This window comes from Sus scrofa, chromosome 3, assembly GCF_000003025.6.
Source record: "Sus scrofa isolate TJ Tabasco breed Duroc chromosome 3, Sscrofa11.1, whole genome shotgun sequence".
Taxonomy (NCBI): domain Eukaryota; kingdom Metazoa; phylum Chordata; class Mammalia; order Artiodactyla; family Suidae; genus Sus; species Sus scrofa.
The window spans coordinates 122,697,757-122,986,114 of NC_010445.4; the positions used below are offsets into that span (position 1 = coordinate 122,697,757).

General features: G+C 39.9%; 1 protein-coding gene and 2 long non-coding RNA genes across 3 annotated transcripts; 1 reads left to right on the forward strand and 2 right to left on the reverse strand.

Annotated features, from left to right (window-relative positions):
- On the reverse strand, nt 18,273-23,201 carry FAM84A (family with sequence similarity 84 member A). Its single transcript, XM_003125420.6, has 2 exons — nt 22,624-23,201; nt 18,273-21,644 (listed from the first exon to the last, which is right to left on the reverse strand). Exons 1-2 carry the CDS (start codon nt 22,939-22,941, stop codon nt 20,730-20,732), a joined length of 1,233 nt encoding a protein of 410 aa, XP_003125468.1. The 5' UTR covers nt 22,942-23,201; the 3' UTR covers nt 18,273-20,729.
- LOC106509005 lies at nt 60,222-159,263 on the forward strand. The gene is made up of 5 exons (XR_002342840.1): nt 60,222-61,957; nt 91,101-91,200; nt 144,308-144,474; nt 152,018-152,072; nt 155,078-159,263. It is a non-coding gene; the product is annotated as an uncharacterized LOC106509005 (long non-coding RNA).
- LOC110260054 lies at nt 82,214-186,329 on the reverse strand. Its single transcript, XR_002342841.1, has 3 exons — nt 186,221-186,329; nt 124,339-124,406; nt 82,214-86,391 (listed from the first exon to the last, which is right to left on the reverse strand). It is a non-coding gene; the product is annotated as an uncharacterized LOC110260054 (long non-coding RNA).

Below are 288,358 nucleotides of genomic sequence, written 5' to 3' on the forward strand. Positions count from 1 at the left end.
TTTCTGTTCACATCTCATTTGTCATAACTTGGTTACCTGAACCAAGGTGCAGGGCAGGCTTTGATACATCATGTTTATTCTTAGAAGCCAAGTAGCAGCCAAATGTGACAGTTGCTTCTATAGTAAGAGAGAATGGTTATGAGCATATAACTAACAGTTTTTAATCACAGGAAGAAAGGGTGGATTTTTTTCTGGAGTCAAGAACCATTGGTGGAATATTTGAAGTTCTTGTCATCATTGACTTCCCTTATGGTCCAGTGTGTGATGTAGCCATGCTTTTTTTTTAATTTTCTAATTAATTAATTAATTAATTTTTTTAGGGCCACCGCACCCATGGCATATGGAAATTCCTAGGCTAGGGGCCAAATTGGAGATACAGCTGCCAGCCACAGCCACAGGAACACAGGATCCAAGCCATGTCTGTGACCTACACTGCAGCTCATGGCAATGCTGGGTTGCCAACCTACTGAGTGAGGCCAGGGATTGAACCTGCATCCTCCTGGATACTAGTCAGGTTCATTTCCAGTGCTCCACAATGGGAACTCCTAGCTGTGGTTTTTAAGATAACTAACTAGTCATTTAGATGGAATCACTAGAAACTGTTACTCGGTGTTGGAACCTCAGAAATATTTGGGCATAGATTTATGCAAAACAGACTCTTAAATGTTTAATATTCAAGCCAGAGAAAGAATGTGATTCAGAATGAGAAAAATAACTATTGATTTACACAGGCAGTTTATGTCAAAATCAACAGAAGCTATTAGTGTAGCCAAAAGATAGCTGGGAAGTTGCTGGTTGACTGTAACAAACAAGTAAATGAACTAACTCTTTTCCTAGCATTCAATATAAGTTGATCAAAATAAGAAATTTGGAGTTCTCATTGTGGCTCAATGGGTTAAGAACCCAACATAGTCTCTGTGAGGATGCAGGTTTGATCCCTGGCTTGTAGTTGGTGTAAAACATAAAGTTGACATAAAAAGAGCTTCCTGAAGACAATCAAGAGTTTCTACTAAAAACCTATTGCAAACATGATATTTAATGTTGACATTTTAGAAGCTCTTTTAACATCAGGAACGATGCGAAAGTACTTAACATTGTCGGTATTCAGCCTTATGCTGGGTGTTCCATTCAGTCCAGTAAAACAAATGCAATGAAATAAAAGGCATAAACAAGAGTATTTAGGAAACTTCTGAAAAGGAGGTAATGGGAGAGGATCAGTCCTACTGACCATGAAAACCACAAAACACAGCCATAATAATTTATATGTCATAGATGTGAGGCATTAAAAGACAGAGAGACCAGAGATAAATAATACAAAACCAAGAAATAGATCCACATATGGAGTTCCCGTCACGGCTCAGCAGAAACGAATCTGAGGATGCAGGGTTGATCCCTGGCCTTGCTCAGTAGGTTAAGGATCAGGCATTGCCGTGAGCTGTGGTATAGGTCGCAGACGTGGCTCTGATCTGGTGTTGCTTTGGTGTAGCCAGAGGCTACAGCTCCCATTAAACCCCTAGCCTGGGAACCTCTATATGCCGCTGGGTGTGGCCCCCAAAACGCAAAAAAGACAAAAAAAGAAATAGATCCACATATGTATGTAAAAACATAGCATATGATAGAGGGGATTCAAATCAATAGGGAAAGATGCGAGGCCTCTTCAACTGCACAGACATTATGATCATAAACTTGGATTCATACTTCACACTTGACACCAGAAGAAACTGCAAATAAATAAAATATTCTAACCTAAAAAATGAAAATATAAACCTACTGAAGGAAGCACAAGAGAATTCCTAAAAAGAGGGATCTAAGTGAGTTACGCAGTAAAAGATTGATACATTCTACTCCAAAACAGCATGGCAAAATCATCACAATGCAGGCAAAAGTAGTTACAACTCAATCATAGACAAAGGTTTAATTAGTCCTTTGTTCATAGGCAAAGGACAAATTTTCCCAAGATGTAAATAGCTTCCATAAATTTCTAGGGGGAAAAAATTAGACAATTTTGCTGTTTAAAATATTATAACTGACAAAGTTTACAAGTAGAAAGGTTCAAGATTGTTGGATATAAGATGGATACATAAAATTAATAGCAGTTATCAAAACAGTAGAATTTATCACCAATTTGAAATAGATATATTCACACTGAATAAAACAAACTAAAAGATCTATGACTCAACCTAACAAAGAATACCACAAGATTTTCAGAGAGAAAAATCTAAAATTCTGTTAAAAAATAAATACCTCATTAATAGTTATAATAAGGAAATAAATGAAAAAACTAGAATCTTTTTAGACACATGGACAAAGACATAAATAGCAAATCAGATTAGAAAAACACAAATAACTAACAAGCATATGAAGAGATGCTCAAATTTATTGATATTTAGGGAAATGCAAATGAAACCATGAAATATCACTTTGCCAGTGTCAGAGTGGGAAAATTAGAAAGTTGGACAACACCAAGTATTGGTAAAAACTGTGGTTACAAAGACACATGCGTTCTGCTGTGCAGAGTACAGATTTGAGTAATCATTCTGGAAAATAATCAAGTAGTGTTTAGTTCAGTTAGACATACACTTGTTCTGGGACCCAGCATCCTCTCTCTGGGTATACATCTCACAGAGATCCATGAAGAATGTGAACAGGGACATTCTCCCCAGCACTGCTGTAGCATAGAAGTAGAGGCAGGCTAGGAGGTCTACTAGTTAAGGAATAGAGAAGCATTACATGATGGACGCATAAAACAGAATATCATGCAGCACTCAGAAGTCGTAGGCTATGGAGTTCCCGTCGTGGCGCAGTGGTTAACGAATCCGACTAGGAACCATGAGATTGCGGGTTCGGTCCCTGCCCTTGCTCAGTGGGTTAACGATCCGGCGTTGCCGTGAGCTGTGGTGTAGGTTGCAGACGCGGCTCGGATCCCACGTTGCTGTGGCTCTGGCGTAGGCTGGTGGCTACAGCTCCGATTCAACCCCTAGCCTGGGAACCTCCATATGCCGCGGGAGCGGCCCAAGAAATAGCAACAACAAAAAGACAAAAAGACGAAAAAAAAAAAAAAAAAAAAAAAGAAGTCGTAGGCTAGATCTGCACAGGACAATAAGGATAGATCTTAAAAGCAGTGTTGGATGAAAATAGTAATGATATGAGATCCATCGCAAAATATTATTTGTGTGTGTGTAACATATGTGCACACAAAATAAAAATGCCTGCTCACATGACCGTACACAAATAAAGGAATACGTCTCAAGCATCTTGCTCTCCTATGGTTAGGGGAGAGCTAAAGGGCACGCAAACTGGAAATAAAAGGAAAACAATCAATAAAGAATCAATCAACAAACATTTCATGGATCAAAGATGATCATGTGCCATGAGCATAGGCATATGGTAAACCCATTCTCCACAGCTGAGCATCCTTAATTATTAGCTCCTTTTGTGAAATTGTGTGTGTGTGTGTTTGTGTGTGTGTCCTGAAACCTTCGGTATCCCAGTGGTTCCATATCAAGAAATATATTCTAAGGAAAGAACTCAAAATATAGGGAAAAATGTCTACCCAAAGATATTGCATGATTTTTGATATTAAATAATATAAACAATGCAAAACTCAACAATAAAGATAACAAATAAATTATGGCATATCCATTTAATATAATACTTTACAACCACTAAATCAATGTTTATATGGAGTTTTTATTGACATTGGTGATGCTTATAGTATATTAATAAGTATAATATATAATTTACAAATTTACTTATATGAATACAGCTAAAATGGAGATGTGCATTGAAATATTATTGGAGGAAACCACATATAGGTGAATAGTGATTTTATATGGTGAAAGGACTATGGAAAATTTTTTTCTTCCTTCCTGCATTATTCAAATGTACTTAATGAATAGTTATTACCTTCAAAAATGTAAGACAAATTAGACCAAGAAAAGCCAGCATTGCTCCTAGTTTAAATGTAAATTTCCTAAGAAATATGACCAATTATGAGCTGTTAGTACTTTTCCTGAGCAGAAGGAGACATAACAAATTGTGAGGCCACCAGAGCCCCTGGGGCTACGGGGTGGCCAGTGGATGCTGGTTTCTTTAAGATGAATAACAGAAGGTAAAACTAGATGCTTTCACTAAGTCACTGAGCTAAAAAAGAGATGGGACACTATAGTAAAAACTAGAAAAACACCACTGTAGATGGCAGAGAAATGGTTTAGCCAACTCTTAAACCCACACTGGGGATATGCAAAAGGAGAGGATTTGGGAGGGCATGCTGGTGGACTGTAAGTCAGACACCCCCCACCCCCCAACTCCAACAAGAGATGGGGTGGAGCCGTCTTGCTTTACCTTAAGCCTAGCAAGACAGGCTTCAGGGAGCACTCAGAGAGCTCCATGTATATGGCAGTTAGGATTCCCTTCCAGGACATCTGGAAGGTAGGAGATTGTTCACTGCCACGGTTTGTACAGAAAAAGGACCCTTGCACCAGATGTGGTCCACATGCAAGAGGAAGCTGGGCTGAGGAGTATCTGAGATTCACACACACACACACACACACACACCCCGCCCCCGAGTAGGGCTTCCTAGCAGAGGGATTTCTTCTTCCCTGCACTGGTAGTGAGGAAGGAGTGTGTGGCTGCTGGAATAGAGTGAATTCACCAATGACAGGATTCAGCTGCCCTGTGAGTTGCTAGTGGGTGGGTCTTTAAAGGACCCTTAAAATCACCCATGAAAGACTCAGATCTCAATAGCTGCCAGGCACAGGAAGCGTGAAGCCATTTTATTCAGGTGCCAGTCAAATCAGACATTTCCTGATCCCCTTACCAGCCTCCCTCCACCATCCTTTCCATCCGCCCCCGCAACACACACACACATGCAAACACTCCTAAGGAGTTTGGATCCAGAGTTATCAGGGGAAGAAAAAGTGAAGACAGAACAAGCTGTCTACAGTGGTTTCCAGGTGGGGGAAAGACAAGAACTGTTTTTTTTTTTTTTTAATAAATTGGGAAATTGGCTCTTTCAAGGCTCTGGGTTTTCAAGTAAGCACTGAGAGTTTGTTTTGAAGCTTAGAGAGACTATAGGACTTTCTATTTACCTAAAAGAGAAGAGAAGAGTTCAAGGTATGCCTGACTTTATCCAGTGATGGGGAAGGAACTACCCTTCATGAACACACACAAGATTTCAAAAAAAAAAAAGATATTTTCAATTGTGTAACTGGATGCCAGTTCCAAGTGCATTTCACTGACAATATGGCATTTGGCAGATGGTTTCTTGGGTGTGAATACTGGAAGCAGCTAGATAGAGGCTACTTGGAAGACTGGGCAAAATCCAGTTGCACTGCTTCTCAAAGTGGAGTCCTGGACTTTGTCAGGTCATTGAGACCCTTTCAGGGGGTGTACAAGGTCAAGTCTATTTTTATAATTCTAAGGTTCTCGTTTTTCTACTCCTTTCATAATATTTTACAGTTTTTAAAATGTTAATATGATATGTGATAGAACAGATTTATATAAAAGCAGACAAGAGGACCAGTTGTCTGCTGTTTAGCCAGTATAAAAGAAATTTGCAAAAATGTAAAACAGTACCATTCTTCTCACTTTTCTTTTTGGAAAATATAGTTATTTTTATGAAAATTATCATGTATGCAAAATGTAATCAGTTTTATTAGTATTTTAAGTAAATCAATGTATTTTGAAATGTCAGTGTTAATTTAATTCTATCATAGCACATATTGAGAAGTATAAACAAAACCTCTTCAGGCTCCTCAGTAATTGACAAGGGCCCTAAGACCAAGAAGGTGAGAAGGGCAGAGCCTCTAAAAAAGAGATTGAGTCTCTGAGGAGCAGATGTAGAGATGGAGGAACACAATATATATACAAGTTTTCTCTTACAAGTCTGAGTAAAGAAACAAATGAAAGCATACCGTTTATAACAAAGAGTCATTTGTATCAGAACTCCCTCCAAGATGCACCTGAGGCAAACCACGAAATAGGATTTTCAGTTTGAAGGGTAAAGAAGTTAACTGCGAGAATGGTGCCCATTAGCAGCAGGGAACACAGGTAAGAGCTAACTGGTTTCTCCAGGAAGGATGGACAACAATTCCTGGAGAATTCTCGACCACAGAAACATACCCACAGGTGCTCCTTAAAGGGTTCCAAGGCAGCTTAGACCTAATTATTCAGTAGCAATTTGGAAGGAGGTATTTGTCCTTCCTTTAATAGCATAATTCCTATTTCCATTTTACAAACACCCATGTTCATCTTCCTCAGAGAACTTCTATTTGGATGAAATTTCAACAGCCCTCTGATTTTTATCAAAAAGGTTTTTGGGAGTACTCACCATGGTGCAGTTGGTTAAGAATCCGACTGCAGTGGCTCAGGTAGCCGTGGCGGTATGTTTGATCCCTGGCTGGGAACTTCTATATGCCACAGGTGCAGCCATAAAAGGAAAAAACAGTTTTTAACCACTCCTGCATGCTTGAAATTCTGCTAATGAGGAGGGGATAAAAACAAATGAGCAAGACAAGATCCAGTCTTTCCAAAGCCTTCCCATCTAAGTGGAGACAAATAAAACCCATTCAGGAATTAGAAAACCTGTAATCCCAAAGGTTAAAAAAGAATTCACTGAGTAACTTGGATTCATCTGATTCAACCAACTGCCTTTTATGTATAAAGAAAGCATTGTGGACAGACAATGTCACAGCTGTTTTAAATTTTAACTTCATCCTAACCCTGTGAGTTAGAGTTCACAATCTCCTTTTCAAAGGTGAAGGGACAGAGGCCCCAGGGCTATGATTTGTCCAAGATCACACAGCCAGGAAGCAAGCAGTCAGATTTATAGCCATGAAGTTTTCAATATCCAGTGTCCTTTTCGTTATGCCATCCTTCTGCTAGATGATTTATTTACTGACTTTTTCCTATTCTGGGTTGTTGTGATCTCTAGTGAGTAAATGGTTCACGAGGAATAACTAATTCCATTCAGAGATGGAAATGTCATGGATTGAATCCTGAGATGTTCTTTCATGAGACTGGCCATGTAACTGCTGGTTCACTGCAGCATGTTCTCACTAGATAAGTTAAACAGGCTGCTTTACACATATAGCTATGTCCTTCAGCTAGATCTCTGCAGGGCCTGACTCATGCCGTTACCCTGCTATTAGGGCTGGCCAGCCCCTAAACCGGCATTAATTTGTATAACTATCACAAGCCCTTACCAGAAAAATTTCCTTGCAATCATGTACACATTTTTTTTTAATCCAGAATTTAAGACTTCTTATAAGGAATTAGAAACATAGTATGCATTGATTTGTTGTTATTGTTCTGCCTGTTTTTGAGAGACATTTCCCCAAAACGCTATAAGCAGTACACTATTTATTGACCAATAAATAAACAGTCCTTTGAGGACTGTCTTGGACCCCGTGATAGATACAGACTCCTTGAATATCATCCAAAGAGGAGAGCTCTGTTTCTGAAGTTCAGGATGAAAAGCAAAAGAATCACAACATTGAAGCTTGATTCCATTTTGACTTTTTCTTTTTCTTTTTTTTTTTTTTTTTTTTTTTTGCCATGCTCACAGCATGTGGAAGTTCTCAGGCCAGGGACAGAACCCTAGCCACAGCAGCCACCTGAGCCGCAGCAGTGACAATGCTGAGTCCTTAACTGCTAGGCCACCAGGGAACTCCCCATCTTGACTTTTAGACATGCCTCCCATTCCAGGAGACGGAACATCGAGTCTAGGTGATTAGGGTATGTGTTATACAGCTGGTCCAAAACTTGAATGGGTTTGTGTTTTTGTTTTTTAGTTCATTTAATTTTTATATTATTCTATTTATTTTAAATTTTATTGGAGTATAATTTGCTTACAATGTTGTGTTAGTTCTAGGTGTACAGTGAAGTGAATCAGTTAATGCATATACATAGATCCATTCTTTCTCAGATTCTCTTCCCGCATAAGTTACTACAGAAAATATTGCGTAGATTTCCTGTGCTATATGGTAGGTGTTTGCTATCTATTTTAAACACAGTAGTATATATATGTTATTACTAATCTCCTAATTCATCCCTCCCTACCACTTTTCCCCTTTGGTAACCATAAGTTTGATTTTGAAATCTGCGAGTCTTTTTCTATTTGGTAAATAAGTTTTTTTGTATAATTTTTATTAGATTCTACATGTAAGTGATATCATCTGATATTTGTCTTTCTCTGCCTTACTTCACTTAGTAGATAATCTCTACGTCCATCTATGTCGCTGCAAATGGCTTTTTATGGGCTGAGTAGTACTCCCTTGTATTTACATGCCAGGTTGCATTTATCTGTTCCTCTGCTGATGGACATTTAGATTTCTTCCATGTCTTAGCTATTGTAAATGGTGCTGCTGTGAACCCTGAGATGTATGTATCTTTTTGAATTATGGTTTTCTCTGGATAGATGCCCAGGAGTAGGATTGTTGGATCACATGGTAGTTCTATATTTAATATCGTGAGGTACCACCATACTGTTTTCCATAGTGGTTGCACCAATTTACATTCCCACCAACAGTGTGGCAGGGTTCCCTTTTCTCTACTCCCTCTCTGGCATTTATTGTTTGCAGACTTTCTGATGAAGGCCATTCTGGCTGGTGTGAGGTGACACCTTATTGCAGTTTTGATTTGCATTTCTCTAATAATTAGCGATGTTGAGCATCTTTTCATGTGCCTGTTGGCAATTTGTCTGTCTTATTTGAATAAATGTCTATTAAAATCTTCTATTATTTGATATATTTTTTTTTTGGTATTGAGCTGCATGAGATGTCTGTATATTTTGGAGATTAATCCCTTGGGTTTGTGTTTTTTCATACCCTAATATGTATTTCTCTTAGATACATTATTGTAAAAAAGAAGAGTTTATTTTTTGTAGGAATTTTTAATTGAAGTATATTTGATTTACAATGCTATCTTTGTTTCTAGTGAACCAAAAGTGATTTAATTTGTATTTCATATACATTCTTTTTCATATTATTTTCCATTAAGGTTTATTATAAGATATTTAATATAGTTCCCTGTGCTATAATATATAGCAGTATCTTGTTTAAGGATTTATCTTTGTTTAGCAACTGCTACTAGAGGTTTAGTGTAATATTCCCATGTGATAGTTTCAAATATTAAGTGGGTTTCCCCTATGAGAAAATAGTGGAAGGAGACATTTGATTATTCCAGGAAAATATTGTGAGAGACAAAAACGTAATGGCTTTGACGTAATGTCAAAAACGTAACATCAAAAATGCAACGGGTTTGATTTAGGTGTTCTGATTGAACACCTAAATTAAAGTGCTGGTTCTACTAAAAGCAAGACGTGTGATATTGAGCTGAGTGTTTGTCCCTGATAAGCCTCAGATTCCCCCATTTATACGCAGGGGACAGCAAGACCTGACTGACACATGTTGTGAGAATGACAGTGGACTTTGTGATCTATACTTCTCTGAGCAAATGCCAATAGCTACTGTTCTGATGATGTCAACCTAGGTGATTTCATCATTATAGACATTTAATATTTAGAACATTATTGTAGGTAATGAAAGAGTTTGCAAAAGAAACAATCACTTTGGCTTTACAAAGTTGGAGACTTAGGATATTATCTTAGTGTTTGTTACTTAAAATTACTCTGATGGATGGATTCTTGCTCTAAGCAGCCCATATTAAATTCCGAATGTAATCCTATTGAAAAAATAGAACTACAGCATCAGCAATACTCCTTGAGGGGTCTTATCAATTTGACAGATTTGACAGGCAGACAAATTTAATTTATTAAAATATTCTGTATGGCATTTTTAAAAGACAAGGGGTTTCTACACTGTAAATGGACTGTTTTCACAGCCTTATTAAAATAAATGCATAAAGTCAGCTGTTTATCTTTGGAATTCATTAGCATGAAATTCAACACTTAACTACAATCCAGTCACTGATATTTGTATACCTTGGCATTTTGGATATTTCCCAATCTTTCTGTATAATGTAAGATGTCTCCTTTTTAAAGCAAATGGGAATTTCACATAAGAAGGAACACTTTTCCTGTATTATACATTCAATTTCATAGAGATATTTACTGAAATTATTAGAAGTATTTAGAAAGCCAGTGCTATTCACCAAAGGCCATTGGAAACACCTGAGCAAACTTAGCATTTCTTTAGACAAGAGGCTTAGATGGGCTTTTCTTCAAAGAAATTTTATTATTTGTATTGAAGGAATATTGCCAAAGTTAGTAAACTTGCTTTTTCCACCCAAAGGTTGTCTTTAAATTATACGCACAATGCTATAAGTTGAAATATTTATACAGTTGGTGAGCCAGTAGTATTTCATAGAGTTGTCAGTTTCCTCTTAGCAATAGTTTCATCTCAATTATTGATTCCATCTTGGCAAAATGGCCTTAAACTTGAGACATTTTGCACACTCCATCTGGCCATCTGACCAGTGTCCTCATGGCTTCTGATATTTTGGCTGGGTTTTCTCCATAGTTCACCTGGCCACTCAGGACTGACCTGTGGCCCTGTCCTTTGTCTGTGGCCTTGATCTCTCTCTTGAGTGGGAGGACTTTCACTCAGATGGACTAAGATCATCACTGCTTTGGGCCCAGCCCAGCTCCAAGAAGCCCCTTATTTGCACAGCTATGCATTAGAGAATTTGTTCTAACCCTGTGAACTAGGTCTTAGGCAACCAGTGCATCTATCAATCAAAGGTCTTGCCTACAAAAATGCGCTGGGAGGTGAATTAATTAATAAATTAAATGCTAATCACCTGCCAATCACAGTAGTTCCCCAGCAAATGGGCTTTGCTTCATTACATTCAAATCTCTCTTCTACAGAATTTGTCGGACTAAACTCACTCTAAAAGCAGAATTTTACACAGAAATGACAGACGATAGTCTATTGCATTTAAATAACATAAAAAACTTCTTTGTTTTCTCAACAGTTAATAAAAATTCAACAAAAATGTGTTATTATCTTAAAAACATTCAGGAAGTTCCCTTGTGGCACAGCAGGTTAAGACCCTAGCATTGTCACTGCAACAGCTCAGGTTGCTACTGTGGTGTGAGTTCAGTCCTTAGCCTAGGAACTTTCACATGCTGCAGGCACCTCCAGAAAAACAAAACAAAACAAAATATCATTCAGATCTTCTTTCCTAGTCAATGACTTTCATTCCCTGGAGTTGATGTCTGCTTCCAAACGCTCCTTCCTTTGAGCTTTTACAATATTTTTAAAAAATTATACCTTGTTGGAGTTCCCCTTGTGGCTCAGTGGTAATGAACCCCAATAGCATCCCTGAGGACTTGGGTTTGATCCCTGGCCTCACTCAGTGAGTTAAGGATCCAGTGTTGCCATGAGTTGTCAAGTTGGCCACAGACGCAGGTCAGATCTGGCATTCTGTGGCCATGCTGCAGACCAGCAGTTGCAGCTCAAGTTCGACCCCTAGCTTGGGAACTTCCATATGCCAAGATTGTGGCCCTAAAAAGCAAAAAAAAAAAAAGAAAAAAAATTATACCTTGTTAGTGACCTATATTCTGGATGTAGAAGATTATGGCTAATAGTGTAACTTTCTCCTTTACCCGATTGAGTTCTTAAAGTCTAGACCATGCTTTGTATCCACATGACCTAAAACAAGGCTTTCTTTTAATAAGGACCCAACAAATGTTTAGGGAGTTGATCTCCCATTAGAAATTAATTTAAAAATAGCACTTGCTGTTCTTGCAGAAGGATAGTTGCTTTTGAATTAACTGAATTGGATTAAGTCAGCAATGGTTGAACATCTAATATGGCCAGGTGTTAGCTACTAAAGATCAAAACACCAAGATCCCTGCCTCAAGATTAAAACCTATTTCAGAAAGTAATCTGGTTCCTAATAACTTAAATAAATTATGTCTGACATAGTCTAGGGGCTGAAGATCAGAATATTAGGTGAGTGAAGTGAATGTTAAATGTTTTGGTAAAAAACTACAGGAGCTCAGTGAGAAAGGATTAATTTGGCCTATTGCCGTCGAAGGAGGGGGTTTGGGGAGAAGGAGAGGCTTCCCAGAGCAGCTGATAAATGAACTGAGTCCTTAAGGATGAGAAAGATTTTGATATAAGGCCTAGGAGAGGAGAAGGATCTTCCAGACAAATGAAGCAGCCTGAGCAGAGGCGTACAATGGCATGGCTTTTGGAGACAGGTAAGCGGTTAAGCAGAAATGACTCACAGTGAGAATGTATGGTGATGGGCCAGGGGCTGAAGCTTCAGAGGCTGGGGTGTAGGGGGCAGAGTGGAACAAAGCTTGAAGGATGCCGGGAGTCTGGGTTTCGTCTGGTAAGTTATGGAAAGCCCTTAGAGGCTTGAAGGAAGTACCACAGGCAGAACAGATCTGGGCTGTCAAGCACTTATTTTGTTGGTCTGTGGAGGATGGAGCACTCCCTCTGCTTCCGCTTCCTTGTGCAGACCCTGGCTCATAAAATCATACACGAATAAAACAGATGTATACGAGGAGCTCTGATTTGGGAAATCAGAATGGCAAGGCTGCATGACGAAAATTCTTTGTCTGCTGTCTCCTCTGGAAGTTGCTCTCTGGGCAACAGCAATGCTTTACCATAACCTGTATTTACATGGGCTTCAAATCCCAAATTAGTAATATTTCATTCTCAAGACGTACTCCATTCTTGAGTTTTAACGCTTCTTTTCTCCACTGGATGTTATGGTTTAAAATTCTCAAATTAAAATGGCTTTTCTGAAATACAGATAACCATAACCATGACCGAAACCCTATAAACTATATTAAATGTCCAGAGGTGCTAGAGAATAATTCCCTGGAAAAGCACGGGCTGCTCTTCCTAAGAGTTCCAGAGAAAATATCAAATATCAAACCATATATATTTTATAAGACATTAATCTAGTTACCTTTTTAGCACTCAATAGTATTTCCAATCATTTCAAAATTATTCTAGCTGTTCAACTAGCCTGGAGATCCAGATGTCACCGTTCAAAGGAGCTTGGTTTTCCTTGTTCCCCCTGCTGGATTGTCAGGCAAGGGGATCCTTTTCTTCTACCTATGCTATTGGTATATTTTTACAGATTTTACTTCCCAAAAGGGGGAACGGACTGGGGTTTTCAGCAGGTGTTTTCTGTTCTGATTGAACATGGCCACCCAGGACCCATTTGCTAAAGTGGTCCCCATACGGGAAATGTCTCATCTTCACATCTTGCCAGTCGCCTCTCAGCTGCCTTCTAAATCTGCAGCTCTCCAAGCTCTCTCACCTAAGCGTAAATCAAGTCACCAAGAGGAGAAAAATCTGTATTTCCATTGTAATGAAACGCATTGAGTTCATTCACGAAGAAATGTTTACACAGGTATAACCAGGGTAGAGGAAACTTTTCAACATAAAAGGCTAATCTGCCATCCTTTGTAGGGTATTATAAGAAATGAAGATCCCTCATAATTCTAGCTTATTTTCTAAACAGAAACTAATCTTCTGTGGCCTGGTTCTCAAGGAGAATCACATATAAGTTGATGGATTCCTCCTGTGGTTTGGCTGAGAGTGAGTGGAGAGAGGCTGCCTCATGTGCTTATGGAGGAACCAACACTTCTCCCTTCCCCACATCTTCCATCCATCCAATAGACTCTAACTGAGCACCTAGCATAAGAACTTGACTTTGCAGTTGCAAGAATGGGTAAGTCCCAGGGGCTTCTCTAACAGAGCTCCGTGTAGGGAGAGACAGTATTTATGGCAGAGGTGAGTCTGAGGCAAGTGGAAGCAAATTCAGTGGGAACACACAAGAGAAAATTACTAAAAATGCTAGGGGTAGTTTGGAGATTGGCCATGAGGGATGGATAAGAGTTTACCATTAAGGAAACAAGAATGGCAATCACGTGGAGGTACCAATATAGAAAGACATGAAAGAATGAAGAAAAACTTCATGTTCTGCAAAATGTGGGGGGTCAAGAGAAATGCAACTGGTCAGACCCAGGAGTTCAACCATGGAGCACCCTGACTGCCCCCTAGAACTTTAGCCTTTATCCTGTGAGCAATGGGTCCAATTTACAAAGATTGCCAGGGCTGCAGGTGTTTAGATAGAGGAGCCAGGGGGAGAGAGAGACAGGTGAGGAAGCTATGATAGCCAGGTGTGAGATGAGGACCCAGATTGCGATAAGTAGTGGGTGGGATTAAAAACAGTGGCATAGAGTGTTTCTGACGGTATCTGGGGAAGTAGTCATCAATCCCTCAGACAATGGATGGCACATCCTATATAGAATCAAAAGAGTATAAGAACAAAAAACGTGAAACACTCCCCACCCCAGCCCAACTCCACCCCCACCTACATACAACCGACTTTCTCAATGACTAGGAGCTTGTGAATTCTTTTTTCTGAGGATTTTTCTGGGCTATATGCTTATTCCTGGACCTGAATCTGGCTTTGGCCTTAAAAGACGCATGAGCAATCTGATAAGACTTCAATGATGTGGGTAGAGGATAGGTCCTTAGCTCTAAAAATACAGAGCCTCTGTCTTCCTAGAGGTGGTGAGGTCTTCCCTGAGTAGGGTTGCCAGATACTAAACTGGGCATGCAGTTTTGTTTGAATTTCAGATCATTTTTTTAGTATAAGTATGTCCCAAATTGTTCCTGGGATATACTTATACTAAAATTATTATTATTATTTTTAAATCTGCAATTCAAAAGTAATCAAGTGGCATGTACTTTTATTTGCAAAATGGAGCAGACCTACACTTGGCTTTAGCCTCTCTCTGGCTCAGATCCTAGGCAAACTTTTCCACCTAGAAGCAGAAGGCAGGATGAAATAACGTGTATGCTATTATATGTTTGGAGATATTTTATGAAATTATTGGTGGTATTATCCCTTTGGATCTGCTCATTCCCCAGGAGAATCTGAAATCTGAAAACAATGGGCTTGGCACTCAGCAAAGTGCTGGCATGTTGAGAGACAATTGGAGGGGAAAATGATTGAATTTAGAATAATATTTGTTACAGCAAATATCAGTATACTTATAATAGGGAAGCGCTCATGTTTCTCCTTGTGGCATGACTAAAACTTTAATGTCTCTATCACAAATTGATGGCAAGAATTTCCTTAGGAAGCATACAAGCAGTGGCCTTATATGATTTTTTCTATATTTTGGACCACTGAATGTAGCTCAAAATAACTTCTGAAGCATTTATTTTGTGCTTAAAATTTAGACAGTAGGCTCTATCTTCACCTAATATTTTACATACCTCTCCCCTTTGAATTGAATTAAGCTTATTTAGGATTCATGTTCACATTTTTAAAAAAATAATTGGATTATAAAAGCCAATGGGTAGAGCAATTATTTAGCTATTGTAATGTTTATTTAGAAAAATATCCATGACCAAACTCCATCAAATTTAATTTTCCCAGGGAATTAAGCTCACAATCTAGTAGGTTTTCCCCTGCACTTCTGAAGAAAATTTTTAGCAAGACCTTCCATAATAAGCTTCCTTCTGAAGAAATAATCTTGTGGTTTCATGGGCAGGGGGAGGGGGGGACCTGTCTTGTGGTAAATAAGAGATGAGGTTGTGAGAAGTTATTGTCAGAATTACTAGTTTCCTTTCCCCTCTCTGACCAAATGGTAAGAGAACATTTTCTCTTTGGATCTTCAATAGCTGTATTTTTTTTTTTCTTTTTCTAGAAGCTAACAGAATATCCAGAATACCCTTTAAATGAAATCAGCTTTACAGCTTCAAAAGTTATATTTCTGTGAGCCTGCTGAGGTGGGAAAACCCTTCAATTTCAGTGATAGAAATTTAGGTTCCCCTACAGACAAGCGAGGTGGTGGGACTTCTGGTTTTCCTAGTGATCAAGTATCACTGAGAACAACTTCAAGTGGAGAAATGCTTCGGTCTTATATTTATTGAGCACCCACTCTGTGTCAAGCCCACAGCCTGGGAAAGTATTAGCATGGCTGCTGCCAATGAATGCAATAATCACAAGACTCAAAGGCGGGAAAGACTATTTTTTCTTTTCCCTATCATATTCAAATACTTAAATATCTTACATTGCAAGTTCAAATGAGGGAAACAACAACCTATGAGTTATGAAATCAAAGAGATTTTATAAATTATTAAACGGCTGGAAAATAAGATCTTAGGTTCCTGTCTTCAGTTCCAATGGAGAACAGGCGTCTCCTGCGGAAAAGCTTATTAGCTTATTTTATCATTTCATAACCTCCCCCTTCATCTTATATCTTATTTCCCAGTGAGTTTCTAATCTATACAGCTTTGCTTTGAATCTTGTGTTGGTTTTAGTTAAACAGGCACATAGTCTTCTTAAAGTGAGACTAAAGCTAACTGCAACACCCACATTTTCTTCTTTTCGTTTATGTTTCATTTTAGGCATAGCTGCCTTGCTGCCCTGGTTACTTGATAGCTATTTTGAACCCTAGAACTTTTCCTCCTGTTTTTGTAGATAAATAACTCTCCATTTTGTTTTCAAATACTCTGCACATGTGTGTATATTATACATATAATTGAATGAATCACAATTACTACCTATAGGTAGAAATGTATTTATGTATATATGTGTGTACACATATGCACATGCACATATATAAGGTAAATGTGTATATATACACGTGTATAAGGATAATACATATTCTGTTAATATATGTGTATATATGTTTATATGGACATATGTGTATATGTGTGTATGTACATATATGTATGTATTCTTCTAATAGCCAGCAATTGTCGACAAAAAAATTAAATTGGGTCGTAGACAACCATTTTCTGAATACAGTTCTTAATGTCTCTAGAAATCTGAAAGCCTACATTTTCACCTGCAGACCCTTTATGCATATGGCAAATCATCTCTGAGAGGCAAACCTAACTAGATTCTCTTCATTTGTTTTAAAAAAGAGAAAGCAGAATGACTTAAAAATTGGCCACTAGATATGAGCAAATTAGGTAGTTCTGTTTGTGCACTTAGTATTAATTTCACTAAAATTCGACCCTCTTCCATTCATTAGAGGCCAAAGACACCACACTCTTAGGCACAGCAAATAAGGGAATGTTTGAAGACTGTTAGGATACACTGATTATTCAGGTAATTCTTTTGTAAACATCAATAGCATGCACAGTAGTGTTTACCACAGAAACATGACACAAGAAGGAAGATAAACATCAAAATTTTGAAAATGTAGGAAGATCAGGTAACGCCATTGAACTTCCAGCTGCTTCTGTGTTTGAAGTTCTAATCTGGCACAAGTGTTTTCTAACTTTAAGTGACTTTTAATTTTTTAAGTGACTGTTTTATTTAATAAAATACAGTCATGACAGGCATTTAAATTTTTAAATATTTAGAACTGTAGATATCTATATGGCTCATTAATATAATTTAAAAAATAATTGCATACATGTAAGCTCTACAGGATTAAAAAAAAGGGGGGGATATACTTTGGGAATAAAAGTGTTTTAGGAATTTTTTTTAAGTACGCCTAGCTTCCCTTCTTCCTTCTCCAGCCCCTGGCCCTTTTTAAATTACAAAATGTGTAGCAAAGCACTCCTTGAGTAAAAATATTCTTCTTTTTTTTTTTTTAAAGTAGTTCACTTTACAGAATCACCCTCTGGCAGTGGAGAAGGAATGGGGTCTGAGGATAGTTTTCTACCAGGTTACTAACAGGACCAATCACCAACTTAGCCACACTCAACATCATGAAAGTTACCAGGAAGCCCTGTTCTCTGAGGATAACTAAAACCGAAACTTAATTCTTGACCTCTATTAAAATGTAAGGAGGCTTTTGGCTTAATTTCAATGACTGATAAAAAATCCAGAGATATTATATTCACTCATAATAAAAATCATGCCTGCTGATGCCACTTTCCAAGAGAACTTCCACCTTCTTGGTTTCATTCCCAGTGTAATAACATCCTAAAAATATAATGTTTTCCAGCATAAAACTTTTAGAGAGTATCTTGATTAACTCCCTCCTCAAAATGCACTATGATTACAATTATTCTGCCTCTGGTGTTAATACTGACCAATAGATAATAATTTTTTTCGAAGGAATATGAGAACCTGTACAGACTTTTCAAGTTCCCTTTGTGACTGATGTTTTACTGTTGTGAATTTGTGGAATGATCATCATCAACCCAATCCTTAATAGACTAATATAGTAATGAGTGCTCCTTTGGTGCCAAACTCATTTTTATTGCTAAACTAGTCTTGGCAAGAATAAAGCTGATAAGCCATTCCTCTGTTAGAGTGACCATCTTAGCAAGATTATGCTCCATCAAAGGAAATAAATCTTAGTATTAAGGGGAAGAGGCCGATTTATTTATTTTGCTAAAGTTCCTACTCTCTGAGTGACAGGTGGAACACAAAATGTCACAAGGAGTCCTGTTGGAACAAGTTCTTAGGATGGTATTTAATACAGCAGAGAGCCAAGATACAGTCGTAGGACACAGTAAAGAATGTGGACTGTGCAGATACAACAAAGAATTTCGGATTCAGATCTGCCATCTGTTATTTGAAAGAGGAATAAGTTAGGGAAATAAATGATTTTCAGTTCTCTATACATGCAAAGGTAAGTTCGTTAATACAAAAGTTTTGCTGTTGTATGTGCTGAAAGAAAAGCATACACGTTTAAACATTTTTAAAAAATAAATCACTCAATAGGCTTAAGAAAAATACTCTAGTTCATATTTCATTGATCTGATCTCTTGATACAAGATCAGGGAATGAATCCAGGATGAAAAACAAAACAAAACAAAACAAAAAAACCCAAAAAACTAAATAAACAAAAAAAAAAACCAAACCCAGAAATGAATCATTTTACCATGAGAAAAGGCATTTCCATTTCCAGTCTCAGCTAACCTCGACTAGGTTTTATTGCATTATTTTTGAAATGCCAAGAAACTGGCTTTGGCCATAATATTTGCTATCCAAAAAAATCACAGCTGTCAATATGCAATTGCTTGCAACAATTAGCTCAACACCATTATTTGACAAATTCCCTTGAAAAAGACATAGATGCTGTAGGTGTCTGACACACACTGAATCAAGTAACAGTCAGGCTGGGGCTCCAGCACAGGGGCTGAAGTGGGCAAGTCCTTGCCCAAGGAAGGGGTTTCAAACAGCCTTAATTATTTGAAAAAAACTTCATCCTGATCCTATTAAGTTCTTTCTAATTTTCAGGAATAAATTGTGGGACTGGCCAAGGAGGAGGGGGAAAAGCCAACAACTCTACAGTCTTTTTTTTTTTTTTTTTTTTTTTTTTTTTTTACGAAAATCAGGGGGACAGGAAGAAAAATAGAAATGCAAATACGGATGGTTATGGTATACAACCTGGAGAAAAGAAACATCATGGAACCCACTAGCAATTTCCAACAAAGCAGTAAACCCCTTAACTGACAGAAATTCAGCACAATACACACATTGGTTAACAATTCCACCATTACCAGGGCTGCCTTTAAAGCCAAAACAATTAACTACAATATTCAAAAACAGAATTCTCATGAGATTTGAGAAAAATAGAGTGAAAAGGCAATGTTAGCTAAGCTCTTAGCTAAATCCACTCTTAATGGCCCCCAGTATTTAAACTATCATGGATTAAAGCCATGAAAATAAAAATTTCAATTTGAAATTTTATTAGCATGTTGCTAAAATGGTCAATAAAAAACATCAACACGATAGGCTTTGTTGACATCGTTGGAAAACTGCTCTCTCGTTTTTAAAACTTTATTTCCACCTTCCCCACCTTCTGAGATTTCTGTTAGGAAAAGCCAAACTAAACATACTGGCTATGGTGTTGTAATAATGCTGGTTTCTGGAATGTTGCCATGTCCTCCCCCTCCTTCTCTCTCTCCTTCAATCCCTGTAAAAGCAGGGTTATTTCTGAAACGCAGCTCAAGGAGGGCACAATTTGTGGTTAAGAATGAGCGCCCTCTTCACAAATTCAAGTTCGCGGACACCAAGTGAACTTCTCGCTGGGGGCGGGGCCGGCTCGCCTCACCGAATTAGCTGCGCCATTTTCCCCTGGGGACCGGGAAGGCATCCCTTCTGCCAGCAAGGGAGACTCACAGACAAATGCGGGTGGGGGGTGGCGTTTCGCTTCCCTCGGTGGAAAGAGCAGGAAGCAGACACTGGCTAGCTGAGCCCGGAGCTGCGGATGCGAAGTCAGGAGACCAAAGGCTGGAGAGCTGGAAAAGTCCCAGGCCGCCTCGGGGATAACCCGGAGTCCCCAAGTGCTCTCTTGTGGAATTATTCACAAGTGCATGAGGGACAGGCTGGATTTCTTGGAAATCCTGCAATCTGGGGACCCAACCATACTGGAGCTGAACTGTGCCCGGAAAAGATCAATTCTCACCTCCCACCGGTTTGTGTGTGCGCGTTTGGGGCTGTGAGGGTCCCTTTCTAGTAAGTCGGGTGATCATCACTGACCAGTAACTTGTGGGGGAGGCTTAGTCCCTGCTCCCCTCGGCCCCTTCTCTTCTCCCCACTTAAAACTCAAGGGGAAGGCGCACGCTGGGGTTCCCTACACCATCACCACCACTGGGGATCTCAGCCGGGCCCACACAGCTCTTTCAGTCCCGGGACCAGTTCCTGAGACTTCCTGCCCCTTGCCGGAGGGGTGCAAGGCTGCAGCCTGGGCACTGGCCACTGGCGGCGGCCACTCGAGGGGTCAGGTATGATGAGTCGCCGGCCTGGAAGCCCGGGCGTGGGGGAGGGAGCAGGGCGCGGGGAGACTGGAGGAGGGGCTGTTCCCCCCGCTACTCCTTGTCGTCCACGAGGTCGGCGAGCTCCTGGAGCACACGCAGGCGCCCACTGGCGTCGATGCGGCGCTTCTCGCGGATGAGGTCTTCCAGGCTGTGAAACCTGGCCGTGTGCACCTTGTTCTCACCCAGGTGCACCTTGAGATAGTACTGCTGCTGCGGGGGCTGCGTGCCGGCGGGCACCTCCCCTCCCGCCTTGAACTCCCGCTTGCCAAAGCGGCACCAGGCGGCGAAGCTCTCCGAGTTCGTCCAGCAGATCTCCTCGCTCTTGAGGCCCAGGTGACCGCAGGCGTTCTGCACCACTAGCTCGGCCACCAGCGGGCGGTAGCGGTACCAGCTATTCACCACCCGGCCCACGTTGGCCGCGCCCGCCTCGTACAGGCTGTCCTGGCGGATCTCGCCTTGATGCAGGTGGATGATCTGCCCGCCGCCCACGTAGACGGCCCAGTGTGGGGCGGGCGCGGGCGGCTCCGGCGCGGGTTGCAGCCACAGCAGCTCCAGCAGGTCGCCGGGCTCGCAGAGTGCGGGCAGCGCCGTGACCGCGTAGACGCTCAGGTCGGCGCCCTGAGGGCCGCCGCTCACTTTGGAAAAGATGCATTCCTGGCCCCGAAAGGCGGAGAACTGAGTTTCGTTGAGGACCAGCTGGTGCAGCAGGTGGTGGTGGTGGCGGCTGGGGCTCTCTGGGCACGGAGCGCAGCCCGGGGGGCCCTTCACGCCAAACTTGTCGGGCTGGCCGCGTTCGTCCAGGTCCTCTTCCTCATCCGAGAAGAAGTAGGCGACCCCGACCCGCAGCTCGTCCTTCTCGATCCCCGACGGATCCCCTGTGGGCAATTCGCTGTAGTTGAGGTGGGTGATGCGGTCCAGTTGGTTGCCCATCAATGACGCGGCGAGGTGAGGGCCAGGAGAGGGGATCTGCGGAAGCACAGAGAAGAGGGAGAGGCACGGTCAGAGTCGGGCTGCCCCTCCCCACGACAAGCAGTGCCCACTGGGACCTGGCCGCCGGCGCGTCTGTACTGGAGTCAGCCGCACCAGCCGAGTTCCCTGTGCCTACCCGGGTCCAGGACCCGAACAGAAGCCACCAGTCAGCTGGGCGAAAGCGGGTACAGCCTCGGACCTTACACGGGAACCCGGTCCAACTCCCACAAGAGAAAAGGCTGTAGGGCTGGCGGCGTGTGGGGTCCCAGTGGGGAGGACATGGCGGGTTGTAGCAGCGTGGGAGTCGGGACACTCAGGAAAGGACGGAGGGGTAGATTGGAAGAAAGGGGCGCCGAGGCCCCAGAGCTTGGAGCAAGCTGCGCTCACATTTTATAATTCCGCCCACACTCTCCAGCCCACCTCTCACTTCTACACTAGATTACACTCCTCGACAGCGCCTCGCACAATGACAATCGGACACATTCGCAGGCACTCACTTGACACCAGCAAAATTTTGCACACTTGGGGTCCAGACACTGACAAGCTAGTATACTGGTGTGACAATGTCACATCCACACATAATGATAAATCTTCGAGACGAGCCACTCAGATCCCCACATCCGTAACAGAATTCTAATTACAGGCTTGCACGCTCGCTAGTGCACGTACACCCACGCACCCGGGCACACCTGCCCACGCAGGCAGGTGCACTCTGCCCCTTAGTTCTCTTGCCTTCTCCCAGCAGAAGCAATCTGACTGCGCCAGGGCGAGGCTGCTCTGTCTAAAATAACCTAACAAAGAGGCAAGGGAAGGATGGGGAAAGCCGGCGCGGTGTGTGTGTGTGTGTGTGCGGGTGTTGGTTGTGTAGGCAGATCCACTTTCAGCTAAAAGACCCCCACCCTCCTACCGGGCACAGAGGCCAACAATCGGACGAAGAAAACACGTTGCCAAGGCAAATAAAGCCGCCTCTTCGTACCCGTGATTTCCCTGCTCCCGAAACCCCAAACTCCTTTAAAGTCTCCTGGTCCCCATGGGTGCTGCGGCGGTAGTCCGGAGGAGGTAGTGCTGGCGAGCGGGTCCTGGGCGACGCGTGGGGCTGCGGCTCCGCTCTGTCCCGCGCGGATCGGTGCGGTGCAGTCTCCGGAGCGGTGTTGGTGCGCCTGCTGGTTGGCGCTGGCAGGACTGCGGGCTCCACCTGAGCAGTCCCGACTCGGTTCTGGTTTCCTTCAGCCCCGCGGACGACTCTAAGTAGCCTGAGCCGCTGGTTCCAGGGCCCGCCCCGGGATGCGCTCATTGGTTGGGGCTGGTGCCCAGCCCTCGTCAATCTCTTCCAGAGGGGGAGGGGAGCAGCTCGCGCTTCGCCCCGCCCCGTCCCGTCCTGCCCCCGCGCACTCGAGCGAGCGCCGCCCCCGGGAGCGGAGGCGTGAGCGGCGGCCGGGAGCGCGCGAGGGGCGGGGAGCTTCCGTACAGCTGCGCTGCGCTGCTGCTCTGACCGATTGTAACTGAGAGCACAGTCCGCAGGTTTTCTGTGTTCCGGGAGAAAAGACTCTAGCAATGAAGCTGAGTTTGGGGGTGGAGAGGGAGTTCCAGTGCACCCCAAACACTGCGCGGCCCGGGGCGGGGAATGACATTGTCAGAGGCGGGCACTCGCGGCCCTGCTGGAGCCCGCTGAGACTGGGTTCCTTATGGCCCCTGGGCTGGTCGTCAGCGAACAGACTTTTTCCTGCCAGGCACCGACCGACGCCTTTGAAATTGCGCCTCTCATCTTGATCTTTGGCTCATCTCCTTTGACCCGCGTGAAACTGTTGACCCAGCACGGGCGCCTGGTTTAAAAGAAGCGCGGTGTCAGATGCGAATGAAAAGTCAGAGACTTGGCCACCCTCTCCTTGATTGGGCCTGATTTTGACCTCCAATTGTCTGCCTGTGAGAAAGGTGCAGCACATATACCGAAAGTGGGACGACATAATAGTTTCCCAACCCCCAGAACTGTCCTTGCTAAGGGCTTTTTGTTTGGTCTTGTGGGGGAAAGGTGTCCCGCGGTAATTAATGACTACATTTCTGAATGGTCAGTTAATGGATGTGCTCTGCGTATTGGATGCTGCAAGGTAGCTTTCATACATGTGGGATTCTAGATCAACCGTTTAAAGAGCTTATAACGTTAAGCCTTGAGCTTTTACACGTCTTCTACTTTCAAGGTTTCAGCAGCTTCTTGGTGGAGCCTGTTCTCTTTCCCCAGAAAGACTTGAGTGCTTACTTCTTTGTGCCACCTTGGCAGCTGGACGTATTCTTAGAGTTCTCACTCTGCTTTATTACAAACCTCTGTTGACTTTCTTCCTCTTTACAAAGCGGATGCCTGGAGGATTTCCTTGTGCCCTATACAACTTTGTATTTTGAGGGTTTTTTTTTTTTTTTTTTTTTTTTAACACTATCGGGTGTAGAATGGGCTCCATCAGTGATGATGAAAATGAAAACAGTCAAGTACCAACCTCTTACAAGTTGCTAGGCATAATGCTTAGAGGTTTGAGTAGATGCCTTAATCTTCATACCTCGGAAGGAGATTTACTTATATCTCTGTTGCAACGAATGAGAAATTGAGGCCGGCGCTAGCCATCGATCCAGGGTCTATGGGATTTCTTTAACTTAGCTCTACTGTTTGTTGAATGAATAAAATCTTGTTTCACAAGGTGAAAAAACTGGTGTTCCAAAGAAGTCAGCTGACTGGTCCCAGCTTACACGAGGACTGATTCATATTATAAAATCCATTTTTTGGTAGGTGATTCTGCTTCAGTATTTTCAAACTGCAGTCTCCAGTTCATGTTTGCTTTCTAAAGGTCTCTGTATAACCCACAGCCTCCAAAATCCAGTGATTTATCACATTAGATGCTTAATAAGTATTAATGTAAAAATGGTTTTAAAACTACCATCTTTTATGCACTGGAGGTGCATAAATATTTTGTTGTTGTTGTTGATGATTTTTTAAGGCCGCACCTGAGGCATATGGAAGTTCCCAGCTAGGGGTCAAATCTGAGCTTCAGCTGCTGGTCCATGGGACAGCCATGGTAACATAGGGCCCAAGCCTCCTCTGCGACTTACACCACAGTTTACGGCAATGCTGGATTGTTAACCTACTGAGCAAGGCCAGGGATGGAACCCGCATCCTCATGGATGCTGGTCGGGTTTGTTACCACTGAGCCATGATGAGAACTCCTGGGTGTGGATAAATCTTTTCAAAAGTTTGGCCACTGCCGATGTGCAAATTATGAAAATACAAGTTGCCATCCTTGAAACCGGCCACAGGTTGCTATGAACTTTTTTATACTTGCTATAAATAATGAGCAATTCATTTTGGCCCAGAAGTTAAGAGAATTGAACAAGTGGCTTCAGAGATCAAAAATGAGTTATGGCCTCAGGAATCGCTGGGAGGGTATATGAAGAGTTTATTACTGGTGTCTGAGGAGAACTCATTGAAAGAGGCTCTGGGTTTAATCCTCTGTCCATCCAAAGGCCAAATCCTGTGCACATTTGCAACAGAGTTGTGTGGGATGCTATTTTCTGTCCTACCTGTCCTATTCTGTACTGCTCCAGATGACAGAGTAAGCAGACTGCTCTTCTTTGCTTAGTTTCCCAACATTCAAAAGGGAAATTAACGTAAAAATATTGTCAGGGCTTTAAGATACAGTGCCAAAAGTTTGAAATGTCAGTGTGCAATATTTTGACTCTCCTTTCCATCCCCCCACTCTGCCAGGACAAGAGCCTTTCTGTTTCCGTGATCATAGGGAGAATCAATCCCCTGAGAGCCCCTTCACCATCACCCCCCAAAATACAAGTCAGGGAACACATTCTGAGACATGAGAAAGAACTCAACGTAAACTAAGGAAAATACATCTATTCTTTTTAGCCTTTTGGTGATGACAAAGATATTAAAGTCAGAAATAGGTTGATCAGATGTCCGAATTAGAAAACCCAACTTTTATTTTCATCACAAGATATTGTTTGTGAATTGTTGTGTCTCTTATTTCTTACCCATCCTGCCATTTTTCACACGGAGGAAATACAGTGTCAGCACAAGCAGAAAACAGTCTTCAGAAGAGAGTCTGGAAGTCAACTACTGTAGTTTGACTTCTATTTCAAGATTTTTGGATCTCGGTAACTTTGAGTAAGTGACTTAACATTTCTGGGTGTCAGTTTCTTCATCTATAAACTGTGGATAAAATGGTATCTGTCTCACTGAGTTGTTGAGTTCACAGAGGCAAATAGGCTTACACACAGTAAGCTTTCAATTGGTTCTAGCTATTAGTATTATTGTTGTTGTTGGATGAGGGGAGAGGGGCCCGTGTCCTACTTGTTGTGGCAACTGTCCTGTCTGACTCTCCTCTGCCCCAGGCAAAAGCTAACCCTCGATGGGGTGTTCAAGGACTGTCCCTGGCTGGGGTGTGGCACTGCTTCTCTCTTAAAAGTGGTGAGACCACTGTCTATCCTGAGACTAATTCAAAGTCTACAACTCTAAAGATTTCTGGAGGAGAGACCTGGGACTGATTATGTTGTGTCCCACAGTATTTTAAGTTGTTTTTAAATGAACATTTCATGGTGTGAGGAGTGTGTATGGACAATAGTAAGCAGAGGAGTGATTGGGAATCAATTATATGTATGTTTTTCTACTGGTGCCATCTGGTGTATTAGCCTCCTTCTTTTCCTCTTGGTTTCTTCCTAGAACTATAGGAAATATTTTCTCCCAAATTTTGCTGACGAGGTCTTGGCTCAAACTGTCATCCTTTAAAATTGGCCCTCCAGGTAGAATTTAGAAGTAATGTTTATTCTCTTCATCTGCTTTACATCATTGTTTGCTGAAAATATACTTTTTTTCTGCTTTTAACTGCATACCTACATTCCTTTTTTCATTTTCTTTCTTTCTCCCTCCTGTTTCCTTCTTCCCTCCCTCCTTCTCTCTCTTTCTCTTTCTTTCTTTTTTTCTTTTTTCCTCCCTCCCTTCCTTTCTTCCTTCTTTTCTCATCTTAAAAACCTACAGAAATTTCCAAAAAAACACTTTCCTTTCTTTTAGTTGGGGGAGGGGAGGGTGGGGTTATGTGACTCAGAAAGATTGTAATTCTCAGGAAACAAAAATACCTGCTCCTCTTTGCCTGTGTAAATATAAGAGAGTTGTCATTTTTTTATTGTGATTGCAACAAAATTAGAGGTAGGAGTAAATAATCACATTCTCTTGAAATTATATATTCTTTTATTTGTATTCCCTCTAGGTTTGAAGATGGGCAGGAATCATGTCTACTTTGCTTATCTTCTGCTCTAAGCACAATGCCTGGTCTATAGTACACACTTAATACGTATTTGTTAAAGCCATGCCAAACAAAGGAATGAAGGAATCTAGATTACTTTCAGCTCTAATCTTTTTAATTTGTATTTCATTGTTTTATCATAGGAAGCTATGATTTAGTTCAACAATTTTAAACAAAATATATTTCAAACGTATACAAGTATTGTTCAGGACAGCGGCCTGGTCTATTGTATGCCCTGCTTCAGCATTTAGCCTTTAAGGAGCCGCCCCTTCCCTGTGCAAATGCCTTAGGCAGTCAGCATTCTCACTTGCTGTCTTCTAAAGAACACCGTGTACCCATCCAGGGCGGAGGCAGTGCTGTGTCTTCATCAGCCCTGTTTCCTTTCCTCTTGGCACGCAGCTAAATTACAGGTTCCTGCCTGATGTGTGCTTAGGTAGGTACCATGTGATGTAGTCCGGCCAGTGGGCTGTGGGTAGAAATTTAGAAAGCCAGTGATGGGCTTGGCCCCAGAAACAGAACCCTTGAATTTGACTTTCTATGCACTTTCTTCTCCATTTGGCCATATGTAGAGAGAGACTCAAAAAAATGGGGCTGCCACTAGATGGAGAGAGGTCCAGGCTCCTTGGTGACTGTCTGCATTCGATTGCGATGTGAGGGAGAAATAAATCCTAATGGGTTAAGTAACCGGGGTGGGGACAGGGGGAATTGTGGTTATCTATAACAGCAGTCAGCCTATCCTGATAGATAGTGTCTCTTTTATTTTAGACAGATGTCAGAACATCAGATATCACCCTCCCTTTCTCTCTCTCGGCGTCTGTCTCCCTGTTAAGGGGTATTTTCCACTAACGGGATTCCTGCAGAGTCATAGCATGTTCACATTACCCAGACTTTGAAGAAACCAGCAATGGCTGCCTATGTCCCCTCTAGGTACTACTGCATGTCTCCCTGCTATTTTTCTTTCTCTAAATTCCCATTAGCCTCCTTGTGACTAACTTATCCATCTTTCTAAATAGCTTACCTGCCTTCTCCTCTTTGTAGACCACAAAAACGACAGCTAAGACTAAAGAGATTCTTACAGCCCTGTTTCCCCTTAATCTCTTTGCATGCTCGGACACTCTGACTTTCCAGTTCTTCTTAAATGACCTCTTCCAAGTTTGGCTTCCACACTTTTCTGAGTTCCTTCCTGTAACTGGATATTGTTATTAATGTATCTTTAGGAGTTCCCACTGTGGTGCAGTGAGTTAAGAATTCAGCCTGGCCAAAGCTGAGGCTTGGATTCAACCTCTGGCCTGGGAATCTCCATACACTGTGGGTGTGGGGCTTGAGGTGGGGTGGAATCTTTAGAGGCGTCTTTTCATTTTGCCATTAAAGACTCATGCATGTTCTCTGGCTAAAAAACTTAAGCCCTTGTGAATTTAGTTTTTGCTGGATTTGAATTATACCGAGGTGTCTCAGCTCAATATTAATCTTTCCCCTGTGATTCCTCCAGATTTTTGGGGCGTGCATGACTTTTGCATTGATACAAATCACTGGCCACACAATAGTGATGGTGGAGCTCTGGGGAGGCCTGGGTCACTGTTAGACACGTGCTGCTGGCTCTTCCTTCTGTCCAGAATGACTTTCCCTGCCTTCCTCATCTAGCTTCAACTCCACGTTTAAAATCCCTTCAAGCATCAGCCCTTCCTACATGTCCCCTCACCATCCTAATTGAGACTATCCTTTATGCTCTCACAGTACCATGTACATGTTGGTCATAGACATGAAATGTGTGGAAACACTTGTGAAAGTAAATTGGTATCCTTGGTTGATTTTCTTCTCTTTCTTCCTCAAAAGACTAAGAATCATGTGAGAACAAGCCCCGAATCTAATTCACCTCTGTAGTCCCTTTGCTGAGCCTGGAATTTAATGCATAGTAGATACATCATAGATACACCTGGCTTGACTTAGTGCCTGTAGGAACAGTGGTCACTTGTTTTATTTATGGAGCTGGCAGAGTTTGTTTTGTTTCAGTTTTTACCAACCTGAGCATACTGACACCTGGCACATGTTGTAAATTAGATAATGTGCAAGAAGGTTTGTTCTGTGATACAGAGCATTGGGTTTCCAAATGGTCCTCTGGCATCAACAAGGACCCTGATACAAATGCAGATTCCAGGCTCTCTGTTCCAGATGTAGTGAAACTTAGGAGTTTTTTTAGAGCTGCACCTGCAACATATGGAAGTACCTGTGCCAGGGGTCAAATCGGAGCTGCAGCTGCAACCTACCCTACAGCTGTGGCTAAACCAGATAGGGATCTGTATTTTTAACAGTCTCCCCAAGCATTCTAGATGCGGCAGAGAAAATACTGGTCAAGCTCTACTTAAATGTAAGAAATTTTTATTCTCTTGGGACAGCCCTGGAAGAGGAGGCAGCTAATAAACACCTGAAATTAGATTCCCTGGACATGTCTAACAGAAGTGCACCTCATTCTACACTACTCATACTAAGCTGGTAAATGTGTATGTTTGCATTCAAAGATGTGTGAAGTCAAGCGGTTTTTTAAAAAAGTTTTAGTTGTGAGGCAGAGCTGAAGATTCCTCTCTCTTTTCTAGCGTTTGAATGCCTGTGATCCAGTCTACTGTGCTAACAGGCTTTGTTTAGAGCAGAAACTTGAGTGAACAGGAAACCTGCTGCTCCCAGGTGGTACGAACATCCTGGGTTTGCTGTTTGTATTGTTTCTGAATTCCCCTGCCCCCATTACTATGCCTTTCCTGGCCCCATTCCTCTCAAAGACTCCCCCCTGGACTCTGAATGCCATCTCCTCATATCTTCTTGAGGACCTCTCAGCATTTTCAATCTCCCTTCTCTTCACCTTTGTTTCTAATCCTACCTGTTCTACTAGCTCCTTCCCAGTTGCATATAAACACATTGAAGTCTCACATATTAACCACATCCCCTGTTTAGACATCTCCAATGAGATATAATCCTGTATTAAAAGAATTGTCAGTACACCTCTGACCCACTCACAGGCTGTCTTCTGTACCCATCACTTTCCTGAGCAGCTGTCTGTCACCAGGAAAAACAGTGATCTGTTGGTATTGAACCTGATGGATACCTTTGAGTTCTTAACTTATGTGGCTTCTCCGAAGCAGGTGACACACCTGACAACTTCCTCCTTCTTGAGAGAAGTTCTTCTTTCACCTTCCACACTATTCACCCTCCTGGTTTCCCCTCAGCTCCTGCGGCTGCTCCTCTTACTAAGTACTAAGTTCGATGGGCTCATTTCTTTCACCTTGTCTTTTCAGTATTGATTTTCTTCAGAATTCCATCCCCAGATTCTCTTCCCAAAACATTCTCATCATGTGATCCTGTCTGATGCTTTGACTTTCATCATTGTTCCATGTCATGACTCCCTAATGGAAATCTTCAGGCTCCATCTCTTTTCTAAACAGCAGATCCATATATCTGACAGCCTAAAAGACTTGACTCTCTGGCTGTCCCACAGACACCAAAAGGGCAGGGTGATCTAAGCTGAGCTCAGTTTTCACCAGGAAACACTTGCTGTGCCTTTGAGTCTTTCCTTCTGTGGAGGAAAGACTCCATTGCCTTCCCAGGTTTTCCAGCCAATAGCTAGGCATCATCAATCACTTTCCATCATCCACGCTGCCTCCTGCTATTTCCTAAACATGAGTATCTTTCCCATCTTTTCTCTTTAGTCTGTTTCTACGGCTGCCATCTTAGCCTCAATCACCAGCAGCTCCTATCTACACCACTGCCACAGCCTACAGATTGTTCCCCTGACCCAAGGTTGCTCCCACAGTCATCTCCCACGCTGTAACCAGAGTGATTTCCACAATGCACATTTGGGGGATGCTTCCCTCCCTGCCTCTCCCTACCCTCCTCGTCAACAGTAGGAAAACATCCCACGTCCATATGGCAGCCACACACCCCCACCCTTGCTGGCTGCTCCTCCTGATCTTTCGCTTCTCACCCTCTTGCATCTCACATCAGCCCTCCTAATTAAGCTTATTTGTTTTTACCTTTTCCTCTGCTTCATTGCTCTTTCTTGTGTTACTGCGTCTGCTTCCTCTGTTAAGATTCTTTCCTTCAGTTGTCTCCTGGCAAGAAAGTATTTTCTTTAGGTCTCAGTGTAGGTTTCACTTCCTCCTCATAGTCCTCTCAGATTTGCCACATCTGCCTTAGATTCCTTTCCTGGTGCACCTTGGTTTTTTCCCAGTCTTATTGATACTACCTAATTATTTCTCTGTGTCCACTAAAAAAACTGAGATCTTTAGGAGGAGGATGGTATCTGTGATGTTCCCACCAGTATCCCCAACACAGAGCTCTTTCCCTGGTGCAAGGTGAAGGTTTAATGCATAGGTGTTGAATAGAATGGAATTGATAATGTAGCTCTTGGGAATCAGAGGAATTTTCTCTCTCTTTTCCTTTTTGTAGTTGCACCTGCAACATATGGAAGTTCCTGGGCTAGGGGTTGGAATCAGAGCTGCAGCTTCCAGCCTACACCACAGCCACAGCAACATGGGATCTGAGCTGCATTTGCAGCCTACATGGCTGCTTGCTGCAACACCAGATATTTAACCCACTGAGCAAAGCCAGAGAATGAACCCACATCCTCACGGACACAATGTTGGGTTCTTAATCTGCTGAGCCACAATGAGGACTCCTTTCTCTCTCTCTCTTTTTCTCTTTTTCCTTCCTCTACCCACCCCTTCCCCTTCTACTTAAATTCCTCTACAACCTGTACCACCAGACAGGGAATCTATAGTAAACTTATAATAAATACATTGCTAATTGATAGAGACCCTTTAAAATTTAATAAAAAGGGAAAAGTGCTTATTTTAGAACAGTCAAAAGTGAAATAGCTGCTTAGATTTACATCTCACTTTGTTCTTTATGGCGTTCCCTTCAGGCGTCCTGATGCATTAGTTTAACTACCACAGCTGACTCATTTTGTTTTCCTTGCCCAGTAATTAGAATGATCCTAATGAGGTATCTATTTATTTTCCCATTGTCAAAAGTTTGTGTCTACAACAGACATAGCACGAAGTTCATAAAGTATGGTTTCTATTTAAAAACATATATTTAACATGCCACTACTATGAACACACACTTAGCCTATTTCTAAACTGCTCCAAGGGCAGGGAGCTTCATGTGTGCATGTTCTTCTCCCATCCCATCATCCCTCTGGCTTTAATGATGCCCTAATTGCTCTCCGTGTCTTTGCCTTTGATCCTAATACCTGAGCTTGACCTCTTATCATTAGGCAGTTTTCATGGATTGGTTTTCTTTTATAGTGACTGGATTCAGACCTTGGCCCCGTGATTATTAACTGTATGGCCTTGAGTGAGATGCTTAATCCCTCTGTGGATAATAATAGTATTTTTCCTTAAGGGGTCTTGGTGAGTATTAAGTGAGATAATATATTAAGAGCACCTAGCACAGCATCTGGCCCAGAATAAAGTCTTAATACCGATTAGATGTGATTAAAGAATTCTGCCCTACAGGGTCCATAGCATTTTCCTTCACCTTATCCCTCCTTTATAATATTCTGTATCATGCTATTACTATGATGGTGATTATCCTGGAGCACATAATGTTAAGCCTGAATATTAGATCCAGAACATACCCCTGATACTGTCCATAATGTTAACTTCACATTGGACTGAAAAAGCATTTTCTGAGTGTATGCTCTGAAGCAGGCATAGGGCTTAGGCCCCAGAATTCAAAGGTGAAGAGAGCTTATTCCTGGCTCTCAGTGGAGCTCCCGGTTTGTGTGCTGGGATGTGACCCAGGCAAACAAATGGAAGCAATAAAATGTTTTAAAAGTGTGTAAAAGCATGGAGGAGGGAATTATTAACTAAGGGAGGGGTTGGGAGGACTTAGTCTTACAGAAAGCCTTTGCAGAATGAATATGATTTCTTATGAGCAGGAAAAAGTGGAGGCCTTTCTGTTAAAATGAGCAGACTATGTTCAAATTTAGGAGTCGTGAAAAATGTGATATTTTCAGAAAGCCTCAAAGTGGTTTGGTCTGGAAGGCGCCCTTATGTTATACTGTGTTAGAGATGTGGTTTTTGTTTGTTTGTTTGTTTTTTGTTTTTTTGGAAGGTCATTCTGGTGCATAGTGTCAGAGTTATCCTGAATAGGAAAGGAACCAGAGATGGGGAGAGGATGGATGAGAGTTAGCTCGGGCTGTTATAACAAATACTGAAGGCTGGCTTCAACAATGGAAATGTATATGTCACAGTTCTAGAGGTGACAAGTCCAAGGTCAAGAATGATTAGCAACGTCAGGTTCTGGTGAGAATCTCTTCCTGGCTGGCAGACATCTGCCTGCTTGCTGTGTCATCACATGTTGGGGAGAGAGTGAGAGTGAGTGAAAGGGGAAGGAGAGAAAGTGGGGAGGAGAGAGCTTTCCTGTCTCTTTGGTATTCATGTCCTAACACCACCATGAAAGCATCACCATCCCAAGGCTGCATCTCCAAACACTGTCACACTGGGGGTTAGGGTTTCCCCATACAAATTTTGGGGTGACACAGATGTTCAGTCTGTGGCACCAAGTAAGCCATCCTAAGAGCTTGGGATAAGGCAGAGGTCATGGGGATACAGTGTGGATTTGTGATATCCATGTGCAGTGGAATCAGTAGGGATCATTTTGTTGGGATAATGAGATGAGGTGGGTGACTTTGACTCCCTGGTTGGACATCTGGGTCTTACCTGGGGTTACCTGGGCAGTCTGGCTTCGCAAACCACAATGCTGCTCTATTTCTTTTCCTGTTGCTGTAGCTCATGTTGCTCCAAAATACAGTCCCCCTCCAGCTGCTTCATTACCCATTAACAGTTGTTCAGAAGAGCTTGCTTTCTTACTGTTCTCCAAGCACACACCATCACTTCCTGCCTTTGGAGCTTGGACGGCAGAGTTCCTTCCACTGGGCATGTGCTCTGTATCCCTCCTTAATCGTCCTCGAAGGTGACTCCAATCTTACCTCTCTGGGAAAACTTTCCCCAAGCACCTCTCAGAATGATGCTGCTGTCTGTTCCATCTGCTTTCCCCATACATTTCATTGGTTTTCTGTGGCAGATACAATGCTATGTTCTCATCGCCGTCTCTCTCCCTGGATATGCAGGGATATCATTTACACCAAGCTTCCTGGTACTTAGACTTCCACCCCGTGTGTCCAAAGTCTCCCTGATGTGAGCAGATGTGCCACGTCCCCTTTGCCCAAGGCAGCTCAGAGTGCTGGGAACTCTCCGGGTTTTGCCTTTTCTCTCTAAGCATTTTGAAGGAGGAAGTCTAAAATGGTGACTTGAAAATGAAAGCAACCAGGGATGCTTTAAAGAGAGAGAGAAATGACTTTAAATTAGACTTTGTATAAGTGACCAAAAATAACACAAACACTTCCTGGTGAATTTTTTTTTTTTTCTTTTTTAGGGCCACACATGGAAGTTCTCAGGCTAGGGGTCAAATCAGAGCTGCAGATACCAGCCTACACCACAGCCGCAGTAATGCAAGATCTAGTTGCATCTGTTACCTACACCACAGCTCAAGGCAAAACTGGATTCTTAACCCATTGAGAGAGGCCAAGGATCGAACCTGCATCCTCATGGTTACTAGTTGGGTTCATTATTACTGAGTCACAACAGGAACACCCTGGATTAATTCATTAATGCAGTGAATCATGATCTATCCTGACTAATGTTACCACTAATATTTGGTGTCATCTTGTGACATAGGAACAAAACCAGGGGTCCACCCCCCCCTTTTGTCTTTTTAGGGCCGCACCCACAGCATATGGAGGTTCCCAGGCTAGGGGCCAAATTGGAGCTGTAGCTGCCGCCTACACCACAGCCACAGCAACACCAGATCCAAGCACCATCTGTGACCTATACCACAGCTCATGGCAATGCTGGATCATTAACCCATTGAGCGAGGCCAGGGATTGAACCTGCGTCCTCATGGATACTAATTGGGTTTGTTAACTGCTGAACCATGACGGGAACTCCCAGGGATCCCTTTTTTTATCTCACACTTTACTTTTCTCGTTTTTTTTTTTTTTTTTTTTTGGTAAGTATCTTTTGAATGGAATTAGACATTTGTAACGATGAACAAAGACTTCCTCAAGTGGTGGATAGGGTGATAACCATGTGTTATGAGCCACATTCTGCTCATGCTTCCCCCGCTTTAAAACAAAAACAAAAACAAAACACTTTCAATGAATGCCTTATCTTGTGTACCTGAATCAGGTAGGCAAATGAACAGTGTTAATCGGTCAGAAGATGCCACCAAATGATCCTTTGCAGTTACGAAGGGTGGTCAAAGGAGTGAAACTTGTCTACTTCTGACTGTTAAAGTCCTTTGGTAGTAGGGAGCATGCAACTGTATTGTTATTGCTATTATTTTTTGAGGGACACAGGAATGCTGACCTCAGCCGAAGGGTCGTTAAGTGTTGCTATGGTACCGATGAGATTGAGCCCAACTTCTCCCACTTGTGAATAACACAATCTTTTATTGCATTTTTCCTTAATATCTTTATTTTGGTGAAATGCCACCAATTTGAAATGTGTATATATTGCCTCCTGCCCTTGAGGACCTTCATCAAAATGAGATGTTTTAACTAAAATGAAACACTAACAATTTCCTCCAGCCCTGCTGTTGATTTTGTCATGCAAACCATGTGTCTCCGTGAGACTGATTTTTCGAGTTTATTATCTTAAAAGTGATTTTAGAAATATTACAAATAATAATACATGACTGAAAAGCAAAGGAGAAATTCCATCTGGATGACAGTAGCTATTTATAAAATCCTCAACTTGTCTTCTCCCAGAGTGAAATCCTAGCAGAATCTCTCAAGTAATTCTCAGGACTCATTTCAGTAGAAAATTTGAACCATAGCACTTTCTGTTTTGTTTATGTTTTCTTGCTTTTAGATACAAGTTCAAATTGAATCCTCTCTTCTGATTATGGAAAGTCTATGTTTATAAGGCTTTACAATTTTTTTTTCCTTTTCTTTCTCTTTCCTGCTGCAGTTTCTTTCTGGAATGCAGGGAGGACCAGCAAGAAGAGGTAGTTTTCCTTCCTTTTGTCAACTCTTTTGTAGGAATAAGAGGGATCTGCATCTGGAGTGGGAATCAGGACATATGGGTCCTTCCTTAGCCATGAGATCTCTGGGTAGCTTTAAACTAACACATGCCTTCTTTAAAAAAAATTTTTTTTTTGTTATAGTTGATTTACAATGTTCTGTTACTTTCTGCTGTACAGCAAAGTGACACGGTCATACATGGGTCAGAATGGCCATCATTAACAAGCCAACAAACAATAGATGCTGAGAGGGGGTGGAAAAAAGGGTGGGTGCCCTCCTTCACTGTTGGTGGGAATGTAAATTGGTACAACCACTATGGAAAACAATATAGAGGTACCTCAAAAACTAAATATAGAATGACCACATGACCCAGCAATCCCACTCCTCAGCATATATCTGGACAAAACATTCATTGAAAAGAAACATGCACCCCTATATTCAATGTCTTCTTATGGTAATTGTTTATCATGTCAACCAGGGGTACACATGAAAATCAATCAGAGAATGTCTGTAAAACCCACATGCCTGAGCTCCATTCCAGATACAATGTATCGGAATATCTAGGATGGGGTGGGTAGTGAAACATCAGTAGCTTTTCAGGAGACTGAGGAGGCCTCAACCCATAAACTGACATCTTTTGGATACAGGTGTTAGGTGGAGGTTTGGTGATGAGGGGGAGAGGGAAGGATTTGGAGTCAGAATACAAAGACTTGCTATGGAGACTTAGAAGTAGCCTGAGAGCATGAATGGCTCCAGAAAAGGACAGCACAGGGCATGGAAGGGCTGGGAGGGCAACCCTAAACTCCTTTACCATCTTGACCAGGCTCTGTATTTGATTTTTTTTCGAGTGTGCATATATGTGTGTCTATTTTTAGTGATGATGATTATCTTTAAATTGCAGTGTTTGGGGCCTCTGGCAGTTCCCAGTGGCTTTATGGGTGGGGTAAAACCTCTGCCCAGACTTTGCTCAGTTATATGAACTGGATTAAATGGATCCTTAACAGAAAAATGATAAGGGCATGGTGAAAGCAGAACAGGCCCTTTGTCGGGAAGTTAACTCCATTCAATCTAGTCTATATCAATAGATATCTTTAGGTGCCATGCTAGGCAATGGCTATTAAGTACTGGTGTGGATGGAATGAACAGAAGGGAGAGAGAAATGATTAAGACACAGTTAATGTCTTTCTGGACTGGTAAGTGAGCAAAGCTAGATCTACAAACTATAAGATAATGACAGTGAAAGGCCCAGAGGAAGTGAGACTAAGCAATGGGATTCAGAGAAGGGGTCATTAGTGGTGGCTAGTCATGCAGGGAGGTTTCCAGAAAGGAAACTGTGTGATAGATCAGAACTCTTTCGTGCCGATTTTGGAAGGATCACAGAAGATTCTGTTTCTTTTGGTTTTGTTCTGTCCCGAAGCAGTGGACAGCCCTTCCTCCTAATGGACTAACCGAAGCATGAGACATTACTTTCTTGCCGTCTCTAACATGCTTGTATATACTCTTTTAGAGTCATCTTTGGTTTGTGTTTGTGTCATTTTGTCTTGGAATTGTCTGCTTGTTGAAGGCAGGGCCAGGGTCTGCTGTTTCTTCTATACTCTTCCTCTCCTCCTTGAGCTGGACATACAGTAAGCACAAAGCCAACGCTGGGTAACTAAACCAAAGCATGACTAATGGAGACGAAGAGATCAGGGTATGTTAGTCACATCTTTCTAGCAACCATCCAGACCAGATCTGGATGATGGTGGCTCCCCTTTTAGAAGGAGAAAAACCGAGGCCCCTAAGGATACAGTGGCTTGCGAAGACTGCAACTCCAAGAATAAATACTGATGATTTATAATGTTCAGTTAGCCTCTCCCACGTGAAGGTGTTTTTATTATTCACAACAGTGTGAAGTGGGAGACACAGGGATTTTAGCAGAGGACCTCAATGTCGTAGCGGGGAGATGTGATGCACAAGGTTACTGAAGAAGATGGTGGCTCAGGAAGACAGTGCTACAGCGAACAAGACACACTCATAAGTATGGATGGGTGCTGATAAAATGCTTTGTATGAATGGCTCAAGAACACATAAGGATGGGGGCAGTCCTCCAATGGAAGATGGGGGATTTGAACAGGTTGAGATGTGGAAAGAACATGGAACTGGAGCTCAGGAGATTTTGATTTGCCCTGGCTTTCCCGTAATTTATTATGTCAACTGGGGAAGGTTACTTCCTTTGTCTTCACCTCAGTTTCTTTTCCCACCAAATGAGACAGTAGGCAGGTGATGTGTAGTTAGTTACTTGTAGCTCAAACATGCTGACTCAGAGAGAGATACCATATTAGAAAAAAAGGACAGGACGAATTATTTTAGAACAACAGTGTATCCTACTGAATTTTTGGTGATTCTAAAAACTCTTTATAGGTAAAATCCTGTTTAAATCAAATTATCTGCCTGAGATCCTACAATGCTGGGGGCATATGAAGATAACTGAGGGATGATTGAGACACAGACTTAATAAAAATAATACAGTTTGTAGTATTTTTAATGTCACATGACCATAGTGAAGGGTGGAGCACCTGTCCTCATCTGCCAGGCTCTTCTCTTCTGTCACCCAGGGTGGTGATAGACTTGGAGGTGGTCACCCTGGCTCCTCTAGTTTTATGATCTTGGATCAATGGTCAGTTTCTTTCTTTAAAATGAGGAATAATATGACCAGCTTTGCCCCTTCCTAGGGATTCTTATGAGGATCACGTGAGATAACTTATGTGAGAATATTTTATAAACTGTAGAGTGCTTTACACAACTCCTACAAGTGTGAAGGGTTATTACTGACCACATGTGTTCATGATCTCTAGTCATTCATGTGACTGCGGGAACAGTGACCTACTATCCTGGCCTGGATCACTCGACTCTCAAGTTGGGTTGAGAAAAGAAAAATTATTTCTTTTAGTTTTATCTAAATCCCTGTGTGGCTGGCTCGCTTCCCAGAACCTCTGTGAAATGGAGGATGAACCCACTTGATTGGCCAGAGGAATGGAAAGTAAACATCATTGGGACCTCACCTCTGCTGGGTGCTTGACACAATTAAAGACACTTTACTCACCAGCTCTTATTGCCAGCCCCTGTTCCTTAACACGGTGTGCGACCTTGAACAAGTCACTTCCCACTCAGAGCCTGAGTTTCGTGCGCTTTCAAATTTGAAGGGGTTAGACAGGATTCTTGCTGGATTCCATCCAACCTCTTGATTGAGCAAGGTTTTTAAATGAGGGGTTTATTTACGTAGAAGACAGAGTCAGAGGCCCTGCAGTGTAATTGTGCTCCGAGATAGTCCTTCACCATGCTGCCAGGGGAGGGGACATGGGGTGGCCTGGCAGTGACTTTTTCCTGTTTCCTCACCAACCCTCCTCCCACCCCCAGCCAGCTGAGCCAGATAGGTTTAAGTGGATAAAGCGTGTGGTCGCATGGAAGCAGGCTTCCTGCTGGGATTTTGGAGATGTGATACCAGCTCCAAAATCTTAAATGTGAGCTCTTTAGCAGCTGTCAATCGAAGAGCTCTAGGCAAAGCATGGAGTCAAGTTCAAGACTGCTGCAGCACGAGGAGGAAGCTCACTGAAGCTCTGGGCCCACACCTGCCCCCAGAAAGCAGCTCTGCCTCTCCAACCCGTGTGGGCAGGGCCTCAGCACTAACTCTGTACTCCCACGTCCCCTCCCTAAGAGGATGGTCATTGCACACCTACCAGTTAGGGAACTTTGATGATTAGATCAAAGAAGTAAAACTGAAAGAAAAGCAAGACCGCTATTATCCTAATGATATAGCACAGTGGTTTCTCCTGGGGGTGGGGCTTGATTCCCTCTGGTTCTGGTTTGATATTTTTTTTTTTATTCTAGTGTTTCTGTGGCAGATCACATTTACTGTTTTATTTTAATTTTTGCTTTTTAGGGCCACACCCACAGCACATGGAGGTCCCCAGCTAGGGGTCTAATCAGAGCTACAGCCGCTAGCCTACACCACAACACCAGATCCAAGCCGTGTCTGCGACCTACACCACAGCTCATGGCAGTGCCGGATCCTTAACCCACTGAGTGAGGCCAGGGATCGAACCTGCAACCTCACGTTCCTAGTTGGATTTGTTTCCACTGTGCCACGACGGGAACTCCAACAGTCACTGTTTGATACCTTTCTGCATCCGGGTTTATACACAATTTTCAAGTGTTAAAAAAATATTAGATGGTGTCTGCAAAGTGCCTAAAGCACTGGTAAAACATAAGCATTCAGTAAATGTTTTTAGTGGGGCATTGTCCCCGACTGGTTTAAACAAGCCAGGGATGCCACCCCTCATTTCACAGTCAGGCCCTCAGGTAGAGAGGTGCTTTCATACACAGCTTTGTTGTCAGACATGCAGGTCCAAACTCTGCCTCTGATCCTTAGGTCAGTATGGAAAATTTGTTTCTCAGCCTCATCCGTATTCTCTCTCTCTCAGATGTTATTAGTTATTAAAGTCTTTGCTCTATGGCCAATACCACTGGGTATGAAACCAAAGATGAAATGACAAGAGCTCCCTTCCTTTCGAGGGATTAGATGTCTGCTGGGGGGAACAGACAGGTAGATAAATCAGTACCTTAATGTGTTTCTCATCTGTAGGCCTGAATATGTATTTTACAGGCAGGTTGCACATTCTGGGAAATAGTAGCTGTTGTTATGAAGGAGCACTGTCAGTGGGTTCAAGTTAGCAAGTCTGTAGGGTTGTCGGTTTCTAAACCAGCTTCTGAAGGACAGGTGTGCTGTTAATTGACAGAGTAGGCAGGGTGTTTCAAATCCAGTTTTTGCATTTCAAGTAGAATGATTATTTTTTCCCCTCTAGATGTGCAAAGGGAGGGGCTCGTGGCTTAGACTCAGCTGCCAGGGCAATATTACAACGTGGGGGAAAAAAAGTGCGGTCTGCTCATGTATGCTAGGTCTGTTTCCTTTAAAACACATATAAATATATAACATCATTACTTTATAAAGGACCTCCTGGGATTTCAGAATAAACCAACTCCTTGTTTTTACAATAAAAAAATAAATAAAATAAAACTGCTTCAGCCTCCCCAAATCATTGAAATTAGTGTTAGCACTTAGTTGTAGATTTCTGTCTTTTATGGGGTAGCATTTTAACATCGTTTCTTCCTTAAATATGTTATTTAATTGCTATGCACACTGTTAACTTTTTCTATGTCAGCATTTCACCTTTTAATCTCCCCAGTAAAGAGCAGCACTAGCTTTAAAACACAATGATACTGTTGGGGATGATTTCTTTAAAATTCCTAAGTGAGTCAACATGCTAAATGAATCATGGGTCTCATTTAAAAACTTTAGTGTTTATGTTAATCCCTCATTCCAGGAAATTCAGTTAATGTGTCTGGATACATAGCCAGCCCTCTTCTCACCAGGAGCTCAGTGGACAACCAGATCTGGCACTAAAGCATTCCCATCCAGGCAGACACAGTGGTTTCCCTTGCTCTTTGCAAAATGCAAAGCACACAAATGATTGTCTTCCAGATCTTCCCACTCTCCTTTATACCCAGATACTTCTTCCTGGCCCCTTCCTGCCACTCTGCACATCCTCACAGCTCTCCTGCTAGAGCGTTGCCCAGGTCCCATTCCTCCAATTGCTAAAGCCCATCTTCCAATTTTCTCTAGCAAGACCCTTGCTCTCTCCAAACTTCTCTTCCTCAATCACCTCTTTTGTCCACTGGGACAAAATCTTCTATCTCCATGAATCTTCCACTCTGGAAGATCAAAATTGTATTGATACAGCCACAACCCTCAGTGGGGCAATAGACCAGGGGAGGGGAAAACTTTGAGAATCTACTGAAAATAGGGACTCTCTTCATAGGAAAAATTAAATATACATCACTTTTGAAAGTCCTTGTCATCTCTGAATTATGGTGCTCAGATTAAGAAACCTTGTAAGAACTATCAAAATAGAAAAATGTACGTGGTGGAGTTGAGGCACTGCCCAACTCAATTCCTATCCATTCAGGGTTTAGTCTCTGAGTTACATGATAGAAGAAAACATACTAGAATATGATAGATATTAAATAAGATAGAATTAAAGCCAAGGAGATAAGGCAGATTATCATATATGCCACATCAGAGAAAGGTGTTATTACCTTTAACCAATAAGTAGTTGACCTAAAGACAAGTAGACTTACTCTTCTTTATGGGCATTAAGAGCATCGCTATCACCTGCTACCCCTTCCCTTCTGAACACATAACAACTTAGTTGCCTTAGTCTCCTTGCTCTTGGATGGGACTGTGATTAGTCTTGCAAGTGACACCTGTCACCTCAGGCTGAGACAGCGACAAGCCTACCTGCAGTTCTCGGGTCTGCACTTCTCTTTCCCCGTCAAGCAGAAGGCTTCATGTTGAGATAATGGAGCCACTCAATGGAAGCAGGCTAATTCTGAGCAGCTGCAAGGAAGCCACTCAGACCTGCACTGGGTACTGGCGTAAAGGCGACTGCAACCTTTATGTTCCATCATGGAGGTATTTGGAACTGTTTGTTCCTGCAGCATGTTCAGCTAATGCATCTGCCAAGGGGACTGGTACTAAAAAAAAGAGGGGCATGTTGATTTCCATGGATCTCTGGTTTCTGGAAGCAATGTTTTTGAGTAGTTGGTTCTTCCTTGTGTATTCTTGCTGTTCTCCTCTATCTGGAGCAGAATGCAGATGTCAGCCACATCCATGTGTCAAAATAAAAATAGCTGTGCTTTGTCCTCTCTAGTCTGAAATGTTGGTGACTCCAATTTTGAAAGAATAGTTGGTTATAAGGTGCCTTGCAGCCATTCCTAGAAATGTGTGCTCTAGTTGGTTCTTTCCCCAGGAAATCGCAGACTAGCTTGTGGGAAAGAAGGTCAATGCTGACACTAATGTGATTAATTAAGGACTTAGTATAAATGACCGATAGTATTTACTGGCACCTTGGAGGAATTAACGCTGGTTAGACACACTGGTAGAGGAGGTGGATTAATGAATGATTCAGTGGCTGGGAGAGGGGTTGGAACACTTTCCAGTGGAGCAATAATAAACATCTCGACCTCTGCATTAAATGTGAGGGATCTCACTTTAATCCTTTAATGCTTTCACCCTCTATAATTAGGTAATTAGTTTAGGAAACAATGTAACAAAGACAGGAGGAGAAAGAAAACCAACAAATGCATATGAATAAGTAAGAGCCTTTTATTTTGTAGCAAATCAGTACTTTCTATTTCTTTTCTTGGTGAAGTGTAGCAATCTTCTCAGGGGGTCTCACTGCCTTTCCACAAAGGTGGGGGCAAGTTTCGCACCCCTAAATAGAAACACTGCAGACCTTCCAGAAGTGGGAACCTCACAGAGCTCCTTTAAGTGCCTTTTTGCTCATTGTTAAGCAGGCTGTCAAAGGAGAGCTAAAGCTGGCCCCTGGAAGGCCATCTGCCAGGTGGACACCAGATCTTAAAAGGGCCCTGGCCAGCTCTCATTGACAAAGGAATGTCTCCATATACTCTCCTTCAGATGCCTGCCTCTTCTCTCCTTCTTCCTCTCTTCAATGACTGGCTTCTTTATTCCTTTCTCTTTCTGTGCTCTTGTCTGGCCCTCACAGCAGGGCTAATTGCTACGGGAGTTAAGACCTTGCCTTTAAGGCGTTCCCTGGTGGCCTAGCAGTTGAGGATCTGGCCTTGTCGTGGCAGTGGGTCAGATTTCTGCTCTGGCTCGGGTTTGATCCCTGGCTTGAGAACTTCCTCATGCCACAGGTGTGGCCAAAACCAACCAACAAATAAAAATTGATTTAAAAAAGGTAGAACCTTGCCTTTGAGAAGTTTGCAGTCTACTTGGAGTTTGAGCAATAAGGCAGACACTTATGAGAAATGAACTAATAATGAGCCAGTATCAGCTTTTTGCCTAATCAGTGAGATATGTGATAAGGTCTACACAGGCTTTCAGAGCAGGCTCTACACGCATCTTTTCTCCTTTCTGTTTCTTCTAACCTCCCCAACATGCACCTTGATTTTCTTCTCCAGATCCATGGCCTGTGCCTGTCACGGTGCAGCTTTGATCTTTGGTGATAATCAGGCTACAGATAGTTTTTAAAATATGTTATTTTATCTGTGTGTAAGTAAATAAGGACAGCAGGTATTAACCTGGAAAGATAAGTTTCAAATGGTTAATGTGATGAGAAGATGACTGATTATTGTTTGTGATGGACATCTTTGGGAGAAGGAATGGAAAAGCTAAGGGAACCCAGAAAACAAAGAGATTAGAAGGGTTGGAAAAGCAAGGGCCACAGTGAGAGGTTTGGGGCTTACCCTTTAAGAGGTTATGTCTTCAGACAGAGAATAGCTTCAGTTTTAGGTCCTTAGACTCTCTTGTTATGCATCCCCCAAGCAACTATGAAAAGCTCTGCTGGTGTCTTTTCTTCCTTTCCTTCCTCCCTCCCTCCCTACTTTCTTTTTTTCTTTTACAGGGAAGAGAATTTTAGTAGTTCACATTTATTGTTGCTTAGCATGTGCTAGCCTGCCTCCCTCCCTCCATTCTCTCTCCTTTTCTTCTTTCCCGTCTCCCTTCTCCCTTCCTTCCTTCCTTCTCTCTTTTGAACATTTAATATGAGATTTACCCATGTAACAAATTTTAGGTGCACAACACAATGCTGTTGACTATAGGCATGATGATGTAGAGCGAATCTCCAGACTATGTCTGTGGATGGAAGAATGGATAAAGAAAACGTGGTCTACACGTACAGTACAATGTTATTTCGCCCTAAAAAAGAAGGAAAGTTGCCATTCGCAATAACATGAATGGCCCTGGAGGACATTATGCTAAATCAAATAAGCTGGTTACAGCAGAACAAATCTGCTTGATTCAACTTATATGAGGAATCCGAAACTGTCAAACTCACAGAAGCAGAGAGCAGAATTGTGGTTACCAGCGGTGAGGGAGAGGGAAATGGGAAGCAGCTGTTCAAGGGGCATATGGGTCCAGCTCTGCTGGTTTCCTTGTATCCCAGCAGCAGCCCCTTGACAGGGGCCCGGACCCAGGCCTGGATTCTCAGCCCCTGGTTCTTCCCAGATAGGCAGGTACCCCTGGAAAAAGTGGTTGGATACTTCAGTGACCAGTCACCTCCTCCAGGGCTTTCAAGTCTCATTCATGGTTTAATATGACTTCTCCCAGAGGCTTCTAGTCCCTTGACCCTGGGAGCTGGTGGCAAATCCCACTCTGCTGTTTAGAAGGTTTGACTTAACCCTTTATTTCCTGCCCCAGGTGCCCGTGGGATTTAGTACATCTTTTTTACGGAGAATACAGGCTCTTTGAGACCATGTAATGCCCAATTTTGTCATTGCAGTTTTTTGCACTGACCTCATCTCTGCTGGTTTCTGTCCCACAGTAGAGGCCCTCTGCCTGCACCCAGCCCGGGTTCGCAGCCTTCAACCTTCACCCGTGATCACCTCCCCAAAATGCAGTAAGTCCCCAGGCTCCTCTACAAGGGTCTGCATCTTATTCCTCTTGACTTCTCTGATTCTTCTTCTTCTTCTTTTTTTTTTTTTTTTTTTTGCTTTTTAGGGCACACTCACAGTGTATGGAATTTCCCAGGCTAGGAGTTGAATCGGAGCTATAGCTGCTGGCCTATGCTGCAGCCACAGCAACTTGGGATCCAAGCCATGTCTTCAATCTACATCACAGCTCATGGCAACGCCAGATCCATAACTCACTGAGTGAGGCCAGGGATCGAACCCGAATCCTCATCGATACTAGTCAGGTTCCTTACTGCCGAGCCACAAAGGGAATCCCTAATTCTTTGAAATATGTATTTGTTTTAATTTATCTTTCTTTTCTGATTGTTTTTGGTGGAATTAGTGTCATGTCTTGAAGATCTCTTTTTTTTTCTCAGAAGCAGTAGTCCTCAGAATGTGTTTTTGAAGCACTAGAGATGAGCTCTAACATTATTAAACATGTTAGTCCGTGTTGGGTAGGACTAGCCAACCAATCAATCAACCACAAAAGAAATAACTTTGAGTAGAAGTGTCAAGATCTCACAAGCAGCTACCATGCAGCCAACTGGAAGTTTGTAAGTCAACGATTGACATATCACATTTTTTAAAAAAATAGCATTGAACAATTTACTGGACCTAATGGCAGAGCTCTTATTAACCTCTACGTTGGAAAGAGAGAAAAATTTCTTTCCTGCTCCATTTTTAAGAAAAAAAAAAAAAAAAAAGATTAGACACCAAATACCACCTGTTTCACTTGTGGTTTTAAAACATACCAAAGGGAAAAAAAAATGAAGTTACCAAGTAAAACAATGTTTCTCCTTTCTCTGATTTCTATAATACCCATTGCTTAACTATAATACTGCTCAGCTTTGTTCAGGATGGCTAGCATCATTTTGTAAGGAAGGAAAATTTAACCTTCCCAGTGTGAATCTCAATGTGCCTGTCTCCAAAATGAAGAGACTGGATTATACGATACCTCAAATGTTTTTTTCTTTGACTCCCTTTTGTGAGAGAGTTTTTTTTTTTTTTTTTTTTTTTTTTTGAGATTCACCACTTTTTTCCCTTAATACATTAATTTGCACAACCAAAATTAATCTCTAAAAATTCCAAATCAAGGAGTTTAATGCTTCTTCCTGGTCCCAGATTTATCCATTACCTAGAACTTCTCCAATCTAGTAAAACTATAGTAGTGCAGTCCTAATAAGAAAATCTTCATTATTATCTTTTATTCTGCTATGTAAGGCAGGATCCCCTTCAGAGACTTTCTGGGGCTATTCTAACTAGGACTCAATGCTGAACAAAGCTTCATTTATTCAAAACTAAGCCAAAGTTGACTTAGGCTTCAAGGTTAAGTTGATACAATGATTAACTGGTTAGATAAAGTAAACACTGAATAATACATATTTTAATGCTTAACCGTAATTTATTTTGAACAGCATATTGTGCTTTATCTTTTTGTGGAAATTTTTGAAGTGTTTTTGAACATCAGAAATAAAAATTTGATCTCCATTATCTGTGATCAACAGACCCACAGGTGTTCATATATCAAAGAGGTTGTTGGGAGTTTCTTGTCGGTGGTCACGATGCACTTCAGTGCAGCCTAAATAATCAGTACGGCTGCTCCATGATGTATATAATCCTGTGCTGCCTTTCTCAAGAAACCCAAGACAATATGCAGTGGGTTAAGATTTATGAGTCTTGGATTCTAGCCGAGATTTACCACCAACCAGCTCAAAGACTGTCCAGAAGCATGTCTCCTCTGGGCTTGATTGCATCTTATCTGTAAAAATTGTGTGGGATTTGGGTGTATGATGTTGCACTTCATTGATTCTCAAGAGGAAGCAGAGAGATGGCAACTTGACTTTCCTAAGAGTTTTGGGAAATTACAAAGGAGTTTCCAGCTGCCACAATGACGAGCGGATGTTGGAGGCATTTGCAGTTGTTAAATGTACCACATACCAAAGTATCATTTCAACTCAAATGCTCAGGGGTCCTTTTTCTTCAGAGAAACATCAGCAAGTGAGCTGTAATGTTGTTTTTCTTTCATTATTATTTTTAAAAGATTCCTATGGGGGCTTATCCTGTCTTTCCCTAGCATGTTCGCGTGATTCCCCTATTCCCATTCTAGAGAGACCTCCCTGGAATGCACATCAAGGATGCCCATCTCTAAATTTCCCATCTTTCCTTCTTCAGATTTATCTGAGATTATAAATCAGGATTTCCAAGGTCTTCTTCTCTAATTATGTGGTAATCAAACATGTAAGATCACTTTATTTTCTGGTCATTTTCATTGTCAGAATCTGATGAACTGACTTGGGATTCCTTCCCCTGCCTCAAAGGAAGGCTTCATGGGAAGCATTTTTCTCCTGAATTGGAGTGCTCCTAACTAAGCTGAAATGCCCTTTATTTTCACCATCCTTTTCAGTGATTCTTTGTTCCTGAAGCTTCCTGTTGACAGCCTGCCTAAGTGGCTTGGAATGAGCTTTGAGGAAGGTGGATGGGGGACTGAAGGACTGAGGTGCAAGTTCTTAAATCAGGCATTCTTGCTCTGTTTCCTCTTCCTCAACCCCTCATCATTTCTTGTTCCACTGAGGTTGAAATGCCCTTCTCAGTAACTTCCATCCAGTGTGTGCCAGTTTGAAGAAGTAAGGCACAAAACAAGGGAAATGAATCTTGTTGAATCTCTCAATATCCAGCATCATGAGAGAAGTTTTTCTTCTTTTCTTGGGTCTCCTCCCCCCTTCAGTCCCCCCCAAGCTCCCCACATTTCCCTCCTTCCTCCCTTCCCCCAGCCCCTCCCCCTCTCCCTGGTACCTTCTCCACGCCTCATTTCCTTCCACCACACCCAGCCTTTCCCCTGGGATTTTTAATACTTAGAGTCTCCTCTGGGAACACTGTCTTACTGGTTCTTTCAAACACTGTTTATGCTTTATATCTTGCCAGGATCTATCCTTTATCAAACATCCCATCTTCAGACTTTAGGGCTGGAAGGTAAATATTAAAGTGATCCGAAACCACGACCTCATCTGATAGATCAGACCAAGACTATCTATAGAAATATAAGTGAGTCACAACTGTAACCTTAAATTTCCTAGTAACCACACTTAAAAAAAAAGTAAAAGGAAATAAGTAAAATTAAGACTATATTTTGATCAGCCCAGTATATCTAGAATAGTATCATTTCAATGTCAATTCAACATAAAATGTATTAATGAGATATTCATATTCTTATTCTCATTTTAAATATCTGAAATTCAGTATGAATTTTATACTTATAACATATTTCAGTGAGACTAGGTGCATTTCAGGGGCTCCTTAGCCACCTGTAGCCAGGGGCTACTGGCTACTGCCAAGATGGCATAGGATTAGGACAACAGAGTTAAGCAGGGGCAAATGACGTGCTAAGGTCATCAACAAGTTGACAACAGAGCAAGACTTTTGCTTCCTGCTCTGGTACTTTTCTTGAAGCAATGTCTGTTTCTGAAGTGATGATCCTTAGGATGGGCCTTGAAACTTCAAAAATGGATCGCATGAACCTAGAGTGATTTATGGTAAAAATCTATAGCGGTTTTAGCATAATGCTAAAAAGAAGGTTATACCTTCTTGTAACTTCCATTTTATGAAGTGATTCTTCTAAGACAAAGATTGTGACTAGAAAATTTCATTTCCAGTGATGTTGATGGACAAAAGAAGTTACTTTAAATTGCAATGGGAATATCTGTCTATTTCCAGATCTATGTGGATTGCCCATCTATTAATATCTATGTCAGCACTTAGGTGCTAGGAAATTACTGTTTACTTCCATCTATCAAATTGTACCTTTTAACAACATTTCTTTCGTGGGGGAGAGATTACCGTAGCTTCTCTAGCTATGCTTAATTACCTGGCCTCACCTTAATTACCAAGCCTGAGGGCTTGGCTCTGGCTTTGAAGCTCATTATGTTAGGCCTGCTTCAGGACTAACCATGCATGTGGGATCATGGATAAAGCCTTGGGGGTCTAGAAGCTGCATACTAATCCTGAAGTAGGAAACTTGACTCAGGCCAAAGTACGCATTCCCAGATGTAACTTGCATTATATTCAAAGTGATTTGGAATCACAATGAACCAGTGCCTCTGGTACTTGGCTGGAAACCCTTACTCTTGGTCACCACATGTATTTGAGAATATCACTGTATTTCTCTAGCATCAGTGCCTTTGTAAATGGTGAGGAATGATATCTACTCTCCTTACTCTACAGGACTTCCTTTAAGGTGTGTTTTAAGGAACACTAGACCCAGGGGTGCACTGTGAAAAAGGTATTCCATGGTCAACTGAGTTTGGGAAATTCTGAATACTCTTAGAGATTCAAAATATATAATGGTATTTTAAAGACCTGATAGTATTGCAGACAAAAGCTTCTCTTTCTTTCTTTCTTTTATTTTTCTTTTTACTGCTGTACTTGTGGAACATGGAAGTTCCCAGGGTTGAATCAGAGCTTCAGCTGCTACCTACACCACAGCCACAGCAACACCAGATCTGAGCCACAACTGTGACCTATGCTAGAGCTTGCAGCAACACCAGATCCTTAACCCACGGAGTGAGGCCAGGGATTGAACCCCATCCTCAATATGTCAGGGTCTTAACCCACTGAGCCACAATGGGAACTCCCAAACACTTTTTATTTAACTTAATATTTCCTAAATATTTTTGACCCAGGAATTATTTCTTTGTTTTCTCCTCCACTACTTATTCCATGGAACATCCTTAGAGAAGTGTTGCCATAGAGCATTTTAAAGGCAAAGTGGACAGAGATATGAAAGCTATTTAACTGTCTAAAAAATGTTTTTCAAGCATAAGTTGTTGAAACACACTTTTAAGAATGTCTTGCTGTCCCAATATGAACCTACAGAGTCTTCAAAACTGCACTTACTCCTGGAAACAAAATTTAATATCACTGCCCTATTTGCTCACCTGGTTTTGATGTCAATTAAACAACAAATGTGATACAATAAGAAAATTTTGACCATACAGAAAGGTCCGATTTCAAGATCCTAAAACCATCACACCCTTGAGTTGTTCACTCCATCCCTCTCTCACTCTCCTTCCTCTCCCACGTCTTCCACTTTCTCCATCTTCTCCTTCTTCCCCTACTTCCCTTTTCCTTCACTCTCTCTGAGAACCTGACCTGGTCTTTCAGTCCAGGTCAACCAAGTATTATGAGTCTTTACTAATGGAAATGAGCACTATGATAATTCCTTTTTTTTTTTCTTCAGTTACCATAGTTTATTGACTACATTCCTTATACTGTATATTACATCCCCGTGACTTATTTATTTAATTTAATTTAATTAATTAATGTTTTTTATTGTTATTTCCACAAATATTTTTCCCCACTGTACAGCCTGGTGACCCAGTTATACATACATGTATACATTCTTTTTTCTCCCATTATCATGCTCCATCATAACTAGACATGGTTCTCAGTGTTACACAGCAGGATCTCATTGCTAATCCATTCCAAAGCAATAGTTTGCATCCGTTAACCTGAGCTCCCAAACCATTCCACTCTCTTCCCCCCACCCCAGGCAACCACAAGTCTATTCTTCAAGTCCGTGATTTTCTTATCTGTGGAAAGGTTCATTTGTGCCATACATTACATTCCAGATATAAGTGATATCATATGGTATTTGTCTTTCTCTGACTTACTTCACTTAGTAGGACAGTCTCTAGCTTCATCCATGTTGCTGCAAATGGCATTATTTTGCTCTTTGTTATGGCTGAATAGTATTCCATTGTGTATATATACCACATTTTCCTAATCCAATCGTCTGTTGATGGACATTGGGGTTGTTTCCATGTCTTGGCTATTGTGAATAGAGCTACAATGAACATGAGGGCACATGTGTCTTTTTAAAGGAAAGTTTTGTCTGGATATATGCCCAAGAGTGAGATTGCTAGGTCATAGGGTAGTTCTATGGATAGTTCTCTAAGGTACCTCCATGCTGTTCTTCACAGTGGTTTACCAGCATACATTCCCACCAACAGTGCAGGAGGGTTCCCTTTTCTCCACATCCCCTCCTGCACTTGTTATTTGTGGACTTATTAATAATGGTCACTCTGACTGGTGTAAGGTGGTATTTCATGGTAGTTTTGATTTGCATTTCTCTAATAATTAGGGATTTTGAGCATTTTTTCATGTGCTTATTGGCCATCTGTACATCTTCCTTGGAGAAATGTCTATTTAGGTCTTTTGCCCATTTTTCATTGAGTTTTTGGTTTTTTTGCTGTTTAGTTGTATAAGTTGTTTTCTCAGGTCAGTCTCCCAAAGCAACAAAAATGAAAGCAAAAGTAAACCGATGGGACCTAATCAAACTTACAAGATTTTGCACAGCAAAGGAAACTAAAAAGAAAACAAAAAAGACAACTTACAGAATAGGAGAAAATAGTTTTAAACAATGCAGCTGACAAGGGTTTAATCTCTAAAATATATGCACTATGCTTATTCTGAGATCAGAAAGAGATATGACCTAGACTCTGTCCTCAAAAATCTTACCTTTGATAGAGTACATGATTCTAGCTGAGTGTGGCACATGTAATAATGAGATGCTCTGGAAGGTACAGGAAGCAGCCTAGACAAGGTGGGGTGGACTTTGCTTGAAAAGGTGAAAGAACTTTGTTCACTGAATGCTTCAGAGAGTGTGGGATGTCTGAGCGTGTGTCAGCAGTTCCTGGCCAGTCAAGGGTAGGAAGGTGGTTCCAGTAGAGTGGGCAAATGCGAAAAGCCTCTGAGGCATGAAAGAGCAAGGTGTCCTTCCGACATGCACATCATCCATGTCAGGTGTGGAAACACGGAGAGAGGAAAGCTCAGGCTACGTCACGAGGGGTCTTGCCTCTCTACTGCCCTTTGGACAGTGGTCTTCTAACAGTTTTAAGCCCTGACATTCCTTGACACTTTATCTCAAAGCCCAGAATTTACTTGGTGGTTTGCCCAGATGAAACAACACGCGGGAACTCCATGCTGGGTTCCACCTGCAAGTCGCTACAGTAGAACATGGTTGTATTTGTGTTTTCTAGTAGAAACTTATTAAGGTTTTGTTAGTGGATGAACGTTTCCCCAAACTGGGGAGAAGGAAAAGGGTGAAGGGAAACATTCTCTTTCCTGGAGGCTATTTTAGATAAAAGGCCAAAATCTTTCTATTCACTAACATGCGGAAGCCACTTTCAAGAAAAGGATGGATGCTCTGACGTACATTAGCTCACTCTGCTATTAAGGGTGCTGGAACATATTTTAAAAACAGTTTAGAACTAAAATCATACCCATTTATGTCTTCCATTCCTTTGAGGGCTTTTAGTGACAGGCAAGTCTGAACGGCATTTATTCACGTGGGAGCAGAATTATCTTTGATTACTAAGTGCTTTCTGCTTCCATGAAAGCTATAATAAACCACTGCTAGGTCCTTTGGGGGTAGGTAGGTGTGGGCTTGTGAAATCAAGGATGCACAAGGTTTGGGTGAAAGGAAATTTTTTACAAATACTGTAAAAATTTAAAGCCTTTGAGAGAGGAATCTTTGGGTTAGTTTTATTAACATCCTTCAAGAGACAGCTCCATTCTTACACGGGGGTCTTCCATAAACCCCCCAGCTAACGTGAAGTATTTTTAAATCTTTCACTCTGCCCATGGCAATGCCATAAACACAGAAGAATGTTCTCACCTGGCTTTATCAGCCTTTAATCCATATCTTAGCTCTTTTCTCCTGTATGAACAGAAATGCAAAATTGAGGCTTTGAAATGTTTTGCCTGTTTTTTTTTTTTTTTAATTCCATTCTGTGTTTCTTAGAGTAATACATCTTCACTATGATTAGTTTTAAAAAACACATACAGGCAAAAAAAAAAAAAAGAAATTAAAACCTACTGGTAATAATTAACTCTAGAAATAAGTATCAACATTTTATACTGTATCTTTATATCCCTCCAGATTTTTTTTCCCTTACTCATACATATTACAGTGTTTATTGAAGAAAGGAGATTGTGTCACGCAAATTGTTTTGTTACCAATTTTTCATTTTAAATGCATCAGAAACAAAAATAATTTTAAAGTCAATAAATACAGTTTGTTCTACAACATAGCTTTTGTGTAAATGCGTGCAATTTCTTGTAAAGGTAGATCCCCATTTATTTAAACAAACTTATTTTTAGACATTTTATTTGCAGTCCTGCCCTCTTATAACAGTGCTAGGAAACATCCCACTAGCTAAACTTTGCTTTATTTATCCTTGTCTCCTTAGAGTCATCTATTCAAGTGGAATTTCTGGGTCAAAGGCTCTGGATACTGTCAATGCTGTCGGTGTGCTTTATAAAACCATTCTGGAGAATGAAGGCTATTCTTGTTTATGCTCCCGCAGGTGAAGGTATGAGGGCACTTATTTCCAATCAACATCACCAGTTCTAGTAAATGTTGTTTTGGTCAGTTTAATATCATTTTAAATTCCTCGGACTCCATGCCTCCACCACTTAGTGGGTCCAACGCAACAGCACGTGCCCTCAAAGGGGGTGGCGAGGAGTGAAGGAGATGCACCAAGCAGAGAAGAGCTGTGTGGGAGGAACTCAGCCATGTGCTTGCTTTGAGGACTCACCTCATAGAAACAGTCCATTGATGGACTTGATATTTGAACTGTAGAAGCTGTAGGATAAGGAGGAGCTTACTTCCAAACCAAGGTGAGTCTCTGCATCCTGCAGGCAGTCCCTTTATTTAGGAGAGAGACAGAGATGCCTTGAGGACGCTTTAAGTCTATTGGAAGCTGTGCAAGTCAGGCAGGCTTGGGAAGTGGTACAGATCTTAAAAGGGTAGACTTTTTTGTTTGCTTGTTTTTTATCTTTCATTTTATTTTTTTCTCTTTATGGCCACATCTGCAGCATATGGAAGTTCCCAGGCTAGGGGCGAATCAGAGCTGCAGCCGTGGGCATACCCCGAAGCTTGTGGCAATTCTGGAGCCTTAACCCATGGAGTGAGGCCAGAGATTGAACCCACTTCCTTATGGACACTATGTCTGGTTTTTAACCCACTGAACCATAGTGGTAACTCTTTGTTTTCTATTTTTTTTAAATTGACGTATTGTTGATTTACAATGTTGTGTTACTTTCCGTTATACATCAAAAATGATTCATAGGTATATATACCTTCTTTTTAAATTTTATTTTATTTTTTTATATTCTTTGATGGTGGACAATTTCAAAGTAAACCTGATCATTGGCCAAAGCTTGGAAATACTCAAAAAGCATGAAGAGAAATATAATCCCCTCTAGGGCTTATTTTCATCAAACTGCATTTTGGCATGGTGCTGTTGCTGGGTACAGAGCATTGCTTTTTTTTTCTGGATTAAAAAGCAGTAGAGCGTGATGGCAAAGCATGTCAGGCAGGGGGACTCTGAATTCTGGCCCCACCATTTGCCAGTGAATGGAGTTCTCTAAACTGTTTCGAGGTCTGTATGGAGTGCTGATGATACATTGCAGGGCTGCAGTGAGGCATCAATAAAATAGCTTGTAGGCATCGGCATGGAGCCTGGGAACCAGTAACCCTCCCTCCACCACAGCTGTTCTGCTTACTTTGTCACTCTGTCCCCAGAGGCTACCTGGATCCCCACTGAGGGCAACTAGATGGGTCACAGAGGGTGATAGAATGTTGCCTGGCCATTCAGTACCTTCCCCGGTGCACTGCTGAGCAGAGAACACAGAAGTACCTTCCTTCCTGTCTTCTTAAATGGAATCATGTTGCTTTATTTTCCTGCAAATGCTTCATTTTGTCCTCAAATGAAGTAGAAGTCACATCAGCTACTGTGTCTCACGCTCTGTATTGGAGGCCAGAAAGCTTAGGGGTGAACTCGTGGTCCGTATCCATCTGCTGTGTAGGGCTTCACAGAATTCATTCCTCATACCAGCCAGCCCGCGGGCTGTATCTTCTTGTCTTATATTTACTCCTCACCTGCTTACATTTTCTCAAATTTAATTTTATCTTGTATGTGTGTGTAAACAACTTTAAATTGCTTTCAGAACAAGGCAGGGTAGAACAAAAGAAGTAAAAATAAAACATGAAACTCATCCACGGTACACCCACTCTGGAGTAAATCTTATTTATATACTGTAGTAATTTTCTTCCTCTCACCCCCCACCTTCCTTCTCACTCTCTCTGTCTTTATCCATCCATTTGTCCATCCATTCACCTAGCTTATCTCCAGGAACGTGATGTATGATTTTCCCATAGCGTTATTCCATAAACAATTTCCTTTGTCATAAGGGTTCATCGTGGAGTGCGTGCTGTGGTGCAGTGGGTTAAAGATCCAATTCAGTGGCTCGGGTCACTGTGGAGGTTGGGGTTTGATCCCCAGCCCAGCACAGTGAGTTAAGGAGCCGGCATTGCTGCAACTGTGGCACAGGTCATAGCTGCAGCTTGGATTTGATCCCTGGCGTGGGAACTCCATATGCCACAGTGCAGGAGAAAAAGAACAAAATAAAAATAAAGGTTCATTGAAAAGTGATTTGTAATGCCATCTAGCCATCTATCATATAGATAATCACTTATTAATTCTTCTGTCATTAAAGTTTAGGGTCTTTTTTTTGCTTTGCTGTATACTCTATAGCAGTGGTCACCATCATTCCTCATACAATTTCATATAATGCTTTATTTGGTTTATTACCAAACACTTTCATATACATTATTGGTGATCACCCCCTCCTATTCTAAGAAATAAAATTGCAGAGCTGGGGGGGGCAGGAGAGTGGTACTCCCTGCATCATCAGAGGAGCAAGTCTATAAAACATGGAATGAACACATCGTCTCCCTTTGGCTCGGCAGGAAGGCAGAGAGCTTCTCTAGGGAAGATGCCAAGGAATGCAGATGAGGTTTAGGGACAACCCCTGCTACATGGTCCTTCCCCTTCCTCAAACTTCCAGACCTCTCTGATAACAACATCTCAGACTGGGGCAGCAGGGAGGAGGAGAGGGGACAATCCTCCCTGGGGCATTGCTCCTGCGGAGCCTGGAGTTCAGAGCCTGCATCAAATCTTCCTCAAAGATAGGATCCCTCCTACTTGGTTTTCAGCCAAAGTACTAGAATCTGACATCCCCAGATGGTTCCAGGGTTTTGAATTGGATATTTTCCCCCACTCAGTTGGGAAAAACCTGCAGGGCATTTTTAAACAGAGGATCTTTGAGCTTTCAGCTTTTATCTTTCAATAAAGATTAAGAGCAACAGTTTAAAATCCTCTGCCTAAGAGATTCCTGCCTGTAGCTCTCATGCCTTGTGATCAAATCTTGAGGCCTTTTTTCGTGCCTTTGTGCCTATGGGAGAAGGTTCTATCTGTATCTACCGACTACACTTGTCCCTTAACATCTGAGGGGGATTGGTTTCGGAACCCTCGAGGCTACCAAAATCTGTGGATGCTCAAGTCCCTTATAAGGGAGGTCATAGCTGAGGCTGGCAGTCGCTGGTGGTGTCAACGTCACTTCTTGCAGAAACAGAAATAACGTCAAGGCCGAGTATGTCCTGATGCTGCCTTTAAAACAGGACAAATCTCCCATAAAAACAATTAATCCATTCATCCATTAATTAATTTGTTCTGAAACAGGGGTGCCCCCTACGTGGTGATGGAGGCACATGCTATGATAGTCTATCTCTAGAAGGCAAATGCTCAGGCTCTCCCTCCCCATTCACCTCTCCCGCTGATAATGAGTAAAAGCCTTGGCAATGGGTCAGTCTTCTCCTATCGGTATGCTCCTCCCTGTACTGGATATTGGAGGTAAGGGTGGGAGGCAAGGGGAGTTTGTATCCTGTTGGCAAAGGAGGTGCTGGTGGCTGAGAAGGAACTGACCTTGGTGAGTTGCATCCTTGCACAGTAACCAGTCCAGGCCCCCCTCCCTGAGCAGCAGAAGACCCAGGAATCATCATTTTCTGCTGTACTAAGCCTTCAGTTTGGGGCTTGCCCGGTCCCCAGTGCTGTGCTGAGGGGAGAGGTGACAGCCAAATTGGCAAGGGTATTTGATTGCAAAGGCCCTCAGCAAAGATTTGGGCTGAGGCAGGCCGGGGGCAATGCTGTCACTTATGGGCCTGGGGTGTTAGGGATGCTGGATGACCAGGAGTGGGTGGTGATCAGGTCTCTGCAGCAGATGCCTTGGTCCATCGCAAGAGGTGGCCGGGGGTGGGGGGGGGGGTGGTGGTTGTGATGGCTGACACAGGTCAGAGATGGGGTCCCTGCTGGTGCTTTTCAAAGGTCAGAAAACAAACATTTTTAGCTCTACCAGGTTAATGTTTTTTCAAGCATAGTTACCTCCCAATTGTTGGAGCTAAGACATGTTCAGGCATTTGTTACTTTAGGAATCCAGATCTGCCCATCCTTTTATTTCCTGGGGATGAGCTTTTCTCTTTAAAACACAAAGGATCTCATCAGATATTCTTTCTCAAGAGGGTGATTCTACTCATCACCCTTCTGAGTAGGCCACCCCGGGGACTCCACAGTGATTCTCGGCCCTGCCAATATTGTGACACGATTTGTCATGTTCTCGTGAAAAAGAAGAAAAAGAAACACTATCCCCAGAGACCGTCTGCCACCGGCCACCTGTCTGTTCCTTCATGCAGCAAACCCCAAGGGCCAGAAGCTTGTCAATAAACCATGGACATTCCAGACCTGGGTCCAATGACGAACTTGACTTTTTTACATTTCTCATGTACCCCAGGATCTTCCTAGCTTCTGGCAGCTGGACTTCATCTCCTGTTATTGGCTGGAGTGCACTCCTCATGGTTGACGGCATCAAGTTTCTCTAGCTTGATGCTGGGCACCCCAAAGCCCGCCTTGTCCTTCAGTCCTTGGCCCTTTGCCCTCCTGGTCTCTCTGGAAGTTCTCTGCACTAGCTGCCCTAGGCCTTTGAACTTCACTCTAAGGCTAGCCAGGCTTCCTTCAGCCTCCTGGATGGTGCCTTTTATTACAAATTGTTCAGAACCAGCTAAACCTAACACATTTGCTGACTTAGTTTCTTTCTGACGTGTGCCTTTGTAATTTATGTTTTTCCTTTTTTTTAGGGCTGAACCTTCGGCATATGGAAATTCCCAGGTAAAGGGTCAAATCAGAGCTGCAGTTGCTGGCCTACACCACAGCCACAGCAACACCAGATCCGAGCCACATCTTCGACCTACACCACAGCTCACGGTAATGCCAGATCCTTAGCCCACTGAGCGAGGCCAGGAATTGAACCCGAAACCTCATGGTTCCTAGTCAGATTAGTTTCCACTGTGTCAAGATGGGAACTCCCCCTTCTTTCTTTTCATTCTTAGCCACATGCCACCCCCCCTCCCGCACCCCCACTGCCCAATGTCAAGAATGCTCTTGATCCCAGTTTGCTCAATAAACCTGAACAATAAAATAGAAATAGAGGAGTTTCCATCGTGGCTCAGCTGAAACAAATCCGACTAGGAACCATGAGGTTGCAGGTTTGATCCCTGGCCTCGCTCAGTGGGTTAAGGATCCGGCACTGTCATGAGCTATGATGTAGGTCGCAGATGCATCTTGGATCCCCCGTTCCTTCAGCTGTGGTGTAAGCTGGCAGCTGCAGCTCTGATTAGACCCCTCAACTGGGAACTGCAGGTATGGCCCTAAAAAGCCACACACACAAAAAAGTAGAAGAAATAATTTCTCTTAACATAAATTAATCCTCTCAATGACTACTTTGAAAGACTGAAAGAGCACTAATCTACCCTGAGAGCTTCTTCTTTGAGACCCATCTTTGTGACCAGCTAGTCTGGAGACCTGCACAGTCGTTAGCCTCTGGGACCCTTTCTCCCCCTTTGTAAAGGGAGGACACAACACGAGTACCCTAAAGAGATGGCGCATCGTTAAGGATCTAACATGAGCAGATAACCAGACCTTTGATTATGTATCAGTTTTGTTTTTACTGTAGGGATAAACCTTGATATTTAGAGAGTAAGAGAACTATGTTACTCTCTGTACAGCCATTTGAAGTTAATTAGGCAGTGAATCTTAATTACCTACATTAGTTTAGCCTGGGAAAGCGAAAGGAAGCTGTTTCCACACATTGTCTCCCAATCTGCTATTAACAGCAGAGAGAATCAGATATTCAGACACTTGACCAGCAATCATTGACTCTGGGGTGGTTTAATTCATGGCTATATCTTCATCTCAGGCCAACAGTTTCCAGCTCTGGGAGAAGCCTCAATGTTCGCTCTCTCTCTTTTATTTGTTTTTGCTTTTCACATTTTTCTCTTTTTTTTTTGGTCCATGCCTGCAGCATGTGGAAATTCCTGGGCCAAGGATCAAGTCTGTGCCACAGCAGAAACAATGATGGATCCTTAACCTCTAGGCTACCCTCAACAATGTCTCTTGAAATGGAATTAGAGAAGCATAAGGACTCAATAATATAGAAGCCCCCACTCTCGCACAACATGTGAAATGGCAACTCCTAAAAACCTTCTGCAGTTTTTTAAGTTGCTCTGATTCCATTATACTCCTCTCGCAACCCTTAAAATCTTGCATCTGCTGGTACCTCAGCCTGAAATTATTGTCCAGAGTGGTGAACTATCTGAAAGTAGGGTCATGTTCATTAGAATAGGATGCTTTACACTATCTAGATTTAAATGTAGCATTTCATATACTCTTCCTCCACTACGTAGAGCCCAAGAATTTTAGGGTCCACCTCATTCACCTCCTTCTCAGGTCCATTTTGCTGACAGGAAAACTGAGTCTCCTTTGGACCATATGTTTTGTTCACAATCATGCAGCAGCTACTAGCAAACCTAGAACTAGAATCCTGGATTTTGACTCCCAGTCCATCACCAAAAAGTATGTGCTTGCTTTGGTGAGGTAGAATTTAAAATGCTAGGAATGGAAGGGGAAGAATTTCAAAAGATTAACCAGAGGAAAGAAAGATTTTCCCGAGTGGGCTTTAAGCCCTTTGATGCAGGCAGAACCCTGGAAATGGATCTTAGTTAAGTTTCCTTGTGCAGCTGTGCAGAATTCCACTTCTACTTTGTACCTGGGAACATGGTGCATTATTCATGCAAACAGAATCTATTTGTTCTGAGACTTTGTAGAGAAGGGGGAAAAAAGTGCATGGCAAAATTAAGAGAAGTGATCGCAGCTGCGTTTTTGCAGTGCTACCCTAAATAGCCACGTAAACTTAGATGTGGAAACCCTTCTTGAGAAAGAAGCCTGGATGAAGACATGAATGAAAGTAGTTCTATTGATGCATCTGGAATCTTCAGAACAGTGCTGTGCTGCCTCTTGTGTCCCTGCTTTTCAAGTTGGAAGGCTTTTAAGTACTAGAAACCTCAGTCAAAATGATATGGCATCTAATTGTCCTTGTTGTGTGTCTTAAATGTGCAAAATAAGTAATGTTTTCATGCTGTAAGATTTTAGAATGGCTCAATGAGGGAAGCTAGAGGGATTTATATAATGGAAATATCTGAATGTGGAAATGATGGCTGTTAACCAATCAGTAATTAATAGGCACTTGCTGAACAGCTAGGCACTTGCCAGGCATCATACACTATTAAATATGTGGAGCAGAATTTCTCCACAGGTTTTCTGTAGGCACCTGCAGCTGATTCATCTGAAGCCCTTGACAAGTGCAGATGTATAGCCCACTTCCAGGGCTATAGCCAATTCTCTGAGGATATATCTGAATATTTGCACTGATAACCTGCTTCCTGGGGGGTTTCAGATATAGGGGACTACTCCAGAGGGTGGATGCTCTTCTGCTTCTTTATTCAAAGCTGCTTACTCTGTTTGATGCATAGAACTAAATACGAGCTTAAATTGGGTTGAAAGATGGTTGGAGGCAAGTTTGTGACGGGCCTTGTTTTCCAGGCCAGATCATTGAGGCTTTACTCCATTGGAATAGGAGGTTAATCACAATCTTTGAGCAAGGTTGAATGCTAAACTTGATCTCTGGACAAATTACCCTGGCAGCAGTAGGGGAGATAGATAGCAGTGCGATGACCTATTTCAGTAATCCGGAATCGGTTCTTAATGACTATTTCTCATGATTTTATGTTGCTGCAAAATCATCTGGTGGGAAGGAAAATATATGAGTTTTTCTCCACCCTCACCCCCCAACCAGGCTTCTCCTTCTTCCTTCGTGTATAGAAGGACTTGGAGTGGGCTTCTTTTCCCCTCTGCGTGTTTATCCCTCTCCAAGTGTGGAGAATTTAGCTATTCTGATTGGTGTAACTATGCCCCTGATTAGTCCAGTGGTTCTCAAATTTGGGTGAGTGTTAGAACCACCAGAAGGGCCTGTGACTCCAGAGACTGCTAAGCTCCACCCCCAAGGTTTCTGATTGGGTGGTTCTGGGCCCAAGGAGCTTGCTTTTCTAACAAGTGCCCAGGTGATGCAGATGCTGCTCCACCAGGTACCAGGCTGGAGAACCATTGCTTTAGGCCCAAATTCTCTTTCCTTGGAAGCCTTGGGATACAGTAAGTCTTTTTTTTTTTTCTTCTTCTTTGAGTTTTATATAAAATAACCTCATCATGCAGCAGGAAAGGTGAGGGTTGGGATAGGGGCTGACACCCCTTTGGTCTGTGTCTGGGGAGAGTGGGCTCCATTCAGGACTCGATGGGTCTGTGGGCTGTGGAGACAGAGGCTCAGCTTCAAGGCCAGAAGCTGGGCTTGGAGATAAGGGCCCCCACAAGCTTTGGCCTGTGCTTTAGGGCAGGGGAGCATTGCATCTGAGGGGGTTCATTCTTCATTCCTGGAGCCCAAGAAGGATCCACTGGGAAGACCAGACTACCTGGGGGAGAAGCAACTCTTGTGGGGCTTGGGCTGGTACAAGGGGCAGGGCACCCAGACCATCCTGTTGGGTCCAGCCATGACCCCTGAGCTCTGTGGGTGTTACGTTGTTATCTTTTTCAGTGAATTAAACTCATCTGCGCTGGTCCTATTTAAGCAAGGACTCAGATTCTCCTGAAGGTAACTTTACCTTCCTTTACCTCTCCTGAAGGTAAATGAAAATTTTTGGGGGTGGTGCTTCTCCAGCTTTTCAGTCTAAGACCACCGTGTAAGTCAATGTGGGCCTGTGAGTGGGTTCAGCTGCTTCACTTAGGTCCAGATAGTTTGAATACTTCACTGGGGCCCAAACACCCATGTCCACTCCTGGTTTACCATTTGATGCTTCTGTTCACCAGATTTCAGGCAGGAAGACATCAGGAGGGGCAAATAGGATTTGGGCATCAAACATCTTCTCCTACCCTGTGCTGTTTAGAAAGAAAGTTACCTTCAGCAGAGAATCTGAATCCTTGTTTAAATGAGCTGATACAAGCTTTGGCTTATAAGGTTGCGGTAGGTTGTGTATATTATTGCCGTGACAGACTGACATTATATTACTGGGGCTTTAAATTTTCTAAAGCAACCAAATTGTACATCCAGAACGTTCTTATGTGATGCTTTGGCATCATTAATACCAGAGTTTGGACAGCGAGTACTAGAGCAGCTTTCCCAAATTCTGTCTCAGTTTTGTTCTGAATTTCATCCAGAAAAAAAGGGAGCTGTGGAAACTTGGATTGATTCCGCTTCCAGAGGCTGTGGAGTCCTATCCACAGGGCCTCAAGTTGGTTCTAGATTGTTCCCTCCATAAGCCCTTAGCATGAGTTTCAGAGACCCACACTGAGATCAGCGACAGAGAGGCACTGAATTTTCAGTCAAGGAACACATGAAAAGGAATAGCATTGCCTTCTTTGTCAGCTATATGTCATCTTGGTGGATTGAGACAGAAAGCCTATTAAATGGAAAAAGCATGAAAACATCCTATGTCTGAAACAGACAGTTTTCAGGAATTGAGTCTGGTCAGTTTATGTGCGAGCAGAATTCATTTTTTAAAAAACATGTTTTTATTGTCAAGTCAGAGAAGAGAAGGAGAAAAGTGAAAGAAAAACTGGAGGAGAAGGTGTCAATTGAGATAGACAAGAAAGATACTTTCTTAACCAAAACAAAAGCCTGAGAACTCAGAGTTCCCTGGCAGTTCAGGGGAGTTTCCTGGCACTGTCACTGCTGTGGTGCACGTTTGATCCCTGGTCCAGGACCTGTGGGCGTGGGCCAAAAAAAAAAAAAAAAAAGAAGAGGAGATCTCAAAATCCGAGAACACAGATATGAATGGGAGAATGATGTGTGCCATATTTAATGGCTTTTAAAGAAAGAACTAAAAATGAAGGGGCTGATTTGGCAGTTAGTAGATGGGAGAGTGGATTTCTCCTCTAGCTTTTATCCACATCAAGCAGTACACTCTAGAGTGAGCTAGGATGTTCCCCAAGAAATACTGTCTGGGGCATTATTGAGAGACCTCCCCTTAGCAGGCAGGGGTGGGGTGGGGAGAAGTGCCCTATCAGTCATAAGAAAAAATGGGAGCCACCCTACAACCTGGAACAGTGGCATGGAGAGGTTACATGACATTTGTTAAATTATTAGGGAGTATCAGCATAACATATTGACTTAGTTTTTAAGGAAACACAGCCATCAGTGAGAACAGTTATGATAGGTACCATGAGGGGAACATGGCCAGGACATTTATGGAGCAGAGAGATTTAGGACCGATAACATCCTAAATTTCAACCAGAAAGGTCACCATGATTGAAATTAGATCTCCTGGGTGGTGGGGTGCATTTATTTTTGGCCGACCTGGAACTGACTGAATTTATCTCTCTCAGGCTGGGGTCGGAACAAAATAGAATCTGAAGGGGTGTGTGCTTAGTCCAGACCACAGTATCAAAGGAAGGAAAGCACAGTAATCCCGCAAGCAGGGTTAGCTCTGCAAATGGCTGAGAAGAAAGAGAAGTGACTTAGAAAGTAGGTTAAAAAAGTTTTTCAACTGCGCTTAGCCAGCTGAGAAGGAGGAGGAGGAAAGCAGAGGAACCAGAGATTTCAGAGACTTGCCCCTCTGTGATAGAAAAATGAGTAAAGAAAGGAATTTCGCTGCTAGGAAAATAGACCAGGTTATTGGGGAATTCACGAATTGAAGGATGGAAGGTTTGCCTGGGAAGCGTGTGGTCTAGGGCGTATTGATTCTTACTGGCCCCCAGAGTTGCACATGCTTTTGGAAATTCATGAATTTGTTGAAGGTAGTTTTAAACCGAGATGAATGTTGAAAACCAGAGGATGACCCTTAAGAGAGAAGCTTTCTAAGACTGTGTAACTCAAGAGCAAGATGTGGAAGCAGTGGCCACTCATACACAGTGAAAAACTATGCCTCGGCGTCTTGCTGGATGTGGAGGACATCACACAGAGAGTGAGGCAGTAAGGATGCTTTGATGAGCTGCCTGTTATATACCTTGTAAACGCAAGGGAACCTCCTAAGAGCTGATGGCACTGGTTTACAGTGACTATGTGCTGAATCCTGTAGTTCAGTGTTGAGTTCTGGAACCTACAGCTCAGGAAAGATAGGGCATTTTGGAGGGCCAGGTCCTAAGAAGGAATGTCTGTAATTGTCTCTATGTAATTGTCTAAATCTAAGGTGAGGTTATTAGGATAGATGAATTACCCCCCTTGATAAGTCAGGTCACAATGAACCTCTCACTAAAAGATGTTCTTTTGTGTGTTTTTTGGGGTTTTTTGGTCTTTTTAGGGCTGCACCCTCAGCAAATAGAGGTTCCCAGGCTAAGGGTAGAATTGTAGCTGTGGCTGCTGGCCTACACCACAGCAATGCCAGATCCCAGCTGTGTCTGCAACCTACACCACAGCTCACAGCAATGCCGGATCCTTAACCCAATGAACAAGGCCAGGAATAGAACCTGCATCCTCATGGAGGCTAGTCAGATTCATTTCTGCTGAGCCATGACGGGAATTCCTAGAAGGTGTCTTCAACCTGATTTTAGATTGGGACCCATGGGAGAAAGAGGCCAGCATCCTGGCAGAATTGAAACCCCAATATTCCCTCTCCTTTTAGCCAGTACTAGGTCTCTATTAACACTTGTAAGTAAAGACAGAACTGTGAGCATGGGCCGCTCTCGGAAGTGCCGACTGGGATCTAGACACACGGTTCTCTGTGCAGTTGCCACTCTGGAATCTGGGAGATTTAGTGGTTCTCCTTAATTTCTGTGGGCATGAATTTGGTGCTGTCTTCCATGTCCTTCTAACTGATTCTAGAAACACAGCCATCATGAGAAACATAAAGCAGCACTAACTCAGCTGTGGAGGTGGCCCAGCAACCAAAGCATCCAAAATCCCTCTGAGTCACAACTGATGGAGGGAGGAAAGAATAAGGAAGGGGGATTCTAGATGATTCTAGATTCTTTTAAGTTTTATTGAAATATAGTTAATTTACAAGGCTGGGATCATTTCTGCTCTACAACAAAGTGACCCAGTCATACATGTACACATATCCATTCTCTCTCAGATTCTTTTCCCATGTAGATTCTTTTAAGAAATTTCACAAGTTCAATTTATTATCTTATGGTTCTGTAAATTCAGAATAAACAATGTTAACTTAACTTCACTGGGCTAAAATGAAGGTCTTGGCAGGCCTGTGTTGCTGCCTTGAGGTTCCAGAAGTGTTCCTTTGACGTTTGCTATGTCAAGATTTTTGCTGCCTTCATTCCTAGGCTCAAGGCCCCTCTCCTCTTTCTCCAAAGCCAGTGAAGTTAAGCTTCTCTTTGGGTCTGACCTCCTTTTCTACCTCTATCTGCCCCATTTATGGTCCCCAATTATTACATTGGATCCATTCAGATAATCCAGGATAATCTCTCTATTTTAAAGTAAGAATTAGCCACTTTAATTCTACCCTTATGTCTCTTTGCTATGTAAGCGAACATATGCACAGGTGCCAGGGATTAGGACCTGGACGTCTTGCTGGGGGTGGGGGTGGGGTGTTATTCTGCCTAAGACAGGGGAGCAAAGAAAGTTCTTTAAACTTTAATTTATATTTTATTCCCTCTCTTGTAACTATGGGGGAATCCACATTCAACTGTGAGGCATTTTTTTTTATTTCTATCCATTGTTTGTCCTTTAGGCAATATTTATTTGGATGGTATGGTGTGGAATGAGGAATGTGTGAAAAAATGAATTTTTGGCCTGAGATATAGCATGTCTGTGATGCTAATTGGACCGTCATCTGATTCTGACTCTTTTTAAGGGCCTTTCAGGACAGGAGCTGTTCGACCCAGGTCATAGGAGGGGCAGTTGTAGGGCTGGGCTCTTAGGCAGAAGCAGGACACGCGATGCACTGATGACCTTTTCTGCTGAGTAACCTTGACACTCTGGCTGCCAGAGTCGTGGCCTTTGGACCCAGTGGGTTTTCCACTTTTTCTTCCAGTGTCAAAGAAGACTCTTCTCTTCCCCAGCAATGGGGATCCTACTGTGATGGATTTCAGATTTTCCCTCCAGAAGTTTTCTTGGGTTTCATTTAATCTGGTCACTGAGACTCATGCCTCCCTCTCTCTTTGCTTTGGAGCCATAACTCTTTTCTTCTTCCTGTCTTAATGTGATAAAATTATACCTACCCACTGTCCCATGACAACTGTTTAGCTTGTGACCAGATGGAAAAATCTGCCTGCAGATCCTGTTAGCATGAAGAGAGAGGTGAGACATTCCCATGGTGGTTCAGTGGGTTAAGAACCTGGCATAGTGTCCATGAGGATGTGGGTTTGATCCCTGGCCTTGCTCAGTGGGTTAAGGATCCCAGGTTGCTGCAAGCTGTGGTGTGGGTTGCAGATGCGGCAGGGAAACAATGTTACCGTGTCTGTAATGTAGGCTGCAACTGCAGCTCTGATTCCACCCCTGGCCTGTGAACTTCCATATGCTGCAGGTGTGGCCTTAAAAAAGAAAAGGAAAGAAAATGAAGATAGAGAGGGGAGGCAAGGGGTTCCCATTTGTCCTCAAGCCCAAGTAGTATTCACTATACCAACTACGTTAAGAAACTCTACCATTGGTGGTTCTAAGATTAATAAAACTGTTACCTTGACTCCACATTGACTGTCAGTTCTTTGAATTTACATTCAAAGGTTAAACCCAGTGGGCTAGTGGGAGAGTCCTAAAACCCCCAAACCTACAGCACATCTAGGTGGGAGATAGAGATCCTTTGTGTTTTTTGTTTGTTTTTCTTTTGTCCTCACAGAGACTATGTCAGGTTCTTAACCCACTGAGCTACGATGGTAACTCTGAGATAGAGATCCTTAGAAACACAAAGATGATGTTAAAACACTTCTCTCTTTCTACCAAAGCTGTGACCTAAATTAATACCCTCAGCTTTGTAAACACATATGCATTTTTATGGAGTCTTAACCCACAAGACTGTGATCTTCATCCTTATCACCTTCATTAGAAGCAGATGGCAGCAGAGTGTTGCCTACACAGTTAGAGAATGTTGAAATAATTCCTGGAGAAACAGCCAGGCAGCCTAATCAATTCTTTGAGGAGCTACAGCTGGAACTGGTGGGGGGAAGGGTTTATTAATAAAGAAGGGCTCCCAAAAATTAATCTATGGTTTAGGAAGAGGTTTTGAAACTAGAAAAAAGAAAACCTTGTATACTGTACAACAAAAGGTATACATTTTAACCTCATCAGTATCCTTGGGATACATTTTTTTAACTAGAGAATTTTTATTGGCTTTTCTCCCATTACAAAAATGTTTGGTTTCTTATAGATTCGGAAAATTTAGAAAAGCCAACACACACACACAAACAGACACACATCTCATTTCTATCCAAGAAAAATTACTATTGAGAATCGTGGTGGATTTGTTTTCTTATACACAGGTCAGCACTTCCACTCGGGGACCGTCTCTGAACAGCCATGTAGACATTCTGTGCCTCTCGGGATAGCTCCTAGGACTTTCCTGCTTTGGTGTCTTTCCTGATACATGCTCACGGCACCAGCCAAGCTTTGTGTTCTGCTTCTTCTTAAAAAAGCAAATCTCAAAATTCTGGAACATTTGTTACACTTTTGTTGCAGCCCTGGGCCCCCAGAACCTTGCAGGCAGGACCCCTTCTGTGCTCAGAGGGCAGATATTGAGGAGGAGGGGGTCAACCCTATTGTCTACCAAGAGTTTATGTGATTTTTCTGAATGTGGCATACTTTTCAACTAGTTTTCCTCTGAAAATACAAGGCATTTTGAATTGTGAGTCATTTATTTTGTTTTCGAGACAAGAAAAAAATAATTGAAATAGCCTATGCTTCTAATCCCTTTTCTCAACAAAGCTCAGAATCAGAGTAAACTGATCTTCTCCCCCTCATCATTTTTCTTCTTCGCTCCATCTTCAAAAGTGAACATAACAATTTATTTTGCATATTATTTTTAGGGTCCAGGTTATGTGCCCCCAAAATTAGCTGCTACAACAACTCAATTTTAAAATGATATTCCTAGAATGTATTTATGTATGTGTGACTGGGTCACTTTGCTGCACAGCAGAAAATTGACAGAACACTATAAACCAAGTATAATGAAAAAATAAAAATCATTTAAAAAAATAAAATGATATTCCTAAGAAGGTAGTCTAAAATGAAGTATGTTTTTCAAACTTTTTGTCTTCTAAAAGCCATTTTGGTTTTTTTTTTTTTTTTTCATTTTTTTTTCCAGTTTGCTTCTTTACTCATTATTCAACCCTCTTCCTTTTGAATGGTTTTAAAAATTCTTTAACAATAAGCTGCAGCTCTTATTGGAATAAAGCAGCATATTCCTGGACATATAAAAATATATTTGTATAGTGATTATGTTCAAAGTCTCTTATTTGATCTCTTCAGGAACCTTGGGGTGTAGACGAATCAGGGTGTTTTTCTATTGAGTGGGGCAGGAATTTTTCATCACTTTATTTCCGTTTCTTGTGACATGCCTCTGACTTCTTCTAACACACATAAGTCCTTGACTTACACTAGTGGTTGGTTATTGCGCTGCCCTCCAGGCCGCAAAGCTAGTGAATGGTAGGCCTGGGACCAGGGACACGCATGCCCTGTATCCAGGCCTATTGCTCTTGGCACTTGCATCACTTTCTATCCCAGGGGACTGAAACTCTTTCTATTTAGGTGACTAAAGAAACATAAGAAACACTTGACTGGAGAGCTTTTGCTGTAAAGAAAATTCTGTCTCATGTTTAAAACGCTTAAAGCTGCAGTGTTGGCTCTTCACAACCATGACTAAGACCCATCAATTCCTCAGCAGAGAGCATGCTGGGAGGACCGAGGAGATGCAGGACATAAACAGACATGATGATGGCTTCCCATTCTGCAGGGCCCTCTGGAATGTACTTTCCTAGAGCTGGTTACGAATTATCCAACATTTACGTATTTATTTGTATCTATCTCTTGCTTTTGAGGGCCATGCCCATGGCATATGGAAGTTCCCAGGCTAGGGGTTGAATCAGAGCTGCAGCTGCTGGCCTACACCACAGTCACAGCAACACCAGATCTGAGCTGTGTCTGTGACCTACACCACGGCTCACAGCCAGGCCAGATCCTTAACCTACTGAGTGAGGCCAGGGATCAAACCTGCATCGTCATGGATACTATTTGGGTTCATTACCCCTGAGCTATGATGGGAACTCCCTAATCCAGTATTTATTAAGTACTTGCTCTCTGGCAGAGATTGTTCAGGAAATGAAACAGGGAATAAAAGAGACAGCCCTACTTCCTGGTGCTCACATTTTTACAATTGTCTTAGGATTTTATTTTTGTCGATATTGCTGTTAAAGCCTGCCTTCAGTGCCACTTATCTGAATGTGATCATTATGATTGGTAATTTTCATGGCAGGACAAGCCTTACTATTTACTGGATGCTGACCACATGCCAGGCACCAGGCAAAGCGAGTCACACATTATTGCATGTAATCCTCCCAACCTCTTCTGTCTTGGGCTGGCATTATAATTTTCACTCCACATAATTAGTATGTTGTAGATCCAGGATTTTAACACAGGTCTATATGACTCCTCAAGCTTCGCCATGATCAGCAATGGCTTATCTTACGAATTGTTGTCTTAGAGGTCAGGTCCAAGCAACTAGTTCGAAGTGAAAATTGAAATCGCTTTTGTTCCGTATGAGATAAATTCAAAATAAATTAACTTTCAAATCAGAAGGAAAGAGATATTTGTCCTTTAAATCCTGTGGTGAGGTGGTGGATTAAAAGTGTAGAAGGGCAGAGGAAAATGTACATTTCATCACTTTTCTAGCTTATCATGTATGTCTCTGCTACTATTAAATGAAACAAAGACAACTATTATTAGCAATTTTCTTCAGTACTTTGCGGTCAGTCAAGACTACACAATTGTATTGCATAAGTTAAAATGATTGCCCATAGATTGTCATTATTTTTAACTTTATCTTTGGAAAATACAGATTGTAACTTGTTTATATTCAAAATATTAATTTACATACATTGTGGCAAGTGAATTACTAGAGGTTGACATATCTGTGTATGAAATTTTGTGGTTTTTTTTGCCCAACCCAGGTCTTTGATCATCCACATAAGCCCTGACTCACATTTTTCTTATAACTTTTAATTGTTTGCATGTTTTAATATCTCAGCTATTATTAAGGGGGCCCGGTGGCCATGATTCTCACCATGAATTCAGCATAGCTGTGGGTTCTGGGTCATTAGAGCTGTTGAAATCACCACAGATATGGGAATAATCATAATGTGGGGGGATTAAGCACGAGTACCAGGTGATATTAATAGATGCTATTGATGGCAGGATCGTCATGTGGCAGTTACTCTTGCATAGTAGTGTGCACATATTATCTTATTTATCTTCACGGCAGCCCAGTCTGAGGCATAGTTTAGACTGAGTGACGTTAGAAAACTTGCATGTGGTTGTATTGCTTGTAGGTATCCAGCCAGGACTGGGCTCCGGGTAAACTTTAACTTTTCTCTGCTGTGTGATTGTGTCACAAGGATTCAGAAGTGGGAGAGATTCAGGCAGGCTGGAGAAACAAAGAAGAAGGCAAGTCCTCTGCACTTAAGGAAACGTCCTACTAACGTTTCATTCCTGCTTGCATCCCTTGAGCATTTCAGGTGTCACTGGACGGTTTTGACCCTCTGCTTCCTTAATACACTGAGATTAGTGAAATCATACAAACATTGCTCATGATAATTGGCTATCTAATCATACAGCTGTACTGATCACGTTACTCTCTATTTCATGTGTCTTATCACCATTCACATTTGGGCACATTTTATTAGGCTCATCTTCATTTTTTGGTCTTAGCCTCAGATTGCTGAGGTTTGGTTACCGAGTTGTCACTGGCTTCTTGAGTCTTATCCTAGATTCTTAGATTGTACCAAAAAGAAATGATATAATGTAAGATTTCATGATATTCTTTTTTTTTTTTTCCCTTCTCTTTTTATGGCCGTACCTTGGCATGTGGAAGTTACCTGGCTAGGGGTCAAATTGGAGCTGCAGCTGCTGGCCTACACCACAGCCACAGCAACACTAGATCTGAGCCATCTCTGTAATCTACACTGCAGCTTGCAGAAACACTGGATCCTTAACCCACTGAGCAAGGCCAGGTTTCAAACCCACATCTTCGCTGACACTATATTTGGTTCTTAACCCACTGACCCACAACGAGATCACCATGATTTCATGATATTCTTAATCAGAAGAATAAAACATAGACTGTGACAAGATGCACGTGGATCTAGAGGAAGTCATTAGGTGCCTTGACCTTTATCAAGACAAGTTTCATTATGAAGTTATTTAGAAGCAATGATCTCTTTGGCCATTCAATGTACCCATCCTATGCCTAGAGCTGTGGCTAAACTTCACTGCTCTGTTACATGAATCGGGAAAATAGTGCACTTTCTCTATTGGTACATTGTTAGGCAAGAGGAAGGTGCCTTGCTGAGAGGAAGGGGGATCCCTTCCTCAGGTAGGTCCAGCCCTGAGTCAGCACACAGGCGGAAGTGGTAGATTGCAGCCTCAACTTTACAGTAGACCAGGACACCATGAAACACACGAACCGGCACAATTGGACATGATCCTGCATGCTTGTGCCTGTCACTCCATAGGGATTACCAGGAAGGAGGCTGGGCATTTTGCATTCAGCTCTCATTGTCCCACAGTCACCTGCTACGTAGGTCATGAGGCAACTGACTCGGGCAAGTCAGGAACACACAGCTCTCAAGTGTGGGAACCAGGATTCGGTCTGAAGTCTGATGAATTCTCAAGTCTGGCTTACTCTTATTGATAAACTAATAGTTTATCTCTGCTCTGCAAAACTTTTCCAACTTGTGGGTGGCACAATCTGCATTCAGGAAGAAAAACAGCAAACCAAATCCTGTTACTTGATTGCATGAAATACGTCCCCATCTCCTCACCTTTGTTCAATCTCTTCCTTCTACCAGGAGTTCCCATTTCTTGGTGTTCGCATGTGTTCAAACCCTACCTATTCTTCTAGGTGGTGATCTCATGCTGCCCTCTCCATAAAGCTTCTCTTGGTTGATTCACTTTGATAGGGAAATAATCTCCCTCCGACACATCACCAAAGTGCGTTCTCTTAGCACCACCATGGATCTGATTTTGCTCAAACCTGCATTGTGGCTGTCTGTGTACATGCCTTTCTCCACTCCATAATGAGCTATCAATTCTTGAAGTTGGTGTTGTATATAATTTTTCTTTTGATCACCACGGCCTGACACATGGTAGGAGTTCAGGTTTGTCAACTCAATGAATAAATGATTGAATGAATGAGTTAACCAACATCCATCAAAGTTTATTTTTCAGTAAAAGGTTACTCAAAGTAGAAATAGTGACAGAATTTTGTTAAGACATTTAAAAATCTTTAAATATCTTAATTTTCAAGGAGCTGGCATTGCAAATGTTATGGCTTGAAGTATAGCCCCTCCTCAAATGCCAAAGTCCTAATCCTCCAAGCCTCAGATTGGGACTTTATTTGGAAATAGGTCACTGCAGATGGAATTATTTGCGGATGGAAACAATGCATGCCCTTCTGAGGAACAGTTTTGACAATAGTGGCTTCTACATCTGAAACCAGGGGAGCCAAAAAGAAGTGGCTCAAAATATTTCGAACGTTGAAAGAAAAGAACTGTCAACTCTGTTTTATAGACAGCAAACACCTTCAGGAATGAAGGGAAAAATATAAACTTTCTCAGAGGAAGGAAAATTAAGAAACTTGTTACTAGCAGAACAACCCTTAAAGCATGGCTAAAAGGAGTTCTTTAAACAAAAAAGAAATAATAAAAGAAGACTGGCTTATAGACGAAAGGAAGAACAATGAAGCATGTAAAACTAGAGATAAATATAATAGGCTTCCTTTTGAGAATCCCTTTTTTTTTTTGGTTTTTTTTTTTTGGTCTTTTTCCCTTTTCTATGGCTGCTCCTGTGGCATATGGAGGTTCCCAGGCTAGGGGTCTAATCGGAGCTGTAGTCACTGGCCTATGCCAGAGCCACAGCAATGTGGGATCCGAGCCACGTCTGCAACATACATCACAGCTCATGGCAATGCCAGATCCTTAACCCACTGAGCAAGGGCAGGGATGGAACCTGCAACCTCATGGTTCCTAGTCGGATTTGTTAACCACTGCGCCACAACGGGAACTCTGAGAATGAATTTTTTAAAATTATGTTTGGTTCAAGCAAAAATTACATCATTATCTGATGTGGTGCTCAATGTATATAAAGGAAATGAACAACTCATTTTTATTTTCAAAGTGAGCTGAGTGAAGAGGTCTGTATGGAACTAAGATTTCTACATTTTACTTGATGTGGTAAAATGTCAACATCAGAGACTATGTTGTAAGTGTTTATCGCAATAACTAGAGTAACCACTAAAATACTATTTAAAGTGATACATTCAAAAACTTGATAAATCAAAATGAAATTTTAAAAATATTTAAATAACCCACAAGAAGGCAAGAAATAGGGGGTAGAGGAATGAAAAAGGGAATAATCAAAGTGAAATCAAATAATAAGGAAAGACTTATACCCCAACATATCAATAATTATTTTAAATGTGAATGTCTCAAGGCACCAATTAAAAGGTTGGTAGAGTGGATGAAGAATAGGACCCAGTTAAACTATGACAAGGTAGATGGGTTGAGAGTAAAAGGATGGAGAAAGATTCATCATGAAGCATTTTTCTTTTTTTTTTTTTGGCCATGCCCATAGCATGCAGAAGTTCCAGGGCCAGGGATTGAACCTGTATCACAGCAGTGATGTAAGCCACAGCAGTGACAGTGCCAGATTCTTAACCTGCTGAGCCCAGGGGGCTCTCCATAATGAAGCATGTTATCTATACCATACACAGCACACCTTACATAAAACTCAGCTTAGGAGGGGTTTTGAATGTCTGAGAGGATGGGACAGGTAGTGATTAATTTTAGACTTTGGTAATCTAGGTATGCGAATTGTAATTTTGGGGAAAACCATTAAAATAATTGCAATAGAGTATATAACCTCCAAAAGAGTAGAAGAAAAAAAAATGCAATGAGGAAACAAACCCAAAGGAAGTAAGAAGAAAAATGAAAAATAAATGTGAAACAGGTGGGACAAATAGAAAAGTGGAGCTGGGGAGGACGGGGAAGGGGGGAGGCTCAGGGTGGCATCTAAGGGACCAGCAAGGTGGCAGTCACATGAGTGTTTAATATACATTTTACATGTTCTTCACGACAGTTTAAAAAGGGGGTGGGTGTCCAAGTCCTGCTTTTCCCCTGAGAAAGCAGTTTCTTCCATTCATCCAGAAGGCAGTGACTGCTAATTTTCAGTCCATTCCTGTCTCTGTCTCATGTCCTTAAAAAGCTCCTCTGGGCTCTTACATCTATTTAGTATTCGCCAATGACTTTGCCCCTTAAGGTGGTGTCCACCCAGTAAACATCCCTCTTTGGTGGCGCCTTCTCACCTCTTAAATAGGATTATCTTTACTGCCTCCGTGCGTCTTCTCATCCATCTTGTGTTTCTTCTCCATCAAGCCTAACGGCTCTGTGGAGTTTTCTGGGGTCACTCAACTCATGCTCACCCATGCCTGCATGGCTACACAGGCAAATAGAAACTACTCTTGCTGAAATCAGGAGTCATCACCTTGGCATAAAATTGATACCTGTATTTCTGATACTTTTTATTATTTGATCTCTTAGTAGCATTTGGCAGAGAAGACCAGTCCTTTTGAAACTCTCAATTCCCTAGTCCTGTATTTGTACTCTTGTTTTCCTTCTTTGACCCTCTTCTCTCAGTATTTTTTTTTTTAACCTGAAGTTATATCTTCTGGACATTTTCCCTTCACATTCTACATACTCGGGCATAATCTCATAACTTTGCTTGGCTTATTTTTGGTTTTAGTTTAGGTTTCTGTGTGTGTGTGTGTGGCTTTTTTTTTTCTTTTGTCTTTTTCTTTTTATGGCCCTACCTGAGGCATATAGCAGTTCCTGGGCTAGGGGTCAAATTGCAGCTATAGCTGCCAGATGCCACAGTTATGGCAACACCAGATGTGAGCCACATCTGCAGCCAATGCTGCAGCTTGTGGTAACTCTGGATCCTTAACCCAAAGAGCAAGGCTAGGGACCAAACCTGTATCTTCATGGATACTAGTCGGATCCTTAACTCACTGAGCCAAAACAGGAACTGTGTGTGCCTTTTATCTGGTGATGCTCTCAGATCTTTCTTTTCAATACCATCCTATCTTCTGAGCTCCTGATTTATATATCCAACCAGCCCCTTGTTAAAATGTCTAATAGGCATCATAACATGTCTAAAAGGGAATTTTCTTAGTAACTCCTGCACCTGCTCTCTCCAGTTTCCTGTATCAGTGAATGGCACTGGTATCCACTCAGCTGCTATAACTATAGTTCTGGGTATCATTCTTTCTTTTTTTTTTTTAAATTGAAGTATCATTGATTTACAGTGTTGTGTTAATTTCTGCTGTAAAGTGATTCAGTTATACATATGTATATACATTCTTTTTTATATTCCTTTCCATTATGCTTTATGACAAGATATTGAATAGAGTTCCCCGTTCTACACAGTAGGATCTTGTTGTTTATCCATTCTATACATAATAGTTTGCATCTGCTAATCCCAAACTCCCACTCCATTCCTCCCCATTCCCCCTGCCCCTTTGCAACCACAAGTTTGTACTCTGTGAGTCTGTTTCTGTTTTGTAGATAAATTCATTTGTGTCATCTTTTAGATTGCACATATAAGTGATATCATAAGATATTTGTCTGTTTCTGTCTGACTGACCCACTTAGTGTTATCATCTCTAGTTTCATCCATGTTGCTGCAAATGACATTATTTTATTTTTTTAATGGCTGAATAGTATTCCATTGTGTATATGCACCACATCTTCTTTACCCATTTGTCTGTCAATGGACATTTAGATTGTTTCCATGTCTTGGCTATTAGGAACAGTGCTGCAGTGAACGTTGTGGGTGGGTTATCTTTTTGAGTTATAGTTTTGTCTGGGTATATGCCCAGAAGTGGGATTGTTGGATCACATGGCAACTCTTTTAGTTTTTTTTTTTTTTCTTTTGAGGAAACTTCATACTGTTCTCCATGGTGCCTGCACCAACTTACAAACCCACCAACAGTGTAAAAGGATCGTTTTTCTCCACACTGGGTATCATCCTTGATTAGTCAATGGATACAGACTCATAAGGTCATATTTATGTCATCTTTCCACTGTTTTACTTCTCTGCAGCCATCACCCCCCCCCACCCCCAGATTTTGCTTCTGTCGTCTTTTATTTGGATCACTGCTCCTAATTTTCCCATTCCTCCCCATTCTCTTCAACACTTCCTGACTCTGTTCTTCCTACAACTGCCTCATAGGTCATGTTTCTCACCTACTTTTATTGGCTTCACATCTCCAGTGACATTTAGTCCAAAGTCCTTCATGTGGGAAAGATGAGTGTCTGCCACGTGGGGGGATTCATGGCACCTAACATTCTGGAATCATGCTGGAAATATCCTATTTATGGAACATGGTCTAAACCCCCATTCCACAGGATCCCGCTCTTCCTCCTCTATCTCTGAAATTCCTTGAGGGGTTTAGGATTTCTGGTCATCTGATTCCCTTTCCCCATTAATTCCTGGTTGATCTATTTCTCACCTCATATTATTACCAAATGCTTCTGACACGCTGGGCTTCCTCTTGGAGGGCCTGCTCCTGATTTTTTAAATTCTTCCAAAATAATTTTAATGGAAGACTATACCTGACATATACTGATGTTGGGGTGGGTGGTGCTTAGAGCTTACAGTGAAGTACTTGGAACGACTTGAAACTGCTTATGAGTTATCGCTGTTGTAAAAACTGTTTGGTCTCATTCTCCATTCCTCTTACCTTTTTCTCTTCTAGAACACTCCCCACACCTCTCCCCATCTTATCCTGTGTTTCGATTGCCCTCCTCCACTCTTGCACCTGGGCAGGAAGTTCCATCCCTCATGGAGAGCACTTCGGGTCTCTGTGCCCCCCACCTCGTGTCGGGCCACAACCACTATTCCTCTCTTTTCTTAAGCAATAGAGACATTGTGATGTTTTCCCAAAGAGAAAATCAGTTGCTCCAAAGGTGGATTGCGTTATGCCCCTAGAATAGAGAAGAATATTGGTCGTGGATACCTTGGTTGCTCCACGGAGGTTTGAATTCCTGCTCATGTGCTACACCCAGCTCCCTGCTGTGTGGCCCTGACTTGCTCTCCTTCTTTGCTCTGGGGGCTCTGTGTGCTTTTAGCATTTTCACTTTCCTTATCTCTCTGCTGTCACATGTTGTCTTCTCCGCTTCTCAGAACTCCTTACCACCAAATTGTTTCCAAGTTAAGGCTATCGAAAGTCTGATATTTAGGTTAATTCCCCCAGCGGGGCTTCCCTGGTGCTCTGGATGAGGTTAGATGTTCGTGACATGAGCCTTCAAAGGGCGCTGTCTTCCCTTCCTGCGCAAAGTGTCTCATTTCCTTGTGATCTGCCCGTGCGCTGAGGAAAGGGGCTGTTTCCTCCTCAGCACTGTAAACGTTGTGTCAGGGACCGTCCCTGATGCTTTATGAAAATCAGGAAACGTCTGCCGTAGGAATGAAAAACGGTTTACGTGTCCCTTTAGGGACGTTCAGGGGAAACGTCACCATCTTTACTGAGTTTGAAGTAGGGATTTTGCCAGATGGCTTCTTACCCAACTCTACTAACACTGTGTGGTCTGAGGTAATTTTTCTTCAAAAGTGAAACAAAAGCCACTCTGACTTCTTATAGTTTCCAAGAAAAGTGAAAAGACATTCAGTCTTTCCTATTAGATTCCATATTTTTCTCAGATATCTTCATGTAAAGCAGGCAGTAAGAAATACACAGAGTACCAGAGTAGTAATTGGAAAAATCCATGCAAGCATGAATTTTCTATCACATTTGCCTACAATGGGAATCATTTATATCCTGTTTTACTTTGCTTCATTTGAGTTAATTGCTCTTGAAATATTCTACATTCTTCTACAAACTTAGATTTTTCAGGGCATTACCCTCACATAACAACATTATCTTTACACATTTGAGGATAAAAGAACTTCAACCCTGTTTGTTTCCTCCCCCAAGTCTTTGATAATTTATGTTAAAACTATTTAGTTCATATTTATAAAATATTATAGTATCATAGTACCATGTGCTCTTTTTTAATGGGTGATTTCAGAATAATTACCTATGATTTTAAGCAATTTTTCCAAAAGGGAGAAGATTAAAACTCTTTAGAACACAACAGAATTTCTGCTAACTGTCTCAAGTGAGCCTCACCTCATGCAACAGAAGAAGGCAGTCACTTTTATTCCCATTTTAAGAGGGGATTACATGGAAGTATGGGACTTTAATATAAGGAAAACCTTTGTAATTTTGACTTGGTAGTAAATACATGGAATTGCATAGTTTGATACTGTATTGTATTTCCATACAAATAGCGCATTCAAAATAAAAACTAAATTAAAATCTAAAGATAATATAGTTGTGTTAAACATATTTTAAAAAGAGAAATAAAACTTAGGGGCCAAATAGCAGAGTATTGGTAGTAGAAATGTACTGAAGGCTTTTAGGTTCCTTTGCCATTGAGTTAATCATTTGACTAAGATGGTAAGAATATGAGCCAACCTTCGTACTTAGAGCTGACGTCACTAACCTTCTGTAAACAGAATGTTCAGTTAAGGAAATCCATTTTTTAGAGACTATAATAATTTAAAAAAAGGGTTTGCAGTATCCCAGATAGAAAGTTCCATTGAATTTTAAAGTCAAAAATGAATCTTTCAGATCTGCAAGTATTACGACATTTCAAAAAGTTGCAGTATTCTGATGATGTCTGCAGACATTCCAGCCTAGGAATTCCCAAGGACAATTTCACAATGTGGTTCTGATGTGTGAGGAATTTTCCTCAATTCTCAAATACGAGACAAAAAAATGCTTAAATTTTTTCCATAAATTCAATCATACTAAAAAAATATTTTTTATACTCTTTCAATGGTTCCACATTTTCAGAATTTAAATGATTCTTTCTTCTTTTTATTTGGGGCAGTGAAAATCGGCAACCCTGTCTCAGCTCCCCCTCTCCACCCCCTTTTCTTTGGGGGTGTGTGTGAGCTTTTACTAGTCTGTGATAGCAAGCAGTTTGATACTAAGGGATATTAGCCACTGTTGGTGCCTCCCGAGGTAGAGATGGGTAAGCTGAGGCCAGAAGAGTCAAATGATTTGTTCTAGGTCCTGGTTCAGAGCCCAGATCCCCTCATTCCCAGGCCAGATCTGTTCCAGCTCCCTGTGCTGCCTTGAAAAGCATGGAATAGCTGCCTTCCTTCTGTGCCAAATCCAGTGGGAAGCTGAATTGCCCATTAAAATTCTACTCCCTAATTCGTAAGAGATAGATTTTTAAAAATTAAAAATCTATCTCTTTTGTCAAGTACCTTTATTAATTATCTGATCACAACAGACTCAGTTGATAAATAACCCTTGTTACATGTATTTCCAGCTTATTGATAAGGTCCATTGGGGTACTATAGCGCATAGGAAGGAAAGGTTATTTAAAATTATTAGAGCATTTCAAATGAAGGTAAATAAAACCAGCCTGGTCGCCATGGGGGAATTCATGAGGTGGGGGGAAATTACTTTCTATAGTAATTTTAAGGAGATTTCACTCTCCAGCATTGAGTCTATAGAAGATAGCATCTTAAATACAAATTTCATCCTCTGATGGCAGAAAAACTGTTAAACAGCTGGAGTCCAGGGAGGAAAATAGCCTTGAGTCGGGTGAAATTCCAAAACACACTGTAAAAACAAGTGCCTGATATTTTTATTTATGTAATTTATCTTGAAAGAGAGGCAAGTAAATATTTTAAAAACAAAGTCAATAATTTTCTTTTGTTAGTTCAGACAAATGAAAAGGTCAGTAACTGAACTCCTGATATGGTGGGCTCCCAGCAGACAGAACCATTGCGGTGACTTTTTTTTTTTTTTTAAGCATTGTAATTTCTGCCAGTTTGCAAGGAGCATGCACATTTACATAATATAAAGCCATGTGTTATCAATACAGCAAAATGCAGGATACAGCAGCTGGAGCTGGCAAAATTAACTGGACCTAAGGGGGAATTAACTCTTTTAGCCTACACTAACTGTTCCCAGGATCTCTAGAAAGTAGACACTTTGGAGGTTGATGACAGGAACAGATGTTTCCTATGATGCCCACCATTTTTGCAGATGGTTCAGACTAGGTGCAACCAAAATTGAACAGCAAGAAATCAGAAATAATCCCTATGTTTCTATGAGGCACTGATATTTTACAAAACATTTTTCAGTCAGAAACTCAAATCATCCCTGGGATAAATTACATGTAGTCTGGTGGGAGAATTGAGATTCAGAACCATCAGGAAGCTTTCTCAAGTGCAATGGAAACTACTGTCTCATGACTCCAGATTCAGCCTTTCTGCTACACTCCACTTCCTATCAAATAAATTCGTTCTTTTAAAAATTACTATTCAGGGTCTTTGGAAATGCTTGCATGTCAAGGTTTGAACTATGAGCACATTCATTTTATCTGGAAGATGGCTATTGCTTTCTCCCAAATCCTCTCCTATGTACTGAGTCTTAAAGTGGGAACCTTGCAAGAAGGACACAAAGTTAAGTGTTCGCCCGCTCCAGGTCAGATCCAACCCCATGACTTGGCAACCGTGTCTCTGGGCTTTCAGCTGAGTCCTCTTTTGAACACAATCTATTCTTTCTCAAGCTTCTTTCTTTTACAACAGGGGTAATCATTAACACCTTATCTAACTCTGAGGTCTGACAAATCACATGATGTAAATAGATAATTAAGTGCAGAGAAATGTTCAAAGAACTAAACTAATGCAAAGCAGTATTCAGATCCCTATTCTGGTCTTTATAATTGGTCCAGTGGATTCTCCCCAGCCATGGTTGGCCCTGTGTCAGCTATGCTGGGGTTCCTGCGGCCCTGATGCTTTGTCCTTCCTTGTCCCTTATCTAGCTGTAGCAACATCAGGAAATTTCTTGAGTTTCACTTTCTAATGAGGTTCCCTGTTAATTTTTTTTTTTTTTTTTTTTTTTTTGTCTTTCTGCCTTTTCTAGGGCCGCTCCCATGGCGTATGGAGGTTCCTAGGCTAGGGGTCTAATCGGAGCTGTAGCTGCCAGCCTACGCCAGAGCCACAGCAATGCGGGATCGGAGCCACATTTGTGACCTACACCACAGCTCACAGCAACACTGGATCCTCAACCCACTGTGCAAGTCCAGGGATTGAACTCACAACCTCATGGGTCCTAGTTGGATTCATTAACCACTAAGCCACAATAGGAACTCCAGTTCCCTGTTAATTTTGATGTCTGTAAACTTCTGGGGAGATCTCTTTTAGTCTTGTGATTGATTTTTGCTTAATGTTGTTGTCACCTTAGAAGTTGACTTGTATTTGCATTTCATTCATGTTTTAAAACAAATGCAAATATAGTTCAGCATCCCCCCCACACACCAAACTCTTAAGATTTCTGCCTTCTTGTTCTGCCTTAGGATTATCCTGGCTCCAAGAGCAAATCATGACATGAGTGAGGATGTTGAGAAAGACAGAGTTCCACTACAGACTCTTGATTTAACATATATTCAGTTAAGCATCCTTTGATTTCAGAGAGTCCTCCGAATGTTGGTAGAGTAGCGCAGGAAGAGAATGAGACTTGGAATGTGGAACTCAGAGTTCCCATCCCAGTTTTACCATTTGGTTGCTTTAGAACCACAGGCAAGCCAATTCTCTGTGTGCCTGGTGGATTAGATGGGTTAAGGATCAGCCCAGGCTGCATCCATCTAGGGCTCTACATTGTCCTCAAGTCTTTGGGAGCAGAAATGCTTGACTGGAAATTCTTGACCGGTGTCCATTGCTTCCATATCTATGGGAAACAGGATTTATACGCATATGTACAAATAAGATATTCTCCCTTATGTTTTTGGAAAAGTCTTTGAATAGGGTTCTTAAAGAATTTTGACAAGTCTAGAGGTAGAAGTAGTCTAATTCTGACCCTGGAGGTTTGGAAAGGCTCATCAGGTATATTCTCATTTACTCCTGATTGTTAGCTAGTTATGGAGTGGCAGGCATCTTAATTGTACATTAATGAGGAGTTAATTACATTAACTAGCTAGTGATTATTAGCTTTCAAAGAAAAAGGCTATTTTATTTTAAGTGGTTTTTCTGGCTGAAAAAGAATATACTATAAGAGAGCTTTAGAGCAGAGCTCTCAATGTCTGCGAGGGCCCCATCATTTGAACTTTAGGACAGAATGTATCTTTTAGAGCAGGTTACTCAGACAACTTAGGCATTTCCTAAGGAGTTAAAACATGTCAGGGCATTTGAGTGGACACCTGGGGATTCGGAGTCAGGCTTCCTTGTCTTATTAGCTCTTTGATCTTGGACAAGATCCCTGGTTGAGAGTTCTCACTATGTTGTTGTGAAACTTAAATGAGATAAAAGATACGAAAGTGCTTGGAAACCACAAACACATGTGCAATTATTCACTGCTGACTGTACTGATCATGCAAAGCCATCTCCCATTATCCCCCCGAGGATGTTTAAGAAAAGACAATTTCCACACCACCCCAAGAGAGAACTGGCTTAGAGGTAATCCTACAGTAGCTGTAAAGTGCACAGGGCGGGGTTAGGGTTTGTGTGTTTAAATGGTAGAGGAGGTTTCCAAAAAGAAATGACTCACGCTGACTCCTGGGGAGACTTAGGGGAAATGAAGCCTTTTTTTCCAACATTGTTTAGGAGCAGAGAGGCCTAGAGTCTCTCCTCTGCTGTGACTCTAGGTAAAGTCTTTACACCAAGATGCTTTAGAAGCTTTCCTTGCATTTTCCTCTTTTTCCCATCTCCTCTGTGGGAGGACATAGCCCAGATGTACAGAGGATCGGAGATGGGCTGATGATACAATTCCAGGCCGGACAACGAAGCTCTGTCTTCAACTCTGGATCCGCATCAGTAGCTTCAAGTCATTCTTATCCTTCCCGAGGCTAAGGCAAAAGGTCTTTTCTTCTCCAGAGAGCAGACATTTCAAAACTAGACTATGGAAGGCGTTCCTGTCCCATGAGTCACCATGTACTATGAGGATGGCAAGGCATCGCCTGGATGCCATTGCTACTACACCTCTGACACTGTCTGCGGACTCTCCTCTCTGTCCTCTTCTCTGTGAACTCTGGTGCCTCTGCCATCTGTAGGGACCAATGGCATCCTCATTGATGTTTTCACTTATTTCCTCTCTTCCCGCCTTTCCCTTTTTTTGCTTCTTCATAATAGTAATAATGGTTATCAGTATAGTCACCCATTACTCTGATGAGTAAGACCACATTCCTGTGTGAAAGGAACTCACAGATCAGTGTTCGTACAGAGAGGCAACCCCACACATACTGTGGCAGAAGTAGGAAGAGGGACTTCCAAAGGCATCCTTGGCAATCAGGGCAGGAAAGCCTTCAACACATGGGGGAATTTGGCCAGGCAGAGTGGTGAAGGGGATGAGGAATGTGTTGGGAAGGATTTCCTAGTAGAGAAACAGCACATGCAAGGGCCTGAGATGTGGTGATAAAGGTGGGTGATGTCTTGTTTATTTCATCTGTGTCTATGCAGATTCTGTGCCTTTCCTGGGGACAGAGGCAGATGAGGGCTGAAGCTGGAGACTGAAGATAGCCAGGTTTTTATGAAAGGACAAGGAAGGCAGAAGTAAGTGCCTTCCTCAAGGAGCTGAGTGTCTCATTATCAAGCCTAGATCCTGAGCTCCAAGACACTTGTTCTCACCAGTGGGGCCCATGCCACCATGTCTGAGTTGTGAGTGACAGGTGGAAGAAAGGCCTGAGATGCAAACCACATACCACTTTAGCCAGAGCCCTCTCAGGATTTCCTCTGTGACCCTGAGTGTAGAGAAGTGGCAATTTCCTGGCTTTATGATGCAGTTTTGAAAACCCTCCTAGTGAATGTCATTTGGAATCATTGACTTAACTGCATGGACATTGCCTTTGGCCTTTGGTGATGACAAGGGTTGTTTTAGGGAGACCTTGGAAGGCTTTGTACTTCCTTTCCCCCAATTTTCCCTCTCTGGCATACAAAGGCTTACATTTTGAGTGGAGAGAGGAAGTATAGGAAACAAGCCTGACAAGAAGTTGATTTGGTGACTGCCTCTCTGGGCTGTGCTCTGCCTGTCAGGGTCCTCGCCTCCACAGCTGGAGCCTCATAAAATGAGAACATGAAACTTCATGATCACTAAAGATCTTCTGAGATTTCACATGCTGTTTAAATTTGAGGTATAACTGATGCAATCATCTTCCCAGGGAAACTGGGAGTAGAGAGGGGAAGGCCGTATATACCTGAAGGGGCCAGGAGGATGTGCCTAGTGGGTGAGAATGGAGGAAAACAGGATGGCTACCACAAGTGGCTGGCCGTGCTGGGAAAGACCCCTTCTTTTTGGCTGCTCAGCACTGAGCGCCCCACTCCTAGGGAGTCCCATGTTGGGTACAGATGCCCGTGACGTTGTTAAACTCCCCACGTGTTTACATCCTTTGGAGACCACCATTTCCCTGCCTGGGTGCACTTCTAGAATTCATCTCTGTAACAGGTTGATCTCCCAGTGTGTGTCCTGCCCAGAAGGAAGAATCTGTGCCAAGCTTTGTCTTTCTCACTTTCCCTCTCAGACGATCCACCTGCTTGGACCTGTGGCAAGTGGGTCCGCAAGGCATCTACTCAGATTGGGAAACAGAGGAGGTGTAGTTTGAAGGGAAAGCTCCTCGTTTACATGTGGCAGGAGCAGTTTCATGGTGGAAGCAACGTGTATTTTTATTGTCCACAAATAGCCACCTCAAACTTCAGTATGAGGTCATGTAAAGAGAGAAGGATGAACTCCGTGGCCTCATAACCTTGAGACAAATGGGGACCACACCACTTTAGGAATAGTCATCCTCTGGATTAACTAGGAAATTCTTATTAGTGTATCGCTAATGACGTTACCTTTCACACCGTGATGCTCCTTGCCCTGCCCGAAATAGAGAATCAAGTCCCAAAAGAATATTTATTTCAGGAAAACTTGCTGCTTTCAGAGACCAGTCTTGCATCTGCCGACACTTCCCAGGTGAATCCCCTCCCCCTGGCTTCCGTTGACATGCTTGTACTTTATGCAGGAGCAATTTAAGTTGTAAAACCAGTTTGCAAATAAATAAGTACCAGAGATCTGTTTGACAAGAAGGCAAAATAGTGATCAAAGGGTTCAGTTGATTAGAAGGCAAATAGAAAATATTAGAAGAAGAGATAGAAATGAAGGGGGGATTCGATGTGTACGTATATGTGATCAAACCCGAAACCAGACATCCCAGAGGCCTCAAGAACACTGACTCATTCCCTCTCGGTGCTGTCGGCAGCCTGGGGGCTGATGAGGGCTGATGGCAGAGGTGTTGCATTTTTCTGCTTACAATGTTCTTTCACGTAGCTTCCCTCCTTGGATCTCAGCAATCTGCAGGGAAAGCAGACCCATTTCCCAGATGAGATTGACAAGACAGGTGACTTGCCCAAAAAATACAGTCTGTGTCTAATCCGGTCAAGCTAGTTATTACCAGGGAGCTACAGCTAATCGTCTACCTTATTCATTGTGTCCACCTTCCCCACAAGCGATGCCCTTGTTCTGTTGTAACGTAACTGGGGAAGGATCTCACACACCTTTGTGTAGCCGTTCCTGATACCAGACGTCCCCAGCAGTCTCTCTCTGGGAATTACACTCTTGATTTCCTATGCTTTCTCCAAAAAGGCAAACAAAGTTATTCCAAAAATTAATTTCTGAAGGGAAAGGAAAGAAGCTGGGATGGTGGTAAGGTGGATGGAGGCTGTGATGGGCACAGATTACCTGGAATACCATTCAGCGCTGAATACAGAGTTGCCCCCAGATAGCTCAGCTTGGCACCCAAGGCCCTTCACTTGCCATCTTTATAATCCCACCTTCAAACACAACCTCACATCACATCACATCCTTGGCTGCTTCCCAAATACACCCTTCACTATCTCATCATTTCTCACTAGGAATCTCTCACTCTCAGCAAGAATTAACTTCTCTTTTCTGTGTCTTTCCCTCTCCCCTTCTTTCTTTATTTTGGAACTTTATCTGCTATTCATTGAAAGGACAGCTAGCATTACATATAGTGTGTATTAGTTTTCTGTTGCTGCTATAATATATTTCCATAAACCTAATGGCCTAAAACAATGCAAATTCATCATCTCACAGTTCTGTGGGTGGGTCAGAAGTCTGAAATGGGTCTCATTGGACTAAGACTGATGTTTGAATAAGGCTGTGTTCCTTCTGGAAGCTCTAGGGGAGTCTGTTTCCTTGTCTCTTTTGGCTTTAGAGGCTACCCATCTTCCACGACTCAGGGTCTTCTTCCTCCATGTTCAAAGCCAGCAATGTGAGGACAAGTTCTTCCCATGCTGCCATTCTCTGTCCCCCCTCTTCCACTGGGATCCTCCACTTATAAGGACCCTCAAGGTTTCCACACTGGAAGCAGAACTTTCACCTACTTGTCCACCATCGTAACCTGAGTGAATGAGGGCTCAGTATAAACGTCACCTCCCCATGTCACTTTTCCAATTGTCCCCTCCTGGAGTCCCTTCCATACTCTATGCTAAGTTGTCAACTGTTGGGAGGGCTGCCTTGGAGCCTCCGTCCCCAGGGTGTGTGTCACAGCACCCAGAACAGTGTATGCCCACAACTGTGTTGTACCATCTGCCTGTACAAAGCACGGGGGGCTTCCAGGCTCTAGCATCACTTGAATTCCTTGTTCTACTGCCTTGCAGGCTACAGATCCAAACGCATACTTTAGAGTGCTCATTCCAGCTCTCTCCTCCTCCAAGTCTGATCAGTCTTTATAAATGAGTGAATATTCATGAACTTTTCTAAATATTTTCAGAACCCCTCATCTCCCTGATCCCTCACTAAAAATGACTCCTGAACTCAGAACAAGGAATTCCAAACACAAATGGCCAATACCCCACGGAAATGCCTGGTTGATTCTTCCTTAAAATTCACAGGCTGTATGTACTGTTTGCCAAGATCTCCATTTGGGAGTCCTAGTCTAATGCTAATTTTTGTCTTGAAAACTCTGAAGACAGACCCCAAACGAAAGCAACTATGAAAAATATGCTCCGCTCAATCCCCAACTTCCTTTCTGCTCTTTTTAAAATCAGTTTCTGTTGCCTTATATAAGAAAGAATATACAGACTTTGGAGTCAGAAAGACTTGGGTTCAAATGGCAGGACAGCCACTTCCTAAGTGTATTGTCTAAGGGCAGGTGATGTCACCTTTCTGAGCAGGCCATTGGGCACCGCTCTGCTGGCTGTTCACTGCACAACTTCAGTGGATGCTGTTCACACAGACCACAATGAAAACAGCACCCCCTACAGTTGTGTGCTACAGCAGCCCCATGTGAGCCTCATTCCACTATAGCATGTGGATTTGATCAACGGCCACGTGTGTTGCTTATGGAGGCAGACTGACAATATTGTATTTATGGTGCTTGCTGTATATTATGGTCGCAGTTAAATATCAATACATTTTTATGGTTTGAGCTTGTTCGGGTTCTCATCTACACTGGGCTGAGAATTTTTTATACCACCAGTCACAAGAGGGTACTTTAAGCCCTTCCAGTGTACCCAAACCTATAATTTGGCTCCTGATGGATGGGATTGATTATTGTTTACGGTTGAGTGTTGTGCTTTCATCTGAGTTGACTCATTAGGCACAGAGAATGAAACAGGTGCTGCTCTGTGGAGTGGCAACACCACACAGCCTCTCTGTCCTGTCACTCTGGCTTGGGCATAAAGGAAGAATGTTCTAGGGAAAATTACACTGCCTGGGCAATCTTTCCACATCTTGACTCTAAGTACATGGCCTGCCTGTTGAACTCATTCACATGGCAACGAAAGAACTTCATTCCATTTTTGATATGTGCTCAGTGCTGATCTTTTAGGCTGTATGCTTGGCCTGTCCTTGAACCTCCTTTGGGACATGCTGATAAGAAAGCCTGGTGCTCCCTCCATCTGTAGCCCCTGGGGTGTGTCCACAGGGGCTTTCATCCCCTTAACCATTGCCCCTTTCGTCACTCAAACAATCCCCCAGCAGCTTGGCTATCTTTCTTGTTCAGCCTGGAAAGTTCTCTTATGGCAGGAATCAGTCTTTTCTTACCATGTTGGTACATGGGTACCTTCATCAGTCTCCATATCAGAACCCTTTCTGAGTGGGAGGTTGATCACATCTGCCAGTGGGCAACCACACAGTGTTAATTTTACCTTTTAATATCGTTTTTTATTTTCAATGATTTTTATTTTTTCCATTATAGATGGGGTATATACAGAATGGAATATTTCCTTTTAATAGCTTAATTTGGAGGCAGGATAGAAGAAAAGGATATTGGCCATAAGGTTGAAAGATATGAGTTTTTTTAGCCAATTGTCAGCTGTAAGTGAAATGGCTTACATGCTGCCACTTTTTTGAAATAGGCGTTGTGATAAGTCAGTGGATAAAAGCTTGAATGCTCCAAATGCTGTGTTTTCATACAGTTGTTGCTGGGTTATGCCAATCCAATGGGATAATGATTTTAGAGTGGCTGGAGTATGGAATCATGACTTCAAAGTGCTTAACACCGTGCCTGGCACATAGTAGGTGTCCAAGAAAAATTAGTTTTCTTTTTTTTACCCTCTCTGCCCATGATGCTCCATTGTCACTACTAAGAAATTCAGTGATAGGTCTTACTTCTTGCTTAGCTATCCTCTTGGTGTCCTGTCCAAACTTTTCACTGGATTACCTGTCTGAAAGTAAACTCATGCCAGGAGAACGTCCTTGATTTCTTTATGCTAAAGAGCAGTATGTGTCTAGGTTCAGAAAAGGGAGAGTCAAAGTTTCTTGCAGTTTCTATCACCCAATGTGGTCAAGAAGGCCCTGGGACTATCACTGGCCATTTCACCTCCAAGTGAAAAGAGGAAGCCAGATTTTTGGATGTGAGTGAAACAGAGCATCCATCTCCTGGAATAAGAGAATATACTAGCAAACTTGCTAAATTACAAGTCATGACTCAGATTTTTATGAAAGGGCCTTTGGGAAAGAAGAAATGAGCAGCAAAGAGAGGAGAAATCACACTTTGGGGTGGACGTAGGTGGGGAGTTTTAAATGAAAAGGCAATGGTTGAGAAAGGACTCTTATAATGTTTGTAGGAGATTATGGTGATAAAACACGTAATAAGGAGGGTCTTTTCCTTTCGAAGACAGTGTTCCAAGTAACCGTAGTTAGCATGATCTGCTTTTGCTGTAAACGATGCTCTTTTCTTTCCTTTTTTTAGATCAGTTTTATCTTTCCCTTATGCCCAGTTCTTGGTTATTTACAAAGACAGATTTGACAACAGTTTTGTTGCCCCTCATTTAGGGCTGCCTATTCCTTGCAGAATAATAGAATTCCAGCTTCTCTGAGCCAGAGATGACTCTGGAGACTCCAAACCCCTCCTCCTAAAGGTGAGGAGCCCGTGGTCTAATTAGGTGAAATAACTTGCCCAAGATCATACAACTGGTTAATGATTCTACGTCTTGCCCTTTTCCCTGTGTTGTACCATGTACTACTCAAGTAACCATTTTTCAGTATCATGTGGAATGTTATTAATCCATCTGTGCATTTAATGTGAACTGAGTTTTTTTCCCCCTAAATGTTTATCTGGATCATTGATTACACATTTTGACATTGATCCTGCCCTTTTTTTGTGGCCTTTCATCAAATCTTAAAATGAGAGGACGTATTAAGTTAGATGCTTTAACATCTCACACAATGCGGGGATTCCCTTTATATCATTTCTACTCAGTGCTGACTCTAAGTCACTTTGCTTTCTCTTACTCAATACTATCTGCCTCAACCTGGCTATCCCATCTTTATTTTTGTTTAATTTATTTGAAAACTTAAGTCCATTATTCTTAGACCAGAAACATTTTTCTCAAAAAGCATTTTCTTGGTTTCTCATAAGTTTTCTTGACCCTGTTTTATTGTGTTTGTTGTGACTGTGCCATCAATTGTTCAAGTCTTTAAGAAATTAGAGTTTATTGCAGGAATTGGTGAACTACTTGTAAAAATGAAGTCTCATCTATTTTGCTTTCATTTTCATGATCAGTGACTGTGCATTATGTATTATCTTTTTTTAGTGTCACAACAACCTCATGGAAAAGGCAGTGCAGAGATGTTGCCATGGATGGGATTGAGGGAAGGTTGAAGGAGCCTACTCATTCAGAGTCCACTCAACTGGTAAGAGATTTCAGACTTGTGTGTTGATCTGTATCACTCAAGGTCAGGTTTGTGTTTGACAGCGCAATGTGTGCTCTCCTCATTAGAGCAATGTCTTGCATCTGTGACTGTGTTTGGGTTCTGGAAGGACATTTGGGGAGGGGGATGTGGGATGGTTCCTTGCATTCCTAAAATCAACCTAAGACTGGAATCTCCTCCCCTGCTCCCCTGTATCTTGTTGATAATAGCCATCAGGTAGTGCATGATTTTTTATTTTATACATTGTGTCTATTTTGAGTAGCTCATTTCTGTTCTCTCTCCTGGTGTCCTATCTAACCTATATCTCTTAGAATGGAAGTGTAGCTTTTTCCAGATTGTGCATAGCTTCCCAAATTCATGGCTGCCATCCACGTTTGATTTCCACCCTGGAATCTTGCCTATGAAACGTGTCCAACTGTTCCTAGGTAGTTTCTCAGTTTTAGGCTAATTCCAATCATGTTGAAACAAAACAGAGTTGTGAGACATAAGCTCCGTTTTTCGATTCTGAGAACTGGTATTTTTTTTTTTTTCATTTGGTTCTAGAATTAGAAATGAGTTGAGGAAGGGATGGGTGAGAGTCAGCAGCTCCTGGAAGCTGGCACAGTGGAGGGAACTGAATGGGGAGGAAGAGCAGCCACATCACTCTACCCCTTGTCCCTCAGCATCGTGGTGGTTAAGACAGGTGTACAGGCATTGACCTGCTTCTCTTCCTATACGTCCATGAGATAGCGCATGGAAAGTGCCCCTCCCGGTGCTGGAAACAGGAATCCCTCAGCACGTGGTGATTTTTCTTTTCTGACAAATGAAATCAGGTATGAAACATGCTGTGTAAACTTCAAAGGTCTCATTATGTTTTCGTTGGTTCCTTCTTAGGTGCTTAGAGTTTCACTCTTTCACGAGGGGCCGCTCCCTTAACTTTTTTGGAACAGGATTAAATCCCACAGGCTGCCTTTGAGCTTCTTGACTGGGTCACACCCAGGTTTTTAAATACAGTTATAATCTCCAGCTAATCACAGTGTCCTTGCTGACAGCTTAGTGCCTCCAAAGGGGTGGGTATAAATCAGCATTCTTACATATCATTTCAGTCTTTCCATTCTTGGATGAAGCAGATAAGCAGTGTGAGAAAGAGTTCTGACTTTCTCACTTGGGGAAGTTTCCTGCAAAACAAGTCCTTCTGGTCTGGGAAGTTTTGCTGTCCCACCTGATGCCTCAGGGGGTAGGCTGGGAACAGGCAACTAGAGTCAGCATAGTATTGAAAAGCTTGAGGCTTGGAATCAGACAGATGGGTTGATGCAAGTCCAAGATTAGCCATTCTACTGCTTTAAAGGAAGTGGTAGGTTGTTTCATCATTTTGAGTCCATTTCCCTCGTCTATAAAAGGGAGACCGTATTGCTGGCTCATCACGCTGCTGTGAGATGGAAAGAAATGGGTGTGATGCACTTATCACATAGTAAATGCTAAACTCATGTGTTTTCTTTTTAGGCTTTCTGTATGTGCGCTGATGTCTGCCTCATCAGGGTGCTTTTCCTTCCTGTGCAGAAGAATCTGCCTCTTTCCAGTCCCAGGGAGGGAATATTTCCACTTGAATGGTTTCACAGCCTGCCTAAAAGGCTAGAACGAACATTTTCCTCATATGCTTATTCATTCATTTATTCAACCTATTGACTCTCATCAAGGTCCTCAGATATGAAATGCAGGTTAATTGGAAATTATATTTCATGTTAAAATACTAACCCATCTCTTGTACTGTATTAGCATATAATCACAAGCAATACACGAATTCGATAGCAGAGCTTCTGAGATGTTTTGTGTTTTAGAAACTATATACATCATTCAGATACTTTAATGAGATGTTTGAATGATTATATGCTCATACACCTCAGAAGCTATTTTATTTGAAGGCAATGCATAGGTATATGTGTCTTTATGTTTAATCTACATCCTGTTTCTTTGTGAATGATACAGCCATGTCCTATTTCCATTATTGAGACATATCTCTGAAAATATTATTGTTTACTAAGCAAGTAATTCCACATTTATCTTATGTAAGGATTTCAAATTTTCTCAGCCAAAATGGAACACAATTAACTCATCCTATTCTTTTGTTTAACACACATTTATGAAATAGCTACTACTGGGCAGGACTGCGAGAGTTTTCTCCTTTGCCTTCTTGTTCCCAATGAGTTTTCCAAAACAGTCTCCTCAGGCAAAGCTGGAGATTGAATATTGTTGGCACGTTGTGGAGGGAATGCCATAGTAAAAAATAGAGATATTAACTCCTAAAGTAGTTGTTGGCCTAAGGAGGTAGCAGAGCTCCTGATGGGAATTGGGATGAAAGTGGAGGATGACGAGGATAATGAGAAACGGAGGAAGTGTGTGTGGGGGGTGGAATGCATATTTGTGTCTTTTCCGTGTTTTTTTTTAATCTTTCTAGGGCCACATTCGAGGCCTATGGAGGTTCCCAGCCTAGGGCTCTGATTGGAGCTGTAGCCGCTGCCGGCCACAGCCATAGCCATACCATATCCGAGCTGCTTCTGCGACCTACGCCACAGCTCACGGCAACACTGGATCCTTTCACCCACTGAGCAAGGCCAGGGATCTCACCTGCATCCTCATGGATGCTAGTCATATTCATTTCCACTGAGCCCCAGTGGGAACGCCCCTCTTCCACATTTTTATGTTGGACATCACCCTCCACTCCCCCACCCCTCGTGAGGGTCATGAGGTCATGAAGATGAGCTCTCATGACGACATTAGTGCCCTTATAAGAGAAGAACTTAAAGATCTTACTCCACCCCCGCAAACCCCTCTTCATGTAAAGACAGGTCAAGAAGGTGGCCATCTGCAAAGCAGGAAGAGAGCTCTGAGACCTGCCATGCTCGCACCCTGAGCTCAGACTTCCAGCCTCCAGACTGTGAGATGTTTGTGTATAAGTCGCTCTGTGGTATTTTGTCAGAGCAGAGCCTGGACTGACTGAGACAAGGTAGAAGAGGCAGTTGGGGGAGAAGTGTGTGATTAGGACGGGTAGATTAAGTGGTACAGATGGATTCAGAGCATGGAGCGCTAACGCCTGCCATAGTTTTTTATTTCAGCAATCAGCTAGCCTTTACTGATTATTACTGTATAGCAGACAGGAAATGCAATATGAAAATATTCTTCCCCTCAAGGAATTTTGTCCACTGGTTGTGCCCAGCCCAGCAGGACCCAAGGCGCAGGTCAAGGACTCATCTTGTCTGGTGTATCTCTATCGTAGCCTGAGATATACCAGGTTGTCATAGTTTAATGCTATTTGATGCTCAGCTTTTAAACTTACCTCCTCTTGCTCTGATTCTTCATGAGAAAGAAATAGTCTAGCTAAAATTTGATTTTCCACATAATTCTTCTACAGGGATAAAAAGTACTTTGTTGAAAGATACAGAACAGCTGCTCTCCTGGCTGGTTGTATTTTTCATTGTAAATTAATTACATGACATGGTGTGGGTTCAACCTTGATGGACTGATGGTCTCTTTGCTTCAGGGGCTGACCCTGGACAGGTGAGGGAAATGCTTATTAGGGCTATTCAAGACCGAATACTTTTTAATACCTTGGCTGCTCTTTTCCAAGGAATGAAACATTTGGGGTTGGGCATGAGAGGAGACAGAAACTGTGGGAGGGGGTTAAATGAGGTCTGGTCAGGACTCAGGAGTGGTCTTAGCTCCTGTTCTGACACAAACTCACAGTGTGATTCTAGACAAACGGCTTAAAAACACCGAGGAATGCTTTCACTGACCTACTGAAAAACAATAATATCTAGTCCTGGCCTAAAGCCCCCTAAGGATGTAAGACTAACTCACAGAAATAAGTAGAGAATAGTATGAAGATGTAATGATTATCCCCAGCAGTGTGTGTCAGAATCACCGGTTTTGACTTTTAAAAATCACAGCCAGACAAGATGACTTATGGAGTCATCTCACCCTCGCCGTCAGACCCCCCCCCAAAAAAAAAACACACAGAGAAAATGGATAAAAGTGATATGAACAGGAGGCATAGTTGGAAGAGACCACACTGGGTGGTACACATGAGGCATATTTTCAAATGGCGGCTGCTAAACCGTGAGTCTCTGGAAGGCAGGAAGCAGTTGCTTTGTGTCTAGTTACATGCCCTTCCCCCTGAAGTGCTGGTTTAGCCAGTTAGACCCTAAGCACAGTGCACCGACTGGAGGTGGGAGATGGGGTTGAAACATCAGGGTTTAGTCTCTGCCATTCAGAGCTGTGTGATCTTGGGCAAGTCCGTGGCTCTCTCTGATCATCAATTTCTTGACCTTCCAAATTAGGTGATATTACATGGTGACCCTTAATATTTTCCAAAGTACAGATTCTCAGAAGACAGACTGGACTTGAATTCTAGCCCCAGAATCTATTTTTAATCTTGTGCAAATTAAGCCGCACCTAGTCTATCAACCTCCTTCTGTTTTCTTCTCCTTTCCTCCAAATTGAAATGTTCTCTAAGTCAACCGGCAGCATTTACTTCTGGTGTACCTTTTGCCTGTTTTTCTTTCAATTAATTATAGGGTGATGGCGAGTAAATATGCAATGCAAGGAGAGAGAGCCTAAGCTGTGATCAGATAGTTCTGGCTCTAAAAGGTCTGAAATATTTAACTTATTAAGACAGTGCCTATGAGGAGATATTGGCATATTAACCACTCTGTCGAACTCATTATAGTTGCAAAGTGCTTTCAGAAACAGGATATCATTTGAGCTTTCTAGCCATCCTGAGAATCAGCCAGGAACAGATTGTTTTCTACTTCTGCTGAGGGTGATTCTCAGGCCCAGAGATTTTAAATGACTAAGAGCATCTCACTTCTTGTTTATAGCAACACTGCTCAATATTAGTAGTACAATACATATGGCGTTCTTCAGTGTTCAAAACACTTTCTGTATAGTGTCACAGCATCTATAAACCACACTTTGAAGTAAAACTTAACTTCCCAGCCCTTTTAAAGCCGAAGAAACCCCACCTCTAAGAGATTAAATCGTGAGTCCAAGCTCATGAAAATAGTAACTAGCAGATTCAAGAATTCAATTCTCTGAACTCTTTTCTTCAGTACTTTGGAAACTGGATTGATAGCTTCTTTACTGCTCGATTTTCAGAGAGATATCAGCTTTTCTAAAAGAATTATTTAATAGAACTGATGGAAATTAGACAACAAAGCAGAAGAGTGATCCTATTTGTACCTATTTCATTCTTCTTGGAGATCAAGAGAAAGATCATCTTATCAGCCCAAAAGGCTCTTAAAATCAGTTCCATTCAATGGCAAAGAATAGTTTCTACACCCAGAGGTCACCAACTCAGGTCTTTAGATACAGGTCCTTTCTGAGCTGTGAATCAGTATCATACCACATGGAGTGTCAAGTTACTTCCATCGGATATTTTGATTTTCACATGAACTCTATGCGTTGAGAAAGTTATTGATCACAGTTGTGCGATGCTGTTTAATTCCCATGTGAGTTACAAAAGTAAACTAAACATGAAATTTAGAAATTTGCATCCCAGTTCAACCCAATTTTCCCCTTGTCTCTGATCACAAAATTTTGAATTTTATTTCTTTCTACCCTTTCCAAAATATGTTATGAATGAACTTTGGGCTTCTATGTTAGTTTTGTATAGCCTTGCACCAAAACGTTAACTATCATATTTATATGATAGCTTATCATAAAAATGTCCACGTGTGTTAATTAGTTTAAATCCTATAAACCTTATAACACAGGAATAAAATATAGTAAATAAGATAGAGTAGAACTCTTCCTTTACACATGAGAAAAAGTAAATTGAAGATCATTGCTAATGGTAACTTGGGAAATTGTAAACTCAGTTCTGCTAACTACAGGGATCATGCTTTTTTTTTTTTTACCCTACATATGTGATACCTACTTTAAGATACCACTTTTTGGGGCTACTTTTTATATTCAGTGGACTTATCTTCTAACTATTCGAGAGTTAGTAGGCATGGAGCATTTACCCAGAATGCTCAGTGCCATAGAATAACTGTAGCCAAGAGATACAATAAGAAAGATTTGTAAATGGTTTAGAAACACAGAAAAGAAAAATCATCTCCCTTCAGCAGTGTTCTCTTGTGTTTGTGCATTTAATCCAGGTTCTTCTTTATGAGTCTCTGCTCTTACTAAGAGGATTCTTTCTGCTGCCCTTTGTTCTGCTCCAAATGTTATTTTGTTGAGTCTCCAAATGAGGAAAAAATACAAAGAAGAAACAAAAAACTTTTACATGTTATGATTTATTGTCAAAATTGTTATGGTGGTGAGTGGGGATTCACTCTAGTTTATGAATAATATATTTACACTATAATGTCTCCTGGTAAATTTATAAGATTGATGTTCAAAAGAGAGACGCTAAGCATGATGAATTGCTACCACATAAATGTAGTCAATCTTTATCAGATTCCATTCAGAATGAGCTGGGATGGTTGCAGGAATGCTGTGAGAGGTTGCCAACTGGTGCTTTCTGCTGCATTGTTTCCATTCTTTTGGAAGAAAGACATTGAGCATCAGACCCACATTTTGTGATCTCTTGGATGCCTAGCAGCAGCGTATGCTGGGATTTATTAATACAGAAAGAGACAAAATCTACAATTCAGGTAGATGTGGGGCTTTTGGAGTGGCTGAAGGGCTGAAATGTCAGCACTTGAACTTGCGTTGGATTCAGATAGGCAGTGAATTTCATCTAAATTCAAGCTGGTGTTAGAGAAGTGGATGTAGATGGAGCGAGACAGCATTGCTTTTCTGTACAGTAAGTTTTTGCAGCTAGAAGTAGTATAGCTTTCTGGTTTCTTCATTCAGCTTATGTTCATTTGGTGCCGAAGGCGATCCAAGCATTGCCCTGGGCATTTGGATACATCAGAGAACAAAATGAACAAGTCCTTGCCTCAGAAAACTTACATGCTCCTCAGTGAGACAGAAGTAAATTAATAAAAGAGTAAATATGTAGGAAGCCAGGTGATGAAAATGAGTGTGGAAAAGGAAAGGGAGGTAAGAGGATGGAGAAGTGTTAGGATGGGTAGAGGGGTGATTTGATTTTTTTTTCCACTTTAAGATTTGGGAAGACCTTGCTAATAAAGGATGTTTGAGGAAAAACATGAAGGAAGTGAAGGAACAAGCCACATGGATACCTGCTAGGAGCATTCCAGGTTAAGAGCAAGGACCAGAAAGGCTTTGGGATAGAAGTGGGCTCAGCATATGCGGTATGATCAAAACGGAAGAAGTGTCAAAAATGGATGCAAAGATGGATGGATGGTAGTTTCTGTGTCTGTGGGGAGCACTGGTGGGGTATGGAAGGAAGGCCTGTAGGAAGTAACTGAGGATATCCCTGTGCTGAGTTTCCCAGAGAACACACAGAAGACCTTCTGTGTGCTGGGCTCTGCGGGGATTCAGAGTGACCACATCCTTGTGCAACCTTAATATCTGTTGTGCTTCTACTGTATCTGAGCTAAGTAGGTAAAAACATCAAAGAAATACCACCAAATGTCCCTCTTCTGTGTTAGGTACTGCGCTACCTGGTCTCACCAACCACAGTTGATTCTAGTCTCCTAGGACTGCCCTTCTTCTCAGAAAGTGGTTAAGCCCTTGAGCCTCCCTGCAGCTGAAATAAGATCTCTCTTTCAGCTTCTCATGTGGTTCCAACTTCTATCTTCTTTCTCCAGTGTGATCAATTGATCAACTATTTTCTTATTACTATCCCTCTGCTCCACCACATCTTTGGACACTTCTCCTTTTCACAGCCTCCGAGTCATCTTGGTCTGTCTCCTCTAGGCCTGTCAGGTGATCACAAAATGTGAGTAACATGGTGCCCTCAGGAATCCTTCAAAAAGACAAAATCTGCCCAACTCATTGATATAAGTTGAGGGAGACTGAAATACTTGCTCATTGTTGAGCAAATAAGGTGAATTTGAAGAACTTCTTTCTGTCAAGGAGAGGTAATAGAGGCTCATGAAGAAAATGACCTTTGGTTTGGGTCTTGAAGGACAAATGATGTTGCAGTAGGCAGAAGGGTTGAGGTTGGAAAAACATATCCCATGAAGAAGGAGCCATTTGTTCAAATATATTTTCATGCATTCCCATTTCTGCCATTATCTTCTCATGACACTGTGCTATGGCCAAACTTTCTGACTTGTCTAGTGCTGCATGATATCTACTGATGATTTTATGTGAAAACTTAAAACTTCTACTTCTGTGGCTGTCCTTCCATTTAGTTGGTTGGTTGGTTGCTTGCTTCTGAGCCTATTTCCAAGAATCCTTCCTGAATCTATCCCAGCCAGCTCTGAGCTCACCTTTATCCTGTGATTTCTTCACTGTTTGGTGTTGGGTGATACAGTCCTTATAACTCATTGCAGACCCTTCCATCTGTGTGTGCTGCTGAGGAAAGCCAAGTGAGGCCACAGAAATCTGCATCCCGGTTCCAGTTTCCCCTTTCACTAACCTGTGACAAGTGCCAGGTTCTTCTTTGCTAAGGTAGCTCACCTGCCAAAAGTCGTGGGAGATTGTATAAAATGTCCCTTCCAACTCTGACAAGCAAGGGCCTATGCTTTTAATCAACTGCAATCATCTTGGAATGGGAGAATGAGTTGAGTCTCTCTTGGGAGTCTCTGCTCTTCATCAAATTAGAGGCAAAGGGCACTCTAGTCAGAGGTTCCTGTATAGGGTTGAGATCTACTGTTAACTTTATGCATGACCTTTGTTAAGTCTTTCCCACTGTTAGCTTTGGTTTCCTTGTCTACAAATTAGTGATATGAATAGCCATGTCTTATACAGTGGAGAGAGGGTTAAATGAGATAGTCTAAAAATGCAACACATATGATAATTATAAAAATCATCTGTGTTATGGCCATACAAAGGAGATGTTCAGAATTTGTTGTTAAAATTGAGCTTTAATCTGGTTGGACTTGAGCTGATAGTAACTATCAACTGTATCAGCTGACTCTCCATTGTCTGAAATGAAGGGTTCTTCTGTTGCAGAGATAGATTGTAACTCATTTCAACTCCGTGGCAAGGCTGCTGCTGAGTTTTCAAGCTTAAGGACATCCTGAAGAATCCACAATTAACTCAGAATTTCATACTTAGGAATATCATTAGGAATATTTAGCACAAGGACATGAATAGCTAGACTAGACTTGCCATTCCAACATTTTGAAAAAAAAAATCAGTGACTTCAGAAACATGCCTAAAATCATTTGAACAATTTTTTCAATAAACCATAATGACATTATTATTATTTCACCTAGAAGACTAAATAGATTTTGCAGATGGATAAGGATCAACTCGGCTCACCTCCTCCTGTGACATTGCCCATTCAGATCTGCCCACTGCAATATATTCAGGAGTGATTTGCTGCAAATTAGGTCAAGTGATTTCAGTTTACAACCTTTTCTAAAGACACTTCCCTAATGGATCTTGTCTCTTCCTGGGTCTTCAAAGTCTTCTTTTGTTTTTGTTCTGAATTTCAAAATAGCTTAGGACAGTTTAAGGTAGTCCAATAAACTCTAATACAATTGATTAAGTAATGTGAAGAAAATGAGCTTCACAGCCAGAAAATTAAAACTTGAGAAGCTTATAGTTAGGCAGATGAATCAGTAAAGAAGATGGTGAAAGACATATTCACTCAACATATATTAACCTACATTTATTTATTGAGGATCTGCTGTGTATTAGATATCAGAATATGAGTAAAACCTAGTACTTGCTTTTAGGATATTCCTGGTCCAGCCAGAGTGATGGGAATTAGCCTCGTTAGGGAGTGTATGTGAAAGATTCGAAATTTGGGAAGTGTATTAGTTTTCTATGACTCCTGTAACAACTTACCACTATCTTAGTGACTAAACACCACAGGAAGTTATTATGAGGGTCTATTGGGCAGAATTACAACACAGATTTCACTGGGCTATGACAATGCCTCCTGGAGGCACCAAAGGAGACTCCAGTGCCTAGAGGGGGCCTTTGTTTCTTGGCTCATAGCCTCTTCCCATCACCTTGAAAGTTCAGATCGTTTTTCTCCCTCTGTATCACTCTGACTGCCTCTCCCCCACCCCTTTCACTTTTAAGCACCTTAATTAATTTGCTAGGGGTGCAGTAACAACATACAAACTACAGACAATAGAAATATACTATCTTACAATTGCCAGGTCAAGGTGTTGGCAGGGTTGGTTTTTACTGAGGGCTGTGAATGAGAATCTGTTCCAGGAGTTTCACCTGGCTTCTGGTGGCTTGTCAGCAATCTTGGGCATTCCTCAGCTTATAGAAACATCACTCTGACCTCTGCCTTCAACTTCTCATGGCCTTCTCTCTGTACATGTTTTTTTGTCCAAATTTTCCCTTTATAAGGGCACCAATCATATTGGGTTAGGGGGCCACCAAACTATTTACACCTGCAATCATCCTTTTTCTAATTAAGATCTTACACTGAGGTCCTTGGGGTTAGGATTTAAGCATCTGACTTCTGCGGGACAGAGTTCCACCTCTTCCAGGATGCTTGCGATTACAGAGCCTATCCAGGTAGTCCAGGATAATCTCCCTACCACAAGATCCTAGTTCAGTAATATCTGCAAGGTAATAGGTAACACATGTTCCATGGGGAAGGATATGGAGATCTTTGGGGGAAGGGGCTGTTATTCTATCTACTATAAAAGGATTTGGGGGTGGGCATTATTAAAGATCTAAAGAATGAACAAAGGGGGTTATTATGAGATTTATATGAAATCATGGGTGTGAAAAATTTGAAAATTGTAAAGCTCTATAGAATTTAAAGAATCTTTCGTTCAACAAAAGATTTTTTAAAGATGTGGGAGAATTCATCAATGAAGGAGGTTTTTGGTGGAGGGCACTGCAGGCAGACAGAGCTGCTTTCCCAGGGTATTAAGGAAAACAGTAGGGTATTCAGCAAGCCACATGGACCCATACCGCTGGAGAGTTTTCATGCTCAGGCTTCATTTTACCAAATGTGACCGACTGACTATTTCCATCTTAAAGCATCTTCTCTGGGTTTCTATGACGCCGTGGTTGGCTTGTTTTCTTTTAACCATCTTTGCTATTCCTTCTCATCTACTCCAGAGGTGGCAGATCACAGTTGCTGGCCAAATTCTGCTTGCTGCCTCATTTTGTAAATAAAGTTTTCTTGGAACACAGCCATGCCCATTTGTTTTTATCTGTGGCTGCTTTCCTGATACAACAGCAGAATTGAAGAGAAACACACAAGACAGTATGACCTTCAGAGGTGAAGATATTTATTGTCTGGCCTTGTACAGAAAAAGGTTCCCCATCCCTGGTTTACTTGGCTAAATCCTTCTCCCTCTCACTTTAGAGGTCCCAGAATTTAACTTTATTCATCTCTCCTTTTCTCCCCACATTCTTTGAGTTCTCTTGGTTAGTCTCCTACCTATAAGTACCATCTTCCTGCTGGTGACCCTCAAATTCAGATGGCCAGTTCTGACCCCTCCCCTTTGAGTTCCAGACATAAACACCAACTAGCCTTCTCAGCATCTCCACTGAGATAAGTAATAGGGATCTGAGGTGTAATGTTTCCAAAAAGAACTCTTGGATTCTCCCAAATACCCCCCTATGTTCCTCTCTGGTCAGTGTCATCAGCATTCACAGTTGTTCAAGTATCCAGCAGAAAGTTCTGATTTTTCTCTTTCCTTCAACTCCGCCTGTAATCCAGAGAGCACTACTTCTAAATGTGCCCCGAATCCTAACCCTTCTCACTTCTCCCCTTATCGCATGTGCAGCTGCCATCCCCGTGCACATCAGCATCCTCGCCTGGAAGGACACCTTCCGTCCTCTTTGCTTCTACTCTGCGGTAAATGCACCAACCAGCAGCCTAGCAGCCATTTTTAAGTGTACAGTGTAAAATACACTCATATCGTTGAGTGACCATCACCACAATCCATCTCCACGAACTCTTTTTAACCTTGTACAACTCAAACTCTTACCTGTTAAGTATAATTCCCCTTCCCTCCTTTCCCCAGCCCTTGGCAATCCCCATTCTACTTTTTGTCTCTATGGTTTTCACTACGGTAAACATCTCATACGTGTAATCATACAGTATCTGTCATTTTGTGACTGACTTATTTCACTTAGCATAATGTCCTTAAGGTTTATTCATGTGGGACCACATGTCAGAATTTCCTTTTTTTAAAGGCTGAACAATATTGTATTGTTTGTATATGCCACATTTTGCTAATCTATTTGTCCCTCAGAGAATAGTTAAGGTAGTTAATTTTATGTTCTATGTGTTTTACCTCAGTAAAAAATTAGGAAAAATTCATGTACAATTTTTGTATATAAATATATTTCTATCTCTCTTGGGTATATAACCAGGGGTAGAACTGCTGAGTCATATGAAAACCCTGCATTTAACATTTTGAGGAATTGCCACACTTTTTCAGAGTAGCAGTTGCACTAGTTTATATTCCTACCAGCAATGTATGAAGTTTACAATTTCTCTATATCCTCATCAACACAGACTATTTTCTTTCCATCCCCCCCGCCTTTTTTTTTGAATGTAGGCATAGTAGTGGGTATGAGGTGCCATATCATTGCATTTTTTATTTGCATTTCTCTAATGTCTAGTAACAGTAATCATCTTTTTATGTGCTTATTAGCCATTTGTGTATCTTTAAAGAAATGTCTAGTCAGGTAGTTTATTGACTTTTAAATCTTCTTATTAAGTTGTAAGCACTCTTTATGTGTTCAGGATATAGTCTGTCATGAGACAGATAATTTACAAATATTTTCTTTTATACTGTGACTGTGTCTCTACCTTATGGAATGGTGTCATTTGCAATACAAAAGTTTTTATTTTGATGAAATCAGTATTATATATTTTCTGTAAACAAAATTATAATCATCTGGTGAATTTATCTGCAGTAAAATTTACCTTTTGTTCTTAAAGTTTTATATGTTTTAACAAATACACATTGTCATGTACCCACATCCAGAATCAACACATAGAACAGTTTCATTACCCCAAGACATTCACTGAGGCTACCACTGATCGATTTTTTCTCTAAATTTTTGCTTTTTCAATATCATGTAAATCATCAAAAATAAAAATGTCAGGTGTGTTTCCAGTTTTAGCAAAAAAAAAAAAATTCTATTGAAAGATTCTATAGCTTTTTTTTTTTTTAACCTCTGCTCATGGTTTTAATTTCAAGATTTATCTGTCACTTAATTTTAGGTGTGGCTTTTTTATTGTACATAAGTAGCAAACCAAAATCTTAGCATTCTAGCCAGGTATGCCAATTTCCTGGCCTTAAAGTCTTTGAGTCAATTTTGCAAAAAGTTATTCATTAGATAAAATTAATAAGGCTGGAGAAATTACAAATGGGCTAGGTTAAGGTGATGGTTTTCTAACTTTTTTTTCTTTTTTTGGGCTGCACCTCTGGCATATGGCAGTTCCCAGGATAGAAGTTGAACCGGAGCTACAGCTGTCAGCCTACACCACAGCCAGATCTGAGTTGAGTCTGTGACCTATACCACAGCTCTCAGCAACTCCAGATCCTTAACCCACTAAGTGGGGGCAGGGATGGAACCTGCATCCTCATGGATACCAGTGGGGTTCATATCCACTGATCTGCAATGGGAGCTCCTCTTTTTTTTTTTTTAACATAGAACTTTCTTAAAGTGAAGCTTTTCACAGAAGCTCAACGTGTAAACACATCAAAGTAGAGTTTCTCCTTTGAATTCTGAATGGATACTCTGCCCCTGCCTCCCTCTTTTCTTCAGAGTATCATCTGAGTATCAGTGGTCTCACTCTTGAGTTTTCCCGAGTTGCTGGACCTGCTAGGAGTAGTATTAAGAGATCAATCATCAGGATTAGTCTCAGGATGAAGAGGGAGAAACTTGAGGAACAATTAGCCTAATTACAGGGTCCTCATCTCAGGCACTGGTTTTGCTACCCTGCATTTCATGGCTCTGAGTTCCCAAGAGGAAATGAGATCACTCAGGGACGATGACAACTATCTTTACACACCGGTAAGGCTGTTACTTGGAGGCTGATGAAACTAGTTCAAAGTCATTCCAGGAGGTAGGTCTAGAATGAAAGCAATGATGAAATAAGACGGGAAAACATTCTAAAAACAAGATCACCAGTCAAAGAAATGGATTTTGAAAGTGTTTGGGATAGATTGTCCTGCCCCATATGGAAAATTGGAGTAGAGTGCATACCCTTCCCGCACTGGATGCTGTGTCTGTGGGTGACTGCACACACATCGCCCTTCTGTGACCGATGCCTACTGACTAGCACTCAGCTTCTGTCTTGCCACTTCACTGTCTGTCCCAGCAGCACAAAGGCAGCATCACAGTGGCCAGTGATGGGGATACTGAACATGAATTTATGTTTAGACTGAGTTTTCAATGCCGACCTAATAAAAACAAGTACATTCCAAACTCAGAGTTTCTCATGTCTATGTGTGTATTAAAATACCATATGTTTGCTTAATTTCAGTTCCCCTGTTATGAGAAATTTTCATGAAAGAATAGGAAGGAACTCAGTAGGTTCCTCTGTAGCTATTGTGAGTGTGTGATTTTCAGTGTGTGCAGAGGTCTCCCAGGGATAGTTCCCCCTTGTCTCAACCTTTCTACTAAGCATTCTGCTTCCTGACTCTACTTGAGAGCACAGTTACTTGGCGCTCTTATCACCACAGTGGGATGGCGCCCATTTATCCTTTGTTCTCTTATGCCTCCTACTGGATTTTTACATGATCATTGGTTTAGACTCTGTCAGCAAGTTCTTTTTTTTTTATTTATTTTTTTTTTGTCTTTTTTTTTTTTTTTTTTTTTGCTATTTCTTTGGGCCGCTCCCGCGGCATGTGGACGTTCCCATGCTAGGGGTCGAATCGGAGCTGTAGCCACCAGCCTACACCAGAGCCACAGCAACGCAGGATCCGAGCCGCGTCTGCGACCTACACCACAGCTCACGGCAACGCCGGATTGTTAACCCACTGAGCAAGGGCAGGGACCGAACCCGCAACCTCATGGTTCTTAGTCGGATTCGTTAACCACTGCGCCACGACGGGAACTCCAAAGGTAGGCTTTTTTTCTTTTCTTTTTTTTTTTTGCTATTTCTTGGGCCGCTCCTGTGGCATATGGAGGTTCCCAGGCTAGGGTCAAATCGGAGCTGTAGCTGCCAGCCTACGCCAGAGCCACAGCAACGCGGGATCCGAGATGCCTCTTCGACCTACACCACAGGTCACGGCAACGCCGGATTGTTAACCCACTGAGCAAGGGCAGGGATCGAACCCGCAACCTCATGGTTCCTAGTCGGATTCGTTAACCACTACGCCACGACGGGAACTCCTGTCAGCAAGTTCTTAACCTTCTGAGCCACAATGGGAATTCCCAGCTTGCTTCTTTAAGGATACACATAGGAATTTTGTGGAGGAATTAGGGGACTAACTCAAGATAGTAAATGTTCCAAACTTCAAGTTAAATTCAATATGATTTTTTTGAACTGGTCATTTTATTTTTGATTTGGATTTTATTATTTTTTGTTCTAAGGTTTATCATCCTGGTTGTTTCAATTTGGTATAATTTTGTACTTTTTCTAAGCAAGTGTGATGCAGTTGATAAGCTGATATGAGTGTAGTTGTTTCTGTGTGTCAGGAGTCCAGGCACAGCTCAGGTTCCCAGGAGGCTTCAATCAAGGTGTGAGCTGTATTCTCATCTGAAGTTTCAACTGGAGAAGAGTAGTTTCTCAAGTTCATCTAGGTTATTGGCAGAATTAATTTCCTTGTGGCTGTATGAGTGAGAGCTGGAGGTTTTTGCTGGCTGGAGGTAGGCATCTTAGCTCTTAGAGGTCACCCACAGTTCCTTGCCATGCAGGCTTCCCCAAACCAGGAAAGGCATGCTCTCACCCCAAGAAGGATGCAATCCCTCTTGTAAGGACTTTCACTGAAGTCAGGCCAAGGCTCTCCTCACTTTTGATTATATAAAATCAACCCATTTGAGGTCTTTATTACATCTGCAAAACCCCTTCACCTTTGTCATATCCTACCGGACAGAAGCAAATCACAGGTCCCTCTCTCACTTAGGGGGAGTTTCATACAGGCATGGACACTGGGGGTGCTGATCTTTGGGGGACACATTTAGGTCCATCCAGCACAGGTTTAAATTAAATTCACACTGTTGGAGGAAGATGAGGATCTCAAGTTGAGACAGTTGTGCTCTAAGGAAGCCCATGTCTAGTCTGAGGACATTCCAAAATGGAGGCTGCAGAACTGAGAGTCAGAAAAGCAGGGACTAAATCTATAATCAAGAATCAGGGGTGGAGAAGGTTATACAGAGTGCTAAAGTTACCAGCAAGGGCAGCTAAAGTCATGAGAAAAAGTACAAAGAGTGAGAGCCAGTTTTTTGTTTGTTTGTTTAATGGCTACACCAGACATATGGAAATTCCTGGTCTAGGGATGGAATCTGACTTTTGCTATAGCAATGCTGGACTCTGTAACCCACTGCTCCCTGGGCTGGGGAATCGAACCTGCACCTCCATAGTCACCTGAGCTGCTGAGGTTGGATTCTTAAGCAACTGTGCCACAGCAGGAATTCTGGGATAGCTTTTTTTTTTTTTTTTAATACTACCCTTGAACCTCAGCTACTGTTAGAGTGTTCACATTTGATAAAACCATACCCAGCACTACCATCCAAATGCACTCTGCCACTTCACTGCATCTCTGTGAGGAGAAAATGAGAGAAGCTAGTACTTAGTAAAATTACTCTGAAAAAGGACAAAAGTAAACTGCTTCTTGGATTACCTGGAGCAGCTTTTTTAGCCATTACTCTCTTTACTCCAGACCTTCACCTGTGATCTGTCTGTAGATCTGCCACAGTCTTCATATGCCCAGGGACTGTTTATAGGACAATGAGCAAATATATGCATTGAGGACCCAGGAGGTTGGGCTTATAATACCAGGTAAGGATGCATTCTATTGGAGGAAAGCCCTAAAGTCTTCACCTGAACAAATCAGTGTCAGAATGAAGTTTGTTAAGGTGAAGGTCACGCTAGGGGCCTGCAGGGATTAAAGATCATCAGGTAGTAGGTAGGTATTATTTAATGATGCACTTGATGACCTGGGGCCCTCTGGTAGGGAAACATGCAGCAGTTAACCAAAGGAGGCAGGAGAAAGTAGGTCAGGAAACCAGAATTCGGTGGATAGAGAAGCTTCCAGGATGGTAGGTTATCAGTTCCAGTTCCTAAAAAATAATAATATACCCCACATTTTCAGGTGCTTATCGTGAGTCAGGAATTTTTCCAAATGCTTTATACAAATGTATTCATTCATTCCTCATAACTGGCCTATAAATGACCTTATTTTAAGGTCATTGTAAAAACTCTGAGTCATAGAGGGTGACTATGTTGGTCAAGCCAGAAGGTATAGATGGCACATCTGTTATCTCCCTTCTTGAACAGAACCATGTTCATTGCCCAGCTCGATCTCAATCTCCACATCTAATGCCTCCTCCATGCGTGATGACATAATCGGGCAGCAGAGGAGGCAGAGGCAGAGGTAGAGGCGGGCAGGTGACCGACAGCCACGGGACTTGGGGGACTAGATACAGGGAAGGAACGCCAGTCTCTGGGGAACTAGAAAGATCAGTTTAGGGCCCCTTTTTTTGGGAACTGGAGGCTCAGAATCAGGGAGACAAGTTACCAAGGGCAGAGAATGGGATGTGCCTCTGGGCTGACCTGATGCTGGGCTCCAGGATTTCTGTCTTGGGGTTGCTCCACAGGACCCTAAACTTCAGGGGCAGGATGGAGCCTGTGGGAACATTCCAGCTGTGAGTCCTGGAGGGCAGCATGCCAAGCAAGGCATGGCACTTAACTAGCAAGCAATTACCTGTTATATGTTAGGACCTGTTTGGGGTGCAAGGAATTCCCATTCCTACCCTGGGATTGTTCTCAAGTGAGTGGCACTGCTTACTGTTTTGTCTCCATATTGGCCAGCACCACACCTAATAGTGCCTCTTTTTTAAATCACAAAAATAGATAATTGATATTATCATTTTCCACGACACACTTCCCCATGATAATTTCAAAGACAATTTTAATAAAGCCTGAATGGAAAGTCAATTTATTAAAAACACATCCTTTATTTCCTCATTTTCTATTTAATTGGAACATTATCATGAGTCTGAGAATAGAAAAAATAGATTAACAGCTTAAAATAAATCTCTTAAATGCCAGTGAAATTGTGCGAAGTGTTACAGTCTATGTATTCCCCATTCTTGGTCCATGTGAGCTGACTTTGGCAATGCCTCTGAGGAACTTACCGGAACCACAGGAACCAAGCTTTCATGTAAGAATCAAGCTCCAGTGTGTGTGGATCCTTTTTAATTTAATTGATTTTTCAGTTTTACGGCTGCACCCATGGCATATGGAAGTTCCTGGGCCAGGGATTGAATCCAAGTCACATTTATGACCTATGCTACAGCTGGGGCAATGTCGGATCCTTTAACCCACTGCACTGGGCTGGGGATTGAACCTTCACCTCTGCATTGATCCTCTGCTGCAGCTGGATTCTTAACCCACTGCATCACTATGGGAACTCCTCTGTGGACCCTTTTAAAGGTAAACGTTTACACAGACTCTGTGATATGGAATTATTTTATCCTCACATTGCTTAAATATGCAGGCACACAAAACTAAGTCTAAACTCTGTTTTAATTCATATTATTCTGAAATCAAAACGAATACACTGAAACCAAATTACAAAAGCAAAAATAATTCAAATTGCCAAGAGTCATTAATTTCACTGAAACTAAATTGCCGCTTGCACTAGGGCTATGTTGTGGATGGTTCCTTTAATTTTAGTATGCCTTTCCTAATCTGTTGGACTGAAGTCAATTTTCTCACCACTTTTTGCATTGCTTCAGGACCTTCATCCCTGCAGTTCACAGCAGTGTCATGTAGCGTTCACGCGGTAGGAGTTTATCCTTTGCCTGCTAAATCTGCCTTTGTTCTTTTCTCATTAGCTTGGGACAATTAAAGTGGCCCTCTTTGGTGACAACTCATTTGTAAATATAATTGCAAACTTGGGTACTGGAATTGTGAGAAAGGATTTGGAAAAAAGCAATCATGCCGATAATTTAGAACATGCTATTTAAAAATTTTAAGTGATTATCAGCGATGTTAAGTCCTCCTGGGAACTTCAAGACCTCTGAGAGTTTATCCTTGGACTTCTGTTTATATACATAAATTTCAAAAATGACCATAGTGGAGAGCTATTTCTCACCCAACATCATTTCCATCCTCTTTCAGTTTTACTTTGGAGGGGACAGCAAATGAAAGCTGAGGCTGGACAGCAGGTACTCCTGTGGAAAGTTAGAGTAGGATGATATAGATGGACATGTGCAATGAAGTCCTACCATCTGGGCAGTCAACAGAATCAAGTGGAACCAACCCTGAACCAAAATTATGTGTAGTGGCCCTGTGTTTTCCTGAAAAGAGCCCTTTGGGATGCTATGCACAAGCCAGCATCGTATGTAAGTTCAAGATACTTGTACGACTGATGGAGGATTCACACCATCAGGTCAGCTGTCTTGATCCAAAATGAACTATTTTTTATCAGGTCATGAGGAGAGATGAAGAAATAGTTGGTAGGACTTTCCGTTGTGGCTCAGCAGTTTAAGAGCCCAACATACTGTCTGTGAGGATGTAGGTTTGATCTTTGGCTTTGTTTGGTGTATTAAGGATCTGCTGTTGCCGTGACTGAGGGGTAAGCCTGCAGCTGCAGCTTTGGTCTGACCCCATTTGCCCTGGGTGTGGACATAATAAAAAGGAAAAAAAAAATAGTGGCAGAACTTGGGGACTCGTATCTCAGCCACATCATGCCAGCTTATTAGAGGAGTGTAACCTATTCCATAAGAGCTCTGGGTTCTACTTTGGGTCCTGCCTTGTTAGAGCTACTTGGCTTTGAGCAAGGTGTTTCTCTTGGAGGGGCCATCAGTTTGTTCTGCTGCAATGATAATAGAGCATGGCAACGAGGAACAGGATGGAATAAAGCTGAGAAAGCACTCGATGCAACAGCCAGGACAGAGCAAGTTCATCAATGAGGCATGATCATTTATACAAAATTGTACATTGTCAGAGGCATGGGAAAGTGTGCCACTAGGACTTGAGTTTTCACACTCGTCTGAGTAGCTACAAGAAGTAGTGATGGTGGGTCCCACTTGCAGACATTCTGATTCATTTGGTAGGCAGTACAGTGGGGGCACTGGAATTTTTAAATATCCCCAGATGGTTCTAATATGCAGCCAAAATTAAGACTCAACTGCTTTTCTAGAAGAGCTCACAGTAGGCGAAGTCTGGTGCCCTGAATGCTGGAGATGGGCATCCTTGTCCCAGTCGAATAGTTGATGATCGTGTCCTTGGGCAAGTTCCCTCCCCACCTCCACACTCAGTTCCCCGTGTATTTAGATCGAAGGCCAGATTTCAAATAAGCCTCCAGACTTCAAATGCTAGGCTCTTCAGATTCAGTGCAGAGGGAAAAACCAATCTCCCAGCTTATAGTCCTATTTCAAGTCTGGTTTGGAAAAAAAAAAAAATTGAGCCTATAGAAAAGCTTTTAAAGTGTTCATTTAAAATAAACCTGAGGAAATTCTTTTTTTTTTTTTTTTTTTTTTTTTTTTTACTTTTTTTGCTGGTTAGTATTTATAAACATACCAAGAAGGTTGGTGTTTGGACATGTAAAATCTAGAATTTGAACTACAAAGCAGTGGAAAGGTTGAAAGGTGTGTTTTACTATAATTTACTGTCAGCCACTTTCCTTCTACCACTTATCTAAGAAAACCAAGGATTTGAGAATGTCTCTTACAGCATCTCTGGCAGGAAGGCTTGAGACAGGACACACTGAAAGTCACACCAGTATTGGCATTTAATACCATTGCTAGGCTAAAATTTGAGGATTCACCCCAGTTTCTTAGCTGTTGATTCATTAACTACTTTTTTTTTTTTTTGCTTTTTAGGGCTGCACCCATTGCATATGGAGGTTCCCAAGCTAGGGGTTGAATCGGACCCTTATACCACAGCCACAGCAACACAGGATTTGAGCCACATCTGCGACCTATACCACAGCTCATGGCAACACTGGATCCTTAACCCACTGAGAGAGGCCAGGGATCAAACCCACATCCTCATGGATACTAGTTGGGTTCATTACCACAGAGCCATGATGGGAACTCCACAACGACCTTTTTTTTTTTAAAAAAAAAGTCTTTTTTTCTAAGTATAGTTGATCTACAATGTTGTACTAGTTTCTAGTGTACGGCAAAGTGATTCAGTTATACATATGTGTATATATATATATTCTTTTCCATTATGATTATAGGATATTGAATATACTTTCCTGTGCTATACAGTAAGACCTGTTGTTTATCCATTCTATATATAATAGTTTGCAAATGCTAATCCTAACCTCCCAATCCTTCCCTCCCCTACCACTCTAACCCTTTGGCAACCACACATCTTTTCTATGTCCGTGAGTTTATGTTTCATAAATAAGTTCATTTGGAAACAATTTATGAAACAAATTTTAGATTCTACATATAAGTGATATCATGTGGTATTTGTCTTTCTCTGACTTATTTTGTATGATAATCTCTAGGTTCATCCATGTTGCTACAAATGGCATTATTTCATTCTCTTTATGGCTGAGTAGTATTCCATTGTGTTTATGTGTACATTTATACACATATTTATCCACTTATTTGTTGCTGAACATTTAGACAACCATCTCTTAATAACTGTACTTTAGAAAAAAGTACACTGAAAGTAAACATCACTGAATGTTATGTGATCTGCAGTGGTATAATGACCATGCGCAATTTATGGTTTACAGAAAATGTTCATGTACAAATCTTCATTTTTTTTATTTGAATTTTATGGAAGAGAAAACTGATGCATAGAGGTGATTCACTCAATGATATCCATCTAGCAAGTGGCTGAGCAAGGATTCACCTCCTGTGACAAATTCCACCTATCTGCACCGTAGCAGGCTTACATCTGGGGTGGGAACCCTTTATCCTAGAGGACTCGAGGGTCTTTTTTGTAGGGTCTACTATGAGAGTATTTGAATTCCTAAGATCTGTTACTTCTCTTTTCTCCCATCCCTAACATCTTCCTTTCCCTCCATCTATTTTCCTGTTTTCTTTCTGACTTTCTTTATATCCTGCTCTGACTTTCCCTCTTCCTGTAACAATCTGGTAACCTCACACAGGTAGAGCCTCTTTTTTCCTCCAGAGCATCTGTAATTCTTGAGCACCCCTCTGTTTTTCCCAAAGGAAGCTGTTTCTTGTTCTGATTGAAATGAGTTCAACTCTGGTCCCAATGCTGCTTGGCTCGGGCTCAAACACCCTTCTGAGTTCAAGCCAACTTCCTCTCCCAAAGCACCAGATCCAGATGGCATGTTGCCAATGGACCTGTGAGGAAGAGGAAATAATTCCCCACCTCAGCCTCCACCCATTTCCCCCAGTTGCCTTTTGGCACTTAGGTTCTTTTCTGGAACGTTGTCCTTGATCATCATTTGAATTTACACTTAAAAGCCTTCATGTAGTTTGCACATCCTGCTTTAGACCTCCTGCCAGCCAAAGTCTGCCCTTGCTCTGGCTCATTCCCCCGTCCGTCCAGGTCTCTGTCACTGATGCTCCAACCCATCTTAAGGTAGGAAATGCTTTCTCTCTCCTTCGGTAGTTCTCTATCTTAATCCAGAAAACTTTCATGAGGAAGAGAAAACACTCAAATTCTTTTATGGATCAGTCTTAAAGTCTGGGATATTTTAACTCATGCAATGAGTTTAATTATGTTAAGATGGAGGATTATTTTTTCATTAAAATGTTATGAAATTATGCTACCGATCCCAACTTTCAGACTAAGAAAGTAACTACTGTGTTTTCTAAGGACTCTCCATTTCATGATAAAAGCTTTGCAGAAAACGTGGGTTTCCAGATGGTAAGATTGTGATGATAATCATTTGAATTTGACCAGAATTTAACTTTGATATTTTTCATGTAGAGGATTATTTTAGCTCCTGAATAATTTAGACAAGTTTTTGGTTTGCTGTATTCAGTGAAGAAAACCAGTTGAGTTTCTTTGCCTCCCACTCTTGGCCATATATCCAGAAAAAACTTTCCTTGAAAAAGACACACACACCTGCATGTTCATTGCAGCATTATTCACAATAGCCAAGATATGGAAACAACCTAAATGCCTATTAACAGATGACTGGATTAGGAAAACATGGTATATATACACAGTGAAATACTACTCTGCCATAAAAAAGAGCAAAATAATGCCATTTGCAGCAACATGGATGGAACTAGAGACTCTCATACTGAGTGAGGTCAGAAAGAGAAAGATACCATATGGTATCACTTATATCTGGAATCTAATATATGGCACAAATGAACCTTTCCACCAAAAAGAAAATCATGGACTTGGAGAACAGACTCGTTGTTGCTAAGAGGGAGGGAGTGGGATGGATTGGGAACTTGGGGATAATAAATGCAGACTCTTGCCTTTGGAATGGATAGGCAATAAGATCCTGCTGTATAGCACTGAGAACTATGTCTAGTCACTTATGATGGAGCATGATAATGTGAGAAAAAAGAATGTGTATTTGTATGGGTAACTTACTCACCATGCTGTACAGTAGAAAATTGAAAGAACACTGTAAACCAGCTATAATGAAAAAAAATCAAAATGAAAAAAATATATCATTGGGAAGATGACTGTACATGTTTGGCTTTTGCAAAATAAATGCACTAATGTATACTTCCAAAAAATAAATAAATAAAAATACACAGTTACAAAAAAAAATTGCTGGGTCATATGGTAATTCTACATACAGGTTTCTAAGGTATCTCCATACTGTTCTCCATAGTGGTTCTACCAACTTACATTCCCACCAACAGTGCAGGAGTGTTCCCTTTTCTCCACACCCTCTCCAGCATTTGTTATTTGTGGACTTATTAATGATGGCCATTCTGACTGGCATGAGGTGGTACCTCATGGTAGTTTTGATTTGCATTTCTCTAATAATCAGTGATGCTGAGCATTTTTTCATGAGGTCGTTGGTCATCTGTATATTTTTGGAGAAATGTATATTCAGGTCTTTTGCCTATTTTTCCATTGGGTTGTTGGCTTCTTTGCTGTTGAGTTGTATAAGTTGCTTGTATATTCTAGAGATTAAGCCCTTGTCATTTGCATCATTTGAAACTATTTTCTCCCATTCTGTAAGTTGTCCTTTTGTTCTTGTCAGTTTGATTAGGTCCCATTGGTTTATTTTTGCTTTTATTTCTGTTGCTTTGGGAGACTGACCTGAGAAAATATTGATAAAGCTGATGTGAGCAAACGTTTTGCCTATATTCTCTTCCAGGAGTTTGATGGTGTCTTGTCGTATATTTAAGTCTTTTAGCCATTTTGAGTTTATTTTCATGCATGGTGTGAGGGGGTTCTAGTTTTATTGATTTGCATGCAGCTGTCCAGGTTTCCCAGCAAAACTTGCTGGAAAAACTGTCTTTTTCCCATTTTATGTTCTTGCCTTCTTTGTCAAAGATTAATTGACCGTAGGTATCTGGGTTTTTTGTTTTGTTTTTTTTCATTTAAACCAGTGGATTATGTATTACAAGATGTACTTCATAGAAAAATGCCCATCTCGTGTGGAAATTAAGGGTTATAATTTCATAATTTGAGCTTAATATCAGATCAGAGTTTGAAATTACATCTATTCCATGTTCCTGAGTCTGGCATATTTTCTATCAGCCTTTGCTGCATATCTTAGATTTAAAGAGAGCCACTCTTTTATCTGGCCTCATTTTTCTCATCTGTAACAACTGGATTTGAATTAGTTAATGGTCAATGGCTTTTTTAGGTCTAACAGTCTCTTTTGTGTTAGCTCCAAATTGCCAATCTAAAAACATTGGGTATAAAACTTGCAAGATGCAATGATTTAGTGTAAATACCTTGTATAAGTCTTTTTGTGATTACCAAATAGGACCACAATTTAAAGCTATTTCTTTTAGTAAAAAATCATTTTTTAGTCCAAAGTCAGTTTTTCATTTTTTTAAAATTAAGTTTGTTCAATACAGACTCGGATTATTAAAATATATATTAAAATACATATGTAAAATATATACACATATTTTTAATATATATTTTTGCTACACTGAATTGGTGCAGACCTCATGTGATTTTAGATTAATTAATTTTAAGGCTTAGTTGTGTTTTTAGGCTAGATCCTCAGTCATTTCAGTACATAAAGATGTTGCAGAAGCCCAAGAAACTTTAAAGCAGGATTCAAACCCATTCCCATGGAAAGTTTCTTCAGAAACCATTACTTTATTTTTACCAGATTGCTTTGTGATGCTTCAAAACCTGTGATTCCATTAGGTGGAGGGCAGCTCAGTGGGAAATTCGTGCTGTCTCTGGTTGTCTTTCTGTCACCACATGTTACCTTGAATCTGAATACCTGCATTTCATTAAAGCAATCAACCATGCTCTTATACAGTCCTTGTGGTTTAATGTTCACGGGGTTAGATGCCTGATCACTCAGCAAGAACATACAATCTTGAGTCATGGGGGTATCTCAGAACTTTTAATCCTCAAAAGTCCTTAATTTGAAAAGACAGTTCACTAATGCTTTACAAGTTCCCATGACCTTGCCATCTGCTTGCATTAAAACAAGGTAAATTGCTCACTCTGCTTCCACTTTCTCCGAGTGGGAAGGAGATGTGATTTCTGCCTCCAGAGTCCATAAGACATATGATCTTGCCCACCCTTCCACCTCTTCCTTCAGAATCCACGGCACAGCACCTTCAAGGAATGATGCAGGGGAAGTGGGGCCACGCCAACATGACATGCTACACTGAGTCAAAAGAGCTTTTCTTCTGATGCAAGTATTCAGCCTATGGCAAGTGAACTCAGACTTTCCATGTTTATACAAACATTCCTGACTGGCAGGTGTGTGGATCCGTCTTATTATTGAGATAAATATTTTTGCTGAAAATATCTGGCAGGCTCTCTATACTCAGAGCACAGTGTTCCCAGGACTCAGTCGTATCACTGTTACCTTAATTGTCTGTCTCTCCCAGGAGACGCTGATCTTTCTGAGGACAGGAGCTTTGTCAGAGTCATTTTCATGTCCTGTAGTTCCTAGTATAGTTCCTACAGCTGACTGACTGACTGACTGACTGCTCTGGTGATGATACCCAGGGAGGGTTTGTCCTTAGCTCCGTTTTATAAGAAGAGGGAGGTCAAGTGTTTCAACCAAGGACTCTAAATAAATTGAAGTAAATTGTTATGGGATTAACCCCAGATATCCTGGTAATATATTACTTATATGATTTATACCATTACATTTATTTATATTATACAATCTATAAAAGAGAAGCAAATGTGAGAGGAAAGGAACTTGAAGCTGGGATTAACAAATTGGTAAAAGTGATAAAATGCCATCAGTACAGGAAAGATGGAAGAAAATCCCAGAGAGTAAAAACTGAAGGGTGGAACTTGGATGTGGATGTGGTACATGTAGGTGTGAATGATTCATTCTGCTTAATTGGAGTTAAAGTCTAAGCTGGGAAAGAGCAGAAATAAAAAAGAGTTGGGTCAATTTGGGTCTGATTTTGAAGGCTCTTGAATGCAAGCTGGTGGTACCTAAAATTGGTAGAGGAAAACTCTAAATTATAATCTTTTGTGACAATTTTTTACATTTGGCTTGTACTCACTGATATTTAAGATGCTCTTATAGATAGTCTATGTTTTCATCTTTTTTATTTGCCTTATGAGGTAGCAAAGTGCTAGATGGTTTTATGAGCGTGAAGCCAGAACCTCAGTGTGGTGGAACCTCAATGTGGTGTCAAGTTGCAGGGTGCCGCTCTTTACCTGCTTATAGAAAGTACTGGAATCTCTTGCAACAGGTTGTGTAGTTCTCAGTGTTTGCCTCCTAAATTTTTTAGTAACTTTTCCAAAGTCTTCATGGCAGAAAAAGAATGTACAAAGGGATACACATTCAGACAATATAATATTGTGTTCACCTTTTCATCCTAAAGCAATAGTTAAACAAGGCTTTGTTTGGTTATAACTCATCAGTGACCCATGGCTGGATTTTGTGATCTTCAACCTTTCATGTACGAGATGGGGCTTTGCCGGGCTCTCCTTCATGCATGCCTGTTGGGCAGCTCATCACTCAAGAGAGATGGAGAGTTATGGTGATGCATCAGATACAATTCCTGCACTCAAGAAACAACTTATGAAAAGAGATAACATGTTGTTTAATTTCTAATAAAAGGTAATAAGTCACTCAAATTAATAGTCTTGGGTAGAGAATTATAAACAGTGTAAGAGTTTGTTACCTTAGGTTTTCTGCTCAAACATGTATGCTGTGTGTTGTAATATATTTTTAGACAAGTATTTCTTAGATAAATATTAGATTTGTACACACAAGTGCACATAAACTTACACATGCTATACCATGAAAATATGTGCTTTAAAATATAGACAACTATGCAGAACTTTCTTTAAGGGAATGAACTCCATTCTTGCCAGAGGGCAAAATGTTTGTCTTGTCAACTTATATACACACACATGCACACAGATAATGCACATCCATCCATAGATATATTAATACTTGGGCCATAGAAATTCCCACCTTAAATAACAATAAAACACTGAAGTATTTAGAGCCTTCTATCAACTAGGAGATATTAGAACTGTAAATAAATATCTATACTTTTAGAAGAGTCAGAAGAAAAACAACTAGATACCTTTTCAGAAGAGCTATTCAAATAACCACTAAAATAACTGAAATTTACATTTCCTTTGTGTGACTTGAATTTGTTTGGGAAAAGTAATATATATGCCACTCTTCCTAATTATTAGGGTTAATGCATCTTTTACTTTCCCCCCTCTTTTGAACAAGCAGATGACTGATAGCTGAGAACTAGATAAGAGAAAATGTTGGCTCAGATATTTAATAGCAGTCATTAATGGAACTCAGCCATCATTAATTCATTCAACAAGTATTTACTGAGCTCAAGTCCAGGGAAATAAAACCAGTGTTAGGGAATAAATAAAAAGTATGCGGAATTCCCGTCATGGCACAGTGGTTAACGAATCCGACTAGGAACCATGAGGTTGTGGGTTCGGTCCCTGCCCTTGCTCAGTGGGTTAACGATCCGGCATTGCCGTGAGCTGTGGCGTGGGTTGCAGATGCGGCTCGGATCCCGCGTTGCTGTGGCTCTGGTGTAGGCTGGTGGCTACAGCTCCGATTAGACCCCTAGCCTGGGAACCTCCATATGCCGTGGGAGCAGCCCAAGAAATAGCAAAAAGACAAACAACAACAACAACAACAAAAAAAGTATGCAATGCCAACTGCATATTTCATGTGTACCCACAACAATTTTCCTGCCCTACATACTCTGCTAGACCATTCCCTCTCCCTACCTCAAGAGGTAGAATGCATACCCTCCTACACTGAATGTAGGCCTCTGGAATTGAATTAACTAATAGAATACAGCAGCTCTGCCTTCTGAAACTATGGTCATAAGAGCAATACAGCTTATAGTTCTTTTAGGGCCGTTGCATTGGGACTGGTGACTTGCCATTTAAGAAGGCTGAGGATGCCATCATGTGAGGAAGCACAAACTAACTCATGTGGAGAAAACACAGAACTACTGAGTGTACATGGTAAGAAGAGATGGCCAGTTAGCTCTTAGCTGCTTTAGCCCTCCGCTGTTCCAGCTCCAGCCACTGTCTGCCTATGACTCATGAGAAACATTAAGCTGACGCTGCCCAATCAAGCAATTCCCTAATTCCTGACTCCCAGAGATCATGAGGGATAAATGATTGTTATTTCAAGCAATTTGGGGAACTGTTACACAGTAATAGCTACTCAGAACAGAGCATATAGGATACTGCCCTTAGTAGGTTGTGGGAAATGTTGCTCTTAATAATTTATATAAATCACGTTAAGTTAATGAGAGAGAGTTGTAAATGCTAGAAGAGAAAAACTAAGTGTAGGAACCCAGAGAAAGGTGAGAAAAGGTCTTCCAGAAACTAACATCAAAAACCTTGAAGAGGAGCTGATGGGTGAATTTAAGGATGAAATTTGGCCTTGGAGAGGTGAGAACATTCCAGATAAAAGGAACAAGTGACACAAATGTGTGACTAGTTCCATACATAAGCTTGCACATTTCTCAATTTCTCAATTCAAATCATATGGGACATTTGCTATGACATCTTTTGTCATTTTGTCTTCATGGCAATCAACCCTATGTTTCTGCATCCAATTTGGAGTTCATACGTGTTTTATTTGATATGTATTATTGTGAGAGTTGCTGGGATTTGTGGCACACCCTATAGTCATAAAAATCACAGTGTCATAGCATTTACCAAGATCCTGTCCCTCTGGCAGGCTTTAGGGAAGAATGAGATGTTGCCCTGGTCCTACGCTCACAGTGGCAGTGCAGAGCACTGGGCATTATAAGAAAGGTGAGTTACGAGGTGGCTAAGAGTTCCCGTCGTGGAGCAGTGGTTAATGAATCCAACTAGGAACCATGAGGTTGCGGGTTCGATCCCTGGCCTTGCTCAGTGGATTAAGGATCCGGCGTTGCCATGAGCTGTGGTGTGGGTTGCAGATGCAGTTCAGATCCCGTGTTGCTGTGGCCCTGGCATAGGCCCATGGCTACAGCTCCGATTAGACCCCTAACCTGGGAACCTCAATATGCCACGGGAGTGGCTCAAGAAAAGGCAAAAAGACCAAAAATAAATAAATAAGAGAGAGATGACTGGAGGTAGGAAGGAGGGTGTTAGCAACCACGCCTGAGGGGGTCTGGGAAAGGCTTGTGGAGGAGGCAACACTTTACCTGAATCATTAAGGACTCGGCTGTGCCAGGCAGAAAGGGAAAGACTTCTGGGCACCGGAGAAAGAAAGAAAAATGGCCCCGAGCATACAACATGGTGTGTTTTGGGAACTGCAAACAGTACCCAGAGAGCACTATTTACGTGGGGAAGATGAGAGTGGAGAAGAGGCAGAAGCCAGTTTGCTTGGGAGTTTGGACTCCATCCCAAAGGTGACAGGGAGCATCTTTGAAAGGTCATGAGTTATTGAGTCTACATGTTCAAACTGTAATTATTTCTCACACAGCCATTTTCTCTAAGTATGGTTTCTGGGGCTCGAATGCACTCTTGGATGAAAAGCCATTTCACTTTTGCCTACTTTAAAATTCTGTCATCCATCTCCCCAGTGGATAGTATTCACCCTAATGATTGGACCTAATGTAGCCTGAAAGAAATGTCACCTTACAGGAATCAGAGGCAATCTATTCCAAAGTGTTTTCCACTGACTGTTCTTTCTGGAAATGCGGTTTCCCATGCCATGAAAGTTGCATGAGGCCATAAAGACATTAATTGTAGTAATTTATGGACTGTGGTTCTGTCAGACCCCATTCCATAGCCCAGAGATGGATTAATTCCAATTTGAGGGCCCCAACCCCCACACAAAACCCACATTATTATCCTATTCCCACTGTCAGGAAATCTAGTGGTAAATAAGTCAAGATAAATACGATCCCAGCAGGGAATCGCAAGTGCCTATATTTCATGACCTGTGACATCCCTTGCGATGTGCGACGCCATGCTGAGGGGACCATGGGCTCCTTAACAAGCCCTCACATATAGGCACTGCTGCTTTGCCACAGCTTATCTGATCTGCCCGAAGCCTTGCCATTCATCATCCTTGGCAATGAAGGACAATTCTTCCAGAAAACCCATTCCCATATTTCTTCTCTTCTGTAAGGCTGATGGTGCGCTAAATGCTCCATGGTTTTTTTTTTTTTTTTTACCCATTCAGATCTTTGAGAGTGCCAGGAAGACCTTTTAAATTCGGCCACCATTGCTGAGTGCAGATGTTTGGGTTTTAGTTGCAGCCAATTAGAAAAGAGATCCATCCTGATGAGTTTGTAATTCTCTGAGCTGTTGCATGGTGACGAGTGCAGATAAGCCTCTAGTCTCAAGGCGTTTATCATGCAGCTCTGTGTTGTTGGGAAAAGAGCCACATTAAACATTACAAGATTGAGTGGGCAAAATGCTTTCACACACACGTCCTTTGAAATTACGGGGAATAGCCTGTCCTGAGGGCTGATGATTTGGTTTTCCCAAATTTCAGTGCCAGACGTTGCCCCCATGCACTTCTTCTGGGTGACAGCGTTGATATATTTGTTTCTAAAGTACATAATTTATACTCTTACGCCATTTAACTTTTATAACAATCCTGTGGGGAAGTACTGGCAACCTGGTTTTACCAATGAGGAGATTCAAGTTTCAAGAAGTTTGGCGACTTGCCCCAGGTTACAGGGCTAGCCCCTGGAACTGCTCAGCTTGCAGTTCTGGGCTGACTTGAAAGGTCTCTCTCTTACTGCTCTAAGTAAGTTACCTTAGATATCTGTGGAAAATAATTTCTGGATGTTTCCTTCTGCTTAAGATTTTAAGAATATGACCAAAGGATTGCTTGGCACTTGTGAAGTTTTATCATATGATTCAGTTATTTCAGTGAACATAATATGGAGGCAGAGCTTAGCTGTGATCATCTATCCTTTGAGATTTGGATAAAATTGATGTTTACACTAAACTCTCACGTCCCATGTTTACTTCCTCCTTACCCATCCAGGAATAGAACACAATTCATGCTCTGAGCTCTCTTAGAGATGGTTGAATGTGTAAAATAGACTTCATTAAAAATTGGGGGGCCAGTGTTTGAGTTTTCATTTGTAGCAGTGCAAACAACATAAAATTAAATATTATGCATACTATAAAGCTAAATATATAAAATTGCAAGAACAACCGAGTAGCTACAGTGCATTATTCACAGTACAGAAGTAGAGTAAAAATCAAAGTTGTCCTTCATTTCATATATTTTATCTGTAATTTATGTCAGATGCTAGTCTTTCTGACACCTCACCACTTGAAAATCCTCTCTCTTGCTGTCTTTCTCAGGGCATTCACTTTCTCACCACCCAGCCATGCTCAGGCTCATCACTCTTCAGAAGTCTTTTCGCAGCTCAGAACCTCTCATTTTTTTAATAAAGATAATTTAGTTTTCTATTTTCTCTAAATAGCTTATGAACATACTCTCCAAAGCAAAAGGCCATTTACCTCTTTACTGATTTTTTAATAACCTGGCAAACCTGTAAGTACTTAAGTTTTATCTTTTCTTCTTGCCCTCTAAGTCTTCATCATTGCAGGCATGAAATTAACCATTTGCTTTCCTTACCATCCATATGCTAATCCCCCAAATATTCAAAGGGACAAGCTTCTACAATCAGATCTGGTTTCATATATCTTCTTTAAAATGTTCTCTTCCTGTTTTCACATTCTATACAGATACACCAACTCTATCATCAAATAACATTGTTACCAGTTTTCAAGAAGCTCCTCACTAAGGAGTAGAGGGAAACTCCTAGGAAGATTCTTTTTCACTTTACGCTGGGCGTCGTCCAGTTCTACAGACCCTATTGTATGCGTTCCATACTGTCCCTTCTCCACACTGGCCTGTGTTTATTTATGTACACTTTTTTGGATCGTTTGAAGAAAATCTTTAGTCTTTTTAAGTTTGTTGAGGATATCTGCATTACAGAATTGGGTGAACACTAGAATCTAGATAGAGCTGGATGGCTGAGTGCCAACTTGTGTCATGGTAACATACTAGCTGTGCAACACTGGACAAGCCTGTGACCTTTCAAAGCCTCCCTCTCCCTATGGTAAAACAGGGAAGCAAGTCATAATTAAGGATCACGGAGATTAAAACTGACATCATTCTGGAGTTCTCTTGTGGTGCAGTGAAATCCAGTGTTGTCACTGAAACAGCTTAGGTCATTGCTGTGGTGCAGGTTCAATCCCTGGCCTAGGAACTTCCACATGCTGAAGGTGTGTGTGGGGGGGGGAATCATTCTAGGAGGAGTATTTAACATGGTGCCTGGCATACAGAAAGTTCTCGACAAATGCCAGTTGCTAATCTCATTATTCTATTCTTCCCAAAAAGAATTGCGAATACTTGTCTTTAATTATTGATCGCTTTAGGAATAGAGTCTCACCTTTGCAAAGATTCCCATTCCTTCTTTGAATGCTCTGTGCTCCAACCTGCGGCTTATGTGTTCTGTGCCTAGAGAGAGATTTATTTTCTCTTAGACAGAGATGAACTCTATGCAGAAAATGGATGCCTTGACCCTTCTCATACAAAAATATTTAAATCAAAACATTCTCTTCCAAACTTTACTTGCCTACTTTAACTTTAGGTATATCTCTGGTGAATCATTTCTGCCTGGCATTGTGTCTGCTGTATTAATAAATATTATCCCGTTTTATAGAGGATGGACTGAAGCTCAGAGCAGTTGAGTCACATGTGTGAGGTAGCCAGGTAATTAGTGAATCCCTCCCCAGACCTTGATTCATAGAAGAGGGCAAAACATGTTTGTTCCTTGAATAAGTCATTCGGCGAATACTTATTGTGCAACGAAACAGTGATTAAATAAATGCATGCTCAGAGAAATTCTAAAATGGTAGCTCTGTGCCATTATTAGGCTGAAGGGTAACGCCTGTCCTTTTGCTTTCGGTAAAAACCTTTTATCCATCTGCGAAGCACTGTCAAGCCATTAGCAAGGAAACATGAAAAGGTACTCTGGTCAATCTTTGTGTGCCTTCCCCACCCCTCCTTATAACAGAAAAGTCCAAGGATGTTTTCCTCCTTGTACAGACAAAAACCACCACGAATTGTGTGCAATTCAGTGACAGGATGAGAACATTACCTAGAGTTTCCATCCTGGACCCGACATAAGACCCAAAGCAACCCTTACTGACTTCAGTTGGAAATACAGTCTTCCTCCAGAAAGGCTGAGGACTGCAGCAAAGGCTGAGACAGGCTCTACATCATTCCTCTTCAGAGGAGGTTCGGCACTTCGGAGCAATTCAGTTCAAGGCTCAGGAAGAAAGGGGACCTCTGAGGTCACCTCAGTGTGCCTCACCACAGGACCAAAGCAGAAGTTGCCACTTATCCAGTAAACAGGGCAGCCTGTCTGAGGAGGAGGCAGCTGGATTCCAGAGCTGAGATCCTAAAATTCCCGGATGATTCTCAGTTTGGCCTCTTCTTCCCATCACTGCTACTCAATCTTAGCTCAAGCCTTCCTATTTCTTCTCTAGACTCTGGCATCAGGCTAGCAGCTCTCTGTCTGGCCTATGGTCCCCATTCCACTCAATTACAATTGCCCAACATTCTTTTTAACTATAAATCTGGTCATGTTAATTCTCTGCTCAGGATTGCTTAACCCTTTGCATGGCCTTCACACACTAAAGGTTTTGGTCTCTGTATACTGATCCCATTTCATTTTCTTCCTCATATTTTATGTTCAACTAGTACTGACAGCTCTGTGCCTTTGCACGTGTGGGGTTTGTTTTTGTTTGTTTAGGACCTTGCCCTCTTCCCAAATGCATGCCTCTCCCCCTCCACTGGGCTAAGAGGCCGGTTTTCCCTGGTGAACTTTTTTTTTTAAGCTTTCTATTATTTTTTTTTTCCCACTGTATAGCAAGGGGATCAAGTTATGCTCCCCTCTCCAAAAGGGTGTTTTCTCTTTCAGTGAAATCATCACTGGAGGCTAAACACCAGTTCTGATATGGCTTAAATAGTTTTAAATTCAAATTAAAATCATTTCAAGCTTTAGTCTTTAATAGATGCCTGATGACAACATATCGGAGACAGTTTATATAATGGTTTAACACATGCTTTTTAATTGACTTACAATATTACGTTAGTTTCAGGTATACAACATAGTGATTCAATATTTTTATAGATTATAAACTGAAGTTATTATAAAATATCCACTATATTCCCTGTGCTGAATACCACATCCCTGTGACCTATCTTGCTTCTCTTCCTGCCCCTCTCCCTCCTGGTAAACACTAATTTGTCCTCTGTAAATTTGTTTTCGTTTTACTCATTTGTTTTGTTTTTTAGATTCCACATCTAAGTGAAAACAAATAACATTTGTCTTTGACTTTTTCACCAAGCATAATAGCCTCCAGGTCTATACTGGTCACAAATGGCAAGCTTTTATTCTTTTACATAGTTGAATAATATTCTTGTGTGTGTGTCTTTGTCTACCTATCTCACATCTTTTTTATCCATCCATTTACTGATGGGCACTTAGGTTGCCTCCATATCTTGGCTATTGTAAATAATGCAGTAAACATTGGGGTGAACTTACTTTTCAAATTAATGTTTAAATTTTCTTCAAATATATACCCAGGAATAGAATTGCTGGATCACATAATAGTTCAATTTTTAATTTTTTGAGGAATATCCATATTGTATTCTGTAGTGGCTGCACCAATTTATATTCTTATCAACAATGTACTATCATTCCCTTTTCTCCACATCCTCTCCAGCACTTGTTATTTACCTTTTTAACTGCTGTCATTCTGATGTGTGTGAGGTGGTATCACTGTGATTTTGATTTGCAATTCCCTGATGATTAGCGATGTTGAGCACCTTTTCATGTGCCTGTTGGCCATCTGTATGTCCTTTCAGAAAAATTACTATTTACTATTTATACCCTCTGCCATTTTTAATTAGGTTTTTATATATTTTGAATATTAAGCCCTTAACATACACATCATTTGCAAATATCTTCTCCCACTCAGTAGGATGTCTTTTTGTTACGATTTCCTTTGCAGTGAAAAAGCTTTTCAGTTTTATTAGGTCCCACTTGTTTATTTGTGCTTTTGTTGCCCCTGCCTGAGGAGGCAGATCCAAACCAAAGAAATATTTATAAGGTTTATGTCAAAGAGTATGTTGCCTGAGTTTTCCCTAGGAGTTTTATGGTTTCAGGTCTTATGCTTAACTTTTTAATCCATTTGAGTTTTTGTATATAGTATGAGAAAATGGTCTGGTTTCATTTCTTTATATGTAGCTGCCCAGTTTTTCCAACATCACTTATTGAAGAGCCTGCCTTTTCCCTATTGTATATTCTTGCCTCTTTTGTCATGGATTATTAATTTACTATATGTGTGGGTTTATTCCTAGACTATTCTGTTCCATTGACCTACGGGTCTTTATTTTTTTTGCTGCAAGTCCTATGCTGTTTGATTACTGCAGCTTTGTAGTATAGTTTAAAATCAGGAGTGTGATACCTCCAACTTTGCTTTTCTTTCTCAAGACTACTTTGGCTTACTTGGGGTCTTTTGTGGTTCCATACAAGTTTTAGGGTTACTTATTCTGTCAAAAATGCCATGGGTATGCCTTATGACAGGCAGTGCATGTATTTTGTAGACTGCTTTGGGTAGGATGAACATTAAAGCACTATCAATTCTTCCAGTCCCCAAACGATGGTATATATTTGCTTTTGTTTGTGTCTTCAATTTCTTTCATTAATGTCTTGTAATTCTCAAAGTTTAGGACTTTCACTTCCTTATTTAAATTTATGCATAGGTATTTTATTTTTGATGTGATGGGACTGTTTTCTTGACTTTGCTAATAGTTCATTATTAGTGCATAGAAATGCACAAACTTTATATTAATTGTAATTTACTGTTATCTATTCCAAAAATTTATTGCATTTATTCTAATAGTTTTTTGATGGAGTCTTTAGGTGGAGTCTCTATATATGATATCATATCATCTTCAAATAGTGATAGTTTTACGTCGTCTTCCATTTTGGATGCCTTTTATTCTTTTTTCTTGTCTGTTGTAGCTAGAACTTCCAATAAATATTAGCTATGGATTTGTCATAAATGGCCTTTATTATGTTGAGGTATTTTCCCTCTAAACTTTGAGAATTTTTACCATGAAAGGATGTTGAATTTTGTCAGATGCTTTTCTGCATCTATGGAGATAGTAATTTTTATCCTGTTTTGTTAATTTTGTGTAGCATCTTGATTGATTTGTAGATTTTAACCATTCTTCCAGCCTTGAGATCTCAGTTGGTCACAATGCATTATTTTTTAATGTATTGTTGAATTCAGTTTGCTAATATTTTGTTGAGGATTTTTGCATCTGTTACTGTCAGGGACATTTGCCTGTAATTTTCACTTTTTGTGGTGTCTTTGGTTTTGGTATCAGGGTAATGCTCGCCTTGTAGAACAAGTTTTGAAGTGTTCCTTTTTTTTTTTTTTTTTTTTTTTTGAATGGTTTGAGAACAGGTAGTAACTCTTTGTTAAGTGGTAGAATTCCCCTGTCAAGCTGTCTGATCCTGGACTCTTTCTTGTGGGAATTTTTGACTACTGATTCAATTTTATTACTAGTAATTGGCCTGTTCAGATTCTCCACTTCTTCCTGATTCAGTCTTGAATGATTATATGCTTTTAGTTATTTATACATTCTATCTAGGTTGTCCAAGTTGTTGACATATAACTGTTCATAGTATTGCCTTACCATTGTTTATATTTCTGTTGTATTTACTGTAATGTTTCCTCTTCCATTTATTTGAGCCCTTTTTCCTGATGAGTCTGGCTGATATTTATCAATTTTTTATTTTCAACAAATCAGCTCTTAGTTTCATTGATCTTTTCTAATATTTTTGTCTTTAATATTTTCAGCATCTATATTATTTCTGCTCTGATCTTTATTCCTTCCTTCCTTCTGCTAATCTTTGTTCTTTTTCTAATTCTTTTAGGTGGAAAGATAGGCTTTTTGAGATTTTGTTTCTTGAGGTAGGTCCATATTATTATAAATGTCCCTCTTATAACTGCTTTTGATGTGTCTCAGATTCTGGAAAGTTGTTTCTATTTTCATTAATCTCAAGGTATTTTTATTCTGGGTATAAAGTATTTTATTTAGTTATTACATGCATACATAGTATTTTTTTCACTGTTATTTCCCCAATACATTTTTTCTACAGTACAGCATGGTGAACCAGTCACACACACGTACACATTCTTTTTTCTCACATTATCATGCTCCATCATAAGTGACTAGACATAATTCCCAGTGCTACATAGCAGGGTTTCATTGCTAATCCATTCCAAAGGCAATAGTTTGCAGCTATTAACCCCAAGTTCCCAATCCACTCCACTCCCTCCCCCACAAGTCTATTCTCCAGACTTCAGGCAGTATTACAAAGCCAAAGTCATCAAGGTATTTTTTGATATCCTCTTTGATTTCTTCGTTGATTCATTGGCTTTTAGTAGCATGTTGTTTAGTCGCCATGTGTTTTTTTTTTTTTTTCCAGTTTTTGTCCTATAACTTTCCTAGCTTGATACCATTGTGTTCAGAAAAGTTGCTTGATACGATTTCAATTTATTGAGATTTTTTTTGTGTGTGTGGCTTAGCATATGGATCATGGAGAAAGTTCAACATGCACTTGAATGTGTGTATTCTGTTGCTTTTGGATGGATGTTCTGTAGATATCTATTAATTCCATCTGGTCTAATATGTCATTAAAGGCCACTGTTCCTTACTGATTTTCTGTCTGGCTAATCTATCCATTGATGTGAGTGGGGTATTAAAGTTCGCTGCTACTACTGTCAATCTCTCCCTTTATGTCTGATAATATTTGCCTTATATATTTAGTTGCTCCTGTATTAGATCATTTATGTGTGTGACTGTTATATCCTATTCTTGGATTGACTTAGCATTATATAACGCCTTTTTTTGGTCTTTTGTTGTAAACTTTATTTTAAAGTCTACTTTGTCTGATATGAATATTGCTACTCCAACTTTCTATTCATTTACATGGAAATCTTTTCCCATCTCTTCAACCTTCAGTTTGTGTGTTTTTAGCTGTGAAGTGACTCTCCTGTAGACAGAATTTGTATGGGTGTCAAGTTGTTTTTTTTTTTTTTAACCATTCAGCCCTTTGTCTTCCTACTGGAACATTTAGTCCATTTACTTTTAAATTGATTATTGATAGGTATGTACTTATTGCTATTTTGATACCTATTTTGGGTCATTACTTTTCCTTTTTAGTTTCTTACTCTGTGGTTTCATCATTTTCTTTAGTGTTAGGTTTTGGTTTCTTTATGTTTTGTGGTTACCATGAAATTAATACATATCAGTCTATATCCATATCTATCTACTAATAAGTATTTAATTTAAACACTTTCTAAAAGCTCTGCATTTTTACTCTCCCTCGTGTTTTATATTTTGGATGTTATATTTTACATCTTTAAGAGTATCCCTTAACTGTGTATTATAGTTATAAGTAACTTTACAATTTTTGTCTTTTAACCTTTATGCTAGTTTTTTAAATTATTGATCCACTGCCTATGCAACATATTTGCCTGTACCAGGGATATTCTTTCCCTTCATATATTTTCTTTATTCTTTTTATGGGATTGTCTTTGCTTAAAGACGACCTTTTAATATTTTCTTTTTAAAATTACTTTATTACATGTATAGCTGTACAACAATCATCACAACCAAATTTTATAGCATTTCAAACCCTCAGTGCATCCCCCCCAACCTGTCTCATTTGGAAACCGTAAGTTTTTCAAAGTCTGTGAGTCAGTATCTGTTCTGCAAAGAGGTTCATTGTGTCCTTTTAGATTCCACATGTAAGTGATAGCATTTGATGTTGGTGTCTCATTGTCTGACTGAGTTCTCTGAGCATAACAATTTCTAGGTCCATCCATGTTGCTGCAAATGCCATTATATTTCTCTCCTTTTAATGGCTAAGTAATATTCCACTGTGTATATGGACCACATCTTCTTTATCCACTCCTGTCTATAGACATTTAGGTTGTTTCCATGTCTTGGCTATTGCGTATAGTGCTTCAATGAACATTGGAGTATATGTATATCTTTTCGAGTCCTGGTTTTCTCTGGATAGATGCCCAGGAGTGGGATTGCTGGATCAAATGGTAGTTCTATTTTTAGTTTTCTAAGGAATCTCCATACAGCTTTCCACAGTGGTTGCACCAATTTACAATCCCACCAACAGTGTACTAGGGTTCCTTTTTCTCCACACCCTCTCCAGCAGTTAGTTTGTAGACTTTTTGATGATGTCCATTCTGGCTGGTGTAAGGTGGTACCTCATCATGGTTTTAATTTGCATTTCTCTAATAATGAGTGATGTTGAACATCTTTTCATGTGTTTCCTGGCCATCTGTATGTCTTCTTTGGAGAATCGTCTGTTTAGATCTTCTGCTCATTTTTTGATGGGGTTGTTTGTTTTTTTGGTATGGAGCAGTAGGTGTTTATAAATTTTGGAGATTAATCCCTTGTCAGGTGATTCATTTGCAAAATTTTCTCCCATTCTGTGGGTTGGGGAAGACCTTTTAATATTTTCTATAAGACTGGTTTAATGGGGATGAACTCTTATTTTTTGCTTATCTCAGAAACTCTCTTTTAATTCTGAATGAAAACCTTGCTGAGTAGAATATCTTTGATATTTTTCCCTTTCAGCACTTTAAATATATCATGTCACTTCCCTGTGGCCTGCAAAGTTTCTGCTGAAAAATAAGTTGGTAGACTTATGGGGGTTCCTTTGTATGTGGCCCTTTGTTTTCATACCTTTAGTTTTTCTAAGTTTTGGCATTTTAATTAGATAGGTCTTACTGGTAGGTCTCTTGTGTTCTTGACTCTCCATGATTTCTGGACCTGGATATCTATTTTCTTATTCAAGTTAGGGAACTTTCTTGGCCATTATTTCATCAAAAGTGTTTTCTGCCCCTTTCTATCTTCTCTTTCTGGGAACCCTATAATGCAAATGTTAGTATGCCTGATATTGTACCAGTGGTTCTTTGCACTATTCTTATTTTTTTTCTTTTTGCCCTTCTGATTACATGATTTCTACCATTCTATGCTCCAAGTTGTTTATGCATTCTTATGTATCACTAAATTGGGTACTGATCCCTTATACACTTTTTGTTATTGTAGTCTTCACCTTTGATTGGTTTTTGTACATTTTCTAATTCTTTGTTGAAGTTCTCCAGTGTTCTTCTATTCTTTTCCTAAGTTCAGTGAGCATTCGTATGACTATTGTCTTAAACTCTTTGTCAGGTAAATTATATATGTCGGTTTCACTAACTCTTTTTGAGGGTTTTATCTTCTTTTTGGTTTGAATGCATTCCATGTGTTCTCATTCTATTTGACTTTTTTTTTTTCCTATGAAATTAGGCAAAACAGTTACCTATCCTGGTCTTGAAGGAATGTCCTTATGCATGTAGTCTGCATGTTCTCAGTAGCTTTAGTGGGAGAGCTGAATATAAATTGAGCACAGGGTGAAGATTTTTCTGGGGTGTGCCAGGGCCACTGTCTTGAAGAGAATGGGGTGGGGTTTATAAGTGGAGCCCAGGTCAAGCTTGGACTTCTCCTAGGGTGTGCTGGTGACTTCTACATTGGTAGGGGTGGGACCAGAGCTGGAGGGGCCAGAAGGTGCAGTGAGGAAGGCTTGGCAGGCCAGCCAGATGACCAGGCACTTTTCAGTCTGCTACCTCTGCACTGGCAGTGGGAGAGAGTAGGTCTATGTGTGTGTGCCCTTTAAAAGCAGAATATCAATTTCCTAAAGGCCTCCAGTAAGCCTCACTGATTTTCAAAAACCAGCCAAGGGAACTCAGCAAGGGACCGCCAGCACTGGGACACCAATCCCTTGCTTTTTAGAGAGTATTTCTGAGCTTTTAGAAATACTGGGTTGCCTGATGCTAGTGTAGGTCCCAGTGAGGTTATATCACTTCTCCTATCAGTCTTAGTGTGTTTTATAACCTTGGTTGTAGAAGAGCTGTTTTTCTAGCCTTAAGGTTCTCTGAGAAAGAGTTGTTCTCTGATAGCTGTAGTTTTGGGGTATGTGTGCAAAGAGGTGGGCTCAGGGTCTTCCTGCTCTGCCATCTTTATCTCTCTCTACTTTCATGTTCAAGTCAGGCAAACTGGGTTCGAATTTCAATTCTGCCAATTACCAGTAGGTGCCCTTGAACAATTTTCCTGTTAATCAATTTTTCTTTCTTAACATACAGATTATTATTGTCATATCATGCATAAGTAACAAGTTACTTAAAACAGGAAAATATGTTGATGAATAAATATTACAAGTAATATATCAAATTTAAAAATACTTTGACTTTCTCAAACTCCAATTTCTGTTCTTTCATAGAATTTCCTTTTTTTCCCTTCTTTTTCTTTTTTCCTAGAATCTCAGAATTTACATGTGTGCAATGAATACCCATGCTAGGGTTATAGAAACAGGGAGGTGGAGATAAGCAGGTCATTTTAGCCCACCTAAAGGTGTTGTCCTAAGGTTGAAATGAATTAGCAAAGGTAAAGTGACTTATGCATAATTGGCCCTTAAGAAATGTTAGGTTGCCTTCTCCCTGTTTGTGAAAGTATGGGGAAACTTCCTTTTTTTGGAGCTTGTTTCTTTTCTTGGAAAAAGATTTAAAGTTAAGCTGAGTTAGGCAGAATAATGGCTACCCCCCAAATTTCCATATTATAATATTTGGAGCTGTGAATATTTTAGCTTAGAAGGCAAAGACAAAGTAAGGTAAAAGATAACAATTAATTAGGAGTTCCCATCGTGGCTCAGTGGTTAACAAATCTGACTAGGAACCATGAGGTTGCAGGTTCGGTCCCTGGCCTTGCTCATGGGGTTAAGGATCCGGCGTTGCCGTGAGCTGTGGTGTAGGGGACAGACACGGCTCGGATCCTGCATTGCTGTGGCTCTGGTGTAGGCCAGCAGCTGCAGCTCTGATTCAACCCCTAGCCTGGGAACCTCCATATGCTGAGGGAGCAGCTCAAGAAAAGTCAAAAAGACTGTTAATTAGATGACCTTAAAATAGACTAGTTATTCTGGATTATCCAGGTTGGGCTTGATGTAATCATCAGGGTCCTTAAAAGTGAGAAAGGGAGTGAAGGGGGTCAGAGAAGGGAATGTGACCACAGAATTAGGGTCAAAGAGAAACAATGTTGCTGGTTTTAAAGGTGGAGGAAGGGAGCCACCTTTAAATGTTTTTCTCTGACAAATACATCAAAGCTGTATATATCTACATGTGGAATGATTGTCACAGATATCTACTGAATGCTGTCCGAAGATCTCAGATTTCCAAAAGGGCAAGAAAACCTCCACTTAACTAGGAAGGACAAAAGAAAAAGGAAAAAAAAAGCATAAAGGAATTGGGATAGGATGGGACCAGTGCCCCTGGGAGGGAGCTGTGAAAGAGGAATGGTTACCACACACAGGGAAGTCCCCTCACTGGCAGAGAGACCAGCCAGAATATAGAGGGAGCTATGGAACCTTAGAAGTACAGCAACTGGTTTGTGGAGGGCAAACCGGAGAAAGAGCTGCAAGGTCATTTGGTGCCAGCCACCCCAGCCAGATACAATCAGTGAGGTGGACCGGGGCTGGACACTGAGGCTTGGGCTTTGGAGAGCAAATCAGGGGAGAGGACTGGGGTTGGCTGTGAGAAGACAACTTAAAGGAGCTAAGGTGGAGTGCATTGTATCCCAGGGAGACCAGGAAGAAGCCTGGACCTGCCAATGAGGCATGGCACTGTTGCTGGAGGGCATGAGAAGGGAAGGCAAGACCAAAGGAGGTGATGCTTTCTCCATGCATGGGCTTGCAAGCCACAGGGTGCCACTTGCCTGAGCTTCTGGGCCAGACTGTAGCTACCACAGTCATCCTGAACTTCAGAGGCAAGAGCAGACCACTCCCTCCACTGAGGGTCTCAAGAGCAGGCAACAATCACTGCTCCTTCCCTCTCAGGAAGGTGTGAGGCCCATGGCTGCTGCCACCCCCAGAGGGCCTGTGACTGATCAGTTACCCTTTTCCACCCCCTTCCAGGGAGCATGAACAGCTTGCTGTTCCCAAAGGGCATGTGACCTGCCTCTGACTCCCTGAGAGTTCACATAGGTCACTGCCCCTACTCCTCTTGAGGGGGTGGCAGTGGTCTGCAACCAGGCACTGACCACGGCCCATTGCCACTGCTGAGGTGCCCATAACTGGACACTGACCATTGCCTCTAAATCCCTAGGAACTTCCACAGCCTGCTGCTGCCACTGAGGTGTCCACAACCATGTGCCAACCTCTTCCCTTGCTCCCTTGGAAATGCGCATGGCCCACAGCCACCATTGAAGGGCTGGCAACCAGATGTCAACTGCTGGCTGCTTCCAGACTCCAGCAGGGGTTATGGAAGCCACTGCCACCTCCTGCATGGACTATATCCTTAATCACAGTCTGCATCTGGGTATGAATAACAACTGCTACCACTACCAAGAACTTTAGGACCAGGCACCAGCTACCACATCTGCACACCTACTTCTATGGGGATAACAGCCAGTACACACTGAGGAAGGAGACAATAGGCACCTATACTAAAAACAGCCCTGTAATGAGGAGGAAGAGCTGAAATCTCTCCTCCCAACTGTGTGAATCAGATTTACTCCTCTGCTGCCAGCCTTATAAATTCAGTACTGATGGAACATCTGAAGGGACAGTAAGTGCTCCTGTACCTGAGACAGGTCTGGATTTAGCTGTAGGCTTTGTGGGCACATACACAAGAGGGTCAAACCAAACTAGAGTCTTAGCTACTTCAATAAACCCCACAACAGATCCAGGGACATGAATACTAAAATCTTGAGTCCTGACCTCAGTGGATGTACAACTGTGACCTAGTGAAAACAATCCCCAAGAAACAGAGGGGATGATTACAGACATACCTACAGTTACGGTGGGGCAAGAGCAGCACCAACAGTGTACTGCAGGCCCACACAAGGAGGAAAACATGACACAACAGAGCACACTTACAGGTGAACAGCTCCAGCAGAGGAATACTCGATGGCTCTTTTCACAGTGGGAATGATACAAATGCACCTACCTTGTGCTACAGATCAGAACCACAGCTCAGAAACAGATTTGGGGGCTCTTACTCCAACTAGAGAGCAGCTCCTGCTTCTTACAGGGCAGTGACAACCACAGAGCAAACAGGAGGCTCTGCTCTATATCCAGCACAAGCTCTGGTAGGCACAACATCAAGCACACCTCCTATCAAGAGGATAAGGGCCGACATATGCTGAGAAAAGAGATGACAGGCTGCCTAAAGTCATAATGAGCTGATAGGCACCTCTGAACACATCCTTTAACATGGCCCTGACCACCAGAGGGATAAGACCCAGCTCCATTCATCAGTGGGAAGGCACAAGTTTCTCCAACTAAGAAGCTTGCACACGCCCCTAGGTCAACCCTACCCACCAGAGGGCAAACACCAGAAATAAGAACAGTTAAAACCCTGCAGCCTGCAGAAAGGAAACCACAAGGACAGAAAGTTAGATAAAATGTAACAGCAGAGACATATGTTTCAGACAAAAGAACAAGACAAAAACTCACAAAAACAAATAAATGAAGAGGAAATAGGTAATCTGCCCAAAAAAGAATTCAAAGTAATACTAGTAAAGATGATCCAAGATCTTGGGAAGACTAGATACACAGACCGAGATGCTATAAGAAATATTTAACAAATTTGGAAAATTGAAAGAGCACACAAAGATGAATAATATATCTGAAAGGAAAAATACACTGGAAGAAATCAAAAGCAGAATAACTGAGGCAGAAGAATTATTGAGGTGGAAGAAAGTAGTCAAAATCACTGCCACAGAAAAGAATAAAGAGGACAGTTTAAAAAAACCTCTGTGACAACCTCAAACATAACAATATTCAGATCATATGGGTCCCAGCAGGAGAGGAGTGAGGAAGGGGCTGAGAAAATATTTGAAGACATCAAGTAGAGGAAGCATAGAAAATATCATACATGACAAGGAGAAACATGTCAAGATAAATAGTAATCAAACTGACAAAAGCTAAATACAAAGAAAAAAATATTAAAAGCCACAAGGGAAAAACAACAAATAACATACAAGGGAACCCCCATAAGGTTATGAGCTGATTTCTCAGAGAAACTCTACAAGATAGAAGGTAGTAGCAAAATATTTTCAAAGTGATGATAGGGGAAAATCTTCAACCAAGAATACTCTACCCAGCAAGACTCTCATTCAGATTTGATGGATGTATCAAAAGCTTTACAGACAAGAGAAAGCTAAAATAATTAACCATCATCAAACCAGCTGTACAAAAAATGCTAAAGGAAATTTTCTAGGCTGAAAGAAAGAAAGAAAAGACCACAACTAGAAACAAGAAAATTATAAAAGGGAAAACTCACCAGTAAGGGTAAACATAAAAATAGGAAATCATCCAGAGACAAATACAATATCAAAGCCAGCAATCAGGAGCAGAGGAAAGAGAGAATGCAGAATATGGGAAAAAGCATTTGATATTAAAAGACCAGCAACATAAAACAATTTTGTGTATACATAGAGGATGCTATATCAAACCTCGTGGAAACAACAAAACAAAAAAACTGCAATCTACACACTTAAAAAAAGAAAAAGCAATTCAAATACAATACTAAAAGTAGTCATCAAGTCACAAGAGAAAAAACAATAGTCATCAAGTCACAAGAGAAAAGAACAAAACAGGGAGGAAGTAAAAAGTCCAACAATAACAAACCCGAAACAATTAAGAAAATGACAAGAAGTATATACATATTGCTAATTATCTTAAATGTAAATGGACTAAATGCTCCAACCAAAAGACATAGACTTGCTAAATGGATACAAAAACAAGACCCATACATATTCTGTATCCAAGAGATACAGAATTCTTTGGACCTCGGGACATATACAGACTGAAAGTGATGGGATTGAACAAGATATTCCAATGAAAGTGATGGGACTGAACAAGATATTCCAATGTAAATGGAAATCAAAAGAAAGCTGGAGTAGCAATTCTTATATAAGACAAAATAGACTTAAATATAAATTGAGTGTTACAAGAGACAAGGATACTACTTAATGATCAAGGGATCAATCCAAGAAGAGCTATAAAAATCAATATCTATAGGTATATGTATACACATCCAATATAGGAGCACCTCAATATATAAGGCAACCACCAGTGGCCGTAAAAGGAGAACGTGACAGCAACACAATGAAACATAGGCCTTAAATGACATAATAGACCAGAAAGACTTAAGTGATACGCATAGAACATTTCATATAAAAGCAGTGTAAAACACTTTCTTCTCGAGTGCACACAGAACATTCTCTAAGATAGATCACATTATGGGCCACAAATAAAGCCCCAGTAAATTTAAGAAAATTGAAATCATATAAAGTATTTTGTCTGACCACAACACTAAAAATCTTTAGTGATTTGAGACTAGAAATCAATCACAAGAAAAAAAATTCAAACAATAGAAACATATGGAGGCTAAACGATATGCTACTAAACAACCAATTGAACACTGAAGAAATCAAAGAAGAAATAACAAAATACCCAGAGACAAATGACCACAAAGATACAACAGTCCAAAACCTATGGAATACAGCAAAGCAGTTCTCAGAGCAAAGTTTAGAGCAATACAATTTCACCTCAGGAAACAAGAAAAATCCCAAATAAACATTTTAACCTTACAACTAAAGCAACTTGGGAAAGAAGAACAAACAAAACACAAAGTTAGCAGAAGAGAAGAAATCATAAAAGTTAAATAAAGACAGAGACACAGGAAACAATAGAAAAGATTAAACTAAAAGCTCGTTCTTTGAAAAGATTAACAAAATTGATAAAACTTCAGCCAGACTCATCAAAAAAAAAAAAAAAAAGGAGCGCTCAAATCAATACAATTTGAAATGAAAAAGGAGAAATTACACAGGACACCTCAGCAGTACAAAGCATCTTAAGAGATCACTACAAACAACTATATGCCAATAAAATTGACAACCTAGAAGAAATGGATAAATTCTTAGAAGGGTACAACCTTCCAAGACTGAACCAACAATCAAAGATCAGAAAGGGAAATTAAGGAAGTATTTTCATTTACCATCACATTGAAAAGAATAACATACCTAAGGGGAAAAACAAAAAAAACTACCTAAAGATGCAAAAGACCTGTACTCTGAAAACTGTACGACACTTATGAAGGAAATCTAAGATGACACAAACAAATGGAAAGATATATTATGCTCTTGGATTGGAAGACTCAACATTGTCAAAATGACTGAACTACTCAAGGCAATCTATAGATTCAGCATAATTCCTGTCAAACTACCAATAGCATTTTCCATAGAACTGGAACAAAAAAACTTATAAATTTGTAGGAAAACAACAAAATAAACTGATAGCAAAAGCAATCCTGAGGGAAAAAACAAAATGGAACGGGAAGAATCAGGCTCCCTGACTTTGGACTACTGCAAAGCTACTGTCATCAAAAAAGTATGGTATACTGGCACCAAAACATACATATAGATAAGTGGAACAGCATACAAAGCCAAGAAAGAAACCCACACACCTATAAGGTCAATTAATCTCTGACAAAGGAGGCAAGAATATACAATGGAGAAAACAGCCATTTTAATTTGCTGGGGGGAAAAATAATAAATGGTCCTAGAAAAACCAGACAGCTACATGTAAAAGAATGAAATCAGAACACACTCTAACAGCATGCACAAAATTAAACTCAAAATGGATTAATGATCTAAACATAAGACCAGATACTATAAAACTCTTAGGGGGAAACATAGGCAGAAAACTCTTTGACATAAATCACAGCAGCATCTTTCTTGGTCCACCTCCTAGAGTAATGAAAATAAAAACAAATGTGACCTAATTAAACATAAAAAACTTTTGTACATCAAGGAAACCATAAGCAAAGCAAAGAGATAACCCACAGAATGGGAGAAAATATTTGGAAATGAAGCTACTCACAAGGGATTCATCTCCAAAATATACAAACTCATGCAGCTCAATATCCAAAAAAAAAAAACAAAAACAACAACAACAACAAAAAAACCCCGACTCAATCGAAAAGTGGACGGAAGACCTAAACAGATATTTTAGACAGAAAGATGGTCAATGGGCACATGGAAAAATTCTCAACATCACTAATTATTACAGAAATGTAAATTACAATGAGGAATCACTATACACCAGTCAAAACAGCCATCATCAAGAAGTCTGCTGGAGCGGGTATGGAGAAGAGAGAACCCTTCTACACTGCTGGTTGGAATGTAAGCTGGTGCAACTAGTATGGAAAACAGTATGGGGGTTTCTTAAAAAACTAATTATAGAACTACCATATGACCCAGCAATCCCACTTCTGGGCAGCTATCTGGAGAAAACCTTAATTTGAAAAGATACATGTATCTCAGTGTCCCTTGCAGCAGTATTTACAATAGCCAAGGCAAGGAAGCAACCTAAATGTCCATCAACAGAGGACAGCATAAAGAAGATGTGGGACATAAATACACTGGGATATTACTCAGCCATAAAAAAGCATGAAATAATGCCATTTGTAGCAACATGAATGGACCTAGAGATCATCATACTAAGTGAAGTCACACAAAGACATTTAAATATATTAGATCATTAATACATGGAATGTAATAGAAATCATACAATACAATTTACAAAACAGAAACAAACTCAAAAGATTTTTAAACCAAACCTATATTTACCAGAGTGGAAAAGTAGAGGGGGATAAATGAGGGTGTTGGGATTGATATATGCACACTACCATATATAAAATAGGTGCTACCGAATAGTACAGGGAAGTTTACTCAAACTGTGTGGGAAAAGAATCTGAAAAGGAATGGATTATCTGTACATGTATAACTGATTTGCTTTTCTGTATGCCTGAAATTAACACAACTTTGTAAGTCAACTATATTCCAATAAAGCTTTTAAAAAATAAGAAAAATGACATTACCCATTTGCTATCCAAAAATAAATACATGTAAGGAAATAGATTTACCCCTAGAACCTCTAGAAGGTATACAGCTCTGTAGACACCTTATTTTGTAGTCCACTGAGACCAGACCTGTGTCAGACTTGACAGAGCTGTATGATAATAAATTGTGTTTTGTAAGCTACCATATCAGTAGTAATTTGTTATAGCAGCAATATAAAATTGATATGTGGAGTTCCCGTCGTGGCTCAGTGATAACGAACCTGACTAGTGTCCATGAGGGCAAGGGTTCAATCCCTGGCCTTACTCAGTGGGTTAGAGAACCGCCATTGCTGTGAGCTGTGGTGTGGGTTACAGACACAGCTCAGATCCAGTGTTTCTGTGGCTGTGGTATAGGATGGCAGCTACAGCTCTGATTCAACCCCTAGCCTGGGAACTTCCATATGCCATAGGTGCAGGCCTAAAAAGCTAAGAAAAGAAAAAATCAAAAACGTCAAAGATTGATATGCAAAGTTTGAAGGAAAATGTTTGAATTCTGATGGAATTTCTAGAAATTCTAGTTATAAGGCATTGTGGTGGTAGTTAAAATTGCCTTTAAGGAGCTGGAGGAAATCATGAATGCTCAAAGCACATAAATCCTAACAGTTTATGTGTTTCTCATTCTTTCTATTTTTCTTATCAGCACACTTCAGGGAAATTCAGAGTGCTTTCAACAGTCGTGAGAATGCTAAGGATCTGTCATGGTCTTGCTTTCTCTATGTCTAAGAGTAGATGTTTTAATGCTGGTCTGAAAGAGATGCTAGGGAAGCAGTACCGTAAGATGCTGCAATCTGTTTATCATGATGACATGAGAATAACGAGAACAATAATGACCATTAATTATTTAGCATATTTCAGGAGCTGTACATTATTTCTAATCTTCCCCATAAACAGAGAAAAATCATATGAAGGAGGTATTATACCTATTTTTAAAATCAGGAAACTAAAACACAGAGACGCTAAGTGACTCCCCCAAAGGTGTAGAGTGCATAAATCATGGTGCCTCTACCAACATTTAGGTCTTTGTGACCAAGCCTGTGCTTTGTACACAGTATAGCACCGTCTCCCTAACAAGCTGTACCTCTACTTTTCATTTTGGAATTTAAAAAAGCAGCTTGCATTGTGCTTGAGTTTGTATCACACCTTAGTTTATGAAATCTGCCTCCTCACCATGAAACCAACTCTGTATACAGAGCTAGTTGATATATTAGGTGTTCAATACTCACTCTTTCTAATAGATGTTGCATGTCAATCGGTTGCCTATGGTTCTGAAAAACTATTATTTTGCTACAATATCATCATATAAAATGTCATTGTATTTTCTCAGGCACAGTGCTTTGATACACAGTAACACTGAAGTCAGGGGCTATTAGGACATTTTCCCAGAACAAAATGTGTCCCAGAAGAAACAATGTGATATGGTTTATCCTGGTGTGTTATTTTCTGCAGAGCACTTGTCTCCTCCCCCAGCAAGCTCACATATTTTAAGCTTCACAAATAACACTTTCAAGAGGACTGTGAAATGAAAGGCCCACACAGTGATGGAGGACTCTGGGGGGCATGTGTGTGAGTTTGCTTTCCTTAGGCGGATTCTGAAAAGGCACAGAATGTGGGAGGTGTTATGGTAGGTTTCATGAGGCCTGGGGAGCATGAAAGAATCCCTTTATCAGTCTTATTTTTGCAGAACTTCAAAGTGAGGCCAAGAAAGAATAAGCTTATGAGCAGTCAGGCTAGAAATTCACCATCTACTCTGTTTGTTCCCATTGTGTTTCAAGTCCATTGCTCAGGTGACCTCATGCTGTGCTGGGAACTGACAAGGGTGGTGAGCACACCTGCTTGTCAAAACTTTTCTAAAGTAAACTGCCACCTGGGTTTTTTTTCTTTCCCTCTGAGGCTCTATGCAGACTCATCTGGAAGGGAATGTGGTGAAAAAGGAACTAGCAAAAAAGAAATACGTATCTTTTATGACTGACCTATTCATTTTATCCCTATAAAGTTGGAGGAGAGAAAATGCACACTTTTTTTTTTTTTTTTTGGTCTTTTTGCCATTTCTTGGTCCGCTCCCGAGGCATATGGAGGTTCCCAGGCTAGGAGTTTAATCGGAGCTGTAGCTGCCAGCCTACGCCAGAGCCACAGCAACGCTGGATCAGAGCCGCGTCTGCAATCTACACCACAGCTCAAGGCAACGCCAGATTGTTGACCCACTGAGCAAGGGCAGGGACCAAACCCGCAACCTCATGGTTCCTAGTCAGATTCGTTAACCACTGCGCCACGACAGGAACTCCAAAAATGCGTACTTTTATTTACTCATTTAGATTAACCATTTTCATTAAATATAACCAGTGTACACAAAATCTAAGTGCCTCAAGTTTCAAAGAGAATACAATTTTTGCTTCTCTCTTCACCACTTCAAATATCCCGTGAATAATATCAAACGTGATAATTGGAATCATCCTGTCCTTGAGAAAACTGTGTCATCTAACTGGGGCAAAGAGACCTCGCATGTGGAAAAATCCAGGGGTATTTGAGGCACCTACCACATCAGTGCAACATATTAAGCAGATTCTCTTAGCAGATTCTCTAAAAGAATCTAAACTAATGGCATAGACAATACATGCCCTATTTCCAAAGAGGGTGCTACTACTACGAACCAAATTACCTGGTAATGTTCTAGAAAGAAGGGAATGTGTCAGCTGACCTTTAAGGAAACTGGTAGGATTTGCAGGGTAGAGGAAGAAAACAAGAGCATCCTAGGTGGCGAGGCTGCTGCATGCCCGTCCACATGTCCCTAGGTAGGTCTGAGTGCAGTTGAGGCTTTTTTATGGAAAGAATGAGAAAGGGTTTGGAAAGGCAGGTTAGGCAGGGCCTTAGATGCTCTCATAAAAGTTTCTACCTGAACACCTCACTCTACAGGTAAAGGCTGTATTTGACAATTTGCCTTTCCTTTTTTAACATCAGCGTAGGAGCAGTTACAAAGCATTGGCTGAGGAGCCGTGTCTCGGTGAACGTGACGTTCTGGGTGATGGAGAGATAAGGACGAGGGTGTTTGGTTGGGAAGGTCGTTTCATTGACCCCAGCAGTGAGAGAAGGAAGCAGGAGAAAGAATGAGGAGGTCTGTTAAGTGTCAAATATCTTCTGTACATGAGCTATTTTATCCTCTGGAGAGCCTATGTGGTAGATATGGCCATCCTTGCTTTTAAAATGAGGAAACTGAAGCTTGGGCAAGTATGATAATGAGCTTCAAGTCAAAAGACTACTATTTTGGTAGAACTTTTCTTGGCTCTAAATCTCCTCTTCTTTCCACTTCATCAGGCTGCTGGGAGATTATGAGCATGAAGTTACCGAATGTCCTGATTCAACCCCCACATCACAAGTGCCAGTGACAGAGCTCGCATCCTCCTCACAGACACACAACCATGGTCGAATCATCCGCCTCCACTCTTCCCCAAAGGCTGGGAAATGGAGTCAGAACATGGAGGGTAAGAAATTCCCTTAGTAGGAAGAAAAGCATTCTCGTTAGTTGAAGTCATCTCCTTACTGAATTCCACCATGGTTGATCCCATGACCTAATACACCTGTGAGCCTCTTCTCCCTTTTTGGGTTCTCTGGGGAAGATGTGCTTCATCGTATTTTCCTTTTGGAATTTTGAAAGATGGGCTATAATTAAGTCCCCCCCCCTTTCTTTTAATCTTGATGTCATCTGTTCTCACATGCACAACAGAGCTATTCATGTTCTATGTGCTATACAAAGAGCCCTCCCCCAGAGAATGACTGCCTTACCCTGGTAAGATCTCGTTAGTGTCTTTCTCCCACACCTGACTGAGAGGCTTCAGACTAGATTTTTTTAAAACTGCTTTTTCATGTTCTAGATCTTGATATACTTAACTGAAATATATATTAAGAACTGTGATTACTTCTAACCACATCTATAGCATAATAAACATCTAGCATTTCAAAAGTTTTCCACCAGAAAATTCAGTAGATTCAGTGATCCACAATAATTAAACATGATCTGGACATGAAGATTTAATGTGAATGTCTTCCTGTTGTGAGGACTAAGTGTTTACTTGTAGTATGAGCACCTACAACTACTAACAAGAGAGCAAAATTTTTTACCAGATAGTCTCAGCCCCAGGTATTATGTTATATTCATTGCAATGAATCTGTTATCCTGAGGTAAATTTACTATTATTATTTAATATTTCAATATATATTCTGTGTGGTAAATAATATAAAATATATATGGATATATATCATTCTTTAATTATTAAGTAATTCCTTGTGGTTTCTTCCATAATATTTTTAAGATTCTTGTTTCAACTCATCATCACATTGCATAACAGAAACAAATAACAAGGACTTGTTTTAATTCCTCTCTACCCTACACTGACTCTGTGACTGTGAAGAGATAATTTCTTCTCTCTATGCATCAAAATCCTCATCTGTAAAGTGACTGAGTCTCCTTAAGATAAGTGTTACAGTTTCACCAACTCTCAAATTTCCAGGCAGAAAAAATGGGATGTCTGAGGGTCAGTGTGCTGACCATCAGCCTTGGAGGCTTCTAGAAGTTATAAACCAGCCTGGCAGGTTTGACCTGATTGATATCTTTCCTGGCCTAGAATCTCAGCTTGGCTGCCTGCTTGGCTTCTGCCCAAACTTCCTGGCAGCCCTTCTAATGTTCAAGCATCCTGCCCAGGTGGTCTTGGAAGAGGTAAATAGGCTGACATTGAAGTTTCTGGTTTCCAAATTTTCACCATTAAGAATCTTTTTTGGTTAGTTTTTGTTCATCTCAATTCCTCTGGTTTTAAACTTTTACCAACTTCATGTAATGATTCATACTCCTGTATTTTGAACAAAGAGATATTAAATTACTAATCAGAGCATCTGGTAAAACAGTAATAATCAGCGTGACTCTCCAGTTCAAAGCAAATAAACTTCAATTGTTATTTCAGGTGACCTGTTTGGAGGTAGATGCACGATTCCTAATTGTGACAGGGTTTTACATTGAGGATGACAAAGAAAGATCTGGAACAATGTGTGAGGTGAGGGAAGGGTACTGACCTCCTAGTCCTTTGTTAGAGAGACATACAGGGGAAGGAGAATTCTTAGGGCCAGGCCAAGTTGTGGTTAGGTCACAGGAGATGCACAGCAGAGTAGTTACATGTGTAGGAAAATTCTGGTCACCAGAAAAAAATGCAGAATTGAATGATATATCAGAAAGAACCCAAGAAGGTAGTTCAGCAAAGTACAGAATAATGTGAAGAGAGAGTATCTGACTTTCAGAACCAAAGCCTGAAAACCTTGAGGTAGAGTAATTCCAAGGTTTGAAACAATATTTTGTTGTCAAATTACTTTAATACAGTGTTACTTCGGTATGAGGTGAGGGAATTCCACCTGATGCAGAGTGTCTGGTCGGCTGGGGGTAAAGTTAGTACAGAGGCTGACTTGAGTAAATTGACAGGGGTTCTATTATTCCTCAGGCCTAGTACACAGCTATGGAGACAAAAATGAATATTGGCTAAAATGCACCAGTTTGGAGTTTCAAAAATATTAGATTGATTAACTGAATGATCGACCCTATTTTGAATATCTGTAGAGGAATTCAGGAAAAGTCTAATAGAGAATGGATGTGGGCTGGAGTAAAGTGAAGTGATATCACAGAGTAGAGCCAGTTATGACCTCCTCTAGGACTGATGTGAGGGAGGCCGGCCTGGAAGAAATGCCACAGAAGTGATGTGTAGGGAGAATCCCTGATTCATCATGATGCCAACAGGTAGAGCTCTAACCTGGCCGGGCACCAGAGAAAAACAGGATTCGGGTTCCGGTCTACTACGAAATCCACGAATGGTATCAGAGCAGTGTCATATCCATTCAACAAGGAACCTAAAAGTTAAGATCATGGTAAGTGTTTCAGCCCCATGAAACACACCTCTCAATTTGTGATTAAGGAAACTGAGGCTCAATGAAGAAAAGTAATTTGCTCAAGTTCACACAAATAGAGGGAGAGCTGAGTCTGGGTCTTCTAACCTTCATTCCACTGCCTCACTCTGGCTCACTCATGAATGGACAAAGACCCCAGAGAAACCCTTGGTTTCTGGAAGTCTCAAAAGCTTCCACAATGCTCTGCTGGATTGCCTCCTACTGAACTACCCTCCAAATTATACCATCAAGTGATGTTCTTTTCCCTCTTGAAATTGCTAAGAATCTCCTGGTCACATCTGAGAAGTGGAGCAGAACTCACAAGCTCTGCAAAGGACTTTCATTAGCCAAATACAGGGAAGCCTCATTAATTTGAGTGACTCAGTGAAGGCCTATCAAAATAAGATATTCAAGCCAAACTAAACCCTGACCCCAAAACCAGGACTGTTCTCTTTACTGTAAAGAACTACAAACAGCAATCTACGGAACTATAATGCTGAAATATTTTCATATGTTTTATTAGGCTCAAATTCCTAAGTAGGTCTGTATTATATAATATTTAAATATAAATTTTCATTTTTTTTCAATTGTACAGTCACTAGTCTTCAACATTCTTACCTAATGAAAGTTCTAGTAGGTCTATACCAAAGGCTCAGTTTGGTTGTACATTGAAAGATTCCTATTTGCGTAAAGAATAAATATTCCTTATTATCTCTCTTTTGTTTTCCAGTCTAAGATTCAAGGAATTTTATGTTGGAAAAATTCACCTTCAGACAGTTCAATTCATTCACCACTCACTTAACTAGTTCAAACAATTTTTTAAGAAAAATTATGTTACATTTCACTTTCTGTGGAAAACTAAAGGACAGACCTGAGACTGTCTATTGAAATTCTTCTGCAACTTGGCAATATTCTAATTACAGAGGTTGGCAAAATTTTTCTATAGTCAAAATAAATATTTAGGGAGTTCCCGTCGTGGCTCAGTGGTTAACAAATCCAACTAGGAACCGTGAGGTTGCGGGTTCGGTCCCTGCCCTTGCTCAGTGGGTTAACCATCCGGTGTTGCCTTGAGCTGTGGTGTAGGTTACAGACGCGGCTCGGATCCTGCGTTGCTGTGGCTCTGGCGTAGGCTGGCCGCTACAGCTCCGATTCGACCCCTAGCCTGGGAACCTCCATATGCCGCAGGAGCGGCCCAAGAAATAGAAAAAAAAAAAGGCAAAAAAAATATTTAGAAGATATACAGATGATCAACAAACACATGAAAAAAATGCTCAACATCCCTGATTATTAGAGAAATGCAAATCAAAGCTATCATGAGATACCACCTTATACCAGTCAGAATGGCCATCATTAATAAGTCCACAAATAACAAGTGCTGGAGGGGGAGTGGAGAAAAGGGAACCCTCCTGCACTGTTGGTGGGAATGAAAGCTGGTACAGCCACTATGGAGAACAGTTTGGAGATTCCTTAGAAATCTATACATAGAACTACCCTATGACCCAGCAAACCCACTCTTGGGCATATATCCAGACAAAACTTTCCTTAAAAAAGACACATGTACCCTCATGTTCATTGCAGCTCTATTCACAATAGCTAAGACATGGGAACAACCCAAATGTTCATCAACAGATGACTGGATTAGGAAGATGCGGTATATATGCACAACAGAATACTGCTCAGCCATAAAAAAGAATGACTTAATGCCATTTGCAGCAACATGGATGGAGACTCTCCTACTGAGTGAAGTAAATCAGAAAGAGAAAGATAAATACCATATGATATCACTTATAACTGGAATCTAATGTACAGCACAAATGAACATTTCCATAGAAAAGAAAATCATGGGAGTTCCCGTCGTGGCGCAGTGGTTAGCGAATCCGACTAGGAACCATGAGGTTGCGGGTTCGGTCCCTGCCCTTGCTCAGTGGGTTAACGATCCGGCGTTGCCGGGAGCTGTGGTGTAGATTGCAGACGCGGCTTGGATCCCGCATTGCTGTGGCTCTGGTGTAGGCTGGTGGCTACAGCTCCGATTAGACCCCTAGCCTGGGAACCTCCATATGCCGCCGGAGTGGCCCAAGAAATAGCAAAAAAAAAAAAAAAAAAAAAGAAAAGAAAATCATGGAGTTGGAGAATAGACTTGTTGCTGCCTCTGGGGGGTGCGAGAGGGGGGAGGAGGGAGTGGGAGGGATCGAGAGCTTGGGGTTAAGGGATGTAAACTATTGCTTTTGGAATGGATTTACAATGAGATCCTGCTGTGTAGCATTGAGAACTATATCTAGATACTTATATTGCAGCACAACAATGGGAGGAAAAAGTATGTATACATGTATGTGTAATGTGGTCAGAGGAAAAAATAAAAAATAATAAAAAATATAATAAATAAATATTTAGGTTTTGCAAGCCACTTATGGTCTCTGTCTCATATCTTTTTTGTTGTTATCCCTCACCCCACTCCCACCCATAACTCTTGAAAAATATTAAAAATTCTAGCTTATGGGCCATGCAAAAATAAGAGTGGACAGGTTTGGTCCATGGGCAACAGACTGCCCAGCCCTATGAGTCTTTGAGTGACATGCCTGTAGATTTAATATCAGATATATTTTGTCTTCTCTTGATACACAGGTCTATAGCTAATCTACCTAAAGTACCTCAATCTAGACTTAAATGTGTTCCAAAACACCAGTGCTTACCTTGTTGAGGGGTCACAGACATGGACATAAAATTTGCTATATACATACCATAGACACAATCCATATAAACAGAATTTTGCATAAAATTCAGAAAGCTCATTGGAAATCTATATCTGTTTATAGATCCTAGGTTAAGCAAAACATATTCTAGATACAGGGTTTTTCTTCTTCCCTCCTCTTACAGCAATTTGATAACATTCCTACATTACTGACACAAAAACAGAAATACAGATCAATGGATCAGGGTAAAAAGCCCAGAAGTAACCACTCAACTATGGTCAACTTATCTATCACAAAGGAGGCAAGAACATACAATGGAGAGAAGACAGTCTCTTCAGTAAGTGGTGCTGGGAGAACTTGACACTTACATGTAAAAGAATCAAGTTAGAAGATTCTCTAACACCGTACACAAAAATAAATCCAAAATGGATTAAAGAGCTAAATGTAAGACAGGATACTATAAAACTATTAGAAGAAAAAACATAACAATCTTTGACACAAATCACAGCATTAATTTTTTTTGGATCCACCTACTAATGTAAATAAAAAAACAAAAATAAATAAATCAGACCTAATGAAACTTAAAAGCTTTTGCACAACAAAGGAAACTATAAACAAAATGAAAAGAGAACCCAAAGAATGGGAGAAAATATTTTCAAAAAAAGCAACTGACAAGGGATCATCTCTAAGACATACAAACAACTCATGCACTTCTGTATCCAAAGAACAAACAACTCACTCAAAAAAGGATTAGACCTAAAGACATTTCTTCAAAGACGACATACAGATGAAAAGGGGCTCATTATCACTAATTATTAGAGAAATGCAAATCCAAAACTACAATGATGCACTACCTCATAGCAGTCAGAAAGGCCATCATTAACAAGTCTACAAATAACAAATGGTGGGAGAGGGAGTGGAGAAAAAGGAACCCTCCTACACTATTGATGGGAATGCAAATTGGTACAACCACTATGGAAAACAGTATGGGGCTCCTCTAAAAACTAAAAATAGAACTAGCATATGACCCAGCAATCCCAGAATCCCAGACTTACAGAGAAAACTATAATTCAAAAAGATACATGTACCCCTGTGTTCATTGCAGCACTATTCACAAAAGTCAAGACACATGGAAGCAACCTAAGTGTCCATCGATGGATGGATAAAGAAGATGTACAATGTAATATTACTCACCCATAAAAGTAATGAAATAATGCCATTTGCGTCAACATGGGTGGACCTAGAAAGACTGTCCTACTAAATGAAGTCAGTCAGATGAAGACAAACATCAAAGGATATCACCAATATGTGGAATCTAAAAAAAAAAAAGGATAAAAGTGAACTTATTTACAAAACAGAAACAGACATAGACTTCAAAACAAACTTGTGGTTACCAAAGGGGAAAGGTGGGGGGAGGGATAGACTGGGGGTTTCGTATTGGCATATACACATTATTGCATATGGAATGGATGGCCAATGGAGACTTGCTGTATATATAGCACAGGGAACGTTACTCAATACTCTGTGATAACCCATATGGAAAAAGAATCTGAATAAAGAATGGATATGTGTACATGTATAACTAAATCACTTTGTTGTACAGCAAAACAATCATGACATTGAAAACCAACTAGACGTCAATAAAACTTACATATAATACGTATGTCTTCTAATATCTTATTATGACATGTATCTAATGCATATATATATCTTCTAATATATATGTCTTACTATGACATTTAAAGAGTATGGCTAATGTTCCTTTCATTGAATGCTTGCCAATTTGTTTACTCATTTTGCCACATTTAGATGTTGGGCTGAGTTTTTTTTTTGCAATTATAAATATGGTGAACATTTCTGTGCATCAAGCTTTCTGTTTTGTGACTATGTTTTATATCATAAGTGAAATAACTGAAATAAAGGGAACCTTTTGAGAATTTTGCTAATTACTGTGCTAAATTAATAATATAGTTTGTTTTGAGCACTCTATACAAGATCTGAATAATAGGGATCCTATCCTGATCACCTTGCATCTTGAGTACCAAGTATTCTAACACTTAACTTTGCTTCAGTGAGCAGTCAGTCCTGAGGTCTTTGTGGTTTGCGATCACCTTTATAGAAATTACATAAGTTCATTAAATTTCTCATAGAAATTACTTGGGTAGAATTTTCATTAATCCATCTATTAACTCAAATACAACTTAGCACCTCTTTTGTACAGTAGTGTTCTAGGCATTTAGAATACATCTAGGTATTTAGAATACATCATTAGTGGCAACGGTTCTATTAAAATAGCAAATATTTTCATTACACAGTACATACTATGTGCTAGACACTGTTTTAAGTGCTTTTGCTTATTAACTTATTTAATTCTACTCTATGAGGTACACAGTTTTAGCATTCCATTTTACAGATGAGGAACCTGAGAATTAAAGAAGTTTATGCATTAGCCCCAAGTCATCCAATAGGTAAGTATGAGAGCCATAATTTGAATTCAGGCAATCAAAATAGGTAGTTCCTGATCTTGTGTCTGTTTCTGTCCAGGGAAGGGTTAGTCCATGTGGTTGGGGTTGGGGGGGGTGCTACTTAGACTTATTCATCCATGAAGAGAAACAAGTTCATGATCCAGTAGAGTGCCTCCCTCATCTTTTTCATTTCACTTGCAAACAAAATTTCATCCATATAGATGAGTCAAAACACTGAAACAGAAAATTCTTCACCCCATATAGAACATGCTTCATGGGTGTATGTCCAAGTCCCCTTCCCCACTGCCCCCCCCCGCACCAACCACATGCATTAACCCTTCCCTGTACAGATGCACTTAAACCATGGTAGCAGAAGGCCGTGTGGCTCAGACTCAACATCAACACATTTTTTCAAGCATTCACCAACTAGGGTGCTGGCCTCCAGGCATGCCTTTCCCAAAAGTCCTTCTGTTCTTTCCCCAAGCCAATCACTGCTTTCCTTATCTGAAAACCAAGGTTATAACTCCTATATTGTGACATCATAGGTATGAAATAATAACATGTTATTTATTATTTCTCTTCTCTCCAAACTTTGAAAACAATACATGCTTAGTTGGAAGAGAGAACAGGGAATACAGACCGCTGAGAATTTAACTCATTAAATGTTAAAATAACAGTCAGGAAAATTATTTTTAGGTTTGTAAATGCAGATTTTGCCCCAAACTAGCATCAGAACAATCTTCCTGAACTGTAGCTCCAGATATTTTCTTCAAGTCCTCAAATCTCTCAATGGCCCTTCACTGCCTATAGGATCAAGTCCAGGCTCTGGCCACGCATTCAATAGACATTACATAAGTTCATTACATAATATTGAACAAAGTTATAATTCTGAGGCCTCACCACTTCCCCTTATGTACTTATGGTCCAGCTAACTTGAAATATTCATTATTCCTAGAAAATTCTTCCCTGATACTATGCTTTTGTGCCTTCTCCTCCTTACTCTTGGCATGGTTTCTCTGTATTTCTGGTGATTATTCCATTCTTTAAAGGCTCTTTTCAGAAACAATTATTTTTGGCCTCCACAACTTCATGTTCCAGCAAACACAAATTACTCCTTTTGTCACCTCTCCATGGTATTTTGTGCTCTGTCAGTTCTATCAAAATGTCTTGTATTCTTCCTTGAACTTATCTGGGGTGGGGGGGTGGGGAGTGGAATATGGTCAAATGCTCCCCCTTTAGCTCATTGGCTCAAAAGCAAAAACAAGACGTTACCACCTTTAACTACTGTAAAACTTGACACAGTATCTGGCATAATGGTCTGTCCTCATTAAATGTTTATGAGTGAATGAAACAGATGAGCTGAACATAAAAACTCTGGCCCAGGAGTTGACCACCTAGATTCCAAGCCTAGCTGGTGTTCACATGATCTTGGGCAAGTCTGTTTATCTATGATAGAAAATACGGTTATCAGCAGCTTCCAAACTAGATTTCACAGAGTCTAAAGAATTTTAGGGAAGAACTTCTGGCTCATATCTGAGGTAGGAAGAAATGGAACTGTAGGCTTCCTCTCTGGTTCCAACTAGCAAAGCTTGCCTTCTATCTATTTGTACCAGGGATCGTGAATGAGCTTTTATGTATGTATGTATTTTATTAAAATATAGTTGATTTATAATGTGCCAATTTCTGCTGGACAGCGAAGTGACCCAGTCATACATACATACATTCCTTTTTATATCATCTTCCATCATGGTCTATCCCAAGAGATTGGAAATTGTTCCCTGTGCTATAAAGTAAGATTTCATTGGTTATCCACTTGAATAGTTTGTATATATTAATACCAAACTCCCTGTCATCCTATTCCCTTCCACCTCCCAAATAAGCTTTTATTTAAAGAAAATATTTTGTACATTAAATTAACTCATGAGATTGGGTAATCTGAGGATACTTCCATTTCTCATTGTCTGATTTTGTGGCATAAGAGAGACATTAAGAGACATATTTAAAGACTACTCCATTATAAATGGGATTAACTCAAAGCTTCCTCAAATTCAGAAATTAAGGGGCAAAACACTACCAGTTATTGAATAATTGATGTCTTCTGAGTACCTACAAAGTGCCAGTTCAGTGCCAGAAATTTTACTTAGTTTCTCATTTCAAAATCTACAACGTAGACATAAATTTTCCCACTTTACATGACAAAGAAGGTAAAAATGTCTCATATCAAACATATGACAAAGAAGGTTAAAAATGTCTCATATCAAACAGCAATGAGGAGGTAGAACCTTGATAGAAAGCAGGTATGACCAGCCTGAAAGTTTGTGCTTTTTCCTAGGGATGACACTTGAATCAGTCAAAATGAATTCTGAGAATCAAAACACACATACGCCTACAAAGAACAATGGTGTGGATGGGGAACACTTTGCTCCTCATCTGTAAGATGTGCCTGTTATTTGGAGAGTGGCAGTGACTCAGCCTCATTACAATTTCCCATCAGAGGTTCAGCTCAGACCAATGAATGGAATGATTATACAGCCTGTTCTTGTGCTATGCAACTCACATATGCTGAACCAGAAGCAATTTTGGCTGAGCTGGCTTGCCTATATTGGAATTGTATTTGCTGCCCAGAAAACATGCAGGGAGGCTTTAGCTAAAGCACCCAGCAGGAAGCAAAAGCCCAGCTTGGTTGTGGAGAGGGAGGTGGCAAACACTTAAAGGGGAGTCTGAAGTTCAGTTGCTGACAGAAGGCCTCATGATGGTTATGCTGATTAAATTTATTGAGGGAACACTGGATCCAAATTAGTAGATTTAGGCAGGTGGTAAAGCAGGATTTTGTGGGTTTTATTTGAGGCCGTTTTAGTATCACATACCACTCTTTTTTGCCAGTTGAGAAAGAACTTGTAAATGAGGGCCCTATGGGATCTTCCTGAGATAGACCCTTCCCCATATCCTCTGCTTTAATTCCTCCAGGAAGTACCTAGAATAATAGTATCTGATGCACATTTCTTGAGTTTTTCAGATGCTAAAACTCACCACCAAAGGGAAGAAATTAACTACTGGATGATCATGAGCTGTGTAGCCCCCAAACCTTCTGGCACCTAAGGCCTGATCACCATCAACCAATCAGAACTGTGCATAGCTGATCACACACGCTGGACATTCCTCCCTCACCTGGCCTTTAAAAATGCTTTGCTGAAACTTCGGGGAGTCCAAGGGCTTTTGGTGTATGAGCCATCCATTCTCCTTCCATGGCGCTGTAATAAATCTTTTTCGGCTCCAAATGTCACTGTCTTGGTTTACCTGGCCTCACTGGGTATCAGGCACAGGAACTTACATTCAGTAACAAACCCAGGTATGGCAATGAAGTCAAAATAAAAGCAAACCTTAGAGAAGAGACTTTATACAGTTGCTTTAAAGATAGGGTATGGATGTGTTGTGTAAGGTCTGCAAGGACTCTGGCCCACTTTCCTCACTTTTCCTATATACTCGGAGCAGGACTGACCCAAAACAGGTGCTCATGGAAGTATTTTATGACTGAATGAACCAAACTGAAAACAGTGTCCTAAAATCCAGGCATTAGAAAAATGGAAACCCATATTATTGTTGCTTTAACTGTGCATCACCATAGTTTATACAATTAATCAAACAACATGCTTTTTTTCAGGGCCACACCCTCAGCATATGGAAACTCCCAGGCTAGGGGTCAGCATGCAACTTTGACTATAACAGAGGTCAATTAACAATTTTTAATTTAAAAGCAAGAATAGGAGTGATTAAAAAGCACAATTAACTCGTAACAGTCTTCATGCTTTGTATCTGCCTCAACATGTAGGAACTTTAGTGATAGGTGAGCATACTTGTGTTACAGGACTTTGCCGGGCATAGGGGCCAGATTTCTTAGTAGGATACTGAATTTAGAGTCCTCATAAAACTCTAAAAGATGTTAATTTTGATATGGAAATAGCATTTTTATTCATTTAATAGATTATTTATAATTTACTTATTTTTAAATAAAATGAATGGTCATTAATGTGGACTCCTAATTATGGATCAAAGGGCTTATGTCTTTGAACTGGATCATAGAAACTGGGGGCTCGGGCAGGATCCTCTCAACTATTGGTGGTGGTCTGAGAACCAAAATGTGACAATGTCCATGTCAGCAGCGTCATTTCAGGGAGTAACACAGGGGAGCGGAGCGCAAGTGAGAAGCCATATGAGATTTGGGCCTCAGCCAAACTGCTTCTATTTAAAACCTATTCAGTAAAGGTATTTGGTTTTAGGGTACAATTTTTTGAGGGGGCTTGATTATAAAAAGAGTGAATCAGGTTTTGTGACCTCTGTTGTCTGGAAAAGGTGGTTTGCTGGTAAGAATTTATGCTCTCAAGGAAGCAGGAGGAAGGAACATTTAGATGATGCTGTGGGAAAAGTGGGAGATGGATCCTCTCAAGCCTATCAATGCATTTCTTTTTCTGTTGAAAAGTCAGGTTTAGGGTCAACAAGAGGCCACAGCACACAGATGAGGTTGGCGCAAATGCAAGAGACTCTCAGTGTGTCCTGGAGAGGCACTGAGTGATATTCTGCTTGAGGGCCTGCTTGAAGATGAAAGGATGCTGTGTCCTACAGCTTTCCCAGGAAGGTCTTTCCAAAGACCTGAGGGATGTGGGGTTTTACTTAATCTCTATCTAAGTACTCAAGGTAAACTAGGTATTGTGCCAAGGTGGGTACAGAGCAGTGTAGCGGGGATCAGATTGTGCACAGCCTGTGGTCCCTCGATCAGGAATTTGGATTTATTGAAAAACAGTGGAAAGTCACTGGTAGAAGATGTTTTGCATAGGAAGGATGGGATCTGTATTTAAAGATCCTTCCTATAGCATATGGATATGGGAGGCAAAACTGAGAATCTACACATTTTCCATACATACCATTTAAACTTCCATGTAATATTGATAGAAATTGTATGCCTTTTTCCTACAAAGTTATCTGTCAAAGACACAAATACACTCTCACCCTCTCCCCGTGAAAGGGAGACAGGAAACACCAACAATCATAGATTTCTAGGCTCAGGGAGCAAATAATTAGGGTGGCTGAGGTAAGAGAGTTATCAGTCACCTAAGGGTCGTCTTACTATCTGGTGACCAAGGGCTTCTTCTGCAATAGATGCCCCAGGGCCAGCAATGACAGGAAACAGATACCTTCACACTGGGTGCCCATTCTAAGAGTCCGTCTTAGGCTATGCAGCACCAGTAAAAATCCTTCTGCACGCTGACATTTCATGAAACATTATCATGCTTTCACTTAACAGAATGCAGCCATCTTACAAAGAGTTCCCCAGAACCAGAAAAGAAAGCACAGTAATCAGTATTGCAGAATATTTTAATAATTTACGTAGAAAATCCAAAAACTGACAAGAGAATTTAGAAGTATCAGTGAGTTCAAGATCACTATTCAAAGACAAATGTCAATCCAACACACCAAAAATTTATCTTACAGAAAAAAGATCTTCTCAACAGAAACTTAAATCATAAGGCATATGGAAACAAATCTGGTAGATTATGTATAACACCCACATTGTTATAAAATACTATTGAAGGAGATAAAAGACTTACCTAAATGAAGCAAGAGCATGTACAATTTATGGATAGGAAACCTTACTATCCTAAAGTGGTCAGTTCTCCCTTAAAATAATCCATATATTCAAGAATATTTAAATAAAAATCTTAACAAATTTTCATGTACCTAAGTAAAATAATTCTAAAATTGGGAAAAGCGATTACCTTATAATTTCTACAACAATAATAAAAATTAAAAGAACCAAGATAACTTGCCCTATTAGACTTAAGACTTTCTAAAACTAGGGTAATTAAAACATTAAGGCAGAGGCTAAGACATCCACAGAGAAAAAGGGACTCAATTTCAGAGTCAAGAAACAGATCAGGCTTATGTGGAAATTAGCAGCTGGTGTGCATGGCATACAAATCTTGTGCAATGATGGACTATTCAGTAAAAAGGTACAGTGACTCAGCTTTCTGTATGGATAATACAGATAATCTAAAGTATTACTTCACATAATGCAAAAAATAAACTGCAAATGCAAACAATACGTAATTTAGAAAATCAAACTTTTAACACAACACAATGTACAAGAGCATCTTTAGGACTTCTAAAACTGTAAACATTCCTTACATAAGACAGATTAAAAAAAAAGATCAGTAATTCTGATCTGAATTTTAAACTTCTATAACATACAGGTGCCATATACAAACTTTGAGAAAGGCCAAATTGGGAGAAGACAGTTCCATTAAACATAACAAAAATCAATATTTAAAAGAAAAATAATTCAACAGAAAAAACCGAACAAAAGAGCTAACTGAATGGAACAGCCAACCCCGAAGGCAGAAAGAGCCAATAAATATAAAAATACACACAACCTCACAGGAAATCAAGAAAATGGGAACTGGAGCAAGGAGAGATTACGCACAGGTATCAGATGATTGTAATATTATCTGATACTATAGTTTTGCCAAAGTGTTAGCGAAGACAAAGGCAAACCAAAGGTTTCATAATTTCTATAGTATGGATATTAATTTATAGAACTAATTTACAGAGGAATTAGAAACCTAGTGAAGTTGAAATGAACACACCCTACTGCACAGCACTTCTGCTCCTTGGTTTAAACTACAGAAAAATTCATAGTAAGAGAGTAGAACTTTCACATTCTCACCACACACACACACAGGTAGTTAGGTGATGGATATGCTAAGTCAAATATTATCTGTAGAGTGACATATAAAACATGATCCTATTAAGGCAAATTTAGAGAAAAACAATAGCATGCCTAAAAGTGGTATGGAATGATACCACCAAATCAAGAGAGAAGCTTCCTTTAGAGAGGAGACTTAATAATACAATTCGGCAGCAAGGGAATTATTCCCCCCCCCCACTCATTGAATGATTGACCCTTACCTGATAAAATATTTTTATTAATTTATTAAACCTAGTTGTTGGGTATTGGCATTTCCTTCTGAATATTTTTTCTTTAGCTTTTTCAAAATTAGTCACTTCAGTGACTACTAAAGAATGGTAGAAAATGGGGAGAATAGCTCTTGAAAAGTTTATTAACAGAGAACCAAGAAATGGGACAGGTAGTGGAACAAACCTGCGGGGGATAAAGAGTCAAAGGATTTTTTTTTTTCCTTTTTTTCAGATGGAAGAGACTCAAGAATACTCCTGAGAAGTTGAAAAGAAACTAGAGAAGCTAAATTTAATGATGCAGTAGAGCGACTAATCAAAGACAGAGCCTGTTGAAATCTAAGCGGGAGAGAATTCTAGTAACTGTGGAGTCACATAAAAGTAGAGAGAGATGCTTTCCCCACTGAAAACAGGAGGAAAAGATGGTGCCAATTTGTACGGATTTGGTGGTATGAACAGTATTAGTCTTCCCCATATGGGTTGGCTGTTTCTCCTGATCCATTTGGGAAGTCAGTAGGGCAATGTCTGCTAATCACCAGTGGAGGCCAGAAACTGCCCAAGTTCTGCTCTCATTATGACTGAAGGCCAGCTTTGGTAGGAGATAAGAGTCTGAAAAAATGCCGGGTTGATGTGTTGTAATGGCGAGAGAAAAAAAGTTCACAAGAAGATAGTGGTCAAGTGTGGACCTAAGGCTGCATCTTACCCCAAAAGTCATGTCTTATACATGCATGTAGGGTCTTTTCAGCTTGTGTTGTAATTACTCCCATGCCCCAATTTGTTCCTCCAGCAAAAGATTCCTAAACAGAGTGTGGAACATTTTCAGCAACTATTGGTGCAGTGAAAGTTTCCCCTTTCTCGGAGACTTATTTCAAAAAGAATGTTGAATGGGACACAACATAAGCAGCTTGGAAGCAGTGAAGGGAGGCATATCTTAGTTTTAAAATTTATGATCCTAGACCTGTACACCTGAGAGATGAATCCTAGCTGTCACACAGCATGTATTAAGAGGGCACCCATGCCAAAAAAGATGAAGCAATTCACATCTGATGACTTCAATTTTCAGTTTGAAATATGAAGCTAGGTCATCAGCTGAGAGTGATGAAGGGATGGTTTGAGAAGAGAATTAGCTTTGAGATGCTCAATTTAGACCATGACAAAAAGAGATACTAGAGACACATGGAAGGATGCCTATGCGACTCTCCTTTCATTTTAATCATCATTTAGGGAAAACAAACTTGTTAGCACACGTGCGTGGTTTTCCACAGCCAGAGTCAGCCACTTGGATGCAGATCTCAAGCGCATGGATCATGATATTCATCTAGGATGAGTAAAAGAGATGAAGATAGAGACAAGGAAAGTGAAAGTATTTTTTCAATTGGTAGTAACAATTAAGCAATACATGAGTAAACAGCTGAAAAGTGTGGGGTTCACTGCCAATGAGAAAGTGATGGAATCGGCTTGAGTCCTTGAAGAGGTTAAAAAAAGCACAGGGAGAAGCGAGGGTTATGAAAGCAAGAAAAATAGGAAATTAGGATGTTTACTGCCATAACTTCAGGGTTAAAGGATGATAAATTCTAGAATGTAACTTCTGACTGGGGTGCAAATAAATTACTGGAGTTGAAGAGACAACAGACAGACTGTTAGATGATTAATTCATGTAGATGTTGAGGTCCCTGACACAGGAATCGAGATACAAAGATTATAGTCCTAAAGGTAAAGAGAAATGAAGAAAAGACAAGTTGGTTTATTTAGCTTTTAAGGGCCACTCCCGTGGCACATGGAGGTTCCCAGGCTAGGTAGGGGTCGAATCGGAGCTACAGCTGCTGGCCTACATCACAGCCACAGCAACGCCAGATCTGAGCTGCATCTGCAACTGACACTGCACTGATCACGGCAATGTTGGATCCTTAACCCACTTGAGCGAGGCCAGGGATCGAACCCTCAACCTCATGGTTCCTAGTCGGATTTGTTTCTGCTAGACCATGATGGGAACTCCCGACAAGTTTATTCATATCAGGTAGTGACTAGGGGAAAAGAAAAGGTCCTACTTTGATGACAGGAGCTTCAAAAGTGCAGGAAATCTGTCCACAGGACTCGAGAAGGAAGGACGTCCGTGACCTGAAACAAGCAGAGTCTATGGACCTAACAAAACTCCTGGCCCTCAGCTTAGAGGTAAAACACACACCCCCACACACACCCTGTGATCAGTTTAGTTTTGAAAGAGCAGCAAAGAATATCATATCCTCATGGGCAGCCTTATTTTACTTCAAAGTAACAGAAGGAATATTCAGAAAAGGAGGTGCAGTGTCTGAAAATGCTGACAGCCCAGAAGTTGCAGAGTGCACGACGGAAGATTTGGAGAGAAAAGAAAAGAATGGAAAATTGGATTCCACGAGGGGATGTGTACAGGGCAGCAGGGAGGAAAGCAAAGGTTTTAACTGCTGCCGAGGGGAAAGGACTTCAACACAAACCCATTCTAAACCCCAGTAACTTATTTTGTGGATATTGACAATGTGCTTCTGACATTTCCACAAGGAGGCAAAAGACCCAGCACAGCCAACACAAGATTGAAGGAGAAGAACAAAGTTGGAAGACCGACACTATCCAACTACTACAGCCTTATTATAAAGCCTCAAGAGAGTGTGGCACTGGCGAAAAAAATAAACAAATAGATCGATGGAACAGAATAGAGGGCCGATAAATAGATGTACTCAAATAGAGTCAACTGACCTTTGACAGAGGAGCAAAGGCGATTCAATGGAAAAAGGATCATCTGTTTAACAAATGATGTTGGTGTAGACACAGATCTTAAAACTTTCACAAAAACATATTCGTGATGGATCACACACTTGCAGGTAAAATGCAAAACTATAAGACTCCTATAAGGTAACAGAGGAGAAAGTCTAGCTGACTTTATACTTGACAATGACTTCTTAGATACAACAAAAACATGATAAATAAAAATAGGAAGTTGGATATTAATAAGATTAAAAACTTGTACTCTGCAAAAAAAAAAAAATACTGTTAATAGAATGAAAAGACAAGCTAGAGGCTCCAAATTGATCCAAACATTATAATATCTATGTGACAGCTAACTGGTTAACCACACTAAGTGATAGATACATACCTAAACCAATTATCTTACATTGTTTGGAGAGACAGGTAACTGGTTAACCACACTAACTGATAGATACATACCTAAACCAATTATCTTACATTGTTTGGAGGCTAGGGAGAAACAGACTACCAACAAAAAAATAGTATGAAAATGCGAATGTAAAAGGAGCAACAGTTTCAATAGTAATATTAGGAACCATAAAAAAAAGCTGTACTTTATAATTATTAATGGGCCAATCAGAGAAAATATGACTGAAACATGTTCGCATGTGTTAAGTGAGTAATATTAAGCAAAAATTAAATGTAATAAAAAGAAATGACAAAAATACAACGTGAATGGAATTTTTAATATTTTTCATTGTCTACAGATTAAATAGATCAATCACGTATAGATATAGAACGGAAATTGGCAAATATTTTTGTAAAGGGCCAGATAGTAAATACTTTAGACCTTGCAACTATATGGTCTCTACTGAAACTGTTCATCTCTTCTGCTGTTGAAGAAGGCAGCCCCAGACAATGTGACAAACAACCTGGTATGACTGGGATCTAAAAAAGATTTTAAAAAACAGTTGCCAGCTGGACTTGTCCAGCAGGCAGTACTTTGCCTCCCTCTGGTATAGAGTATCAGCATACTATCAATAAAAATACCCATCTTAAGTTGTTTTTTTTTTTTTTTTTTTTTTTTAAGGGCTGCATTTGCAGCATAGACAAGTTCCCAGGCTAGGGGCTGAAATCAGGGCTGCAGCTGCCAGCCTACACCACAGCCACAGCAACTTGGAATCCAAGCTCCATCTGAGACCTACACCACAGCTCATTGCAATGCCAGATCAACTCACTGAGCAAGGCTAAGGATTGAACCCACATCCCTATGGATATTAGTCAGATTTGTTTCTGCTGCACCACGATGGGAACTCCCCCATACGTTTTTATACACATGTGAACACACACAAAACTCTATACCCTTTACATAGAGTGTGCATCTTCTTTTCAAAAAGGGTGGTTCATATACTGCATTTTATTTATTCATTTATTTATTTGCTTTTTAGGGCTGCACCCACAGCGTATTTCAGTTCCCAGGCTAGGGGTCCCACTGGAGCTATAGCTGCCGGCCTATACCACAGCCACAGCAACACAGAATCTGAGCTGTATCTGTGACCCACATGACAGCTCATGGCAACACTGGATCCCCGACCCACTAAATGAGGAGAGGACTCGAACCTGCATCCTCACGGATACTCGTCAGATTCGTTTCCACTGAGCTATGACACAACTAGCTATACTGCATTTTAAAGAACAGTAATTGTTTTGAAATAGAAAGAATTAGATTTGCTCAGCACAATTTAATAATGATACAAAGAGGAAGAGCAGACATTTAAAAAAGCAACCATGTTTATTTTTTTGTCTTTTTGCCATTTCTTGGGCCGCTCCTGCAGCATATGGAGGTTCTCAGGCTAGGGGTCGAATCAGAGCTGTAGCCACCAGCCTACGCCAGAGCCACAGCAACGCAGGATCTGAGCCGCGTCTGCAACCTACACCACAGCTCACAGCAATGCTGGACCCTTAACCCACTGAGCGAGGCCAGGGATCGAACCCGCAACCTCGTGGTTCCTAGTCAGATTCGTTAACTACTGAACCACGACAGGAACTCCAAAAAAGCAACCATGTTTTAAAAAGCTTTCTTTTAACCACTCTTGGAACAGGCAAATTCATATAGGAAGTGCAGGATATCTAGTAAATAATGTCAGTAATGTCACTGTAACCCAAATTGTATCCATCGGAGCAGCAGTGACTACCTATGCAATGAGATAAAACTAAGAATGTTCTAGGAAAATAAAAATAGCTTTACATGGTTTCATTTTTAATCAAGAAGGAGTAAAATCGGAGTAATTTCACTGGGTTAATTACTATGTACAAATAGCTTGCCTGCGCAGATCCTACCTAATAGTTACCAGAACAAGCAAGCAGCACCACAACAAAATTGTCTTAGTTTGTATGAAGGAATCTATTTCTGCAAGACTGTGCTCCACTGCTCATGACTGTGTGCTGTAAGGAAGTACAGGACTTTACCTTATTACAACAGAACTCCCATCCTGAGATACCTGCGGAGGGATTCAGCAATGATTTATGTATGTGCTGAGGAGAATCACAGGAGCTAACTGTCAGTATGATCAACACAGATTTCTATTTGTAAAAGTGAGCTGACAAGCAAAAAATCACCAGATACATGAAGAAAACAAGCCACTCTAAAGGAGATTACCTAAACGAGAACTCATAGTCAATACTGCCTAACAAAAAATAATTTGAGATATAGGAAAATCACAATGGGAGATCAATCTATACTTATATATAGATTAAAGGTGCTATTAGAATACTAAAAAAAATAAGAGCTGTCTTCTCTTGGCAAATGACCAATTTAAAATATATCAAAAATTAAAATAAAAAATTAAGTAGTGGCTATCATAATGGAAAGAACTGCATTCTGAATTAATGAAAAGATGGCCAAAGTTCTCCCCAAATTCTAAGCACAAAAGATGGAACAATAAAAATTATGGGAGATGTGGTAGTATAATCAGAAAAACAAACAAACAAAAAATCCCAGATTCTGGTGGGGGGAGAGGGAAAGATTGTGAGTCAAAAATTTTACTATAAACTAAGTTTATTGCTACTAAGGAAAAAAAAAAGAAAGGCTTTTATTTATTTTTGCTTTTCAGAGCTGCACCTGCAGCCTATGGACGTTCCCAGGCTAGGGGTCGAATAGGGGCTACACCTGCCAGCTTACACCACAACCACAGCCACACTGGATCTGAGGGGATCTGTGACCTAAGGCAACGCCAGATCTCTGGCCCACTGAGGGAGCCAGGGACTGAACCCACATCCTCATGGATACTAGTCGGATTCATTTCTACTGCACCACAATGGGAACTCCCAAGAGAGACTTTTAACGATATGAATATAGTCAGAATATAGTCAGAAATCTTTCTGAAAAAAGTTATTTCATTTAGTACTGTGAGTAGAAAAAAACCATGAATGTACATAGGTTGCAGTCTAGTTTGGCAGTCTTGGGGGGGGGTGGACTGCAAGGACAGAGAGGAAAGGACAGGTGATACCACTTCATCCCATCAACCTGAGAGCTCTGTGGGATTGAGGTCACCCTCACGGCAATGAGTTTAAGACAGTAACTGGCATCAGGAGAAGAACAGCACCCCATGGAGCTGAAAATAGAAGAAATATTCCAAAAATGGCAGCAAATTCAAAGAACTCAAGAGAGAGAGATAGCAAAACCATAACCTATAGTTTATTCCATTGAAAGAGAGGTGCACTTTTATAAAGAAAAGGAAAACCAGACACTTTACAGATGACAGATGGATGGATGAATTGATGGGTGTGTGAATGAACTGATAACCCAACAGAAATGCATACGTGCACATTAATAGAAAACATTCTGGATCCAAACATTAGGTATGGTTTATGGGATTATTTTTAACTTTCAAATCTTTCTATTGCTGTAAAGTGGTATAACAAGCATCTACTTCTTTCATTGTATGAGAATAAATCTTTATATCTTTAAAATAGAACACCTATTGTAAACCTAGCATATTTAAAAATTTACATTAGATATTTGGTAAAGAACAAATCCACAGCTAAATCATACCATTTACATGACCACACCCCAAAATGAAATATTTTGCGGGATTAACACTACCCAACTTTGAGCCTTATTACAAAGCTACAGTAATCAAGAGTGTGCTAATGGTGAAATACCAAACATATTAATGGAACAGAGATCCCAGAAATAGATATACATAAATACACTTAACTGATCTTTGAAGCAGAGGCAATACAATATAGCAAAGATAAAACTTTTCAATAAATGGTGCTAAAACCAGTTGGTATCCACATTGAAAAAGAAACTAAACATTGACTTTACCCTCTTCATAAAAATTAACTCAAAATGGACCATAGACCTAAACATAAAACACAAAACTATAAAATGCCTGGAAGACAACATTGAAGAAAACCAGATGGCCTTGGACGTGTCAGTGACTTTTTTGATATGACACAAAATGCATAATCCATGAAGAAAATAATTGATAAAATGGACTTTATTGAAATTAAAATCTTTTGCAATGCAAAAGTACTGTCAAAAGAGTGAGAAGGCAAGATAAAGACAGGGAGAAAATGTTTTCAAAAGACATCTGATGAAGGACTGCTATCTAAAATATACAAAGAACTCTGAAAACTCAATGATAAAAGCAGCAGCCTGATTAAAAAATAGTCCAATGATCTTAAACACTTCACCAAAAAAGACACAAAGATGACAAACATATGAAATGATGCCCACAGCATGTCACTAAATTAAAACGAAATTCTGCCACATAACTATTAGAATGGCCAAAATATCAAGCAAAAACAAAAAAACCAAAAACAACCCTCCCAGAAAACCAAAAACAAAAGAAAGATAAAGAATGGCCAAAATCTGAGACATTGACCCCATCAAATCTGAGCAAAGATGTACACCAGGAGGAAATTTATCTCATTGCTGGTAGAAATGCAAAATGGTACTAGCACTTTGGAAGAGTTTTTCAGGTTCTTTTCTTTTTTTTTTAAATAAAACTAAATATACTCTTTTACCATATAAAGCAGCAATTACTGTCTTTGGTATTTACCTAAATAGACTGAAAATTTAAGTCCACACAAAACCTGTACACTCATGTTTATAGTAGATTTATAATTTCCAAAACTTGAAATCAATCAAGGTACCTTTAAGTCATTTAATGGGTAAATAAACTGTGGTATACCCAGACAAGGGAGTATTATACGATCCTAAAAGAAATGAACAGTTAAGATATGAAAAGACATGGAGAGAGCTTAAATTATACCACTGAATGGAAGATGTCAGGCTGAAAAGGATACTGTATGATTCTAACTATATGACACTCTGGAAAACAAAAACTACAGACACAAAAAAATCAGAAGTCATAGAAGGTTGTGAGCAGAGAGGAATATAAGATGAAACATGGGGAGTTCCCTTTGTGGCACAGTGGAAGTGAATCTGACTAGGAACCATGAGGTTGCCGGTTCAATCCCTGGCCTTGATCAGTGGGTTAAGGAACCAGCATTGCTGTGAGCTGTGGTGAGGTCACAGACGTGGTTCGGATCTGGTGTTGCTGTGGCATAGGCCAGCAGCTGTAGCTCCATTTCGACCCCTAGCCTGGGAACCTCCATATCCATATGCTTCAGGTGCGGCCCTAAAAACCAAAAAAAAAAAAAAAAAAAAAAAAAAAAAAAGGCACATGGGATTTTTAGGGTTATGAAACTACTTTGTATAATATTAACACGGTGAACACATATCATTATTTGTCTAAAAAAGCAACAGTGAATTTCCATTAGGATTCTAATGTAAACTGAAGTCTGGAGGGTTATGATGTGTCACGTAGTTTCATCAAATGCACTCCTCCGTGGGGAATGTTGATGGGGAGGCTGTGCCTTTGTGGGGACAGGAGGTATGTGAGAAATCCCTGTACATTCTGTTCAATTTTGCTAAGAACTGAAGATTTCTTTATAAAAAATAAAAGTCTATTTTAAAAATCCTTCTTATGCAGTAACTCAGTTATGACTTGAAAAATCCAAGTTTCTCACACAGGAGTATGGTGAGAAAAATAAAACTCTTGTTTATGCTCTGATTCAAAGCAGTCATAGGGCCAATGAGTATATACCAAACCCCCAAAGCCAAAGCACCTTTATTGGGAAAATCTTTCACTTCGTGTCCGTTTTCCAACTATTTATCTCATTTTCACTTATTTAATTTTTGGAGAGAACTGGCAAGCAAAACTCTACTTATCACTTTAAAGGTTTACTTCAAAGGTTTGGAGCAATTTACTTCTTGCCAACTCAAGCAATTATTCCAAAATTGGTAGAAAATCCATTTTCCTGAATGGGAATCTTTTCCCCTATTTACAAGTTCAAATATTTAGTAAAGCAAATCAGAATTGAATTAATCGAATTCAAAGTATAAGAAAGTAAACAGTATTTTCAAGTTACACTTACATTTTTTCATAATGTCTAAAGTGTAAATAAAATGCCACAATTACAAAGAGAATGAAAGGAGAATCAGTCTCAGTTATACTAAAAGGTATTATTTTTGGAATTTAATAAACACCATACCTCTTAGAAAATTGTGCTCAGAGCGCCCAACTGAAGGTCAGATCAATGTCAACAGAAATGAGTTTGGTCTTATTTAATTTTCCCTCTTCCTAATGATAGTAACTCACATGCACAGTCTTCAAAAATGAACACCTGTCTCCCTCACAGCCCTCCCACTGCTGCTCTGTAGGGACACTCTGAATGTCAGGCTCTTCTAACACAGCATGAAGTACCTGGTCTGTGTGCAGGGCAATGTGTAATTTTCAAAGTTTGGATGGAGGGTAAGAAGCATACTGCAAATAAGACATGTCATTGAAAACAGAAATATAGGAGTTCCCATCGTGGCGCAGTGGTTAATGAATCCGACTAGGAACCATGAGGTTGCAAGTTCGGTCCCTGCCCTTGCTCAGTGGGTTAACGATCCGGTGTTGCCGTGAGCTGTGGTGTAGGTTGCAGACTCGGCTCGGATCCTGCCTTGTTGTGGCTCTGGTGTAGGCCGGTGGCTACAGCTCCGATTCGACCCCTAGCCTGGGAACCTCCATATGCCGTGGAAGCGGCCCAAAGAAATAGCAAAAAGACAAAAAAAAAAAAAAAAGAAAAGAAAAGAAAACAGAAATATAAAGGAATAGGGTCTAACGTAACCAACCTAATAGTATCCACAAAGTAAAAATACAAATAAAGTCATGATCCTTTTATTTTTCCCAATGAATCACTGGACCCCCCAGTTCCTTATCAGCAGGAAGTCCAAGAGGCCCTTCTAAATATAAATGTGTTTACCTCGTCCCTTTAATTCTTCAAGAACCCCAGTTTCATGCTTGACTTGAAGAGCTAAATCCCTGCTTACGCTGAGCTTGGAATCACCGGGACTTCAACTAGTCAGTTATTGTCATGGATCCTTATGGTTACACTGTATCTTTATTGGAGTCTACCCTACACAATCCGATTGGTGATGTTCATCTCCTACAATAATGACATTCTGCTGACTGAATCCCAGATTCATCCTGGAAGAATGACGCCGCTCTTATGAACATGGAACCTGCGTCAACAGTGCTTAGCAATCTCATACATGTCCCAGAATGAAAGCAGCCCAAATCAACAATCTAGATTTACTATGCTTCCTGCTTCCCCCATTATCAACTCTCCCAAAATACTGGGTCACCTTCTTTTCGAATTCTTTTGAAAAATTAAGAGCCTGGGGAGTTCCTTCATGGCTCAGCCAGTTAAGAATCTGGTGTTGTCACTGCTGTGGCTCTGATTACAGCTGTGGCAAGGGCTTGATCCCTGGCCTAGCCTGGGAACTTCCACATGCTGAGACATTTCCTGCCCCCCCTCCCAAAAAAAAGAGCCTCATTAAACCTTATTCTTAGACAATTAAAGATATTTTTTCTTCATCCAACTTTGTAAAGGAGCCTACACTCAATAATGCAAAGATGATTTTTCTACCCTAAGAAGGTATCTTTAGTAATTTCAGGGCGACTTTCCCTGCTGGCTCACACCAAGAAGAAAAGCACTTTGTTTCCAAAGAAGGAAAAGAAAAAATGCTGATCACCCCCAGGGAAACCCTTCAGTAAAGCAGCTGGTTCACTGAGAATAGAAACATTTTTCCTGTCTTCTGAAAAGGTAGTAATTTATCAAAATGGTACTTTCTCCTCATTGTTTTGTGCTCCACTCTCGCTCGCCACTTGTTTTATCAATCTGTTATGTCACTATATGGTAGAAGGAAAAGCTGAGAGCTACTGACGCATCTATTTAGTGCCATTTAATTTACATGATCTCATTTGATGCTCCCCAACAACGCTGTGACATTCCTTTATGGATAAACAGGGACTCATTAGGCTGACTGGCCTGCTTCAAAACTCCAGCTGTATGGATTGTAAGCAGGATTTGAACCTGACTTACTCAAGGTTTAGACTCGAGTATTACCCCAAACTGTATAATTACTCCCACTGAAGAGAAAGGGAAAATGAACTTCAAAGATATTCATTAATAGGCCTATACTAAGATCTCACAGTTGACAAGAATCAGGCCTAAGAGTCAAATCCTCCAAATACTGGGCCAGGTTTTTGGTTTTTTTTTTTGTTGTTGTTGTTTTAAAGCATTTTTCTCCTTTCAAAGACTAAGAACAAAGTCACATTGCTTTAGTGGCCACGTCTGGCTTTAAGACACTTCCTTCCTTTCTGTCAGCATCACAAAGGAGAGAAAGATGCTAGCGAGGGCCAGCAGTCATTTGGAAAAAGACCCTGAATGGTGCCCATGAGCCACAAAAACAGGATGTTTGGGGACACCTTTCAGAAATTCTCTTTTAGGGACCCTTTCAATACAATTATGACCTTGTCTCTGTTATCAAAGGACTGCCAGCAAGCGCTTAAGGAACTCACCTGCCTGCTAAAATGCCCCATAGGCCAGTGGAAAATTTCCCTCAATCAGGAGCAGAAAGTCAGAGGCCCTTCCTGATTGCCACTCAATCTGGAGACAGCCTCACACAGGTCAGCTGGGGGCTGCCTGTGTGTGTCTCTGACCTTTCTGAGCATGGATGTGACCAGCTGTGGATGAAAAATTTAAGAGAAACTCTAAGATCCTTCCCTCCAATGCTTCTGAGAATATTTAACATTTTCACATTTTGCTACAAAAACACGCCAAGAGAACACTCCTTTGAGGGCAAGTCATTTCTCCAAAGCAGACTTAGACAAAGTTGAACATCTTCAGTCAAATAACCAATGTTAGAATCTACCGTTATCAGGCATCATCTTATAAGTGTTTATAAATTATTGTATTTAAGCCTAGAGAAAGCCGTAGGTGAGGATCCTGAGTTTTAGCACATGCAAATGTTTTTGTAAACTTTCCTTACATCAGCAGCTAGTTGGGGGAAGAACTCTCTCTCTATGGCACAAGGTTCTCTTCCAGAAAACCCCCTACAGAGAGTAATAAGAATGAAACACAGTCAACAGAGTCCAGGGAAACTGAGTAGTACAGGACTCCCCATGCAGCCCCTAAGGATGTGCATGCAGTCCTAAACTCAATACCCGCCTCAGCTGTCCTCTTCCCTTTTCTAAAGCCACAGTGGAGGGAGTTCCCATTGTGGCTCAGTGGGTTAAGGACCCCACGTGGTCTCCACAAAGATGCAGGTTCCATATGCTGCAGGTGCAGATGCAAAAAGAACAAATACAACCACAGTGGACATAGGTCTGGTGAGTTGGGAAGAAGAGCAGGGCCCTGAACACTGGTGCCCTTGTTCAGCCAACAGCAAGCTGGTGACTCCAGAAACCACTTACCATCTCTGGGCCTCAATTTACACACCTATAAAATGGGGTTTTTAATGAGGTATCTGTAAAACTCCTAGTTCTAATACTAGTTTATCATTCACAAATGCAGATGGTTATAACAACACTGTAGGTTGTCATAAAATATTAAATTGCCTGATTCAATAATTAATGAATGGAAATGAAGTAGTGTGATGTTTATTTGCTCAATATCCTTTGACCCAGTTCATTGAAGATTAGACAACTGTCAAAATCAGAATACACATTTTTGCACCACAAATTGTTTCTGCTTTGGAGAGGGCCAAGATAAATATTAATGAATATTTTTATAATGTTTTACAGTTGATCCAATCCACACATGTTATTAATCTCCACATGTCTTTGAAGCAGAGATTATTGTTCCCTGTTAAGATGACTAAGACCCAGAAGTATAAGTGAACTTGCCCAGACGGACAGGGCTAGTAGGTGGTAAAGCCAGGAAGGAAATCCTTGCCTTGACTCCAAATCTCATATTCTTTACCCATGCAAACTTTTTTCTTAGATTAACAATCAAAAAAATACATTTTTACCCTACAATGAATTAAAATTCAACATTTACCCTCAAAGGCCTCACTAGATCTATTTCAAATATGACAACATTTCTGAACAGTTTGAGGTTCATTATTTATTATGGGGCCCCAACATTGCAGCTTTTCATTTCATAAAAGCGAAGATGAGAAGAAACAAAAGTTGGACTATTTCCACATTTTGCCACTGAAAACTGAACTGTTTTTTTGAACTAGACGTTCAGTGCATACCCAAATGCAGGTTTGACTCAGTTCTGAACTGTCAAAATGTTTTCCTGCCCAGAGCTAAAACCGTTTCTTATATACCTCTCAAACATTGTGACCAAACTGACACAGTTTTCAAGTTTCTCTGTTTGAATGAAGCAAAATTTTTATTTCTTCAAAAATGAAAAAACATGAAAATGCCACAAGCCCACTTCTTCCCATGAGGAGAACAAGCCCCTGGGGAACTTTAGACGGCTACTGTTTCCTAGAGTGCAGAGAAATCAGTTTTCCCAGCCTGTCGAGGTGTTCTCTGTGGGAGGATCAGAAATTGCAGAGACCTTATGGAACAGGGGCAGGGGCACTGACTGGGGCCCTGGAACTGGCTGGTGAGGCTGGCCATGTGGAGTGAAAACCCAGGAGAAGGTGCAGCCTCAGATCTGGAGCTGTGCGTGGGGTAAAACAGCAGCAGATGGAGTCAGGCCTTTTGTCCCTGGTGCTGCTGAGCTTCCTGATGTCATCTGGTGAGCTGGAGCCAGCTTGAAGCTGAGGAGACAGAGCTTGGACCACTCTTACTAATGGGTGGGGAGAAGCAGGGCTCCTAGGCTCCACCCAACCCCAGGCACCAATGCAAAGGGAGAGAACTGGCTGGGTCCCCTGCAGAGACAGGCAAGAAGTGGGACGTGACTTCCAGGCCTTGGGAGGGCATCTACTCTAAAGGACCTCCTGTTGCCAATGGAAACCAGGTCCGGAGCCCCAACTGTATCTGTGAGGATCAAGACAATCAGCTTCTAGTCCAGGCAGGTGACATTAAGCTCTGTGACATTAAGAGACGACTGAAACCAAGCAGGACCCTTCAGGGCCCTCCCAGTTACAAAAGCCCTTCTGTGTCCCCTGTTTCTTCTTTGTAGGAAAAAGGCCTTCATCTCCAGGGCCGTTTCTGAGGGCAGACAGACTCAAATAGTTACTAATTGAGAGAGTGAAAGAACGCAGAAACAAGGGAAAAGCAGTCAAGCAAGAAAAGTAATGATAACTTTAACGATAGTTCCAGCAATAAAATAGTCCTAGTGCCTCTTCAGGGTGTATACCTAACAATCTGACACCTATCTTTGAGTTATTCTGCAGAAACTAGGACCCCCACCCAGATGGAGGATGGCAACCACATACTGACCACAAGAATAGGGACCCCAGGCTGGCTGGAACCAGAAGGCGGATGATTAAGATTCCTGAAACATCACCCTGTTATCTCATCATCAACTCATCAGAAGAAAGTCCACAAGCCACAGCCCTCACCCTAAATATTGCCTTTAAAAACCCTTCTCTAAAAGCCATCAAAGGGCTTGGAACTTTTGAGCATGAGCTGCCCATTCTCCTGGCGAGGTGCCTGCAGTAAACGCTGCACTTTGCTTTACTACAACCTGGTGGCAGTAGATTGGATTTGGGGTGCAAGGGCCAAGCATCCCCCAAGTTTGGTTGGGTAACAGGAGTCCCTCCTTTTGAAGGTTCCCTGTTCCTTAACCACATGATAGAAAGGAGAGTGCTGCATCTCCCTTTCTGAATTATTGTAAAAGGGCTCTAGAAATAAACACTTGAAAATGAAAAGAAGCAGATAGTTCAGTAACCAGTACCATTCATTTAAAGCTTCAAAATAAAATTGCAACATGTAGTCCAAAAATGTAGTCAAAGTTATATAAATAAGGACACTATTTGAAAAAATTCAGAAACCTTAGAATTAGCACTTATTCTTCTTCCACATGGGGACCAGAGTTTCAGGATGCTGGGCTATTGACCTCATCACTATCAACTCAGGGCATAAGCAGCTTTCGTAAAAGTTCCCCTTTGAGTGCAGCAGGCTCTAAAGCTCCATGATAGGTTCTTTAAAAGTTTAACGGACTGTGAGGAGGTCCCTGGGGGAGGATTAATCAGTCTTCTCTTAAAAAACCAAAAACAAATATCATGCATTTAAAATAGAATCTTGGAGTTCCCATGGTGGTTCAATGGTCACGAACCTGACTAATACTCAAGAGGATGCAGGTTAGATCCCTGGTCTCACGCAGTGGGTGAAAGATCTGGCATTGCCATGAGCTGTGGGGTGGGTCACAGAGGCAGCTCAGATCTCTCATTGCTGTGACTGTGGTGTAGGCCAGCAGCTGCAGCTCTGATTCAACTCCTAGCCTGGGAACCTCCATATGCCACAGGTGCAGTCCTAAAAAGCGATAAATAATTAAGAGTCTTGCATCTCGATCCAATCAATCTCAAGGGAACAGTTTTGAAAGTTCCCTGAGACAATGACCAGTAGAACAGTGTTTAAAAATGAGACATTTGTCATGTCTTCATGTTCTTAATTGTATTCTTCCCTATTACTTTCCCATAATCATTGGCAATCTAACCTTCTAGTCACATTCCTCCAGTGATAAGAGGTCAGAGATCCTTATGCCAATTTAATAACAGTTACCTGAAAGTCTGTCTGTGCATGTACATTTCTCCCTTCCCCAAAAGAGTATGGTATACTGGGTTGTTAAAATCCTACTATTCTTCTGCCTTGGTTAATTAATAGCAATTGCACTGGGCTCACGGAGCTAAGATGGGAAACTTATTCGAAACTAGACACCAAAAACCATGTTCAATTGTTTACTTGCTCAAAGCCCTTTTTATGTCTGATCAAGGAAGATCTCTCAAAGAAATATGGATTGGTAGTCTTAGTGCCTGTCCAAGCCTTCCGCAAATATGAGGAAGATTTCTCTCTTGAGAAAAAGAGAGGCAGAGAAAGGGAGGGGTAGATAAAAAGGTCATCACTAATGATCTATATTATATAAATTTATCTATTTAGCTGTTAAATGTATATTTACAACTATATATTTATGTCATATCCAGACCATGAAACACTTAAAGCCAAGAAAATGAGAACTTTCATTTAGTGTTTTCTAATCACAGTATTTTAGTCTGTCTTATCTCATATGATCATCATAGCAATCCCAGAAGGGGACCCACCCCCATTCTATGGTTGAAGAAACCAGGACTCAGAGATTCGGAGAGGTAACTGATATTGTATCACATACAAATAACTTGGAGCCGGGAAAACAAAGAAACAAACAAAACTCAATGTTTCACTAAGTGGCCCATGGGCCGTCTACATCAGAACAATCTTGAATGCCTAATCAAATTCAGATCACAGGCCTCATTCTCACCACCCGAGTCTCACCCTCTTTTCTGTTCCCTTATTTCGTCTGTATATTAAAAAAGCATCAGTAATCACAGGGGCATTGTAAAGACTAAATGAGATCATTTATATAGGTTCCTTGGATAGGACTTGACATTGAAAAGAAGCTCATCAAATGTTTATTGAATATCATTTTTAGCCAAATGCTAACATTTAGATAAACACCAACCCCCTTAGAAGGCTTTTATGGCATATCTTCCATATACTCTCAAATTATTTTCACCCTTCCCCTCTGCCTTCCTCTTTGTTGTACTTCTTTAAGAAGCCTTCATGGCTCTTTGCATTCAGGGCTGACCTATTCCGTACACATAGTGGCCACAGTACATAGCGTCCACCATACATTTAGGGGCCCAAGAAAATGTTTTCTTTATCATCAGGAAAGAAGTTAGTATAATGAACCTGAGTTATCTTCACCTTTAGACCATCTCATATGATACATATGATAGGATGGGGAGGCAAAGAGGGATGCGGACAGAGATCAATGCAGGAAGGTGCCTCTGAAGACAAAAATGTTTGGAGCCCACAAAAGTCATGACACAGTCCAGCTCCCTATATTCCCCCACTTCTTTCCCTGGTCATCTGCTACCCATTATTTAAGACTTAGGTGAGGAGGTCAACTTCTAGAGTAAAACTTCTTTGAAACAGGAGACAGAGAAAGAGAAACTTAACTAGTAATCAGAGTCATTAGAGCTCAAGTCAGAACCCTGCATCAGTACCAGGATAATAGGACGGGAGGCTTCTGTCCCTGCAAGGCTATGAGGTGAGGAAAATGCAAAATGAGCAAAGCTGTATATCCAGCAAGGATTCAACCCCAAATTACTTTACCAACGTAATGAGGAATGAGAGAAATCTATAGAATCTCATTTCCTCCCTCTGGTTATAGAGAACACTTATTTACCAATCAATTCTAATAATTGATTAGCTAATATAAGGCTGCTTTTACAGCTGTAGGCAACTGTGGGTCCACTATTGCTAAGAGAGTGTTTTTGGGGGGAGGGAAAGGAGCCAGCAAAGAGAATGAGGCAGACGGAACATCCTTCCATCAGGAGAACTACTTGAAATAACGCACACTCTCGATTTTTCTATGAAGATGCTTTTCACTTTCCAGAAATTCCAACTGATCTCATTGCAACACATCCACATTAAGAATATTTTCCTCCTGCTGAATAGCATTGAGAAGTATGTCTAGATACTCATGTCGCAACAGAAGAAAGGGTGGGGGAAAAAACTGTAACTGCAATGTATACATCTAAGGATGACCTGACCCCCTTGCTGTACAGTGGGAAAATAATAATAAAAAAAAAAAAAAAAAGAATATTTTCCTAGGAGTGCACAAGTAGCAGCACTTATTACTTTAAGTCCAGAACAGATTACTTCTGCATTCAAATTTCATTAACTCATCCTTTTTTTTTCCACTAGAAAATAACAAAAGACTTAAATATATATATATATATAAATTAACAAATCAATTATCAAATCAGGTACTTATCTGCTTAGACTATTCCCTGAATTGAGTAAATAAGATTCACTTAGAAATAGCTTATAAATCTCTCCTACCAACTATTTGCCCTCCTATGTATTATGCTATTATTTTGTTTTTTAAAAAACATCTTCCTAAGTGTAATCTACATGGGTGTTGACTAAATGGAGTAGAAACAGAGACAGTTTCATAGCATTTCTGATTACTTTTAAGGGAAGTGTTCAAAGATTTCAAATGGCAATTTGCTACCATTCAATCTTGATAAATGGCCAGTGTCTGCTCAAAATCAGGACTACTAGTGGTTAGGAAATATAAATAACTTAACCACAACAAGTAGTTAAAAATATTTTAAAGAGCATGTTTCATTGTGTTGCTATAATTTTCTATGGCTATAAACTGGAATAATTTGTCTATCTACTCCTGATGCTTCTCTTCATGTTGAAAAGGAGGCTGATAGCTACTCATTTAGATGGTTGTCACTAGTTGTTAAGAGGTGCTTATTATTCATGATCTCAGCAAATGTTTATTGAATTTCTGCTATTTCAAGACCAATTTGATATACCAAACACGTAGCAGTATTTGGAACATACTAGATAAAGTCATTGTTATTTTTTTATGGGATAAACAAAGTGACCCATATAACACTGACATTAAGCCAGTAAGTCATTTCCTCCTACCTAAATTGAGAAGTTTTATAAATGTCTTTTCATCAGAATGGTACTGAAAGGTGGGCTCTTATGCCACAAGCATAGAAGCCCACCGAAAGAGATAAGCCCTGTTATTTTCTGTATTTGCATCGGTGTGAAGGGTGGTAAAATCAACTATCCAGAGCAGTCAACATGTAGTTGCAAAAAACTTTTGTCTCTTTTTTACCCAGCTTTGAGCTATAACTGACATATAACATGATGTAAATTTAAAGTTTACCATGTCATAGGACAAACATACATATTGTGAAATTATCACAAGGTTAGTTAACACATCCATCCATCACTCCGTATAATTACCATTTTTGTGTTGAGAACATTAAGATCTACTATTTTCTTCTAATTTTCAAGTATGGAATATTTTTAACTGTAGTCACCATGCTGTGACACTAGATCCCTAGAACTTATTCATTTTATAGCTTGACGTTAGTACCCTTTTACCACCATCTACCCATTGATCCCACCTCTCAGCCCCTGACAACTACCATTCCTCGGTGTTTCTATGAACTCTCCTCTTTTTTTAGGGCTGCACCCACGGTATATGGAAATTCCCAGGCAAGGGGTCGAATAGGAGCTGCAGCTGCCAGCCTGAGCTGAGTCTGCGACCTCCACCACAGCTCACGGCAACCCCAGATCCTTAACCCACTGATCAAAGGCAGGATCGAACCCACCTTGGATCCTAGTCAGGTTCATTACCACTGAGCCGCGATGGCAACGCCAAGCTTGCTGTTTTTAGACTGCACATATAAGTAAGCTGTTACAGGAAAACTTTAAGTTTGAGCCTTGGATGAAGGCAGTTAAAGGATACAAGCTTTGAGTTATAAGAAAAGTAAATACTAGGGATGTAACGTAAAACACGAGAAATATAATTAACGCTTCTGTATGTTATATATGAAAGTTGTAAAGAGAGTAAATCCTAAGGGTTCTCACCATAAGGAATTTTTGGTCCTACTTCTTTCGTATTGTACCTACATGAGATAATGGGATGTTCGTTCAACTTATTGGGATTATCATTTCATGATGTATGTAAGTCATTATGCTGTGAACCTTAATCATATACAGTGCAGCATGTCACTTATATCTCAATAAAGTTAGAAGAAAAAACACTCGAACTTAAATAAAAACATTACAGTGTGAGCCTTTGCAGTTGGAGCACAAAAGCTTTCACAGTCCATATCAATATCATGAATAAGGTCCTATATGGAGGTTAATGTAGGTCATAGAAATAGACCAGTCAACAACAAAGTCCAGCAACAAAAGAACATTAAAATCAAAGCAGAGGAAGGCTCACCAAACATTTGAGATTGGCAAAATGTTTCACCAAAACCCTACTTTGGAGGCTGTGATAACCCCATCAGAGACATTCTTATGCATTATGGGAATATCATAGATCTGTGTGAACACAGACTGCACGGAGCTCATTTCCAAGCATGAAGTTTTTCTACACTAATTTTTAATTGACCATAAAGCCTTTAGTTAAAAAAAAAAAAAAAAAAAAAAAACCCACTATCCACATACTACAGGATCACCAGCTCTTGGTCGCCCAAACTAAGTCCACCAGTAAGAAATTCCTCTTAGAAAACCGAAGAATAAGACCACCCTTGCTCTGTTTGGCACATCTCTAAAAAACGCACATCATGAGTTTAAATACTGAATGTTAAGAAGGAAAACTTTCAGGCATACTTTTCTCTGTTGGTGTTTTTATTTTGTGTTTACATGTGTCTTATGGAAGAATGTATTTCATCTACCTGTTCTGCTTTTTTCTTAATAACTTTACATTTTAGAGGTAATTTGTCCCAGCCCAAATCCAACTATTCTTCCAACAGGCTACACTCTTTATTTGGTAATTGCTTTGCTTCTTATAATTTTGTGTTATAAGATCAAGTTCTAAAACCCTTTTATTCTCCTACATTAAATCAGTTCAGCTTGTGTTAGAAAACATTCTGATACCCATAGTTTAATTCCAACTGGAGTTATACACCATCAGATTATAGTTTAATTCATTTCATTAAATGTTATTACTTGTTTAAACTGTTTCACTGGAGGTATGATTTAGAAATGTTTTTAAATTATCTGTGCATTTGTCAAAAAGCATGGTTTTGTGTAATTTCAAAAAAAGACTAGGTAGGGTTACATTTACTTTTGTACACTGTTCAGTTGGATTCTCATTGTTTCTTCCAAAAGATGTACTATTCAGTAGAGCTCTCTTATCAGTGCAACTCACTCCAGGGAATGCTTTCTGTTCCTGCTCTATCTTTTGCATCCATGTACTAAGGACAGCTTCGTATTTCTACAGGAATCACACTACTACTGAACAATTACATCAACAGGACTGTAGATATAACTGGGTAGTTTCATTTCAAACTGAAAATTACAATTTTTACTAAGAACTAATAAAGATGAAAAGAATGATCGTTCCAAAATAGAAAACTACGGTGGTTAACTAAAACAGCGTTTTTTATAAGTTATTAATTCCCCTGGGGTCTGTCAAGCAAGGGAAGCCCCTGCTGGAACAAGTGAAGCAGAAAAAGGCACTATGATTTGGAGAAAAGAGTGCTACCCAGACTCAGCTTTGCCTCCTGTGTAGCCTTGAGTAGAAGGTGAACTCTGAGCTTTATCTGCATATTGATGACTCTGCTCCAGGTGACGCCCCCAGGTTTCTTGTGCTTGCAGCATTTTATGCAGCTAATTGACATTTAACTCTATCTTTAAAATAAAATTAAGTCCATTTCAGGAGATTTAGATATCCCAGAGAGGAAATACCTTAGTCACATACATATCCATTGCTAGGCATTAATAGCATGCCACATGTTCTATTTATATTACATTGTGACTTAAGAACATGATGGAAATTTAGAATAGATTAGGAGGTTTATTAAATAAAATACACCAGCCTATTATGTTAAGTCTGTCTCTGAAAATGCTAGGGCTCTGAGCAAACTCTCTACCCGCATGCAGGATCGAGCTTCCAGAATACCCGTCTCCATTAACGCAGTCCTAACAACACAAAAGGCACTACCTGCCAATGTCTCCACTTTGACCTCCATCAGCTGGGTACCAAAAACTACAAGGAGAACTACGTTCCCTCCTGGCACTAGTAGGTTTATAATCTTCCCTGGGACAGGTCACTCCATGCATCTCATCTTTGTTCCTAGGGTTTTTCACATGACAATCGCGCACAGGTTGCGAAGTTAACTAGCAAGTCTCTAGGGTCCCTCAAGATCCCGCTCTTCTTTTGGTTATTGCTGCTAAAATGCTTGCCTTGTCTTCAGCCTACTCTTCCCTGGGGTGGTTTTTCTGAAAGCCCAAGTCCTGACTAGACTCATTTAACCCACTGCCAGGTCTGGGCTCCCCAAATCCTCCCTTTAATGTCCCGTACAATTTGTAAATAGTCACCCTCTTTTTGTCTCCTTTGCGCAAAGCTCCAGGTAACAGATTAAATGACTGTAATCTCTTCTCCTGCCTGATTCCTCTAATCCTTTTAGTGGTCTCCTTTGCGGTATTCATTCCTACCATTATCAACTTCCTTTTCTTCATATGGGAAATGGCAACAGAAGCCAGATTCAGGTAAGGTGGAAATAGCCTCATACAAATGCATAGAAAGAGACCCAGATAGAAAGTCAGGAAACACAGGATAAGGGCAGAGTTCCCACCAACTTCGGGTGGGTGTGATGAGTCAGACAGGTACCACCAGCTGAGCTTCACTTAAAACCTCCCCCTGCCTTTGGAGAAGCATGGAATAGAAATCTCATTCACTAGAGAGAGTTTCACATAGCAAGCGAAAGAATGAGAATGCGTGGAAAAAAAAAAAAAAAAAATCAATCTTGAGAACTTATTCCAGCCATAATTATTTATCTTCAATATTTATTTTTCTTTTCAGAAATAACATCATAGGTTTCTCCATGGCACAGTTTTGTTTATTTAGCCTAATAATTAATGCACATTTTGGTATCACATCAGCATGCTTCTCCCTCAAGGAACTGAATCAAAGGCACCCCACTAAACGGGGAATTATTCTCACCATCATGCTTAGCTACTTCAAACTGAAGAAGGGAAATAAAAAGTCGGTCAGCTTCAGCTTCTCAAAAAAAAAAAAAAAAGCTCAAGAAAAAAAATGAGAGAGAAGGAAACCACACTGCCTTATTGATAACTCAAGGCTGTTAACTACAGCCTTCATACCTGCCTCTAATCACTGCCTCCCACACTGCCCTCCATTTCCCAGGCATCTGAGAAGGGCAAATTAGATCATATATTTGAAGTACTTGGTCTCCTTGTAGAAGAGGGGCTATATAAATCCTGAATGTTGTCACTTTCTATTCTTTCCATGCCTTTGACCTTAGCTCAGTGAAATATAATTTATAACTGGTTTGTAAGGGTACCTGAGAGCCACTCCATCCACCTCACAGGTAAAGGGGCCCAAGGCAGGGAGCTTGGCAGTCACACTCACTTGACCACAGGACCTCCTCCACTGATTGAGTAAACGTAATTATAAAGACAATCGCAGCCCTGGCTTGCCAGTGGTGGCAGCAGGTGAGTTATTGCCAGGATAAGTTGGGAGGCAAAATCCAACTGCTGCCTCCCACTTTACCAGGCATCCTGCTCACCTGCTCAAGTGCACCGAGTGAAAGGAGGCAGCTTTGTTAGAGGGTCAGGTGCATCCTTTGAAGTCCTGCCTTATTGGACATCAAGGCTCCTCCAACGAGAGAATTCAAAGCCTCTGGACAAACTAGGAATTACCAGACCCTGATCTTCACCCCACCCACCTCACTGTAATTGTAATGTCCCCTCCCCCACCTTGAGCAACCTCCTTCCTGCCCCCTACTGGGAAAGGTCCCTGGCCCACTCCTTGCCAGGCCCCTATAGGGCCTCATACGCCCCCAGCCAACCAGCAAGTGTATCATAAGACCCCTCTTTCTCCAAGTAATCAGCAGGTCAGCAGGCATATCCTGGAATTTCTCCTCTCCCTGGGTTATAAAAACAGAAAAAGAGACACGAGCGAGCTCGGGGTCTGCTCTCCCTGACTGTGTTAACAGCATCTCTCATCTCCAACTCTTCTTTCTCTTCACCTAGCTATGCTGGAAAATGCTTTTTCCACATGCATGCACAGACCACAACACTGCCTTGTATGTAGCCAGATTCATGCAGAGTGTGGCTACAATTTTTTTCCCCTCCATTCACTGGTTTCAGGGACTTAAGGGAAAACAGATGAGGACAAGTCTCCCTGAGAAGACTAACAAATAACAATTAGGAAAAATAAATTAGGTATATTCCTTGTCTTAGTGTCATCATTTTCACCCAGGCAAACAAGTCATGTATCTCCATCATCCTTAGGAGCCACAGCCAGTTACAACTGCAATCAGTTGTGTTTCCTGAATATTCTCCAGCTCACCCCTCTTATCTCTTTCCTACTGCTGTTGCCTTTATTAGGACCCCAACAGCCTATTTCCTCCAGCTTTTCAGAAAACTTCTGTGTAGTAGGCTTTCTTCCAGTGCTTTCCTCTGATCAATCCCTGTGTACATCAGGAACCAGAGAAATTCTCAAAGGTGAGGTTCAGCCGACAAGTTAGGGAAAACGGTGAAGAGGAAGGAAAAGCCAGAGAGCTTCTTGCTGTCCGAGGCCTAAGGACTGGGCCTGAGCTCCAGCCTCAGAACAAGGAAGGAGGTGTCAAGTGTTAATCGCTAACCAGACACCTGCGTAAAGTGCTTCCCTGGCCCACAGGTGTGTCTTATCACAAGGCACAAGTGAGGCATTCCCATTGCGGCGCAACAGAAACAAATCCAACCAGTATCCATGAGGACACAGATTGCAGCCTTGGCCTCCTTGCTCAGTGGGTCAGGGATCCGGCAGGGCCGTGAGCTATGGTGTAAGTCGCAGACGCAGCTCAGATCCCAGGTTACTGTGGCTGTGGTGTAGGCCAGCAGCTGTAAGCTCCAATTCCACCCCTAGCCTGGGAACCTCTAAATGCCGTGGGTTCGGCTCTAAAAGAGACACATGCGAGCTCAAGATCTAATCAAATTAGATTTTCAGCCTCAAGCTTTATTTCTCACACAGTCACCTGATATTCTAAACAAAATTTAAAGCTTTCTGTCTTCAAGCCTTTTTGCTCCATCATGAGCATTCCCAGGAATACTGTTTCACTAATTCAGCTGGCAAATTCTACTTGGTCTATACAATTTGATTAAGGGACAATGTCCTCTTTTGAGGTCTTTTTTATCCGTAAGCCTCTATACATTTACCTATGCTTTTTCATCTAAATGCTTTTGCATATGACTTAACTCTTTGTATGTTTGTTTCCTCCACTAGACATTTTTTCTCTCTCCAAGAAAACTCTAGGCTTATTCATCATTTTATTCCTAGCATCCAGCACCATGACTGGACTATAGTTGCATAAGACATTTTTACTTAAACTGATGAAGGATTATGATGTAGAAAGAAGGGAAAGCAGGCATGAACACTTTAAGAACTGAGAATTCTTTTCCTCATTAGCCTATGCTGTGAGCCTATATTGCATACACATGACACTGTAGAGGAGCAAAACGTGCCACCCCCACCTGTCTCCTGGGCATGCCAATTATCCTAAGCTGAGAACAGTCAAGGCCCAAAAGACTCAGGAAGAAACTTTGGCTGTCCCTTGGACTGCGAATGGGGGACCAGTTCGAGGCAGGTGTGTAGACAGCAAGGAACCTAGCAAAGTCTAACTTTCTCTGTGTCCCAGCACACACTGTCTCTGCCTGGCCCAGCACACATTTAACCCAACATTTGCTTTTCCATCTCCAGGTCCATTGCCTTCCTCCCCTTTGAAGTCCCAAACCAAACCCCCAACGTCTTCTGTTTTTAGCCAAAGACAGTATTAGGGTGAGGGTTTCAGACATTTTGGAAAGTTACTCAGTTTTTCTGGGTCTCCCCCCTGTACACGTTATTAAACTTTTGTTTGATTTTCTATTAATTGGATGTAAATTTAATTCTTAAACCAGCCAGAAGACCTTAGAAGGGGAGAGAAAAATACCTTCCTGACAGGATAATGTGATGTTAGGTTCATGTCTTGGGAAGTTACATCAAATGTCTTCAATGTGCCAATCTAATATACCAAAATCCCCAGGCCCTCTCTGTGCCTCTTATTGCATCCCACCGAAGGAGTTTCCCTGAGCATACGGTGATTCAAATCAGACAATGGCAAACCAAAAGCGGTTAGAAGTGCTACATTAACAGGCGCCAGGGGCAAGGTTTTTATGGAGAAGATACAAAAGCAGAGCAAATAGATCATCTGACTGGTTAGAGCTTAAGTAGCTGTCTTATTTGGGAAAGCCTCGTTGGTTATTTGTGATTGCTTGTTCTTAAGGTTCTTTTTCAGATTCATGTGGAGCCACACTAATATAATGGGGCCTTGTTTAAAGTCTAACAGCACCTGCATCCAATATTCAATCTAGAATGATCTTTCCTTTTGCCTCACTGAATGAATTCACTTCAATGGAGTACTTTATAATTTGCCAGACTTTGAGACATCAGGGCAATTACAATTTCCTACAGCCAGTACTTAAAGCTGGATGGCTTTAGTTAGTTGGTTTTACCCATCAGCGTTTTTGATCCTAATCTCCACTATTCACAGCATCTACAACATGACGGTGGTTTGTGTGAAACATCAAGTACGAACCATTTAAATGGAATCTCAATCTTCACATAACACCAACGTTCAGGAAGATGAAATCACTTAGCAAGTTTTGCACAACCAGCCAGTAGCAAAACCAAAAATCAAACTCAGATTGTTTCCAGCCCAAACCATGTGTTTTTCCCCCTTGCCTTCTGCTGTCATTCTTATGACCAATGTCAATGCCAGTCTTGATGTCTTTACTCTTCCAAAATCATCATCACTATCGTGACTCACTTCAGCTTCATTGTTTTTTTAAAAAAATGCAGTTTCCATGGGAAAAATTCCCTCCCGCCCACTCCAGGATTTATAATCCAGCTTTCAAGACCAAAACACATTTTTCTCCTTAGGCAAATGAATTATAAGCTTTGATTAAAAGCACCTGAACCTTTCCTGCTCAAAACTGCTTGGCAGGAGTGTGCTATGCAGAAGACCAGAGCAAGTAAACAATACAAAAGGTTTTAACCATTTATCCATTAGTCGACATCACTAAAAAGATGGAGAAATTAGTGCTTAGGCATGTTGCTAAGTGCTTTTCAGATCTGAATGTATTTTACGCACTTAGTATGTATTTTGAGCAACATGAACACATTTTCATTGACAGTGTCAGTGAAATCTACCTTCCCTTGTCTCCTGGCTGTAGACTTAGTTCAGGACCAGTCTTTCGGATGAAAAACTGCAATTACCAATCCTTAACTCACCTAGCACCCACTATTGAAAGCTGCTTCCTGGGAGGCATTTTCACACATACTCTCCCATTTTTGTTCTTTAAATCCCTCTGAGAGATGTTCCCTGCATCCCAACTCTAGTTTATAAGTATCCTGAAGCCGGTAAGTTAATTTACCTGTCGTCACTCAACCTGGTAGCAGCAGAGGCAGATTTGAAAACTAGCATGCTCCTGGTTCTTCTCTAAATCTTGGAGCAGAGAACACCAAGCTCCTGACTGGGGCAAGAATGCACCCAGGCGCAGCTGCGAGTTTTTAATCAGTGGGGATGGGTGGGGTGGGGTGGGGGGTGGAGCTTCTGGTAAAGGATCTGATAGGCCTGGAGAGTTCCCGCGATAGTGTGGAGTTCCTGCGATAGCTTAGAAATTCATATTCTCAGGCCCCACTTGGACAAAATCTGGAACTCAGGGAGCAGGGCCCACTCACCTATCCGGTCATGCCTTCAAGGTCATTTTGACGATGGTCAAGTTGGAGAAGCACTGAACTACAGAATCCTCTACCAGGGTCTCTCAAATGCCTTTCTTCCTGGGAATCACACAAGTTCCTGCTTGTGTAGCTCTTTAAAGAAGAAAATCTGAAGTTCCCTTGCAGCAGGTTAAGGATCCAGTGTTGTCACTGCATCAGGTCTGCTGCTGTGGCACAAGTTTGATCCCTGGCCTTGGAACTTTCACCTGCCCTGGAAACAGCCAAAAGAAGAAAATCTGAGTCCTTGGCCTGACTTGGCAAGAAAGGGAAGTCAAGTAAATGTCCCTGAGGAGAGGCCCTCACAGTATTGAGCCATGGGGGTGACGTGTGTGACCTCGGAGGAGAAATGAACTGTGGAGCAGAAATAACCTGGCCCTGTTAGCCAAGCTCAGCACCCAGATCTGAGAGCTGAAGGGAAGTAATGCTTCTGGTTCACAAACCTGTTCCATCCTGTTCCATGGGAGCGGCTCCTTATCCTAGAGAAGGAGATGCTGGGCTGCAGCCCACAGGTGTACAAGGTCTGCACTTGCCCAGTTTTAAGATGGAGAAGGAGCCTGGAATCAGCAACAGAGACATCAGTGGTTTAATGGATGGGGGAGCTTAGGTGTCTAAAGCAAGGGCCTGGAGCAACACTCCACCTTGTGAAGCAGATGGGTTGTGGCGTCAGAATTCACTCCTGAGGACAGGGGAGGTTACTGGTCAAAGGGAGAATTAGCATCAGGTTGGCTCATTAGTTACCAGGGAAACCAGCAGATGGGCATGCCCTCACCTCCCCTTTGATTAGAACAATCATTAGCGGGGACCTGGGGCAAGTAGGTAGGAAGGTCAGTCAGGGGATTAGGGTGAAGTTCAGGCAGGTACTGGTCAAGCAATGGTCCAGCAGAAGGGATGTGCAGAGAGCAAGACAAGAGCCACCTTGAGTGGCTTGACCACACAGGAAAACATGGTCACTCAGAGACTAAGGAGAACCATAATTCTTGGGGCCCAAGCCAGACTTTGCATGGGACTCCCCAAGGAGGGCAGACCAATGCTATAAAAAGGGGATGTCCTATCTATAAGAGCAGTTTGAAAGCATCCAGGGATCAAATACTGGGATTCCAACAAGTAACCACAGTGGACAGCAGCTTTGAAGCAAAGTCTACTAAAATTTGGCGAGGAGAGTAGGGATCTGGGAGCCACAGCAGGATAGAGAGCAGCCCCTGCAGGGTGAATATCAATAGCCTGGAGTGGCTTTATGGCAGAGTCAGTGGAGAGAACAGATGCCCAATTGACATCAGGGATTTACACTTGACCAAGAGTGCCAGGTAGGCCAGAGGCTGATCCTTGCAGCTGGTCTGATGGCATCAGTAGGAATTTTTGCCCAAGCCAACTGAAGGCAAAGCTAATTGATGGGGGAAGGCTCCTGACATGGTACCACAGCAGAGATCTCCAAGGTAGACCCAGGATTCCCAGAGGGACTTGAGGGCAAGAAGGAGGGTGCCTCTAAAGAGGAAGGGCAAGACCCCTTTCCCCCCTACAACACTGTGAGACTGAAGGATTACCTGGGATATACTGAAATCTCTATAATACTAAAAATTCACTCACATATTATGTGTCAGTCATCACTTTTCCAGATTAAGGGGGAAAAAATAGCTAAAGCTTAGAGAGCTTTATTACTGTCCACACTCACATAGCTTGTTAGTACTTAATTCCAAATTCATTTAAATTCATTCAGAGTCTTTTCTCTGTTCAAATGTTTCTCAAAATGTGGCCACTAGAACACCTGGAACCAAATGAAATGACTTACAGTATCTCTAGAGCTGAGCCCCAGCAACTGGAACTAGCATCTCTCTCTCTCTGGGTGACTCTGCATTGTGGTGACAGTCTATTTCTGAGGACTGTTCATCTATTCCATGCTGCTTCTCCAACAAAACTGGGAGCCTACAGAAGCACTGCACCTTTGAGAAGACGCCTCCCAGCCTGAGATGGACGCCCACTCTCTGCAGATGCCTGGGAGTGGACCACTGTAGGAGAGGTGTGTTGTGCTAGTGTGGGTCAGAGGAAAAATATCCAGACTCAGAGGGAGGTAAAGACGAAGAATTTGAGATAAGAAACTCTGCTAGCACAGCTGAACGACTTCCTGTTGGAGAGCCAACCCCGGTGGAAGTTGGCTGCTTTTTTGTATCGCCATCGGGTAAGGGAAAAGGTGGTGTGGTTTTACTGATTAGCCCTCTGGAATTCTCCTCATTCCTGACAAGGGCCTGCTTAAGAAAGCCATCCTTTTACTGAGAAAAGGAGAGCTTGCTCGGGCAGTTTGGTTCGTTATCGGAAGAGAACCAGGCCTGTCACGAGCGTCAGCTTCAGGTTTTGTGTTTGAGCTGAAATGCTGCAGCTTGAGTTCCACAAGGTGGGTCGGAGGAGATGTGGATTTGGTGATCTCTTAAGGCCCTGACACGTGATTCTTTGATTTTTATAAGCCAGACCTCTCAAAAGTACTAGGTAGTTATTATGGGTTGAACTGTGGGTTCACAAGTGGTATGTTGGGTTCTAACCACCAGAAGCTCAGATAGTAACCTTATTCGGAAATAAGGTCATTGCAGGAGTAGTTAAGATGAGGTCATACTGGAGTAAAGTAGCCCTTAAGCTAATCTGATCTCTAACTTTATAAGAGGAGAGCAGATCATGGAAGACAGACGCCCAGGAAGAGCATCACGCAAAGACAAAAGCAGAGCTTGCAGCACTGTGGCTGCAGGCCAGGGGATGCCAAGGACTGCTGGCTTCTGTCAGAACCCAGGAAGAGGCATGGACGTGCTCTACCCAGAGTCCCCATGGGAGCAGGCCCTGCGGGCTTGCTGACTACTTGATTTTGGTCTTCTGGCTGCCAGAACTGGGAAGGAATCAAGTTCTGCTGTTTAAAGAACACTCCCCCTGACTCCCTCACCCCGTTTATGGTAATTTCTTAGAACAGCCCTAAAATATGAATAGAACAGCTATTGATAGGGGAATTTACTGTTTCCTTTCCTCCTTCTCTGGAGCTTTGGGTATTCTTATATTCTTTTTTAGGGTTGCACCTGTGGCACATGGAGGTTCCCAGGCTAAGGGTTAAATCAGAGCTGCAGCTGCTGGCCTACACCACAGCTACAGCAAAAGAGAATCTGAGCCATGTCTGTGACCTACACCACAGCTCATGGCAACACCAGATACTTAACTCACTGAAAGAGGCCAGGGATCGAATCCGCATCTTCATGGATACTAGTTGGGTTCATTACCACTGCACTACAATGGGAACTCTTCTTATTTCTTTATAAATAAGGGGGAAAAAGCCTGGGTTTGAAGTCTCCGGGAGCACATGCTATAGAATCAAAACAGTGGCTTCACGGAATGTTGATGGAAGCTCTTTGCATGCTCTGCCTTCCCCTCCTCTGTGGCCACCCTCTGAATGTCTTCTGGGGATTATGTGTTCCTGTCTTGCCGCCTTTACTGTGACGAGAACTTCTAAGGCCATCCATCCCTGCTGTAATCCCCCTCCAAGGATGGCATATACTCTACATAATCAAATTGCATCAAAACCAGCAGTTTCTGGTTCAGGAAAGGTAATCAGTCTTCTTTGGGTGAGGTGGGGAAACAGATGTCATATATAAATATATACATGTGACATTTTAAAAACACTGCCTCCAAGGAGGAGTTGCTGCCAGTTGGAAGGGCCAAATATCCAGAGCAGAGCCTGACAAGACCCAAAACATTTGTAAATCAGGGATTGAAGCTAACACCGATGGCAGGAGGAAAGGCAAGGCCAAATTCCCACTTCCATCAGCTCAGAATAAATGTCAGTTTTTCTGAAGGCATAGTTACAGCCTGACTCCCAGGATGAATCAGACCAAGTGTTCTTATTTAGATAATAGTGAAATCAGGCCTTAGAGAATTGTTAGTCAGCAAAAGTCAATTTTGGTAAAGCCGTGTTCTGGGAGAGGAAATGAAGAGATGAAAAACCAGATTTAAACTTGCCAGAGACCAAATCAGCAAGGTACCAAGGAGAAAGAGCCACGCTGTGCTCTTCTCGGCAGATGTGAAAAGTTGGAAACTGGAGTAAGGCAGCATGAAGGGATTCACTCTGCAGAGTTCTGTGAGCTGCTTCTAACACTACGATCAGCATCAGCATCAAAATATGGCCTTGGAGTGGATTCCCTAGGTTGCCTGACTGCTTCCACTCCCACATAGGACCTTCCTTTTTCTCTTTGGCTCTAGCAAGCCTTCTGGCTCACCAGCATAGCAGTCAGCCCCTCATTCCAGGTCTCAGAAGCTGCAGCCTGGCATGTCTTGACTACTTTCTGGGTCCTCAGGTGCAGAGGTAACTTTCCAACACAATCCCCCCCAAAGTGGGAGCTGTACCTCCTCTTCTGGAAGCTTCTTGGGTATGAGGATGGATTCCAAACAGGCTTTGGAGGAAGAGGCACAGCTGTACAAGCTGTTCTTGAAGACAGCTGTGGCAAAAAAGTGAACTCTGCTGCCTTCTTGTAACTCACATCAGTTCTCTGAGCCTGCCCAGAGCAACTCCAAGAACAAAGGACAGACAATAAATAGCCAGGAGACAGAAGCAACTGATTTGTATTTTTAAAATTACTTTATTTAAATTCTTTCTGGCCGTGAGACAGATTTCTTTGAATCTGGCCTCATTTCATAAGGTGCTTTCTTTGCTTTAGAAGACTGACGGAACTCACTAAGCAAACAATGGCGGCTCAAAATGCTGAAGAACCTCCAAAATGAAGCATGTTCTTTGTCGAAGGATACATAACACCCTTATTCTTTCAAGTAATGATGGTCAGCTATAAACTGCTTTGTTGAGTATATCTGAAAAAAGACAGGATCTGTAAAAGACCTACAACTACTTTTATTCTGTCATTCTCCTATCAGTTGTGCCCTCACTATCTTCCTGGCACTGTGCCAGACCGGAGAGACTAAAGTCATGAAGAAAATTCTGCATGTACCCTTCATGTGCAAGGGTTAGTGGAAGAGAGCTACACAAAGAGATAACGCTCGTAGAGCACTGTGGTGGAAGTAAGCGAAGGATGCAGGGGCAGGAGGATAAACAGCCCTGCTTAAAGATTTGCAAAGGTGTGGTCTTGAAGAAAGACTTGAGGTCTGCAAGGTATGGACACACCAGAGGAGCAAAGAGGTGGGGTGTGGGTTTTGGGGATGGGGGTTGAGACAGGAAATGGCACGGCAGAGAGCTTAGGTCCTCCATTAAGAGAAAGAGCACAATCTATGGCCTTTTCAGAAAAGAAGAAAAAAAAGTTCAATGTGGATGAGGAAAGATATAAATGAAAATCAAGGGTTAGACAAGGGCTTGAACATGGAGACTGTGTTAGAATAGAAAGTAGATATTTTATCTTGCAATTGATGGGTTTTAAATGTATGCATAAAGGATCCTATTATTTCTGAACATTTCTCTGGCAGAGATATGGCGAATGTTCTAGAGGGAACAGATGTGGTAATGGGGCAGGGAGACTTGTTAAAACATTACTGCAATTATTTAAGGAGCAAAAGATATATGTCTGGGGCTAGTGGAGTGGGCTAAAGAGGCAGAGACATTAAACCAGGCTCTTGGCAAACTGTACCAGGTGAACTAATCTGGGATCAATTTGCTAGTTGGATTTTAAAAAAGAAGAACCAAAGATAAAGATACTCCAAGAAAAAAGAATGCTTTTACCACCTCTCACTTCTAAATAAGTGACAGCAGTAGCATGAATAGAATGCTAGAATTAAAAGAAAAAGTCCTAACGAGCGTCTAGACTGATATTCCCATTTAGAAGAAAAAGTTTTAAATATCAACTGTTTTTCCCACTTTGCAATTTTTTCTTCCCTGCCACCATTCTGCCATTAGATTGTTTGTGATGCTAAGACTTATGGCTATAAAAAAAGGAAAGGTCACAAAGGATTCCGGTGAAGTCCTTTAGTTAAATCTTGCTTTGACTTCCTAAATAGGTCTGGAAAGCCTATGGGGGTGGGGAGGTGGTGTACACTCAGTAGTTAACCCATTGTTGCCCAGTCTGTAGGAAAAAGTTTTATTTTTTTCCAGATGTATTTCCAGCTCATTAGCGACAATTCAAGTAGATCCATCCTTTATGGCCACTCTTGATTTTAAGAGCAAGTTCTGTTTTATTAAAACACCCTTTTTGGTACTATAAATGTGCATCTGAGAGTAAATTAAAGGTTCTTTCTTTCACCCAAATGAATCATTTGGCCCCTCCTAACCCAGCTCAGGAACCTAGAGTGGGGACAGGGATGAATGCCCCCCTCTCCGCCTCAAAGTTCTTCTTGAAAGGAGGGCTGGGCTATTGGAAAGAGACAAACATTCTTCTTTGACGTTTCGTAGGTCCTGCTCTCATGGTCTTCTTTGGCTAGGGCTGACTAGCTAGTGATGTACTCCACGTGGCAGATTTCACATGCGTGTTCCTTCAAAGGGCCGATATGTGGGTTTTCCAGAATTCCTTGTGAGAATCTCATCACTGTACACATTCCTGACTTTGACAATTGGACCATTAGTTAATCCTTCCCTCCTTGATTTTTACCCCTGGGAATGTATCCCACAGAGTGCTGACTTCTCCTTGTTCTTGAAAGACTCCCTACGAGATGGTTCAAGTCCAGTTGCCTTTCACAACATCCACTGGGGGCCATTTTCAAATACCCTGAGGCACCAACGGCAAGAGGGAAGTCTGCTCTTGGCTTCTCTGTTTCCTTTTCCTGCCTCCATGTGACTTCAACTGCTCTCTGTTTCTGGACTAGAAGCAGGCACCCATTTCTATGGTCACTAGCCCCCCTGTATTATGCTCTCCTAAGAATAGCTTTAGAGTGCTATACCCTGATAGGCTGCCCTGCAGTGACTTGTGAACTTTGTAGCTCAGTAGCATCTTCCTGGGGAGCATGGTCCCAGTCCCTTTCTCGCTGACCCCCCCTAACACTCTGGATGGCTCTCTTTGTGCACCCTTCCCTGGGCAAGAAAAGGAAAAAGTCTCAGGTGTGAGTACTACTGAAAAGTTTTCTTGTCCCCTAACCAATTCCCTTGGGTCTAGTCTCCTATTTGCACAGGTTGTTTGGGGAGGGGGGGATGGGGGCCCATAAGACTCTTTTGGCAACATCTTCACAAGCACTGGAAGAGAAAACTGGCAACAACCTGGTGTTCTACTTAGAATGTCACCATACCTACTGTTCCAGGTTTGGGGCTTCAGCCCAAATTCCAAGACAATAGGAGAAGCCTCACTCAATATTTTAACAACTTTGAAAATAGAAAGGAACTTTTGTCATTTTCATTGTTGTTAATTTTAACTCTTTAAGAACTCTAGCTCTCAGAGTTCAGCTATTAACCATGGATAGGGAACATGAAATGCTGACCTAAGCACTGTGTAGGACCTATACTTGGAAATGCTAAGATAAAGTTCTGTATTGGACACGGGTGATGGGGAAAGCTTAGGGAAGAGATGTGTGTCTGTGTGTGTGAGGTTGGTCAAGGGGACTACTTTATTCTCTACTTCTGGGGTCAAAATCTTGGGAGTAAAGGGTGGTAGAAAAACCTCAGAGAGTTTTGGAGGACCTCAAAGTTGAGAAGGTGTATTTCTTTCCATGGTGCATATCTCAGGCTACCACAAACCACTTAGGGAATCCTTGTGTTTGCAAGGAGCCAGGGGGTAGAACAGCAGCAGCTCCAATGAGACCCAGAGAAAGCTCTTTGGAGTTTCCTGTAGCCCTGACTGTCACGGGGAACATTCAAAGGGGTCTGGGAGTGCTAGCAGATACAAAGACCCCTCCAGCAGGGACAAGAGGGAGACAAGAGTACGTACAGCTGGAGGTCATAGTGAGTCAGCAAGCAGAGGATACACCTCGGTGGTGGCCCATTAGAGCAAACCAGGTGCTAGGACACTACCCACCTCCCTTCATACCTCACCCCCACCTGAGCCAGGAGCTAGACACCTGTACACTCCTGCTGCCCCAGCAGAAGAGAAGGAAAGGAGAGCTATTGGGAGAAATAGAATTGATGTAGTATTTATCAAAATGAGATTGGATTTTAAGTTAAAATGACTGATTTACCTTAATTTACAAGATTTAGATTCTTGTATCAGAAAAATATAGGTGGCTCATCAACTAAGTGGAATTTGGATATTGAAAAACTCAAGGTGTGCTTTGTCTACTCCAGACTGTATAATTACTGCATCCCACTTCACACTGGATGTTAAAGTTATGTACATCAAAAACTGGGGTGGGGTGGGAGGGATGCCTCAGAATCTAAATAGAGTTTGTGATGAAGGCAGATTTTTATCCTGATTCTAATCATTGCCTTGCACCAAAAGGGTAATTTCCAGAACCACCAGGGGTTGAATTGGAGTATTTAAAGAAGGAGGCATTTTTGCCAACACATTTCCTCTGGATGTGATGAATCCTGCCCTGCCACTGCCAAGCCCCACAAACAAAGCCAAAACCCAAGTCTCTAAATAATGCTTCCTTTCCTTAATCCCCATCTATTTGGACACATATCTTTATGCATTAAAATCGGCATCAAAATACCTGAAAGAGGGAGTTCCCATTGTGGCACAGCAGCGATGAATCCAACTAGTATCCATGAGGATTCAAGTTTGATCCCTGGTCTCTCTTAAGTATCCAGTGTTGCCATGAGCCATGGTGTAGGCCAGCAGCTGCAGCTCCAATTCAGCCCCTAGCTTGGGAACTTCCATATGCCATTGGTGCAGCCCTAAAAAGCAAACAAACAAACAAAAACCAACCCAGAAGATTTATAACCTTCATCTGCAGCAATGGAGATGTACTGCTTAGCTATGGAGACAGCAAGATATGTTTTTTAGTAAGAAGGCTCTAGAGGCAGCCTCCTGGGGGTCAAGTCCGGAGTCTATAATTTACTAGATGTGTAACCTTGAGCAAATAGCTTAAATTTTGCATGCCTCAGTTTCTCCTCTTGTGAAGTAGGGAGGATTATAATAGCTTCTTCCTTAGTTGTCATAAATCTAAACTAACATATTTATATACAGGAGAGGTGTGCAGGAGTGAGCTCTCCATCAGCTCAGACATTCAAGTTCGGGCTGGACAGCCACATGGTGGGGATATTGTATTGGACTGAATAACTGCTGAGATCCTTTCCAACTCTGATTATCCTTTGAAAAAGAAGGCTCATGGCCAAAGAAAAGAATCCACTTTGAGATAAACCCAACTGGCTCTCATTTGGAAAAGGAGGCCAAAGACATACACTCTATTTAAAGCAAAGACAGAAATAGGCCATGTCACCCTGTTGTTGATTCAGCAGCTGGAAAGTTGTGGTGAGTGCATTGGATTTAAAGTCCAGAGGCCTGGGCTGAAATCCAAACACTGTTCTCAGCTGTGTGGTCCTGGGCAAGTCAAGTCATGGGTGGGGCTTGCAGTTTCTTCACTTGCAAAGTGGGTGTATATATATATTTTCCACAAAAGTACTCATGAGGATTAAATGAGCCAACATAAAATGGCTTTGAAAATGGTAACTCACAGAACGAATATAGGTATTATCATTTCCAGAGCTCAAATTATACCATACATCATTAGTTCTGAAAATAACATATGTAACCTCAGACCCTGGCTGAGACTAAGCCATTATTTTAAACATCACGATGGGTGTAGAAGCTGAAGAAACTGCCCTTTCAAAAGTTTTTTGCATGTTTTTCCTACCCATCAAGAGTAGAGACTCCAATTTACCTTCAAGGCAAGCAGTGGCTTTGTCCAGAAAAAAAGAAATATAAAAACAAAACCAAAAACATAGCACTGGGCCATATATATTTACACAAATATAAATTAGGGACTCACCTACTGCTTTTAGAAACAGTGAGCTGAACCTCAACTTGAATACTCATGTCTTAGAACCAGTACTTTACTATTTCCCCCCCCAAAAAAAATGAATCAGATGTATCTTCTATCAGAGTTTTTCTCTACAGATTTTCATGCAGATATTTATTGGCAGTAACTCTGGGCCAGGCAAGTTTGAGTGTTGTCAAGTCATATGTGCTCCTAATGGTGTTCACAGGCTATCACAGGAGCCAGAAAAAAATAAGCAAAAATTACATAAATAATTTATAAAGATAAATGTCCTAAAGACAATGATGAAGTAAAAAGTGCTATGAGAATCTATAAGCAGAGAACCACTAAATGTGGAGTTGCAAGGGTTTTCCTAGGAAAGGAATATTTAAGCTGAACTTTGAAAGAGGAGCCGGAGTTACCCAATCGGGAGAGGCCAGGCAAGGGCAGAAAGTTCCGGGAAATGTTTCTGTGTTGTTTCTTTGAAGATGAATGGTCCCCCCACCACTCCACCCGGGTGAATGTAGATTACTGTGTCTAAAAATAATTACCTATTCTTAGCAATTTCTGTGTGTTCTTCTTTGGAGAGATGCTACCAAGAGAAGCAAGCCGAGATGAAAAGGACTCTGCAAAGGCAAGGATATGCAGGATATTGTAGGTCTCACCCTGGAGGAAGTGTTGTGCAAAGAACAAGACTGGGCTCAGTATTTACTGGATATCAGATACTGGACGTTATGGACTGTGGGCTTATTGGTTTGATTATATTGCTTTACTTGATGCCCAAAGGCAAGGTCACTCTCTGCATAAGTAGTTTAAGTGGATAATTGGACTGTGGCAGCCTGTGCAAAGGTTTGCTTTTGGCACCTTGTATTAAAGGGTGCTCTGGACTTGAAGCCAAACCTAAAACTAACCATGACCAGACATGGTTGTTATGTTCTCTGTGGTGTGCTCTCCTTGTCTCTTCCCTCATGGTTTAATACAAAGCCTGGTCTCAGCTGTGCTCTGTTGACTCAGTTGTACCTTCTCCATCTTTGGGGAGGTGTGGCCAAGGGACCAGCTACCTTCTGAATCCAGAGCAGTGGCAGCAGCATCATGTATAGAAGACAACTGTGTCCACAACATAGTAATTGCACAGCCATCAGAAACATAGTGACCATGTTAAAATTTACCCTAGAGGTGCACTCCTGCAAAACAGTCATGGCTAAGAAACCTCCTGCCCTGTGTTCTGGTAAACAGCTTCCTGCGAAGAAACATCGTTCTCCAAATGACCTAGACTCACTCGTATACATAGGTAAGACCAAACAGAAACCTCCCAATTCTCATTCTTTGCCTCGGAATTTTATTTATTTATTTATTCATTTCTCTATCTATTTGGATGGGCATGGCATATGGAAGTTCCCTATCTGGGACTGAATCTGAGAGGCAGCTATGACCTATGCCACAGCTGAGGCAATGCCGGATCCTTTAACCTCTTGCCTGGGGAAGGAACCTGTGCTTCCACAGTAGCTGAGCCCCTGAAGTCGGATTCTTAACCCACCACACCACAGGGGGAACTCCTCGTTGTCTCAGAATTGATTGCCTATGGCCCTTTCCTTCCTCATTAATCAGAACAAGATGGCTGTTAACCTGATTTTGATTCAGTGTCTTTCCTCCCCATAGGTCCTTGAATTCTGACCTTGGCCTGAGCCATCATACTGCCTCTCCTTAATTTCCACCCCTCAAAAACAGGCTGACCTCAAAGTAAACCATTCTGTGATCTGCTTCCTTTTCATCCCTTTTCCGCACACCTGGTCATTTCTAGCCTCGTGCATTTCCCATAAAAGTAAAACTCTGTTTGCCTAACCTTGATCGTAAACCCTGATCATGTGGTCAGGGGTTCTACTTATGGTAATAGCATAATTCTGACCACAAAATCAGGGAAGTAATCCTTGAAATAATCCTTTTCAATAAAGTGTCTCTTTCTTAAGCTCAGATTTGTTTTTTCTTTGATGGTGTGAGACGAAAATAACTCCTGAGCAGAAAAACATGTGGGCCTCCTCTCTGAACACACCTGACTTAGAATTCTGGGGAAGCTTCAGAAAAAGTAAGAAGGCTTGCATAAAGAAGGACAGTTAATTGGAGTTCCTGTCATAACTCAGCGGTAAGGAACCCATCTAGTATCTGTGAGGACTTGGGTTTGATCCCTGGCCTTGCTCAGTGGGTTAAGGATCTGGCATTGCCGTGAGCTGAGCTGTAGGTCACAGATGCAGCTCGGATCCTGTGTTGCTGTGGCTGTGGTGCAGGCCGGTGGCTACAGCTCTGATTCAACCCCTAGCCTGGGAACCTCCATATGTCTCAGGTGTGGCCCTAAAAAGACAAAAAAAAAAGAAGGACAGTTAGATCAGAAGTTATCATCATCTTGGTATTAAATATGAAATGTACTCTTATTTTGTGAACAGGTTTTGGACTATGTATGAAGTAACTTTTAATGGGAAAAACACCACAGGTAGTAGAATCCAGCCAGCTTAGAGCAAGCAATTCTTTCTCAGACATTGGAAATTGTTCCAGCATTAAAATCTAGCCTATTATAAAGAATATGCAGTTAAGAAAAAAAAAAAATCCTTATCTCTACAGGCAAGATTCTGCCTTTGTCAGAGCAGAGCTAGGAATAACTTCTCTTTCCCCACCTGCCAGGAAATGCGGTCCCTAAATCGTGTCTCAAAGGTGACTCCAAACATCTTTGAGAAACTTAAAAAACTCAATACATTTTCTATCAGAACCTCTTCCTGTGTTCTGACCTTCTCTAGACATTGAGGTTCTGTCGATCTTCAATAAAGCAGAATTATTAATGCTTAAACTCTTATATATACTTATCAGTTAAACACACAGCCCTTTAGAATAAGAAATGGCAGGAATTGGGGGCGGGGGTAGGGAGGAAGGCTGACCTTCGAAGTGGGAAAAACCTAGGTTCAAATGCAAGCTCTCTCACACATTGGCTCCATGATCTTTAGGGCAAGTAATTGAGGTCAGCATGGTCATCACTAAAATGAAAACAATGCTAGCTGTCTTAGAGCGTTGTTATCAGGATTGCTGATCTCTGAAAACTTTAGAAAAAAGCACTTGGACTTGAGAAGATGGGCACTAAATAGCACCTCCTCTCCCTTGACTCAAGCTGAGGACCTTTTCAGCCCAGTCTCCCATTTGTCTCTATCTGAAGTCCAACACAATAATTACTATCCATAGCGCATTAAAACTGGTTATTTAACCACTCTTGAAATTATTGCGGTCAAAGGCTATGTAAGAAAAAACAAAATGAAGTTCAAATGATAGAGAAAATTATTTTTCTCTCCTTTTCCTTTAGGAATTATTTGTTGGTTCCCATTCCTTCTGTTTCCATGAGGCAGCCAGTATTGCCAAACTTGGCTGGGCCAGGGCCAAAGAGGCAGCCAGGGCTGGAGAGAATACCCAGGCCAAGGTGACAGAGACCAAGGGTGTGACCAGCAACAGGGCGTCAACATCATAGACTTCTTGCAGCACAGAAAAAGACACAATACCATTTCTGTGGTATTCTTGCCGCAAATGCACAACCTCCATCTAATCATAAGGAAATACCAGACAAATCCAAAGGGAGGGATCATGTACATAACAACTGGTCTCTGTTTTTCAAAATATCATGAAAGACAAGAAAAGATTGAGGAACTAATTCAGAGCGAAGGAGTTTAAAGACATAACTAAATGCAGCCTGTGATCCTGACTTGAATCTTGTATTAGAGGGAAAAATGGAGTTTATTTGCTAGTTTGGCTGAAATTGTCTCATAAGTGGGACAATTAAAATTTTAATAGGGTCTGTGTACTGGATATTACTATCATACCAAATTATTGAGTTAGGTAGGTTTACTGTGGTTATGTAAAAAAAGTATCTTTGTCTTTTAGAAAATACACATTTAAATATACACATTGAATACAGAGAGAGTGCAAATGTGGTTGAATGTTAACAGAGACTGGGTAAGGGTTATAGGAATTTGGGATATTCCTCTTGCACTCTTTTGGTAAATCACATTTATTTCAAATTTAAAGGCTTAATTGCTATTAAATAGAAAGTTGAACTCATCAGAATTCTCAACTTCCAAAACTAATTCAGATATCTATTAGAAGACTACATTCTGCAAAGATTTCTAAACTAGGAACCAAAATGAACACACGGTAAACATGATTTTTTAAAATTAAGAAATTGTTCATCAAATACATCAAGAAAAGGAATAGCAAAGGTGTTGATAGGGATAAAAGAGTCACAATATATATATGCAACACAAAACTCATATCCAGGATATATAAAGAATTTCTACAAATAAATAACAAAAAGGAAGACAGTCCAATTTTTTTAACTGAGAAATTTGAGCAAGTACTTCACTAAATAGAATATCCAAGTGGCCAGAGCTCATTAATCATCAGGGAAATGCAAATTAAAAGCACAACTATACTATTATCGCTACACACCCACAAGGATGAATAAATACCAAAGACTGGTAATTTCAAATGTTACTGAAGATGTAAAGCATCAGAACTTGCACAGATTTCTGGTGGGAGTGTAAATTTGTCCACCCATTTTGGAAATACTTTTGTATTATCGAATACAGCTATAAACATAAATCTCTCCTATGACCAAGCAATTCTATACTTAGGAAAATACCCAAGATCAGTGAGTGCACACAACCACCAAAGCCATGTACGAGAATGTTTGTGGTAGCTTTATCCATATTCTCCAAAAACCATAAACAACCCAAATATCCAGCAACATGAAAAACAATTAAGCAAATTGTGGAATAATCTTTTAACTATGAACAAAAAAGAACAAACTACTGATATACACAGAAGCACAGATTAGACACAAAGATACCACATTGAGTGAAAGAGGCCAGACACTGAAGATTACACACTTGTTATCCCATTTATATGAGGCTAAAGAATAAACAAAACAGTTATGTAGGAATACAGTCAGAATAAGAATTACTTCTAAGAGGCACTTGCCTTGGAAAGCAACGGAGGAACCCTTCTGGGGTGATGAAAATGTGATATGGAGAGTGGGAACAAGAGTATTAACATTTATAAAAATTCTTTGAGCTATGCACTTAAAATTAGTGCACATATCTCAATAAAAATAGATATGGCCACAGGGCCACTTATATTAAGAGCTAGTGGTTTGTTGGAAGCTATTTGTGGCTTAAAAAAGTTTCTGCTATGGCTTTGATCTTATTTAATTCCCTCTGTATTCCTATATACCTCCTCAACAGGTCATATGAATAATAAAATCTAGTCCCCATAAAAGGTTGAATATTCAGGCACATCTGGTTGGCACAATCTATCATCTGTGTTGGATAATCTACATTTATATGTATTGTGCATTACAACAAAGAACATGAGAATGAGTCAGTTTATTGATGGCCCCAGAGTCAGAATGCGTCTATTCAAAAAAGTAGCAGAAACAATGCTGAATTGAGGCCTCATAGGGCTTGGACTTCTATAAAAATTGCTATCTTAAGAGGCAGAGAAATCAAGATGTCTTCTTTCTACCTGCAAGCTTTCCTGCTAATATCTCCAGTTAATTCTGCCCCAAACAGGGTGTGATTGAGTTAACCTCCAGCAAACTTGGGGTTAGACATTCACTGTGTGGCCTAGAACCTAGCATTTGGAGGGCTTGAGATGACTCTTAGTTGTCCCACACACGTCCTGGCCTAGTGTAAACAACTGGAATTGTACCTACTTCACACCTAGGATGAGCGTCTACTTGGTTGGTGCCCTAAAAACCGACCAGCATGTACCAGTCCTTCTGGCAGCAGAAAAGTTCACTTTCTCATGTTCCTGGATACTAATGTCATTGGAAATACTTTTGTATTATTGAATACAGCTAGAAACATAAATCTCTCCTATGGCCAAGCAATTTTATTTTTAGGAAAATACCCAAGATCAGTGAGGGCACACATCTACCAAAAGACAGATACGAGCATGTTTGTGGTAGCTTTATCCATATTCTCCAAAAACTATAAACAATCCAAATGTCCATTAGCATTACATCAATTTTACATTGATACAATATCCCCTAAAACAAGGACCTTTCCTCCTCCCTCACACATCCAGTAAGCTCTGTTACCTATTCTGCTGCTCTGATCACAGGATATTTTGGACCTTCTTGGACAATAACTCTTGGCTAAAACTACTAATTCCCCTGGGTAACATGTATTAGAACCTTGTCAGGATCTGGCTTTTGAGGATAGATTCCGCAGGCAATTTTTTTAAAGTTCAACCCACTCAGACACAGCTTCCTCCTATTCCTCATCACACTATTAATTGACATACTTTTTAAATTAAAATATAGTTAATTTACAACATTGTGTTAATTTCTGCTGGACAGCAAAGTTATTTAGTTTTATATATATATATATAAAGTTTTTAAATATAAGAATATAAAATGAACTGTCATATATATTTCCATATACATACATATATGCACACATATATATTTCTTTCCATATTCTTTTTCATTATGATTTATCTCAGGATATTGTATATAGTTCCCTGTGCTATACAGTAGGACATTGCTGTTCATCATTTCCATATGTAATAGTTTGCATCTACTGACTCCAAATTCTCAGTCCATCCCTTCCCCACTCCCACCACCTTGGCAGCCACAAGTCTGTTCTCTATGTCTGTGAATCTGTTTCTGTTTCACAGACAGGTTCATTTGCATCATATTTTAGATTGCACATATAAGTGATCCCATGTGGTACCTGTCCTTCTCTTTCTGACTTACTTCACTTAGTATGATAATCTCTAGTTTCATCCATGTTGCTGCAAATGGCATTATTTCATTCGTTTTTAAGGCTGAGCAGTAGTCTATGGTTCCACATCTATATGCACCACATCTTTATCCTATTAATTGACATCTTAGTGTTCCTTGCAACAGTGTCCGCCAGTCACACTGAAAACATCAGGAAATCTCAGAAAACCATCCTTTATCTCTCCAACTCCCATAGCTATTATTTATCTAGGCTAGCTGTTTAGATTAAGACATGTCAAAACCCTTGTTAGAATGAAAGCACTCCAGGAAAGGATGATATGCTGAGGACACCAGAGTATCTACTGCCTGATAGCCTGTAGCCTTGGGAATTTTAGAATAAAGTGATCCAGAATAGCATTCAACAGCTTCTTAGGCTTGAGGACAATGTTCTCTGACTGTTATTTATTTTGCTTTAAGCTGCAGGAGGAGACAGAAAGAGAAAGGAGGAGAAAGACACCTGACCACGGGGAAAGAGCTGCTGAGTTGTGGATGGTCACTGAAAGCTGAAATGTGCAGGAGTGTGAGCAAGAGGGTGTAGTGTCTCAGAGTGGGTGGCAATAAGGAGTGGCTCCATGTTCTTAAGCCCTCCTTCCATTTTTGACTACATGCCTTAGATTTCCAAACTCTTGTCTAGAATTAAGTACTCTTAAGAGGCAGTATTACCACTAGAGTTCTTTAGCATAGGTACAACAGGGCAGTGGGCCCCAAAGGTTACTGAGTCCTGAATTGGTAATCCAGCATCAAATCCTATTGTCCCTATTTCTCCCTCTCTATTCCTAATGTTTTTGTCTCCTTTAGAAACTTTATCCTCTCTTGCCTGGAATATTTCAACAACCTCCTAATTTTCCCTCTTCCAAGCTTTCCCCCCAATATCATATTCAATGCAATAGTCATGATCTGCCTAAAACTAAAATATGACCATGTCACTCTCCTTATTAACATCCTCCAATGGCTTCCCATTGCTTCTAGACTAACATCCAAGCTCTTCAGGCCTGAAAGGTCTTCCATAATCTGGCCCTTCCCAGCCATATGTCCATAGAGAAACTTGACTCCCTCGCCTGACCCAGGTGTTAAATAGGTATATGCTGTGAATATTTGTTGAACGAATAACTAATGCATAAGTAAAAATAAAAATGTCATCAACGCAAGGCCAGTTGAATATTTTAGACATGTTTGGAGTCAATTGTAGTTTGCAGAAGAGGGTTTAGAGGAGTAGGAATCCCTCTGACTAAATGCATGTTCCTTAGTCAGCATTCATAGGGCAGGCAGCTAAAGACCCTTCCACTAATATGTGAGTTTCCATCCAGATGTTGGCTCCATAGAAGCTTTAATAATAGAAAAACCTCAAGGATACATCTGTGGCTTAAGTTTCCCTTTGTTCAGATCTACATCTGGACAGAGATACACTTTTCTTCCCATGTAAACATAAAACAATGTGTATATATATGCCTTCTTCCCACATGGAGCAAATACTCACAATTGATTTCAAACCACAGCCCTGGAGAAACTATGCAGTAATTCATTAATGTAGTTTCCTTACTCCCCATACATCTTACAGACAGTAAGATTTATCTTCCCGTAATACCCATCTCCCTACCTCCTCCTTCGTCTTGCTTTGATGTTCTCTCTCCCAGCCAACATGTTAGCATTTTGAGAGGAACATGCTGAGGAACTTTTAATTTTTAGGCTACATTAGTAATAAACAGTGGTGAAATTTTAGAGACCATGGTAAACTTTTCTAAGAAATCACTAGAGGAGTTCCTGTCATGGCTCAGTGGAAACGAATCTGACTAGTATCCATGAGGATGCAGGTTCGATTCCTGCCCTCGTTCAGTGGGTTAAGGATCCAGCATTCCAATGAGCTGTGCTGTAGTTCACAGATGTGGCTCTGATCTAGCATCACTGTTGCTGTGGTGTAGGCCAGTAGCTACAGTTCTGATTTGACTCCTAGCCTGGGAACCAAAAAAAGAAAAAAAAAAAAAAAGAAAAAGAAAAAAGAAATCACTAGAGGCAGGATAGTCGGAAAAAGGAATTTCTGCTTCATATTTCCTTGATCTTCATTAGTTATTCCTAGAACATTTAGCTGTTTATGTGTGGTGCGTCTTCTCTGAAAATTGTGGGCGATGCCCTTGTTTAACAACATGATGGTGTTAACTTGGTCACCCCTGCACACCTGATTCTTCCCCACTAGAATGTGAGCCTGGTAATAAAAGTCCTATGTTCTTGGCTCTTCAGATTCTTTCTGAATATTGGCATTTGTCTTGAAACCCATCTTTCTGAATGTATTCGGAGCTGCTATGTTTATGTATAACAGAGAGTGAGAGGTAATAAAGCCAAGATCGATTGCCTAGTAATAGCCATGATTCCATAGACATTAAAGGGTATTTGTAATTTAGGCCCCATAATATGGCCTAATGCCCTATCTTGTGTAGCTATTGATTTTTCAATAATAGGACAGCCCCAGAAAACCTTTCAGGGCTAAGTTCTCCCTGCTACATCCAGCAAAGAACAAAACCATGTCTCTTTTACAGGGGCCCAGTCTAGAGAAATGTCTTCTATTCTGAAAGCTGAAACAGCTCCCTGGCTTTTGACCTCCCTTGTTTTTTTTTTTGTTTTTGTTTTTGTTTTTCTTTTTAGGGCCACATATGGAAGTTCCCAGGTTAGGGGTCAAATCTGGGCTATAGCTGCTGGCCTACACCACAGCCTCAGGAACGCAGGATCCTTAACCCACTGAGCAAGGGATTGAACTCGCATCCTCATGAATCCTAATTGGGTTCGTTAACTGCTGAGACACAAAGGGAACTTTCTGAACTCCCTTGTTAATGTGGTTCCTGCGTCCCTCCCTTTTCCCACCTCCTCAAATAAAAATAAATAATAAAATTAAAATAATAACAACAGGGATGTTTAATTACATTTCCACTGACCATGAGGAAGCCCCTAGCCCTTCGCTGTTGACCACTCTGACTGGGAATGACATCCTGAAATGATCCACTGCCTTTCAACACAAGCTCGAGATCTTGCTCGAATGGCCCAGAGACTTCCAGAGCCTAAGAAAACATAATAACAGGACTGTGGTTTTCAGCATTTATGTTGCCAAAGGGCAGCCTTTAAGACAAATACATACTTCCTCCACTTTGCTATTCAGTGAGTTCTCAGAGAGTACGCCTCTTTGTTAAGAATATATCCCAGGTCATATCTGTGTTCTGGAAGGATTTTATCTACTCTCAAGAGGCCTGATTAGTTCTATTCTCTCATCACACTGTACTGAAAGTCAAGCTTTTTGACTTCCATTTTAGACTGTTTAGATAAGTAATACATTACGAGCTCAAGGTCAAAGACTCAGTACTAAGGAGTTCTCGTTGCTATGTTCATGCTGGCCTTGCTTTGTGCTTCTCTAAATGAGCTCTTGTCCTGTTTTGTTATGATGAAGGTTTTAGTTTTTCTTAAACTATACAAAAAACAAAACACAAGGAAACAACATAAATCCACATTCTAGTACGATTCTGGTTGTATTCTGTGACCTTGGGCAAAGGTTTTTTACCTTTGATTAGCATGGTTTCCTCATCTGTAGTGAGCCTTCCTCTGCCTAATCCAAAAGGGTAAAGCAGCGGTCCTCAAATATTTGTTCTTAGGATATTTTTAAAATCTTAATTATCGGTGACCTCAAACAGCTTTCTTTTTTTCCCCTTTAAATATGGGTTTTAGGAGTTCCTGTCGTGGCGCAGTGGTTAACGAATCCGACTATGAACCATTAGGTCGCAGGTTTGATCCCTGGCCTTGCTCAATGGGTTAAGGATCCGGCATTGCCGTGAGCTGTGGAGTAGGTCGCAGACGCGGCTCGGATCCCACGTTGCTGTGGCTGTGGTGTAGGCCAGCGGCTACAGCTCCAATTCGGCCCCTAGCCTGGAAACCTCCATATGCTGTGGGAGCAGCCCTAAAAATGGCAAAAAGATAAATAAATAAATAAATAAATACGGGTTTTATCTGTTAACATTTACTTAAAAGTCAAACTGGAGACATTTTTTAAAATATTAATTCATTTAAAAAATAAGAATTTCGTTACGTTAACATAAATATTTTTATGAAAATGACTGTTTTTCAGAAAATTAATTAGAAAAGTGCCATTATTTTACATTTTATAACATCTTTTTGTAACTTCTGGTTTAACAGAAGAAAACTGATTCTTGTAACTGCTTCTACATTTGATCATCTTTTTCTTTGGTTGAAATGCATGAGAAAATTTGGCTTATCCATATAGCTGGGGAAGAACAGATTATTTGAATAGACTTTTCAGATAATTACAAATTCTGCTCTGATAACTACACTAAAACTGAAGAAATAGTAGCTTCTCTAAGGTTAGTTGCAGTATAGAATCTAAAACAATGTCAATGAACATTTTATAATTTGGTAAATTAAAATTGACTTTTCTATGCACATCTGGAAGTAATTTTTTTTATTCACACAACTTTTCGTTACACTGGTCATTTGAAAAATGCCAGTTCATAGAGTTATACAGATTTTTAAAATGTTGACATATTTCAATAAACAATATTTAAAAACTCACATTTGTTAATATCACTACAGATTTCATTATAGAAGTCTTTAAATATTGAAAAATGCCAAACCCATGGTGATATATACAAGCTTTCTATCTATCTGAAAGCTTGACTTTTATCATTGACCAATAATGCAGTCAGTTGTCCTTGATGTAACAAGCTCACTTCATTTCTTTTGGCAAAAACATCTGCCAAATACCCAAACCTGAATAGCCATTCTCTGTCAGTTATTCTTTCAAGGAAAAATGGTGTTCCATGAAAAAGCATCTAGTTCAACCAGCAGTTCAAGCCACGTACAAGTGCTTCTCCTTGAGACAACTATTGTAACTGGATAGGCAGCAGAAATATTTTTTTTGCTGACATTTTCCAAACTATGTGCTGAAGCATTCCTAAAGCACCACCAAAAACTCACAGGAGCTCCAAAGGAAATTTACATTTTCAAAGGCAACACCACAATATCCATTGGACTTTGGGCAAAAGTCAACCGCAAGAGGAAAGGACAGTGGCATCCAATCTGATTCTAAGGTTTGAAAAATTGATGCAGTGACCATTAGGCACATTCAGTTGGTAAGGGTTTGTCATCTGTGAATGACATATGATATTATAGTATATATGCATATAATTTTTCAAATGCCTACTGAATTGTTTTGACCTAACTACTTAAAAAATTGAGCTAGTACAGTTTTTTTGTTGCTTGTCTTTTTTTTTTTTTTTTTTGGCTTTTTTTTGGCTGCCTCATGACATATGGAGTTCTCAGTCCAGGGATCAGATCCGAGCTGTAGCTGTGACCTATGCTATGGCTGCAGCAATGCTGGATCCTTAACCCACTGTGCTGGGCCAGGGATCCAACCCGCATCCCAGTTCTCCGGAGACACCTCCAGTCCCATTGTGCCACAGTGGGAACTCTTGTTGTGATTTAGGGATTGTTATAAAATAAACCACAGAGACACTAATGGGGAAAACTTAGAAACTTGAGCTTTGTGTGTACTTCCTATTATACCACACAATATTAAACAGTTGCATACTCGAAGGCTATATATTTAATAAAAGCAATATTTTTTACCATTTCATCAAAGCTAATATTAAGCAAAATTTTTTTCCCCTTTTTTCCTGAGAGTGCATGGTGGTGAAAACTACAGTAACTGCTAGAATAGTTTGGTGTCACTGCCTTGATTCGTGCTGAGGTGTCAGTACTTTTACCCACAATTGCTTTTGCTCCACCAGTAAACATCAACATAGTAAAAATGGCAAATACTTTCTCAGTGTTACAAAAATAATTTTGACCTTAAACACACATCAAAACTGGATTCCCAGGGACCATGCTTTCAAAACTACTAAAGGCATGATCAAAGATAATCAATGCGAAGTTGCTTCATGTCACATAAAGTGTTGGACATATTCTAGGTATTCCTGCCTTGCTTTCTCCAATTTTACTGTGTAAGTCCTCGGCATAGAAACCAGTGGCCCCATCCTGAGTTTATAAAGTTGGTTTTTGTTCTTACTTCTGAGATAAATCATCTCTGGAGCTCTAGACTCAGCTCTCTTGCAAGCTAATGACAGTGCCCCTGGTTCTCTATGTATTTGTCACTCAGACTCTTGTTAACCATATCCACTCAATGAGGCAGAAACCTTGATTCAAATAATAGAAGATGATGGCTAACATAAGAAAAAGAAAAAAGAAAAAAAGGAATTTATTGAAAAGGAACCACAGAGTTCCCATTGTGGCTGAGTGTGGGTTAAGGACACAACGTTATCTCTGTGAGGGTGCAAGTTCGATCCCTGGCCTCACTCAGTGGGTTAAGGATCAAGTGTTACTGCAAGCTGCAGCATAGGGCACAGATGTGGCTCAGATTAGGTGTTGCTTTGGTTGTGGCATGGGCTGTAGCTCCACTTCCATTTCAATCCCTGGCCCAGGAAATTCCTTATGCCATAGGTGCAGTTGTCAAAAGAAGAAAAAGGAGAAGAAAGAGGAACTGTGTAGTTCACAATACTGACTAGAAGGCTGGCATGCCAGTTTCAAGCCTGAAACAAAGGGAGAAAAGCAGAGCCAAGATCATATCCCAGGTAACAGTATTTGGAATGCCTTTGCTGCCTCTAGATACTTACTCTCTCACACTGAATTCTTGACTCTACCACAGCTCCTGAAGATCAGCTCTGACAGACTCTACATCTCCGGGCCATTCTCGCAAGACTCAGCTTTCTAGGTAAGTGATGGACTGCAGGTTAGCCATGGATTGGCCCATGCTCTGTCTGGAGGAAGGAAGAGAACATAGCTTTCCTCTTTCCAACTTCTGACTCCCATTTATTTAGAGCTTCAACTAAGAGAGAAAGAATGTTTGACGCTTAGCAGTTCAATTGACGTATATCAATACTGTTGCGTCCTGTAGTGAAAAACATTGAAACACACACTTCCTTCCGATCCCCAATTTAAAACAAACGCTTACCCCTGATAAAATTACTTCACAAGGAGACCACCACCTAGTACAGGTTCAATACGTCCTGGCCATATCTCCTTCTATAGGGAGTTCTTTGTGATTTCACCGTAATATCCTATAACTATCACCCTCATGTATTTACCAACTACTTGGAGAGAGTTGAAAGAAAAAGAATATGTTTAATCAAATTATATTGCTATCTTTTTAACCCATAAAGGAATGAAATATAGGAATACTATAGTACTTAAAGTACAACTGTTCACTACATAGTCATCGATATTTATGACTTTTCTTTTGATACATTTTCCCCTTGTATTTTTCATGTTCAGCTAGTACTTATTTCTTCAGAGACAACCTGCAGTTTAGTGACTAAAATCTCTAATGGGTCTGACTCCTTGGGGTCCCAACAACAAAGGACTGAAGTTGTTTACCATTAACTTTTTAAAAAAATTTACAGTGTTTATTAGCTTCAAGTTTAAAGCAAAGTGAATCAGTTATTCATATACATATATCTATTCATTTTTCCCATATAGGTTATTACAAAAGATTGTGTAGACTTTCCTGTGCTATACAGTAAGTCCTTGTTAATGGTACACTTTATATATATTCATGTGTGTGAGTTAATCCCATCCTCCCTTTTCCCCATTGGCAACTCGAAGTTTGATTTTGAGATGTGAGTTTGTTTCTGCTTCATAAATAAGTTCTTTTGTATCATTTTAAATTAGATTCCATATATAAATACCATAGTATTTGTCTTCCTCTGCCTTTTTTTTTCTTTTTTCTTTTCCTTTTTAGGGGCGCACCACATGTGTAAATTCTTGGGCTAAGGGTCAAATTGGAGCTGCAGCTGCTGGCCTGCACCACAGCCACAACAATGCCAGATTTGAGCTGCATCTGCCACCTACATCATACTGCAGGTGATGCTGGATCCGTAACCCACTAAACAAGGCCAGGGATCAAACTCAGATCCTTATGGTTACTAGTCAGGTTCTTAGCAGTATGAGGATATGGGTTTGATACCTGACCTCGCTCAGTGGGTTAAGCGTCCAGCATTGCCACTGAGCCACAACGGGAACTCCTATCTTTCTCTTTTTGACTTACTTCACTTAATATGATAATCTTTAGGTCCATTAATGTTGCTATAAATGGCTTTATTTTGTTACTTTTTATGGCTGAGTAATATTCAATATATACCACAGCTCAGAGCAATGCCAGATCCTTAACCCACTGAGCAAGGCCAGGGACCGAATCTGCATCCTCACAGATAGTAGTCAGATTCATTTGTTTATATACAATAAACATTCACAGTATAATTCACAGTGTATGGGAAAGCATGATAGTATAAAATGCATCCAACAGGTATTTGAATTATAATATTGTTAGAAATATAAGTAATAATTATATGCAAATCAAAAGACAATTAAATGCGGGAGTTTCCCAGTGTGGCTCAGCAGAAATGAATTCGACTAGTATCCATGAGGATGTGGGTTTGATACCTGGCCTCACTCAGTGGGTTAAGGGTCCAGCGTTGCCATGAGTTGTGTTGTAGGTCACAGACGCAGCTTGGATCCTGCATTGCTGTGGCTGTGGTGTAGGCTGGCAGCTGCAGCTCTGATCCATCGCCTAGCCTGGGAACTTCCATATACTGCACATGTGGCCCTAAAAAGAAAAAAAAAAAAAAAAAAAAAAAGGAAAAGTGCTTCTTCTGGTGAGAACTCCCTCTTCCATGATTAGGGTCAAATATAATCAATCTGCTACTAGGAGACTGACTGGTCCTGTAAAAACATAATAGACTACCAATAGAATACTGAGGGCTCAGGATTGGTTGCTGTAATGTAAGGTGATGCCCTTGGCAGTGTGAAAAGGTGGGTCAGGTTTTAAGAGGTAAACTCGTGGGTACATACACAGACTCCATCCAACCCCACCGCAGAGTCACTTAGTTCAACTTATTGGGAAAACAGTTGGGTGTCTAGAGAATGGGACTGACCCACATCTGAGTACTGAATTCCTTTCCCAGAGTGTTTTCATTTTTGTTGGTTGGTTTGTTCTTAATCAGAGTTCATATTAGGACATAAATAATCTCACAAGTTAAGGCTACTTGAAGAAATTTATCTGTATAGCTTCCGGTCAGGCAATCAGCCCCTGCTAATGAATGGCTGTAGGTTATTACTTCAATCCACCTTTTCCTAAAGAAATGTGAATTTCGAGATACACTTCCAGTGCTACAGTCAGTGGGAAGCATTGCTCCCTCCACTCTCCTCTGTCTTCCCTGAATGAGCCTGTAACACTCTCTCAGTCCACTCCTGCTTATATCAAATTTTTTTCATACAGAGCCATGTGTAATCCAGATTTGATTGATTTTTCTCCTATTTAATGACTCGTTTCATTTGCCAGATGGTGATAAAGGTCGTACATGTGAGTTGGAGGGAGACACTCTGCAGATATGTAGGACACTGGAAGTGTGAAACCACTCATGCAATTTACTTGTGAAATCAGAACTTGTGTGAGCCCAGCCCTGTAAACACACTTCTAATTGATAATGAAGCACTGCCAGGAACACTCAACTTTAGGCCCAGATGAGTCAGCTAACACAGAACATACCTAGTTAACATGGTAACCTGGTGATGCTCAACCAAGCATGTCAAGGGGTTGAGAAACATCTTCCAAAAGTGACAACATTGTATATATTGTAGGATTTATGGGCCATACCATCTGTAGCCTCAACTCACGTCTGCTGTGGCCGTGAGAAAGCAGCCACAGACCAGACAACAGGTAAAGAAATGCATGTGACTGTTCTAATAAAACTTTATTTACAGACTGAGATTTGAAATTGCATGCATTTTTAACAAATCATTAAATATTATTCTGCTTTTTAATTTTCTTAATCCTTTAAAAATATACACATCTTTTCCAGCTCCTGGGTTCTACAAAAACAGGCCAGATTAGATGGGGGGCGGTATGTGGGAGGCATCATTTGTCTGAACCTATATTAGGCTCTCCTAAAGCCCAATAGGAATCCAAGCACTACTTTTAAAAGGAAAATGGTTACTTGCCCAACAAGTTATAAATTTGCTTCAAAATCCTAGGAGATGTTGTTTCAGAGACTTGTCACCTGATCCTCCTATTCTGCTCTTGACACTTCAAGAACTATTGGACGGACTTGAATGTTCATAAGAGCAAAAGAAGATGAGGGGATCCGCTGAAGCTGGAATCAGCTGCAGGGCAATTACCTAATATGACTGCTCTTAAAAACTGGCATTCTTTTTGGTCCCCTAGTAAATAGTAGGCAAATCACACCTAAAATTGTTATGCCTTGTCTCCAAAATCCAAAAGGTCTACCAAGTGATGTGTCTTTTTTGAAATGATAAAGGACTGGAAAAAAAAAAAAAGAGTGGTAGAAAGATAATATTGAAATCAATTGATTGAGCAATTGAGCAGAGGTAATTATAAATTATTGGAAATATGGTTTAAAGGTATTGATATCTAATATGAATATTAATGATATGGCTCTCAAATCCTAGGTTATATCAACAAAATTTTGCATAAGGGTGGAAGAGTAAAAATGGAAGAGAGTAAAAGGAAAGTTTATTCCTCAACTAACATATGAAAACCAATTGGTGTTATCTCAAACTGAGCATAATTAGAGTATAATAACCTTGATTACAAACAAAAGTTAACTAGTAGTAGGATTCAAAACAGAATAATTTCTTCAGACCAATGTGTTTGTTGAGCTTTCTATGTCCATACATACAGTTCTCCTTTATTTTTCTCCATCCCTGCAGAGTGTTTCTTCATAAGGATATGTTATAATTAATTTAAACAATTTCTATTGAAAGACCTGTAGATTGTTTCCAGTTTGTTATTATAAATGTACGTATTTTTTTTTTTGTGGCTGCCCCCGCAGCATTTGGAAGTTCCCAGGCCAGAAATGGATTACTACAAATGATGCTGCGGTAAAATTCAAAAATGCATGTGATAATATTTTAAAATATGCATATTTTAAATTATTGTATATGATAACAACTAAACTTCCACATAGGATTCACTCATTTAGACTATTACAAACAATTGATAATAAAATCATATTTTTTCACACATTCGTCAACACTTGATTTTTTAAGCTTTTTTCATAGGAATCAAGTGGACAAAATATGATACCCCATGAATATTTCACTATTATTTAACTTGGATTTTTTTTTTAACCACAGAAATTGACTATTTTTAAGGTTTGTATTTTTCTTGCTTCTTAGAATTGCCTGTTCATATCTTTTGTCAATTTTTCTAATAGTTTTTTTAATGTATCGATTTTTAAAATATTTTATTCCAGATATTATTTCTTTGTTAATACTTTCGTCCAGTTTTTCACTTGTTTTTAACTTTTATCATTTCTTTTGTTGCATAAGGCTTTTATGTTTTTATAATTACACTTAAGCATTTTCCTTTAGAGATAATAGACTTAAGTCTTGCAATAGGAAAACATTTTCCATTAAAAAATTATAAGAATATTATATATTTTCTTTTTATAATTCTAAGGGATCTACTAGCTTGTTTATTTTCATTTTCACACGTAATTCTTCAATATCTGATATTATTTAGCTTTTGGTATGGAATAAGTGTATGTCTTTGTATTTTTCTAAATGATAGCAAATATCTAGAAGTAATTTACCAAAGTTCATCTTCCCAACAGATTTTAAATGCCAACTTTATCTTATACATATAATTATTATTTGTATATTCTTACATACATCATATTATCTATATAAACATATTTTAAAAAGGAAATATAATATATTTGGCCATGCCTACAGCATGTGGAAGTTCCCAGGCCAGGGATCAAACCTGTGCCACAATTGCAGCCTGCACCATAGCTGTGGCAATGCCAGATCCTTAACCTGCTGTGCCATAAGGGAACTTCCATATGTTTGCTTTTTAATTATCTTAATTTTTATTGCAAAATACTGGAGAAGCAAATCTCCTTTATTTTTTTCAAAAATTGTCTTTGCATTTATGAGATTTTTCTTCAGATAACCTTTAAAATTAGCTTATCAAATTCTATCAGAAATCTGTTTTATTTTATTTATTTATTTATTTTTGTCTTTTTGCCCTTTTTTTAGGGCCTCACTCGTGGTATATGGAGGTTCCCAGGCTAGGAGTCTAATCTGAGCAGTTGCTTCTGGCCTGAGCCAGAGCCGCAGCAATGCAGGATTCGAGCCGCATCTGCAACCTATACCACAGACGCCTCATCTCTAACCCACTGAGCGAGGCCAGGGATCAAACCCGCAACCTCATGGTTCCTAGTCGGATTCATTTCTGCTGTGCCACTACGGGAACTCCTGTTTTATTTTAATTGGGATTATATTAGAGTTTGTAAGATAATTTCAGGAAGACTCACTTAATATATTGGGTAGTCTCATCCAAGAACATCATGTTTCTCCTTTTATTTATTGTTCTTTGATCTCCTAAAGTAAAGATTTTAAAGTAATTGAAAACCTTTCTTTATTTCTTATTGTTTATCCTTAGGTATCTTATGGCTGTTGCTGCTGTTATGCTTATAACTGTTTTTCATTTATATTTTTGAATTGGATGTTACTGTGTTAAGGGAGACTGTTGATCTGTGTATACTAATTCGGGTCCTGCCAAGCAGTAAACTAGACTATTAGTCCTAAAAGTTTTTTTTTTTTTTTTTTTTTTTTTGTCTTTTGTCTTTTGTTGTTGTTGTTGTTGTTGTTATTGTTGCTATTTCTTGGGCCGCTCCCGCGGCATATGGAGGTTCCCAGGCTAGGGGTTGAATCGGAGCTGTAGCCACTGTCCTACGCCAGAGCCACAGCAACGCGGGATCCGAGCCGTGTCTGCAACCTACACCACAGCTCACAGCAACGCCGGATCGTTAACCCACTGAGCAAGGGCAGGGATCGAACCCGCAACCTCATGGTTCCTAGTCGGATTCGTTAACCACTGCGCCACGACGGGAACTCCCTAAAAGTTTTGATTCTTTGAAAATCTTGGTGTAGAAAATCACTTTGCCTGCAATTCACAGCAAAGTCTTAGATCCCTTCCATTATTTATACTTATTTATTTTTCTAACCTATATTTTATCTAGGTCCTCTAGTACAATATTGAATAAGTAGTATCAGAGTTAGCAGTTGAGTTTCATTGTTAATTTTGAATCCCTACAGTGTTATTATAGATGTTCTTTATTGCATGAGGCAGTTTCTCTTACTTTTAGTTTGCCAATGGTTTTTAAAAATTTTTTAAATCAGTGGTGGATTTTATCAAATGCCTTTTTACATATATCATGACTATCATATAGTTCTTGCTTTCACATTTTTTAGAGAAGTACATAAGCAATTTCCCTAATTCGTATCATCTTGAATAAATCTAATCATGCACATTTTTTATATTAAAGTATAGTTAATTTACAATGTGCCAATTTCTGCTGTACATGGCACATTTTAAGTGTTTAATTCTTGATAGTACGTTTAGTTCTTTATATTCTTTTATTTTTATTTTTATTGTCTTTTTTGCCTTTTCTAGGGCCGCTCCTATGGCATATGGAGGTTCCCAGGCTAGGGGTCTAATCCGAGCTGTAGCTGCCTGACTGCATCACAGCCACAGTAACATGGTATCTGAGCTGCGTCTTCAACCTACACCACAGCTCACGGCAACGCTGGATCCTTAACCCACTGAGCAAGGCCAGGGATCCAACCTGAAATCTCATGGTTCTTAGTTGGATTCGTTAACCACTGAGCCATGATGGGAACTCCCTAGTTCTTTTTATTCTTGAATAAAGTTTGTTTTAGTTTTTCTATATGTGATCAATTTGCTTTTTTAGAATCATGGTCTTGCCAGGTTTATAGAAGGAAAAGAAAGCTCCCCTGAAAAATAGATTCATGTCTGCTATTCTGGTTAACAATTAAAAAAACAGCAGTTCCCATTGTGGCACAGCAGAAACGAATCTAACTAGTATCCATGAGGATGCGGGTTAGATCCCTGGCCTCTCTCAGTGGGTCGGGGATCCAGTGTTGCCATGGTCACAGATTCAGCTCGGAGCCCGTGTTGCTGTGGTTGTGGTGAAGGCTGGCAGCTGTAGCTCCAATTCAACCCCTAGCCTGGGAACTTTCATGTGCCATGGGCGTGGCCCTAAAAAGCAAAAAGCAAAAAAAAAAAAAAAAAAAAAAAAACTTAGAAGAGCTGTCTGTTAGTACGTTGATAAGCCTTGCTAATGAAATAACTTGAACCTCATTTTTATTTTGTGCATCAAGTCTTTTGACTTCCTTATTTTTCATTTTCTAAATGGTTATTGGCCTATTTAGTTTTCTACCTCTTCTTGAATTTATTGTGTAATGTGTATTTTTCATGACAACCTTACCTTCTATTATGATTTAAAAAATATTTACATACATGGCATAAAATGTTCTATCACATTTTAAAATACATTTTGTTCCTGTGGTCACATTCATCATTTCTTACTAATAATTTTCACTCTATTTTCCTCTTTTTTGCCCTTTCATCAGATGGAGAAAAGAATTATCTGTCTAATGACTCTGCAAATAATCAGTCACTGATTTTATTTATAAGCCTATATTTTATATGAAACTATAATTTCAGGAGTGTAAAACTTAATCTTATGCCAGAGAATATAAAGTGGATAATCATTTCATTCTATTTGCTTCCCAATTCCCCAGGTCTCCCTAGTTAAAATTATAGTTAACTTTTTGGATTGTAGCCTTTCACAAGTTTCTAAACATTTAATTGCATTTTTAAAATGTGAATGGATTCATAGAGCACAAGATTTATTGTGCTTAAATTTTTGTTTAACACAAAATCTCAACTTTCAAGAAAACGCAATCATTACAATTAGCAATAATCAGCATAATTAACACAATAGTTCCATGAAATTTTACAGTCCTATATTAGTAACAGCTTTATGTATGATCAGCCTTTTTATTACTCATTGATAATATGGACAATAACCTGTAATCTATCAAAATATAATTAAAATACACATAAAGCCAATGGTGATTATCTTCATTTACTTATCCTTACTGTATGTGCAAACATTTGATAATGACAATATTGCTTCTATAATTATGAAAATACACATTTTTGCATTCATAATTTTGTGCTTTAAATGTTACTCATTTATTACGTTATCCAACAAATATTTGAGGGTTTACTTTGTCATAGGCACTATTCTAAGACCAGAGGCTGCACCAAAGCAGATTTAAAAAATGCTACATACATACAGCCTAATAGCTCACACTCTACTCACTTTTCATTATTTTTCATATTCAAGTGAAAATGAACTTCACTGTCACAAAAACTACACTTTGTTTTACTACCCACTTCCAATAATTTTAGATGTTGTTATTCATAAATACAATTCTTGTAACTCTTTACCTAGTTTCTCTCCTGTCTAACTGGTATTTTGTTATTAAAATAATTATCCTTCTTTTTCCCAAGCCGAAGCATAGCACACAATGGGAAGGAAAACAATTTCATAACAACTATTTAGAAGACTACACTCGAATAGAACCAATGGACATCATAAAAGGAAATTATATATAAAAAGATGTTTTAACTACTCTGTAAGTGTATGCTAGAAGATAAAATTCCTAAAAGAGAGATGAGAACTCATAAGAGATTTTGCACTTTCCTATCTAGAAATATTCTGAGGAAAGCATTTCAAAGGTAAAACATAATATATCAAGTTCCCACTCTCACATCAAAGGCCATTGGTTTTTTCATCTACTTTGGTTTATTTCATGGGTATAAGAAACAATGGAAAGGTAATCAGATATATCTTTTGTTTTAGAAAACTGAGGTTGAAGACTTGATGCGCTCAAAAAAGGAAAGAATCCCAGGAGGTGCCCTATATCTTTCGATTCCAAAGGTGGTCCTTCCTCTTTCTACTTCACCGTAGTCAACCATCGCTGCTTTTGGTCTTCGTTGCCCGTTAACGTTCAACAGGTGTTTTTCGTTTGATTGTTTTGCCTCTGTTTTGCGTTGTGTTTTTTTGGAAGTGGGGCAGTGGTGGTGCTTTTAAATGAATATTTAGCTGGTATTGACATGCCACATTATAGACAAACAGTAAATATTGTTGTCCTCCACTGTGGTTATCATACCTGCTCAGTCTTACATGCAATTGAGTAGCCTGAGTACAATCAATTTAGGAAAGAAAAAACAAATCTTGAGTTTTATTCAGAAAAGTAAAGGGAGAAAAAGCAAAATGAACCTTTAACTTGAGTCTTAAGAAATGCAGAGACAGAGACTATATACTTTCAAACAGATTTAGGCTGCTCACACAAATCCCCAATCAATATGGGTTTGCTCTGCCTGAGTGATGGAATGATGAAAGCCACAGAAAATACACGGATCACTTTCTTTCAGGTAAATCATAGCCTTGGTGTTCTTTCCAAATAGGTGGATATAGTATTTAAAATATATAAAATATTATTCAGTTGGGTACATAAAGAACAGTGTGAACCATAAATTACTGTACTTTAAGATCCCTTGGGAAGATCACTGGAATCTAGACCAGGAAACTCACAGAATCTTACATTAGTTTATGGTTTCCCACTCTTTGAGTGGCTATGTCCATCTTTCCTTGCCTTCCTATATATAGCAACCAAAATGAAGGGATTAAATCTTGCCTTCATTAAGACTTCAGAGATCGTCACGATAAGGGAAACTATGACGATGTCATAATGTAGCGTAAGGACACCGTGTAAAATTAAAGTTTGTGGTAAAGAATGTTTAGGTGCCCAAATTCCTTTTGAAAATTTTATAAATTACTGGAGGTGGCCTTTAGTCATTAAACATTTATAAAACTGGTCAGTGCCCAAAAGGGAGGACCACTTAAATTTTTAGTTATATTTCGCTCTGGTGGTCAGATAAGGATGATCTGAAAATTTAATTATATCACCTGAACATAAGGCAGACTGTCTCAAGTCTCCATAGTTTTGTTAATGATTTTCCTTTCCCTAGATAGTGCTCTCTCTGCTTGTGTACTTAGATAATTTTTTTCTCTCTCTCAAGAGTAAAATGATGCCACTTCCTCTAAGTAGTCTACCCTGACCTCATTTACTTTCCCTCCCTCCCAACTCAGACCCAGGTAAAACTGATCATGCCTTTTTTTGGTTCAGGCATATTACCCTGGACCTTACTTGTTTTCTTGTTTGAATCCCTCTCAAACTCTAGACTCTTTCAATATATAGATAATTTTACTCCTTCATAATCAACCCCAGTATCTTGCACAGAGTATTGGTCTAACAAATATTTGTCAAATAAAAGAAAGCCCGATGATGAGTTCCCTGGTGGCTAAGTGGGTTAAGGATCAGGCTTTTTCATTTCTGTGGCTCTAGTTACAGGTTTGATCACTGGCCCAGGAATTTCTGTATGCTGTGGGCACAGCCAAAATAAATAAATAAATAAATAAGGCTGATGAACTTTCATTCTACACTGAGCCTAATGCCTGATTGTTCTTGGGTCCTCATTATGTGTTTGATTCCAAACTGACAATGTAATCCCTTCAACTGCAAGAGCAAAGAGAGTGAACTCAGAATTCCCTCTCAAATCACACCCACTTCGATTCCATCCTTGAGCACTGTGCATTGTTTTACCTTGTCACATGGTTAAATGCACACAAGTAAAATGCACACAAGACTCTGACTCATTCATTTATGGACTACTTTGAACATGTCAGGATGAGTCAACAAAGCAATGAAAATGAAAGGGAATGTAAAAGTGATGGTTTTACTTTTTTTGGGAGGGCCATACCCACGGCATGTGGAAGCACCCAGACCAGGGATCAAAACAAAGCCACAGTGGTGACAACACACTGCTAGGCCACCAGGGAATTCCACAAGTGGTGATTTTAATTGCTTCTTCATTTTGTTGCTCAAACTGGAAATTTAAAAGGAGAATCTTGAACGAAAACTCAAAGATATGGAGAAAGTCAGTTATGAATATCTGTGAGAAGAGCTTTCCAGGCAGAGGGACGATCTGGTGCAAAGACCTTACAGTAGAAGCACTCTTGCTGTTCAAAGAACAGGAAAGAAAATAGTGAACCAGGGTGAGAGTAACATGAGATGAGAAAGGAAAATGGAAGACATATTTGATAAGGCCTGTGGATGATTTTAAGGACTTTGGATTTTATTCTGAGAGCAATAGAAAGCTCCTAGAAGAACTTGAATAGAGGGATGATGTGTTTAAACATATATTTTTAAAAAGAGTCTATGACGGTTGAGTTGAGAACACAATGTAGTGCTAAAGGGTGAGAAAAAGTGTTCTGCTCTAGTTCTACCATGTTTTCAGGTAAGAAAAGATGGTAGTGGTTTATATGAGAACAGTGGAGATGGGGAGAGGTAGTTGGGTTTTTGAATATGTTTTCAGGGAAGGCTTTACTGATGGATTTTATTTGAGGTATGAAAGAAAGAGGAGTAAAACTGATTCTAAGGTTTTATCATGGCCAAATAGAAGGATGAAGTTGCTACCAACTTAAGGGGAGAAGATATGAGTGGATTTAAAGGGATCAAGTAGTAGGTGGTCAAACATGTGAGTCCAAGCATCATGAGATAAATTTTGGTTCCATATAAATATTTTGGATTCATCTGTATTTGGAGACTAATCTATCCAAGGTGAAATGAAGAGTACTTGGAGTAGAATTCCAAGAACACCTCCATTTAAAGGGTAGTCACACAAAACTCTGATTTGAAAAATATAAGGAAAGATCTAAGGGAGTTGTCAACAGGGTCCCATTTATCAAAAGCTAAAAGGTCAGGATTGAGAAACTTCAAATTTAGCAAGAAGGACTTATGTCATGTTGCCTCTGTGTGTGTGTTATTTTTACTGCCTGGAACACTATTCCTTGCTCTCTTTATCTGTTTAATACGAACCTATGATTTAGCTTGGAAGTCATCTACTCCCAGAATCCTCTCTGGCATGTCAACTATACTCTCCTGTGTGTGTACCTACCAACACACAGGGCCATCCCTCTCTTTAGTATTCATGTAGAGCTGACGAAGTTCTTGAATGAGTGAGAGAATTTTACTCTATGCAAAGGAAAAGAAAATTTGCATTCTCTGCAATGACTGCATGAGTGATGGAGATAAAGAACAGTTTATTGTGGACCAGAGGGAATCTGAAACAAATAAAAAGCACAGAAAAAAACAAAACCAAACAAGCAAGAAAGGAAACAAAAAATAATATCTCTTAGATCACAAGAGTTATTAGTCCAGTTAATAAGAGTGAATCATTATATATTACTCTATGGAGGAAAAATTGGTAATTAAACATTGCATGCACATAGTTATATCTCTTTGTGCCTTTATCTGCATGTCCACACACATAATTTAGCAAGCTATATTTAATTTCTGCTGTGATTTGAGCCCTGATTTTCAAAATAAATCTTTCATCGTGTTTCTAAAGTCTTTAATTGAAATAATACATCTAGGCTAAATTTTTAAATCCTCTAAGAGAAGTATAAAGATAAAGATTATGGGTCCCTTATGGGATAGAGTATAGAAGTAGTTACTTCTAAAAGGTCCTATTCATACAATTTTATAAATATAAATATACATATATATATATATATAGAGAGAGAGAGAGAGACAGAGATGGAGAGAGAGAGAGAGATGTACACGTGTGTATATGTGTTTATGTAGATCACTTATTACACAATACCAATTCTAGTGTTATTTGGTCTTTAAGATCAAAGAATAAAAACTTTTGAGGTCCTGCTAAAGTGAAAGAACACTGAATTTCCTTACCCTTACAGCCCAAGTACTAATGTACAAATAACAATGAATTTAACTGCTACAAGAATTCACAGGGTAATTAAATGAATGTAAGTTTTAATCACCACCATCTGGTGCCAGCTAAGGAAATCACATTTGCCAAAGCTTATCACTAACCAGAGGGATCATGTATTGTTTTCTGTTTCCAACACCCCCTTGCAGCTCCAAAGAGAGAATAGACTTTTCTGAGAACTGTCCCTTCCCTATTGTATCCAAGGTAAGCTATTGTGTTGTTGCACAGCCCTACACTAGCCATAGTTGAATGATCCAAGGCTTGGCGTGGATCCAATCTGTTGTAATAATCTGAGCTGTTCTTCCAAATATGGTGTCCAGAACATCAAGTAGCCACTTTCAGGGTAAGACTGTAACATGTTAACACTTCAAAGCAGTTGGTGACCAAGTGAACACTGGAAGTCTCCAATAATTTTACCTTGTATCATTTATACTCTATCTAGAATTTGATTTCCCAATCTAAATAAATCAGGGGTTGGAGAAGACAACATCTAAGAATCCTTTTAGGTTTAATATTCTATGAGACAAAGGTACTCATACCATTTACTTTATTTATTTTTTATAGAAGTTTAGCTGATTTACAAAGCTGTGTTAGTTGCTGGGTCACAACAAAGCAATATATACATATATGTGTGTGTGTGTATATACGTAAATATATAGTCTTCATATTCTTTTCCATTATATACATATAAAATGTATAATATATACCTGAATACATATATATATATGTATATATATTCTTTTTCAGGTTCTTTTCCTTTATAGCTTATTAAAAGACATTGAATATAGTTCCCTTTGCTACACAGTAGGTCCTTGTTATTTATTTTATATATAGTAATGTGTATCTGTTAATCCAAAACTCCTAATTTATTCCTCCCTTACTACTTTCCTCTTTGGTAACCATAAGTTTGTTATGTCTGTGAGTCTATTTCTGTTTTGTATCTGAGTTCATTTGTATCATTTTTAGATTTCATACCACAAATTTTAATTTTTCTCTTGAAAGTGTCCACTCTAGTCTCTACTTGTATGTATACCATGTTCACTGATGCAATAATCAAAATGGAATAAAAAAGAATAAAACATACTTCTAACCTAAAAATCCTTTGAGATATACCCCGTTGGGCATCAGATAGATTTATAAGCCTTTAAATCAGAAAATAAAATGGGAACAATTCCAAGGAAACATAGGAAGGAATTAGACAGCTATTATGACCCTTCTCAGTCAGACTTTCAGTGATCTAAAAATGTCAAGTCTACTCAAAATGCAAAATATTTAATCACCAATAATTTAAGGATATTGGGATAGAACTGACCCTGGAAACACAGGGGTTTGAACTTATATGCACAGTTCTTATAATAGGAGATAATACAGTGCTACCTGATCCACAGTTAGTTGAATTCATGGATGTGGAACCATGGATACAGAGGGACAATAATAAGTCATATTTGGATTTTTAACTGAGTGGTGGGTCGGCACCCTTAACCCCCCATGTTGTTCAAGAGTCAACTGTATATGGTTGTATGTAAATATATATGTTTTTTTTAAATGATAATAATATGAGAATTTGTAATTATCACACAATTGCTTAGACAGTTTTTGTATTCACTAGTAATGATCTCTAAGTATATAACCTATGTGTGAGACAAATTTTCTTAAAAAAGAAAGAAAGGAGAACAGGATAGAGTTAATGAGGGGAAAAAAGAAAAGAAAAAGAAAATATAAATCAGAATGAAATTGTAAATTCAAAATTCTGTGGGATAGAAGCTGAGAAAACTTAAGACAGCACAGAAATTAAAAAAAAAAAAAAAAAAGATGAGATGCAGTGTGGAAACAGCTGAGATTTCCTGAGTAGTGTTACCTTGGCTCAAATTTCCCTGGGCAATGTTATAATTTACTCAGAAACTATAACATGCCTCATATCATTGCATTCATTTAGCTTATATTTTCAGTCTCTGTTAATGTACTCACTAGGTAGGTTTACTAATTCAGTTTTTTAGAAAGAAGAGGATTCTAAAGCTTAATGAGTTTTGCCGAAGACCATGAATAATGAGAAGGACAGAACTTTAAGTCACTCCTGTTTGCATGCTTTCAATGATTGATTTTACAAGTACTTGTAATGATCCAAGGGTTTACAAATAGCTCCACTATTTCTGAAATGAAATAATGTAGCCCTTTTGGATGGAAGATCTCCTAGAGCAGGCATTCTTAAGATGTGGTTGGGGGTCAAGGACCATCAGTGTCAAGCGGGAACTTGCTAGAAATGCTAATTCACATTTCCTACCACAAACCTACTAAATCAGAATTTAGGGGATGGACTCCAGCAAATCTGCTTTAATAAGTCCTCAATGTAATTCTGATGTACACTCAAGTTTGAGGACCACTGCTGAAAGTCACAGTAATTTACCAAGACATTATATTTCCACTACTTTTTTTTTTTTTTTTTTTTTTTTTTTTTACTGTTTAGGGTATGTCTTATAGCTGTTCTTCCAAATCTACCTCCAAACTACAAAATGTGTAATACTTTACTTAGGACCACTTTGATAAGCTTTAATAGTCCACAATGTGCAAAGCATCATGATAGATTCCAAAAGATGAAAAAGTAATTAAGTCTCTGGTTTTTAACGATTTAAAATCTAGTGAAGGAGACAAACACATAATTAACTTCAAGACAAAACAAACTGTGATAAACACTCAAACAAGAAAACATAACATATTAAAATACAGGGCAGAGGAAATAGTTCTAACTAGGAACAACATGGAATGCCTTTCTGTCAAAGGTGTGAGTTTAGTGTGTCTTTAAATAAGCAATGGGATCTGAGCAGAACCATATTACAGGTAGCCAGGTTAGGAATAATTAGGGAGCAAATGTGGTCAGCACAGAGTAAATGATGCTAGAGGTTGCCAGCTCCCTCTCCCTATCTTCTGCTCCGTGTTCTCCTTCATCCATGCCTCTTCTAGCATTGTCACCTCTCATGGGAAGCTACTCTGGCTATTTACCAGTAAATATATTCCCCATTTAATTTCATCTCTGCACCCTGAACTTTCCCTTCACTGCATGGATTATAATTGACATCTCTTGACTTTTAAAAATGTCTTTCCATGTCCTTCTATGATACTGTAAATTCATTAGGACAAGGACCACCAGGTCTATTTTGTCTACCTCTTTATAAACCTAACCCTCAGCACAGTACCTATTCCACAGTATGTATGCAGTGAATACTTGCTTCTTAAAAGTACAAGATGACACTGTGGAAGGAAAAAAGACGGTCTTTGGAATCAGGCAGATCTATGTCCAAACCTCAGATCTTGCCTTTTTCTTTTCTTTTTTTCTTTTCTTCTTCTTCTTTCTTTTTTTTTTTTTTTTTTTTTTTTTTTTTTTTTTTTTTTTTGTCTTTTTAGGCCTGCACCCGAGGCATATGAAAGTTCCCAGGCTAGGGTTGGAATTGGAGCTGCTGCTGCTGGCCTCTGCCACAGCCACAGCAACAAGAAAATATGAGCCTTGTCTGGGACCTACACGGTAGCTCAAGACTTAACCCACTGAGCAAGGCCAGGGATTGAACCCGCATCCTCATGGATACTATTTGGGTTCATTACCACTGAGTCATAGCAGGAATTCTGATCTTGACTTTCTTAAACTCTGATCTTTGGCAATTTTCTTAACTCCTCTGCTATCAAGACATTTCATTCTAAAACAGAGATAGGCTTACTTTACTGGAATGTTATGAGAGTTAAAGGAGAGAATGTATTTAAACTATTTGACGCATTGACAATGTTTAATAAAATGATAATAATATTTAATGCCACATAAAAGGCATTATCCAGAAGTTAGATAAAATCTAATGAAGGTTACTGAATGTGGAGAGGACAAAGAAGACATTTAGGAGGATGAAGTGTGCCATAAACCTGACTGTCCCTATCCAAAACCTGTCATCATCCACAGGTGGTAGCTGAATGAGGAAGGGAGTAAAGCAACAATCTGAGGAAACAAAGGGAAGAGTAAGGGAGGCAGAAAGAGAAAGGATGCAGAGAAAGATAAAAACAAGAGTGGGAGAGCAAGGGATCCTCCTGTGTGGCCCCTGCCTCAGTTAGAGGGAGATTTTCATTGCCTAAGAATACATGTGATCACGGCATAATACACTTGACTCCTCTGTTCCTACCTTTCTTATCCACCCATTCGTTTCTCTGCCCATCTGTAAGTAGCAGATGTCTGGTTCAAGATAAGAGAAAAACATAGATAATTACATCCAGACACAGGATTGGAAGGGAAAAAAAAAAAACCCACCAAGAATAGAAGTAACAATACATATAAGAAATGAAAGATAACCTTTGGAAATTAAAAATAGGGACTCAATTCTTTTTTTCTTTTCTTTTTTTTTTTTTTGGTCTTTTAGGGCTGCACCCACAGCATGTGGAGGTTCCCAGGCTAGGGGTCGAATCAGAGCTATAACTGCTGGCCTACACCACAGCCACAGAAATACCAGACCCGAGCCGTGTCTGTGATCTACACCACAGCTCACAGCAACGCTGGATCCTTAACCCACTGAACAAGGTCTGGGATTGAACCTGAATCCTCAGGGATACTAGTTGAGTTTGGTAAATGCTGAGCCATGATGGGAATTCCCAATTCTTAAAGTATAACATTTATTATTAATTAATAAAAGGGTCATGTCTATATATTGAATTTCCAACATCCAACATGACAAAACCACTAGTAAAGCAGGAATACAAAGAATTGTTCTTATTCTGATAAAGGGTATCTACAAAAGCTGGACAGTTCACATTAGTCTTATTGGTAAAATATCGAATGCATTCTTCCTGAGCCTGGAAAAGATATAATTATGATTTCTATAACCATTTCTATTTAACATTCTACCAAAGGTCATAACTACTGCAATAAATTAAAAAAAAGTATAGTTTACAAGGATTAGAAAAGGGAAAAAAATGGAACAATGAATATTTACAGATGATATGATTATGTTTGTAGAAAATTGAAAACAATTTAAAGGAAAACCACGAAAACTAATAATTGAATTTAATAAAGTCTTTGATAACAGGTCAAAGAATTATCAAGATGCCAATTGTTCCAAGATAAGTTTCACAGTGTTTATCAAACAAATGAATGTCTGGATCTTACTTCTGAAACTTATTTTTAAGTCAATACTTCATATGTTAGGGTATGTTTTCGCACAAACAGGTTAGTGGTAAATGGAACAGTTGCATTTATGGACTGGACATAAACTAGATGTTAACATAATAGAGACTTTTTTTCCTCTCTCTCTTTTTTTTTTTTTTTTTTCTTTTTTTTTTGCCTTTTTAGGACTGTGCCCACAGCATATGGAGGCTCCTAGGCTAGGGGTCAAATCAGAGCTGTAGCTGGTGGCCTACACCACAGCCACAGCAATGCAGATCTGAACTGCATCTGTGAACTACACCACAGCTCCAGGCAATGCCGGATCCTTAACCCACTGAGCAAGGCCAGGGATCAAATCTGTGTCCTCATGGATGCTAATAAGATTCATTTCCACTGAGCCACAATGATGGGAACTCCAAGAATTTCTTTGTTTACCTATATTGGTGTTATTCTGATGATCCTTAGTCATTTGTAAACTCAAGTAGAGATATCATATTTTGGGTATGCCTAAACAGCACTGAGTCTTAGCATTCTCCCTTTTCTAAATCCTATTTGGTGATATCTCAGCAGATTGCATAGTTTGTGGAAGGTGGATCTGAACTATAGAACCTCATCTTAAAACAGCCATGGTCCCATCTCTCAGCAGGAGTATGTGCCATGCGATAGAACAGGCAGTGGTTTAGCAGTAGGAGAACTGGTTTCTAGCCTTGACTCAGCAAATCTCTCATTATGATTTCTTAAAATTCACCTAAATTTCCTAATGGGGGAAATATCTGAGATCTCTGTTGAGAGGATGTTCTTTTCACACCAGATGGATTCAACATATTTGAAAATATCCCATTCCAGACTACACATATAAGCTTATCTCCTTGAAATCACAGTTAATCAGATTATAGGAAAAATAAAAGAAACAAAATAGCAAATATTCTAAAATAACATATAAATATTAAAATCCTTTCATAATCTAAATCATATTGTTTTATTTATTCACCGGGTACCAATAATGTGCCATTTACAAGGATAAGACTCAGTTCTTGTCTTTTGAGACATCACAGTGGGAAATGAGAAAGCAACATTTGAAGTTCTTGACCAGCACTCTTGTCTTGTATTCTCTCTGTTCATGGTCATTGGAGGGGCAGGGAATCTAGACTGTAAGTTCCTTAAAGTCATGGACTTCACCTCATCCTCAGTAAGTCCTTCTTACTCATTCCAAGCCTATAGCCTTCTTTTAATCCCCAATATGCCCATTTGTTTACTGCTTTAGACAGTTCTCATCTTTTCTCTCTGAAATTCTCAGAATTTAAATCACATGAAAAATCAGAAATAAATTACACAAACCTCTCTTGCATTCTCATTCTCAAATTCCTGTCTAAATGTCACTTCCTCTGATAGTATTTCCTGGGATAGTTTATTTAAAATAGTGCCCTCTCCCCACAGTCATTCTTAACTCAACCCTTTGTTTATTTTCCCATGACTTTGGTTGCAATTCATTTATTAATTTGTAACTGACTGCTTCAAAATAATCCAAATGAAATTAGAGGTCTTCTCTATTATTTTGTCTCAGATCATAGCATAATTTATTGAATAAATGTTTAGTCTATATTGAGTCTATTTTTTAATACCTGAATGATGCATTAAGAACTTATTACAATTATTGAGAGAACAGAGGACAAGATGGCGGAGGAGTAGGAAGACACGCTCGCCCTCTCCCACAAACACAACAAAAAAAGCACATCTACAGAATAAATGACTCGCACAGAACAGCAACCAATCGCTGGCAGAGGAACCTAAACTCCAATAACGGCAAGAAATTCGTGACATTATTGGGCAGAACAGGAGAGGAGAGTGAGAGAAGGCGAATCCGAGCGGGACGGGCGCTCCCGAAAGGGAACTGCGGAGGAGAAAGGGATCCCGCACCCTGGAAAGTCACCTACCGGGCGAAAGATCAAACGAACCGGAGGAATCTCCAGATGCAGCGAAGAGTGTAGCAGTAAGTTGGAGTACGGAAAAGCCGATCAAGAACCCAATGGACCATCTGAACTACGGGCACAGTCACCAAAAATTGAGACGCCTGGGTGGGGGCTGGGCACGAGTCCTCGCCTCCGAAGGTTAGTCCCCGGGAAAGGGCCGGGGGACGCCTGGGTGGGGGCTGGGCACCGAGACCTCGCCGCCAAAGGTTAGTCCCTGAGAGGGGGCCGGGGGACGCCGGGTGGGGGCTGGGCACCGAGACCTCGGCTCCAGAGATTAGTCCCCGGGCTAGGGGGGCGGGGCAGAGCGGAAACTGCTTGGGAGGTCTCTAAACCATTTGACGGGGCAGAGACTGCCTGGGAGACTAGAAAACAAAGCTGTCGCAGAGGAAGGGAGCAATACTCCAGGGGTGGGGAAGGGGAAAGCCACATCAGAGGGAACCTGGGAGAAGAGCCTGGTCTGCACCCGTGCTGGGGAGGGGAGAGAAAAAGGGGTGGGTCCCCATAGAATACCCCCCAGGCCACAGCAAGCTTACAGGCCCGCTCGCTAGCTGAAAACTGTGCTTCCCAGTGCATCCCCTCCCCCCACCCCCGCCACGCCCTACGCTCTCATGGACCTGGGGCTGCCTGCCATCCAGGAGGGCTGGCCTCAACAATTGCCTGAAGCCTACCACCGCAGGGGCTGTCCCTGCACAGGCCTGCTTGCCCTTTGGAGGGGCTACACTTCCGCAGAGCAGCACCAAACAGCACCAGCCCCCGAGAAAAGGCCTGCAGCCTAGAAAAGCTAGAACAAGCTTAGCCAGGCTGTGAATAGATCAGCCTAATTCTCCGACGGTTTTTCTGAGTCGGGTTGCCCCCGGGGAGGAGCCTCTTTGGTTTCCAACGGCCCTGCTACCCGCCCAAGCCCCCAGGGGATGCTCTAGTGGACCAGCTGCATAGGACTGCCAGCTCCAGGCAGGACCCCCTGCAGCCCAGAAAAGCTGCAACAAGCTCGGCCAGACTGTGAAAAGATCTGCCTACATTCTCAGGCTGTCCTTCTGAGTTGGGCTGCCCTAGGGAAGAGCCTCTCAGGTTCTCAGTGCCCCAGATAGCTGCTCCAGCCCCCAGGGGGTGATGCACCCCTAAAGAGCAGCTGCCCAACACCACCAACCCCCTGCAAGAACCCCACAGCCAAAAAACACCAGAGCAAGCTCTGCATGACCAAGTGAAATCTGCTACCATCGCGGTGTGGACCTCTCAGTCCTGTCTGCCCTCAGGAAGTCCTCCTTTGCTTCAAAGAAACACTGTTAGCCCCATCAACACTCCAGAAAAGCCACACTGCCTCAAAAAAGATTGACCAACAACGCCAGCCCTCAGGAAATATTCCACGGCAGTGACAAGGCAAACACTGCCCGATCACGGAGAGTACAACTCCCTCAGGAGAAAGAAAACAACAAGCAAGATGAAGAAGCTGAGAAACCACTCCCAGTCAAACCAACAGGAGAACTCACCTAAAACAGTCAACAATGAAACAGATCTCGGCAGTCTGACAGACCTGGAGTTCAAAAGAGAAATAGTGAAAATACTGAAGGAATTAAGAGAAGATATGAACAGTAATGCAGATACCCTCAGAAAGGAACTAGAAAAGATAAGGAGGAGCCAAGAAAAACTAGAACATTCATTTGCAGAGATGCAAACTGAACTAGGGGCAGTAAAAACCAGAATGAATAATGCAGAAGAACGAATCAGTGATATGGAAGATAGAATAATGGAAATCACTCAATCCGGTCAACAGACAGAAAACCGAATCAAAAAACTGGAAAGCAATATAAGAGACCTATGGGATAATATAAAGCGGGCCAATCTACGCATAATAGGAATTCCAGAAGGAGTAGAAAAAGATAAGGGAATGGAAAATATATTTGAAGAAATTATCGATGGAAACTTCCCAAATCTAAAGGATACTGGATTCAAGATACAAGAAGCACAGAGGGCCCCAAACAAACTGAACCCAAACAGACCCACACCAAGACACATCATAATAAAAATGGCAAAAGTTAGTGATAAAGAGAGGATCCTAAAGGCAGCAAGAGAAAAACAGAATGTTACCTACAAGGGAACCCCCATAAGAATATCAGCTGATTTCTCCACAGAAACACTACAGGCCAGGAGGGAATGGCAAGAGATATTTAAAGTGCTCAAAGGAAAAAATATGCAACCTAGAATACTTTATCCAGCAAGAATATCATTTAAAATAGAAGGGGAAATAAAAATTTTTCCCAACAAACAAAAACTTAAAGAATACAGCAACACAAAACCCAGGTTAAAGGAAATATTGAAAGGGCTTCTCTAAACCAAAAAGAAAGGAAGGAAAGGGAAGAAAAAAGAAAAGAAAAAAAAAAAAAGAAGAAGAAGAAGAAAAGGAAGAACTAGGACTGAGGAAACTGCAATCAGAGAGAAGTCACTCAAATAAGCCAGCATACAGATTTAATCATGAACATGCTTCAAACAAAATAAAATTAAAAAGAAAAAAATAAAAAAGAGTCATCAAAACCATAAAATGTGGGCAAGGGATGTCAGGAGGTAAATAACCCTTTTTGTTTATATGTATGTCTCTCTTCTTAATTTTAATATAGTAATGAAGTGTTTGAACTTACAGGACCATCAGGCTAAAACACACAACTATGGGAAGGGGTTAGCATACTTAAAAAACAGGGCAACCACAAGCCAAAACCAAATATTGCATTTGCAAAAAATGAAAAAAAAAAACACTCAAGCAGATAATAACAGGAGACCATCCAACCAAAAAAAAAATGGAGAACCATAGAATCAACTGGAACATGAGGTTCAAATTGCAATAAATAATCATCTATCAATTATCACCTTAAATGTCAATGGACTGAATGCCCCAATCAAAAGACACAGAGTGGCTGAGTGGATAAAAAGGCAAAAACCTTCAATATGCTGCCTACAAGAAACTCACCTTAGGACAAAAGATACATATAGATTGAAAGTGAAAGGGTGGGGCAAAATATTTCATGCCAATAGACATGACAGAAAAGCATGAGTCGCAACGCTCATATCAGACAAAATAGACTTTAAAATAAAAGGCATAAAGAAAGACAAAGAAGGACACTATTTAATGATTAAGGGATCCATCCAAGGAGAGGATGTTACTATTGTCAACATATATGCCCCAAATACAGGAGCACCCAGATACATACAACAAATATTAACAGACATAAAGGGAGATATTGATGAGAATACAATCATAGTAGGAGACCTAAATACCTCCCTCACATCAATGGACAGATCCTCTAGACAGAAAACCAATAAAGCAACAGAGATCCTAAAGGAAACAATAGAAAAGTTAGACTTAATTGATATCTTCAGGACACTACATCCAAAAAAAGCAGAATACACATTCTTCTCAAATGCTCATGGAACATTCTCAAGAATCGACCACATATTGGGACACAAAGCGAATCTCAATAAATTTAGGAGCGTAGAAATTATCTCAAGTATCTTCTCTGACCACAATGCCATGAAATTAGAAATCAACCATGGGAAAAGCAAAGAGAAAAAACCTACTCCATGGAGACTAAACAACATGCTACTAAAACACCAATGGGTCAATGAGGAAATCAAGAAGGAAATTAAAAACTACCTTGAAACAAATGATAATGAAGACACAACCTCTCAAAATCTATGGGATGCTGCGAAAGCAGTGCTCAGAGGGAAATTTAGAGCAATCCAGGCCTTTCTCAAAAAAGAAGAAAGATCCCAAATTGACAACTTAACCCTCCACCTAAACGAATTAGAAAAAGAAGAACAAAAAAGTCCTAAAGTCAGCAGAAGGAAGGAAATTATAAAGATCAAAGAAGAAATCAATAAAATAGAGACTCAAAAAACAACAGAGAAAATTAATAAAACCAAGAGCTGGTTCTTTGAAAAGGTAAACAAAATTGACAAACCCCTGGCCAGACTCACTAAAAAGAGGAGAGAAAGAACCCAAATAACCAAAATTATAAATGAAAAAGGAGAAATCACCACGGATACAGCAGAAATACAAAAAACCATAAGAGAATACTATGAACAACTGTATGGCAACAAGTTTGACAATCTGGAAGAAATGGACAATTTTCTAGAATCTTACAGCTTGCCAAAACTGAATCAAGCAGAAACAGACCAACTGAACAGACCCATCACTAGAAATGAAATTGAAGAGGTCATAAAATCACTCCCTACAAATAAAAGTCCAGGACCAGATGGCTTCACAGGTGAATTCTATCAAACATATAAAGAGGAATTGGTGTCCATCCTCCTTAAACTCTTTCAAAAGGTTGAAGAAGAAGGAATACTCCCAAAGACATTCTATGAGGCCACCATCACCCTCATTCCAAAACCAGGCAGAGATACCACCAAAAAAGAAAACTATCGCCCAATATCATTGATGAATATAGATGCAAAAATTCTCAACAAAATCTTAGCCAACCGAATCCAACAACATATCAAAAAAAATTATACACTATGACCAGGTAGGGTTCATCCCAGGTTCACAAGGATGGTTCAACATACGCAAATCAATCAGCATCATACACCACATTAACAAAAAAAAAGTCAAAAATCATATGATCATCTCAATAGACGCAGAAAAAGCATTTGACAAAGCTCAACATCCATTCATGATCAAGACCCTCGCCAAAGTGGGTATAGAGGGAATATTCCTGAATATAATCAAAGCCATTTATGATAAACCCACAGCAAATATAATCCTCAATGGGGAAAAACTGAAAGCCTTCTCACTCAAATCTGGAACAAGACAGGGATGCCCACTCTCACCACTGCTCTTCAACATAGTTTTGGAAGTCCTAGCCACAGCAATTAGACAAACAAAAGAAATAAAAGGCATCCATATAGGAAGAGAAGAGATCAAACTGTCACTGTATGCAGATGACATGATACTATACCTAGAAAACCCTAAGGACTCAACCCCAAAACTCCTTGAACTGATTAATAAATTCAGCAAAGTGGCAGGATATAAGATTAACATTCAGAAGTCAGTTGCATTTCTGTATACCAGCAATGAAACATTAGAAAAGGAATACAAAAAATGATCCCTTTTAAAATTGTACCTCACAAAATCAAATACCTCGGAATACACCTGACCAAAGAGGTAAAGGACCTATATGCCGAGAACTATAAAACTTTAATCAAAGAAATCAAAGAAGATGTAAAGAAATGGAAAGATATTCCATGTTCCTGGATTGGGAAAATCAATATTGTGAAAATGGCCATCCTACCCAAAGCAATCTACAGATTTAATGCAATCCCTATCAAATTACCCATGACATTGTTCACAGAACTAGAACAAACAATCCAAACATTTATATGGAACCACAAAAGACCCAGAATCGCCAAAGCAATCCTGAGAAACAAAAACCAAGCAGGAGGCATAACTCTCCCAGACTTCAAGAAATACTACAAAGCCACAGTCATCAAAACAGTGTGGTACTGGTATCAAAACAGACAGACAGACCAGTGGAACAGAATAGAGAACCCGGAAATAAACCCTGACACCTATGGTCAATTAATCTTTGACAAGGGAGGCAAGAACATCAAATGGGAAAAGGAAAGTCTATTCAGCAAGCATTGCTGGGAATCCTGGACAGCTGCATGCAAAGCAATGAAACTAGAACACACCCTCACACCATGCACAAAAATAAACTCCAAATGGCTGAAAGACTTAAATATACGACAGGACACCATCAAACTCCTAGAAGAAAACATAGGCAAAACACTCTCTGACATCAACATCATGAATATTTTCTCAGGTCAGTCTCCCAAAGCAATAGAAATTAGAGCAAAAATAAACCCATGGGACCTCATCAAACTGAAAAGCTTTTGCACAGCAAAGGAAACCAAAAAGAAAACAAAAAGACAACTTACAGAATGGGAGAAAATAGTTTCAAATGATGCAACTGACAAGGGCTTAATCTCTAGAATATACAAGCAACTTATACAACTCAACAGCAAAAAAACCAATCAATCAATGGAAAAATGGGCAAAAGACCTGAATAGACATTTCTCCAAGGAAGATATACAGATGGCCAACAAACACATGAAAAAATGCTCAACATCACTGATTATAAGAGAAATGCAAATCAAAACTACCATGAGATACCACCTCACACCAGTCAGAATGGCCATCATTAATAAATCCACAAATAACAAGTGCTGGAGGGGCTGTGGAGAAAAGGGAACCCTCCTGCACTGTTGGTGGCAATGTAAACTGGTACAGCCACTATGGAGAACAGTTTGGAGATACCTTAGACATCTATACATAGAACTTCCATATGACCCTGCAATCCCACTCTTGGGCATCTATCCGGACAAAGCTCTACTTAAAAGAGACACATGCACCCGCATGTTCATTGCAGCCCTATTCACAATAGCCAGGACATGGAAACAATCCAAATGTCCATCGACAGATGACTGGATTCGGAAGAGGTGGTATATATACACAATGGAATACTACTCAGCCATAAAAAAGAATGACATAATGCCATTTGCAGCAACATGGATGGAACTAGAGAATCTCATCCTGAGTGAAATGAGCCAGAAAGACAAAGACAAATACCATATGATATCACTTATAACTGGAATCTAATATCCAGCACAAATGAACATCTCCTCAGAAAAGAAAATCATGGACTTGGAGAAGAGACTTGTGGCTGCCTGATGGGAGGGGGAGGGAGTGGGAGGGATCGGGAGCTTGGGCTTATCAGACACAACCTAGAATAGATTTATAAGGAGATCCTGCTGAATAGCATTGAGAACTATGTCTAGATACTCATGTTGCAACAGAAGAAAGGGTGGGGGAAAAAACTGTAACTGCAATGTATACATGTAAGGATGACCTGACCCCCTTGCTGTTCAGTGGGAAAATAATAATAAAAAAAAAAAAGAACTTATTACAATTATATCAGGTGCAAATATATATATATTTAGGTGGAAATAACTTTTCTATTTTACATCTTTTTTTTAAATTAATGGATTTTAAAAAGACAGTTGTGTAAGACAGTATTCCTTCCACTTTCTTTTCTAGAATATCATTGTGCATTTTGTTGTTGATGAGATTTCCATCCCTCTGAACTTTTTCACTGATAAATACAACTCATCTTTCAAGTCCCAATAGGAAGCCCCAAGTGGCTTAGCCAAGGACAATTTTGTCCCTCTTTGAGCTTGCGCCCTCCAGTATCTTCCTATGATGGCTTTTCCATAATTTCAATCACCATTTTCTTATAATTGGACTTGAATTGCTAACAAATACTCTGTGATTATAAAAAGGCTGTGATGGACACTTTTGAACATGAAGCTTTTATTCATTTTCAGAATTTTACACAGGTCAAAGCAGGCTACATCTTATCTGATGCACTGACTGACTCCAGAAATTTTATCACCCCTAACACTGGCTTTTTGAAAGCCAAAGAGCTGTTAGTGATAGTTCATTGCCAATTCTTGAAAAAGTGGTACCCTCTATTTGAGAGCTTTGATATTATGTGGGACCATGGTTTTTGCTTCAAAGAGAGAACCCAGTCAAATCCCATACAGACAACTTGGGCATTAACCTTTCATCATTTCCTCCATGGAGCCTTGCTTGCCAGACCCATTTGAGTGGTCTTTTCTGCACTGATATTTCAGGCTCTCTTTTCACTAGTGGAGTTTCTGAAAGCTGTTCTATAGACCAGGAAAGGAAGATGTTTCCTGGTTCCTGCTCCCTCTTAAGTCCCCATCCTCCTGACTATAATTTGGGACCAAGAACGCTAATTATACCTCATTTTTCTCCCATATAGACTACTGTACACTTAATAAATTATCTTTCCAGATAATGTATCATCATCTACTATGTCAAGAAATAGGATTTATTAATTATTATTATTATTATTATTATTATTATTATTATTGTCTTTTTGCCTTTTCTAGGGCCGCTCCCGCAGCATATGGAGGTTCCTAGGCTAGGGGTCTAATCAGAGCTGTAGCCACGAGCCTACGCCAGAGCCACAGCAACGCGGGATCCGAGCCGCATCTGCAGCCTACACCACAGCTCATGGCAATGCCGGATCCTTAACCCAATGAGCAAGGCCAGGGATCAAACCCTCAACCTCATGGTTCCTAGTCGGGTTTGCTAACCACTGCACCATGGTGGGAACGCCCCAGGAATAAGATTTTAAAATGTTACCTTTGCTATCATCACAGAACCAAAGATGTCTATTTTCCTCAAGTAAACTCTAAGCAGGACAAGCACAGGGTTCTGATAAAAGCATGGACCATGAAGCCAAGATAACTTGTGTAAACTTCTGATTTTGGCACTACCAGCTATATAACTCATTGTCCGTTCTATATAAATCACAGTATGATTTATATAGAATACATACAGGGTTATAGTGATAATTCATTTCCTATTTATTGTGTATTCTGTTCACCAGGTTCTACATTAAATAATTTTCATGGGTATTTCAAATCCTTAAAATGGCCATGCCATGTTGCTTTTTCAAAAAAAAAAATTTACTGAAGTATAGTTGTTTAAAATATGTTAGTTTCTGTTACACAGCAAAGCAATCCATATATATATTTATGTATATATACAATTTTTCATATTTTTCCATTATGGTTTATTACAAAAGATTCATGTGAATCTTTAATCTTTAATTTAATCTTTAATGAATTTTTAAGAGTCATTTAAAAATATCTCCAGGTTAAAATAGAGTCTGTTTGTTATCTTTATGCATACTCTCATTAGTGCCTTTGTCTTACTGTTTCTTCTCAAAATTCTCCCATATTGAGTGACATTGTATATTATGAGGGGCACATAACAAAATAAAGTAAAAAAAATTCAAATGTAGGCTATGCATTCCTATCTCAGTTCTTTGTGTTTGCACTGTTGTGATCCTGGAATGTTTGTCCCATTATTCATCCATTTATTCAATACACATTTATTAAGAAACTACTCTGTGACTGGAATTCTGTATTAAGATTTAATCTGTTTTTTAAGAGCCAGTTAAGATATCACTTCTTCTGTAAGTTTGTCCCATTCTATATAATTGAAATGAAGTTTTCCTCATTTTATTGACCAATGGTAGTTTATTTACATATTTGTAAGATTATATCTTATAAAATTATCTCATAATTGTGTTCATTCCTATTTCCTCCCATTTGAATTTAAATGTAGTTTAGATGCTACAAGACAGAATAAGCCCATCTAGCCATTGTGCCTTTCGTTCTTGCAGTCTTTCTCTCAACCTCAGCAGAGGCCAAGACCTTGTCCCTTTTCATTTCCTAATGTTGTACTCTATAGTTATTGGGCTCCTCCTCTTTAATTGCTTACATTTGATTGGGATTCACATGCATAAAAATATTTTGCATTGGGCATTCAGGAACAACTTTGTACAATTATGCCTGCATGCTCCCCTCTGACAATTTCTCTTAGCAGTGACTTGAAACTTTAGTTATGGATTGTTCTCCCTTTCAGTTGATGACAATTATTCCAGGAATGCAATCAATGTAAATAGAAATGGCTAATGCATGGGGGAAAAAGAAAGCCGTGTTGCCAAAGTTAAAGTGCTAAAACTATTACATCAGTACTTGGGAGCAAAGGGATACTTTCATTTGTAAATTAGTTCTCACTTCAGACTATTTTTTTAATTGATAGCTTGCCTATACCAGAAATTCTAGAAAGATAAAAATCTATATTCTAAGCTTCTGTTCGTGACTGTGTTTTTCTCAAGGATATACACCTACAGAAATCTCAGAGGTAGGAAAAAATGAGCCATGTAAGATGACAGCAGTTCTCCATTTGATAACGGCTTCTGGAAGCATGATGAGAGAGGCTTAGGTTCTTCTGGATCAGGAATCTCTGGGGCCCAAGCCCTAGCATCATTGGTGCCAACAAGAGGTAACAACACAAATGGTGTGTCTGCTAAACAGTCCTGTGATATGATTGACATTTCTCTGAATATATTGTTTCTGCCTATATTATTCTGATTATACAGCTTAGAAGCCTAGTTCCCTGGCCCTCCTGGAAATTTACTGATTAACACTCTTTGTATTTTCATTTGAAATGGATAGAGTGAATTTTGCTATCTACAATTAGAATTCAATAGCATGCAGTTCTATATGTTTCTAACAAAAGCTGTCATAGGGAAAATCACTTCACTAATGTTAACTGAAATTATATTTTTAAACAAATAACTTGTGATACACTCTTGCAGAAAATTACTAGAGAATTTTTGTGATTGAAAATTCCTTTGAAAATAACTGACAGAGATATCATGGGCATTTGAAAATCACTTTTCAGTTTATAAAAATACTTTCTTGCACTTAAACATTTTTCCTTTACTTATAAATACATTAAATGCAAAACTTGTAAATTTTTGCAATTGAATGAGCTTAAATCAATTATTTAAAATTGTATCTCAGCAAATAGGGAAGTTGGAGTTACAATATTAGCTTTGACCTCAAATATTTAAATTCAGCAAATGATTCTTGATATTGGGTTCTAAACAACAGTTTTCATTCCATGTTATGTTAGCCATTATGCTAAGTGCCATAGGGATATTCGGGTGTCTCAGATGAAAGCTTTAACCTCAAATAAATCTAATACAGTTGGGGTAGCACACTTGTACTCAACTATTCATAATGCAACAAAGAATGGCCTTGCTTTATGAATACTACAAGAGGGAGATACTTATTTCAACTAAGGTGCCAGGGAAAATTCCTGGAGGAAGTAGAATTTGAATGGAGTGCTGAAGTGTATCAGTAGGAATAGAGCTGGTTTCATGGATGTGTGATCCACACAGTCACAGAAGCCTCCATTTTCAGAAGGCTTCCACTTTTGCTTTAATGCTCAACTGTTTTGAAATTCCTAGTAGTTTTAGATAAGAGCTTTTTAAAAATTTTTATTCTTACTGGTATAAATGTGCATAGCTTATCCCAAGAAGGAATTCCATGTATAATATTAATATATGTTTTATTTTAATTTATAGTCACATGTTAAATATTAATTCATATGCTTTTTTTTTTTTTTTGTCTTTTTGCCATTTCTTGGGCTGCTCCCACAACATATGGAGGTTCCCAGGCTAGGGGTCGAATTGGAGCTGTAGCCACTGGCCTATGCCACAGCCATAGCAATGCTGGATCCAAGCCATGTCTGTAACCCACACCACAGCTCACAGCAATGCCAGATCTTTAACCCAGTGAGCAAGGCCAGGGATCAAACCCACAACCTCATGGTTTCTAGTCAGATTCGTTAACCACTGAGCCATGACAGGAACTCCTCATATGCTTAATAAATATGTAAAAATATATACAAAGCAATATGATATAAAACAAAATATCAAGAGCAGTAATCATGAGAGGAGGAGAATACAAATGCAAGGTATCTAAATTGTATTTGAAGTTAAAAGATCAACAACTTAAAAAAAAGCATATGTATATATATATATTGTATAATAGTATATATATATATACTATTATACAAAAATTGCATGGCAACTGCAAAACAAAAATCTATAATAGATAGATCTATCTAATACTAAAGATAGTCATCAAATAACAAGAGAATAGAACAAAATAAGAAAGGGGATAAAATAAGCTACAGAAACAAATCCAATGAACAAAATGGTAACAGGAACAAACATATCAATAATTACCTTAAAAGTAAATGGACTGCTCCAATCAAAAGACATAGATTGGCCAAATAGATACAAAAATAAAACCCATACATATGCTGCCCACAAGAGACTCACTTCAGATCTAGAGATACACACAAACAAAGTGAGGGAACGGAAAAAGATATTCTATGCAAATGAAAATGAAAAGAAAGCTGGAGTAGCAATATTTATAGCAGGCAAAATAGACTTTAAAATAAAGATAGTTACAAGATACAAAGAAGAATACTACACAATGAAAAGGATCAATCCAAGAAGATGTTACAAATGTAAATATATATGCACCCAAAAATGGAGCACCTCAATATATAAGGCAAATGTTAACAGACATAAAATGAGAAAATGACAGTAACATGATAATAATGGGGGACTTTATCACCTCATTTAAATCAATGGAAGAGTCATCCAGACAGAAAATCAGTAAGGAATTACTGGCCTCAAATGACACATCAGACCAGATGAACTTAATTGATATTTATGGAGCATTGCATCCAAAATCATCAGAATACCCATTCTTTTCAAATGCACATGGAACATTCTCTAGGATAGATCACATGTTGGCTCACAAAGCAAGCTTCATAAAATTCAAGAAAATACAAATCATATCAAGTCTCTTTTCTGACCACAATGTTAGGATACTAGAAGTCAACTACAGGAAAAAACAAAATAAAACACACACAAACACATGATGTCTAAATGATATGCTACTAACATCAATGAATAACTAAGGAAATCAATGAGGAAATAAAAAAATCTAGAAACAAATGAAAATGCAAACATGATATAAAAACCTATGGGATACAGAAAAAGCACTTATAAGAAGGAAGTTTATAGTGATGCAAATTTACCTCAGGAAATAAGAAAAATCTCAAGCCACCTAACCTTATGCATAAAGCAACTAGAGAAAGAAAAACAAACTAAATCCAAAGTTAGCAGAAGAAAAGAAATCATAAATATCAGAGCAGAAAAACAAAGATACAGATAATGAGATACAAAGGGTCATAAGAAACTCCTATAGCAATTACTGCCAATAAAATTGACAACCCAAAAGAAATGGAGAGGTTCTTAGAAAGGTAGAATCTTCCCAAACTGAACCAGAATGAAATAGAAAATATGGACAAAACAATTACTGGTACTGAAACTGTCACTATGATTTAAAAACTTCCAATAAACACAACTCCAGGACCAAATGGCTTCACAGGAAAATTCTATCAAACATTTAGAGAAGAGTTAATACCCATTCTTTGGAAACTATCCCCCAGAATTGCAGAGAAGAAACATTTCCAAAGTTTTTCTATGAGGCCACCATTTTCTTCATATCAAAATCAAAGATATCAAAAAAAGGGAAAAGCATAGGCCAATATAACTGATAAACATAGATGCAACAAAATGCTAGCAAACTGACTTCAGCAATACTGAAGTACCATACACCATGATCAAGTTGGATTTATTCCAGAGATGCAAGAAATATTTCAATATACAGAAAATCAATCAATATGATACATTAATAAATTGAAGAATATAATACGATCGTCTCAATAGATGAAGAAAAAGCTTTTGATAAAACTCAACATCCACATATGATTAAAAAAACTCCTCAGAAAGTGGTCATAGAAGGAACATATCTCAAAATAATAAAGGTCAAATATGGCAAACCTGCAGCTAACATCGCACTTAATGGTGAAAGGCTGAAAGCATTTCCTCTAAGATAAGGAACAAGACAAGGAATCCCCCTCTTGCCACTTTTATTCAACATAGTTTTGGATGTCCTATCCATATCAGAGGGAAAAAAAAGAAATAAAGGGAATATATATTGGAAAAGAAAGTAAAATCGTCACTGTTCGCAAATAACATGTTGCTATACAATCCTAAGGATGCTATAAGAAAACTACTAGAACTCATCAATGAATTTGGTAGAGTTGCTGGATGTAAAATTAATGTACAGAAATCTGTTGCATTTCTAAAGACTAAAAATGAAAGATCAGAAAGAGAAATTATGAAACAATCCCATTTACCATTGCATCAAAAAGAATAAAATACCTAGCAATAAACCTCCTTAAGGAGGCAAATAACTGTACTCAAAAAACTATAAGATACTGATGAAAGAAATTGAAGATGACAAAACAGATGAAAATATATGCCATTTTCTTGGACTGGAAGAATCAATATTGTTAAAATGATAATACTACCCAAGCTAATCTATAGATTTAATGTAATCTCTATCAAAATACCAATGACATTTTTCACAGAACTAGACCAAAATTTTTTTAATTTATGCAGAATTACAAGAACCCCAGAATAGCCAAAATGATCTTGAGAAAGAAGAACAGAGCTAGAGGAATCATGCTCCCTGACTTCAGACTATGCTACAAGGGTACAATAATCAAAGGAGTATGGCACTGGCACAAAAACAGACACACAGATCAATGGAACAAGATTCAACCTCAGAAATAAACCCATGTGCTTATTGTCAATTAACTGATTGCAAAGGAGGCAAGAATATACAATGGGGAAAAGACAGTCTCTTCAATAAGTGATGCTGGGAAAACTGGACATCTACATGTAAAAGAATGAAAATAAGACATTCTCCAACACTGCACATAAAAAACTCAAAATGGATTAAAGACCTAAATATAAGACTGGATACTATAAAAACTCCTAGAAGGAAACATTCTTTGACATAAATTTCTGCAATATTTTTTGATTCATATGCTAGAGTAAGAGAATTTTAAAAAATAAACAAATGGGACCTAATTAAACCTAAAAGCTTTTGCACAGAAAAAGAAACCATAAGCAAAATAAAAAGACAGTCCACAGAACGGGAGAAAATATTTGCAAATTATGCAACCAACAAGGAATTAATCTCTAAAACATACAAATAGGTCATGCACCTTAACATCAAAAAAACCAAACAAACCCATTAAAAAATAGTCAGAAGACCTCTATAGACGTTTCATCCAAAGACATACAGGCAGCCAACAAGCACATGAAAATATGCTCAATATCACTGATTATTAGAGAAAGCAAATCTAAACTACTGGTTTCATCTCACACCAGTCAGAATGGCCATCATCAAAATATCTATAAACAATAAGAGCTGGAGAGGATGTGGAGAAAAGGGAATCCTCTTACACTGTTGGTGGGAATGTAAATTGGTACAGCCACTGTGGAGAACAGTATGGATGTTCCTTAAAAAAAACAAAAAATAGAGTAACCGTATGATCCAGGAATCCCACTCCTGGGCATATATCCAGAGAAAACTCTAATTTGAAAAGATTCATGCACACCAATGTTCATAGCAGCGATATCTTCAATAGCTAAGACTTGGAAGCAAACTAAATGTCCATCAACAGATGAATGGATAAAGAAAATGTGGGAATATTGGAATATTACCCATCCATAAAAAGAATAAAATAACGCCATTTTTAGCAACACGGATGGACCTAGAGACTATCATAGAAACTGAAGTCAGAGAACGACGACTATCTTATGATATTACTTATATGCGTAATCTTAAAAAAAATGTTACAAATGAACTTATGTATAAGAAATAGACTCACGGACACAGAAATCAAGCTTATGGCTACCAAAATGGGTAGCACAGAAGTGGTGAAAAGAGATAAATTAGGAGTTTGGGATTAACCTATACACACTACTATATACAAAACAGATAAACAACAAAGTTGTATTATATAGCACAGTGAACTATATTCAATATCCTGTAATACCTATAATGGATCAGTATCTGAAAAATGATATATGTATATCTGAATAGCACTGCTGTATACCTAAAACTAGCACAACATTTTAAATTAACTATAATTATAAATGGTTTTAAAAATATAAGTATATATGAATTGGAAAATAAACCCAGTTTTTGGTTGTTTCTTTGGGGGGGGGGAGAGGAAGTAGAAACTTTTTCTCTCTTCATCTTTCCATGAGGGAACAGCACTTAAATTTTGGTGTACTTACTTCTTGACATTTTTGTTTTTCTGGCTTTCAATTTCTCTTTTGCTTATTTGCTCAAGAGAGTTATTTTTAACCTTCTATTGAATTCAATCTTCTTATATATTCCTAGCAAGTTATCAAATTCATTTTGATTTTTATTTTATCATGAAACTGTACATAATATCCCTTTATTTAATGAAAGTCCTTTGCATCTATTTCGAACCCTCTTCTCATTCTTAAGTTTGGATATTAGCACTTTTTAACTCTTCAGAATGACAGGCAAGCTCTTTCTTTTAATGATGTTTGTAAAGAGTCAGCTCTAATTTAACCATTTCCTTCTACATGTTTTGCCTCAATATCCTAGCTTTTGCTATTATCATTATTGTTTTCTTTTGACTTATTTCTGCCTATTTAAGAATTAAATCTGCTTTTTTAAAGTACCTATTTTTTCTGTTTAGATGTTTAAAGGATTTCCTCTTTATTCTTGGAATTTAGGAAAATTCCCTCTAACATATGCAGATAAAGATCTCCTTCAATATGAAGAAAAGTTTTTCATCAGCTCAGATTATTTGTCTTTATTCCTTTAAAAATTACTTTCAATACATCTATTCTGTTCTCTCCTTACATGAATAATGACTACACTAAATCTATCAGCCATGTCTAAGTTTTTCTGTCATAGTTCCCTTCTTCTTTTTTTTTTTTTTCATATTCTAGGAATTTGCGTTTGTTTTCTCAATGACAGAGTTTGTTTTCAATGTCCATTCTTACATACACTGTTACTATTAGGAGTTTTTTGGTCGATTTTGCAATGAAAATCTGATTTTCCATAACTTACCCACCCTTTTTTACACTTGCCAGTTATTATCTTAATCAATTTAATATCTGCTTAAATGTTTTTTTTTTTATATTTTCTGTTGTCTTAGATTTCTCTTCTTTTGAGCTGTTGTTTATCTATTTCTTCAGTGTTGCATCACTGTTGTCATTGGTTTGTATTTATAAAGATGTGGGAAGACCAGGCTCAGTGGTAAATTAGCCTTGATCTACTGTGGTGCAGACACTATGTCTTTTTTCTTGGCAGGAGTCCCCCTGAAGAGTGGGAGTGTTTACAGAAGCCCAGGGAACCTCAGGCTTCTGTCCCTTTTAGCACATCCCTTGCTACTGAAGACTGGGACAGATGATATGTATCTAACCACACTCAGTGTAGGAGGCTGGTAGTGTGCCTGATGCTTTTAAAGTACTTGATGATTTCTTTATTACCAACTGCTCCATCCTTTAGCTTTTGATAATAAATTTTAGGGGGCAATATCCTACTGATGTTACAGTAGTGGGACATAGAGGATAAATTAATTAGGAAAAAAAATGTGGGAGGTTTCCTTTTCCTGTAGTGTCAGCTCTGAGTTAGCTAGGGTATTGTCTCGTTCTTCCTTCCTTCCTTCTTTCTCTCTTTCTATTTATTGATGTCATATTTTTCTTTACCCTGAATTTATATTAAAAGTGTAATCTCTTTTTAGATGAATTTTCATTTCTGGAGAATTATTCAGTCCATAGAATTAAGCTGGCAAGAGATTGGCAAGCTGCTCTCTCATATGACTGAAAGAATTTTCTTTTCATATGTAAATAATTCATATGATGTTAAAGGGTGAGAAATACCCCCAATTCTGGGATTGGGAATATTTCTTAGCCTTGTTGGCTTTCCATATAAGGTTGATTGCAGCCAAATTAACTCTCAGCATGTGGGATTGGTTTCCTTTAAATCCAGAGTGATGGGCAGCTTTGTCCTTTCCATTCAGAATCTTCTCAAAGGATAGCAAAATAGAAAATGCTGGAAATCAGCCTTACTCAGGATGTCCTTTCAAGTGCTTTGGGATTTCCCATCCACTTTTATCCATTTCTTCTTCGATATTGGCTTCCTTTACACTCTTCTGTGTTTCCATTCTAACAACTCCGGTATTGGCTGCTTTGATCTTTGAATACCTCCTCCTTGCTTATAATTTTGTACCCATGATTCACAGCTTGGACTGACCTCATTTCTTGTTATTAACCTTACTGGTTTATTCTTCCTATGAAGAGTGTCCTAGTTGTTTGAGTTCTTATCTCCTTTTGCCATTGTGGCTTTACTCTCTGGCTATAGCGGGTATGGGCCAATTTCATAAGCCTAAGCATGGCCTCATGGAGGATTTGGTTAGGGTTAGCATATTCTGCAGTGGGCAAACCTTTGGAAAAAGTGATCTTAACGCTACCCCCAAATTAGCATGAACTTCTCCCTACAGAGCTCATCTTAAAGGGAAAGCTCTGACAAGATTCTGAGAGTAAGGTCTCTTTAAACTTTTTATATTTCCATTTCAGCTATAACCATGGCCAACCGAGATAGGTATTTATAAACCTGGGTCTTGGATCATAAGATCAGTTTCTCTTTGGTGTTCTTGAAACTTGAACAGACATTTTTTAGCATTCAACTCTAGTTTTAAATACACAACAAATAGTAGATAGCCATCATCCTCTTCCTTTTAAAATTATTATTCTAAAAATACATTGCCTTAACAAACTTTTGAAAATGTGAAGGTGAACTGCCACAGTCCTACATGGAGAAAGTTCTCATCACTTCTGAGATCGAGTTAGTTGCATCTCCACTTTAGTTGCATCTCCACTGCTTCTCCATGTACAGCTGTCTCTGAATATATGATCTGGTTTGCAGTTGCCCTGAAGTTTTGACATAGGAATCTATATATCTATCTATCTATATATATATAGATATGAGATTGTTTTAAGTTGTTGGTCTCTTAATTGCAAGTGCATCTCCAGTGTCCTGCTTTATACCCTCCTCTTCTCATGATTTCTGGTTTTGGTAGCATAACTGTGCATGAATGATTTCTTATCTTTACTGTATATGTGCCTTTACTGGTGAGCCTTGTCATTTGTGGTATTTTTGTTTCTGGTTGTGGCCTTTTCTTTTCTGTCTAGAGAAGTTCCTTTAGTATTTGTTGTAAAGCTGGTTTTGTGTTGCTGAATTCTCTTAGCTTTTGCTCATCTGTAAAGCTTTTGATTTCTCCTTCAAATCTGAATGAGAGCCTTGCTGGGTAAAGTAATCTTGGTTGGAGGTTTTTTTTTCCTTTCATCATGTTAAGTATATCATGCCATGCCCTTCTGGCCTGCAGAGTTTCTGCTGAAAAATCTGCTGATAACTTTGTCAGGGTTCCCTTGTATGTTATTTGTTTCTTTTCCCTAGATGCTTTCAATATTTTCTCTTTGTCTTTAATTTTGGTCATTTTGATTAATATGTGTCTTAGGGTGTTCTTCCTTGGGTTTATTTTGTATGGTACTCACTGCATTTCCTGGATTTGAGTGAGTGGTTCCTTTCCCATGTTAGGGTATTTTCCAGCTATTATCTCTTTGAATGTTTTTTTCTGTCCCCTTCTCTCTCTCTTCTCCTTTTGGTACCCCTATAATATGTATATTGGTGCATATAACATTGTCTTAGAGGTCTCCGAGACTCTCTTCATTTCTTTTTCATCTTTTTTCTCTTTTCTGCTCTGCATCAGTGATTTCCAGTGCTCTGTCCTCCACATAGTTTCTCCATTCTTCTGTTTCCTTTATTCTGCTGTTGGTTGCTGCTAATGAATTTTTTGTTATTGTATTTTGCATCTCTTCTTGCTGAAGTTTTATATCTTTGCTCAGTGTTTCCTGTAATTTATCAGTCTTTGCCTCCAGTTTATTTCCAATGTCTTGCATCATCTTCAGCTTCAACAGTCTAAAGTCTTTTTCCTGGAGGATGAGAATCTCCTGATCACTTAGCTGTTTTTATGTTTTTTTTTTTTTTCTCCTTTATCTGAGTTATAGTTCTCTGCCTTTTCACTTTTATAGGTTTTTGTTGTGGTGTTCTTTTTGGAGACAATAGAGTTGTAGCCACTCTTACTTCTAGTGTCTGCTCCCCTTGTGGCTAAAGTTGTTATGGGGGCTTGCTGTAGGCTTCCTTATGGGAGGGACTGGTGCCTGCCCACTGGTAGGTAGAGCTGATTCCTATCCCTCTGGTGGGTGGGGTTTTGTCTGGGTGAGATTAGAGGTGGCTGTGTGCCTGAGGGGTCTTTAGGCAGCCTGTTTACTGATGGGTGGGGCTGTGATTATTGTTTGGCCAGGGGCTTCCCAGTGCTGATGGGTGGGGCCAGATTTTCCCAAAATCTCCACCTCCAGAGAAACACATGCTGATGAATATTCTCAAGAGCTTTGCCTCCAATGTCCTTCCCCCCACAATGAGCCACAGTTACCCCCTATTTTCCTAGGAGATCCTCCAAGAACTGTAGTCAGGTCTGACCCAGATTCCTATGGAGTCTTTGCTTTGCCCTGGGACCCAGTGCACATGAAAGTCTGTGTTCTCCTTTCAAGAATGGGATCTCTCTTTCCCCTAGTCTCATGGAGCTCCTGTGCATAAGGCCCACTGGCCTTCACTGCTACATACTCTGGAGGCTCTTTCTCCCAGTGTCAGATCCCCAGGCATGGGGATTCAATGTGGGGGCTCAGAACTCTCACTCCTTTAGGTGAGTCTCTGTGACACAGTTATTTTCCAGTCTGCAGGTTTTCCCACCTGGGAGGTATGGGGTTGCTTATATCATGTAATCGCTCCTCCTACCTCTTGATGTGGCCTCTTCTTTGTCTTTTGGAGTAAGATATCTTTTTGAAAGTGTCCAGTCCATTTGGTTGAAGGTTGCTCAGCATTTGGTTGTAATTTTGTTGTTTTTATGAGAGAAGTTGAGTTCCACTTCTTCTAGTCTGCCATTTTAATCCTGTCTCCAGATAATTATATTTTTAAAAAGACAGTATCTTCTCTCTGCTCTAATTTCATTTTTACTTTTTTAATTTTTTTTTTGGTAATCTTTTGCACACCATGAACCCCAAAAGCAAATGGCAATACTGCTTCCTCAACCTAAACTGTAAAAGGAATTTTGTAGGTTGGCCTTAGGTAAAGAGATTATTTTATTTCTAATGGCAAAGCCGACCTTTGGGGATGAACATTAACACATGAGATCTCAAGGGTCTTTCAGGGAGGTGAGAAAAGAAGCATGAAATTGACCCTTGGGACTCAAAATGGGCAGGGTCTTCATGAGAAAGTGATTGTAGAAGCAATCTCAGAAGCTGACAGAAGTTGATGCAGGCAGGGTCCTACTTGGCTCCCTGAGGGGTGGGGTCAGTTCAGTTCTGGGACCTTCTACAGGGTCTTTTTGTGGCCCTGCCTCTTATCTTCAGTTTTTTTCTGCAATTCAAATTCTGATATGACCTTCACTTGTTTCTCTGTTGATAGCATCAAGCTTGAGCAAGCTACAGTCACAGAACCAGCACCTCAGCTCCCTGGCACTCGTGGCTTAGGGTGGGCATCGTCTTGTCTTCAATCTGGATGCCCTGAGATCCTGACAGAAGTCTGAATACATTATCTGAATACACCTCAATACAATGAATCTTCACATCTTTGTGTCTGTGCCATGGCATATGACATCCTGCTGCCCTACAGTGAAAAGTGCCTTGGACTCTAATAGATTATGTTCAAATGCCCATTGTACCATTTAGTAGTGCATGACCTTGGGCAATTCTGGTAAATTCTAGAAACCACATTTTTTTTTGCCATGTATAAAGCAAAAAACATAATATCAAACTTATGATGTTATTAAATTTTAATGGGGTCACATTAATTTAAACATTTAATACTTGCCTTGACACAGATGGGTTGTTTTAAATGCCCACCTTTTCCTTCATGTAGATAACTCCTATTCATCTTTCAGTGATTAATGGAGGCTTCCCTCTTTCCAAAAGCAAGCCATTATTCCTTGTGCCTCTCCCACCCACCAGAGTGAACTGCTACTTATGTGCATTTAATCTCATCACAGTTGTTATCTCACAAAATTGTAACTGTCAGTCTTTCTCAGAGGGACTGTATCTTATCCTAAAATCCACAGGGAAGGTCCCTGTCCCTGATTGTCTTTGCCACTCAGATATTTATTGAAATAATGGATTTAATTATTTTATTCAGACATTTAATTAAATGTTTATATTTTTTGACAAGATTATGTATAAATCTAATTAAAAATAAGCATAAACCAAGCATCCTCACCTAAGCTTTTTGCTCCCCCCCCAACGTCTATCTCAGTAATGTTTCCATTTCCCAGAAGAGCTTTCAAGCTTAGATTGAATGTGAGTTTTTTTGCTTCATCAGGGGCATTGCACACATGTCAGCATAATGCCCTAGGGGCTGTTTTAGAGGTGTCTTCTCAGATTTAAATTCTTATTGCTTTGATATCTTCTCCTTGAGTTTGCAACAAATGCAATTAAAATATCTGCATAATTGGTGCATGAGGGATTTCTTGGATTTCAATCATATTTTTCTTCTAGGAACTTGGTTCCTGGTCTCATTATAAACTGTAGTTTTTTTTTTTTTTTTTTTTTTTTAGAAATAGACAAATGGGTCCACCAAAGTCCTCAGCTTCACAGAAAATCACAGTCTTGACCTCTGTCAGGCTGTTCTTGGGAGATGTAGCCAATCCACTGCTGGTTGCCCCCAGGTTCTGTCTCATGCCCGAGTATTATCTTAGCTGATGAACTAGTAAAAGAGTGAAGCCATGTGATTGGTTTTGTTTTAGTTATTGGTTAGTAATTATGTAATCACCATCTCAGATGTAAAAACACACTTCATTGAACACAATAATACAAGGCCTGTGGCCTACCAAATATAGTCTTTCTACTGCAGAGTTCTGTGCTGGCTTAATGTTAAATGGCTCAGGCTCAAATCCTGGGTTAAGAATTGATTGGCTGTTTGATCTCTATCAAGTCACTTAATCTCCCTTAGACAATCCTGAAGTCCTCAAAGTACAGTTTTGGGTTTCCTTGAGGATACATAAGTGAAAGCAAAACTATTCCCAAACTATCACTGACATTATTTGCCATTTCGCCATTCAACTTTTAGAAGTGTAAAGTGGAGTTTCCCAGAGTCTACAAGACATGTGATATTGGAAAAGGATGAAATACAGAGGCAAGTGTAAGAATTCAGCTATCTCCTATTAAGCCAGACATCAAAGAAATTCACTCAAATGCAAAAATGGTAATCTTTTTCACTCCACTTTTGTTTTGTAAAATACTAATTTAAAATAATGTGACTCACAGACAGACTCTGAAAACTTTATGGACCAAAGGGGATAGGTGAAGCGAGAGGAAAGAATCAACTGGGAGTTTGGGATTGGCATGTGCCCACTAAAGTATACAAAGTGGGAGTTCCCGCCGTGGCATAGCGGAAATGAATCCAACCAGGAACCATGAGGTTGCAGGGTTGATTCTTGGCCTTGCTCAGTGGGTTAAGGATACTGCGTTGCCATAAGCTGTGGTATAGGTCGCAGATGTGGCTTGGATCCTGTGTTGCTGTGGCTGTGGTGTAGGCCAGCAGCTGTAGTTTGGATTGGACCTGGGAACCTCCATATGCCATGGGTGTGGCCCTAAAAAAAAAAAAAAGCAATAAACAGATAAATAAAGTGTACAGAATGATTGGCCAATGGGGACCTGCTGTATAGTTCAGAGATCACTACCCAATATTCTGTGGTAATCTATGTAGAAAAAGAATCTAAAAGAGAATGGATGTATGTACATATATAACTGAATTGCTTTGTTCCACAGCAGAAATCATCACAACCTTGTAAATCAACTATACTTCGAAAAAATTTAAAAAAATAAAATATTCCTTTTCTAATATTTCATTGCTGGTATACAGAAATGCAACTGACTTCTGAATGTTAATCTTATATCCTGCTACTTTGCTGAATTTATTAATCAGTTCAAGGAGTTTTGGGGTTGAGTCCTTAGGGTTTTCTATGTATAGTATCATGTCATCTGCATACAGTGACAGTTTGATCTCTTCTCTTCCTATATGGATGCCTTTTATTTCTTTTGTTTGTCTAATTGCCGTGGCTAGGACTTCCAAAACTATGTTGAAGAGCAGTGGCGAGAGTGGGCATCCCTGTCTTGTTCCAGATTTGAGTGAGAAGGCTTTCAGTTTTTCCCCATTGAGGATTATATTTGCTGTGGGTTTATCATAAATGGCTTTGATTATATTCAGGAATGTTCCCTCTATACCCACTTTGGTGAGGGTCTTGATCATGAATGAATGTTGAACTTTGTCAAATGCTTTTTCTGCGTCTATTGAGATGATCATATGATTTTTGACTTTTCTTTTGTTAATGTGGTGTATGATGCTGATTGATTTGCGTATGTCGAACCATCCTTGTGAACCTGGGATGAACCCAATCTGGTCATGGTGTATAATTTTTTTGATATGTTGTTGGATTCGGTTGGCTAAGATTTTGTTGAGAATTTTTGCATCTATATTCATCAATGATATTGGGCGATAGTTTTCTTTTTTGGTGGTATCTCTGCCTGGTTTTGGAATGAGGGTGATGGTGGCCTCATAGAATGTCTTTGGGAGTATTCCTTCTTCTTCAACCTTTTGAAAGAGTTTAAGGAGGATGGGCACAAATTCCTCTTTATATGTTTGATAGAATTCACCTGTAAAGCCATCTAGTCCTGGACTTTTATTTGTAGGGAGTGATTTTATGACCTCTTCAATTTCATTTCTAGTTATCGGTCTGTTCAGTTGGTCTGTTTCTTCTTGATTCAGTTTTGGCAGGCTGTAAGATTCTAGAAAATTGTCCATTTCTTCCAGATTGTCAAACTTGTTGCCATATAGTTGTTCATAGTATTCTCTTATGGTTTTTTGTATTTCTGCAGTATCCGTTGTGATTTCTCCTTTTTCATTTCTAATTTTGGTTATTTGGGTTCTTTCTCTCCTCTTTTTAGTGAGTCTGGCCAGGGGTTTGTCAATTTTGTTTACCTTTTCAAAGAACCAGCTCTTGGTTTTATTAATTTTCCCTTTAGAAAAGGAATAAAAAAATACGATACCTTTTAAAATTGCACCTCACAAAATCAAATACCTCGGAATACACCTGACCAAGGAGGTAAAGGACCTATATGCTGAGAACTATAAAACTTTAATCAAAGAAATCAAAGAAGATGTAAAGTAATGGAAAAATATTCCATGTTCCTGGATTGGGAAAATCAATATTGTGAAAATGGCCATCCTACCCAAAGCAATCTACAGATTCAATGCAATCCCTATCAAATTACCCAGGACATTTTTCACAGAACTAGAACAAACAATCCAAACATTTATATGGAACCACAAAAGACCCAGAATCGCCAAAGCAATCCTGAGAAACAAAAACAAAGCAGGAGGCATAACTCTCCCAGACTTCAAGAAATACTACAAAGCCACAGTCATCAAAACAGTGTGGTACTGGTAGCAAAACAGACAGACAGACCAATGGAACAGAATAGAGAACCCAGAAATAAACCCTGACACCTATGGTCAATTAATCTTTGACAAGGGAGGCAAGAACATCAAATGGGAAAAGGAAAGTCTATTCAGCAAGCATTGCTGGGAAACCTGGACAACTGCATGCAAAGCAATGAAACTAGAACACACCCTCACACCATGCACAAAAATAAACTCAAAATGGCTGAAAGACTTAAATATACGACAGGACACCATCAAACTCCTAGAAGAAAACATAGGCAAAACACTCTCTGACATCAACATCATGAATATTTTCTCAGGGCAGTCTCCCAAAGCAATAGAAATTAGAGCAAAAATAAACCCATGGGACCTCATCAAACTGAAAAGCTTTTGCACAGCAAAGGAAACCCAAAAGAAAACAAAAAGACAACTTACAGAATGGGAGAAAATAGTTTCAAATGATGCAACTGACAAGGGCTTAATCTCTAGAATATATAAGCAACTTACACAACCCAACAGCAAAAAAGGCAATCAATCAATGGAAAAATGGGCAAAAGACCTGAACAGACATTTCTCCAAAGAAGATATACAGATGGCCAACAAACACATGAAAAAATGCTCAACATCGCTGATTATAAGAGAAATGCAAATCAAAACTACCAGGAGATACCACCTCACACCAGTCAGAATGTCCATCATTAATAAATCCACAAATAACAAGTGCTGGAGGGGCTGTGGAGAAAAGGGAATCCTCCTGCACTGTTGGTGGGAATGTCAACTGGTACAGCCACTATGGAGAATAGTTTGGAGATACCTTAGAAATCTATACATAGAACCTCCATGTTACCCCGCAATCCCACTCTTGGGCATCTATCCAGACAAAACTCTACTTAAAGGAGACACATGCTCCCGTATGTTCATATAGCCAGGACATGGAAACAACCCAAATGTCCATCCACAGATGATTGGATTCGGAAGAGGTGGTATATAAACACAATGGAATACTACTCAGCCATAAAAAAGAATGACATCATGCCATTTGCAGCAACATGGACGGAATTAGAGAATCTCATACTGAGTGAAATGAGCCAGAAAGACAAAGGCAAATACCATATGATATCACTTATAACTGGAATCTAATATCCAGCACAAATGAACATCTCCTCAGAAAAGAAAATCATGGACTTGGAGAAGAGACTTGTGGCTGCCTGATGGGAGGGGGAGGGAGTGGGAGGGATGGGGAGCTTGGGCTTATCAGACACAACTTAGAATAGATTTACAAGGAGATCCCGCTGAATAGCATTGAGAACTTTGTCTAGATACTCATGTTGCAACAGAACAAAGGGTGGGGAAAAAAATGTAATTGTAATGTATACATGTAAGGATAACTTGATACCCTTGCTGTAAAGTGGGAAAATAAAAGAAAAATAAATACAAAAAAATAAAATAATATAATGTTTATATGAAATAAATTTATGATGATTTTAAGTAACACTAATTATTTTTTCTCAATTTTAGTTTCTAACATAGTCATTATTGGTAGTAATTATAAATAGACATGCTTATGGATCTCAACCCACACACAATAACATTTTAGGGGTCTTCAATAATTTTTAAACCTGTGAAAGTGTCCTGAGCTTTTATATCTGCCAGAAGAAAATGATGATACTAATCTCCCAGGTTCCTGTGAGGATTGTATAATATAAAGCACTTACAAAATGCTTTGTGAACGACAATACATATTATAGTAACCCATGATATCCTCATTAACATTTACTTTGGAAGAGTAAAAGATTTTCACTCCCAGTGGAGACACCTTAAATCAAGCTTGTGGTTTCTTTCTGCTTCTGGAGCTCATTCACTGGTTTATGATCGCCTGGAATGTAATAGCGACAGTAGCATATGTGTAGTGGGTTTTCATTGTTCCTTGTTGCTTGAAAGTTGTCTGTTTTTGCAAGCAACGAGAATATAGTTTCATGATAGTAGGTGTTTGAAATTTTAACTGAGTTTATTTCGAGTCAAAAAATTGCAATAGGGCCACTTATGTGTCTAGGTACTAGAAATATAAAGTGAAAATATGCAAGTCCTTCCCTTAGAGATTTTGTCATCTAAAAGGAGAGATTGGCATATTACCTGATTATCTCAATACTGTATGATGCCAAATGCAATGAACCGTAAAGCAGACAGATGGTGAGTACACAGAGATGGGCCCCTAAGCCAGCATGAGAAGTTTTAGGGAAGGCTTCCAGGAGGAGGTGTTACCTGACCTGAGTCTTGAGTGATTAGCAGAAGTTATTCAGGTAAAGGAGACCTCCTCCAAAATCAAGGTATTTAGAATGGACTAAAACATAAATGCAGGGGTCACTAGTCATAGGGAAATAGAAGCTTGAGAAAGAATGTGAAGGACCCCACATATAGAAGGAGCTTCCTTAAAGCATTCAGCCAAGGGGGCTTGTAAGAGTTAACAATTTAGAAAGCTTACTGTGTCCTCAGCTGTTCTCTGAGAAAAAGGGTCTGACTTTGCTTTCTAAACACCACAGTTATTGAGAGACTTGGCCATAGTTTGGTTAAGTCTTACTAAAAATTACATCTCATTTCCCAGTTGGATCAGTCAGTTTCTTAAACATTCACACACACACACACACACACACACACACACACACACACACACACACACACACACACACACACTGCAATGAATAATCCTATTTAACATGAAATCTTGAAGGTGGCAATTCAAGAACCCACCTGTCCTTCCCCCTTGGAGAAACCACCTCCCTCTCAAGTCTAAAGATGGTGGACCTGCTGTAAATCTAAGCGTCCAGTCCTCACAAACAGAGTGTAAAGCAGGAACATCTTTCCCCATATATCTCTTTTACCACAAAGAAAAGCAATTTCTGGAAGTCACCTAGTAGACTTTTTAGGTCTCTTGGGTTTGAACTCAGCTGCATTTTTACCCCTTGAATAATCTCTTCTTAGACAAGTTGTGATGCATGCCTGGAGGCTGGGCACAGTGCTACCTGAATAGAGTCAGGGATCTGGTAGCAAGACAAAGGAGGGGTCTAGAAGTTAGGTCAATGCCAATACTCTCTGCCAGACCAGGCCATGCAATTTTAGCTCCAGAATAGGAATATAGCAACTTGCCCCAACAGGAGACCTACCTGAGTCTTTTCACTGCTTTTGCATTTGATTCCAAAATTCTGTCCTGCTTTACTCCTGGAACCTCCCTGGGCCTTCCTGGGCTCCTTGATAATATAACACCTGCATCCTGGGCTCCCTCCGACCAGGGCTCTCAGTTGCCTCTTTCCCTATTCCCACTCCTTGTCACTAATTCCTCTGCCTCTAATTTCCCTTTTCTATCAGATCTTTGAATGCCTCCTTCTTTGTCTTCTCAGAGTCTGAGCCATAAAGAGCAGTGCATACAGTTTCATGCAAGTTGTTTAATACACTTCACAGTGTAAGCATAAGATTTGCCAACACCCTCTAGCAGTTTTTTTTTCTTCTGAGATTAATCATTCCAGTCATGATTCCAGCCTGTTCCTCTGCTGACTAGTTGGATCTGAGGTGGAACAAGAGCCTGTGACTAAATAATGAACCTTGGTCTTTCATAGCATCACAGAGTGGTTCACCAAGGGCAGTTCTGGAACCAGCAACACCAGCATCACCTAGAAAAAGGTGAGAACTATAAGTTTTTGGGCCCCACTCTTGACCTACTGAACCAGAAACTCTGGGAATGGGGTCCAGTAATCTGTATTTTAAACAGTTTCTGCAAGTGATCCTGATGTGGGTTCAGGTTTGAGAACCACAGTAGTTGAAACACCAGAAATCTGGAGTTAAGCTGTATAACCTTGGTGGAGGTAACATATCTTAAGAGTCTCTTTAAAAGCTAAGAAAATCATAGATATTGGTGATAAAATACTTACCTGTTAAAGATTAAGTGGGAAACTATTTGTACATTTAGCTTATTTTTTTGTCATTTATTAGGAATATAATTTTGTTCTTATTTCTTCTTCCTCCCTAACTTTATGAATATTATTTATAATAAGTATTTTTGAATCACAATTTGTATGGTAATCCTCTCTGGAAGGCAGGCTTATTCTAATTATGCATCTGAAATGGTTTTGTACTTTAGCCTCTTCCTTGGAAAACATCGATACACATTGAGCACTGCAGCTTTTCTTTCCTCTCCCAGCATTTTGGCTCTGCCCCCTATTGTCTTCATTATGATGTTCCATCACCCAGTGGTTAAATCAGCCTTGGCTGTGTTCTGGGGAGGGGGCTGTAAGGATTCTCCAAGTGGAGCATTCTCCTCTCTCTCTCTCTTTCATCTCTTGGTTGGGTTCATACAGCTGGTATTTCCTTAAAAGTCGCTTTTCTTCAGGGTGAAAACGACGCCAGAATATGCCAAGTTTCATGGCTGTGGGATTGTAATTGATAAATATCACCGTCTGTTCGCATTCTGCCTGAGAAATGTGCTCAAATTGATGCGGATGGTGGCTGCAAATGGTCTCCGTGAGCAGGACCATGCGGCTGCAGTTTTGGGTGCGTGATGTCACAACACAAAGCGGGCATCCTTTCTTGTACTGCACACATGCTTCCAAGTGGTTCCAGCAGGATGTTGGCTCTTCTTACTGTGGGCAAAGGGTGGTTTTCCTTCCAAGTGCTTCTGGGAAGAAAGACTGGCTATTTTTTTCCCCCCTGAAAAAGCCTATTCTGAGAACTGTAGCATATTAAGAACCAGAATTTCCTGAGCTCCTACTATAGGTACGCACCACACTAGCTCCTTTGAAAATGTCTTGATTCTTTACAACAATTCTTTAAAGTAGATATTAGGCACATTTTATAGGTGAGGAAACTATAGTTCAGAAAGTATAACTGAAATTCTCAAAGTCACACAGCTAATCATTAAGTAGGAGAATTTTGTTACTACCCAGATCTCTCAGCTTCCAGTTTCTCTGCTGTGCTTCAAAGAGACATGCCAAATAGGAAGACAAGTTATTAGGAATGTACGGTGAACCCTTACATGTTGGAGGATTTAATCACAATAGAATTTGGTATAAAGTTACCTGACTTTAAGGGTGCGTGTTTGCATGTGCATGCTTGCCTGTGGGGGTGTGTGAGTGTGTGTGTGTGTGTGTGTGTGTGTGTGTGTGTGTGTGTGTGTGTGTGTGTTGGATATTGGATTGCTACCAGCTAAGAGCTAGAGCTACTAATTATGAACACACTTTGAGTTGCTGACTCTTAACCTACCCTCTTCCCAGATATCACAGAATGGTTTTATATCTAGTGAAAAGAAAGAGTGGAACGTGCCTTTATTCATTTTTTCATTGTTCAATGCCCACTTCTTGGTCATCAGCAAGTTCTAGGCACCCACTAGAAACTGCATTATACTTTGGGAATAAACAGGTAAAAGGATAATCCCTGCCTTTGGGACTTTTTAACCTTCTCCACATCTTAAAGAAGTTGTGAGTTTTACATTTCAAGATTTTTATGCATTAGTTATTTCAGGCTTAGGAAACCTCATGGTTCCATCTTAGCTCTGCCATAGTAACTGGATATGTCTATAAATTACCTTCTGAGTTTGTTTATTCATCTGTCACATGGAAAGTGTAAGTGCTCATGCTGGCACCTTCTCAAAATGAAGCTTAAATTCAATAATGTATGTAAGAGCACCAGGCAATCTCCAAAGTCTGATAAAGTATTTTATGTTAACATATTATTAAGGATTGAGATCCCCCTGTGACACGACGGGATTGGCAGTATCTTGGGATCCCTGGGTTGCAGGTTCAATCCTTGGCCTGGAACAGTAGGTTAAGGATCTGGCATTGCCACAACTATGGGTCACTTCCAGGGCTGGGATCTGATCCCTGGCTCGAGAGCTCCATATGCTGTGGGGGCGGCCAAAAATGAAAAAAAAAAAATTATTACTCCTATTTTCTATCACTGCAATTACCATGGAGAGTTTTAAAAGATCATGTACATAAATTTGTGAGGCTACCAGTGCTCATTAACTGTAAATCCATTGAAATTTACTACTTCACTTGCTTCACTCAGAAACTAAGGGTGATTGCGTTTTCATTTCTATTTCAAAAGGTATGAAAGTTTAATAATTCTCATTGGTAGTCCTGAGGATGCTCTAGTGGAAGCTGGTTGAGAAGCATTATATATGATGGGAGAGTCAGAATATGGTGAAGAACAATGCAAATCTGCTTTTAAAACCTGCCTCTATTTTTTGCTGAAAGAATTTTGGCTACAATAAAATTGTCTTTAATGGGGGATAGTAACATGTAAGTTACAGAATCATTGTGATGATTAAACGAGATCAAAATATATGGAAATTATCAATATATTTTAAACATAAGGATCATAGCTTATTTATTATTTTTAGAAGTTCTTCAAACATAATCCTGGGAGTTGGTGGTGGTAGGTTTTACATTTTCATTTTTAAACAATAATTTTTCCTGTTTTAAGAAAATGCAAATCCAAAAATGCACTTTAAATATTATCGTTCCGTTTATAGATAAATTTGTAGTTATTTTGTAGCCAAGCAAAATTCAAGAGACAACTTGTAATACATCAATGAATGCCTCCCTAATATCCACCAAGTAGATGTACCTACTTCTTGCTTTTCATCCCCACTTCCTTAGGTATCCTTTCACGTTATTACGTACAAACAGTCGTGATTATCATGTACATATCTGTTTCCTCTCTAGATTGAGAATACAACTCTCAATTACCTCTATTCTTTGAATCACCACGCTTGGGTTAGCTAGAAGTCCAATGTGCTATCCATGGCTCCACAGAGCCAGTTTACCTCTTTGTTCTTAAAGCATTTCACAGTCACTGGCACAAAGAAGGCACCCACTAAAAACATGTTGCAATAATGGATGATTGCTTCTAATTATACTCAGGGATTCTTCTTTATACTAAAGGAATTATCCCTGAGCTTCTTAAAATATTTTATTTCTAATTATACACACATCATGACTCATAAAATTGATTTTAGACATAACTTATAAAGATTCCAAGGTACAGTTATATGTAGGTGCTCAATATGATCTCAAAAAAATACTTTCTGTGCTTCTAGATGTAGATCAGTTGACAATGTTTTAGGGAAGGACTTTTCAGTATTTTCACCTCAGAAGAGAGATCTTTACAAATAACTCTTTTTTAGTAAATTTCCACTTTTTTTTTTTTTTTTTTAATCTTTGAATGAAGTCCAGTTTGGAGCAGACATATACTATAAAGCCAGTTTGGGTTTTTTGCCATATCTGAGTAGGGTCATTGGATAATCAATGAGTTTGGAGAATCACATCTGCGATGAAAAACAGCTAGATCTGTTTTCTTATACAAGCAAAGATTAGATTAAAAATGAAACCCCAGAAGCATATAAAAATGAGAGTTAATTTTCTTCTCACAGACATTGCAAACAGGTATGGCAGGAGTTCGGCGATTCTATGCCTTAGCAAAAGCTGGGCCCTGGACGGCGGTCCTTACCCTGCCACCCCTGATCTTCTGCATGGCTTTGGCAAGTCAGTTAACAATTAGCATCATCAATTTCCTCAGTATATTGGGGGCCTCCCCTACCGTTCATGGGGCTCATTTGAGAGCCAACGTGGATAATGGAGGATTCTTAGTTACTAGACTCCAGATCACACTTGTTTCAGAAGAAAACTGCAAACAAAAACACATAATTTACAAGGTGAAGAGGAAACAAAAGAAAAGACCACTCCTTCTTTCCAAAGACTCAGCTGGCAGCAGGTCTCATACCCAGTGGTAAGGAAACATTGGTTAAATTTTGCACTTACACACACACACACACACACACACACTCACACACACTATCATTTAGAATCTTCTTCCTTCAGGATTTTTTTTTTTTCTGATGGAACCAGGCTACACTGATTCTTTCTAATGTGAGTTCCTCCAACAATAACTACTCTTTGGGCACTGATCAAATGCTGTCATGAGATGGTGTTAATCCCACAGAGACTATGGCTTTTCAGCCGTATACGGTGGACTGAAACCTCCTTGAGGACAGACATCCCATTAAATATGATACTCTTTCTCCTATACAGCACATAACATGACACCATGCACACAGAAAGGGTTAGATACATCTTTAGTGCCTATTTTGATTTTCAGCTGCCTCTCCAAATGCTGTGACCTGTGATTTCTTCTCAAGTGCTTATTTAATTTTATTCTGCTGAAACAGATGCTCATTTTAAAAAAATTCACACATTTCCATTTTATTTATTTAAAAACATGGCATACTGCAGAAGAATTCCAAATAAAATATGTAGATACTCCACCCTCAAGGAGGTGGAACCCAGCTCCTAGGTGTGGGTGGTGCCTGGTGATATCGTCCAATGAACACAGTTTAGAAAGGGAAGAAATAATGGTAGAGTGGAGAAACCTGATAAGTGCCACCTCAGCCAGGTGGTCAAGGTCAACTTAGCAGTAAGCCATGTAGATAGTACGTACCCTGGACATAACGTGATACGAAAAATGCATAACCTTTGTAGTTTTCCTCTCACAAAATTCATAGCCGCAGTTTAGTCACGAGAAAAGCATCATACAAATCTCAAGTGGGGGACATTCTACAAAATACCGGACCATTCGAAAGTTGTCAAGGTCATCGACAATGAGGAAAGTCTGGGAAACTCATACCTAAAAGGAGTCTAAGGTGACACGATAACTAAATGTAATGTGATATCCCAGATGGAATCTTAGAGAAGAAAAGGGACATTAGGTAAACACTAAGGAAATCTGAATTACGTATGAACTTTAGTTAATAAAATTAAGGAGGAGTTCCCATTGCAGCACAGCAGAAACGAATCTGACTAGCATCCATGAGGATGCAGGTTCCATCCAGGGCCTCACTCAGTGGATCGGGGATCCAGCATTGCGGTGAACCTGTGGTGTAAGTCACAGATGTGGCTTGGATCCTGAGTTGCTGTGGCTGTGGTGTAGGCTGGTAGCTGTAGCTCTGATTTGACCCCTAGCCTGGGAACTTCCAAATGCCGTGGGTGCAGCTCTAAAAAAAATAATGATAATAAAATAAATACATAAATAAAAGCAAACAATAAATTTGAGAGCTTCACACTTTAGAACAGTATTTCAAAGTCAAAATGAAATTTGGTTAAATCTGAAGAAAGTTTGTATTTTAGTTAGTAGTAATGTGTTAATTTTAATTTCTTAGTTCTGGAAACATGCAGCATGGTTTTGAAAGATGTGAACATCAAGAGAAACTGAGTAAAGGGCATATGAAAATGTTTTGTTCTAACTTTGTGATTTTTTTTTGGTAAATCTAAAATTATTCCAAATAAAGTTTATTTAAAAATAAAACAAAAATAAATAGCACATCTGTTTCACTCCTAGCACAGTTGGAAAACCCCTGGGAAAGATTAAATGGATGTTAATATATCAACTACCTGTGGTTTTTCCTTAAAGATTGGGAATGATATTCAAGCTATCTGGTAGCTTGTTAACTCCAGAATGTCTGGGTCAAAATTATGCCTATTTACAATTTACGTCAAAGAATGTTCTATGTTTTCTTTTAGGAGTTTTGTTGTTGCAGGTCTTATATTTAGGTCTTTAATCCATTTTGAGTTTATTTTTGTGGTATGAGGAAATGTTCTAATCTTATTGTTTTATACGTATATGTTCGGTCTTCTCAGCATCATTTATTGAAGAAATTATATTTTCTCCATTGTACATTCTTGCCTTCTTTGTTGTAGATTAATTGGCTGTAGGTGTGTGGGTTTATTTCTCGGCTCTTTATTCTGTTCCATTGATCTATGTGTCTGATTTTGTGCCAGTTCCATGCAACATTTTTTTGGATCTGTCTTCTAAGGCAAAAGAAATTAAAGCAATAATAAACAAATGGGACGTAATTAAACTTAAAGCTTTGTACAGCGAAGGAAACCATGGACAACATGAAAAGATAACTCACAAAATGGGATAAAATATTTGCAAATGATATGACTGACAATGGGTTAATATCCAAAGCATATAAACAGTGCATACAACTTAATATCAAAAAAACCAAACAACCTGGAGTTCCCATCGTGGCACAGTGGAAGTGAATCTGACTAGGAACCATGAGGTTAAGGGTTCGATCCCTGACCTTGCTCAGAGGCTTAAGGATCCGGCATTGTTGTGAGCTGTGACATAGGTCGCAGACACGGCTTGGATCTGGTGTTGCTGTGGCTGTGGCATAGGCCGGAGGCTACAGCTCTGATTAGACCCCTAGCCTGGGAACCTCCATATGCTGCAGGTGCGGCCCTAAAAAAGACAAAAAAAAAGATAAACAAACAACCCAATCAAGATATGGGCAGAAGACCTGAATAGACATTTTTCCAAAGACATACCAGGTTAACAGGCACTAACAATAATTATAAGAGAAATGCAAATCACAACAGCAATAAGCTATCACCTCACACTGGTCAGAATGGCTATCATCAAAAAGTCTGCATATGAAAAATGTTGGAGAGATGTGGAGAAAAGAGAACCCTTGAACACTGTCGGTGGGAATGTAAATTGGCACAGCTACTATGGAAACCAGTATGGAAGTTCCTCAAAAAACTGAAAATAGAACTACCATATGATTCAGCAATTCCAATCCTGGTATATATCCAGAAAAAAATGAAAACACTAATTCAAAAGATTCATGCACCTCAATGATTATAGCAGCACCATCCACAATAGCCAAGACATAGAAGTGATGCAAGTGTCCATCTACAGATGAATGGATTAAGACTCATCTATCTATCTATCTATCTATCTATCTATCTATCTATCTATCTATAAATAAGCCATAAAAAAGAATGAAGTACTGCCATTTATAGGGATGTGGATGGACCTAAAATATATTATGCTTAATGAAATTAGTCAAAACAGGACAAGTACTGTATGGTATCATTTATACATGGAACTTTAAAAATAATACAAGTGAATGTATATTTAAAACAGAAACAGACTCACAGGTATAGAAAAACAAACTATGGGTTACCAAAGGGGAGATGAAAGGGAGAGAGGAAAATTAGGATATGGGAGTGAGAAATATAAGCTACTATGTAAGTATATGGAATTATAACCATTATCTTGTATATTTTGTAATAACCTTTATTACTGAATATAATATGTAAAAATAATGAATCACTATGCTGTACACCTGAAATTAATAAGATATTGTAAATTAACTATACTTCAGTAATAAACTAATATTGATACATTACTATTACCAAAAAATAACTATGACTATTTAGTAAATGGCCTAATCCCTAAAGATTGTATATTTGAACACAGTTTTAAAAAAAACAGCTATCAGACAGCTTTGGCTAGCAACTTTGCTGGAATATTCCTATGCCTTGTACATTCCAAACATTTATTTCGCTTCTCCTTAACTCCTTGGAATCTTCTCAACTCTTTGGAATCTAATAATATAATTGCTAGAATCATCAGTAATTAGAGAAGGAACATTAAAAAGAGTAAAATAATTTCTCCTTGATGTCATCTATAATTTCCTAAAAGTTTAAACACTCTGAAAAAATATGGCTCGGAGAAATTCTACCCCAGCGATTCCTGAACAGCAAGCCATACAACAATCAGAAACAGAACATCTTCCAAGTCCTCAGTACAAGACTCTGGTCCAGCCTTGGTCCTTGACTTAACTGAATGTCACTGCTATAGTGAGACACTGATGTTGACAAGCATGTCTCACTCATCCGCTGTATCAAAGTGAGAAAAAAGTAGAGAGCCTAAGGTCTGACCTAATCTCTTTTGTTAGATGAGAGAAGGGAAGCCCAGGGGGTGGGTATAATTTTTGGAAAGTCACATTGTACACAGTTGATGGAGTCGGAACCTGGGTCAGTTCTGGGTCCTGATCCAATTCTACATGTTTCCTCATCAAAGGGCAGCTTCAGGATGTGCTCCTGGGAGGCATAAAATGGCTAGAGGTACATGTCCTCTACCAGTTAAGTCTGAAATCTGACAGGTGAGTCTCCACTAGTTCTTTGCTGTGTGAATTTGGGCTAGTTAAGTCTTTATGCATTAGCCTTGCTCTTCTCATTAGTAAAGAGAAAATATCAAACATCAGTGATATAACCCATAGGGTTGTTATGATTACGTGAGGCAAATGTAAAGTTATTAAGTGTCCAAGAGCTGTCTGTTGCTTTTCAGCTGCCCCATGGAAGGTTGGATAAGTTTGGTGGTTTGGTCTCCAGACCCAACAAGAGCAGAAACATTTTTATCTTCTGTTTTATATATATATATTAATCATTTATTATTTGTCATTAAAGTCTTCTGCTACCGAAAGTAAGTTTGAAAAATTGCTGTTATAACTTGAACTACCATAACGTTCATCCTGCTTGCTACACCTGTCACTAAGAAATTCCCTAAAATGTTGATCCTCTCCCTGGTCTGCATGAGCCCCTACAGCACCACGGAACCCACACCAAGCTTTCTGAGCCAGACACTTACATTTTTGTCTTGTTTCCTGTTTACGTCTTGGTTTTCTACATTTAACTTCTGTCTCAAGAGATTCTCCTGCCTATTTATGGCATCACCAAGTACAGAGAAGCCATTTGCTTGTACTAAGAATGAGACAAGACATAAAGAGTCTTGAAGAGGAGCTCTTGATCCTAGAAGTTAAAGTTGAATTGGCTCAGCACAGGTGAAGTATGATTAATTTAGATTAAATCAATATTTGCTCTCAGGTGCCTGCCTTATTATTGAACTTCTGTTATATTTAAAATGTATTGCTTGCATGAGACTCTGAACTTAATTGTTGAAGACCATGCCTCTTACCTTATCTACACCGAGCACAGCAGTAGCCATTCAACAAGTGTTAATTGAATTAATGACTGATAACAGAGACCCTCAACCATAAAAGAGAAAGAAAACATGGATAAAATGGAACTGCAAAGCAGTATGTGTATGATGCAGATCTTTAGTGCAGAGGAGATAACTGACCATTTTTGGGGTGGCGGGTAGGTGGAGATGTGTTCAGGGGACTTCTGAGAAGTTATAACATCCGATATGAACTTTAACTAGAAGAATAACAATAATTTAGCACTGACCATGGACAAGTATTGTCTCTTAATATTTGTAATATCCCTATGCAAGATTGTATTATTATTCACAGTTATACACTTCTTCCCTTCCTTGTAAGAGGCCTCTACAACACTCCCTATTACTATGCTCCTTATCTACTTTTTCTGGAAGCAATAGCCTCATTCTGTTGACTTTAGGCTTAGCCACATGACTTGCATTGGCCAGTGGGTTGTGAACCAGTGTGACTATGCACATCCAAACAAACTCTTTAAGAGAGGTAGCATGTTTCTGTTAGTTTCTTGTTCTTCTTTTTTGCATTGAGAATAGATGTGTCCAAGATGGCGTCTGCTCCTTCAGCCTGGTTATTGGAATGAAAAGACAGGTGGAACAGGGCCATGAAGAATTGAAACTTACTCCCAAATGAAAATGTGATGAAAAAAAAAAAAGAAAAGGAGTTCCCATCACAGTGCAGCAGAAATGAGTCCAACTAGGAACCATGAGGTTGTGGGTTCAATCTCTGGCCTCCCTCAGTGGGTTAAGGATCTGGCATTGGGGTGAGCTACGGTATAGGTTGCAGACATGGCTCGGATCTGTCATTGCTATGGCTGTGGCCTATTGATGGGTGCAAGAGATAACATTTTTGTTGCCACAAGCCACTGAGATTTGTAGAAAATTTCTTTTTGTAGAAAAAAATTTACTAAGACAAGCCCTACAAAATAATAGGCTATTTTAATCTCTATTTTCAGAAGAGAAAATTGAGACAGAGGATTAGTAACTTTCCCAATTACACATTCAGTAAGAAGGGAGACCTATAACTTAAAACATGGTATACTATGTCGTGTGCTTCTCTAGACATATGGTCCTGATTTAAGAAATATGCTGTACAAAGGTACAGAAATGTGGAATAATTTAGCATGGAAGCGAGCAACTTGGCATGAATGGGTCAAAAACTATAAAGATGGTAAGCAATGGTGGGAGATGAGACCAGGGAACTTGATAGAACAGGTGGAGTTTGTAAGTAGTCTTTTAAAATCAGAAGACTGACTTATAAAATCATAAACCAATACCTCAATTGATCAGAGGGCATCTTGGTATACTATTTATCTTAGTCTGCTCAGGTGCCATAAAAAATTACCACAGGCTGGATGGCTTAACAAAATTTTATTTTCTCATATTTCTGGAGACAAGAAGTCCAGGATGAAGGTGCTAGAAAATTCAGTTTTTGCTGAGACCTCTCTTCCTGACTTGCAGGCAGCCACCTTTTCTTTTCCTCACATGACCTTTTCTCTATGCACTGGGTGGTGGGGGGAAGATGGAGAGAGAGAATATGAATGAATCTCTTTTGTCTCCTCCTTCTTATAAGGTCACCAGCCCTATTGGATTAGGACCTAACCCCTATAAACTCATTTAAGCTTACTTACCTCCCTAAAGGCCCTGTTTCCAAATAAAGCCACTCTGGGAGTGAGGGATTCAACATAGGAATTTTGTTCATGTATGCAAGTGTGCAAGTCCAGAGGAAATGTATAGTTGATATGAGTATTTTGGAACTTTAAATGGTCTATACTTAACTACATTAAGTGCTGTAAACGTAGGCTAATAATAAAAACATGAACATATAATCTCTTTATATGTTTTCATTCTACACCAATTACTTCACTATTCAGACCTATGAAAGAGACTGTGCCCAAGGTCCCATGAATGGGTCATCCAAACAAAGTCTAAATAGCAGTCTTCTGACTCCCGTGGGCTCCTACTATTGAAGTTCATCCTGGAGTAGGAAAGGAAACTTATTTGCACTTGAGAATCCTGCAAAGTGCTGACTCTTTCAACATCCAGATTCCCTCCTTTGACTTTTCAATTACCTGCTTTATTTTCTCAGGTAACTAGCTTCTAGGATTCCTAAATTTGCACGACACCCACTTCATCCCATCAGTCTCTGCTGTCACATTTCCATCCAGATTCCTGCCCGAGGTGATGTTACCTCCAAAGAGAGTAAATGAGCCATTGTGGGCACCCAAGGAGCTAACCCAGTAATTTATTGAAGTGTGGGAAAAAAGAGGACTAGAAAACCCTAATGCAAGCTCTCCTAATGATATGTCAGCTTTTTATATTTACTTTCATTCAAGTAGCACCTGTTTCACAACAATGCCAACATAGGGACAGATATTATTACTCTGAAAATGTTCAAATTAAATAAAAGGACAGCTTTGTTCCCCAATGCAAATGACTGTAAACACTTTAGCTGTGAAGGTGCCAGCTATATGGCCATTTACCAAAACAGATTTATTTCAGACATGGGGAATTTCTCTACCAGGAGGTCCATGTATTTGATCAATGACACAATTTCATCTGCAGACAAACTTTACAATTACAGAGTTGTGGCTACAGTAGTTACAACAGAGCTGTCATTAAAAAAAACTGATATGAGAGTTGGGGATTTCAAAAAATTGGAGATCTATTTTCCTATTCCATTCAATAAAGTAACAGGAACATAAAACAGCTATCTTTCTCGATTTAAATATTTCAGAGTCTCATTTACACTTGTTTTGTAGAATAATTCTCATGAAATGTTCAATTCTCATTGAATGTTTTCTGAATACATACTATGGGCTAGGAAGCCTGTAACTGAAGATAAAAAAGAGTTGAATGATTATTCTTTGAAAATCTTAAGGTCTAGTGTGAAAATAAGATAATAACTCTATTGAAGTCTACAACTACCTTCAGATGGGATTCCTTTGGAATATTGATTGACCTTCAAATTATTATATTTCTCTCTTATTTTTAAACTCTGCCTATTGGCTAGCTCCTTTTTTGTGGACCATGAACAATCACAAATGTCTCTTAAAGGATCCTTTAGTTAACATTCCAGTCTCTCTGAAGCACTAGCCCAACCTATTCCTTCTCTCTACATACCAACTGCTCTACAAAACCATCATTTCCACTTCTTGAACTCCTATCAGTTTTTACTCATCTGTGGTGTGGTTTTGCATCCACTGAAAGGTCAGTCATTATAAAAATGTGATCAGTGGCTTTGTAATTGACAGATCCATAGGGTACTTCTCAGTGTTTAACCCTTTTCATCTCTGATAGGTTCAATACCATCAGCTACTCTTCTTGATTTATTCTTTCTCTGGCTTATAAATCTCTTTTGATTGATTCTTTTCTTTTCTCTGACATTGTTTGTGAGCTTCTTTGTTATGTCTTCTTATTTTGATACATTATATAGGGCTCTGTCTTGGCATTCCCGACTCCCCTCAGTCTCCTGACTGACCCCTTTACAATAGATCAAATTTCAGCTGAGTGCTGATGATTCTCAAATCTGCTTTCTCAGCCTAGACTCCTTGAACTCCAGACCTGTATCTCCAGTTGCCTAGGAGAGGATAGTTCCCTTTAGGAGCTTCATAGAACCCCAAATCTACTTGGGGTGTCCACTCTTCTAAGGTCTGTTCTCCCTCTACATCCACCATCTCTGGTGATGGTTACTGAGAATCAGTTAGGTACCTCACCAGAGATTCAGAGTTGTCCTGTAATTCTTCATCTCTCCTGCATTCCGCTATAGTCAATCCAAGCCGTCACCTAGTTCTGGAGATTCTAGTATATGGGTGTGACCATCTCTTGCCCCCCTTCTAACTAGTCTGTCTGTCTCTCTCCTTCTTTGTCTCTCTCATGCACATACACATCACCTGTGCCCTGGCATAGGTTGATCTATTCATAACACAAATCCGATCATGCTCCTGGCTAATTCCATTAGGGTATCATTGTTTGTACACATGACCTAATTCTTGAGCATTACATTTAAAGTCCCCTATCATATATCCCATGCCCTATCTGCAGCCTCCTCTCTTTCGTCAGTACCATCTAATTACCTGCAATTTCTGATTAGGCATAAGCGTCTCATTTAATGCCTGTGCTAATGTTGCTGTTTTCTGTCAGAATGCCCTACTCCTGAGCCAATCCTCTTGGTGCACCGTTAACTTCAATACACTGCATATTGCTTTTATGTCACCTTTTCTGCATCACATTTAATGATCTATTAGTACTTTAGGTAGAATTGACCTTATGCCCTCACCATAACTTATGCATTTATCAGTGTACCTATAATGTTGATTGAACACATATGTTTACACCTTTATCCTCCCCTGAGTTCTTTGGTCTTTTGTACACCTAAGAATGATGCCTAGAACATAATGGAAGATGTGTAATAAATATTTGCTGAATCAATGATAAAATAAGTAAAATTTACAAATACCTAAAATAGAATTTAACAGAAACCAGCACAACATTGTAAATAAACTATACTTCAATAAAAATAAATAAAAAATATAAATGATAATAAACAGCCAAAAAATAAGTTATTGGAGAGGAATAAGAATGTCCCATATTTCAGAAGCAATAGAAAATTGATTTTTGATATTTCAAAGACTCCATGAAGGAAAAGCAACTGCTTCATGTCTGTAGAAGACATAAAAACCTAGACTGAAGGTGACATGAGACCCAGACTGTAGTTTAACACCCTATCTTTTATCAGGAAATCATTTTATAGGTATAGTGTGAAAAAATATTTCTGCCTGATGGAAACTTCTCTATTTGTATAATCACAGTTTTGCTGACCAAAAACTTCCAAATCCTATTGTCCTAGATAGTTGACTGTCTCGTTCAGACATTTCTGCTCCAGCCTTTGTTACTAGAAAAACATTTGCTTGTATCTGAAATGATAATTCTCATTGCTTTTCCCAGTGATGATTTGTTCCTAGAAAATTCTGTTTTTTGGGGGTGGGGGTAGGGTATGCACAGAAAGTCAGATAAAAAGTAACACCCTTGTTCTTTTCTATGTTTTATCTTTCTACTGCATCTCTGAAGCAATTATGGAAAGTTTCTGGATAAAAGCAAAAATTCATCTATAGTCCAGAGAGGCATTGTGCCCTTAGGAATCCAATTAGTAGCTTGACTATGAAAATTCTGATTACTTAATTTTTTTTCTGTGTAAAAACTAGAGCAGTAATAGTTCTTTAGCTTTGTATGAAGGATAACGACTTATATTTTCGTTTTCATTACTGCATTTAAACCTAACAACAAAACTGGGAAGTAATATTGGCATTTTCTTTATAGAGATGAGAAGACTGGGACTCAGATTGATTTTCTCCCTCAAAAGTACAAAAGGGGTAAAGCACAATACCCGAACTTGAATTCAGACCTTTTTCACTTTGTGTTTTTTTCAGGGTGGTTCTCTCTTTGTCCTTCTCTTATTTCTCTTCCCCCCAGTTTTTGCAATAGGACCATTTGCATAGGACCATCTCATTTGAAGCCAGTTCTAAAGAAAAGTGGGATTGATTAGTAGTTACCCAAAACATACATATCAAGCATTTTAACTACTGATCATTTAATTATTGTTCTAGCATTATAATATAAAGTGATAAAATAGAATAAAAAGAAATGAGGGCTTTTGATTATAATTCAAAGAAAAAAATTTCCTACTAATAAGGGAAGAGTAACATATTCCTCATGCTAGCAGGAAGATGACATCCACATGAGTACTTATTCAGGTAATCATTCATTAGTTTCTGCATTCATTCATTCCTTATCCAAGAAACAACTTTTACACAAACAAACAATGAGCCATATATGTGGCCCTGAATGGGCTACAAAGGTGAAAGACAAACATTATATGATACCACTTATATGTGGAATCTAAAAAAAGGGATACAAATGGACTTATTTTCAGAACAGAACTAGACTTACAGACTTTGAAAACAAACTTATGGTTACCAAAGGGGACAGGTGACAGGTGGGGGGGAGGGATGAACTACGGGTTTGGGATTGGCATATGTACACTGTGGTATATGGAATGACTGGCCAATGAGAACCTGTTATATGGCACAGGAGACTCTACACAATATTCTGTGATAATCTATATGGGAAAAGAATCTGAAAAAGAATGGATATGTGTATATGTATAACTGAATCACTTTGTTGTACAGCAGAAATGATCACAACGTTGTAAATACTTATAAAACTTTTTAAAAATGAAAAAAAGGTAACTTGATAATGAACCTTGTTTTGAAGGGTTAATTATATCTTGACCAGTTGAACTTAGAGTCATCTATCATACAAACAGTATTACACCAATCCACCATATCACAAAATCATGTTTTATGAGAGCTCTTAAGAAGTTTAGAGGTCAGAACCAAGAAAACATATTGCTTCTTCTAAGAAACTAGCTTATTCTTTTCACTATGGACTGAATTTTTATTTATTTATTTATTTTATTTTTAATTTTTCGTCTTTCACCTTTTTTTTTTTTTTTTTTTTTGTGGGCCACACCCTCTGCATGTGGAGCTTCCCTGGCAAGGGGTCTAATTGGAGCTCTTGCTGCTGGCCTACACCAAAGCCACTGCAACGCCAGACGCCAGCCAGGTCTGCAACCTACCTCTCAGCTCATGGCAACGCCGGATCCTCAGCCCACTGAGTGAGGCCAGGGATGGAAACCACAACCTCATGGTTTCTAGTCGGATTCGTTTCCACTGAGCCACGACAGGAACTCCAGAGACTGAATTTTACGATTGTGTTTACACTTCTTCCTTTAGTTTGTTAGTCTAGAGTTAGATTACTTTAGCCACGATGAGCACCAAACAGAACATATGCTCACCTTTGGGAACAAAACACCATTTTACGGTTTGCATTTTGGATATTAGTCCATTTCTTACTTAGTATCACCTTATTTATTTTCATTTTATTTATTTATCACCTTTTTTAAATTTTGTCTTCTTTTCTTGTTTTCTTTATATTATATTATCCATATCTCTATAAGCTATATTTAAGTATTTTTCTTAAAAAAAAAAAAAGCCCCACCGAGTAGACATTTAAAACAAAGAATAAGTTGGGAGTGGGGAGATGGAGAAAGAAAGGCAAGAAAGGAAGAAGAGAGATCTGGGATTTATAAGGAACTTTCAGAATTAATTTAGCCTAAATTTGCCCCAGTGCAGGAATCTTCTTACCAATGTTTTTAAGTGATGTCCATCTGCTTTCCTCACGTACGTTTTTATAGATTTACAAGTCATAGCCCCCTTTCTTCCCTGAGAGAGCCCACGTCACAGCGGGAAAGCTCAGATTATGTATGAGTTCATCCTTCCATTGGGTGAAACTGCCCTCTGACCAAAATCTTATTTCCAAATTCAAAGCTTGGAGTTTTATTTAGACTCATCAACACAGGGAAAAATAAACAGCATTTCTTTTTTTGTTTTCCTTTGAGATGACATAAAGCCCAAAAAGCCAGTCGTAGAATAAGAGATGTTAATAGGTTTTGGAGAGACACAGTATAATATTCAGAGACAAAGGCAGGCTTGCTGAGCTGCTTCCTCTATCAAGTCTTCATTACCCACCACACAGTATTATTACTCACAAGCTTTAGCATCAACATGTTGCCCTGACATGCCTCTCGAGCCCTTCTTCTCTCTAGAAATAAATGCTACTGATCAGCAGTGGCCATATTGAAAACTAGCTGGAAATTCATGAGCTTATTAAGTTTCTTTATTAAAGTTGAATATAATCTGCAAAGAAGAGCTGATTCCCCCTGGATTTATGGCCATTTATATTTTTCCCTTGTAATCCTCTATTTGTAACATTTCATTACACTCTGTCTAATAGGGTTTAGGGATATTTTTGTTTGGTAAAGGATTTTTGTTACGGTGTTTTGTTGTTTTTTTCCCAATCATTAAAACCTCAGTAGAGGGTCTGCAGGGAAAGTTGCTACGTGCAGCTGTGGATATCTACAGCTTAATATGTGGTCAATTATATTTGCTTTAATTTATAAGGTGACTTGAGACTAAATTTTAGATCCAAAGAATTTAATGGTAACTTTCACCCCTTAGTGTCCTTATATCCTATCATCATGGTTTTTTTTTTTTTTTTCTCTATCTTTCAAATTTCAAGACCTTATTTTTCCTGTAGCTTGTTTTGGTTCATGTCTTCTCTTGAATTTTAACAAAATCCTCCTGTTTTTTTTTTTTTCTTTTTTTTTTTTTTTGCTGCTAGGTTCTTTGCCCGCTCCCTCCTCAGCCCTCCCAACATTTTTTTTTCCTGCCGTCAAGCAATGCTTCTAAAATGCAAAACTGACAATGTCACTCCACTGTATAAATTCTCCAATAACTTCTCATTATATTGAAGTTGAAATCCAAATTCATTGCCAAACTCATAACACCTGCCTCCTATGATAATGCCTTGCCTGATTCTGCAGCTCTGTATTTAGCCGGGCCTTCCCGCCCTGCACATCACTCACCTTACCTTCAGCTTTGATAAACTCCTTACCATGTTCTGAAATGTCTGCATAGCTGTGTCCATGACATTGTATTCTTTCCTTGTCTAACTAACCTGTACTAACCCTCTGAGGGTCACTCGCTTTCCAGGGAGCTCCTTCCTGCTGTAAGTGTCCCCATGTGTGTCCATTACACCAGTGATTCTCCACCACAACACTTAAACCACATTCAGTTACAATCACCCAATTACTGGAGCTTTTAGCCAGTTTTCCTAAGGGCTTTGAAGTCAGACCCTGTGTCTATAATTCCTCTCTCTGTAGTTGCTAGCTCTGTGCCTAGAATAAATTAGGTATCTAATAAAGTGCTGTTGAATGATTGTGTGAAGGAATGAATAAATAAATACATCAAATAAAATGAAACGGAGCAAAGACCGTAGAATCGGTAATGTCTATTAAGAATACCCTGCTACAGAAAGCGAGGGTTGTGATGTCTGAAAAACACAATCTAGAAAAGGTGTTATATAAACCTAAGATTCATATAACTTCAGATCTAGAAAGGACCTCAGAGATTTCCTCAGGTGTTTGAATGAATCTAGTGCAATCTTTCAAATTGACTGATGCAGAAACTAAGTCCTGAGAAAGTCCAGGGCTTCCTGGGGTTGTAGAAGCCCCTCCCAGAACAAGTGCACAGAGCTTTTAATTACTGTTGATGGATAACTATGAAGAGCTAGTTACTTATTTTTTACCAGGATTGCAATGGTATATGGTATGTGCCTCCTAAAAATATATATTACTCAGCAACCCATATGGTTAGAGGCAAGAGTTCTAAAAGAAGACTGTTCAAACCACAGGGTTCTTTAAGTTTTCAAATTTTACAGGGGAAAATTTCAACATTTCTCTGAAATATACTCTTGACTCATCATGAGTTAAGACTGCATTAACACCCCCATAAAACGTAACCAAGAAAATATGTTTCACCTGGAGGTGTGTAGTCTAATTAAAAATGAATAAAACCTGAGTATCTCAGTTTCTCCCTGATATTTATTTATTTATAATAAAAATTTCCTTCTATTCTGAGTATAGTTCAATTATCTACATAGGCCTTTCCATCGAGTGCTGAGTATGAGGAGATAGTTTTGTTTCTCAATTTTAGGGAGCTATCAGGGTAATTTTGGGCAGGAATATTCCCGACTTGATGGTAATATCAAAGGTGCTACAGAACTTGTCAACATGTCTAATACTAAAATAGACATGATGCATTACCTCTCAACAAGATTACGCAGATTTCCTGGACTGTCAAGTTGGCTGAAATGATTACAACCGGAAAGTGCATGCAGATAGGAAGGAATTATTGTCAGTTCCATATTTCTCTTCCCAATAACAACTCAAAAAAGAATCAACAATTATAGAATCAATGTATTTTAAAGCTTATAAAGGGTCATTTGGTTTTAACAAAGTTGATGCCCCTTGGGAGAGTGTAATCCCCTCATTTCTTGGGTCTGATGTTCTGGAAAATGACTATAGGAGGGGATAATGAGAGTCATCATTTCACTCTGGGTATTGAAGGACCTTGGAGATGGAGCTGTGTCCTGAATTGGGTTTCTCAAGGATCCTTGAAGTCAGAGACAACGTGTATCAATAGAACTAGAGGATTTAAAGAATGAGTTAGAGGCTCATGAATCAGCAAACTCATAGAAAAATCTAGGGTCTCTTCTAATACTTGAACTTTCAATATCAGTTATAGGCAACCCACTATGGGAACGGAAATGGGGATATTTCTAATTTATACAGGTTCTCATAGCTGGTGAGTCAAAGAACCTAAGTCCTCTGTTGATTGCCCAGTGTCTACAGACAACAGCTTTCATTAATGTTTTTGTAAACACAGTGATCTGTCTATCGACGAATTATAATTTATGACTATTCCCAAATTCATAACAGAGAAAACATCACAATATTTTAAATAGAAATAACTCTATTTAAAAATTATGGCTGGAGTTTCCGTTGTGGCTCGGCAGAAATAAATCTGACTAGCATCTAGGAGGATGAAGTTTCGATCCCTGGCCTTGCTCAGTGGGTTAAGGATCTGGCAATGCTGTGAGCTGTGATGTAGGTCTCAGACATGGCTCGTATCTGGTGTTGCTGTGACTGTGGTGTAGGCCAGCAGCCGCAGGCAACTCTGATTGGACCCCTAGCATGGGAACCTCCATATGCCATGGGTATGGCCCTAAAAAGGCAAAAAATAAAATAACAACGCTTACTATACATGAATGCTGAGCTCTTGCCACTTTTCAATCCCTGATACATGGGGAACAAGAATCTTCAGAAATGCAGTTTCTTGTTTAAAATATTATGTAGAAAAATCATACTAGAATTGGAGTTACAACCTATACCTAAATGTGTTTCTTTTGCCAAATTGCCATATAGCCTTGAATAAGTCACTTCACCTTTTTCTCATTTCTCACCTATACAGTTAGGGATGGGAGTTGTTCAAATAAGTTCTTGGGAACCTATGACTTTAAAATTGTCTTAGGACAAGGAGGAGACCAGTTCTTCTGTAACCAGGATTGATTATGTACTCTTAAAGAAAGTAATCACAATGTCCCATTTATATACTTTTCTAGCAAATTATTCAGCTGCATCTGCTTCTTAGATACTATCAACTTGGTAGTATTTGAATATCCAAATTTTATGAAAATGAGTGACTTCCTTAACCATAGACAATTTTTCTTCTAGGCTGGATGATTAAGGCATTTTAAAAAGTTCTAACTCAGGTTATTTCCCTTCCTGCAGTGATTGATTGGTGATGGTTGAAAATAAAATTAGAAGGTGTCCCCCAACTGTGAAATGACTCAGAAGGAAGTTTCAAAGTGTTCTCTTTTGAAAAGTTCTTTGATTAGGAAAGTTCTCTATTCCCTTAAATATCTTGGATGAATTGTCCAACCCACTTAGAATGATCTAATATTAGAACTAGAAAGGACCTTATTTGTACTTTCCACAAGCATCTTTTTATGGTTGTGAAATTCAAGGCCTAAAATATATTCCTGACTGGAGAAAGAGAGAAAACCTGCAATATTGGAAGCTCTTTGTTAATAACCACTCTTACATTTATACATTACTTCAAAGTTTACAAAATACTTTTTTCATAATACTTAATTTCTTAAGCCAGGGAGGAATATAAGACAATTATAAATATCGTGTTTTATATTGAAAATATAATTATTCACAGAGTCAGGAAGAGAATCAAGATTTTCTGCAACAAGTCCTCATTATTTCTATTCACTGATCTGCCTTAGATTTTTAACTTTTATTATAAAAAGGAATGCAATATTGGATGCTATAGATATGTTTAACTACTTCTAAATCAGATTGGCTCTCCTCCTAATAAAAATTATTATCTAATAAAATCGTTGAGATGCAAACATTAGTTTAGAGAGGAAGAGTCTGATTCTAAAACACTGAAACAAAAGCTCAAATATCTTTGTATGCTTCATTCCATACCTGTTACCTGAATGGTAGGTGATAAGGAAGGAGTTCTGGGACAACTCTAGTGATAGAAGTCAAGGCTTTTGCATGTCATAAGTCGCTGGATTTCATAAGAGAAAGAAAGGGTTTGGCCCTGTTCTATAACCTAACTGAAATTTTTGTGAGTTCACCAGGTGATTAGACTCATGAGAGATGACTATTGTGGGCACAGTCATCTCTCTACTCAGCCGAGAATCTTTAGACACTGAGCAGACATAGGTTATTCCAGCCTCTTTCTAACACTTTGCCAGAAGATGACCAGAAAAAAAAACTTTATCAATTATTAACTCATAAGAGAATATTAAGTCAGTAAATAGAATATGCAAAATAAAGTTAAAGGCATGGATTAATTGGGCATAGATGACAGACCACACTAAGCCATGGCATGGTGTCGTTAGGTGACTTGCATATTTTATAGAAAGGGAAGAAGGAAGGCAATTTGAATGGGAAGAAAGGTTTTCCAAGTCTGACAGCTACTTCTATCTAGCACAAACCTCAGAGCATGAGATTAGGACTAAGCAAAAGAAAGAAGAAAAAGGAGCTACCACTCCAATGAATAACAGAGATGGCTTTAGTGCATAGATTCTCCCATCCCCTGCTGCGTCATTCAAGCTCTGAGATATAAGCAGTGGATTTCAGATTCACCCACTCATTTCAGAGAGGCTATATTTCCCCAGATCTAGAAAGATTAGATTGACAGCTTCGTATGTAACAAACTGGAGCCAAGTTGCTCCTTCCCATGTTCCAAAGAAAAGGCCAGTGAGGAAGAAGATCACTCCAAATCTAATGCTGCTATGAGTAAGGGGATAGCAGCCAAACTACTCAATTTACAAAATCTTTTGTTTACTCTATTAGGCAACTTGAAGAACAACAACATGAAGTAGTCAATGAAAACATAACCTTAATTTGTAGGTGAAAAACATGAGACTCAGGAACATCAATTTTCCCAGGGACATATGAGTATCAGGATGACACTAGACCCAAGTCCTTTAACTCCGCATTAGTGAGTTTTACCATTATCTAATAGGTTTATCTCACCCGAGATGTAATCTCTGCATCATAATCCATCCATTTATCATTCAGACACTGTGTGTTGTGCACTGGGTCAGGCACATGTTAGTCTTTTTCACTTGGTACTGAGGAGTGTGTTATGTTTATATTCTCCTGACATTCTATAGATGAGATAATTTCTGTTAAATCTCTCTTTTCATATTTTTCTTTCTTGATTCCCTCTTAGATACAAAATTATTAGTGGGTTGACTTATCCATTTCTGGATACATAAAAATCAGAGACATATATCAGAGCACTGACCTGCAAAGACCAAATTTAACCTGTTCTCCAAGGAGAATGTAAACACACACCACTTGGTTGCAAAGAGACATTGCTATAAATTACTATGGACTAAGAGAAAAAAAGTTCTAAGGACATTAGAAAGAAAAATCCATATTCCTCCTTCTACATTCTAATCTCAGCCTTTACATGGAGAGTTCAGACTCACACTCAACTACTTTTGTGCTTCTTCCCAAGGGTAGAAGAGTGGATGCTTAGAAAGTCATACTCTAAAATATACTGGATCATTTTTTTAATGAATAAGATCAATTTGCCTACATGGTTTAATCTACCTCTTCTACTTTGTCCTTTGGTTTGAGTGCCAATGCCTAGACACATTCTGTTTCCATGTTTTGAAAGCACACAATGCATTGTATTGGTTATTTCCAGTTTGTGGGAGAAGTGGAAAGTATAACTATCTGTTGGCCTAAGCCATATTTTCTAATCCATCTTTTACTAGAAAGCCATGACATAAGGATTTTAGAACCCTTATAAAGATTGGTAAATTAGAACTTTTCCCCACTTGTTGAGTGATCATGTATATTCTTCTTAACTCAAGATATTGTGTTTACAAAATAAAAAAATTCAGACCTATGACCCCACAACAATTACTGAAAAGCCAAGTTAGTTACATTCGCCCTATATGCTATCTCATCAGTTTTCATATCTAGTAAAAAATTGTCACAAGTTACATTGGGGCCTTAGAAGTACATGCTCAGTTGAAAGAGGAATGAAGATAAAACTGGGGGAGCCAAGGTCTGAGAGAAGGTATTCTACTCAAAGATTACAATCCATAATTAAAAAGATATTGTCCAAAGGAGCATGTTCAATGCAAACTTGATCCTATCAGGTTCTGTTCTCCAGAGTCCAGCCTGGTCCGTGCAGACAAGAGTCCCACGGTACTGGTACCAAGTCTTTCTCTGTTGAATGGCTGGAGCAATAGGAATAGGATCTAGACTTGTAGGGATGAGAATGGCATGAAATATACAATAGGATAGGATCCAGATAAAGGAGCTACAGTCAGGGAATGATCTTAAAATTTACAGCAGTGAGGTAAATTCAGAGGTAAAACGGTTCCTGCGTAGGCTTCAGACTCATATACTGTCATGTCTATGTCTGTGAACAGAGTCTTCATTTTCCTTGTTTCCAAACTGAGTGTGCCATCCGATAAAACTGTTGTGAGGGTTACATATTATGTACAAAAAAGTAAAACTTAAAGTAGGCTCTAAACAAATGGTAGCTGCTCTTGTTGCTAGGGTTGTTCATGTCATCATTTTTTATTATGACAATCATCACCTTATTCTCATCACTATTAGTAAGTTCTCCACTATCCTTTTCCAATTATGGAGGTTCTTCCTTATGGCCTCCTCAGACTAAGAAAATTACTGTATATTGGCCCCTGATTGCATTTATCACATTGAAGTTTTTGACATGGACTACTTTGAGGTTCTGAGTCATCAAAGATTCATCAAAATGCCTCAGATGCTTTCCCTTTGCAAGAGGTGAGGAGGTGCCTGTGGAAGATTACATGACATGGTGGGCCCAGAGGGGTAAACAAAACTGCAAGATGACCAGCAATTCTCGGGGCTGGGAGGGGACAGGACAATTGTAAAACCCTTTCATTCCAGAAGTACCTTTTGTCATTTTGTTGTCCTGCTACAGTCATGGAACCAAGAGTTGACCCCAAACAACAGAAAGAGTAACTCAAATGGGCGTACACATATTAAACTAGGCTTTTGGATTAACATTCAGAAATCAGCCATATGTCCATATACTAACAATGAAACATTAGAAAAGGAATACAAAAATACAATACCTTTTAAAATTATACCCCCAAAAAATCAAATACCTGGGAATACACCTGACCAAGGAGGTAAAGGACTTATACACTGAGAACTATAAAACATTAATTAAGGAAATTAAAGAAGATGTAAAGAAATGGAAAGATATTCCATGTTCCTGGGTTGGAAAAATTAATATTATAAAAATGGCCACACTGCCCAAAGCAATCTACAGATTCAATGCAATCCCTATCAAATTACCCATGACATTTTTCATAGACTAGAACAAACAATACAAAACTTTATATGGAACCACAAAAGACCCAGAATTGCCAAAGCAATTCTGAAGAACAAAAACCAAGCAGGAGGCATAACTCTCCCAGACTTCAGGCAATATGACAAACCCACAGTCATCAAGACAGTGTGGTACTGGTACCAAAACAGACAGACAGACCAATGGATTAGAATAGAGAACCCAGAAATAAACCCACACACCAACGGTCAATTAATCTTTGACAAAGGAGGCAAAAACATAAAATGGGAAAAAAGACAGACTTTTCAGCAAGTATGGCTGGGAAACATGGACAGCTGCATGCAAATCAAGAAAACTAGAACACACCCTCACACCATGCATGAAAATAAACTCAAAATGGCTGAAAGACTTAACTCTAAGACAAGACACCATCAAACCCCTGGAAGAGAACATAGGCAAAACATTTGCTCACATCCACTTTACGCATGTCTTCTCAGGTCAGTCTCTCAAAGCAACAGAAATCAAAGCAAAAATAAACCAATGGGACCTCATCAAGCTGACAAGCTTTTGCACAGCAAAAGGAACCAAAAAGACAGCTTACACAATGGGAGAAAGTCGTTTCAAAGGAGCCAGCTGACAAGGGCTTAATCTCTAGACTATGCAAGCAACTTATACAACTCAACAGCAAAGAAGCCAACAACCCAATGGAAAAATGGGCAAAAGACCTGAACAGACATTTCTACAAGGAAGATATACAGGTGGCCAACAAGCACACGAAAAAATGCTCAACATCCCTGATTATTAGAGAAATGCAAATCAAAACTACCATGAGATACCACCCCACACCCGTCAGAATGGCCATCATTAATAAGTCCACAAATAACAAATGCTGGAGGGGGCGTGGAGAAAAGGGAACCCTCCTGCACTGTTGGTGGGAATATACGCTGGTGCAACCACTGTGGAGAACAGTATGGAGGTACCTTAGAAATCTATACACAGAACTACCCTGTGACCCAGCAATCTCACTCTTGGGCATATATCCAGACAAAACTTTCCTTAAAAAAGGCACATGCACCCGCATGTTCACTGCAGCACTATTCCCAATAGCCAAGACATGGAAACAACCCAAATGTCTATGGACAGATGATTGGATTCAGAAGATGTGGTATATATACACAATGGAATACTACTCAGCCATAGAAAAGAATGAAATAATGCCACTGGAAGCAACATGGAGGGAACTAGAGACTCTCATACTGAGTGAAGTAAGTCAGAAAGAGAAAGACAAATACCATATGATTTTATTTATATCTAGAATCTAATAGATGGCGCAAATGAACTTTCCACAGCAAAGAAAATCATGGACATGGAGAACAGACTTGTGGTTGCCCCGGGGGTGTGGGGAGGGAGTGGGGTGGATTGGGAGCTTGGGGTTAATGGATGCAAACTGTTGCCTTTGGAATGGATTAGCAATGAGATCCTGCTGTGTAGCATTGTGAACTATGTCTACTCACTTATGGTGGAGCATGACAATGTGAGAAAATAGAATGTGTACATGTATATGTAACTGGGTCACCATGCTTTCCAGCAGAAAAAAAAATTTAATTGAGAAAGAATATAAAAAATATAATTAAATTTAAAAAATAAACTAGGCTTTTGGAGTTTCAAGCCTGTTTTCATCAAAAAAAGCTCAAGGAAGCACTCTTCTTATTGGGTGTATAAACAAAGAGGGAATTTTTGAGTGTGGGATGTGCTCTCAATTCTACCATAAAGATGCGATAGTGGGTATAGCGCCCCCCCTCAAAAAATATGTGTACTTCCCTTTTTTGATTTTCTTTACTACTGTAACTTTATATTTGATTTTTTGATTAACATTCCTCTATTCAATTAGACTATCAGTCCAGTAAGGACAAGGAATTGTGGCTGTCTTTTCTTATGACTATATCTACTCTGCTTTCAATACTTATTTGCTGTGTGGTTGGTCTAGGCACTGGCCTCACTTGAGGTTATGCTTTCCTAAAAATCAAAACTGAGACATGCTTATTGTGATAATTAAATGAGATAATGCCTGTTATGTTCTCTGGAACTTACAAATCTCTATTGAATATTCCTTTCCCATTCTTTTTCTACTATAAATAAAATTACCCTAAATTAATGTTATAGAATGCATAAGAAGTTTCCAAAAATGACTACATCAAATTCTCATAACAGTTCTGTAAGATGTACAGGAAAATTGATATGGTCCCTGTTTTATTGTCCAGGAAATAGACATCCAATAGGTTTATATGCAGCCAACTCAAGGGCCAGAATTATGAACATGAATCTTCTAGCTCATGGTTTAGTGTTTTTCCTGCTAAAATAGAGCACTGCTTAGTAATAGTGCAGAAACCACATGCCATTCACTTGAAAATAGCAATTTAGGTCCCTCTGAGCCTGGATTTTCTCATAAAAGGTAAAGATTGAAATACTACTTTATGAGACATTAGTTGTGAGAATTAAATGATATAATATATTCAAATCCACATGGGTTTTTAAATAGCAGGTGCTCATAAAAAGTTAACTTCATTCCTCTAATTGCTTGCTCATAAAGTTAAAAGATCATAGTTTTTACTTTGTTCACAGGTAAAAGTCGTAAAGCATTGCCTTTGAAATATGTCAGTTCACATTTATTTTTGGAGGGAGAGAACATCAAGGAGCTAGTAAAAGAGAAGGAGGCTTTGGGCTAAAATTCTGCCCCTTGCACTTAAAAACTTTAATTTGGCAAGACCTCCTCAACGTGAGATTCAATTTCTTTGTAATAAAAATATATTTACTTATCTAGGTAGTACCTAACACAGACAAGAATCTTATACATTTTATGAATGATGGCTATTATTACTACTATTGCTACTATTACCACCACTACTACTACTGCTATTGATATCATTATTACCACTATTACTACAACTACCACCACCACCAATACTATTACTACTACTATTACCACCACTACTATTACTACTAATACCATTTTTACTACTACTACTACAATTTTACCTATTGCTACTGTTACCACAAATACTACTATTACTACTACTATTGCTACTGATACCATCATTACCACCACCATTACTACCACCACCACCACTACTATGACTACTAATAACACCACTACTACTATTACTACTAATACCACTATTACTACTACTGTTGCTACTACTAATAATTGCTATGACTACTGCTGTTATTTCATCATCACCAATTCTATCATTATCATGTTTTCAGTAGATAGAAGGAGCATTTGCTTCAAAAATTACCACTGCATTAGGCACTGCATTAGATTCCCAGAGCTGTCATACACAGCACCCCAAAGCAGGTGGCCTAAAACAGTAGGAATGTGTGGTCTCTCAGTTCTGGAGGCTAGATGTCTGAAGTTAGGGTGCTGGTTACGATTCCCAGTGGTTCTAGTGGAGTCTTGCTTCTTCCAACTCCTGGTGTTGGCAGGAGTTCTTTGTAGAAGTGTCACTCTAAACCTTGCCTCTGTGGTCACATGGCCTTCTTCTCACTATATGTCTTTATACCTCTTCCCTCTGTGCATGTCTATTTCTGTGTTCAAATTTGCCCTCTAAAGAGACAAGCCCTGTTGGATTAGGGCCCACCCTAATGACCTCATCTTAAGAAATTACATCAGTAGTAACCCTATTTCTAAATGAGGTCCTATTCTGAGATACTAACAGTTAGGACTCCTCTTTAGGGGACACAATTCAACCCATAACGAACAACCAATTCTTTCAGAATTCACATCGTCTATTCTCTGCTTTTAGAATTTACATAGTCACTCAGATGATTTGAATCTTGCCGGCTAAAAATCAAGCCTCTTCCTATGATATTGATTTCTGTACTTAGGAAAATCAAACTAGATTCCCACGGAGTTAATGAAAATCACAGAATGGAGTCTTCAGACTGTCACAAATAGCTGTGTGAGATTTCTAAACAACTGTGAATGAATGAGAGAATTTTTTCAGATCCTTGTTCAAAAGAAATGTTTTGTCCCATTTAAATGCCAGCAAATAGAAAACTTGCAACATGTGACTAGAAGGCTTGCTATGTAACTTTGCCTCTGTCACCATCATGGGAAACAACCACAATTAAGAAAGTTTGAGGAGAGAATTGGGATCTGGGAGACTGAAAGTAAGCCAGAGACCACTGAATTCTGTTCCTAGTTTTAAATGGATCACCCAGTTGCAGACACTCTGGGACCGTGCAACTGAGTAAGGGGTCAAGGCAACTAGAAATGTCAAACAACATCAATGCTATAAATAAGAACATGGTGTGGGGAGAGGGGTTAAAGCTATTCTGGGGCAAAAGAGCATGGCAATCCCTCCACTATTCTCCTGGTCCCACGTCCCATGTCACAGAAAGATAGAGGTGATTATAAACCAGGTGATCAGGAAGGGAGAGGTGATTTTTAGACTCATGTGAGTTGGAGAAATATTCACATTTTGTCCTTTTTCCATTCTGATTATAGGTATAAAAATAAATATTAATGAGTTACCATAGCAACTTACATTTCCATAACCCTGTATGAAGTGGGGACTCTGGTAGGCAGAATAAAGGTCCTGCACAGAAATCTTTATCCTAATCCCTGCAACCTGTGAATTGCTGCTCTTCACAGCAGAAGCAGCTTTGCAGATGAGATGAAGCATCTCAATACGGGGGGATATTATCCTGGGTTATCAGAGTGGACTCAGTGTAGCTGCAAGAGTCTTTGTAAGAAGGAAGCATGATAATCAAATTTGTCAGAAAAAAAAAGATGTGATCATGGAATCAGAGGTCGGAGTGAGATCTGTGAAGACAGAGGAAGGGGCCCAGAGATAAGGAACGTAGGTGATCTCTAGACGCTTGAAAAGGCAGGGAAATTGATTGTCCTCTAGAGACCCCAGAAGGGATAAAGCCCTGATGACACCTTAATTTCAGTCCTCTGGCTTCCAGAACTGGGAGAGAATGTGTTCTCTGTGTGGTCATTGGCTGCACCATCTATAGGAAAGTAACAGGATCATTGTGGAAGGATAATATATTGCAAAGAGGAAATGAAGGAAAACGGGATTTAAGTGACTCAATTGCACATACA

Excerpts from the sequence above, each read along its gene's own strand:
- FAM84A (XM_003125420.6), bottom strand. The coding sequence starts at position 22,941 with ATGAGCGCATCCCGGGGCGGGCCCTGGAACCAGCGGCTCAGGCTACTT. Across the intron at positions 21,645-22,623 it reads CGGGAGCAGGGAAATCACGG|ATCCCCTCTCCTGGCCCTCA; the intron begins GTACGAAGAGGC and ends GTGCTTCCGCAG.